The sequence below is a fragment of the Coregonus clupeaformis genome, chromosome 13 (assembly GCF_020615455.1).
Source record: "Coregonus clupeaformis isolate EN_2021a chromosome 13, ASM2061545v1, whole genome shotgun sequence".
In the NCBI taxonomy this organism is placed as follows: domain Eukaryota; kingdom Metazoa; phylum Chordata; class Actinopteri; order Salmoniformes; family Salmonidae; genus Coregonus; species Coregonus clupeaformis.
Window position 1 is genome coordinate 17,967,813 of NC_059204.1, and position 288,358 is coordinate 18,256,170.

The window sequence follows — 288,358 nt, forward strand, 5'->3', positions numbered from 1 at the left end:
GCAATGTTCCAACATCTAGTGGAAAGCCTTCCCAGAAGAGTGGAGAAGAGGGACCAACTCCATATTAATACCCGTGATTTTGGAATGAGACGTTCGACGAGCATACATTTGGTCATGTAGTGTATATGCACGAACAGTTCTGAACTGTTTCGGATGGGAAGCTTGCAGACGCCTGAACTCTAGTTGAAGGCCGACCTTGTACTGCAGGCTGCCATTAGCAACTAAATTACCCTTATAACTTCTGTGTTTTTTAAATAATCGGTTCAAGGACATACATCTGGTGTATTAGAAGCAATTATTGGTATCATGACTGTCTTCTAAAACTATTTGTATTTACATGAAGATTGACCACGACGATTCCCATTTGCTCATTCACTATAATGTGGGATCCTGTTTTCTGCTAACAATGCCTGCAGTACCGCGGTCGGCCTCGAACACCCGTGGCTTCAATGAGAGGGGACACTCGTCCTCCCTTGGATTCTACAAGTGTCTGGAACGCTACTGGATGGATGCGACACCATTCTTCCACGAGACATTACATATTTTGGTGTTTTGTTGATGGTGGTAGAAAACGCTGTCTCGGGTGCCACTCCAGAATCTCCGATAAGTGTTCAATGGCGAACGTACATAAAGATGGCAGAATTTAGATATGACGTCATTGTTTTAGCACTATCCACAGACTTTTTAAACTACGTCGCGCGATATGGTTAAATGTGCCAATAAATCAGAACAATAAACATTATTTTTTTCTATTTGCTGGCGTCTTGAAGCTAAAATTGGGATCTAGTATACTCTGCTGATTACAATAAACAAAAAAAGAGTAAAGGAGCGCAATGTACAGTATGGCGAACTTAGCAAAACAAGAAATGTGTGGTAAGTGCATGGGGGACGGCATCTTTAGGCACCTCCGCTATTGGGTTGAGATCTGGGACACACGCACACCAATGATGTATATAAACACTGGATTGCTTATGCGTTGGCCAATGACAGGCGTTGAAGCCACCAGTCGGCCAGATTTGATATATTTTAGTAGGCGCTATTATCCAGAGCGATTTACATTAGTGAGTGCACACATTTTCATACTGGTCCCGCATCGGAATCGAACCAAAAACCCTGGCGTTGTAAGTGCCACGCTCACCCAACTGAGCTACGGAAGATTACAGCAGAAGCAGTCCTCCATAGGAATGAAAGGAATTCCACAGTATTTCAATTAAAAGTTTTGATGACAAAATTACATGTATTTAAGTATTTGTTGTTGTAGTGGGGACAGTACCATTAGTACTCTATAAAAAAATCTACTTTAAGAGAAATGTTATGCTTCTTATTTTTTATTTTATTTGAGTTCGCATAATATAATGAATAGTATGCATTAAGGTGTCTGTAATATAATAAACGTGGCAAAAACGAATGTAGAGATCAATAAATGCATTGATCAATAAATGCATTTCTATAGCTTCCAAAATCTTATTTACTATGGTGGGGGGGGGGTTTAAAAATGGAGGTGCGGTGGCTTCAAAACAGTGCCCCCTGTCAGTCATCAAGTGTATATAAATCATTGCTTTAAACCCCCTATGATCCTTTGAGAGCCCTCTTTCAAAGTCACTGGGATCTCTTCTTCTATCCATGGTAGCCAAAATAATGGCCAACTGGCCATTTTTATACATGACCCTAAGCATGATGGGATGTTAATTGCTTAATTAACTCAGGAACCACAGCTGTATGGAAGCACCTGCTTTCAATATACTTTGTGGGTTGTGGGTTCGATTCCCACGGGGGGCCAGTATAAAAAAATATGTATTCACTAACTGTAAGTCGCTCTGGATAAGAGTGTCTGCTAAATGACTAAAATGTAAATGTATCCCTCATTTACTCAATTGTTACCTTTATTTTGGCAGTTACCTGTATATCTTAGAGCGATTGAACTAATCGATTCCCCATGTATTTTTCTGTAGCTCATTAAGAAAAACACGATTTCAATGGGCGGATTCGATTATGCTGAGCACTGGGAAAAGGCCCCTCACGGGCGAAAGCGGGAAGGGGGAGCGCCATTAGTTGACAGTGCATGTCAGAGCAAAAACCAAGCCATGAGGTCGAAGGAATTGTCCATAGAGCTCAGAGACAGGATTGTGTCGAGGCACAGATCTGGGAAAGGGTACCAAAACATTTCTGCAGCGTTGAAGGTCCCCAAGAACACAGTGGCCTCCATCATTCTTAAATGGAAGAAGTTTGGAACCACCAAGACTCTTCCTAGAGCTGGCTGCCCGGCCAAACTGAGCAATCGGGGGAGAAGGTCCTTGGTCAGGGAGGTGACCAAGAACCCGATGGTCACTCTGACAGAGCTCCAGAGTTCCTCTGTGGAGATGGGAGAACCTTCTAGAAGGACAACCATCTCTGCAGCGCTCCACCAATCAGGTCTTTATGGTAGAGTGGCCAGACGGAAGCCACTCCTCAGTAAAAGGCACATGACAGCCCACTTGGAGTTTGCCAAAAGTCACCAAAAGGACTCTCAGACCATGAGAAACAAGATTCTCTGGTCTGATGAAACCAAGATCAAACTCTTTGGCCTGAATGCCAAGCGTCACGTCTGGAGGAAACCTGGCACCATCCCTACGGTGAAGCATGGTGGTGGCAGCATCATGCTGTGGGGATGTTTTTCAGCGGCAGGGACTGGGAGACTAGTCAGGTTCGAGGGAAAGATGAATGGAGCAAAGTACAGAGAGATCCTTGATGAAAACCTGCTCCAGAGTGCTCAGGACCTCCGACTGGGGTGAAGGTTCACCTTCCAACAGGACAACAACCCTAAGCACACAGCCAAGACAACGCAGGAGAGGAGTGGCTTTGGGACAAGTCTCTGAATGTCCTTGAGTGGCCCAGCCAGTGCTCGTTATCCAACCTGACAGTGCTTGAGAGGATCTGCAGAGAAGAATGGAAGAAACTCCCCAAATATAGGTGTGCCAAGCTTGTAGCGTCATACCCAAGAAGACTCAAGGCTGTAATCGCTGCCAAAGGTGCTTCAACAAAGTACTGAGTAAAGGGTCAGAATACTTATGTAAATGTGATATTTCCATTTATTTATTTTTTTACAGTTTTTGCTTTGTCATTATGGGGTATTGTGTGTAGATTTAGGAGGGGGGAAAAAACGATTTAATCAATTTTAGAATAAGGCTGTAACATAACAACGTGATATTTGTTGTTACAGTTCCTGCACAGTGAAGGCAATTTCAAATCAAATCAAATTGTATTCGTTACATGTGCCGAATACAACAGTGAAATGCTTACTTATAAGCCCTTAACCAACAATGCAGTTTTAAGAGAAATAAGTGTTAAGAAAGTATTTACTGAAATAAACTGAAGTAAATAAAATTAAAATAACAAAAATAACAAATAATTAAAGAGTAACAATAAAATAACAGTAACAAGGCTATATACAGGGGGTACCGGTACAGAGTCTGTGCGGTGGCACAGGTTAGTCGAGGATTTGAGGTAATATGTACATGTACAGAGAGGTAAAGTGACTATGCATAGATAATAAACAGAGAGTAGCAGCAGCGTAAAAATGTCAATGCAAATAGTCCGGGTTGATTAGCTGTTTAGGAGTCTTATGGCTTGGGGGTAGAAGCTGTTAAGAAGCCTTTTGGACCTAGACTTGGTGTTCCGGTTCCACTTGCCGTGTGGTAGCAGAGAGAACAGTCTATGACTAGGGTGGCTGGAGTCTTTGGCAATTTTTAGGGCCTTCCTCTGACACCGCCTGGTATAGAGGTCCTGGATGGCAGGAAGCTTGGCCCAAGTGATGTACTGGGCCGTACGCACTACCCTCTGTAGTGCCTTGCGGTCGGAGGCCGAGCAGTTGCCATACCAGGTGGTGATGCAACCAGTCAGGATGCTCTCGATGGTGCAGCTGTATAACTTTTTGAGGATCTGAGGAACCATGCCTAATCTTTTCAGTCTTCCATTGTCTTGCCCACCTTTTAATTCTTATTTTAAAGCATTTAGTTTATTTAATCCAACCACTCTCAATTATATTGACAAGATAGTCCTGTGACCACTCTAACAATGGACATGCATGTGCTCAAAGATGGAAGGCAGGCGGGAGGAGGCGAGATCAGGTGGGACAATTCTAGCCAATGAGAGGGCAGATATGCGTGTGAACAACAGTCCAATATAAAGTCGTTTTTTTCTAAGTTGCCGGAATGCCACGTGCGTCCACTTATATCAGTGCATTCGTAACAACCTAACCATTACGACACATTTATTCGATCAAATAAACCTCACGTAGCAAATTAGCAATTACATTGTTTGTTGAACAAATTCGACACTCATTGACCACTTCGTGGTTTTATTTTCGGGGTGACTGTTGTGCGCGCGCGTAAACCGAACCTGTCACAAACCTGACGCTTCCTCCCTTTATCTAAAAATTCCCTCCCCTCTCTTGTACGTCATCATCATCCACCCACCCTCTTCTGTGATTGAGCGAAAGCCTTGTTTACGCGCGCGCGTTCCCCAATCCGCACCAGTGGGGAGCAGTCCAGCCAGCGATTTGAAGTAGTCTTCTTGCCCGGCTAGTGCTGTCTCTTGTCTGTCCAGGAATGAGAAGTGATGGCCGGCTCTGCAACCGAGGAAAAAACCTTCCGAAGGTTCTTGGAGCTCTTCCTCCGAGAGATGAGGCCACCACTCCAGGAGAACGACCCTGTCCCAATGCGCCCTTTGTCGGACCTCACCTCGGAGGACGAAGTGGAAGGGGAATGCCTCGATATGTGTCTTCAGCACCTGTGCAAATAGTAAGTACCGATTTGATTTTATAAATTGTTTTGTATGCAGTTTAAACGAACAGTTTATGTTTGCCTTAGCATGACAATTTTCAACGAGAATAGGTCTGGAATTTGGAGTCAATAAAAGTGAACATAACCTATAATTTTGACGGCTTTAGTCTATCTATTTTACAATAATTGACATGACAGTTTTTACGGAAACACAGTTAATATAAAATATAAGCTACATATAGCCTACAACGTTCCCAAAAAAATAAGCAGCCTTTTACATTCCGTGAGCAATTTGGAATTGATTGCAACAGAATTGCTCTCGGGTCAGTTTTGCCGGGTAGCCTGTGAAGCCATTTGCGATGTCCTGACATCCTCATCTCTCATGTTGCCGACGACGTCATTGGATAGCTTATGTTGTGACATATGTAAGAGAGGAAAGACTAACTTCAAATAGATCAGCTGTACGCCGGTTCCTCTCCTTCCATTCTTAATCCCAGTTATTCGAGGTTCGGTTAATGTGAATTCCCCCTCTTTTTGCGTCGCACGAGGTCATTTCATTCGTAGGAAGGAACTATTGCATTCCTCATATTAACCATAGCAGGCTTTTCTCATGAGAGATGCTTTCCGATTCATTGGGTTTAGTCGTAGGCATGACTACAATACCGAGGTAACGCTATACACACTTTGTTCACCATGTCCTGATTTTCCTTTTTTTGTTCTCCATTTCTGTGTATTTGCAACCATCTTCAGCTCACCTGCGCTCGTGGGCGCGGGCTCCACAGTAAATGAAATTGTGGTAAGGTTTGAGCATTTTTAGATATATTACGTCACACTCGCATCTATAAATAGTACATCAAACCACCGAAGAGACCTAAAAGACAATTGTGAATTTCTCAAGCGTGTAGAGGATGATTGCAATTTGATACTTGTAATTTTGACATCACCACCACCACCACCAATAAACGACACTACAAGAAGCAAACATAGCCCAGTCTAAAATAGAGCCATTTAATTGCTACTATAAAAGGCACCCAAGTGTTTGAAAATAATTAATTATTGACCTTGTAAATGTGAGCTTTCAATGTATTATGTTTGCTCTATGTGTATACTTTACTTAGAGCTAGTGAATCAATACTGAACTCAATGTTGAATTGGAAGTGCTATGTTGAGTTTTGTGTCCCACATACTGGTAGTTTACTGAAGCTATTGCATATCATACAATAGTATTTTAATGTTCACCCCCTGCCCCATTTCAAAGACCTAATCTTGTTGTGCCAATGCCACCCATTCCAAGTGTTTGGGAAGAGACGGAAGCGTTGAGATTAGTTGTTGTATCAGTCTGCTAGATCTGCTTTGCACAAAGAGCTTATTGTCTGTGACTGTTTGTTTTATTCAAATGTGCACACAGCTCTGGATGCTGCCAGAGCCCATACTACCAGAACAGATCCATACCTACAGTAGGCCTGGTGTTCATGTATTGACAGATATGAAATGTAATTAACCCCAGGATAGGCCTAAGTTGATGTAATAAGAAGAAAACACTCACATATTATGCATTTATTACACAATAACAATTTCCACTTGTGGATATTTGCAGTGGTTCCTGGTTCCCTCTCTAAAGCTATCATAGTGATTGATTATTTGTTTCCCACTGTGCCATTCCTGCAGCCCTAATGATAGTATTTTTAAAGGAGAGCAATGTCTTAATATGGCACAAATTGAGACACATTCTCACACATTCTCTCACACATTCTCACACACTGTGCTGTGTTTCAGCTGAACTTGTGATTATTTTGTCTCTGGGTTGAAGATCTAATAATAGACCTGGGAGAGAGGTGGAGATCCCCTTTGCTGCTCTCCCTGTGTGCGTGTGTGTGTTAGTGCGCGCCAGTTGCTCACAGTGCGCGTATGTGTGTATTTGAAAAGGTGGAGATGAACACAGATGTGGATTTGTGTGTGTGTGTGTACGTTTGCAATGACGTCAGTGTGAATACGATTTTGTCACATTTCCATCCCTGCCTGAGAGATCATAGGCACACATTTGAAAGGCAGAGAAAACACCTGGCCCAGCATCAGCCGGCTCAGTGTGTGGGTGAGACGCAACCCACCTCTCAAACTGTCATGGCTGACGCGTAATGATACTTCTGGAGGATAAGGGAATCACGACACAGAGATGGGGCTGCGCTCGCTATCGTACATGTCACATTTAATGAAAACTCACTTTTGAATTGAACCAAAAATAGTAGGGTATGATGATTGTCACGATTAAAAAATATTCAAGTGACAGGAATACTTTTGGCTTTGCGAACAGGAAGCCTGTGCTTATTGTCTGTCTGGATTTCTGAAACACTGTACACAAAGACCTCACTCAGTTATCGTTAACGAGTGGCCACCTCTTTCCCCCTACAACAGTGCACTTCCTGGGAAGTGTGTGTGGTGTGTGTACATGTGTGTGTCAGAGCAGCTGACAAATAACCTGATAACAATGCTAATGATGAAAGCAGCTCAGCGTTGCAAACCCAGTCGGCTTGTGTTTGAAGCCTTCACCATCTCCTCATCATCTGACAAGGCAGGTAGAAAAGCTGCTCAGTTCGCCCAGCTTCAAAATGTCAGGTGTTCCTTACACCCCTTAATGATGGCTGTTGACTAGGGAGTGGGAGAGAGAGGAACAAAATGGATGAAGGCATACGTGTCAGCAGGCTCATTTGTCCTCACAATTCCACCCCGTCATTATGATGAAAAAAACCACAGGAGGAGCCTATGCAATATATGCAATGCATAATTCAACATATATGCAGTGGTGGCTAAAGATAGACATTGCTTACTGCCTGACTTCACTCTTTGAGTGTTTTGAGAGCTAGTTCTGTTGGAACGGCTGTAGAGGCTGACAATGCAAATAGTCCCGGTAGCCATTTAATTAGCTGTTCAGGAGTCTTATGGCTTGGGGGTAGAAGCTGTTAAGAAGCCTTTTGGACCTAGACTTGGCGCTCCAGTACTGCTTGCCGTGCGGTAGCAGAGAGAACAGTCTATGACTAGGGTGGCTGGAGTCTTTGACAATATTTAGGGCCTTCCTCTGACACCGCCTGGTATAGAGGTCCTGGATGGCAGGAAGCTTGGCCCCAGTGATGTACTGGGCCGTACACACTACCCTCTGTAGTGCCTTGCGGTCGGAGGCCGAGCAGTTGCCATACCAGGCAGTGATGCAACCAGTCAGGATGCTCTCGATGGTGCAGCTGTATAACTTTTTGAGGATCTGAGGACCCATGCCAAATCTTTTCAGTCTCCTGAGGGGGAATAGGCTTTGTTGTGCCCTCTTCATGAATGTCTTGGTGTGTTTGGACCATGATAGTTTGTTGGTGATGTGGACATCAAGGAACTTGAAGCTCTCAACCTGCTTCACTACAGCCCCGTTAATGAGAATGGGGGCGTGCTCGGTCCTCCTTTTCCTGTAGTCCACAATCATCTCCTTTGTCTTGATCACGTTAAAGGGAGAGGTTGTTATCTTGGCACCACACGGCCAGGTCTCTGACCTCCTCCCTATAGGCTGTCTCATAGTTGTCGGTGATCAGGCCTCCTACTGTTGTGTCGTCTGCAAATGTAATGATGGTGTTGGAGTCGTGCCTGGCCATGCAGTCATGGGTGAACAGGGAGTACAGGAGGGGAGTGAGCACGCACCCCTGAGGGGCCCCCGTGTTGAGGATCAGCGTGGCAGATGTGTTGTTACCTACCCTTACCACCTGGGGGTGGCCCGTCAGGAAGTCCAGGATCCAGTCGCAGAGGGAGGTGTTTAGTCCCAGGGTCCTTAGCTTAGTGATGAGCTTTGTGGGCACTATGGTGTTGAACGCTGAGCTGTAGTCAATTCATGTCTTGTGATAATTGCGTTGTTTGCTCTATAACCTGTTAATTCATATGCCTTGTGACCTTGATATACAGTGGGGGAAAAAAGTATTTAGTCAGCCACCAATTGTGCAAGTTCTCCCACTTAAAAAGATGAGAGAGGCCTGTAATTTTCATCATAGGTACACGTCAACTATGACAGACAAATGGAGAAAAAAAAATCCAGAAAATCACATTGTAGGATTTTTAATGAATTTATTTGCAAATTATGGTGGAAAATAAGTATTTGGTCACCTACAAACAAGCAAGATTTCTGGCTCTCACAGACCTGTAACTTCTTCTTTGAGGCTCCTCTGTCCTCCACTCGTTACCTGTATTAATGGCACCTGTTTGAACTTGTTATCAGTATAAAAGACACCTGTCCACAACCTCAAACAGTCACACTGCAAACTCCACTATGGCCAAGACCAGAGAGCTGTCAAAGGACACCAGAAACAAAATTGTAGACCTGCACCAGGCTGGGAAGACTGAATCTGCAACAGGTAAGCAGCTTGGTTTGAAGAAATCAACTGTGGGAGCATTTATTAGGAAATGGAAGACATACAAGACCACTGATAATCTCCCTCGATCTGGGGCTCCACGCAAGATCTCACCCCGTGGGGTCAAAATGATCACAAGAACGGTGAGCAAAAATCCCAGAACCACACGGGGGCACCTAGTGAATGACCTGCAGAGAGCTGGGACCAAAGTAACAAAGCCTACCATCAGTAACACACTACGCCGCCAGGGACTCAAATCATGCAGTGCCAGACGTGTCCCCCTGCTTAAGCCAGTACATGTCCAGGCCCGTCTGAAGTTTGCTAGAGTGCATTTGGATGATCCAGAAGAGGATTGGGAGAATGTCATATGGTCAGATGACTTTTTGGTAAAAACTCAACTCGTCGTGTTTGGAGGACAAAGAATGCTGAGTTGCATCCAAAGAACACCATACCTACTGTGATGCATGGGAGTGGAAACGTCATGCTCTGGGGCTGTTTTTCTGCAAAGGGACCAGGACGTCTGATCCGTGTAAAGGAAAGAATGAATGGGGCCATGTATCGTGAGATTTTGAGTGAAAACCTCCTTCCATCAGCAAGGGCATTGAAGATGAAACGTGGCTGGGTCTTTCAGCATGACAATGATCCCAAACACACCGCCCGGGCAACGAAGGAGTGGCTTCGTAAGAAGCATTTCAAGGTCCTGGAGTGGCCTAGCCAGTCTCCAGATCTCAACCCCATAGAAAATCTTTGGAGGGAGTTGAAAGTCTGTGTTGCCCAGCGACAGCCCCAAAACATCACTGCTCTAGAGGAGATCTGCATGGAGGAATGGGCCAAAATACCAGCAACAGTGTGTGAAAACCTTGTGAAGACTTACAGAAAACGTTTGACCTGTGTCATTGCCAACAAAGGGTATATAACAAAGTATTGAGAAACTTTTGTTATTGACCAAATACTTATTTTCCACCATCATTTGCAAATACATTCATAAAAAATCCTACAATGTGATTTTCTTGATTTTTCTTTCTCTCATTTTGTCTGTCATAGTTGACGTGTACATATGATGAAAATTACAGGCCTCTCTCATCTTTTTAAGTGGGAGAACTTGCACAATTGGTGGCTGACTAAATACTTTTCCCCCCCACTCTATAGGCGTAAAGGCAGAGACAATAAGAAGACATAGTGGCAGAATAAATTCAACCACACATTTGTTTTATCACAAAACTGGATAGCAACCTCTGTCCAGTGAAGTCCACAAAGCATATCCTGTTATGGATCGTAGCCTTTTTTTCAATTTTCGCATAAAATGAGAATACCCAAATCTAACTACCTGTAGCTCAGGACCTGAAGCAAGGATATGCATATTCTTGATATAATTTGAAAGGAAACACTTTGAAGTTTGTGGAAATGTGAAATTAATGTAGGAGAATATGACACATTAGATCTGGTAAAAGATAATACAAAGAAAAAAAACATGCATTTTTTTTCTTTTTTTTTCTTCATCATCTTTGAAATGCAAGAGTCCCGTGTAGCTCAGTTGGTAGAGCATGGCGTTTGCAACGCCAGGGTTGTGGGTTCGTTTCCCACGGGGGACCAAATGTATGCACTCACTAACTGTAAGTCGATCTGTATAAGTGCGTCTGCTTAAATGACTAAAATGTAAAGAGAAAGGCCAGATAGTGTAATTTAGATTTTGTCGACAAAATGGCAGCATTGTGTGTGCAAAGTTTCAGACTGATCCAGTGAAGGATTACATCACTACACAATATTTTGTATCATGTCTGCCAGGAGTTTTCTCAAATGTTCCGAATTGGTAGATTTATACATTTTCAAGTACATAACTATAGAGAACATACAAAAATGCTATGGTAATAAAAAATGTAAGTTTACAAACTCCCAGGAATGTCATACATGATGGATCATTAGCTTCCCTACAGAAAATACACTAACCTTCACACATCTAGATGGCCGGGGGGGAACCAGAGACAGCAGGGGGTCAAACTGTAGAACCCAGGTCCTACATTTGAATATAAAAATTGATTTTATCAAACAAAACTATGCTAAATTATGCTAAATTTTGGTTGTGCACTATCCTCAAACAATAGCATGGTATTTTTTTTGCTGTAATAGCTGCTGTAAATTGGACAGTGCAGTTAGATTAAGAAGTATTTAAGCTTTCTGCCCATTTAAGAGATGTCTATGTCCCGGAAAGTTGGCTGTTGTTTACAACGCCATTCTAGGGATGCCGATCCTGTAGAGGATATTGCATGTACAGTAACAGACAGTTACATGACCTACAGCATGGTCAAGCAAGTTAATATTTCAGACATTTTCGGACCACTAAACAACTATTGATTTAGAACCACAGAGAGTTACCTCAAGTCGCAAAGAAAACAGGAGCTCCCTCCACTATTCCAGCACCATTTCAACTTTAACATTTCAACATCATCAAATCACCTCTGCTTAGTCTAATACAGTGACAACTAAAAGATACCAAAAACGATTTAGTCCAAACAACGTAAGCTAAGTATGATGTGGCTGTCCATGTTTATGATTTCTGTGCGTGTGTGTGCATGCGTGCGCGTTCGTGCAAGTAGAAAAGCATCTTGACTCACCCTACGCCAATGCTATCCTCCTCTCTTTCATGTTGACGAAACGGTCTATCACTCTGTCATACAGTACATGCTTTTATTTGTTGTTGTCCTAGGCTAACTGGCTAAAATGCTTGCTCGCTAGCCTAACTTCCATTCATGGACAACTTTAGCTAGTTAACATTAGCCTTCTACATCTAGCTACGTATTGAACTTCCATCTTCTCAGGCCAGGGGTACAACAATGTATGAATTAATGGTTGGATCAGAATTGCCGTTATGATCATTGGCCAGTTCGGAGAATTAAGTAAAACTACAAGTCTAAATCCCTATCTCCATCCATGGCTAATTTAGGAAAGGGCCAGTTTTAGCTAGCTGGCTAGCTAGCCACGGGGAGGACAACAACACAATGAGATGCAACAATTCAAGTTTTTCTGTCAATGATGTATGCTCTCAATGGGATTTGATAGGAGTGACGCCAAATCTAAACTAGATTCCCTTGACAAGGACCATTCACAGTTGAGCTCGCTCAGTTTAGCTCAACGCTGATTGGCTAATTTTGTATACTTTTTTTGTCAAGTGAGGCCAGATGCTCGCTGGCTTCTCTTGCCTTCAATGCTACGGGCGGGAACAATGTCATACTCGTTTGGACCAGACAGTATCAGATAGATGGCCTACACGTAGAGAGACAGAGGGGTGCTGTTTTGCTCGCTTGGATGCTTTCTCCTGTGAGATATATTCAGCCTCTTGCGAATAGAAGGAAAATTATGATTGGTACATTTTTGGGGGAAGCCTGGCTTCCCTTGGCAGCCATGAATACACGCCACTGGTAACAATAGAGGGAGGGATGGATGGAGGAGATCCATGACTTGGTTTCAATCCCAATACCCTCCCTTAGCCCTCCTCGTTGTTTTCGAGTTATAATTACTAACATTTGCTTCCATCCTACTATTCTTGTCAGCCATTATTCTAGAAGCAACTCTCCGGGGTTGGTTCGCAGAGCTTCATGGGAGTTTTGGGAAACACTTGATAGAAAATCTGCATCTCGATTCGCTTCGTTTGGAGGGCCAACTAGAAGGCTGAAAAGGCACTACGCCTCGCTCAAAGTTGAATGGATACCACTCCGACCTGATGGGGCTTGCGGGATCGTGCAAAACGGAGGGCTGGGGTGGGGTGGGGGGGGTATTGGGATTGAGCCTAAGCCACATCCCTTCTTCACTCCCTCCTTCCCCCATTCCCTCCACTCCCTCGTCTCCTGCTGTCCCCTGTACCCCCACTGGGAGGGCTGATGGACAGTAATTGAGAGAGGAGAGCTCTCCTAAACCTAATTAAACATGCGCATCTCACACAGCTGTAAACAACCACGCACACACACACACACACACACACACTGCTGGAGGAACAGTGTGTGGTGTCGGAAGCGCTGCAGCTGACGCTGCGTTAATGAGCACTGCTGTGCGACCGGATTGGACGTCAAAAGAGCAGGGGAGACATTTGCATGTTTCACACTCGTCTCCCCACATCTTCTCATTCATACCGCAACAGGAAGAGAGGGGGTCATCTGTTCCCACACCCAAAGTGCCTCAGTCCTAAGGACTACCACAGCGTTGCAGAGTTGTACTGGATCAAGCGTTGATTTCCATTCACATCTTAATAACTACAATGTCATTACAATGTTGTTAGTGCAATCTTGCAGTTGTTCAGGATTAATAACACAATTTGTCCATCTCACACAAAAGACAGATGAGATGCTCTGTTCCGAATGATCAATTCCACTAATTTTTCAGCTCTCACGCCAAAGAGTGTTGCTTTACATGAAAACAAATAATTTATTTATGCACAAGCGCGCCCTGTTGAAATTGTCCTGTTTGTCTTTTGTGTCAAGCCAAAATCTGGTTAAGAGCTTTTTTCATCGAATTAGAGCGTGATTGTTCTTCATCAACATTGACAGCAGCTGCTCCCAAAACACACACACACACAAAATAATTAGATGGAGATTTTACAGTAGACACATTGCAGGCTTCTGGTTTAGAGAGAAAGAAGGAATCCGTCAGCCTCCCACGTTTGTCATACATCTCGAGATGAGCAGTGGCGATCCGTCATTCAGGGCAGGTAAGAGCACCACCTGTTTTGATGCCCACCTGTTTTGCCTGTTTTGCATGTTATTTTGGCAATAATTTTTGTCACATATCAGTTGGCAAACAATTTAAAAAAAAAACATTTATTGAGTGAATAAAGCCGCATACAAACACGGTCTCTTTCTTGCTTTCATAAGTAAGGCAGCTCCAAAATGCAGGTGTTTCAGCCTAGCTCGCAGTGCTTTCTGTGGTGTAGGGGCAAGCCAGCGGACAATACAGAGCGTAGGCATTGGTAATCTTCTCTAGTTGCGCCGTGATTGGCTCAGTGTACTGTCACTTATGGGGACACTACGTCACTGCAGAATCTATAGGCAGGAAGAGCTAGGCAGTTCAAGCCCCCTTGGGTGATGCCATAGATTTACATTAGAAGTGCTCATCTAAGAAGGCTCAAGGTCATTGGCCACAGATAAAATGACATCATATCACGTTATATCTACCGTAGCTTTGATTGGACTGATCATGTCAACATCATACTTTCAAAATCTTAGCTAGCAAGCTAGACAAGCAGTCATCATCATGAATCACGTCGACAATCTACTGGCAAATCCTTTTCAATCCTTGTCATATAAAGATAAATTATAGATAAAATGTATCGGTGCTCATCAGCCATTGGACATAAACATTACACAACAAGTCGGAAATCGCAAATTCAACAATGAGTGGTTTGGAAGGAATCAGTGGCTAACTGCAAGCGCTGCAAAGCAATCACTATTTTGCTACCCCTGTCTGCTATTCGGGGGAGATTGTGTGTGGTCCAAGTCTGGGTTTAAGGATTTAAAACACCTGTCTGAAAGGGTCTATTTTCCAAGCTTAAAAGGATAGACATTCACACGCAACACCATTTGACAGAAAAGGTTGAATACATTGGCCATGCTGTCAATCCAGCATGACTTCTGCCGTGTTCAAAACAACTAGAAACTCTGAACTGGGAAATCTCAGACTTCAGTGAGTTCAAGACAACTGGGAACTCGGAAAAAAACGAGCTGCGACTGGGAAAATATATTTTGAACGGTCATTTACATTTTACATTTTAGTCATTTAGCAGACGCTCTTATCCAGAGCGACTTACAGGAGCAATTAGGGTTAAGTGCCTTGCTTAAGGGCACATCGACAGATTTTTCACCTAGTCGGCTCGGGGATTAGAACCAGCGACCTTTCGGTTACTGGCACAACGCTCTTACCCACTAAGCTACCTGCCGCCCTGTCACTTATGGGGACACTACGTCACTGCAGAATCTATAGGCAGGAAGAGCTAAGTCGGGTTTCCAAGTCGGGAACTCTGGCCTCTTTCTAGAGCTCCGACCTGAAGATCACTGACGTCATGATTCGACCTTGTTTTTTTCAGAGTTCCCAGTTGTTTTGAAAGAACCATAAATCCAGAGAATGCCAAGTTTGATGACATCTTAGCGCTCTCATTAATGTCTTAATCAAAATTATGGATTGCCTCTTATCCGTTCATCGTTCCCTTATGCCATAGTTTGTACATCTCAACTGTTATAGACCTATGTAAGCAATAGGCCTATCTCATTAGTATCTTATTCATCATTTTAGGCAATGTTGGAATGATTTTAATTGTTTTGCTTACTTTGTGTATTATAATTAGCTCATGTGCTTTTCTTGACAAGGAGGATATACTATATAATATTGTTGGGTCTGTAACCATGTTTGTCTCTACCCATTCAAATATTTGTTTTCAACAAAAGGTTCAGTAATAGACCCATGTAATTCCAGTTGATATTGCGAGGGTTGTATTGTTTTGTGCAATGCGCTGTCTGTGCGTCGGTATATTGTATATAAAAGTGGATCCTCATGATTGTATTTCCTTCATTTTTAGACCACATAGGCCGAATAAAATACTCTCTCTCTCTCTCTCTCTCTCTCTCTCTCTCTCTCTCTCTGTGTAGTGACTTAAAGAAGAGTAAAGTTAAGGCCTCAACATCTTGCTGAATTTATCTGAACTAACATCTATCTGAATTTCTGTCGGTGTCCATTTTGAAAGTGCTGAACAAATAGGCCTACCTCATCGCAGCTCGTTTGCTTGCACTTGCTTTTTACTTCAAGCTAAGTGTTAATGATATAAGAATAAACATGAATTTACTGAACATAAATGTAATAATGTTTGTGTATGGTTCAAAAGTCAAAACTCATTTTGGCGTTTGTTATTATTGAAGTAGGTTGCGGTTCTTATCGACTTACACAAATCCACAAGGAGTCAGTAGTAACCACATTTGTTTAAGCAACTCAGCCATATCAGCTATGGTTTTTTAAAAGGCAGTAAATGAGGCTGAATGAACTGTTTCGCTGCCAGACAAGGCTCTGCTGATAGCCAGGTGTAGCGATGGTAAGGATTCACTCCATGGTGCTGAAAGATAAGCCCTGCTGTTGGGACAGCTTTATGTAGGCCCTAACAGTTTGTGGGCACCATTTGTCACTGTTATAGTGCAATTAATGTATTGTTTTGTGTTGTGTTGTGTAGTGGCTTTGCTGGCATGCATCTAAAAAATAAATGTTCAGTTTGCCCCACCAAGATTGACATGCTAAAATCGCCACTGGAGACGAGACACAGGATAAAAGACAATGAGTTGTGTCTAGAATTGCTATTTTGTTGTGTCTAGCAGTTAATGCTGTGTTACATAAATGTACCAGTGTTCTGCTAGCAAGATTTACTGTCGATGCGGTAGCATATTTAGTACACCACATGCAACCCCCAATAGACTTATTGGGCTGTACTTTTTGATTTTTGCTTATAGAGTCATTGAATTGATTTAGACCCCTAAATGACCCTCAAGTTTTACTGATAGACTTATAGACCTACTTACTTACAGACTGGGGCGCTAGAGAAGTCCAGATGAATTGTTGAAACTTGATCCCAGTGAGAATTGGTGGATAAAAGCGACCAAAACATTTGATCTCAACAAACCACAAATCAATAGGGTGAGATCACGACACATTACCTCAGCAGAGGGAGGTCATTAGTACCCATGATTTACAACCAGGGTTTATCTCCACTACACTCTTTTCCAATTAAGGCAGATGCATTGCTTAATGGGAGTGATAAATCAAAGCAATGAAGCACTAGTGGTCATGCTAGGCTATGTCATACCTTGACCCATAGCATGAGTTCAGCAATGTTGCCCAATCAACAAGATCTTATGTGTTCTTAGTATGCTATAACACAGTTTTTCTATATCCTTCTTTAAAAAATAGATACTGTGCACAGGCACAGCAGTTCAGGCCTGTTGAATCCTAGTCATGACTTGCCCAGGAAACAGGTGGTAGAAGTGAACACATCTCCTCAATGCCTGTTTCCTTTGTAGCCAAAGGCAGAATTAACTGTTTTTTGCACTTGCAATCGATGCTGCTCAATTTAAAATGACCCACTAGGCTAAACAAGGGCTACAGAGAGCCAGAGAAAAGGGCTCCGCAAGGATTCACAAGTCATTACTTACAAATCAGTGAAGGTGTTCTCTGCTGACTGTATATGTACTGCCATGAATTATATTTTTCCTCAGAGGCCGATTATTAATTAGGACTTGGTTTGGGTTCATACCTTCTGTCTCCATGGAGGATTGGGGTTATCAATGAGTCTGGGGTGAGATATTTTTGTCTGCTGTGTCGTAGCTCCTAGAGAACAGTGTCCCTCTGCCCAAAGGGAGCTGTGTTCTCTTTTTCAGACCACTGGAGGTCTCTGACTCTGTGCCTCTCTCTGCCATAGACATTAAAACCAGTAGATAGTGATAGCGCTGACGTCATCCACATATTCCTATGGAAAACTCCCGATCGTGCATGAAGACGGAAGTATTTGAATTTGAAGCATGCCATATTGTTGAATGGCACCAGAAAATTGCTAAGAAAACCTGTCAGTATCTGGTGTGACCACCATTTGCCTCATGCAGCACGACACATCTCCTTCGCATAGAGTTGATCAGGCTGTTGATTGTGCCCTGTGGAATGTTGTCCCACTCCTATTCAATGGCTGTGCGAAGTTGCTGGATATTGGCAGGAACTGGAACATACTGTCGTACACGTCGCTCCAGAGCATCCCAAACGTGCTCAATGGGCAACATGTCTGGTGAGTATGCAGGCCATGGAAGAACTGGGACATTTTCAGCTTCCAGGAATTGTGTGTAGATCTTTGCGAACTTGGGGTTGTGCATTATAATGCTGAAACACAAGGTGATGGCAGCGGATGAATTTACTGAGTTACAGTTCATATAAGGAGATCCGTCAATTGAAATCAATTCATTCGGCCCTAATCTAAGGATTTCATATCACTGAGGTGACCATTAGACTGAATTTGTTTGTAGGGGCAACAGGTTTAATTAAATTCACAATTTACCGCTCTCACATGCTCATTTCTGCCCAATATAAACCAACGATGTGCCACCTTTTTGTAGTATTTCAGACAATGCTAACATATTTTCAGCTGAATCTGAGTTCTAAAACCGGGTTCAACTCGGTTGATGCACAACAGTAGCAGTTAGCTCGTAGAAGGATAGCAGTTGTAGCTAGCTAGCTAACACCAGTTAGATGAGAAGCAAAAGGAAGGCTAGCTAGCTAGGTATATTTTGCTATGGAAGGTTTTTCATATGACTGAAGTCATCTGTGTAAACTGCTGACCTGGACACTTGCGTGTAATCAGTACGCTCCCTCCACTGTCAATGCAATTTTCTTCTTGTCATTATAATCCAAATTTGCGCTGACTGATCAACACAGGATATCCAAGATGGCGTAGTAGTGCGGTCGTGTATTGTGTTGTGTCCTCGTGTAAATAGCCAGTTTTTTTTTTTGTTTTTTTGTCTTTTATTCGTATATATTTCTCTATCTCACTTTCCATCCTTTAACTAAATATACTTTCCTGCAACCCACCTCACCCAATGTGGAACGGATTCTATTATTTATTTATTTTTATCAAGGACCTACGGTTGAAACTAGCCAGCTAGCCAGCTAACTAGCTACTTGCTATTATCCACCGTTAGTGTCTTCACCACTGTCCGTGGCCTGCACTACCTACCAGCCAGCTCTAGCCTGGACAATTATCGGCCAGTCTGCACAGCGTGCTATCGACCCAGAGCATATCGGATTTTCTGCCGGAGTCACTGAATCACTGGACCTTAACACCGGACCATCGCAACTAGCTAGCTGCAACCTAATGGATGTTGTTGGCTAATATCCACTTCCCGACGTACCAGTTAGCCTTGAGCTAGCCTCGAGCCAGGCCCATCTCCCGGCTATCTACCTCTCTGTCAACCTGACGGAACCTCCTAGTGTCGACACGGAGCCCCGCCGATCCATCATGTCTGGTCTGCCGACGTAATCGTCTGATGTGTTTTCAACAGGCTTTCCGTTGCAACGACCACGAAGATCCATCTGCTAGCCCCGGCCCGCTAGCACGCACAATAAACAGCCGTGCCTCCTGCTCGCCTGTACTTTAGCAGCCTACGATCTGCTCCCGGACTTACTTAGTGCTGTTCACTGGACCTTATGATCACTCAGCTACACAGCTAATGCCTGCTGGACTGTTCCTTTACACGGTACCCCATCCTGTTTATCTGTTTAGCCTCAGCCCAAACTTGCGTCGCCATTACCAGTTGTTGTCTTAGCCCTCTTGAATAACACCTGTGATTGCGTTATGCCTCTCTCCCATGTCAATATGCCTAGCCTATTGCTGTTTTGGTTAGTTCTTATTATACAATTTCACTGTAGAGCCCCAAGTTCAGCTCAACAAGCCTCAGAGAGCTCCTTTGTCCCAACCCCCATACTCGCGGAGACCGGCTCAATCGGTACCTCCAGTAATGCTATCTCTTTCATAGTTACCCAATGCTTAGGTGTACGTCCACTGTACTCATATCCTTCCATATCCTTGTCTGTACATAATGCCCTGAATCTATTCTACAACGCCCGGAAATCTGCACCCTTTCTCTGTACCCAACGCACTAGCAGACCAGTTCTTAAAGCCTTTAGCTGTATCCTTATTCTATTCCACCTCTGTTCCTCTGGTGATGTAGAGGTTAACCCCTGTAGCCCCCAGTATCACTCCTACCCCCCAGGCGCTATCATTTGTTGACTTCTGTAACCGTAAAAGCATTGGTTTCTTGCATGTTAACATCAGAAGTCTCCTCCCCAAGTTTGAGTTATTCACTGCGTTAGCACACTCTGCCAACCCTGATGTTCTAGCAGTGTCTGAATCTTAGCTTAGGAAGGCCACCAAAAATTCAGAAATGTCCATTCCGAACTACAACATTTTCCGTCTAGATAGAACTGCCAAAGGGGGCGGAGTTGCAATCTACTGTAGAGAGAGCCTGCAGAGCTCTATCATACTATCGAGGTCTTTGCCCAAACAGTTTGAGCTTCTACTTCTAAAAATCTACCATTCCAGAAATAAGTCTGTCACTGTTGCCGCTTGCTACAGACCCCCCTCAGCCCCCAGTTGTGCCCTGGACACCATATGTGAATTGCTTGCCCCCCATCTATCCTCAGAGTTCGTACTGCTTGGTGACCTAAACTGGGATATGCTTAACACCCCGGCCGTCCTACAATCTAAACTAGATGCCCTCAATCGCACACAAATTATCAAGGAATCTACCAGGTACAACCCTAAATCCGTAAACATGGGCACCCTCATAGATGTCATCCTGACTAATTTACCCTCTAAATACACCTCCGCTGTCTTCAACCAGGATCTCAGCGATCACTGCCTCATTGCATGCGTCCGTAATGGGTCTGCGGTCAAACGACCACCCCTCATCACTGTCAAACGCTCCCTAAAACACTTCAGCGAGCAGGCCTTTCTAATTGACCAGGCTCGGGTATCCTGGATGGATATTGACCTCATTCCGTCAGTAGAGGATGCCTGGATGTTTTTCAAAAGTGCTTTCCTCTCCATCTTAAATAAGCATGCCCCATTCAATAAATTCAGAACTAAGAACAGATATAGCCCCTGGTTCACCCCAGACTTGACTGCCCTTGAACAGCACAAAAACCTCCTGTGGCGTACTGCATTAGCATCGAACAGCCCCAGCGATATGCAACTTTTCAGGGAAGTCAGGAACCAATATACACAATCAGTTAGGAAAGCAAAGGCTAGCTTTTTCAAACAGGAATGTGCATCCTGTAGCACTAACTCCAAAAAGTTTTGGGACACTGTAAAGTCCATAGAGAATAAGAGCACCTCCTCCCAGCTACCCACCACCGATAAATCTACGATAATCAAGAATTTCAATAAGCATTTTGCTACGGCTGGCCATGCTTTCCACCTGGCTACCCCTACCTCGGCCACCAGCTCTGCACCCTCCGCTGCAACTTGCCCATGCCCCCCCCGCTTCTCCTTCACCCAAATTCAGATGGCTGATTTCCTGAAAGAGCTGCTAAATCTGGACCCCTACAAATCAGCTGGGCTAGACAATCTGGACCCTTTCTTTCTAAAATTAGCCGCCGAAATTGTCGCAACCCCTATTACTAGCCTGTTCAACCTCTCTTTCATATCGTCTGAGATCCCCAGAGATTGGAAAGCTGCCGCGGTCATCCCCCTTTTCAAAGGGGATGACACTCTAGATCCAAACTGTTACAGATCTATATCCATCCTGCCCTGCCTTTCGAAAGTATTTGAAAGCCTAGTTAACAAACAGATCACCGACCATTTCGAATCCCACCGTACCTTCTCCGCTATGCAATCTGGTTTCCGAGCTGGTCATGGGTGTACCTCAGCCACGCTGTCACGATCGTGTGAAGGAGCAGACCAAAGCGCAGCGTGTTGAGCGAACATCGTAGACTTTATTTAATTAAAGATACCACGATCAAAACAACAAACCAAAAATGACGAAAGTGAAGTCCAAATCTGACACTGACAAAACAGGATCAAGGAAACAAAAACCCACAATTCCCACAGGAAAACATACAGAATAAATATGGCTCCCAATCAGAGATAACGAGCCGACAGCTGACACTCGTTACCTCCGATTGGGAGTCATACGACTAATCAAGAACAATTAACCAAACATAGAAAATGCACAACCAGAAATCCCCAACATAGAAATACACCCAAACAATGAAAATAAACAACCCTGGCTCAAATATCAAGGTCCGTGGAGCCAGAGTGTCACATTACCCCCCCCTAAAGGTGCGACCTCCGGGCGCACCAGCATACAGTCTAGGGGAGGGTCTGGGTGGGCGTCTGTCCCTGGTGGCGGCTCTGGCCCAGGTCGTGGTCCCCACCCCACCTTAGTCACTATCCGCTTCCGTATTCCCTTCCTCATGACCACCCCCCAACTAAACCCCACTGGATTAAGGGGCGGCACCGGACTAAGGGGCAGCACCGGACTAAGGGGCAGCACCGGACTAAGGGGCAGCACCGGACTACGGGGCAGTACCGGACTAAGGGGCAGTACCGGACTAAGGGGCAGTACCAGGCTAAGGGACAGCACCAGGATAAGGGACAGCAACAGGCTAAGGGACAGTACCTGACTAGCTGGCTCTGGCGGATCCTGGCTGGACGGCTCTGGCGGATCCTGGCTGGACGGCTCTGGCGGATCCTGGCTGGACGGCTCTGGCGGATCCTGGCTGGCGGAAGGCTCTGGCTGATCCTGTCTGGCAGAAGGCTCTGGCTGATCCTGTCTGGCAGAAGGCTCTGGCTGATCCTGTCTGGCGGAAGGCTCTGGCTGATCCTGTCTGGCGGAAGTCTCTGGCTGATCCTGTCTGGCGGAAGGCTCTGGCTGATCCTGTCTGGCGGAAGGCTCTGGCTGATCCTGTCTGGCGGAAGGCTCTGGCTGATCCTGTCTGGCGGAAGGCTCTGGCTGCTCCTGTCTGGCGGAGAGCTCTAGCGGCTCCGGTCTGGCGGACGGCTCTGAAGGCTCATGGCAGACGGGGCGGCTTTGCAGGCTCAGTACAGACGGGCAGTTCCTGCGGCGCTTGGCAGACGGACAGTTCAGACGGGCGTTGGGCAGACGGGCAGTTCAGGCGCCGTTGGGCAGACGGGCAGTTCAGACGGCGTTGGGCAGACGGACAGTTCAGGCCCCGTTGGGCAGACGGGCAGTTCAGACGGCGTTGGGCAGACGGACAGTTCAGGCGCCGTAGGGCAGGCGGCAGACTCTGGCCGTCTGAGGCGCACCGTAGGCCTGATGCGTGGTGCCGGAACTGGAGGTACCGGGCTGAGGACACGCATCTCAGGGCTATTGCGGGAAGCAGCAACAGGGCATGCTTGGCCCTGGGGACGCACCGTAGGCCTGATGCGTGGTGCCGGAACAGGCCGGGCCGGGCTGGCGAAGCGCACCGTATCCCTGGTGCGAGAGGCCGGAACAGGCCGGGCCGGGCTGGCGAAGCGCACCGTATCCCTGGTGCGTGGAGTAGGAACAGGCCGGGCTGGGCTGGCGACGCGCACCGTATCCCTGGTGCGAGTGGCCGGAACAGGCCGGGCCGGGCTGGCGAAGCGCACCGTATCCCTGGTGCGTGGAGTAGGAACAGGCCGGGCTGGGCTGGCGACGCGCACCGTACACTTGGTGCGGATGGCAGGAACAGGCCGAACCGGGCTGGCGACGCGCACCGTACACTTAGTGCGAGGGACCGGAACAGGCCGGGCTGGGCTGGCGACGCGCACCGTACACTTGGTGCGGGTGGCAGGATCAGGCCGAACCGGGCTGGCGACGCGCACCGTACACTTAGTGCGAGGGGCCGGAACAGGCCGTACCGTACGGGGAACACACACTACTGGCTTCAACCGAGGATCAGGAACGGGCCGGACCGGACTGGCAACACACATCAGTCCTTCACGCCGTGCCACACACACTTCCCTCCTTCTACTCGCCAATAGCCCCCTTGACCTGGTAGCCTCCTGAATCCGTCCCTTCTCTGCCTCCGTCAGCCCCCTTAACCTGGCAGCCTTCTGACTCTGCCTTGTGGCAGCCTCCTGCTGCTCAGTAGCCCAAGCCATGTGCCCCCCCCAAAAAATTTCTTGGGGTTGCCTCTCGTCCTTCCGACGTTGGCTCTGCCGACGCCGTTGCTCCTCTCTCCGTCGCCTCTCCTCTGTCTCGCTCCATGGACGGCGATCCATGCCATCCAGGATTTCTTCCCACGTCCAGGACCCTTTACCGTCCAAAAGCTCTTCCCATGTCCAGACCCTCGGCTCCTGGACACGCTGCTTGGTCCTTTGATGGTGGGTTTTTCTGTCACGATCGTGTGAAGGAGCAGACCAAAGCGCAGCGTGTTGAGCGAACATCGTAGACTTTATTTAATTAAAGATACCACGATCAAAACAACAAACCAAAAATGACGAAAGTGAAGTCCAAATCTGACACTGACAAAACAGGATCAAGGAAACAAAAACCCACAATTCCCACAGGAAAACATACAGAATAAATATGGCTCCCAATCAGAGATAACGAGCCGACAGCTGACACTCGTTACCTCCGATTGGGAGTCATACGACTAATCAAGAACAATTAACCAAACATAGAAAATGCACAACCAGAAATCCCCAACATAGAAATACACCCAAACAATGAAAATAAACAACCCTGGCTCAAATATCAAGGTCCGTGGAGCCAGAGTGTCACACACGCTCAAGGTCCTAAACGATATAATAACCGCAATCGATAAAAGATTGTACTGTGCAGCCGTCTTCATCGACCTGGCCAAGGCTTTTAACTCTGTCAATCACCGCATTCTTATTGGCAGACTAAATAGCCTTGGTTTCTCAAATGACTGCCTCGCCTGGTTCACCAACTACTTCTCAGATAGAGTTCAATGTGTCAAATCGGAGGGCCTGTTGTCTGGACCTCTGGCAGTCTCTATGGGGGTGCCACAGGGTTAAATTCTCGGGCCGACTATTCTCTGTGTATATCAATGATGTCGCTCTTGCTGCTGGTGACTCTCCGATCCACCTCTACGCAGACAACACCATTTTGTATACATCTGGCCCTTCACAGGACACTGTGTTAACAAACCTCCAAACAAGCTTCAATGCCATACAACACTCCTTCCGTGGCCTCCAACTGCTCTTAAACGCTAGTAAAACTAAATGCATGCTCTTCAATCGAATGCTGCTTGCACCCGCCCGCCCGACTAGAATCACTACTCTCGGCGGGTCTGACTTAGAATATGTGGACAACTACAAATACCTAGGTGTCTGGTTAGACCGTAAACTCTCCTTCCAGACTCACATTAAGCATCTCCAATCCAAAGTAAATCTAGAATTGGCTTCCTATTTCGCAACAAAGCCTACTTCACTCATGCTGCTAAACATGCCCTCGTAAAACTGACTATCCTACCGATCCTTGACTTCGGCGATGTCATTTACAAAATAGCTTCCAACACTCTACTCAGCAAATTGGATGTAGTCTATCACAGTGCCATCCGTTTTGTCACCAAAGCCCCATATACTACCCACCATGGTGACCTGTACGCTCTCGTTGGCTGGCCCTCACTACATATTCATCGCCAAACCCACTGGCTCCAGGTCATCTATAAATCACTTCTAGGCAAATCCCCGCCTTATCTTAGATCATTGGTCACCATAGCAACACTCGAGACGCTTTTCTGATGTATCAAATACTTATGTCATGCAATAAAATGCAAATGAAGTACTTAAAAATCATACCAATGTGATTTTCTGGATTTTTGTTTTAGATTCCGTCTATCACAGTTGAAGTGTACCTATGATAAAAATTACAGACCTCTACATGCTTTGTAAGTAGGAAAACCTGCAAAATCGGCAGTGTATCAAATACTTGTTCTCCCCACTCACTGGTCATCCCCAAAGCCAACACCGCCTTTGGCCGCCATTCCTTACAGTTCTCTGCTGCAAATTGACTGGAACGAACTGTAAAAACTCTGAAGCTGGAGACACTTATCTCCCTCACTAACTTTATGCATCAGTTGTCAGAGCAGTTTACCGATCACTGCACCTGTACACAGCCCATCTGTAATTAGCCCACCCAACTAACTCATCCCCATATTGTTATTTACATTGTTATTTATTTTGCTCATTTGCACCCCAGTATATCTATTTGCACATCATCTTCTGCACATCTATCACTCCAGTGTTAATACTTAATTGTAATTATTTTGCACTATGGCCTATTTATTGCCTTACCTCCATAACTTACTACATTTGCACACACTGTATATAGATTTTCTATTGTGTTATTGACTGTACGTTTTTTGTTTGTTTATTCCATATGTAACTCTGTGTTGTTGTTGTTTTTATCGCACTGCTTTGCTTTATCTTGGCCAGGTCGCAGTTGTAAATGAGAACTTGTTCTCAACTGGCTTACCTGGTTAAATAAAGGTAAAATACATTTTTTTTTAAACAGTATCAAGTTACTTTTCAATGTGTTCCCGAAAACCTGAAGTCGCCATCCACAAGTATAAAGTAGCAGGTGTGCGGGTTGCACACGAAGCATCCAGATAAAACAGCAACAACATCATAATGATCATTGCTTGCTTGCTCGACCTGTGCTCATTCAAAATACAACCCCATGCTTGCAAACTTGGTTAGCTATGTGATTAAAGAAAACAGTTTTGAACACATCAACTGTTTTAGACAATTTTTTTAACCAAGCAAGATAAATAAACGTTCACTCAGTACTGAGTGAATGAAGAAAAACATTTTGGAACGAACGCGTGCTGTCATCACCAGACTGTCCATTTAAATAGTGTCAAGTTGACCTATCTATAACTGGGTTCATAGCATAATGGTTGGCGTCACCACCCTGGGATTTGAAGGTCCTGGGTTCACCGAACACAGGGGATATTTTGACAGTTCTCTTTTGTGTATAGTTTTTGACTCCCCCCTACCTTTCCCGACACATACGCACAGTGTGTGCTTATTTTCATTTATTAGGTGTCTCGTAAAAGAGCCTTTGGATTCGTTGGGCATTGTTGAGTGGCAAGGGACAGGGAGTGTGACGTGTACTAGTGCTCCCGTCTTGCTACTATGGAGGCGAGAACATGGAGAGACCAGCTCTCAAACTCTCAAGGAATACGTTGTTGACCTCATCCGCCAGATGCACACCATCCCTACGGTACAAATGCACGCGATAAGTTGCACAGGTTGTGAACGTTTCTCCTTTTCAGGCGCCACTTTCTGTCATTTGAGAGGCTAAGAAATGTGTCTAGCTGGCCCACGTGGAGCTGACAAACGACTTAAGCTTATTCATATGCACACAGTACATCGCACACTATCAGTAGCACTTATGCATGTTCTGTTCCAAATGCTGTGAGTACTCCCATCTGTTTTCATATGTATACTGTCATTTATAAATTGGGAATGTGTGCTCTTTTACTAGAGTTGAACAGCTGTGTACAGCATTACTAAGAACACTTTGTATCTAGAGCACCTATACAATGTCAGATTTGTAAATATGGATTCTTAAGTGTTTTGTACTTGTCTAATGACTGTGTTTTACTGGTGTTTCTCAGCAGTTTATCATTTGTCACAGTGTTTGTATCAGGAGTTACCAAAATTGCTATTGACGAGCCTATGCAGGCTTTTTTGTTCAAGCCCAGTGTTACCACACCTTATTCTACTACTCAGCTGTTCATCAAGACCTCAGCTATTCATCGAGACGTTGAATAGTAGAATCAGGTGTGGTATAACTGGGACTGAACAAGAAAGCCTGCATAACCCTGTAGCTCTTCAAGAGCAATTGTGGCCATCCCTGAAATATATGTATAAAGTATATCTGATGAACGTACGTTTGATTGTAAATTGTATAGTTTGTAATAAAGTACATTTTCTGGGTAATGTTGATTATTTTGTGTATTTTCCAGGAGCTTTCTCGATTGTCTTGTTAAAAGAGATCATGGAAAATTGGCTTAAATGGGGTCCTGGTTTTTTGCTTCCCTCTGGAAAATCAGCTGTTAAAATATTAAATAAATACTAATAGCTACATTATTTCTGTTGCCATTTGTCATTATTGTGTACTTTTACTTTACTTGTATTGCTTTGTTTTGCTGTGTTATAATGTTGTATAATCACCTTCCGATGTAAAAACCATGGAAAGTAATCATTAGGCTGTATGTATTTTTAGATATAGGCCTATTGTAAATGTGTATTATTGTAGCGTCATCTTTATTGCAAAATGAAACTTTAAGCTACATAGTCATTTGACAGAGGTAATGAACTCTCCGTTGTTCAGCACAGCAATTGATGAAACAGGACCATTAGAAAAACAGTTGTGTCAAGTTGGCTGGATGTCCTTTGGGTAGTGGACCATTGTTGATACACACGGCAAACTGTTGCGCATGAAAAACCCAGCAGCGTTGCAGTTTTTAACAGAAACCGGTGCGCCTTGTACCTACTACCATACCCCGTGCAAGGCACATCAATATTTTGTCTTGCCCATTCCCCCTCTGAATGGCACACATACACAATCCATGTCTCAGTTGTCTCAAGGCTTAAAAATCCTTCTTTAAACCGTCTCCTCCCCTTCATCTACACTGATTTGAAGTAGATTTAACAAGTGACATCAATAAGGGATCATAGCTTTCACCTGGATTCACATGGTCAGTCCATGTCATGGAAAGAGCATAATGTTTTGTACACTCAGTGTATATGAGTGACTGTGTCGAACATACCACCTCCTGTTTTTATGTTGGGTACCTACTGACCAAAAAAGATCTTTATGAAAAATATGTATTTTTCAATGGCATGTATTGTTAAAATAAAGGTTTAAGGAAATACAGGCAGGCACCACATTAGTACTACAACAAAAAACAGCTCACTCAATCAAGTCTGATGGTGTTGTAAGTATAAAAGCAAAGCTTGCTTTCGTAGAATAAAACAAATCTTGAAAAGGTAGTGGAATGGGGTAATGTCTTTGTGTGGGGTTTGAAGAATGCCATGCATTACCTTTGTAATGAGTATGAATTAGGCTGTTTGAGAAGGTTTGAATCCTAAGCAACCTGCCTACACATTGTTGGAAGTATAGTAGACCAACATAGCTACTGCAGTAGGTCAAAGCTTTGTACTGGAAAACCTTGGTAGAGCATGGGTGAAGTATGCATTGTGGTGCGTGAATTTCCTTTCTTTTTCGGCTTCAGACGCATGCCTAGTTCTCACTTAAAACAGTTTTTTGTTTTTAATTATAAGCCAAATCTAAAATGTTCTTATTGCATTTATCACTTGTTAGCCTAACAATCAATGATAGCCTAATTCTAAACCAATAAAGTCAATGATCATCTCTCAAGGTCTTGTTTTTAAATGTTTATTTATGTTGTTGGGGTTTTGAAACACCTAGGCAAAAATAGAACAGGTTCAAATGAACAAAACCACTTTATAATTAGGGTACATATATAGCCTACGTAGACCTATTCATAGGAATGCTAGGCAATGATAATTAAATAGGCTAAATAAATCAAGTTCAAGTTTTATTGTCACATGCAGAAGTACAGTGAAATGCTTAACTTGTATGCTCTACCCAACAGTGCAGTAACCTATCAAAATAGTATAACTAATACAAATTCTAAATATTTATAATAAAGAAAACAAGAAATAAGATAGGAAGCTATATACAGGGTTAGTGCCAATACCACATTTACAATATGCAGGAATATTTGAGTATTTCAGGTAGATATGTACAGACAGCGCATTCGGAAAGTATTCAGACCCGTTGACTTTTTCCACATTTTGTTACGTTACAGCCTTATTCTACAATGGATTAAATAAATAAAAATCCTCATCAATGTACACACAATACCCCATAATGACAAAGCGAAAACAGGTTTTTAGAATTGCTTATTTACATAAGTATTCAGACACTTTGCTATGAGACTCGAAGTTGAGCTCAGGTGCATCCTGTTTCCATTGATCATCCTTGAGATGTTTCTACAACTTGATTGAGTCCAACTGTGGTAAATTCAATTGATTGGACATGATTTGGAAAGGCACACACCTGTCCAGATAAGGTCCCACAGTTGTTGACAGTGCATGTCAGAGCAAAAACCAAGCCATGAGGTCGAAGGAATTGTCCGTAGAGCTCCGAGACGGGATTGTGTCAAGGCACAGATCTGGCGAAGGGTACCAAAAAATGTCTGCAGCATTGAAGGTCCCCAAGAACACAGTGGCCGCCATCATTCTTAAATGGAAGAAGTTTGGAACCACCAAGACTCTTCCTAGAGCTGGCCGCCTGGCCAAACTGAGCAATCCTGGAAGAAGGGCCTTGGTCAGGGAGGTGATCAAGAACCCAATGATCACTCTGACAGAGCTCCAGAGTTCCTCTGTGGAGATGGGAGAATCTTCCAGAAGGACAACCATCTCTGAGGCACTCCACCAATCAGGCCTTTATGGTAGAGTGGCCAGACGAAAGCCACTCCTCAGTAAAAGGCACATGAGAGCCCACTTGGAGCTTGCCAAAAGGCACCTAAAGGACTCTCAGACCATGAGAAACAAGATTCTCTGGTCTGATGAAACCAAGATTGAACTCTTTGGCCTGAATGCCAAGCGTCACGTCTGGAGGAAACCTGGCACCATCCCTACGGTGAAGCATGGTGGTGGCAGGATCATGCTGTGGGGATGTTTTTCAGCGGCAGGGACTGGGAGACTAGTCAGGATCGAGGGAAAGATGAACGAAGCAAAATACAGAGAGATCCTTGATGAAAACCTGCTCCAGAGCGCTCAGGACCTCAGACTGGGGCGACGGTTCACCCCACAACAGGACAACGAGTGTCCTTGAGTGGCCCAGCCAGAGCCCGGACCTGAATCCGATGGGAGCAGTAGTTGATAGCCATTTAACATTTAAATTGGGCTTTTCACAAAAGAAAATGTTGGTGAAAACAAAGGGGCATCATTTCAACTTAACATAGGGTATGGCAAAGTTAATCCACCCCCCCACAATTTAAAAACTAAAATGCAATTTAAAGGACAGAAAAAAACTACCAAAATTTGCTCTAGCCAAATATCACCTTGGCTGGTGTAACTTCATTCACCTCAGTTGATAGGGAACAAACACGTCATACAGCAATTAGCTGCTACGCACCAAAAACTCTAGTTTCATGTGAAGTCAAGCAGCAGTTACCTGGCAAGCAATCTACAGCCATCTTCCACCTCTGCACTGTTTTGAGAGAAAAGTTGCGCTGTTCACTGCAGAGCTGCGTTGACGCGCTGTTCATAGTTCTAAAGCCAGCCAGCCGGGCAAACAGCCTTCCCGCCCTGCTCTGAGCCGTTCGCATGGTCCTAAAGCCAGCATATAATACTGCTACACTGCATTTGCCTTTTAATCAGGATTGGAATGATTTTAGTAGCCTATTTTAAATTGTTGGTGTTGAGCTAGGGTATGGTGACTGCCATACCCAATTGAAGCCCCTGATTGTATCCAAATATAGCCATAGAATAAATGAAACATGAGCCTTCTGGCTACACAAACTTGGTGTTGAAGAGGAAGATGGGGAGCACGAGGAAACAGACACCCAGTACGAGCTGAGAGGGGAGCTGCGCAGCACAGTGGAGAAAGTGAGGAAAATGGTGTGTCACTTTCGCAAGTTAGTCAAGGATCAGTGATGACAAGCTAAAAGCGGTAGGCTACTTGAGGGAAGAGTTCAGGAAAGATCTCAAGATAAAATTAGAATGCCGCACACGGATATGGCAGATATGGTAGATATTGTGTGTAGCACAACACTGTTTGCAATGGCATGGTAGGAGAACCCGTCGCTCGCAGCCATTTCTGCTAGAATTTCATGCAGTGCTTGCGTCGACTTGAGGTAAGACTGCATTGTTCTAGGACGTTTTGCTGCTAAAGCCCCCTCTGCACTTGCCTCGCAAGTGTTACTTGGGGGTGTAGGCCTGCATGTCGGATCAATCCACTTGTTGAACCGCCTGCACATATTAATCTGTGTTTGCAGATTTTGCATTCTTCCTCTGTGGCAATAATTTTAGTGAAGCTCTGTTGGAGCCAATTTTGTTACCGTAGGCCTACTAACTGCATTTAATTCAAGGTCAAGTGTAAAGTTATAGCATAAACAATGCGTGCGCTTTCAATTTATGGCGCGACTTTGTGTAAGTAGGCCTAAGTACCACAGGCTACAACAGTGCACACACTCACAGATGCACACTGAGCGTTGGTGATTGATCATGCAGATAGCAGAGCAGAGAAGGGTGTGTTTGGGTAATGATTGTATCTGTCAGTAGGCCTATTAAAGGCACTGATGTTTGCAGATGAGAAAAGAGTTGGCATTAACAAGGTTTGTGTGTTTAAACAAGCTAAAAACACCTAGCACCTGGATGGGAACCAGGATTGGCCTTACATAAGAGCCGCAGACCACAAAAAGCACTCTGCTTCAAAGTGTTGTGCAATGCCAGTTATTATAAAACAAAAGGACGCTCTCAAGGGTCCTCCAAGGTTGTCTCCCTTCCAAGCTTTTAATTTGTGTAAAAGAGGTCTGTCACCCTCTGCGATGCCCTGCTAGCTAACTGGATGGAAATATTATAGATTTTGCGGCTCCTGCCAGTCACACAGCAATTACTTGTGTGTTTGATGGCAGTTTCCGTCTATACATCTTCTGCAGTTCAAACGTGGTTTGCACTTCAATTAGAATGTCGAAGGTCACTCCCAGACCCGCAATTCAGCATACATTTCAAATATCAAGTCACCGCAATGTCAGCTCAGCATATGATTTCAAAGCAGAACAGCAAGTGCATTCAGATGTTAGGGCAGAACCAGTGATCTGTCCTTTTCGATGCCCAGAGAAAGGGGCTTGCCTTACTTTATCCAGATTTTACTAAACATGATCTTCACACACATATAGTAAAAGCCTTTCAATAAGCAGTGCATATCAAGAACAGTTGATTTACTGCAGTTGATTATCGTTAGAATATTATGGCATTTACTATTTTGGCATACTAATCAGAACATCCACTTGAGTCCCTAATGTACTGTCTCAGGATAATCTGACCTCTTTTTGCACTGAACTAGTTTCAGAATCTAAAACAATGGATCACATTTGGAAAAGTTAAAAGGACCAATTTACAGTGCATTCGGAAAGTATTCAGACCCCTTCACTTTTTCCACATTTTGTTACGTTACAGCCTTATGCTAAAATATATATATTTTTAAATGATCCTCATCAATCTACACACAATACCCCATAATGACAAAGCAAAAACTGTTTTCTAGAAATGTTAGCAAATAATGAAATATCACATTTACATAGGTATTCAGACCTTTTACTCAGTACTTTGTTGAAGCACCTTTGGCAGCGATTACAGCCTTGAGTCTTCTTGGGTATGACGCTACAAGCTTGGCACACCTGTATTTGGGGAGTTTCTCCCATTTTTCTCTGCAGATCCTCTCAAGCTCTGTCAGGTTGGATGGGGTGCGTCGCTGCACAGCTATTTTCAGGTCTCTCCAGAGATGTTAGATCGGGTTCATGTCCGGGCTCTGGCTGGGCCATTCAAGGACATTCAGAGACTTGTCTCGAAGCCACTCCTGCGTTGTCTTGGCTGTGTGCTTAGGGTCGTTGTCCTGTTGGAAGGTGAACCTTCGCCCCAGTCTGAGGCCCTGAGCGCTCTGGAGCAGGTTTTCATCAAGGATCTCTCTGTACTTTGCGCCGTTCATCTTTCCCTCGACCCTGACTAGTCTCCCAGTTCCTGCCGCTGAAAAACATCCCCACAGCATGATGCTGCCACCACCATGCTTTACCGTAGGGATGGTATTGGCCAGGTGATGAGCGGTGCCTGGTTTCCTCCAGACATGACACTTGGCATTCAGGCCAAAGAGTTCAATCTTGGTTTCATCAGACCAGAGAATCTTGTTTCTCATGGTCTGAGAGTCCTTTAGGTGCCTTTTGGCAAACTCCAAGCGGGCTGTCGTGCTTTTTACTGAGGAGTGGCTTCCGTCTGGCCACTCTACCATAAAGGCCTGATTTGTGGAGTGATGCAGAAATGGTTGTCCTTCTGGACAGTTCTCCCATCTCCACAGAGGAACTCTGGAGCTCTGTCAGAGTGACCATCGGGTTCTTGGTCAACCCCCTGACCAAGGACCTTCTCCCCCGATTGCTCAGTTTGGCCGGGCGGCCAGCTCTAGGAAGAGTCTTGGTGATTCCAAACTTCTTCCATTTAAGAATGATGGAGGCCACTGTGTTCTTGGGGACCCTTTCCCAGATCTGTGCCTCGACACAATCCTGTCTCGGAGCTCTACGGACAATTCCTTCGACCTCTTGGCTTGGTTTCTGCTCTGACATGCACTGTCAACTGTGGGACCTTTATATAGACATGTGTGTGCCTTTCCAAATCATGTCCAATCAGTTGAATTTACCACAGGTGGACTCCAATCAAGTTGTAGAAACATCTCTCAAGAATGATCAATGGAAACAGGATGCACCTGAGCACAATTTCAAGTCTCATAGCAACGGGTCTAAGAATTGCATTTATTTTTTATAAATTTGCAAATATTTCTGTGTGTAGATTAATGGGGACATTTTTTTATTTAATCCATTTTAGAATAAGGCTGTAATGTAACAAAATGTGGAAAAAGTGAAGGGGTCTGAAAACTTTCCAAATGCACTGTGTATCATAATGTCAAAGATAAGATCATTTTGAAATGGCCTCCCACAGTAGCACATTACCCAAATTGTACATTCTTGATGCAAATTCACACCAAATGTGTTGACATTAACATCAGTGCTGCAGACTTAACAAGACCTGTAGTGAAAACAATGGGGTGATGAAGAGTTCAAGAATAGTGAGCAATGTGGCGGTTGTTGTTCTTCCACCATGGCTGCTTGCCGTTCCATGTCCAAAGCAATGACTTGAAACATTTGAGGCCTTGTTGTGCACACAGTGATCCACTGACATTTTTACCCTCTTCAATCATCCCAATTTAAGCTGTGGTTGAGATTTCAGTACTCCCCCTGTCAGATACCCGGTAACTGTTGGGTCTGCTGTGAAGAAGTTGGCACAGAGAAATTCTAGAACACGCCACGGCAAATTGAAGCCACAGAGGTCCCATCGGCATCTGCCTCCCCTTAGAGGTTCTCCTGTCCCTCAGAGCTCTCCTATCTTAGTGCTATTTAGGCCTGGCGCTGGCATGCACACTCTGTCTGACACAGTTACTATTGTTCAAAGGGCCACTACCCAGACAGTGATGGCAAAGGCTGCTCGGCGATCCTGGACAAGCTGTCCTGGTTGCTACTTATCTTTACCCCAGATGTAGGTACAGGGGTGTCTAAGCTCCCCCATATCTGCTCTCCCTTCATCCCTCGTCCTTTATCATCCTCCTCTGGATCATTGTGTGACTGTCAGTGACTGACATAACAAGATAAAAACTGCTGATGCACAACCAAATTTAGAAATTGCACCTTTTGTATTCCAACTCTTGAGACCCCGACTGAGTTCCTAAAAACAAAATAAAAATATTATTATTGCTTTCGCGACCCCCAATTAACATGTCACGACCCATATTTTAAGAAAGGCTTGTTTAGGGAATAGCATTCATGTTCATACATGGGTATACCCAGTCTGAGGACCATGTATATTTCACTAAAACATCTGACTGTTCTCTACCTGTGCTGATGGATATCTTTACTTGGGCTCACTGTTGTTGAGTTAGTTATGAGTTATTAACGCGTTGGCAGTCTGGGTCATTAAATATACTGTACTTGAAGATCAAATTTCAGTCCAGTTCTATCTCAGTAGCAGTCTGGTAAGTTATTTGTAGTGTTTTGGAACACCACATCTCTGTTTACCTGGCAACACTAAATATCAGTCTTATACAGAGGAATGCCAAAGGCAGGAAGTACAGTTAATCTCCATTAAACCCAACACTTGATTTACCAATCTGTTCTGACAAAATTAGTTTTTGGGTGATTGTAGGCACATTTAACACTACATTTACATAGATGACAGCTATACATAGATGAGTTGTTCACAACAATGTCCAAACACTTGACATTGTGTTTCTATCAGAGGTTGCTGTGTCTCAATAGGTTGAACTGGGTCTGGGAAGCACAAACCTCCCCCTGTAAAATGGTCCAGTCAAGGACATACAAAGTGGACCAAACTTGAGCGATGCACATGACCTGCTCTTGTCTGTGAGTTTTGTTCCTCGCCGGCTGTTCTCTACCTCCGCTCCTCAGGCAGTGAAAAGAAGACTGTGTGGAGGCGGGAGATGGCAGCCCTACATTCACAAGCAGCAAACGCTTCCAGGGAGCTGTAACTTCACTGCAGGGCCTGCTTTCCTTAGCCTCTTCTGGGTTTTAAAAACATTATTTTTTTCTGTCAGCATTTGGCTTGGAGCTTCCAGTTCCCCCCCACCAACCGGCATCAGACTCACTAGTGGTTTATTCATAAATGCTCTTGAGTGTCTCGTGTCCCCTGAGAGGCCTAAAGGCAAAGGACTTGTTGGACAGCCAGCATGTGGATTCTTAACTATTATTAATATCTTACCCAAGGTAAACAAGTGCCCAGTGTCACTAATGGGCACTTTCCTCAGCTCTACTGTCGGCGAAAGTAAGGTTAAACTGAATGGTGCATTCAGGGGGTAAGGATGAACAATGTGATTCAGGGAGCAATGACGGCTGGTTTATGAATGGGATTTTTTGGGTCATATGTTCCCATAACTCAGACACCTGCTGTATGTCCAAAGCTGCTCCTGTAGAGGGGGATGTAATAATTTCACCACTACTGATACAGTAGTTCTACCACAATAGGTCTTGCCCTTATTTGTTGCACTAAAAACCTAGCAATCTTTTAAATAGTCATTCAAGTGTTGAGTCCAGGTTATTTTCTTTTGTAAAATGTCAGCTCTGCAGCTGCCCCAATTGTGGAAGTGAAATGACCTTCAAAACCTCCTGAACTGTTCTACTGTATGTCCTCTTGTCTCTCTCCCTGAAATAATATTATAGATACATGTGCAGATGTTTCTCCTGTCTGCTCTTGGCCAGTGTATGCAGCCTCTATGTTTATGAGCAGCCCAAAGTCAAATGTTGAGTCATATGTTTGCAGCAGAAGAAGCAAATGAAAAGCAGTTTCTCTGACTGACAGACTGGAATCCCTACTTGCCCACCTAGTGCTGTCTACCCTGGCAAATGATTGCCATTAAATAGAATGCAAAAAGAGGGAGACTGCCTCCAGCAGAAAATATGCCAGTACACATACAAATCCGATCATGAGAAAAAGGCACCTTATTGCTCTGAACATAAATGCATAAAAACAAGCCTTACTTGAGGGGAGAGCAAGTAATTAGGTTTCATTAAAGACATGCTCTGAAACTTTTGCGACTAGTAAGTACACTGAACAAAAATATAAACGCAACATGCAACAATTTCAAAGAATCTACTGAGTTACAGTTCATATAAGGAAATCAGCAAATTGAAATCAATTCATTCGGCCCTCCTATATTGATTTCACATGACTGGGAATACAGATATGCATCTGTTGGTCACAGAAACCTTTTTTTTTTTTTTTTTTTTGTAGTTGCGTGGATCAGAAATCCAGTCAGTATCTGGTGTGACCATCATTTGCCTCATGCAGCGCGACACATCTCCTTCGCATAGAGTTGATCAGGCTGTTGATTGTGGCCTGTGGAATGTTGTCCCACTCCTATTCAATGGCTGTGCGAAGTTGCTGGATATTGGCAGGAACTGGAACATACTGTCGTACACGTCGCTCCAGAGCATCCCAAACGTGCTCAATGGGCAACATGTCTGGTGAGTATGCAGACCTTGGAAGAACTGGGACATTTTCAGCTTCCAGGAATTGTGTGTAGATCTTTGCGAACTTGGGGCCATGCATTATCATGCTGAAACATAAGGTGATGGCAGTGGATGAATGGCACGACAATGGGCCTCAGGATCTTGTCACGGTATCTCTGTGTATTCAAATTGCCATTGATAAAATGCAATTGTGTTCGTTGTCCGTAGCTTATGCCTGCCCATACCATAACCCCACTGCCACCATGGGGCACTCTGTTCACAATGTTGACATCAACAAACCGCTCGCCCACACGAAGCCATACACACTGCCATCTGCCCAGTACAGTTGAAACTGGGATTAATCTGTGAAGTGCACACTTCTCCAGCGTGCCATTGAAGGTGAGCATTTGCCCACTAAAGTCGGTTACAATGGCAAACTGCAGTCAAGTCAAGACCCTGGTGAGGACTACAAGCACACAGATGCTCGGTTTCTGACAGTTTGTGCAGAAATTATTCGGTTGTGCAAACCCAGAGTTTCATCAGCTGTCCGGGTGGCTGGTCTGACGATCCAGTAGGTGAAGAAGCCAGATGTGGAGGTCCTGGGCTGGCGTGGTTACACGTGGTTTGTGATTGTGAGGCCGGTTGGATGTACTGACAAATTCTCTAAAATGACGTTGGAGGAGGCTTATGGTAGAGAAATTAACATGAAATTATCTGGCAACAGCTCTGGTGGACATTCCGGCAGTCAGCATGCCAATTGCACGCTCCCTGTGGCATTGTGTTGTGTGACAAAACTGCACATTTTAGAGTGGCCTTTTATTGTTCCCAGCACAAGGTGCACCTGTGTAATGATCATGCTGTTTAATCAGCTTCTTGATATGTCACACCTGTCAGGTGGATGGATTATCTTGGCAAAGGAGAAATGCTCACTAACACGGATGTAAACAAATTTGTGCACAACATTTTAGAGAAATAAGCTTTTTGTGCGTATGGAACATTTCTGGGAACTTTTATTTCAGCTCATGAAACATGGGACCAACACTTTACATGTTGCGTTTATATTTTTGTTCAGTGTATTTTTTAAACCACCCGCTTTGGGCTGGATGTGTCAATGTGTAGTTCATACATGCATAATCTATAAGCAGAATTACTGTTTTACCTCAATTAACCACAAAGTCCCTAGTTTGAAAGCCACTGTTTACTGGAAGCTGTGTGGCGCCATTTTCCCTACATTTATTCCCCACGTGTGCCAGCGTCCTAGCACTTCGAGTTCTAGCCAATGAGCTTCAGCTCACCATTTGAGTGACAGCTAGCAAGATGCACACATAGCAGAGCAAGAGAGAGAGAGCAATGACGTGGTGCACATATCTGTACTTCAGACAGTATTCACACCCCTTGACTTTTTCCACATTTTGTTGTGTTACAGCCTGAATTTAAAATTGCTTAAATTGAGATTTTTTTGTCACTGGCCTACACACAATACCCCATAATGATAAAGTGGAATATGTTTTTCAAAGTTTTCACAAATACATTTAACATGAACAGCTGAAACATCTTGTCAATAAGTTTTCAACCCCTTTGTAATGGCAAGCCTAAATAAGTTCAGGAGGAAAGGTTGCATGGATTCACTCTGTGTGCAATAATAGTGTTTAACATGATTTTTGAATGACTACCTCATCTCTGTACCCCCCATATACAATTATCTGTAAGGTCCCTCAGTCGAGCAGTGAATTTGAATCACAGATTCAACCACAAAGACCAGGAAGGTTTTCCAATGCCTCGCAAATAAAAACTGATTTTGAATATCCCTTTGAGCGTGGTGAAGTTATTAATTACACTTTGAATGGTGTATCAATACACGCAGTCACTACAAAGACACAGGCGTCCTTCCTAACTCAGTTGACGGAGAGGAAGGAAACCGCTCAGGGATTTTACCATGAGGCCAATGGCCATCCATATTTTCAAACATAGTGGTGGCTGCATCATGTTATGGGTATGTTTGTAATCGTTAAGGACTGGGGAGTTTTTCAGGATAAGAAAGAAATGGAATGGATCTAAGCACAGGCAGAAACCTAGAGGAAAACTTGGTTCAATCTGCTTTCCACCAGACACTGGGAGAAGAATTCCCCTTTCAGCAGGACAGTAACCTAAAACAAGAAGACGGTGAATATTCCTGAGTGGCCGAGTTACAGTTTTGACTTAAATCTATTTGAAAATCTATGGCAAGACCTGAAATTGGTTTTCTAGCAATGATCAACAACCAATTTGACAGAGCTTGAAGAATTCTGAAAGGAATAATGGGCAAATGTTGCACAATCCAGGTGTGGAAAGCTCTTAAAGACTTACCCAGAAAGACTCACAGCTGTAATCTCTGCCAAAGGTACTTCTACAAAGTATTGACTCTGGTGTGAGTACTTATGTAAATGAGATATTTCTGTATTTCATTTTCAATAAATTTGTGAACAAAGGCGATTTAGTGATAACCAGCATTAGAAACGCACAATACTGTACACAATTGGTGTAATTAGCTGTGCTAGCTAACAGCAGTCAAAGTGAGCGCTATTCAGGTCTGGCTGAGGTCTTTCACACTGACCTCCCTGACAGTGATGGAATTCACTGTGGTCCATGAATGACTGCACATTTTCAAAAAACATGTTTTCACTTTGTCATTATGAGGTATTGTGTGTAGATGGGTGAAAAAAAATCTATTGAATCCATCTTGAATTCAGGCTGTAACACAGCAAAATGTGGTGTATGTCAAGGGTTATGAATACTTTCTGAAGGCACTGTATGTGACGTAGTACGCAATTTTCGGGAACCACTTTTGGCTCGTGAGCTCTACTTTCAGAACCACTGGCTAAAAGGTATACAAAGTACCGGAGAATCTCTAAGAAATACAAACATTGAATATCACCCAAGTGTCTTAAGCAGTCAGGCATTATAAGTAAATAAATCCGTGTTCACCAACCAGATTGACTAGTCAATCACCAAACATTTCTGTAAAAAACTCAACGATAAAGCCTTGCGTTCCTATTTTTCTATTTGTTTCGCGCTGTTGGCGGTAGGTGCACTTGATTCAGTAGCCCTAGCGCCGGGAAGGTAAAACTCCACCTACCCGGGAGGCCCAGAGAGCTAATCAAGTGCACCTATAGGCCTACCACTGGCCAATCAGATAGCTCAGATCACCGCGTCTGCACAGTTTCCTTGAGCCATAGACTGTAAAAAGAAACCTCAAACGCACAGCAAAGTTGACACTGTGAGATTTCAAAAGAGTGACTCAACGAATACAGCAAAGAGCTGCTGTTTTTATGAGTAAGTTTAAGTTGTTATTCAGCACTGTCAACACTTTGTTCAACACTTCCATAAGCCATAAAATGTGCATTCCCCCTACTTCCACTCACGCTACAACCAGCACTGCAGCTGCAATGAATGAGTATAGCAAAGTGTTCGATAAGCTTGCGTTATTATTAGCGGCTTGTCTTTTTGAATATCGAGGAATGTTTCACTTTCTTTGGTCATAGGAGTAACAACATGAATTGGTGCATGAGGCAGAAATAATTCAATGCGACTTGAGTTTCGCCATCAGCTGGAAGACTGTGTCCCCATTTCTCAGCAGAGGGAGGGAGAGCGGAGGGACGGTGAGTTGGGTGAGAGGCAGCCTCACCGCTGTGCCTCACAAGTAATACAACTAATTATCTATTACCAGTGTGATCATATACCTACATTAAAAAATATATAATTTCTAAATGGTCTGAGAATAACAACATTGGCAGGGCAATTCAAGCATAGCCAATATGCAGTGATAATGTATTGGGCCAATACCCTACTGCACAAACCTCATTGCTACAGAACTGTTTTAAATTGGTTAATGTTGCATAAGCTTATGTTTTTTAAGTAATGTTTAAAAAAAATCTCAGCTTGCTTTTTAACTCAAAGTGATCTTGACTCAGAAAAGGTTGATAACCACTGCTTTAAATGTATATCAAGACAGGCTATTAGCACATCCATTTTAGATGTGCTTACATGCCCAACAAACCACAGTGCATGACTGCTTCAGCAATATGTATTTTGTAGTTTCTGTAGAAACACACTTAACAAAACACACATTTTAGCTGACCTTATGACAACAAAATGAGTAGTGTAGCAGAATGACATTCTTCTGAATGGCTGGATTAAGTTGAATGTGTGCTGTTGATTCATTGATTGTCTCAATTATTCCTCTGAAAGGACAGTCAGATACACCTAATACATTTAATGTGTGGATGACACATTACACCAGGAGAGATTTCCCTCCCACCAGAGCACATTGCCCAGTCTGGCCCATTGTGTCAGATGGCAGCGGTCTCTCTTACCCAGTCCCGGCCTCTAAGCAGCTTCACCCTCTGTCCTTTGCTGTGGGATAGACATACAGTACATGTGGTATCCTATGACACCACAAAACGGGATGGAGAAAGTCTGCATTATTGAGGCAGCTGCCACCCAGACCTACATATTTAATAGAGACACTGTGCTATTAACTTACAGTGCTCACTCTCCACCATGAGGAAAATCTAAGCCCCCTCTCAGTTAGTTGTCCTTGCTGCATGGTTATCAGGAGTGTGTTTTGCCTTGGAGCTCTCATTATAATTGCCTTGTTTGTTCTTAGATCCAGTTAATTGGATCTGCAGATTGATATAATTTGTGAACAAAGGCGATTTACTGATAACCAGCATTAGAAACGCACAATACTGCACACAATTGGTGTAATTAACTGTGCTAGCTAACAGCAGTCAAAGTGAACGCAGTTCAGGTCTGGCTGAAGTCTTTCACACTGACCTCTCTGACAGTGATGGAATTCACTGTGGTCCATGAATGACTGGACACGGACCTACTGCCTCAGTTTCTCCATACATCCCTACAATAGACCAGATGGCTTGTTCGCTAACGCATGCCCAACAAATCGGCAACTCTTTCAGTCTTTACCTTGATGATGTAATCCGCTAAGTACAAGCCATTGAGCTCACCCCCATGGCCCCTATGGTCACTTAAAATTGGTTTCCCTCTAACGTGTGAAATAATCCATGTTGGCTTGGGCAACCTCTGGAAATTGCAATGGCTTGGGTAACACAGGTGTGTAGGTGTGTGGCAAGTTGCAGTGTGGTACACAGACAGACCTGCGAGGACCCCTCCGGTCGGGTGCTGGGCTGCACACGGTGAACATGAGCCCACGCCATTAACACCGCCTCTGCAGTGGCGTTCACATTGTCAGCACCCACAGAGAGAGAGGGGGGGGTAGCAAGCTAGCACTGTGTGAGGGCTGAGTCATAATAGCCAGTGTGCTGACGGGCTGAGCCGCCCCAAAGCCCAGCGATTAGCTGCTTCGCTTTAGTCAAGTGAGCTTCTCATCTACCGAAGCCATGAGTCACCAGTGAATAATGGGAGACATGTCCCCCCAGGTATTGGCAGTGATTCAGTGTGGCCTTCACTGGCTTTATCCTCAGAATGGTCAACAGTGCCTAAAGTTTTAGGGACTAACACCCTAGCCTCGTCTCACCCATCCACCCTGTCTTTCTGTATCCCCCTGGCCACTATTGACCTACCAGCACCGTTGGATCCTTTTCTTAGGCTTGGATAGGATTAGGTCAAATGTTGTGATAGTGTAGGGTCAGGACCCAGGAGTAAAGAAGCCTTGGCTATTCAAGAGTCTTGATTAGGCAGGCCACGGAGACGTTCTAGCTACCCCATAGGCTATTATGAAACAACTGATCTGCCAGCTGGTGGATTATATAATACTATCTTGAGGCCCTGTGTGGAGCTGCCTAACGCTCGCTCAAGTGCCTCCAAGGGAAGTACATTTAACTTTCCAATCTTGTACTGGAGGCCTAGTATGGGAATGCGTTTTGCTGGATCATTGATAATGGATACTACAGTGAGGAGAACAATTATTTGATACACTGCCGATTTTGCAGGTTTTCCTACTTACAAAGCATGTAGAGGTCTGTAATTTTTTATCATAGGTACACTTCAACTGTGAGAGACGGAATCTAAAACAAAAATCCAGAAAATCACATTGTATGATTTTTAAGTAATTTATTTGCATTTTATTGCATGACAAAAGTATTTGATACATCAGAAAAGCAGAACTTAATATTTGGTACAGAAACCTTTGTTTGAAATTACAGAGATCATACGTTTCCTGTAGGTCTTGACCAGGTTTGCACACACTGCAGCAGGGATTTTGGCCCACTCCTCCATACAGACCTTCTCCAGATCCTTCAGGTTTCTGGGCTGTCGCTGGGCAATACGGACTTTCAGCTCCCTCCAAAGATTTTCTATTGGGTTCAGGTCTGGAGACTGGCTAGGCCACTCCAGGACCTTGAGATGCTTCTTACGGAGCCACTCCTTAGTTGCCCTGGCTGTGTGTTTCGGGTCGTTGTCATGCTGGAAGACCCAGCCACGACCCATCTTCAATGCTCTTACTGAGGGAAGGAGGTTGTTGGCCAAGATCTCGCGATACATGGCCCCATCCATCCTCCCCAGACCGAGCGTGATTGACCGTCATCTTGAACTTCTTCCATTTTCTAATAATTGCGCCAACAGTTGTTGCCTTCTCATCAAGCTGCTTGCCTATTGTCCTGTAGCCCATCCCAGTCTTGTGCAGGTCTACAATTTTATCCCTGATGTCCTTACACAGCTCTCTGGTCTTGGCCATTGTGGAGAGGTTGGAGTCTGTTTGATTGAGTGTGTGGACAGGTGTCTTTTATACAGGTAACGAGTTCAAACAGGTGCAGTTAATACAGGTAATGAATGGAGAACAGGAGGGCTTCTTAAAGAAAAACTAACAGGTCTGTGAGAGCCGGAATTCTTACTGGTTGGTAGGTGATCATATACTTATGTCATGCGGTAGAGCATGGCGCTTGTAACGCCAGGGTAGTGGGTTCGATCCCCGGGACCACCCATATGTAAAAATGTATGCGCACATGACTGTAAGTCGCTTTGGATAAAAGCTTCTGCTAAATGGCATATTATTATTATCATTATTATTATTAAAATGCAAATTAATTACTTAATCATACAATGTGATTTTCTGGATTTTTGTTTTAGATTCCGTCTCTCACAGTTGAAGTGTACCTATGATAAAAATTACAGACTTCTACATGCTTTGTAAGTAGGAAAACCTGCAAAATCGGCAGTGTGTCAAATACTTGTTCTCCCCACTGTATGTACACTCATGCCAGGTTAAAAGCTACAATATACATTTCTAATTTGTCATGCATGTCTTAGGTTTTATATTTAGTATTTCTGCTCTCAGCTGGTTTGTACAGTATGCATGTGCCTAGGTGTGTTTCTCCATTCAAGGAATACACCTCAGAGATGATCCATTTAAATGGTAGTGTGGTGTCATAATTTGAATAATCTGTGTGGGAGTCAGAAGTTACGAGAGTCAACTACACACCAGGCTTGCCTGTAGAGGCAGAGTCTACTGTATCCCATACTGAACATCTCATTGCGTATGCAGAGTAAATGCCATTCTCTGCTGAGTCTCTGTGGCGTCAGCAGCCATTCCAGCTTGTTATATTGCCTCCCCTGCTCACAGCGAAACGCACAGCATAGCATTACATCAGCAGCGCTCCATCCTGGAGCTCTCAACACCACCATGGCTTCTTGGAATCCAAGGGAAGGATGCAGAGCACCTACCGACCAAGAGCCTCTTCCTTATGTCAGCTCATTGGGTGTGGGCTCATGGCAAGGTAGCTCCCTCCTCAACCTGGCCTGATGTATGACTGCTGACAACTTCCTGTTGAGTACAGTAGACACAGCATCGTGATGGAACAGCTAACACACTGAATGCTAGCATCCACCAAGGCAAACTCATGACGTCTCTTTGAATGCAAGATGACAGGAGGTATGGAGTGGGTGATTTGATACACCACAGGACTGATTGTGCTGCCAATTGAATGTGATATTTTCATCACTACCTGCAGCAAGATTGAGTCATTTTGAGTGAAGCATAGTTGCCTTTGCAGTTGTCTCTCTGATTTCATGCCTCTTTATCATGCAGCTACTGGAAATCTCTAATCATGTCTTTAATATGTTCAGAACTCTGTGTACAGTACTCTGTGGAACAGTACTCTGTGTAACAGTACTCTGTGGAACAGTACTCTGTGGAACAGTACTCTGTGAACAGTACTCTGTGGAACAGTACTCTGTGTACAGTACTCTGTGGAACAGTACTCTGTGAACAGTACTCTGTGAACAGTACTCTGTGGAACAGTACTCTGTGAACAGTACTCTGTGGAACAGTACTCTGTGGAACAGTACTCTGTGAACAGTATTCTGTGAAACAGTACTCTGTGGAACAGTACTCTGTGAACAGTATTCTGTGAAACAGTACTCTGTGAACAGTACTCTGTGTACAGTACTCTGTGGAACAGTACTCTGTGAACAGTACTCTGTGGAACAGTACTCTGTGAACAGTACTCTGTGGAACAGTTTGAGAGTGAATGTTTCTGAAAGACCCAGATTAGAGGCGAGTTAAGATGAGCGCCAGTGATCCGTTCTATGTGTATAGAGTATAAATCCCCTGCAGGCTTTCTATGGGAACTAGCCAATCAGTAGTCTCTCTGCCTTAACAATGGATCAAAGAACCTCTAGCTTGTTTATTATTATTTTAAAAGAAATAATACCCACCTCTCCTACACTGGAGGATGGGGGGGCATACAAGAAAAATTACAACTTAAATTAATGTTGGTCATACACTATTTCATAAAAATATAAATAAATCCCTGTTGTGTGATTGCACTTGTGTATATATTTAGATATAGAAAATTATAAATAAAAAACTGATAATAATACTAATAGTTAGCATAGACTGCTGGAATTAGCACCATACAATATTATACCTGACATCCCTATACAGATAATAATACATAATATACAAATAGTATGCATGATATATACACAATCATTATTTTTTGTTCACATCCCCAAGTTCACAAATACTTCTCTGCTTACAGTAACTGTGTAGAGAGCGCATTTATCTTATTTACTAATAGTTTGTGTAGGCCTACCCCTGTAGGTAGCTGACCTTGAATATCTACAGTCACTCAATAGCCACAGATGTGGAGCTCATTACGTGTGACGTGAAAGGCTGCCATACTTTTGCAAATGTTTCAGTAGTGCCTTGGGTAGTGAACCTGATTTTCTCTAAGGAGGGAAACAATGTCTCTAACCCATCGTGAATGGGAGGGTGGGGCAGCAGATTTCCACTCAAATAAGATAAGTTGGCGGGATAGCAGAGATGTAAATGCTATCATGTCCGATAAATTTGTTGTGACATTGTTCCCTGCGGTTATTCCGAATATGGCGTTGTATGGGTTGGGGCCAATTGTTTGAACACAGGCACTGGATAAAGTATTGAAAATGCCGGACTAAACATGGGATACAGTAGCATGGATGTATCCAAATAAATGTCACTAGAAAACAGCTTAAACAAACGCAAATGCAACTGATGTTATTCTATCTGCAGAGTTGACGCGACTGTGTTAACCATAGTTGGCTAGCTCGCATGCAAGCGATGAGAACATTGCCAGCCTGCATAGCAATCAAACAAATAGAATGAACAACAAGTCTGCTTCTCTAGCAACCTAACCGATAGAACTAACAACCAGGTTTAGTGGAAGGATGAAAAAGTATGAATTTACTTATCAAAATGTAAATCTCAATGAAAACGTCATTTTCACCAGTAAATGTGTGCTTGTTTTCATTGGCAACCGTGGTATAAGCGGGATAAACGCCTCTGCACCTTATTTTTTATTTAATTTAACCTTTATGTCACTAGGCAAGTCAGTTAAGAACAAATTCTTATTTACAATGACGGCCTACACCGGCCAAACCCGGACGACGCTGGGCCAATTGTGCGCCGCCCTATGGGACTCCCAATCACGGCCGGTTGTGATACAGCCTGGAATCAAACCAGAGGGTCTGTAGTGACGCCTCAAGCACTGAGATGCAGTGCCTTAGACTGCTGCGCCACTCGGGAGCTGAGATTGAGAGAACTATGTACATATTTCTGTTGTATTGGTTAGTATTGGATTACGCTATTGACTGCAAGTACCAGAATGTATTGCGACAGGAAGTAAGAAAAAATGAACGAGAACGGTTGAGCTATGTACAAGTGATGTACAACTGATTATCCTGGCTTTCACTAGCAACTTTCTTTTATTGTTTTGTAGTGTCTAAAGTGGTCAAATGTAATGTGCACAAGTATTATTACTAAAAATAAGCTTTCATCTTACAACTGACGTCCCAAGTCATTACTTTGAAGATAGTTATTCTATAGATCTTAATGTTTCCGCCATTGTTTCCTATGATCAAAAATAGCTTCTAGACAAATCACTAACCTTGATTTGGATTAACATTTTTACTTCAATGAGTCACTGCTCATCCCGGACTAGGCCCAAATCCCCAACACTCGAAAAAGGAAGAGGTGACATTATAGAGGCTGGCGTGCGGGATACTTGACGAGACTACGTCGGCGAGTGGATAAACCGCCTATACCCTCCGTTCTATTGGGGAACATGCCATCACTGGAGAATAAACTGGACGAGCTCCGTTCGAGACTATCCTATCAACGTGATCTGAAGAACTGTAATATCCTATGTTTCTCAGAGTCGTGGCTGAACAAGGACATGGAAAATATAAATCTAGCTGGTTTTTCTATACATCGGCAGGACAGAACCGCAGCGTCAGGTAAGCTCAGGGGGGTTGGTGTGTGTGTGTGTGTGTGTGTGTGTGTGTCTCTTTGTTAACAACAGCTGGTGTGTGATCTCTGATGATTGTGGACTACAGGAAAAAGAGGACCGAGCACGCCCCCATTCTCATCGACGTGGCTGTAGTGGAGCAGGTTGAGAGCTTCAAGTTCCTTGGTGTCCACATCACCAACAAACTATCATGGTCCAAACACACCAAGACAGTCGTGAAGAGGGCACGACAAAGCCTATTTCCCCTCAGGAGACTGAAAAGATTTGGCATGGCTCCTTAGATCCTCAAAAGGTTATACAGCTGCACCATCGAGAGCATCCTGACTGGTTGCATCACTGCCTGGTATGGCAACTGCTCGGCCTCCGACCGCAAGGCACTAAAGAGGGTAGTGCGTACGGCCCAGTACATCACTGGGGCCAAGCTCCCTGCCATCCAGGACCTCTACACCAGGCGGTGTCAGAGGAAGGCCCTAAAAATTGTCAAAGACTCCAGCCACCCTAGTCATAGACTGTTCTCTCTGCTACCGCACTGCAAATGGTACCGGATCTCCAAGTCTAGGACAAAAAGGCTCCTGAACAGCTTCTACCCCCAAGCCATAAGACTGCTGAACAGTTAATGAAATGGCTACCCAGACTATTTGCATGGGGGGTCAATGACTATCTTGCACTGGCTCTATGCACATTCACTGGACTCTACCCACACACTCACACATACTACACTGACACTCCAACACACACATACCCACACACACACACATACTCACACACTCCATACGCTCACACACACACATACACACTCACACATAGACACTCTTTCACACTCTTCACATACGCTGCTGCTACTCTGTTTATCTATCCTGATTGCATAGTCACTTTTACCCTTATCTATATGTACATATTACCTAAATTACCTCAACTACCTTGTACCCCTGCACATTGACTCAGTACCTGTACTCCTTATATATTTTTCTTATTTTATTATGTTACTATTTCCTTTATTTATTTATTTTGTGCACATTTGTCTTACTTTTTAACTCTGCGTTGTTGGGAAAGGGCTCGTAAGCATTTCACGCTAAAGTCTACACCTGTTGTATTCTGCACATGTGACAAATACGATTTTATTTTGATTCGATTATTATGCTTTTCATCCAACAATTCTGTAATCTGTGTCATTGTGAAACAAAGGCTATTAGAGTCAACCTTCAAACGACTCAATGTTCTCAAACGACTTTATTGAATGTTCAGCTCGCACTGATGCGACCAATAAAATGTTGCTCGCACAGCCAAGTCAAAGGGTCACAAAACAGTGCAATGAAAAAGCGTTACAATTCTGCTAATGTCATGCATGCTTTTGATTTGACCAAACAAATAACACTAAAAAGCTATCAATTTCTCCAAAAATGATTGTCCAGTCCATTTACTAGTCAGATTTTTGTCAAAGAGATAATTTCGTCTCGTTTTCATCAACTGAAATGAAAAATATTTTTAGTTTAGTTATAGTTTTTCTGGGTCTATTTAGTCAGTTATCTTCTTGTCAATTGCTACTGAAAAATAGGTGTTTGACAAATATAGTGACGAAATTAACACTGCATTACGTATCTGCTGTCTCGGAGGAGGCAGGTAGGGGCATAATCTCCATGACACTGTTTCAGAAGCTGAGTACTTCCCAGGCCAGCAGAAGTCTGAATTTGCCATTGGAATGGAAAGCGGTTTCTCAGAATCTGGGGCCCTCTGGCTTTCATTGGCGATACAGTGGTGCAAAACAGTATATCCCAGAGATAAAGCCTGTAATCCCAGGCTAGGACACAGAGGGAGATATGGCCCCTTTGTGTGGCTGAGCGCTATCTAAAGAGTCACCTTTGTCATAATGTTTTAGTGACCCAGAATTCAATCACATTTTCCAATACAATTCCACACGCACAGGACATTCAAAACAACAAGACTATAGAGCTATGTTGTGTGGGGAGATTACATGTCAACTGTGGATCAGTCTTTGAATGGTAATATCTGTAGCACTAGAAATACGATGCATTCTTTAACTATGTGTAGATATTGCCTCTTCAGAGAGTTCTTTGATAGACAGAATAAAATCATAGAAATGGACTGACAATTTGGTATCGTTCCATTCCATTGTAATAGTCCTCCATTTGTGGCAGTGCTCTCAATGCTCAGAGCTGCTTCAGATGGGATTTTCCAGAGCCACTTGGCTCAGTATTCCCCCCGTGCAAACAGACTCTGGGGAGGCTTTTAGTGGTGATTGGTGAATAGAGCTGACGGAAATGAGTCTAACCCACACTAATAGTACAACCCCATGAAGAGCCACCGAATGGCATCTGCAGGTGAGGCGAAAAACCTCCCTGCCTTCAGATGCTGTTGTTGCTGGGAAATGTCAATTTGGGCTCAAATGATCCAAAGTGGCACTGAATAGATTTGATTGTTGCGTGTCTGGTTCCTCCGATTCAAGCTCCTGTTAACATCAAAGCCATAGTCCTAGTTGACAATTCACACAGGTCATGAATGCAACAATATCTGAGACTGTGGGCTACAATGATCATATCTTGTGCGGCAGAAATATACAGTACAGGTCACACTCTTATCAGGCTTAGAACCCTGCAGCTCTATACACATTGTTATTATCTATGGAGGTAAAATGGCTGTCATGCATTTTGTCAAAGAAAGAGAAGATTGGTCTTGCCAAAGGCCTGAAGGATGTTCATTTTCATTTCGAGAACATTCCCTAGCTGTCTTTCATCATCAGCCTCCATTCCTCACCCCTACACGTCATTGACTGACAAGATTATCTGCCCATCCAGGTGAAATGGGGAAATGTGTGTGTCAGATCAACAGTAATGGAGTTTTCCAATGTGGATTTCACACAAAAGAGCACATCGACTGATTTAATGAATGTGATCTGTAAAGAAATCTGACCTCTCATTTACTCTCCTCAAATTAGAGAACAATTTGAAACAGTTGGAGGGAATTGTTTAGTCAATTTCAGTTCAAAATGACAAAGATGACTAACTGTTTTCTTCAGGCATCCGAGTTGAAAACAACCTTGATATTTTACCTGTGATTGCAAGTTCTTCAGAAAGAACAATTGCTTGGGCATAACAGTAAAGCAAACCCTGGTTCAATGCATGACTCATGTACCAAGTACTGTACAAGAGTACTTGGAGATTGCTTTCCTCTCCAAAACACCTCATAGCATTGAAGCAATTTCTCTCCATTGTATTGGTACAGCCTGTAAAAGCTCCCTGCGATATTGTGACCAAATATAGCAGTTGGTGAAAGTCATTTATGAAGGTCCGAAATAAACAACAGCGGATGCAGTTGGAAAACAAACAAATTAACTCTGACCCTGTCACTATGCCGTTTTAAACAAAAGAATGAGAGCATTTCTTCCCAGTGCAGCTTGTCTTCTAGAAAGCCGGCCATCCTATTTGACTGTACAATTAAAGGTGGACTGAGACTATCAGCTTCCCTGACCCCGGCATACAGCGTCACCAGTACTAGCACAGAGCTTTTGTGACCTTACAAACCCTGCTTTCTCTCTTTCATATGCCAGTATATAAGTATTTGTTTTAGTCTTTGTGTGAGGTCGACTGGAAATTGATAGAGGCAGCTATTTCAGGCTTCTATAGATGTAGGTGAAATATCCTCAAAAAAAAGGTAGCGAGCTTGGAATGTCTCTCAAGATCGCAAGATTATGTAACTGTTTTGCCCAAACCAAAGTAGATGACACAGAGAATTCCTATTCTACTCAAATCCAATTAGGGCACCATCTTAGACCAACTGTGTGAAGAGCTGATTTGAGCAGTAGAGGTGCATGGGTAAAATCACCCGGGAAGCCAAGCCAGAAAAAAAGTCATATTACAACATGTGTGTTATGATGATTGCATTGCTTGCTCTATAACCTGTTAGTTAATATGCCTTGACACAGTGATATATAGGCCTAAGGCCGAGACAATAAGAAAGCACAGTGACAGAATAAATTAAACCACACATTTGCTTCATTACAAAACCGGAGAGCAACATCTGTCCGGTGAAGTCCACAAAACATGTAACAAACAGTTACATAACCTACAGCATGGTCAAGCAAGGTAATGTTTCCGACATTTTCAGACTACTGAACAACTATTGATTTAGAACCACAGAGAGTTACCGCAAGTCGCAAAGAAAACAGGAGCTGCCTCCACTATTCCAGCACCATTTCAACTTCAACATTCAACATGATCTAATCACCTATACTTAGTATAATACAGTGACAACTAAAAGATACCAAAAAACGATTTAGTCCAATCAACGTAAGCTAAATATGATGTGGCTGTCATGGTACTGATTTCTGTGTGTGTGCATGCGTGCGCAAGTAGAAAAAACATGTTGACTCACCATACCTGTAGAGAAACGCAAATGCCATCTTCCTCTTTCATGTTGCCTAAACGATCTATGACTCTGTCATACAGTACACGCTTTTAGTTTTTGTTCTAGGCTACTTGGCTAAAATGCTTGCTCGCTAGCCTAACTTCCCTTCCTGGGAAACAATATGCCAGGCCAGCTAGTTAACAATAGCATACTACATGTAGCTACATGTTGAACTTCCATCCTCTCAGGCCAGGGGCACAATGTATGAATTTATGGTTGGATCAGAATCGCCATTATAATCATTGGCCAGTACGGATAATTAAGTAAAACCACAAGTCGAAATCCCTATCTCCATCCATGGCTAATTTAGGAAAGGCCAATATAAGCTAGCTAGGTAGCCACCAGAGGACAACAACACAACAACAAGATGCAACAATTAACGTTTTTTTCTGTCAATGACGTTTGGCTTCTGATGTGATTGGTCTGAAGCCAAATCCAAACTGGCTTCTCTTGACACTTTTTTTTGGTGCGCCAGGACCATTCACAGCTGAGCTAACTCAGTTTAGCTCAACACTTATTGGCTATTATTTTATAAAATTTGTTATCAAGGGAGGCCAAATGCTCGCTGGCTTCCCTTGTATGCAATGCTACGAACAGCAACAATGTCATACTCTGTTTGACCAGACAGTATCAGATAGATACACTACACATACTGAGACAGAAGGGCGCTGTTTCGTTCGCTCGGATGCTTTCTCCGGTGAGATACATTTAGCCTCTTGAGAATTGAAGGAAATTTATGAAACACAGAGAGAGGAAATATCAATTATATTATTTTTTGGGGAAGCCTGGCTTCCCTTTGCATCCATGAATACACGCCACTGGATTTGAGATGAATAAATGAGAACAGACTTCATGGTACTGGAATGGTTTTAGGAAGGCTGATTTTATTCATGTTTTGTCAACATTATGTTATATAATTAATATTATTTAGATTCATATCATATTCATGAATAATTAATGACATTATAAACATGCAAAGTTTAGTAAATTGGGACAGATAAGATAGTGAACTTTGCTTTGAGGTATAGTCAATACAGAATCAATACATTCCACCCCAGTTCATCTGTTCTCCATACTGTAATTTCTGTTCGGAGTATATCAAAACAGGCCCACTCTATATGGTATGTCACTGATGTATAAGATGCAGCTATGATTGTGATGCATAGGGATTTTCGACCAGCCTCTTTCTTTTAGTGCCAAAATACCAGGATGCAGGGCTCCTCGTCCTTCAATGTCACAACAGCCCAAATAACTGTCCTCTTTGGCCCAACTAGGTCACCCTATCCTAAATAGAGCCAGTCTCAGTGCTCGGTTAATCTCAGAGCTGACACGTCTCACCTTTTTTACACCCCTTCACTACTCTAGAAGAACTACTAAACACATATAATGTGAACTACATATACAGTGCATTCGGAAAGTATTCAGACCCGTTGAGATTTTCCACGTTTTGTTACGTTACAGCCTTATTTTAAAATGGATTAAAATAATAATAATCCTCATCACTCTACACACAATACCCCATAATGACAAAGCGAAAACAGGTTTTTAGAAATGTTTGCTCATGTATAAAAAATAAAAAACAGAAATACCTTATTTACATAAGGATTCAGACCCTTTGCTATGAGACTCGAAATTGAGCTCAGATGCATCCTGTTTCCATTGATCATCCTTGAGATGTTTCTACAACTTGATTGGAGTCCACCTGTGGTAAATTCAATTGATTGGACATGATTTGGAAAGGCACACACCTGTCTATATAAGTTCCCACAGTTGACAGTGCATATCAGAGCAAATACCAAGCTATAAGGTCAAAGGAATTGTCCGTAGAGCTCAGAGACACGATTGTGTCAAGGCACAGATCTGGGGAAGGGTACGAAAACATTTCTGCAGCATTGAAGGTCCCCAAGAACACAGTGGCCTCAATCATTCTTAAATCGAAGAAATTTGGAAACTCCATTACTCTTCCTAGAACTGGCCGCCCGGCCAAACTGAGCAATCGGGGTGATGGTCTCGGTCAGGGAGGTGACCAAGAACCCGATGGTCACTCTGACAGAGCTCCAGAGTTCCTCTGTGGAGCTGTGAGAACCTTCCAGAAGGACAACCATCTCTGCAGCACTCCACCAATCAGGCCTTTATGTTAGAGTGGCCAGACGGAAGCCACTCCTCTGTAAAAGGCACATGACGGCCCGCTTGGAGTTTGCCAAAATGCACCACAAGTCTCTCAGACCATGAGAAACAAGATTCTCTGGTCTGATGAAACCAAGATTGAATTCTGGCCTGAATGCCAAGCGTCACGTCTGGAGGAAACCTGGCACCATCCCTACGGTGAAGCATGGTGGTGGCAGCATCATGCTGTGGGGATGTTTTTCAGTGGCAGGGACTGGGAGACTAGTCAGGATCGAGGGAAAGATGAACGGAGCAAAGTAAAGAGAGATCCTTGATGAAAACTTGCTCCAGAGCGCTCAGAACCTCAGACTGGGGCGAAGGTTCACCTTCCAACAGGACAACGACCCTAAGCACACAGCCAAGACAATGCAGGAGTGGCTTCGAGACAAGTCTCTGAATGTCCTTGAGTGGCCCAGCCAGAGCCTGGATTTGACCCCGATCTAACATCTCTAGAGAGACCTGAAAATAACTGTGCATCGACGGTCACCATCCAACCTGACAGAGCTTGAGAGGATCTGCAGAGATACAGGTGTGCCAAGCTTGTAGCGTCATACCCAAGAAGACTCAACTCTGTAATCGCTGCCAAAGGTGCTTCAACAAAGTACTGAGTAAAGGGTCTGAATACTTATGTAAATGTATTATTTCAGTTTTTAATTTTTAATCAATTTGCTAAAAATTCTAAAAACCTGTTTTTGCTTTGTCATTATGGGGTATTGTGTGTAGATAATGAGGTAAAGAAAACAATTTAATCAATTTTAGAATAAGGCTGTAAAGTAACAAAATGTGGAAAAAGTCAATGGGTCTGAATACTTTGCACTGTACTTACTACAGTAACAAACAGACATAATCTTATGTATCAAATGTATCTATAGTATGTCTTCAGAATTTGAACCAACGTAGGCTTACTATTCACACTTGGCTCCAAAGCTAACATCATCTTTGTTTGTCCATAATGACATGTTGGCGTATCCTCTTCCTAGCATCACTTTCACTTCAGCCTAAGTGCTGCTTTTACTAATTGAAACCAGAGTTTGTTAAGCAAATTTGCTGTGGGCTCAAGCAAGCAAATACTTCAGAGGAGGGTGAGATGAAAAAATGTGTCCCATTAGTTGCCATTGTTTTGTGACACTTGAACCAGACAATGAGTCTGCTCAATTTCAGAGATAATACTGCATTTACAACAAGTTTCCCAATGCTTTGAAAGTATAGGGAGCATTACTTTTTAACCTATACGAGTTTACCCACCAATTTTTTTTATCACAACATCACTGGTAGTAGGCTAAGTTTAACCTTCTTGATGGTCTTACTGCCACAGGGATATCAATGTTTTGTTCCAAAGATAATAGCTATGTGACCTGTTCTATAACCTTTGATGAGGGAACATTTCAATTTTCTAATCCATGAGTATCTTGAGCAAAGGTAATAATTGTGGCATCTGAACAGAATATTACGTTCAGTATTACGGTCCCTCGTGATCTGCTCCCGAGCTTTCAGCAAAACTAGCTCTGGGCCTGTGATGGCTCTACCATACAATCTACTACTGAATGCACAAGATGGCCTTGGCATTAACCCATAACAGTCTAAGCCCTGTCTAAGCCGGGGGACAGGGTGTGGGGGGGTCTACTAAGCTATATGGAATTGTTTTGAGAAGGTCATACCAAGGATCATTTAACTATTTGATTTAGATTAGTAAAAAAAAAATTTATTGAAGTATAATTTTTAGTATAAAAATGTAGTTGGCCTTACTGCTATTAACCCATACAAACGCATTGAAAAACAGATTTACTACATGGAACTACAGATATTCCCCCCAAACATCAAAGGGAAGTTTGTTCTGAAGTGTCTGAGAGATATAAGAAAGATCAGGAAAAAAAACGTACCCCTTATTTTTGGCACTAAATAGTCTACATACACTACCAGTCAGAAGTTTGGACACACCTACTCATTCAAGGGTTTTTCTTTATTTTTACTATTTTTTACATTGTAGAATAACAGTGAAGACATCAAAACTATGAAATAACACATATAGAATCATGTAGTAAACAAAAAAGTGTTAAACAAATCAAATAGCCACCCTTTGCCTTGATGACAGCTTTGCACACTCTTGGCATTCTCTCAACCAGCTTCATGAGGTAGTCACCTGGAATGAATTTAGTCCGCTGGCAGTTATTGTTGTTTGTCCCTCTTTAGTCACGGTATCAACATTTCGCCCTCAAAATTGAATTAATCTAAGATGAATCAAGAAATCTTTCAATAATTTTGAAATTTTGCTGAGTAAGTCTTAGTCGCACAATTTTACATCTAGCTAAGGTGTTTGGTGCAATATTTCTCAAGTAAAAGAAAAAAAGAAAACTAGTAGTGCACTCAATGCAGACAGTATCAAGTCAGCAGGACTGATTTCTGAGGACATGTCTACAACTTCATCAGCAAGGTGTCACAAACTATCGTAAATAAAGAACAATCTACACCATGTTTATCAGTTCCCAAAATCACTAGCTAGCTAATGTCCATCTCTGTGTTTGTCAATGAAGCTAGATAGTAGCTAGCAGACACATTGAGCATGCAGGCCACGTTAGCTAAATCAGCTTATCAAGTCAGTGGCAAAGTGTGTCGGTTCCATTTTGTTTACAACTTTTTCACTATCTATTACCGGTGTGTGTCTGTCTGGCAATGTTACATAGCGAATCATCTTACAAAACAGGTTGTGGCGGGACACAAGATGCTCGCGAATGGGTTTAGATTTTTGGCAGTTGGGATGCAAGTGCGCATCGTCTCAATTCTCATTTTGCCTGAAACAGTGGCAGACTCGAGTGATCACTATCAAACACATCAGCAAGTGGTCAGTCGATAAAGGGCTTAGGGGCCAAGTGTTCTTTTAACATAACATTGGCGATGTGTTGTCTTATGTAAACAAGTCTGAGGCGCTGCGTAATGTGGGCAGGTCTGTTTCATTGTCTGTAGGTTCTGCCGTACGTTTGGATAGAGCGCAATCAGCACAGCTGTTTCTCTGTGCATGACAATTCTCCCTAGGTGTTATCATCCTGTGTTAGTGGGCAAGTGGGCATGGCCAAAATCAAAACCCAACCCTCAAATATCCAAGGAATCTATGAACATAACAGCTTCCATAAATCTTGCAATTCTCTGTTTTGGAAGATACAATGACCAAAATGATGCTGTTTACCCTTTTTAGTCAATGTTTACACTAGAATCAATGTTTCTGACTAGTACTGTATCAATTCAACTGGCATTTTTCAACCAGATAAGTTTTTTTTTTAGTTCAGCTGCCCTTTAAGGAAGAGGGGGGGACAAAGGGACGGCTATAGAGAAGAGAGAATGGCATGCCATTACGAGTAAAAATAGCCATTTGTTTTCAAGAGTCTTTATGAAGCCATCAACAGTAGACATTTAGGGAGTGACAGGGAGTGAAACTAAAATCAACCACCCCAATAGGGACCAATATCACAGAGACTGAGAGTCCATCCTCAGCCAGCCTATTAGAGCTGTCTATTCCAAGTGCCAAGAACACGATGACTTCCATTTTTGTTGTTCCTGAGTCAATAAGCATAGTTCAGTCTCCTTTTAATTTACATTCAACACAGTGCTAGTTGCCAGAGCCTTGATAGAGTCCCTCAGCCATGTCACAGGTTCCTGCCAAGATGCTCACTTCACAACCTTTTTTTTGTGTAAAGATTTCCTACTGCCTAGCTATAGATATCGGTGAGCATCATATGCCAATAGCACCCAGGAGGAATTGGAGTACAGTCCTGTTTATGTGGATCATGGCAGATTGCTTCTCCACCAGTGGAGGCTGGTGGGAGGAGCTATAGGAGGATGGGCTCATTGTAATGGCTGGAATGGAATCAATGGAATGGAGTCAAACATGTGGTTTCCATATGTTTGATGTGCTTGATACCGTTCCATCAATTCTATTCCAGCCATTACAATGAGCCCGTCCTCCTATGGCTCCTCCCACCAGCCTCCTCTGTTCTCCACAGAATGTCCTCTTTGAAGCTGACTCCGCTGTCATGCGACGATGGATGCACTTTCATTCCGCCATATTTAACAAAACCCCTAGGGGAACCACCTTGATACGAGGCATCCATAACAATGTCTACTTATTGTGTTTGCAAGCTCCTTCCACATGGATGGATTCCACATGGATTCATTAATTACTTAATGGCTTAATGGCACTGTGCTAGCGGGGAGACAAATCCACAAATCCACAACACACATACAGTCCGTAAAACCAACCAAATCTAACCATGTCTACATTTAGTGGTTTTAATGTGATGTTGACAGTGTTATGGCCCAAAGTTGACCACTTGTTGACCACTTCTCATATCTTGCCCCAGGTTTTCCTATTTAATTTTTGAGTCCCAATACATACAATAAGTCAAAACAAGTCTACTGTACAGTTAGTCTGATTGATCTTCTCCCACCCACCTTGTCCCCAGCCATAGCTGTTTTAAAAATGAAAAGCACACACACACACCCCTGCTGTAGATAACCTGCTCAGCTAAAGGAATACAGAGCCCCCCAAACCTCCTGTGACACAGGAGGTGAATTAATAAGGAAAATAGAATAATTCAGGTTAGCAAGAAAGAGAGACAAAACACACTGACGGGAGAGAGGGATAAAGAAAAAAAGAGAACGTAAGAGATGGAGAGAGATGGAGAGTGTGTGTGCGAAGGAGAGGTGGGCATTGTGACGTTAGCTGTGGTCTGCACTCTGAACAGCAGCACAGCCGCACTTCAGTGACGTCCAGTGGACACGACCGTGTCAGTTACAGTGCTGGCTAGCAGGAAGGGAGGAGTGCATCCCTAAGTCAAGACAGCCCAGTGATAAGAGCGTCTGCTAAATGACTAAAATGTAAATGTAAATGTATATTTAGCTCTGGCCTTTTTAATTACTGTGGGTGGAAGAGGCAGAGTGATGGACAGAGTGAAGGGATTTAGAGGCGTCCTTATCCTGTATCCTGCTATTAATAACCCCTGACTCACACTGCCGGGAGATGACCTGCATTCTCTACAACACACAGATACAGGGAGAGAGGAGGAGAGGCTGTGAGGAGAGTGAGTGTGTGTGTGTGTGTGTGTGTGTGTGTGTGTGTGTGTGTGTGCGCGAGTGTGCACTGAGACACATGCATAATGCTCAAACATTGCCACACTAATACTCTCACACACTCACACACACACACAGTGCTGTATGTATGGACATTTGTATTGTCATAAGATGAGTCAAGGTTTGGATAACACATATACAGGTAAGTCATAGAGGGAACACTTTATGTAAGGACAAACTTTCAGGCTGCAGTGTGTGAGTGTGTAGAGATCTTGGCTTTCAAGGACAGTTGAAAGTTAATTTAGGAACAGGAGCCCCCTGAGAGGTGTGTGTGTGTGACGCACTGTTGCAAGGATGGGTCTGAGCTCGGGCACTGCCTTCTCTCTCTCTTACTCACTGGATATGAGCGTCTGCTAAATGATGTAAATGTAAATGTAAATACATACACACACAAACAGTTGCCTGAGAAATGTTGTTGGGATCACTCTGTACGGAGACACAATGCCTCAAAATCTGCACCACTGCAACTGACACACACCCAATCACAAAAATGTCCTCTCTTCAATACACACTCAACTCATTGACATATAGGTATGCCTATGGCTTCAAGAGATCCTCATATCATTATCACTGGGATCCTAGTTATGTGACATTATGTTCATTTTCCAATGAGATACGTCTCTGGGAGACTAGAACACTGAACAATGGAGCTGCCAGCAGTCTTTTCCATTAGTTTGATAAATATGCTTTAGAGAGAGGTACTCGTTCTCAATCTGAGGTTATGCTGAGTCTCTTTCTCGCTCCCACTTTCTCTCCCTCTTCCTGTCTCTGTCGTTCTGTCTCTTCCTCCCTCTGTGCAGTAGTGAAGCGGAGCTGAGCCTCTTCTCTCTCAGTATGACGTCAAAGCAAGGCTCCCCGACCCAGATCTTTCACCTCCACAGACAGCAGCTGCAGTAAGCTGCAGTAAAGCCCTCTACGCTCTTTCTCTCCCAGACTCACAGCTACGCTATGCATGTCAATACAGATCTACACCATGCTAACGCTAACATCTCCCATGATGATAACAAATGGGGGGGAAAGCTTTTCACTATAGACTAGCTGGCAGGGGGAGAAGAAAAAAAGCTCCAATAGGGTCTCAATTATAGATATGGAATAAACTGTATACAGTGCCTTCAGAAAATATTCATACCCCTTGACTTATTCTACATTTTGTTGTGTTACAGCCTAAATTCCAAATTGCTTAAAAACAAAAACAAAATCACCCATCTACACACATTACCCCATAATGACAAAGTGAAAACATGTTTTTAGACATTTTTGCACATTTATTGAAATTAAAATACAGAAATATCTAATTTACATAAGTATTCACACCCCTGAGTCAATACATGTTAGAATCACCTTTGGCAGCGATTATAGCTGCGAGTCTTTCTGGGTAAGTCTCTAAGAGCTTTGCACATCTGGATTGTACAATATTTGTCCATTATTATTTTTAAAATTCTTCAAGCAATTGGTTGTTGATCATTGCTAGACAGCAATTTCAATTTTCAAGCCGATTTTAGTCAAAACTGTAACTAGGCCAGTTGGGAACATTCAATGTCGTCTTGGAATGCAACTCCAGTATATATTTCGCCTTGTGTTTTAGGTTATTTGCCCGGCTGAAAGGTGAATTTCAAATCAAATCAAATTTGATTTGTCACATACGCCGAATGCTTGCTTACTTACAAGCCCTTAACCAACAATGTAGTTTTAAGAAAATAGAGTTAAGAAAATATTTACAAAATAAACTGAAGTCAAAAAATAAAAAAATAAAAAAAGGAACACAATAAAAAGACAATAATGAGGCTATATACAGGGGGTACCGGTACCGAGTCAATGTGCGGGGGTACATTGATAATTGGTAATTTGTACATGTAGGTAGGGGTAAAGTGACTATGCATAGGTAATAAACAGCGAGTAGCAGCAGCGTCAATGCAAATAGTCCAGGTGGCCATTTGATTAATTGTGCAGCAGTCTTATGGCTTGGGGGTAGAAGCTGTTAAGGAGCCTTTTGGACCTAGACTTGGCGCTCCGGTACCGCTTTTCGTGCGGTAGCAGAGAGAACAGTCTATGACTTGGGTGACTTGAGTCTTTGACAATTTTTGGGGCCTTCCTCTGACACCGCCTAGTATATAGGTCCTGGATGGCGGGAAGCTTGGCCCAAGCGATGTACTTGGCTGTACGCACTACTCTCTGTAGCGCCTTAAGGTCGGATGCCGAGCAGTTGCCATACCAGGCGGTGATGCATCCAGTCAGGATGCTCTCGATGGTGCAGCTGTAGAACTTTTTAAGGATCTGGGGTCCCATGCCAAATCTTTTCAGTCTCCTGAGGGGGAAAAGGCGTTGTCGTGCCCTCTTCACGACTTTCTTGGTGTGTTTGGACCATGAGAGTTTGTTGGTGATGTGGACACCAAGGAACTTGAAACTCTCGACCTGCTCCACTACAGCCCCATCGATGTGAATGGGGGCGTGTTCGGCCCTCCTTTTTCTGTAGTCTACAATCATCTCCTTTGTTTTGCTCACGTTGAGGGAGAAGTTGTTGTCCTGGCACCACACTGCCAGGTCTCTGACCTCCTCCCTATAGGCTGTCTTATCGTTGTCTGTGATCAGGCCTACCACCGTTGTGTCATCAGTAAACTTAATGATGGTGTTGGAGTCGTGCTTGGCCACGCAGTCGTGGGTGAACAGGGAGTACAGGAGGGGACTGAGCATGCAACCCTGGGGGGCCCCCGTGTTGAGGATCAGCATGGCAGATGTGTTGTTGCCTACCCTTACCACCTGGGGGTGGCCCGTCAGGAAGTCCAGGATCCAGTTGCCGAGGGAGGTGTTTAGTCCCAGGGTCCTTAGCTTAGTGATGAGCTTTGTGGGTACTATGGTGTTGAACGCTGAGCTGTAGTCAATGAGCAGCATTCTCACATAGGTGTTCCTTTTGTCCAGGTGGGAAAGGGCAGTGTGGAGTGCGATTGAGATTGCGTCATCTGTGGATCTGTTGGGGCGGTATGCGAATTGGAGTGGGTCTAGGGTTTCCGGGATGATAGTGTTGATGTGAGCCATGACCAGCCTTTCAAAGCACTTCATGGCTACCGACGTGAGTGCTACGGGGCGGTAGTCATTTAGGCAGGTTTCCTGTGGAGTGCAATAGAGATTGCATAATCTGTGGATCTGTTGGGGCGGTATGCAAATTGGAGTGGGTCTAGGGTTTCTGGGATAATGCTGTTGATGTGAGCCATGACCAGCCTTTCAAAGCACTTCATGGCTACAGACGTCAGTGCTACGGGTCGGTAGTCATTTAGGCAGGTTATCTTAGAGTCCTTGGGCACGGGGACTATGGTGGTCTGCTTGAAACATGTTGGTATTACAGACTCAGTCAGGGACATGTTGAAAATGTCAGTGAAGACACTTGCCAGTTGGTCAGCACATGCTCGGAGTACACGTCCTGGTAATCCGTCTGGCCCTGCGGCCTTGTGAATGTTGACCTGCTTAAAAGTCTTACTCACATCGGCTACGGAGAGCGTGATCACATAGTCATCCGGAACAGCTGGTGCTCTCATGCATGCTTCAGTGTTGCTTGCCTCGAAGCGAGCATAGAAGTGGTTTAGCCTCGTCTGGTAGGCTTGTGTCACTGGGCAGCTCGCGGCTGTGCTTCCCTTTGTAGTCTGTAATAGTTTTCCAAGCCCTGCCACATCCGACGAGCGTCAGAGCCAGTGTAGTACGATTCAATCTTAGTCCTGTATTGACTCTTTGCCTGTTTGATGGTTCGTCGGAGGGCATAGCGGGATTTCTTATAAGCGTCCGGGTTAGAGTCCCGTTCCTTGAAAGCGGCAGCTCTACCCTTTAGCTCAGTGCGGATGTTTCCTGTAATCCATGGCTTCTGGTTGGGGTATGTACGTACGGTCACTGTGGGGAGGACATCATCGATGCACTTATTGATGAAGCCAGTGACTGATGTGGTGTACTCCTCAATGCTGTCTGAAGAATCCCGGAACATGTTCCAGTCTGTGCTAGCAAAACAGTCCTGTAGCTTAGCATCTGCGTCATCTGACCACTTTTTTATTAACCGAGTCACTGGTGCTTCCTGCTTTAGTTTTTGCTTATAAGCAGGAATCAGGAGGATAGAGTTATGGTCAGATTTGCCTGACTGGTTGCATCACCGCCTGGTATGGCAACTGCTTGGCCTCCGACCGCAAGGCACTACAGAGGGTAGTGCGTACGGCCCAGTACATCACTGGGGCCAAGTTTCCTGCCATCCAGGACCTCTATACCAGGCGGTGTCAGAGGAAGGCCCTCAAAATTGTCAAAGACTCCAGCCACCCTAGTCATAGACTGTTCTCTCTGCTACCGCACGGCAAGCGGTACCGGAGTGCCAAGTCTAGGTCCAAAATACTTCTCAACAGCTTCTACCCCCAAGCCATAAGACTCCTGAACAGCTAATCATGGCTACCCGGACTATTTGCACTGCCCCCCCACCCCATCCTTTTTATGCTGCTACTACTCTGTTAATTATTTATGCATAGTCACTTTAACTCTACCCACATGTACATATTACTTCAACTACCTCAACTAGCCGGTGCCCCCGCACATTGACTCTGCACCGGTACCCCCCTGTATATATAGCCTCCCTACTGTTATTTTATTTTACTTCTGCTCTTTTTTTTCTCAACACTTTTTTTGTTGTTGTTTTATTTTTACCTTTTTTGTTAAAAATAAATGCACTGTTGGTTAAGGGCTGTAAGTAAGCATTTCACTGTAATGTCTGCACCTGTTGTATTCGGCGCATGTGACCAATAAAATTTGATTTGATTTGTATGACCTCCCTACAACGCCTGGGCATGCTCCTGATGAGGTGGCGGATGGTCTCCTGAGGGATCTCCTCCCAGACCTGGACTAAAGCATCTGCCAACTCCTGGACAGTCTGTGGTGCAACGTGGCGTTGGTGGATGGAGCGAGACATGATGTCCCAGATGTGCTCAATTGGATTCAGTTCTGGGGAACGGGCGGGCCAGTCCATAGCATCAATGCCTTCCTCTTGCAGGAACTGCTGACACACTCCAGCCACACGAGGTCTCTAGCATTGTCTTGCATTAGGAGGAACCCAGGGCCAACCGCACCAGCATATGGTCTCACAAGGGGTCTGAGGATCTCATCTCGGTACCTAATGGCAGTCAGGCTACCTCTGGCGAGCACATGGAGGGCTGTGCGGCCCCCCAAAGAAATGCCACCCCCACCATGACTGACCCACCGCCAAACCGGTCATGCTGGAGGATGTTGCAGGCAGCAGAACGTTCTCCACGGCGTCTCCAGACTCTGTCACGTCTGTCACATGTGCTCAGTGTGAACCTGCTTTCATCTGTGAAGAGCACAAGGCGCCAGTGGCGAATTTGCCAATCTTGGTGTTCTCTGACAAATGCCAAACGTCCTGTTGGGCTGTAAGCACAACCCCCACCTGTGGACGTCGGGCCCTCATACCACCCTCATGGAGTCTGTTTCTGACCGTTTGAGCAGACACATGCACATTTGTGGCCTGCTGGAGGTAATTTTGCAGGGCTCTGGCAGTGCTCCTCCTGCTCCTCCTTGCACAAAGGCGGAGGTAGCGGTCCTGCTGCTGGGTTGTTGCCCTCCTACGGCCTCCCTCCACGTCTCCTGATGTACTGGCCTGTCTCCTGGTAGCGCCTCCATGCTCTGGACACTACGCTGACAGACACAGCAAACCTTCTTGCCACAGCTCGCATTGATGTGCCATCCTGGATGAGCTGCACTACCTGAGCCACTTGTGTGGGTTGTAGACTCCGTCTCATGCTACCAATAGAGTGAAAGCACCGCCAGCATTCAAAAGTGACCAAAACATCAGCCAGGAAGCATAGGAACTGAGAAGTGGTCTGTGGTCACCACCTGCAGAACCACTCCTTTATTGGGGGTGTCTTGCTAATTGCCTATAATTTCCACCTGTTGTCTATTCCATTTGCACAACAGCATGTGAAATGTATTGTCAATCAGTGTTGCTTCCTAAGTGGACAGTTTGATTTCACAGAAGTGTGATTGACTTGGAGTTACATTGTGTTGTTTAAGTGTTCCCTTTATTTTTTTGAGCAGTGTAGAATTAACCCAGTGAAGGAGTTGTCAGCCAATAGATAAAAAAAACTGCAAGATATGAAGCTCCAACGCATTGTATCTGTTGTCGTCACTATAAAAAGCAATGCGCGTTTGTAAAATAGAATTCACAAAGAGAACTGTGTGAAAAGAGCCTCTCTCATCATCCCCATTCCTTCAGACCGATCTGGCTTCACTGTGTCGCACAAGCAGAGGGGAGACCTTATTGGCTGCTGATGAATGTGCCGGAGTCCCTCAGCCAATGAGGGCTACCCACCTCGTTACACACCCCTCTCGGCAAGGCAGTGACAGAGTATGTGAGCTAGCGAGAGAGAAAGAGAGAGGAAGAAAGAGAGAGAATTTCTATGAATGGAAACGCAGAGGAGGTGGACCAGCACAGATGGCAGGCATGGCAGCTTGGGACCGATGAGGCTGTTAGCATCTCTCTCTCGCTGTAGCACTGTCATCCCTATAATCCCATATAAAGAGACCATGCCTTACCTATGTCATGTATTTTTTTCACACACATAAAAACACACACACACACACGTGCATGCCCACACACCACTTAACCACAGACCCACCCACATTCTCTTCCTACACACACATACACATACAATGCTGTACACTCATACCAACGTACATGCCTCCCACCATACACCCTCAGGCCATCTACCCACTCCCTGTCCTCTCCACATTCAGATAGAATAGTATTTTTTATGAGCAAGTGGGTCCAACTGGCAAGAGGGTTTATTTGAGAGTTAGATTGTTGCGGAATAAAAGGATACCAGCGAGGAATAGAAAATGTGTTCAGTCAAAATAGATTTTGTACTGTGTTTTAAATGGAGTCATCTCAGCACTCAACATTAATGCATTGAATTGTAGTGGTTTCAGAATAATCGTGACTCTTTTGAAAAACCACCAGTGGTACAGTAGGCCCTATGTTTATCTCCAACTCGTTGTAAGCATGTGTCATCGGACGACCTCACTGCAGTACGTGTGTGGGTGTCAGAAAAGCTCTCTGCTTCTCTTGTCCAGCTCTCTACACATACACACCACCAACTTTAAACCCCAGAGAATATCCTGCTAACTGCTCTCTAGTAACACAGGAGTTACATAAGCACTGATAGTAGCGTTGTACGGCGTAAACTGGCTGTGCCAGATGCTTTTTGCCAAACTAGGCTACCTGTACAACTTCGCTCAGACCATTAGAGTCTAGTACACAAGACATCTGCAAGGAATAATCTTAATTTAGAATACAAAAATCTCCTCTGTAGCTCAGTTGGTAGAGCATGGCTCTTGCAACACAAGGATAGTGGTTTTGATTCCCAGGACCACCCATATTTAAAAAATGTATGCACGCATGACTGTAAGTCGCTTTGGATAAAAGCGTCTGCTAAATGGCATATTATTATTATTATTATTATTATTATTATTATTATTATTATTATTATTACATTAACCAGCATTTAGTCAAACAATCTGTGCCTGAGTTAATTTAATGGGCTGTAGTATCTGTAGTCCAGATAATCTAATTTTAGGCTTAAGATCAACTTTGACTTATTCTTAACTTCTCTATCTAAATTAGATTATTGTGCAGGTAAGGATAACCTGTGAGCTTGCTATTAAATGTTATTAATGTAGCTGCAGTTTCAACATGGCCTACATTTTAGAGGATGCTGTAAATGTTTTTACTTTGTATGAGTCTCTGCCAAAAAGATATCAACTTCCCTGATGATAATTTTTACAATTGACCCAATATGTTAAACAGGTATTGTAGCTATACTGGTTATAACTGGTTACCCACAATAAAATGGAATGGTGAATGTGTTTGGCACTTAGCACAAAGAGACATATAGCCTGTTATCTGAGATAAGTTAATTTGAGTATTCCTCTTATAGAGGAGCTAGGCCGAGTCACCTTGGTTACCCCCATATACAGTGCTTATTATACAGTTAAGTATTCATCCCCCTTGGATTTCTTCACATTTTATTGTGTTACAAAGTGGGATTAAAATGGATTTAATTGTCATTTTTTGTTAACGATCTACACAAAATACTGTGTAATGTCAAAGTGGAAGAAAAATTATATATTTATTTTTAAATTAATTTTAATAAAAAGCACTAATATATCTTGAGTCAATACATGTTAGAAACACCTTTGGCAGCGATTACAGCTGTGAGTCTTTTGGGGTAAGTCTCTAAGAGCTTTGCACACCTGGATTGTGAAATATTTGCCCATTATTCTTTTCAAAATTCAAGTTGGTTGTTGATCATTCACTGTTTTCTTGGTAAGCAACTCCAGTGTAGATTTGACCTTGTGTTTTAGGTTATTGTTCTGCTGAACGGTGAATTTGTCTCCCAGTGACTGGTGGAAAGCAGACTAAACCAGGTTTTCCTCTAGGATTTTGTCTGTGTTTAGCTTCATTCCGTTTCTTTTCATCCTAAAAAAAACTCCCCAGTCCTTGCTGATGACAAGCATACCCATGATGCAGACACCACCATACTTGAAAATATGGAAATTGGTACTCCGTGATGTGTTGGATTTGCCCCAAACATAACACTTTGTATTCAGGACAAAAAGTTAATTCCTTTGCCACATTTTTTTGCAGTATTACTTTAGTGCTTTGTTGCAAACAGGATGGATGTTTTGGAATATGTTTATTCTGTACAGGCTTCCTTCTTTTCACTCTGTCATTTAGGTTAGTTTTGTGGAGTAACTACAATGTTGTTGATCCATCCTCAGTGTTCTCCTATCACAGCCATTAATCTCTGTAACTGTTTTAAAGTCACCATTGGCCTCATGGTGAAATCCCTGAGCGGTTTCCTTCCTCTCCGTCAACTCAGTTAGGAAGGACGCCTGTATCTCTGTAGTGACTGGGTGTATTGATACACCACCCAAAGCCTAATTAAAAGCTTCACCATGCTCAAAATATTCAGTGTCTGCTTTTTTATTTATTTTTCATCTACCAATCGGTGCCCTTCTTTGCGAGGCATTGGAAAAGCTCCCTGGTCTTTTTGGTTGAATCTGTACTTGAAATTCACTACTCGACTGAGGAACCTTACAGATAATTGTATGTGGGGTACAGAGATGGGGCAGTCATTTAAAAATCATGTTAACCGCTGTTATTGCACACAGAGTAAGTTCATGCAACTTATTATGTGATTTGTTATGCACATTTTTACTCCTGGACTTTAGGCTTGCCATAACAAAGGGGGTGAATACTTTTATAAGCAAGACATTTTAGCTATAAAAAATATATAAATCAATTGTAAACATTTATAGTAATTTCTCTTCACTTTGTCACTCTTTTGTGTAGATAAGTGACAAAAAAAATCACTATTAAATCCATTTCCATCCCACTTTGTAAATCAACAAAATGTGAAAAGATCAAAGGTTGGGTGAATACTTATGATAGGCACTGTAAAGGCGTCCGCATTTGTGACTTCAGTGAGGTTTTTTTCTACCTTAGGTAGATGTAAAATTGTGCCACAAAGATCTCCTCGGCAAAAACGTCAAAATGAATGACATATTTCTTGAGTTATTTTAGATTAATTCTGACTATTTTGAGGAAGTGTATACTGGCTACGGCGTCTCAGAATGGACAAACAGTACTATTGCCTATTTCTTCTCAGCTTTCAAGCAGTCTTTTAAGGGAGTATGCGAGCACACTCGTTCGGTTAGGCTAGCCGAGTTCGGCTAGGCGCCAGCCGAACTGAAGCATGCTGACGCCTTAAGAGGTGGCCTGGTTACTGGGGTTACCCTCATGTAGAGCAGCCTGTCATTGGACAGTCCTTGTGTGAGAATGTTCCACTTTCCCCTCACTGCCTGTTGAGCTGCTGCACACCTAAAAGGGTTATTCGGCTGTCCCCATAGGAGAACCCTTTGAAGAACCCATTTTGGTTCCAGGTAGAACTCTTTTGGGTTCCATGTAGAACCTTTTCCACAGAGGGTTCTACATGGAACCAAAATGGGTTCTACCTGGAACCAAAAAGGGTTCTGCCTGGAACCAAAAAAGGGTTCTCCAATGGGGACAGCCGAAGAACCCTTTTGGAACCTTTTTTTCCTAAGAGTGTGCTTCTCCACTTCCTTAGATAAGGGAAGAGCTTATCCCTCCCTCCTCCCTCCCTCCTTTCTCTCTTCCTCTATCCCTTTATCCTCACCCCCTGCTTTGTCTCTGGGGCTATATTGGCTATGTATGGCCACCCCCTGCTGCAAATGCACACACACACACACACAATTCCTGTAGACATCAGAGGTAGACCGTGGGCACTCACTCCGCCTGCCCGATGAACCGCTGTACCTGTTACCTCCAGGCAGTGCCGTTGTCATGACAACCCCATCATCAGTTGTCAACACACTGAGTGCTTCAGGTTACCATGGGTACAGGAGCTCAGAGCCACAATGGCGTATAACCTGCCCAGATTAAGGCAGCACCTGGCCCAAGGTCACTTAACCGCAGCATCGCATTAGTGGAAACCAAGACTGTTTTCAGGGCAGACCTGGTTGTAGCTAGATATGTTTGAGTCTGCTAGTCAAAACCGGCAGTAAACCCCCCCCACTCCATGCTGCCTCAGGCCCCCAGGGTGCACCTGAACACATAGCTCCGCTACACTGTGTCAGTGCTGAGCAGTTCTATTTCCAGACGGGGAAAGCATTGGCATCAGTGCTCTTAGGGTGAGTAGGAATCAGGGCTAGGGACCAGATTCAATCAGATCGCTTTTTGTCCTCTATGTATGTTTTAAAGGCAAAGTTAATGGAGACAATAAAGGCAATGTTCGTGGAGACCATATTTACTGTAAATGCTGCATATGTTGGCTCAATCCAAAATTACCTTTAAATGTCAATCTCGATTTAAAAAAATTATAATAACATAATTCCCCTTTGACATTATGGGGTATTGTGTGTAGATCAGTGACACAAAATCTAAATTGTATCCCTTTTAAATTCAGTCTGTAATACAACAACATGTGGAAAACGCCAAGGGGTGGGATTACTTTCTGAAGGCACCTAGAGCAGGGGTAGGCAACTAGATTCAGCCGCGGGCCGATTTTTGTCGGAGTCGATGGTCGGGGGTCGGAACATAATTATAATAATTTGTACACTGCAATTTGACCCAAACTAAGCCCAAAAAGAGATTGTATTTGAAAATAACAATAATTTCATACCTTGATTACATTGAGACACAATCACATATGTCTCTTTTTTATTTGTGGGAATACTTGGGAACAGATTTCATAAATGTTTTGATGAATTCCTGGTGATTTTCGAGTCTTTTTTTTAAGCAAAAGTAAAATCTTAGTAAAAACTGTGGGAGGGCCAAAAAATTTAAATCACTGGCCGGTTTTGGCCGACCACTGACCTAGAGAGTACCCAGATGTAGAAATGTGAATATTACGCTTCCGATTTCCCTCTAATTGTGGCCATTGCATGGTTTTGAATGTTACAAAAAAATATGACTGGTCACCAAGCCACAGTTCCATCGAGGAGGTTTGAGCGCAATAGTAGCTTCATGGGTCGTTCTACGAAATGAGTGCCTTTTGCATCCCTTTGATATATTTTTGTGTGTGTATTTTACCCCCTTTTTCTCCCCAATTTCAATCTTGTCTCATCGCTGCAACTCCCCAACTGGCTCGGGAGGCGAAGGTTGAGTCATGCGTCCTCTGAAACATGACCTGCCAAACCACGCTTCTTAACAGCCGCCCGCTTAACCCGGAAGCCAGCCGCACCAATGTGTCGGAGGAAACACCGTTCACCTGACGACCGAGGTCAGCCTGAAGGCGCCCGGCCCGCCACAAGGAGTCGCTAGAGTGCGATGAGCCAAGTAAAGCCCCCCCCCAACATTTCTCCAAGTTTTCACATTATTATTTATTTCTTATGATTAATAATACATTTTAAGATAAAAAACTAAACAAAAAAACCTGTCCCTCATTTTAAGGTCAACCCTGTTACGTGAACTGAACTCTCATTTTAATATGGTGAAACTTTTTCTTTTAAAAACAAAAAATTCAAAAGAAACATTGAACATCTAATAGTCTAATTATCAGCAGGTAATTAGACTATTAGATGTTCAATGTTTCTTTTGAATTTTTTGTTTTTAAAAGGAAAAGTTTCACCATATTAAAATGAGAGTAGAGCTGGTTCTACTCTTTTTGGCAATTTTCTGTTGTTTTGTGGTGGAAACCTGAGCGGGTCAAGCATAACACGTCAACCCCTTTACCCATAAAATGTTTTCACAATTTCAATGTTTTTGTGAACCTTGCATTCAATTTCCCCTCCCTATTACACACAACAAGCTTCCATTCCCCCTGCCACAAGGGGATTTATGACTGATTTAAGATTAAATCGTCAACCCTGTTAATTTATTTGGCGCTTAATAGGCACTTACTATAGTATTATTTATTTTGTACCTCTTGAGATGGGAAAACTTGTTTTTTATTAAGTTGAACATGTGCTCTTTATGACACAAAGCTACACTCTTCAAACGGCACCTAATTGTTGAAACGACCCAGCTACTTACTGATTGACGCAGAATCACTCAATGGATTTTCCCCCCGACAGGGACATAGATTGAGTTTAGACAAACAGATCTATACTGGCACATCTGGAGAGGGAGAGTGTTTGTCAGACACTTCTCATCTGATTTGTTGCTTTTCTTTTCTTATTTGGGTTGAGGGGACCAGGACCATTGGAACAACAGAAAGATGACATATTGTATAAGGAGCTTCTAAATTAATGTGGTATTTCACATTTCAAGTAGTTTCTTTGTCTTTTGTTGTTTTCTCATCAGTCAAGTAAGGATTTCACAATGGTTGTATACAGTCTTTAAAAAGCATTGTACTTTTAGCAGTGATAGTCAATATAACAACGCTTCAAATGGGATTTTTCCACTAGGTCTCTGAGCCAAGTTGCTATGGGGATTAGCCCCAATGTGACACCTGTGGTATAGGAATCACGTTAGGACTAGTTCAATATTTTGATTGCAATATAAGATTGAATTTAAACAGTTTGACATTGCATTTGAATCAATCCAGGGGCTTCACCCTTGTTAGCTCACCAAGAAAGGGCTACTGTATGGAACTAGATTTTCCCCTATGTAAACATATTAAATCTCCCGTGGTATCTACTGTTGATACAATGGAACAACATGAGAGCTCTGCCAGGCTCAAGTGCGAGGACTAGATTTCATAATACACTCAACGCTTGGTAGAGTGCCTATACACAACTAAAAGAGCCGTAATGGAGTGGTGGCAGAACAATGCTCAGGATCCCCCAAAAGTGTTAGGAAACTCCCCCATTTTGGATCCCAAAGGGTGGCTGGGTCACTTATCCCTCAGAAAAAAAATAGGTTACGAAACAAGCATTTGTTTCATCATGGCAGCTTTTCTACTCTGCTGAACTGATTAATGACTGATCAAAAAGCCTGGGCGGCCAAACTGATAGTAATTACATGAGAGCCGTTGATTATGACAGTGTTCAGTCAGTGGAGCGATTGGAACGTGGATAATGAACAGGCCTGTCTCAGGCCAAAGTACAGACAGACAGATTTCCACTCTGGGATTGGTTAAAGCTGGTCGATGGAGGGAATTATTTCAGACAGTCAAATGAATTGATATATGAGGTAGGCCTAATCATTAAAGTGAGAGCTGATCATTGAGGACTGTAGGCCTATAGGCTAGTCTCATTGGAGTATGATAGCTCAAGGAAGCTTGATGGGGACGTTACAGCCACAACCTACCACACTCCATCTTTCTCTCCATCAGTCTCTCTCAATCTCTATGGTATATGACTGTTATATCGGGTTGCTATAATCACCCTATACCTCCTTCCCTCTATTCCTCCCATGCTTTGATCTCTCTTCCTTCCTGTTATAACCCCTCCATTTCCCTTTTTTTCTCTCTCTCCTACAGTAACTGCCCCTTCTCCCTGGCGGCTGCCCTGGCGCGGGCTACAGCAGACAGTGTTCTGCAGAGTGACCTCTCCATCTACCACATCCAGAAGACTGTTGAGGATGGAGTAGACCCTTTCCCCCGTGAGTCCCCTGTCAGCCCGCGCCTGACATGCAAAATCAGGTCATGTACTGACCTAGCTAGGCTACTGTATGGACAGAGTTACTTTTTATACAATATATTAGCTTAAATTCAAAGTCTTTGTCAGTTCAGGTGTTGTTTCAGTCAACACCATGGACAAATGAGAAAATCACCATTTGCTACACTCAGCTAATAATTAGCATTAAAACAGTTGCGCTTCCTGGCTCACTTTTTTTATACCACAGTTTGATGTCATCCACTGTCACTTAGAATTCCCTTTACTTTGTTAGTGACAAAATAAAGCACTGTGTGGAGCGAACAAGCGAGAGCAGAGGTCTTTTAGAAGAGAAGGGAACAGCAGTCTGAATAACCCTGCAGCACTCCTCCTTTAAGATCTCTGTGTTTTTGTCAGGGAGAGAGAGAGGCAGAAAGAGAACGCAGGGGAAATATAATATAATATAATATATATATATATATAATTTTGGCTCAGGTAATTTGTGTGACGAGGTTGCTGTCTTGGAGGGTGGGTTGGTGAAAGCCATGGTGAGAGTGGGTAAGAGGTGGTAAGAATGGAGGATACCAGTCAGCCCGGCCGTTTAGGCCCAAGGCAGAGGAGACCCACACAGACAAACACACACACGCAGAGCTCATACTGCTCCCTGACAGGGCTCTGAGATGGGATGGGAGGTTACATTTAAATACAGAGCCTGAGGAGTTAGGGAGAGGAGGAGAGGAAGCAGAGAAAGGGAAGAAAGGAGAGTGAGGAGTGGAGGGTGGAAAGAGCAAGTCCTTAGTTCCACAAAGTGGAGCAGAGAATTCACTCAACAGGACGTCGTCCAGATATTCATTACAGTGGGCATGGGGCTATGGAATCTTAAGGCTCTTACGATGAATCTACAGGACTCTATAGGAAGCATCAGAGCTTCTCAAGACGAGTCAGTACCCATACTATCCTGTAAGTTACTAATGAACATTTAGTGAACCCTTCGCAACGAAGAGCCCGTCCTCTCCAGTTAAAGTACCACCAACCTCCTGTGATGGGAACATCACATATTAAGACGTTTTAAAACATACAGAAATAACAAACATCCACATTGAAGCTCAACTGAATGTTTGATGAGTTCCGTTCTAATGCGGCAGGTAGTTTAGTGGTTCCTGCATTGGCCCAATAGCCGAAAGATCGCTGGGTCGAATACCCTAGCCGACAAGGTGAAAAATCTGTCGATGTGCCCTTGAGCAAGGTACTTAACCCTAATTTGCTCCAGGGGCGTCGTACTACTATGGCTGACCTTGTAAAACAACACATTTCATAATATACAGTACCAGTCAAAAGTTTGGACACACCTACTCATTCATTTTACTATTTTCTACATTGTAGAATAATAGTGAAGACATCAAAACTACAAAATAACACATATGGAATCATGTAGTAACCAAAAAAGTGTTAAACAAATCAAAATATATTTTATATTTGAGATTCTTCAAATAGCCACCCTTTGCGTTGATGACAGCTTTGCACACACTTGGCATTCTCTCAACCAGCTTCACTTGGAATGCTTTTCCAACAGTCTTGAAGGAGCTCCCACATATGCTGAGCACTTGTTGGCTGCTTTTACTTCACTCTGCCGTCCGACTCATCCCAAAACATCTCAATTGGGTTGAGGTCGGGGGATTGTGGAGGCCAGGTCATCTGATGCAGCACTCCATCACTCTCCTTCTTGGTAAAATAGCCCTTACACAGCCTGGAGGTGTGTTGGGTCATTGTCCTGTTGAAAAACAAATGATAGTCCCACTAAGCCCAAACCAGATGGGATGGCGTATCGCTGCAGAATGCTGTGGTAGCCATGCTTGTTAAGTGTGCCTTGAATTCTAAATAATTAACAGACAGTTTTAAGGACATTACATCAAAGTTGGATCAGCCTGTAGTGTGGTTTTCCACTTTAATTTTGAGGGTGACTCCAAATCCAGACCTCCATGGGTTGATAAATTTGATTTCCATTGATAATTTTTGTGTGATTTTGTTGTCAGCACATTCAACTATGTAAAGAAAAAAGTATTTAAAAAGATTATTTCATTCATTCAGATCTAGGATGTGTTATTTTAGTGTTCCCTTAATTTGTTTGAGCATTGTATATACTCTATATACACTGAGTGTAGAAAACATTAAGAACACCTTCCTAATATTGAGTTGCACCCCCTTTTGCCCTCAGAACAGCCTCAATTCGTCAGGGCATGGACTCTACAAGGTGTCGAAAGCGTTCCACAGGGATGCTGGCCCATATTGACTCCAATGTTTCCCACAGTTGTCTCAAGTTGGCTGGATGTCCGTTGGGTGGTGGACCATTGATACACACAGGAAACTGTTGAGTGTGAAAAACTCAGCAGCATTACATTTAACAATATAATCATAGTGTGAATCCTCACAGGCAAACCAAAGATAGGGGAGAGAGACATGAGAGGGCAGGCGTGCAGACAATAGGTGACCAACTCCCATGAAATCTGGTAGGAGCGCAGTCTGCAGGACACAGACGGAGACGGTGTGGAAGAGAAAATGTCAGCCGTCCCCTTCGGGAAACCCAGCCGGAGAGATCACTTCATCATGACATCCTCTTTTCCCCTCCTCCCTCCATCTCTCTCTCCTTTGCCCCAGCCCCCAACCCATTCGCCAGATGGCCTTTCTTGCCCACTTGTCCTTAATTCCACTGGAACCATCTTCTCTGTTCCTTTGAGCTGTTTCCCCTTGTATTCCCCGTGTAAGGCCTCAATGTTAACTTACATGAGTGGCTTTGGGTTCAAGTGTGACAGAGCTCTAGTATGGAAAACAGGGGTCCCAGACTACTGGGTCAATTGGGACTGACTGCACACAAATGTGTGTGTGTGAGTATGTGTGTATGATTGTGTGCACATGCATGTGTGTGTGTGTGAGAGAGCGAGAGAGCACGCATTTGGGCATAGGAGCACACTGCTATGCCTTTCTTTGGTTGCATGTGAGACTACATGCGTGTATATTATTTTGCACATTATTTTCATGTGAGTAAATGTGAATATATGCATCTGTAGGCCATTTTTTTCACCAGTGCACTAATGCATGCATGTATAGTGTATACTGTACTGTATGTGTGTGAGCCTGTGGTCTGATCACATGCCATTTGTGTGTTTGTGCATGCGTGTCCTCTTTTAGAGATTGAGTCAGTGGCCTTTTCCCGGCTCATCTTCAACAAACTGTGTGAAACATGCTGCCTGTGGCTGAAAGACTTCCCTTACCGCCGCCGGCCTCAGCCCTACTACGAGACCTCCATCCACGCCATCAAAAACATGCGCCGTAAGATGGAGGACAAACACATCGTCATCCCCGACTTCAACACTCTCTTCAACATACAGGTAAGCATGAACAGAGTAGTCCTTAACCACAGGTCTAGGATCAGTTCAACATACAGGTACGCATGACTCCAGCATGTCTCTACGTTGATGAGGAGAGAAGATTTCAATCACAGATCTAGGATCAGATTACCCTTCAGTTCTAACCATAACCATTAGGGGGGGTGTGGACTCGACTCTTTAAATTCAATTACCATTGAAGGGGCATTTCTGATAAAGCATAAGAAGAAGGGGTGGGAAAGGAGGGCTCTAGCACTACTATAGTTCTGCCCTATGGCTTCTCCCTAGTGGCCTTAAAAGTGCTTACTCTAAAAGAACTCGCTGGAAACCCCAAGACACACAGCGTATGGAATCCTAATGAGCACAAAATCAATACCTTGTTCTTGACTACATTCATAAGATACCCTCCTATCGAAGATGGACTTCAGGATTTAAGTCCTTGTTTGAATGTTTCTTAGCAACATTTGGCCTAACACTTGATGCAAGAACAATAATACACAGTATTACCATGTGATGTAGCACATTTCAATTCAGGAAGTAAACTGACATTTCTCATAGAGAAGCATTGAGGAAAATGTAAATGGAATTGACCCCAACCCTGTAGAGGCACTCTTCAAAATCATTGTCCACTGGCTAAAAAGAGACCACTTCATTCTTCTGTGTATATCAGCTAATTAAGAGACTAAGTGGGCTAACCCAGTAGGCTAACCCAGTGGGCTAACCCAGTGGGCTAACCCAGCTTCCCTGCTGGGAAGCTACCATCTCACTTCACTATGGGGAGAAGATCAATAAAACTCCACTATCCAAGTTATTCCTAATACAGCCCCAATGAGAACAGTAAATAATAGCACGGTAGGTGGATGCCAGTGAATGAAATGCTTCTAATAGCATTATTGGCCACAGTGCTCTAGCATGCTCCCTCAGGCACGAGGGAAATTATTTCAATGAAGTGGAACAACACACCCTCACTCACACACACACACAAAAAGAAGACTGACACACACACACACCACACCCCAGGCTGATAATGGCATGTTATCTGAGCCACACAGTGTCAATTAGATCTGTCATTGAAATCATATACTTATTGGTTTGCCAGTCATCCCCAACGATTATGGACACTTCCCTCACGTCCCTTCTGAACCAACTGGCCAATGAGACGTCCCAGACAGGCAGGTGCACAAGCTCAAAGATCCTCATATAATGAGATAATTATTCCGTCGGATCAAATGTTTATCCCATTCTATTAAGTGTGCTAGTGGTGGGTAAGCCTGCTAATTGGCAATCAACCCCAGTTAATTAAAGCAGATGGATGAGTGGAGACACAAACCGGTTATATTTGGATTTGCATATTCGCGACGAGGCACTACACATGACATTCATGGAAAACGCACAACGTCACGAGAGTGACACGCAACTACAGTGGGGGAAAAAAGTATTTAGTCAGCCACCAATTGTGCAAGTTCTCCCACTTAAAAAGATGAGAGAGGCCTGTAATTTTCATCATAGGTACACGTCAACTATGACAGACAAAAGGAGAAAAAAAAATCCAGAAAATCACATTGTAGGATTTTAAATTAATTTATTTGCAAATTATGGTGGAAAATAAGTATTTGGTCAATAACAAAAGTTTCTCAATACTTTGTTATATATGGCAATGACACAGGTCAAATGTTTTCTGTAAGTCTTCACAAGGTTTTCACACACTGTTGCTGGTATTTTGGCCCATTCCTCCATGCAGATCTCCTCTAGAGCAGTGATGTTTTGGGGCTGTCGCTGGGCAACACAGACTTTCAACTCCCTCCAAAGATTTTCTATGGGGTTGAGATCTGGAGACTGGCTAGGCCACTCCAGGACCTTGAAATGCTTCTTACGAAGCCACTCCTTCGTTGCCCGGGCGGTGTGTTTGGGATCATTGTCATGCTGAAAGACCCAGCCACGTTTCATCTTCAATGCCCTTGCTGATGGAAGGAGGTTTTCACTCAAAATCTCATGATACATGGCCCCATTCATTCTTTCCTTTACACGGATCAGTCGTCCTGGTCCCTTTGCAGAAAAACAGCCCCAAAGCATGATGTTTCCACCCCCATGCTTCACAGTAGGTATGGTGTTCTTTGGATGCAACTCAGCATTCTTTGTCCTCCAAACACAACGAGTTGAGTTTTTACCAAAAAGTTATATTTTGGTTTCATCTGACCATATGACGTTCTCCCAATCCTCTTCTGGATCATCCAAATTCACTCTAGCAAACTTCAGATGGGCCTGGACATGTACTGGCTTAAGCAGGGGGACACGTCTGGCACTGCAGGATTTGAGTCCCTGGCGGCGTAGTGTGTTACTGATGGTAGGCTTTGTTACTTTGGTCCCAGCTCTCTGCAGGTCATTCACTAGGTCCCCCCGTGTGGTTCTGGGATTTTTGCTCACCGTTCTTGTGATAATTTTGACCCCACGGGGTGAGATCTTGCGTGGAGCCCCAGATCGAGGGAGATTATCAGTGGTCTTGTATGTCTTCCATTTCCTAATAATTGCTCCCACAGTTGATTTCTTCAAACCAAGCTGCTTACCTATTGCAGATTCAGTCTTCCCAGCCTGGTGCAGGTCTACAATTTTGTTTCTGGTGTCCTTTGACAGCTCTTTGGTCTTGGCCATAGTGGAGTTTGGAGTGTGATTGTTTGAGGTTGTGGACAGGTGTCTTTTATACTGATAACAAGTTCAAACAGGTGCCATTAATACAGGTAACGAGCGGAGGACAGAGGAGCCTCTTAAAGAAGAAGTTACAGGTCTGTGAGAGCCAGAAATCTTGCTTGTTTGTAGGTGACCTCCAGGTGATTTTCTGGAGAAAAAAAATCTCATTTTGTCTGTCATAGTTGACGTGTACCTATGATGAAAATTACAGGCCTCTCTCATCTTTTTAAGTGGGAGAACTTGCACAATTGGTGGCTGACTAAATACTTTTTTCCCCCACTGTATGTTGTATACGCAATGGTCATTTAGAATTTACTATGACCAGTTAAGTTTGTTTATGGAAGCTTGTTGTAAAGATGATTGAGATTGGACAGATGAATGCTTTGCATTGCTTCATACTCTGATGTTTACAAAGCATGAGAGTCACTATCATGTTAGAACAAGTGATGACTTCAATGAAGGGAAGAAATAAGAGTGCTTCCTGAAAGTATTGAAGCTCTAAGACATTGCAGGCTCACCCTCTGGTCATACTGTTTTGACCATTGACCTGTGTGTTTGTTTTCAGGACCAGGAGGAGCAGGCCTTCTTTGCCGTGTTCGATGGCCACGGGGGCGTGGACGCCGCCATCTACGCCGCCAACCACCTCCACGTCAACATGGTGCACCAGGAGTGCTTCAGCCAGGATCCGGGGGAGGCCCTGTGTCGCGCCTTCAGAGTCACTGACGAACGCTTCATCCGGAAGGCTAAGATGGAGGTAAGGGCTCAAACATTGGCCGCATTCATCTTTAAGATTTAATTTCAATACTACTGGTATTGTAGAACTGCAGAGAGGCAAGGTTAGAGCTAGAGTTCAAATGTCTGAGCATTTCTTATTTGTTATTACTGTTCAGAATTTGCTTATAATATAACATTTCTGTGAATCATAGTAAACAGTTACTCATGTTTTTATGTCTAAATGTATGTGTTTGTGTGACAGAACCTGCGCTGCGGCACCACGGGGGTGGTGACCTTCCTGAGGGGGCGGACCCTGTACGTGGCCTGGCTGGGGGACTCTCAGGTCATGCTGGTCAAGAAGGGCCAGGCCGTGGAACTGATGAAGCCTCACAAGCCTGACAGAGAGGTAACGCACACACACACATACACACACAACACACACTCACTTAATCACTGTTCACTTCACACACAGGCGCTAACATCACTTGAGCAGAGAGATGTCATATACAACCACATACCATTATACATAATACCATCTTTCTCTCTCCCTCTGCAGGATGAGAAGCAGCGTATTGAGGCTCTGGGAGGCTGTGTCATCTGGTTCGGCACGTGGAGGGTTAATGGCAGCCTGTCCGTATCCAGAGCCATAGGTACACCATTAATCACCCTATGCCTTGTATTTATAGAATTACCATATATAGTACAATATACAGACTGTAGCTGCTGTACCACGCCTGTTGCTGAGTCCCCCCTGTGAGTGAGTGAGTGAGTGAGTGTGTGTGTGCGCTACCTTGGTCAGAATTGAGAGGTCAGCAAGGGGTCGGAGTATGTCGTGCAGAGAGTGAGTATGTGTGTCGTGCAGAGAGTATGTGTGTCGTGCCGAGAGTGAGTATGTGTGTCGTGCTGAGAGTGAGTATGTGTGTCGTGCAGAGAGTGCGTATGTGTGCTTGCATGCTCAGCATGAAAGCAACTCACCACTTAGCAGGAGGCCCATAATCAGTCTAAACTATTTTGGTGAGCGCCAGAGCAGAGGTCATGACAGAGTCTTAGGGGCCACAGCCAAGGACCAGCTGACACAGTGCCGATTGGGAGACAAATAGCAACCCAGAGGTGGTGGGGTGAGGGTTGCCTGTACCTATATGCATACACAAGTGGATGTAACTTTAGGTTAGGTGACCAGTCTGATTTCCCAGCAGCTATTTAAATATTAATGGGATTAGATAGAACAATCTCACAGCTCCCATACTACAACATCACAATCACAACAATACTGGACTCTACATAGGAATTCACTGTAAAGACTGCCTTAGAATCCGTCCTGTACCTATTCACATACACAACAGGGTTGGGGTCATTTGAATTTAAGTCATTCTATTCAGGAAGGGATTTTAATTTTTTTAAAGCACAAAAAATAATAATGTTGGAAATCGAAATAAATAGCTTAGGTGCGCTTTTTTCAATTATTGATTTGGAATTTCACTTAACTTCCTGAATTGACTGACCTCAATTCTAATTGACCTCCAACACTGATTCACAAGGCAACTTGAGGCTAGCTTCTTGTCTTATTTCCCGGTAGCTATTTTAGTGGTGGCTAGTGAGGAAGCCCTACTGTGACCTGCTGTTCCCAAATCCTAAAGCTTCACTAATCTGATATCAAAACAACCGTTTCCTCGACAGCAAATAATGTAGACGCTACATTAGAACTGTTTCCTACTGCGTGAAGGAGAGGAGAGAGGACAGATATTGCTACACTGATATTCGTTTACATGTTTATATAAATACATTAGTCACAAAGGGCTGAACAGAAAGCAGAGTTGACAAGGCGGCAAGCAGCAGATATTATATTATTTATTATTATTTATTAAATTAAAATGTATTATTTGTTTTTCAAAACAGATGCATACCCTGGTGGACTTGACAGATACAGCAGCACTGAATATGAAATTAAATTGTTGTCAGCTCTTTGGGGGGTTTAGGCCCAGGTTGCTGTTCAGCACCTTGTGGCAATTTTTTAAAATAAAAAGTGCTTCAATTAGATTTTGTTTTGCAATAAATGCAATTATATGATTTGTTTCCTTTGTTTCTTATCTCTCTTTGTCTTGGTGATTGACAGGCGACAATGAGCACAAGCCCTACATCTCTGGCGATGCCGACCACCACATAGTCCCATTGGACGGCACGGAGGACTACCTGATCCTGGCCTGCGACGGCTTCTACGACACAGTCAGCCCTGACGAGGCGGTGCGTGTGGTCAGCGACCACCTGACGGAGAACAGCGGCGACAGCACCATGGTGGCCCACAAGCTGGTGGCCTCGGCCCGCGATGCTGGCTCCAGCGACAACATCTCCGTCATTGTGGTCTTCCTCAGAGACCTCCGTGTGCCCCCACCAGGAGAGGAGGAGGAAGAGGGGGCAGGGGAGGAGGGAGAGGACGAGGAAGTGGAGGAGGAAGGGCAAGGGGACATGGGCTGCCAGGACGGGGGGAAGGGTCACTGTTTCCTGCAGCAGTGCTCCGCTCCGGCCGACCTGGGCTATGAAGACCGCATGGACTCGTTGACGGACAGAACCAGCCTAGGCCTGCTGGGGCCCACGCTGGGAGAGGAGGGTCGGATCAGGTTCCCCCTGGCCAGCTCACACCAGTCCCCGTCCTTAGGCCTCACCCAGAACCTCATGCCTGCCGAGGGCCATGGAGCGGCCTGGCTGCCCTGCCTAGAAGAGGGGTTCCAGGGCTCCAAGCACAAGCCCCGGCCTAAACCCAGAGTCCCCGCCTGCCAGAAGCCCAGCTCAGACGGACAATGGCCCCTGGCGGCCGCCCTGTTTGGCCACGCGGGGAGGCACACCCGGAGGATGGCGTGCATGAGCCCCAGGTGGGGGTGGGGGTCCCGGCGTTGGGGCCGAGCCCCCAGGGAGCTCCCCGGCCTGCTGCACTCCACCCGTAGTGTGTCCTACCCCCAGCGATGCCCCGAGAGGAGGCCTGGGGTAGCCCTCCCCCACTTGCCCGACTGCAGCAGTGTCTGATGATGTGAAGTAATCTCCACTCGCTCCTCTCTCTCCTGCCCCTTCCTTTATCTGACTACAGTCATCCATCCATCCATCCATCATAAGCTCCTCATCCAGGATACTGGCACAACCCCCCCACCCCCCCCACACATGCACCTACCCATCCCCATAGCCCCATTCAGGAGGCCGGCCATAACAATTCCTGCTCTTGGCCCATATTGCAAACACACACTGTACTGTACTCTCCGATTCATAATGGAATACACATTATCCGCCCACTCCATCTCCATAGATTTGAGTACTTAATACAGGATTATAAGATTAGTGGTCACTTACCTGAATAAATCCAACATATATAGACCGATATGTATTCCAGATGGGGTTACAATAAAGGATAATGGCATGTAAAAGGGGATATTATTAAGAAATTATATTACATTTATAATTTTGGGGATGACGTCCTCCATGAGCAGACATTAATCAGTCCTTGCCATGCCTATCAAATTGATGTTTACATGACACTAAACACAAGATGTGTTCTCATTGACGAGAAGTCCTTCCCAGCAGGCTGGGTGTGAGTAAGTGCCCTATCAGGCTTACTGGGCCAGGATAGTTCAGACAAAGCAGCAGAACATGTGCCTTCATTATCTGTCACTTAAGACTATTCCCTGAACAAGAAAAATGGATGGGAATTTTGAGCCTCAGTCGACAGAGTCCCTTCTAAGCTTCCCATTACGATATGGACCCATGTGTTTCAGATCACTTACAGGGGTTACTTAACCAATCACTATGCTGCTTTATAATTTCACTAACAACAATAGAGCATAAGAATGATCAATGGTTTGACAAAAATAGTAAGTTAATCTTAATCTCATGATCCTTTCAAATGTAAATGTAATTTTTTCTGAAACTCCATAGTAAATGCTATCTAGCAATGATTAGGTTCTGTAAAATGTGCTTCCACTCTCCTGGCCCAGGCATCCATCGTTCAATATTTATCAAAGACGGTTCAGTCTCGCTGTTGGAAAAACTCCCCATCTTTATACCCTTAAGAAAACAGGAATTGTTTGTGCCATTCCTGATGTTTTCAACATTTACTAACACATTGTGCCATTTCCATACTTTTGTTTAAAAACCACACCCGCTCCCGCCCTCCCCAGTCTCACTGAGTTCCCAGGGGCAGTAGACAAGGACACAGGGTAAAAGTGACCAAACCACGCAGTGGCCCACAGTCACACAGAGAAATACCCTCAGCCATTGCTTACTGCTCCTCTGAAACACATAGCCGTTGGTCACCTGGTGGCCTCCCCACTGAAAAACATGGTGGTCATTTACAGAAGGCCATTTGGACAGTCACTATTAACCATCCCCAGAGAGCAGAATGTATTCCAGTTGTAGAATGTACATGGAGCCCTCCCGGGACCTTCATAGACGGGCCAATAGGACTGAGACAGTAGTGGTGTTCTGGACTTGTAGCGACGCTCCCTGTGTGGATGTAAGAAAACCGTTTCTGGATGCTGTACATCTGGAGGACAATATTCTGGAGGTGTTTGTTGATCGTGGGAGAGGAAATAATGTATAATTTATCAGCTATCCACCGTATCCTTGCAAATCTGAGCATTCTATCCTGGTGTTCCATTCTGAAGGAGCAGGATGTGGAGATAAGCGCACTGCCTCTTGGGCAAAAAGATGCCCATGCTTCTGTATCTTTCTCTTTGCATAACCAACACCTGCATTTTGACTCTCGGAACAGCGGACTACACGAATTGCCATTTTCTGACCAATACTGAAAGACAACCATAAAGTTTAATATATAAAAGGTAGTTATCGAATGCCCTGAGTCCCCCCAACCTCAGCCCCACCCCCACCCCCCAGCCCCACACCCAGCCCCATCCACATTACATGCTTTTTGGAGCTTTCTGCTTTTTTTGAGAGCAAATAAAGTATACATCTTTCCCGTCTTAAACGTTCTTCACATGGGGCACCAATTGCGTATTGAAATAGTAGTAAATTCATATTATGTACATGTAAGTATGAATGTGTGTATGTACGTGTTGAGAGTATGCATGTAGTCTGTCTTATACGTCTGCTATTTAAAATCACCACTGTAAGGTCAGCAGGATGGTGGCACAATATTCTGTGTTGATATCAAGCTTCACAGCCCCCAGCACTGTACTGTACTGTTCATGTGACACCTTGGAAGGAGAGTCGTGTACATTAGCAGTGCTTGAGTGACAAGGGAACATGGGAATTTAAATGCTGGCCCATCCACTGAAATGTCAAAATGGTCGCCCCCTCGCAGTCTTCTATAGCTGTAGTCATTTATAAGACGCTGAACCTTAACCAAGCCATAAACAGAAAAGCAAACTATAGTTCCTCAGCTAAACTTGCTGACTCGCTTAACCCATAGTTCTTCTCTCTCTCACCCACTGCTGCGGTAACCCCCCCATGCTAATATGACACTTCCCCTGGTGATAGTAAAAGACCACACAGTTCAGGTCTCTTCCCCTCTCACCCCTTCCCTTTCTTATGTCACTCAATTGCTCTCATGACTCTGCACTGTGTCCACAAAATGCTTTGTTCCTGTAAGCAATAATGAATCTTTATGAGTCGTGCGTGGAAAGGCTCTCAGAGGGTTTGTCTTCACAGAGAAAGGCGGAGCTCGAGCCAGATCAAACTAACAACGGCCACCCTACTAAACTCTTACCAGTGCTCACATTGACATGGGCACACACCACTTTACTTCTGCTCGATGGTAGTATGGGACACAATCTATGATGTACCCCTTGGACAGTTGTCGCTGTACACACTAATACGTTTGGTGGCCATATTGAATTAGTCCCAATGAGAAACACAACAAAGGGCTCTATTCAATCTGTATAACTGAAGCTTTACAGATCGCACAATAGAAATGTAAAGGTAATTTCATATTGAGCCGACAAATGCAGCGTTTACCGTGAATGCAGTCTCCACTAACGCAGGAACATTGCCTTTATATTTCAATCACGCTGTGACGCTGAACCTCGTTGATATGGATTGAATCCAGCCCAAAGTGTCTCTAAGCTTGGCCAGCCTCCTCTCACAGGGCGGTTCAAACTCTGTCCGCCAGGCTTCCCTGAAGACAAACCCATGACCAGCTCTTCCCAACCTGCAGGTTAGGTAAACCAGTAAAAAGTTTCAGTATCTGTATCTTCTGTGTTCTTCTCGTAATATAAATATGTGTGTATCTTAACTGGTGACTAGTATCATGTATAAAGATTAAATCAAGTATTTTGTCTGATGGGTTTTATTTGACCTCTCGCACAATCAGATGGATTTTAATTAGGCCTATATTGACCCTCAGGTGTGTGCTGCACTCTTGTCGAGGCTCCAGTGGCTCCACTTAGAGAGCCAGGAGACTTAATTAGAGTCTTTAGCCTCCACCTGTCAAGCCTAGACCCTAGTGATAGAACAGCCATATTTAATTAACTACCCAAGATGCTTTTTAATCAAGGCCTCCAACTGTCCTGTGGTGATACGCACGTATGCTCATGTATGTACACAACGGCTAGTGTTCACAGTTGAGGTGATTGCCAACGCCCTGTAAAGTGTGTCCAGCATTCTTACGATAGGGATGGCAAGCTACAGCATTTTAATCAAATCTACTAGAAAAGGAAGAGGGCATTTCCTTGTTAACATCCAAGCAGAGAAACGGAAACATTGCTAGGTTTTTATTTCACGCTCCAGGTGGAATGAATGGTGTGCAGTCAGATGTCCATTTATCTGTTACATTTACATTACATTTTAGTCATTTAGCAGACGCTCTTATCCAGAGCGAGTTACAGTTAGTGAATACATTTTTTTTTTTTACTGGCCCCCCGTGGGAAACTAACCCACAACCCTGGCGTTGCAAACGCCATGCTCTATCAACTGAGCTACATCCCTGCCGGCCATTCCCTCCCCTACCCTGGACGACGCTGGGCCAATTGTGCGCCGCCCATGAGACTCCCGGTCGCGGCCGGCTGCGACAGAGCCTGGATTCGAACCAGGATCTCTAGTGGCACAGTTAGCACTGCGATGCAGTGCCTTAGACCACTGCGCCACTCTGGCATCATAAAACATTCATCATCATTACTTATTAATGTGTACTTAAAAAAAAAAAGCATTCTACATCAAGAACACTTCACAAATCACAACTGAATTTCGGAAACAGTTTATCAGACTTACTAAGTACAAAGTTTGCGCTCCACATGGTATGGTATACTATTTACAGATGGAAATGCAGGGAAGTACCTGCTTAGTCAAACATTTTACATCATGTAGCAGCACCACAGCTGAGCTTTTGCTCATGGTCTTTCTTGCTGCAAGGTTTAAGGCACACACACAAGTAATGAGGAGAGTAAATCCCTGCTGTTGTTCATCAGCTTGAGGACACACACACACACAACTTAATTACTATGACCGTGATCATATATGGAGCAGTTTAGCGTCTGACATAACAGATGAGTGAGTGTTAATATCCACCAGGGTTCACAGAGGATTGCGTGTTCCACAGGAAAAGCCATGGCTTTAATCTATGAGTCACACTAGTGATTGATTAAGGGACATTTAGGGCATCAGAGACCAAATAGACCCATTTTCTCATTTAGGGGAGTGCTTTCTGGGAGCCTGCAAATGAGGGTGGAAGATGTAGTGTTGTAAGAGGGACATTCATTGAAGGCTGTAATAGGGACTACTCTAATGGAGTCTGGCATTACACAAAACACTGTCAGAGCTGCTTTGCTCGGAAGTCAAATCAAATCAAATGGACAGACTCCTGTTGCTATAAAAACGAATCAGCTTCAACACTTAGGGCTAGATTCTATCAGATCTGCTCTAACCGACATCCGTGTCGGAGTTGGAACTGTGTTAGAGCTGTCAAATCCACATGCAGCTCCCAGCATTTCACCTAAAGCGGACATTGCCATTGGCAGCACGGAGTTGCATTAAGATAAATCTTGTTTACAAGGTCGAACACTGGAATGTGAGACGTAATCTACACGTTGATTAGGCTGACAGAAATCCTCATTATTTTGTTTAATGATTTTCAATTTGAGCGTCATTATTTCTGTATAACTTAATTCCCTTTCTTGTTCTGAACTTCTAGCACGTGTCAAACTCATTCCACGGAGGGCCGAGTGTCTGCGGGTTTTCACTCCTCCCTTGTACTTGATTGATGAATTAAGGTCACTAATTAGTAAGGAACTCCCCTCACCTGGTTGTCTAGATCTTAATTGAAAGGAAAAAGCAAAAACCCGCAGACACGAGGCCCTCCATGGAATGAGTTTGACCCCCCTGTCCTAACGCAAATGGGTGGGTGTGACTTCGTGACAATGATCACAAGAGCAGCTGCTCACCGATTTGACAGCTCTATCGCAGTTACACCGACACCACCAAAACATCAGCTATGCACGTCAGCTATCGCCAGTTAACGCTTGATCTGATCGAATCTAGGCCTTCATCTGGATGTATTCGATCCGCCGTTCTAGTTTGGGTGAAAACAATGGGTGATGAAATTCAGGGGTAAGGGAAAGGGGGATTACAATATGGAAATTTTGAGCGGAAGAGTTGAGGTGCTTCCTGAACATAACCTTAAAATATATTTAAAATTGTCATAACTTGATGGGAAGAGACATTACAGGGTACATTATGACCTGTACATTGTGGCCTTAATGATGACAACTAAAAATCTCAACCTCCCAAGTGGCGCAGTGGTCTAAGGCACTGCATCGCAGTGCTAGCTGTGCCACTAGAGATCCTGGTTTGAATCCAGGCTCTGAGACCCATGGGGCGGCGCACAATTGGCCCAGCGTCGTCCAGGGTAGGGGAGGGAATGGCCGGCAGGGATGTAGCTCAGTTGGTAGAGCATGGCGTTTGCAACGCCAGGGTTGTGGGTTCGATTCCCACGGGGGGCCAGTATGAAAAAAATATTCAAAATAATGTATGCACTAACTGTAAGTCGCTCTGGATAAGAGCGTCTACTAAAATGTAAAGCTGTTAAAATCCATTAGCAGTTCAAAACAACTTATTATTGAGAATCAATTCAAACTAATGTGAGCCTTTAACCAAGAAAAAAGTTGTGAAGTGGAGCATTAGTGATGGCATTTTAAAGCAGCTTCTTCACACATTGCATATGTTGGTAATGTGAATAAATATACAACATTATGGGGTGGTTAGAAATGGGATGAGGGACACCTGCTAGACAGACTATTCACCTGTAGTAGGATAACAGTCATTTGAGTCATGTCAATTCCTATGGGTCTTTCTGGGCTGCTGACTAACATGCAATGTGTCCTGTCCAATCCTCCTAAATTAAGCCCTGTTTCCTGGCATGGTGGCCCTCTGAAAGAGGGGAGAGTTGGTGCGGGCCGGATGCAAGCAGGACATGGCCAGTGCCAATGTTCACTCACCCAAGTAATCTCTGTTGCGCTCAATCTCTAGCCCCCACCCTCCTCTACAATGCCGACCTCAAGAGACGTGCAGGCAACTAGAACAGTGGGAGTTACCCCTCATCTGCAATTGAGCTCTCAAAAACACAGGATTTTAATTGTTACATAAATTCAGCCATTTGACAAGTATTTCCATATTTAGGTTACACACACGCGCGTGTTCAGTTTCAAGAAACCATACAATATTTTATTTGTTTGTGTCATATTCTATTAGTTACAACAACAAAAAATGACATACATACCCAACAAATAAAAATCCCACTCTACATTCTGGAACAATATAAAAGAATCACTCAGAAATGGTACAGACACAATGAAGGAACGCATGAACACTTGAAACCATCTAATCACCCACACAGCTAAAACCTGGGCAGTAACAGAAATGTGCATAGTGAACAGACACACGGAAATAGATACAGATACAATTAGACCATATCAGGATGAGTCTAGAGCTGTATATCCTAGGTTTAAAGCATTTTGTCCACCCTCCTTCTGCCTGTTCAACTCCATTGAAGCCATGCGGTTTTAGGCACACATGATGGAACATTAGGAGGCTGTGCAGCTGGGGGTTAACATCAGGCATCCTACAGCTGAAGTAGCAAGATATTTATAGTGTAAATCACTGAGCTCTCCAGTCAGGCATTTAGAACATATTTCCTTATTAATCAATGCACACTAGTATCCTTTGAGACATCTTACACATCTCCCTTTCAAGGGATAAAGGATAGAAATGTTTACAGATTGAGTTGGGTCACCTCTTCAGTGTACATTTCAATGACGAAAGTATTTGCCAGTGTTCATTGTTCTCCATGATACAAAGAGTACAGTTTCTGCTATGATGTCCATGTCGATGCTAGTGTGGTCGACAGATTGCTTTTCAAGGGTTGAAAATAATAAAATGTTACTGTGTAAATAAATGGTCCACGGTCACACAGCAAAGCTAAACTACAAGGCAGAAATGGCACCCTCTGATGGGCAAGTAGTAGGATATTCAAAGAGAATTGTTCTAATGACATGCCTTTGTACAAAACAAACACTGATTTACACACGTCTCAGTCAAACAAATTACTTTCCAAATATTGCCTCGGTCAAATATTGCCTAGGAAAACAAGCAAAATAAAATTATCTAGACTCAAGACGACGGAATGTGACATTTGGATCCATTGTTTGAAAAGGGAAAGGAATCCACCAACTTGAAAACGAAATTGCGTCTGCTTCATAGAAGTCAAAATGTGTGAATTTGCATGGAACCATTTTTCAAAGACAAGCAGAATAGCTGAACTGGGAGGAGTTGCTCACACAGCACAGAAAAATAGTTAAGACAGCATTAGTGTCCACACTGTAGGTATTATCAGGGCAGAAAACTCTAAAACACCTCCTACACACATGCCTATGTTACAGAGCTCATCTTGATTTGACAAGGGCTGCAGAAAACACTTACTCATGAAGGAAAGAACGCTGTATGTACGGATAAGGTACATCAGCTTTGATGTGCGATTACGAGACAAGGTCAAAGAGCACTTGAAGCCCAGACTGTCAACCAAGAAAGTAATCAATTCAGTCAGAATCCACTCAATACTGTGAGCAAGAGTCATGCCTATTTTTCTACTAAGAAACTACTCAAAACAAATTCAGAAGGTAGCAATCTCTTACACAGGCCAGAGAAGGACGTATCATTGATACATCTTTCAATGTGTCTACACAGCAACAAAACTGGTTCTTGTTCTGAAAGATTTACTGGGGGGCAAGCAACTCCAATCTACCGGGAGTAGTTGACGAAATACAGTAGTTTACATTGATAAGATTGGCACAGAAAGGGACTTCTTGCCACCTTCATGATGTTTCAGCCCTGCCTTTCTTTCAGCTAACCTAAAGGGTTCCTTACACGTTTTAATCGAAGACGATACAGGAATAAAGCTACTAAATGCGTCCACTTCAAGGCGTTCGTTCAGACTGTTTACCAGAATGGGGTGTTCATTACAGCACTGTGTGATGCCTACCTGACTGTGCTCCTCCACACAAACACATCAATAGCACCTCATTGAATCAGAAAGGCAGAGAGCTTTTAAGGTTCTCTTTCTGTTGTGAAGCAGATGCACTGTGCTTATTTTTCCTAATTCACCAGAGCTCACGATGTCCAGACCAAAGCCCAATCTGAGTATGTAGACATTGCAAACGTCAACCATGAGGTTAGTTACATATGATAACTGTTCCTATTTTAGTTTTCACAACGACAGCCTAAAGAATATGTCTCTCGCAAATATATTGTTCCTCACCCCATACTAACTCAAATTTAACCCAATTTACATTTAAATATAAATGGAGATTAATAACAGTGACCAAATATATTGACAGATTTTGCAGTCATCATCAACGTGCTCACTTAGTGAGGTGTAGCATTCTCATAGCATTTGGGGTTGCCAGTGACTAGAATGAGTGCATGCAAGTGTCTATCTACACAGGTGCTTGTGTACATTAAAGTTATATACACTGCTCTCCAGTCCCCATACAGCGATGGCCACGGTTTAGACCGGCTGTGGTGGCCATGTTGGAGGGGAATCACCTCTCTGTGTTCTCTCCTGTGGTGAAGCTCAGGTCATCAGAGATCAACTGGGCCCCTGGGAGGAAAGAAGAACAGAAGCATTTAAACACTGAGCTTAGCATTCATTTCCTTCCACGGTACCGGCAAGCTGATTTGAGGCTAAAATGTGTGGATAAATGACACTAATGTATGCGTGTTTAAGTGTTTGTGTGAGGGGGTTACGCATATGTATATGTGTGTGTGTGGCAGGTAACAATATTGACCTGCGCAGGGCAGAGCCCGGGCATCATAGCGACAGTCTCCAGCCTCCAGGCCCACCACCTCGTCCTCGTTCTCCGTGTCACAGTCGATCTCACTGTCACTGCTCATACCTGGCAGCAACACCACCGTCTGCTTACGGACAACATGACCTGACAGACAGAAAGAGCGAGGGACACAAAGGATAAGGGAAAACAGAGCGACAGAGTAGGAGAGAGCGCGAGACAGGGAGAGAAAGGGAACATAGGTAAACAAAAAAGAGGGGGACGGAGGGACAGAAAGGAAAACAGCAGAAAGATAGAAAGAGGGAGAAAAAGGTAACAGAGTGGGGGAGCCACTAAGACCAATATAGCGGCATCTCACAGGTAAAGGAAACACCATCACCGCCAAGAGCACACCTCATCCTGCACAGTGCCAAGTAGAGACCCTCTGTCTCTCTTTACAGACACCAACTCATCCCAAAGATCATTAGGGGTAAAACTGCAGAATAAACATCCTTTAAAATTCCCTTCAACAAGAAGCTGTTACTCTACCTGCAGTATGGTATTTGATTACAGTATATTCTATCCACAGATGAAAAGTGGAGCTCAATCCTTAGTGCCATCACATTTGCATTCCTCCATTGAGAAGGAGGGTTGAGGTAGAGGTGGAGGTGAAGGAAGAGGGGGTTAGAGCAGTAGGGCTCACTTTCGTCAGGGCGTGAAGAGGGTCCCTCTGCCAGGGAGAGCAGTGACTGGCGGATCTCAGCCGTCTCCTCCAAGTCACAGTCCAGAGAGCTGTCCGTCAGCAGGCCGGCCCTAAGGGAGGGTGAGGTTGATTTGCCACTTGTTTTAACCACAAGTGATATTGATTTCAATACACATGGGAATAATTTTCTTCCTTTCTTTCTAAGGTACTGTTGGGATAATTTTGGCAAGAGAGAGAAAGCTAATAATTTCACCACTCTAGTTGCTGGTCTATTCCAAACCTAAACAGCCCTGCTTGGTCCATTGGGAAGACTAATTCTTAATACCAAATAGGGTGGTGCATAAATACCAGTCTAGTTAGAACAGCAGTAGTCCAAATACTGTATTTTCATTTATCCTGCCTTCTTTTCAAACCCAGCCAAGGTTGGCACAGTAAAGTAATAAAAAATAGTAGCACTGTGGCTCAAAACAAATATGACGCCAAAAACAAATAGTTAAATTGGAGAGGCTTTGGCAGGGGGTAAACACCTGATAAAGAAATAATGATCAAAATGTTGGTTTAAAGGGAGTTTATTTTCAATGATCATGTGCCCTTCTCCAAGCACCTGGACTACAGAAAAATCTCATTTTTGAAGTGGGAAAATTTTACGTAACAGAATTTCAATCCAAGTGCTTTGGATCGCCACAAATGCATAAGGACTAGCGTTAGATTTGGATTTAGGACAGGGTGTTAGTCTTACCCCATGGGCTGGGTCCTGGGTCGTGCCATGGTGGCGGTGGAGATGCCATTGAGGCCCCCCAGAGCGTACAGGTTGGCCCCGTAGAGCTGCTCCTGGTCGTGTTTGGAGCTGCAGGGCTTGTTGTCGGAGCAGGACGATGAGCTGCCCAGAGAGGGAGGGGAGCTGTGGGCGCTGCGTGGCTTCAGGGCTCCTACAGTATGACACAGCACAGGTAAAACACTGGTCAGTCAGAAGTCATTCGCTTTTGGTGCATTGCATGAATCTTTTACAATTAGTGTGACAAGTGACAACCATACATTTGGGAACTTAGGTGGAGCCATGGTGGTGTGTCATTACAGGTGCAGGTCTAAACACTGCTAACCCACCTCTACCTGGCTTTACTACTGACCTTCTGATCCGTTGGAGGTGTCCCTGGGGAAGAGGCATTGATCGCTGGACGACTCTTCACCGCTCTGGCCTCTCGGCTCCTTCTCCACTCCGTCTGTGGCTCTCCTCAGGCCCAGCCCGCTGCCCTCCTGCTTGGGAGACAAGGCCTTCTTCTCTCCTGCCACACAAACCACAGCAGCACAGCTGGATAAACATCTGACTGAGCAGTCGATAGCTCCCCAGCTGCCCGTCTAGAGTCTACCGTAGAAAGTGCTGTGAAATGCTATCCGATTCCACAGATTGTAGAGTGTATTGTGTACAGTGAAGGTGTGTAGCACCACCAGGGTTGGGTAAGTTAACTTTCTAAATGTAATCAGTTACAGTTACTTGTCCAGAATTGTAATCAGTAAATTTAACTTTTGGATTATGTAAACTCAGTAATCTGATTACTTTCAGATTACTTTTCCTTTAAGAGGCATTAGAAGACAAAAATTCATATTACCAATTGAATGACATCTATTGTAGGATAAATCAATGTTAGAGTGACCATAAATGGATGTTGCATTTTACTTTATTATGTAGGCTTCTTCTAACCCATTGCTTTCTGCTACAGATAATACGATTAGGCTATACATTTACATTAAAAACCAAAGTCTGTCAGATTTCCAGTCATTTCAATTAATTTAATCCCCATTGATCTTCAAGAATAGGACTTGGAAATACATTAGCCAAATTGTTTTACCTGGGCATAACCCAACCCCCCCTCTTTATAGTAAAGAAATGTAATTTAAATGTAAAAATGTACACAACCAGTGTCCATGATGTTTTAATCTGATTGTCTAACAAATCACTTCAAAAAGTAGGTGACCTTCCCACGTTCTTCCAAAATAACTCCAGCATCCGAACAGTGCACTGTGCACCCGCCAACTTTCCTTATTATATATTTTTTACTATGCCCAGCTCACGTGAGGCCAGAGGCAATTGTCTCTTCTGCCTAATGGTAAGTCCGCCACTGTATAGGCCTATTGTTTACGTTTTTGTTGATGACACTTTGATATTTTGATACATTTGCAGCTGTTTATACAGTGGCTTGCGAAAGTATTCACCCCCCTTGGCATTTTTCCTATTTTGTTGCCTTACAACCTGGAATTAAAATTGATTCTTTGGGGGTTTGTATCATTTGATTTACACAACATGCCTACCACTTTGAAGATGCAAAATATTTTTTTATTGTGAAACAAACAAGAAATAAGACAAAAAAACAGAAAACTTGAGCGTGCAAAACTATTCACCCTCCCAAAGTCAATACTTTGTAGAGCCACCTTTTGCAGCAATTACAGCTGCAAGTCTCTTGGGGTATTACATTTTAGTCATTTAGTAGACGCTCTTATCCAGAGCAACTTACAGTTAAGTGAGTGCATACATTTGTCTTTTTTTCATACTGGCCCCCCGTGGGAATCGAACCCACAACCCTGACGTTGTAAGCGCCATGCTCTACCAACTGAGCTACACAGTGCCAAGTACATCTAGCCACTGGGTTTTTTGCCCATTCTTCAAGGCAAAACTGCTCCAGCTCCTTCAAGTTGGATGGGTTCCGCTGGTGTACAGCAATCCACAGATTCTCAATTGGATTGAGGTCTGGGCTTTGACTAGGCCATTCCAAGACATTTAAATGTTTCCCCTTAAAACCACTTGAGTGTGGCTTTAGCAGTATGCTTAGGGTCATTGTCCTGCTGGAAGGTGAACCTCCGTCCCAGTCTCAAATCTCTGGAAGACTGAAACAGGTTTCCCTCAAGAATTTCCCTGTATTTAGCGCCATCCATCATTCCTTCAATTTTGACCAGTTTCCCAGTCCCTGCTGATGAAAAACATCCCCACAGCGTGATGCTGCCACCACCATGCTTCACTGTGGGGATGGTGTTCACTGTGGGGCGGCAGGTAGCTTAGTGGGTAAGAGCGTTGTGCCAGTAACCGAAAGGTCGCTGGTTCTAATCCCCGAGCCGACTAGGTGAAAAATCTGTCGATGTGCCCTTAAGCAAGGCACTTAACCCTAATTGCTCCTGTAAGTCGCTCTGGATAAGAGCGTCTGCTAAATGACTAAAATGTAAATGTAAATGTGTTCTCGGGTTGATGAGAAGTGTTAGGTTTGTGCCAGACATAGCGTTTTCCTTGATGGCCTAAAAGCTCAATTTTAGTCTCATCTGACCAGAGTACCTTCTTCCATATGTTTGGGGAGTCTCCCACATTCCGTAAAGCCCAGCTCTGTGGAGTTTACGGCTTAAAGTGGTCCAATGGACAGATACTCCAATCACTGTAGCTATCAAAAGTGTGCGAGTTTGAGCATGTGTCCATAGGGCTATATATTTTTTTTTTATCAGCACTAATTAGATTGAGCAATAAAAGCCCCACTCAGGGTCTTCATAAATTAAACTGACAATCTTTGAAATTGTTGCATATTGCCTTTATATTTTTGTTCAGAATAGCTAAATGAGAGGCCAGCAGTGTGATTCACATCAATGCTCTATATAGATATCAATAAAAAGTGATATCCGTATCACCTGTAGACTAGACCACTGATGTCATCCTTTCCTCAAAGCGCTTATTCAAGTTGGATAATCTTTGGATGCTGACAGAAGTCACACCATTGGAAAACATAGCTTGGACTGTAGCCTACAAAAGCCTATTTCTGCTCTTTTTCCGCAGTCTATCAAACACATTTGGTGTGTCATCATAGTGGTCTCTGACTTGTGGTCAGACTTGCTCAGGTGGTACAAACTTAAACTTGGTCTCTGATTTGAATGTCATTGAGAAAACAGAAAGGTGTCAAAGATATTTTTTCGCAAACATCCTTTCTGAATTAAAAAGTAACCCTTTAAGTTTTTCAAAATAATCTAATCTGATTACAACATTTTAGCTGGTAAAGGATTACAGGTAGTTTTTTTGTAATCCGTTAACATGTAACAGATGACATGTAATCTGTTACTCCCCAACCCTGAGCACCACTCACCAGAGCGACAGTGTCTGGAGGCCCCAGGTCCTTTCCCCATCAGATCAAGCTCTGTGGGCTTTCTGCTGGGCCCTAGGCCTGAGTCTGCGTGGTAAGAGGGCCCCTGCTCCCCTGTGGCCCCACCGGAGGGTCCTGCCCTGGCCTCCCCCCGCGCCTCCAGCTGACACTTGACATCCGTCATCTTACTGCGCACCTCAGCCATCTGGGCCTTGAGCCGGATCAGGACCCCTGAGTCTGGGGCTCCCCTCCTCACTGCCTGAGGCCGGCGCTCACCCCGCTCCTTCCTGGAGTGGACTTGGACTGGAGAGAGGGGTAGATAGGAGAGGGACAAGAGCAATGAAGAGATTAAGAGGCTATTAGCGCTTGTCCTAATGTTTCCCAGAGAGGGAGTGACTGTACCCTAGCTTGGCTACCCAGTACAGAGTAGAAAAAAAAACTAAAAAAAGACAAGATGTATTGTCACATACACTGGATACGCCGTGAGAGAGAGACTCTACCTTGGCTGTGCAACAGGGAAGCAGGGGGTCTGGGCTGAAGGCCCCATAGTGACTCCACGCTGCTGTGTTCCTTCAAGTCCAGCAGCTGGATGAGGATGACGGGGTCGATCTCCAGCAGACTGTTGTTGCTGCCAGCGGAGGAAAGACCACCACCACCACCACCACGCCTCAGACACCTGGCCCCAGGGTTAGAGCCTCCTGGGAGAGACAGGGGAGAGTCAGAGAGGTACATTCAGAGGTACAATGGTGAGGAGACAGTTGCAAAGGGGAAGTGGAGACCAAAGGTGAACTATACTGGATGCTTCGATCTATCGAGTGCTGTAGGAGTAGCAAGGGGAGTCAACTGACGCTTGGAATGAGTTTGGAATAGGGCATAGTGAATACTGGTTGCAAAAGGAAATCTTAATTTACTAGGTTTAACACACATAGCAGAGCGCTACGGCTACTCAACATCTCATGCTGTATCTCCATTTTGAGTTACAGTAGCCCCATTTCAGACAAGAAACTCCTCCACCAAGATTCAATTAAACTCTAGCCATTTCACTGCAGTATTGAGTCAGCCAGTGCACAGCTATGAGAGAGCAGCAGAAAAATAATTAAGGTCTGCATACAATGAGCATTTGAAAAGGCGAGAGATAAGAGATTGGAAATGGCAGCGAGGACAATAATCCACTTTGCAGCCAATGTTTAGTGAATAAATTTGAATAACCCACTAACCCACTGAGGCATGGGGGCATGTAATAATGGATAATTTCCTTTGAGAGGAGACAGTCAGATAGTAAGCAAAAGAGACAGCCAACATGTCTGAGTTTAAGGGCGGCCCATACTGAGTTGCTAAAGTTGAAATCAGTTATCAAAGTACCGAAGAGTAGGCTTCTAAGAGGACAAGATGTAGATCTGCCAAAGTAAGGTGCATCCTAAAAACTACGTAAATTGAAGAATAATGTGACACGAGTTGCATTCCCTCACTTCATGCATGTAAATTTAAGCATTGTTATGCAGCCCTTCACACTCCCCTTTGGATGCGTTTTAATCCGCTGCAGCTACCACCTTTCCACACTTAAACACACACACACACACACACACACACACTTAAAACGTTCCACATCAGCACCCATGACAAGCCCATCACGCTGACGATGAGCCATCGTCTTTAAGCCCCATTAAACTAACATGCACACGCTAAAGAGAGATTTGATGAGAGTGAGAGAGACATAGCTAGATAGAAAAGAGGAGAGGAAGATGGCATACAGAAAGAAAGAACGAGATGTAGGGAGAGAGGGTGAGAGAGAAGGGGATAGAGAGAAAATAGGAGGGAGGGAGATGGAAAAGGAGGGAATAGAGAGAGAGAGAGAGAGAGACAAAGTGGAGGAAGAGGTTACCTGCTGCCCCTGCCACATCGTCAGGCAGTTCTCCCTCCTCCATTTCCAGGTTCCCACTGAACTCCACATCATTCTCCCCAGACCTGAGAACCAGAGACCATCAATGTCTGGACTGGGAACAATGTTGCTACAATGTCAGGGTCAAACTAAGACTAAACCTTTAGCTGACAGCTAACACTAAAACTGACGGATGCCTAAACCACGGAAACACCTGAAAAAGGCATACCTATCATTTCAAATTGATTGAGTTGATCAATTGGTTTCATTTGCCAATTTATTGTTACAAGACAGCGAGATATGACCATTTGGGGACATTTAGGTCCCTCCATGGATATAGAAACTGTGCACGTTCAAGTCAACCCCACTTAAGGAACATTCAGTTCTTTGGCCAATACTAAGGCCGGGAGATGGCATTATGACCCAACTAATAAATTAGTATACGCAAGACCTTGGCTTAACCAGCAACTCAAAATTAGAAAGTGTGTCCATGTCCAGGACTCTCTAAAAATCACACAGAGCAGTGTTCCCTTATCAAAAAGCTTCTTAGGGTGATTAGACAGAAAGTGCTTAGTGTTAAAACAGACCAGCTACAGTGGGGAAAAAAAGTATTTAGTCAGCCACCAATTGTGCAAGTTCTCCCACTTAAAAAGATGAGAGAGGCCTGTAATTTTCATCATAGGTACACGTCAACTATGACAGACAAATTGAGAAAAAGAAATCCAGAAAATCCCATTGTAGGATTTTTAATGAATTTATTTGCAAATTATGGTGGAAAATAAGTATTTGGTCACCTACAAACAAGCAAGATTTCTGGCTCTCACAGACCTGTAACTTCTTCTTTAAGAGGCTCCTCTGTCCTCCACTCGTTACCTGTATTAATGGCACCTGTTTGAACTTGTTATCAGTATAAAAGACACCTGTCCACAACCTCATACAGTCACACTCCAAACTTCACAATGGCCAAGACCAAAGAGCTGTCAAAGGACACCAAAAACAAAATTGTAGACCTGCACCAGGCTGGGAAGACTGAATCTGCAATAGGTAAGCAGCTTGGTTTGAAGAAATCAACTGTGGGAGCAATTATTAGGAAATGGAAGACATACAAGACCACTGATAATCTCCCTCGATCTGGGGCTCCACGCAAGATCTCACCCCGTGGGGTCAAAATGATCACAAGAACGGTGAGCAAAAATCCCAGAACCACACGGGGGGACCTAGTGAATGACCTGCAGAGAGCTGGGACCAAAGTAACAAAGCCAACCATCAGTAACACACTACGCCGCCAGGGACTCAAATCCTGCAGTGCGAGACGTGTCCCCCTGCTTAAGCCAGTACATGTCCAGGCCCGTCTGAAGTGCATTTGGATGATCCAGAAGAGGATTGGGAGAATGTCATATGGTCAGATGAAACCAAAATATAACTTTTTGGTAAAAACTCAACTCGTCATGTTTGGAGGACAAAGAATGCTGAGTTGCATCCAAAGAACACCATACCTACTGTGAAGCATGGGGTTGGAAACATCATGCTTTGGGGCTGTTTTTCTGCAAAGGGACCAGGACGACTGATCCGTGTAAAGGAAAGAATGAATGGGGCCATGTATCGTGAGATTTTGAGTGAAACCCTCCTTCCATCAGCAAGGGCATTGAAGATGAAACGTGGCTGGGTCTTTCAGCATGACAATGATCCCAAACACACCGCCCGGGCAACGAAGGAGTGGCTTCGTAAGAAGCATTTCAAGGTCCTGGAGTGGCCTAGCCAGTCTCCAGATCTCAACCCCATAGAAAATCTTTGGAGGGAGTTGAAAGTCCGTGTTGCCCAGCGACAGCCCCCAAAACATCACTGCTCTAGAGGAGATCTGCATGGAGGAATGGGCCAAAATACCAGCAACAGTGTGTGAAAACCTTGTGAAGACTTACAGAAAACGTTTGACCTGTGTCATTGCCAACAAAGGGTATATAACAAAGTATTGAGAAACTTTTGTTATTGACCAAATACTTATTTTCCACCATCATATGCCAATAAATTCATAAAAAATCCTACAATGTGATTTTCTGGATTTTTTTTTCTCATTTTGTCTGTCATAGTTGACAGGTACCTATGATGAAAATTACAGGCCTCTCTCATCTTTTTAAGTGGGAGAACTTGCACAATTGGTGGCTGACTAAATACTTTTTTTCCCCACTGTATATACAGTGCACTCGGAAAGCATTCAGATGTAAAAAAATAAAATAATAATAATTTTTAAAAAATCCTCATCAATTTACACACAATACCCCATAAAAGACAAAGCGAAAACAGGTTAGAAATTTGTGCAAATGTATTCAAAATAAAAACAGAAATACCTTATTTACATAATATTCAGACCCTTTGCTATGAGACTCGAAATTGAGCTCAGGTGCATCCTGTTTCCATTGATCATCCTTGAGATGTTTCTAAAACTTGATTGGAGTCCACCTGTTGTATATTTAATTAATTGGACATGATTTGGAAAGGCACACACCTGTCTATATACAGTGGGGGAAAAAAGTATTTAGTCAGCCACCAATTGTGCAAGTTCTCCCACTTAAAAAGATGAGAGAGGCCTGTAATTTTCATCATAGGTACACGTCAACTATGACAGACAAAATGAGAATTAAAAAAATTCAGAAAATCACATTGTAGGATTTTTTATGAATTTATTTGCAAATTATGGTGGAAAATAAGTATTTGGTCAATAACAAAAGTTTCTCAATACTTTGTTATATACCCTTTGTTGGCAATGACACAGGTCAAACGTTTTCTGTAAGTCTTCACAAGATTTTCACACACTGTTGCTGGTATTTTGGCCCATTCCTCCATGCAGATCTCCTCTAGAGCAGTGATGTTTTGGGGCTGTCGCTGGGCAACACGGACTTTCAACTCCCTCCAAAGATTTTCTATGGGGTTGAGATCTGGAGACTGGCTAGGCCACTCCAGGACCTTGAAATGCTTCTACGAAGCCACTCCTTCGTTGCCCGGGCGGTGTGTTTGGGATCATTGTCATGCTGAAAGACCCAGCCACGTTTCATCTTCAATGCCCTTGCTGATGGAAGGAGGTTTTCACCCAAAATCTCACGATACATGGCCCCATTCATTCTTTCCTTTACACGGATCAGTCGTCCTGGTCTCTTTGCAGAAAAACAGCCCCAAAGCATGATGTTTCCACCCCCATGCTTCACAGTAGGTATGGTGTTCTTTGGATGCAACTCAGCATTCTTTGTCCTCCAAACAGGACGAGTTGAGTTTTTACCAAAAAGTTCTATTTTGGTTTCATCTGACCATATGACATTCTCCCAATCCTCTTCTGGATCATCCAAATGCACTCTAGCAAACTTCAGACGGGCCTGGACATGTACTGGCTTAAGCAGGGGGGACACGTCTGGCACTGCAGGATTTGAGTCCCTGGCGGCGTAGTGTGTTACTGATGGTAGGCTTTGTTACTTTGGTCCCAGCTCTCTGCAGGTCATTCACTAGGTCCCCCCGTGTGGTTCTGGGATTTTTGCTCACCGTTCTTGTGATCATTTTGACCCCACGGGGTGAGATCTTGCGTGGAGCCCCAGATCGAGGGAGATTATCAGTGGTCTTGTATGTCTTCCATTTCCTAATAATTGCTCCCACAGTTGATTTCTTCAAACCAAGCTGCTTACCTATTGCAGATTCAGTCTTCCCAGCCTGGTGCAGGTCTACAATTTTGTTTCTGGTGTCCTTTGACAGCTCTTTGGTCTTGGCTATAGTGGAGTTTGGAGTGTGACTGTTTGGAGGTTGTGGACAGGTGTCTTTTATACTGATAACAAGTTCAAACAGGTGCCATTAATACAGGTAACGAGTGGAGGACAGAGGAGCCTCTTAAAGAAGAAGTTACAGGTCTGTGAGAGCCAGAAATCTTGCTTGTTTGTAGGTGACCAAATACTTATTTTCCACCATAATTTGCAAATAAATTCATTAAAAATCCTACAATGTGATTTTCTGGATTTTTTTTCTCATTTTATCTGTCATAGTTGACGTGTACCTATGATGAAAATTACAGGCCTCTCTCATCTTTTTAAGTGGGAGAACTCGCACAATTGGTGGCTGACTAAATACTTTTTCCCCCACTGTAAGGTCCCACTGTTGACAGTGCATGTCAGAGCAAAAACCAAGCCATGAGGTCGAAGGAATTGTCTGTAGAGCTCCGAGACAGGATTGTGTCTAGGCACAGATCTGGGGAAGGGTACCAAAAAATGTCTGCAGCATTGAAGGTCCCCAAGAACACAGTGGCCTCCATCATTCTTAAATGGAAGAAGTCTGGAACCACCAAGACTCTTCCTAGAGCTGGCCGCCCGGCCAAACTGAGCAATCGGGGGAGAAGGGCCTTGGTCAAGGAGGTGACCAAGAACCAGAGTTCCTCTGTTGAGATGTCCAGAAGGACAACCATCTCTGCAGCACTACACCAATTAGGCCTTTATGGTTGAGTAGCCTGATGGAAGCAACTCCTCAGTAAAAAGGCACATGACAGCCCGCTTGGAGTTTGCCAAAAGGCACCTAAAGGACTCTGACCATGAGAAACAAGATTCTCGTGCAGTCCAAGATGGCGTATTGAACACAGCTGTGCAAATCGCCTCAAGATAAAAACGTAATATTCAACATCAGTAAGTTAGACTAAATATTGGCACTTCATATACTTGTGGGTAATTCCATTCAATCTGGATAATAACACAAAACAAATAATAAGGCTAGAGAAATGTATCGACAAATATTACGAAAACAAGCAACACTCAAACATGACGGAGGGTAAACGAGGAGAATCAATCTCTAAGAGAAAATGCGACTCCTCGACGGATACAAATGATTTATGCTTTTCACCACTGAGACTGGTAAGTGTGTAAAGTGATCTGTTAAAGACGATAAATTACAAACTGGGCATACTTTAATGAGTCATTAAGGATATAAAGGAGGTGAAGGCGAGCCTTGAAATTAGTGACAATAAAGCAGCGATAATGGAGAAAGAAACAAAAAAGCTAAAGGGGACAGTCACTAAGATAGAAACGGACATTAATTAACTTAAAAAGGAGAACATCTTTCTGAGAGAAGCCTTACTAGATATACAGACTAGATCTATGAGAGAAAATCTAGTCCTTACGGGTATCCAAGAAAGAGAAGGAGAGGTTCCCAAAAAGGTAGTGAATGAATTCTCTTACAGCGCTTCAAATCCCACTTGATGCTTTCGATAAAATCCAACTCGAATATGTACACCGTTTCGGACAAAGAGGACAGAGATATGAGCATCCAATCGTTGCCAAATTTGCTTTCTTTAAAGATAAAGTAATTGTTAAAAGCCTGGGTAAAAGACTTGCTGGCACGGAAATAGGCATGAATGATCAGTTCCCGAGGGAGATTGCAGAACTGCGCAAAGTTCTGTACCCAATCTTCAAGGAGAATAGATTAAAAGGGAAGCATGTAGCTCTCGTAGTCGATAATCTGTATATTGACAACCAAATATTCAGAGACACAAAGACTACTCCAAGGCTATTCTAAAAATTACAAAGTTCTCCTAGAGGAGTCGAATAATGGAACACCCAATACTAGCCATTGTTGGGATTGTAATAATAAAAAATATATAAAGATAGAAAAGCAATAAAATAAAACAATTGTTAAATATAGTACAACTACACTGTACCTTTCAAGATAGGGAATGTTGTAAAATAATTAGTATTCCATTTTATTGTATTTTATAAATGGATAAGACGGCATTAGAAGAAAGGATAACAAGCAAAATAATACATGTTCAAATATAACTAATTGGAACACAAAAGTACTCAATCAACATGGTGGAGATAAAAACACAGCAAACAGAAGACACAGAAGGCACAGTATGTGGGTATGTGTGGATGTATTGTGATGGAAGGTGTGGTGTGTATTTTTGTGTTTGGAAAAGTGTGGCTTTCAATTTTGTGCAGATGAGGGATATACATTTTAAAATTAAGTATACATCTAATTTTTGTATTTATTGTCCTATCATGATGGAACGGTCCCCAACCCTATACACCCACCTGAGCGACCCATACACCAAAGAGAAGTCCCAATCTGTTTTATGGGCCTGTTGTAAGCTGCCTATATGCAGCCAAAACAGAAAGATAAATGCGGTCAGAGACCTACTAGAGCAGCACCGCCCCCTCAAGATTCTGAGCCTGCCTGGCAGGGTTGGTCCTACAAAGCCAGAGCCCCCTGATGGGAGAGCACAATATACAAGGAAATTCTCAAAGCTGCTAATGAGAACCTTGATGACCTTGTACCTAGCCGGTGGGGATTCCGGTGGAGTACCCCCACCCAGGTAGTGGCAGTGCTGGCAACACTGGCTGCAGTAGCCCATGGGGAGGGGGTCACACTCAGACAATCAGAGAGGGGGCATATTATTGTGGACCGGGTGACACAAAATAATCAAAGGTCTGACTGCACAGAGATGCTTGGGAAAATGGTCACAACGGGGGATCAGCGTGTGTATGTGTTTCAGGGGAAGGGGGTGGATCTGATCTCCATCACCTAGGACTTGACATTGGTTAATCAAATCTCACATTTTTGCTCAATCTTGCATGCTTTCTCAAACAGCTGTAACTGTATATGCATTCATAAACCAGGTCCTTTCTTGAGTTGGGCTCTGGGATGTAACAACCGTTGAGCATCTGAGCTTATGGTTGATTGTGGGGGAAAGGGGTTGAGTGTGTAAGAGTGTGTGTGTGTATGTATGTATCCCACATCTGTTGCAAGGGGGTGAGGATGTTAGGGACAATATAGGATGAATCACAATAATTGTTTGCTAAAATAATAATTTATTGACAAAAATGTAATGTAATGCAATCCTGGTTATAGGTAACAATCCTAAGCATGAACTGCCGATATAATTACCCCTGTACGCCTGATGGAAATTAAGATACGCAAGATATTTCAATAGATATATTTTTAATAGCTATATATAAAGAAAATTGAGGTGAGAGCATTGGAAATACTTTAAGCAGTTGATCTGCTTCTGTTCTGTGGGTGGCACTGTGTGCTGTTTTCGAAGGATGGGTCCTTGCCTCTCAGGGGCCTAGGGATCCGGGGGGATGGGGGTGGTCTGCCGGTCTCTGGGATGACAACCCAACTTGGGATGGGGAGGGGTTTTAGCGGGTGGAATAGTGGAGAACAATTGGAGGGTTACTTAGTAGCAATGCAAATATGGTACAGCTAAATGGACACTCAATCACTACAGTACTTTTTTATGGTAAATCTACAAACATATATTATGATAAATAGATTTGAAACTTGTATTTCATTATGGTAAATGGTGACACAAGTATAGCCAGTTATAATTGTAATGGCTTAGCAGATAATAAGAAAAGAAGAACAATATTTACCTGTCTCAAAGAGAAGGAATATAATATCTATTGTTTACAGGAAACTCATTCAACAATTTTAGATGAAGTTGTGCGGAAAAAGGACTGGGGGGGTGAAATATACTCAAAAGGGGTGATGATATTAATTAACAGTAATAATAATAATAGTAAAAATAAAGAAAAACCCTTGAATGAGTAGGTGTGTCCAAACTTTTGACTGGTAGTGTATATATATATATATATATATATATATATATATATATATATATATATATATATATATATATATATATATACATATACACATACATACAGTGGTGTGAAAAAGTGTTTGCCCCCTTCCTGATTTCTTATTTGTTTGCATGTTTGTCACACTTAAATGTTTCAGATCATCAAAACAAATTTAAATATTAGTCAAAGATAACAAGTAAACACAAAATACAGTTTTGAAATGAAGGTTGTTATTATTAAGGGAAAACAAAATCCAAACCCACATGGCCCTGTGTGAAAAAGAGATCGCCCCCTACAACCTAATAACTGGTTGGACCACCCTTAGCAGCAACAACTGCAATCAAGCGTTTGCGATAACTTGCAATGAGTCTTTTACAGCGCTGTGGTGGAATTTCGGCCCACTCATCTTTGCAGAATTGTTGTAATTTAGCCACATTGGAGGGTTTTCGAACATGAACTGCCTTTTTAAGATCATGCCACAGCATCTCAGGTCAGGACTTTGACTAGGCCACTTCATAGTCTTCATTTTGTTTTTCCTTCATCCATTCAGAGGTGGACTTGCTGGTGTGTTTTTCGGATCATTGTTCTGCTGCAGAACCCAAGTTTGCTTCAGCTTGAGGTCACGAACAGATGGCCGGACATTCTCCTTCAGGATTTTTTGGTAGACAGCAGAATTCATGGTTCCATTTATCACAGCAAGTCTTCCAGGTCCTGAAGCAGCAAAACAGGCCCAGACCATCAAACTACCACCACCATATTTTACTGTTGGTATGATGTTCTTTTTCTGAAATGCGGTGTTACTTTTACGCCAGATGTAATGGGACACACACCTTCCAAAAAGTTCAACTTTTGTCTCGTCAGTCCACAGAGTATTTTCCCAAAGGTCTTGGGGATCATCAAGATGTTTTCTGGCAAAAATGAGACGAGCCTTAATGTTCTTTTTGCTCAGCAGTGGTTTTCGTCTTGGAACTCTGCCATGCAGGCCATTTTTGCCCAGTCTCTTTCTTATGGTGGAGTCATGAACACTGACCTTAACTGAGGCAAGTGAGGCCTGCAGCTCTTTGGATGTTGTTGTGGGGTCTTTTGTGACCTCTTGGATGAGTTGTCGCTGCGCTCTTGGGGTAATTTTGGTCGGCCGGCCACTCCTGGGAAGGTTCACCGCTGTTCCATGTTTTCGTCATTTGTGGATAATGGCCCTCACTGTGGTTCGCTGGAGTCCCAAAGCTTTAGAAATGGCTTTATAACCTTTTCCAGACTGATGGATCTCAATTACTTTCTTTCTCATTTGTTCCTGAATTTCTTTGGATCTCGGCATGATGTCTAGCTTTTGAGGATCTTTTGGTCTACTTCACTTTGTCAGGCAGGTCCTATTTAAGTGATTCCTTGATTGAGAACAGGTGTGGCAGTAATCAGGCCTGGGTGTGGCTAGAGGAATTGAACTCAGGTGTGATAAACCACAGTTGAGTTGTGTTATAACAGGGGGGGCAAACACTTTTTCACACAGGGCCATGTAGGTTTGGATTCTGTTTTCCCTTAATAATAACAACCTTCATTTCAAAACTGCATTTTGTGTTTCTTGTGTTATCTTTGACTAATATTTACATTTGTTTGATGATCTGAAACAATTAAGTGTGACAAACATGCAAACAAATAACAAATCAGGAAGGGGGCAAACACTTTTTCACACCACTGTGTGTGTGTATGTATATATATATATACAGTGGGGAAAAAAAGTATTTAGTCAGCCACTAATTGTGTAAGTTCTCCCACTTAAAAAGATGAGAGAGGCCTGTAATTTTCATCATAGGTACACGTCAACTATGACAGACAAATTGAGAAAAAAAAATCCAGAAAATCACATTGTAGGATTTTTAATGAATTTATTTGCAAATTATGGTGGAAAATAAGTATTTGGTCACCTACAAACAAGCAAGATTTCTGGCTCTCACAGACCTGTAACTTCTTCTTTAAGAGGCTCCTCTGTCCTCCACTCGTTACCTGTATTAATGGCACCTGTTTGAACTTGTTATCAGTATAAAAGACACCTGTCCACAACTTCAAACAGTCACACTCCAAACTCCACTATGGCCAAGACCAAAGAGCTGTCAAAGGACACCAGAAACAAAATTGTAGACCTGCACCAGGCTGGGAAGACTGAATCTGCAATAGGTAAGCAGCTTGGTTTGAAGAAATCAACCATGGGAGCAATTATTAGGAAATGGAAGACATACAAGACCACTGATAATCTCCCTCGATCTGGGGCTCCACGCAAGATCTCACCCCGTGGGGTCAAAATGATCACAAGAACGGTGAGCAAAAATCCCAGAACCACACGGGGGGACCTAGTGAAGGACCTGCAGAGAGCTGGGACCAAAGTAACAAAGCCTACCATCAGTAACACACTACGCCGCCAGGGACTCAAATCCTGCAGTGCCAGACGTGTCCCCCTGCTTAAGCCAGTACATGTCCAGGCCCGTCTGAAGTTCGCTAGAGTGCATTTGGATGATCCAGAAGAGGATTGGGAGAATGTCATATGGTCAGATGAAACCAAAATATAACTTTTTGGTAAAAACTCAACTCATCGTGTATGGAGGACAAAGAATGCTGAGTTGCATCCAAAGAACACCATACCTAATGTGAAGCATGGGGGTGGAAACATCATGCTTTGGGGCTGTTTTTCTGCAAAGGGACCAGGACGACTGATCCGTGTAAAGGAAAGAATGAATGGGGCCATGTATCGTGAGATTTTGAGTGAAAACCACCTTCCATCAGCAAGGGCATTGAAGATGAAACGTGGCTGGGTCTTTCAGCATGACAATGATCCCAAACACACCGCCCGGGCAACGAAGGAGTGGCTTCGTAAGAAGCATTTCAAGGTCCTGGAGTGGCCTAGCCAGTCTCCAGATCTCAACCCCATAGAAAATCTTTGGAGGGAGTTGAAAGTCCGTGTTGCCCAGCGACAGCCCCAAAACATCACTGCTCTAGAGGAGATCTGCATGGAGGAATGGGCCAAAATACCAGCAACAGTGTGTGAAAACCTTGTGAAGACTTACAGAAAACGTTTGACCTGTGTCATTGCCAACAAAGGGTATATAACAAAGTATTGAGAAACTTTTGTTATTGACCAAATACTTATTTTCCACCATAATTTGCAAATAAATTCATTAATAATCCTACAATGTGATTTTCTGGATTTTTTTTCTTCTCATTTTGTCTGTCATAGTTGACGTGTACCTATGATGAAAATTACAGGCCTCTCTCATCTTTTTAAGTGGGAGAACTTGCACAATTGGTGGCTGACTAAATACTTTTTTTCCCCACTGTACAAAGCATGTAGAGGTCTGTCATTTTTATCATAGGTACACTTCAACTGTGAGAGACGGAATCTAAAACAAAAATCTAGAAAATCACATTGTATGATTTTTAAGTAATTAATTTGCATTTTATTGCATGACATAATTATTTGATACATCAGAAAAGCAGAACTTAATATTTGGTACAGAAACCTGCAATTACAGAGATCATACGTTTCCTGTAGGTCTTGACCAGGTTTGCACACACTGCAGCAGGGATTTTGGCCCACTCCTCCATACAGACCTTCTCCAGATCCTTCAGGTTTCGGGGCTGTCGCTGGGCAATACAGACTTTCAACTCCCTCCAAAGATTTTCTATTGGGTTCAGGTCTGGAGACTGGCTAGGCCACTCCAGGACCTTGAGATGCTTCTTACGGAGCCACTCCTTAGTTGCCCTGGCTGTGTGTTTTGGGTCGTTGTCATGCTGGAAGACCCAGCCACGACCCATCTTCAATGCTCTTACTGAGGGAAGGAGGTTGTTGGCCAAGATCTCACGATACATGGCCCCATCCATCCTCCCCTCAATACGGTGCAGTCGGCCTGTCCCCTTTGCAGAAAAGCATCCCCAAAGAATGATGTTCCCACCTCCATGCTTCACGGTTGGGATGGTGTTCTTGGGGTTGTACTCATCCTTCTTCTTCCTCCAAACACGGCGAGTGGAGTTTAGACCAAAAAGCTCTATTTTTGTCTCATCAGACCACATGACCTTCTCCCATTCCTCCTCTGGATCATCCAGATGGACATTGGCAAACTTCAGACGGGCCTGGACATGCGCTGGCTTGAGCAGGGGGACCTTGCGTACGCTGCAGGATTTTAATCCATGACGGCGTAGTGTGTTACTAATGGTTTTCTTTGAGACTGTGGTCCCAGCTCTCTTCAGGTCATTGACCAGGTCCTGCCGTGTAGTTCTGGGCTGATCCCTCACCTTCCTCATGATCATTGATGCCCCACGAGGTGAGATCTTGCATGGAGCCCCAGACCGAGGATGATTGACCGTCATCTTGAACTTCTTCCATTTTCTAATAATTGCGCCAACAGTTTTTGCCTTCTCACCAAGCTGCTTGCCTATTGTCCTGTAGCCCATCCCAGCCTTGTGCAGGTCTACAATGTTATCCCTGAAGTCCTTACACAGCTCTCTGGTCTTAGCCATTGTGGAGAGGTTGGAGTCTGTTTGATTGAGTGTGTGGACAGGTGTCTTTTATACAGGTAACAAGTTCAAACAGGTGCAGTTAATACAGGTAATGAGTGGAGAACAGGAAGGCTTCTTGAAGAAAAACTAACAGGTCTGTGAGAGCTGGAATTCTTACTGGTTGGTAGGTGATCAAATACTTATGTCATGCAATAAAATGCAAATTAATTACTTAAAAATCATACAATATGATTTTCTGGATTTTTGTTTTAGATTATGTCTCTCACAGTTGAAGTGTACCTATGATAAAAATTACAGACCTCTACATGCTTTGTAAGTAGGAAAACCTGCAAAATCGGCAGTGTATCAAATACTTGTTCTCCCCACTGTGTATATATATATATATATATATATATTTTTTTTGCAAAACATATATGGGGGATTGGAAGTGATGCAGACAATTACATTGACGGAAGCTACAATCTATCTGCAATATTAAAGCTGATCTACCCCCTAAAATAAAATTCAAAAAAAGATTCTCTGGTCTGATGAAACCAAGGTTGAACTCTTTGGCCTGAATGCCAAGCGTCACATCTGGAGGAAACCTGGCACCATCCCTACGGTGAAGCATGGTGGTGGCAGCATCATGCTGTGGGGTAGTTTTCAGCGGCAGGCACTGGGAGACTAGTCAGGATTGAGGGAAAGATGAACGGCGCAAAGTACAGAGAGATCCTTGATGAAAACCTGCTCCAGAGCGCTCAGGACCTCAGACTGGGGGTGAAGGTTCACCTTCCAGGACAACGACCCTAAGCACACAGCCAAGTCAACGCAGGAGTGGCTTCGGGACAAGTCTCTGAATGTCCTTGAGTGCCCCAGCCAAAGGTGCTTCAACAAAGTACTGAGTAAAGTGTCTGAATGCTTATGTAAATGTAATAGTTTTAAAAAATATATACATTTGCACAAATTTATAAAAATCTGTTTTTGCTTTGTCATTATGCGGTATTGTTTGTAGATTGATGAGGGAAAAAAAACAATTTAATCAATTTCAGAATAAGGCTGTAACGTAACAAAATGTGGAAAAAGTCAAGGGGTCTAAATACTTTCCGAATGCACTGTATCTCTACTGATGAACTGGATGGACAGTGCACTGCAATGTTCTCTCTGGAATGGTACAACTTCATGACGAGTCATTCTGTTCTTTTAGCAGGGGCCAAATGGCCCCATGGGATGTGCGTGCCCATTTGAGAGTATTCAAGTAAGTGTCCGTGTGTGTGTCTGCATGTACTTTATGCATGCTCGTATACGTCGGTCTGTGTAAGAATGCCCTGTACACATTCCTTTAGGTATGCCCCGGGGGAGAAGAGGGGATAACAGGGGAAACACAGCAGCTATTGTATCAGTCTCCAGTACAACATGAGTCAGATCTCCAGCAGAGCTTTTCTCACTCGCCGGCGCACACCGCTCAGCGCATTTATAGACGGGGGAACAACGGAGCAACACATCCCAGAGCATCTGTCCAACCACAGGGAGAGAAAAAAAAGCCCTACTGGACCGACAGCATTGAGTGAGTGAGTGAGAAGTGCCTTGTGGGCAGAGAGTGGGGCTGACAATTGACTGTAGTTTCCCCTACAGGGCCTGAGAGGATCCTTGTTAAAAGCAAACATGGAGCACTAACATGGATTTAAGTGTTTCAGGAGAGGCATGGGAGATTGGACAATGTGTGTATTTCTCTGTGTGTGTGTGTGTGTGTGTGTGTGTGTGCGTGCAAGGGTTCTCTATGTTTTTGTGTATGCATACTTGTCTTTATGTATACGGTACATGTGAGATAATGTGTAGGTACACTCAGTGTCCAGTTTGTTACAAACACCGTTCATGAAAATGGTTCGCTCCTACAGACAGTGAGTCACGTGCCCGCGGCTTGCTATATAAAGCAGACAAGCAGAGGCATACAGTTACCTTTCGATTGAACGTTAGACCTAAGCGACTTTGAGCATGGTATGATCGTTGGTGCCAGGCGTGCAGGTTCCAGTATCTCAGAAATGGACAGCCTCCTGGGCTATTCACACACAACAATGTCTAGGGTTTACCGACAATAATAATATAATATAATAATAATAATAATAATAATAATATGCCATTTAGCAGACGCTTTTATCCAAAGCGACTTACAGTCATGGTGCGACAAACAAAAAACATCCAGTCAGCGGCAGTACTGTGGGCGAAAACAGCTTGTTGATGAGAGGTCAAAGGAAAATGGCAAGAATCGTGCAAGCTAACAGGCGGGCCACAAACATGCAAATAACGGCGCAGTACAACAGTGGTGTGCAGAACGGAATCTCGAAACGCACAACTCGTCGGTCCTTGTCACGGATGGGCTATTGCAGCAGACGACCACACCGAGTTCCACTCCTATCGGCTAAAAACAAGAAGACGCGGCTCCAGTGGGCACTTCATCACCAACATTGGTCAATTGAGGAGTGTAACAACATTGCCTGGTCCAACGAATCTTGGTTCCTGTTGCGTCATGCTGATGGCAGAGTCAGGATTTGGTGTAAGCAGCATGAGTCCATGGTGCCATCCTGCCTGGTGTCAACGGTACAGACTGGTGGCGGTGATGTAATGGTGTGGGGAATGTTTTCCTGGCACACGTTAGGTCCCTTAATACCAATTGAGTAATGTTTCCATGCCCCGAAGAATTCAGGCTGTTCTGGAGGCAGAGTACTAGTTGGGTATACCTAATAAACTGGACGTATGTGTGTATATCAGGGTTTACTGGTGACCAGTACCCTGGGACTTCCCGACCAAGCTCCTTCCCGTTTCCCGAGAATTATTGACGGGTCCCGTGGACCAATAATATAAAAAATTTATGTAGCACTATTGCAAAAATACATGTGCGAATTGCTGCATGCATGAATCGGAAATGTCAATTCTCTGGCTTCATTCATAGCCTACATTAGACCAGTATTCTCAATGCTAGCAGCCTACCATATTGAGCCTTCTCAATGTAAAGTCCCCAATAGAAAACACCACTTTCTTGCATGACTTCTATAAATTGCATTGCTGACTTCTCAATGCAGTTACTTACTGAAGGCAATTTCCATCTTATATTCACAAATCTCCAAACTATCTTTGTGGCACTGGCAGAGGCTCAAAATATAAACTGCAGCTACTTACTGTTAACAAAATGGCTGGTACATTGTGTCCACAAACACACTCGAGGAAATAGACATTTGCAACATGATGTTACAATAACAAAAGCAAATCCACGGGTTTGACTAGTCAGATTTGCAGGGATTTGATCAACTTAATCTCCGCTACTAGGCCTATTTGCTTGTCTAGCAGAGAATCTAATATGTTCCCTGTGACAAAACCCACTTAATGTGGTGACTATCATAAAGTAAAAACACAACCTCCCGAAATTCCCCTGATAGCCAAGCGCAAGGGGAGAGAAAAGGGTTAACAAGCTGGCTGACATATTTCAGTCAATGGTAAGCTAAAACAAATGTAATGTTCACTAGTCTGTAGGCTAATAACCTCATAATATTTTAGGCCTACATTTAAACTAAACTACATCAACAAATTGTGTGGTGACTGACAGAACTTTCAGGAATACCGTGATATGGTTGCAATTTTCTCGGGAAAGAAAATGGGTAGATTTTCTGGAAAATATTCAACCCTAGTGTATGTGCATGTGTGTGTGTGTGCGTGGAAGGAGCTGGAGAGCTTTGTGTTATTTTTTTGCACTCAGCCAGGCGGTATGAGGAGCAGTGATGACTCACGGATGGCTCATCTGGTGAGCTCACAGTGAGGGGGTGGAGAAGAGAGAGAGAACATGTGAGACGAATGCTTCAGCAACAGCCCTGCACTCCACACACACAGTCTCTCTGGGCTCAGGGGTTTGAAAACTTCACGTTGATGAAGTCCGCATACACGACTCATATAAAAATAAGATGCAGATAATATAATTTCTGCATTTTCCCCCCTCAAACAATTGGTGGACTAAAACTAGAGAGAAAGCTCTGTGGTTAGGGGTGACTGTGGCGCTGGGTCACTCACATGGTCTCCTCGTCGATGTCGTTCTCCTCTGTGTTGCTGGTTGCCGTGGAGCTGCCCGAGGTGCTGCTACCATCCAGAGGGTTGACCTCCTCGTCCCCCGTCAGACAGTCCCCTTCCAAGTCCCCATCAGACAGCTCCTGACCACACCACAACGTTAGCGCAGCATTTACATAACAGCATTTAGTGCTTAACACGAAACAGCTTTTCCTACTCTGCTGTATTTTATCTTCTTCTGTTAAAATATTATTATGTGAATACAGGGGCGCAACTTGCATTTTTGTCCCCCACCCCCAGTTTTATCATTGGAATGTGATACAAAACGAGGCAACGGTGTGCTTTAGGAACATACGGACGCCTCCGAGCGGTCGGGTAGGCTGTTTGGAGTGTTTATCCGACTGGATAAAATAAATAAATAATATATATATATATTTATTTATTATGTCCCCCCCACTTCTAAAACCAAAGTTGCGCCCCTGTGTGAATATGAAGGAGACTATCCTATCCACACACCATTTAACCGTTTCGACCACTGGCCTCGAGACATACATACATACAGTGAGGGAAAAAAGCATTTGATCCCCTGCTGATTTTGTACGTTTGCCCACTGACGAAGAAATTATCAGTCTATAATTTTAATGGTAGGTTTATTTGAACAGTGAGACAGAATAACAACAAAAAAATCCAGAAAAACGCATGTAAATTTTTTTATAAATTGATTTGCATTTTAAATCAGGGAAATAAGTATTTGACCCCCTCTCAATCAGAAAGATTTCTGGCTCCCAGGTGTCTTTTATACAGGTAACCAGCTGAGATTAGGAGCACACTCTTAAAGGGAGTGCTCCTAATCTCAGCTTGTTACCTGTATAAAAGACACCTGTCCACAGAAGCAATCAATCAATCAGATTCCAAACTCTCCACCATGGCCAAGACCAAAGAGCTCTCCAAGGATGTCAGGGACAAGATTGTAGACCTACACAAGGCTGGAATGGGCTACAAGACCATCGGCAAGCAGCTTGGTGAGAAGGTGACAACAGTTGGTGCGATTATTCGCAAATGGAAGAAACACAAAAGAACTGTCAATCTCCCTCGGCCTGGGGCTCCATGCAAGATCTCACCTTGTGGAGTTGCAATGATCATGAGAACGGTGAGGAATCGGCCCAGAACTACACGGGAGGATCTTGTCAATGATCTCAAGTCAGCTGGGACCATAGTCACCAAGAAAACAATTGGTAACACACTACGCCGTGAAGGACTGAAATCCTGCAGCGCCTGCAAGGTCCCCCTGCTCAAGAAAGCACATATACAGGCCCGTCAGAAGTTTGCCAATGAACATCTGAATGATTCAGATGAGAACTGGGTGAAAGTGTTGTGGTCAGATGAGACCAAAATCGAGCTCTTTGGCATTAACTCAACTCACCGTGTTTGGAGGAGGAGGAATGCTGCCTATGACCCCAAGAACACCATCCCCACCGTCAAACATGGAGGTGGAAACATTATGCTTTGGGGGTGTTTTTCTGCTAAGGGGACAGGACAACTTCACCGCATCAAAGGGACGATGGACGGGGCCATGTACCGTCAAATCTTGGGTGGGAACCTCCTTCCCTCAGCCAGGGCATTGAAAATGGGTTGTGGATGGTATTCCAGCATGACAATGACCCAAAACACACGGCCAAGGCAACAAAGGAGTGGCTCAAGAAGAAGCACATTAAGGTCCTGGAGTGGCCTAGCCAGTCTCCAGACCTTAATCCCATAGAAAATCTGTGGAGGGAGCTGAAGGTTCGAGTTGCCAAACGTCAGCCTCGAAACCTTAATGACTTGGAGAAGATCTGCAAAGAGGAGTGGGACAAAATCCCTCCTGAGATGTGTGCAAACCTGGTGGCCAACTACAAGAAACGTCTGACCTCTGTGATTGCCAACAAGGGTTTTGCCACCAAGTACTAAGTCATGTTTTGCAGAGGGGTCAAATACTTAATTCCCTCATTCAAATGCAAATCAATTTATAACATTTTTGACATGCGTTTTTCTGGATTTTTTTGTTGTTATTCTGTCTCTCACTGTTCAAATAAACCTACCAATAAAATTATAAACTGATCATGTCTTTGTCAGTGGGCAAACGTACAAAATCAACAGGGGATCAAATACTTTCCCTCACTGTAGCTATAAAACTGAAGAGCTTCTAATCGGTGTGTGTGGGTACTATAATCATGTGTTGTGTGCCCATCTTGAACCATAAATATGAACCAATACAGAGTGAACCTCTGTGGTCATCATGAATATGGATGAATATGATGATAAAGTGATCATGTCGGAGTGACTTACATTGGAGTCATCGTGCTGGGTCTTCTCCTCCTCCTCTTCCTCTTTGGTCTCGGTGGCAGTGGTCTGGCAGCCATCCTCAGCCACGGGGCCTTTCCCTGAGCGGGAGTCTCTCTCTGAGGTCGAGGGGCACAGGCGCTGGTCAGGAGGGGACGAGCTGCGAGACTTTTGCCTACGGAACAGCTCAATGGCCAGCCTCTGAGAACGTGTAGACATAATATGCACTGACTTACCGCAAATCATTTTAGTTTACATTAATTAGAGATTAATTTGTGGTGATCTAAAACCCACCTCTTTGAGGTTGTTGATCTGCTGGATGTAGCTGGACTGGGCTGACTCCAGCTGGCTAATGTACCAGTACTGGTCTCTGCACTTCTGGAAGAAGGTGGGCGAACGCACCTGATACCTGTTCAGGAGAGAGACCAGTACTGGTACAGTCAAACAAGACTTCAATGAAGACACTAAACCCAGAGTTATAAGAATTGATAAAGAAATGGCATCTTTCTCTCTAATGTGTATTAGTGGTAACCTGAGGACCACTGTGTCAGTCTGCATGTTGAGGTAGCCCTCGCTAGCCAGCAGGTCCAGTCTGAAGAAGCGGTTGTAGCCCCAGCACTCCCCCACCTCAAAGTCTGATGCAAACTCCCTGATGATGTTCTTAGTGGGGTCGCTGGAGGCCTGATGGACCATCTCCACACGGTACTCATATCTATAGACACACAAAATACACACGTTGAAGGTGACATAAATACAAGTGAAAACTTGATTCAAAGAAAGAGAAATTACAATAATTTGAGAAAAACATACTTTGACGTTTCAGGGAGTCCTGCAGATAGTTCCAAGAAAACTGACAGATAGTTGCCACGCACCACACCATTGCCATCCTGAAGGGAAAAACAAACACACAATATAGCTGCAAGCAGGGGTGCAAGCAGAGGTTCAAGCTGGATCGGATGTATCTCTAGAGAAACTGTGCACAGTAAAAAACTGAACTAAATGGAATTCAAATAATTGAACAGACGTTGGTCAATTAGTTGTTAAAAACTCATTTTGGTTAATCGCGCAGCACAACTTTTCAATGATGTTAAATACTTTACACGTCTTCTTCTCCAGAACCAATGGAGCAATTGGTACATAGCATCTATGTACCCATGTCTTCAAACCCTATATTTTCCAGGACACCAGCTCAAACATACGCCTGCTATGAGCCAATGAGCTTGCATTAATGTTTTATCCTGTCCAACAGTGCCACCATGTGGCCAAACTTAACCATAATTTACAGCTTAGCTAGACTCATGTCCCTGAGCACATGTGTCAAAATTCATCACTCGGAGTCAAACAGATCAAGAGATATAAACATGTCCATTATAGCATCACTGTGTGGTCGATCTGAATGTGCTTGCATATGTTTGGGACATATGTACCAAGTTGTTACACTACGATTATCAGTGTCTGATTTATATGCATTTCCGTGCCAGACCATGCCCACATGAATGTTTATTGGTCAGTAGCGGCCATTCTGTTTGATATACTAGTGTGTTATATAGCATTAAGAGACCTTGGTCCATAGAGGTCATATATCAAGTTTCGTGCAGATCGGTCATTCAGTGCCAAAGGAGTAGCATATTAAGTGTTTTTCACCAAATTGTAAATGGCGAAAAATCCATCATGGCGGACCTTATGGGTTCTTGAGGCAAATTTGTTCCTTGTGAAGAGACAGACCTATGTTCCAAATTTCACGACTCTACGTCACACGGAGTGAGCTTTCAAAGTTTGCATTTTCAATCTCTTGTTATAGCGCCACCATCTGGCCAATTGGCATGGAATTGCATAGGAGGGTGTGGCCTTTGTCCCTTTACCATAATGCAAGGGTGCACCCTCCTAGGCCTTACCATCTCACTGGAATTCAAATTTTTTCACCAAATTGGCAGAAGGAACATAATAAATATAGCTGCAAGAAGCAATGTCGGGGTTCAAGATGTGGGCATATCGCTCTAGAGGAACTACTTCTGTACTCCTTATCACGCTTGCCAAATACCACAACTCAAAATTTTTAAAATCATGCAATATGCATATTTTGGACTATTTTTTATGATGTTGACTACTTTAAACATTTTCTCCAAAACAGCTAGACTGATCTGCACCAAATTTGGTATACATCACATATGGATTAACATCTTCAAACGCAATATTTTCCAAGACGCTTGATCAAACAATATGGCCGCAATAAGCTTGCATGAATTATTATTTTTCCAACAGCGCCCACATGCGGCCAAACTGAACCATAACCATACTTAACAGATTAGCTAGACTCATAAAATGTGTGCCAAATTGCATCACCGAGTCAAAACGATCGAGAGATATAAACATGTGCCATAATAGTGCCAACAAGGTCGATCTGAATATACTTGCATATGTTGAGTCTTGACAGTGTTTTGAACATGTGTACCAAGTTTGGTTACAACACAAATATTAATGTCTGATTTATATGCATTAATGTGCCAGACCACGATCACATTTATTGGTCAGTAGCGCCATGTTGTTTGACATGCCAGTCTGGAAAATATTGCGTTGAGAGACCTTGGTCCATAGATGCCATATGTCAAGGTTCATCCAGATCGACCCAGTGGAGGATATGTCATTTAAGTGTTTTTCACAAAATTCTAAATGCCGGAAAATCCATTATGACAGACATTATGGGTCCTTGAGGCAAATGTGATCCTTGTGAGAAGAGGGACATATGCACTGAATTTCAGGACATTAGGTCATATGGGGTGAGAGGCGTGACTTTTCAAAGTATGCCATTTAAATTGCCTGTTATAGTGCTACCTTGTGGCCAATTGGCCTTTACCATCATGTCAAGTTGCACCCTCTGCCTTAACATCTCACAGGAATTTGCATGTTACATTTTCCTTGCAAGAAGAACCGGTATAATAATAATAATAATAATAATAATAATAAACCAGAAGAAACCAGCTTTGCTGCTTGAACCCGTACTGAATGCCAAGAAATCCAACAGGGTTTCACCAGGTTCGCTGCTTGAACCCCTAATAATGATGAACATTAAACCAGAGAGTTTTTCACAATCTCCAATATTGACCACTTAGTTGTGGAAAAGGTGACATATCAAATCTAGTAGTTAGAGTAAGATATGATGAACATAAGAGATCATTAGTAGTTTGGTAGCAATTACTACTAAGTACTAGAGAACAACCAATTGTTGGTGTGTCTACTCACTGGGTAAACCTTGAGTCTCCAGCAGATGCCAGATATCTGGAGTGGTGGGCTGTAGACGGGATCTGCCCTCTGTCTCAGGGTGCTGTAAGGACAACGCAACACACAGGCAGAAAAACAAGTCAGATAGGAGGAACCCATTCATTAAACAAGACATTTCCAACTGCTTCTTGGTGAAGTGTCACAACGAGAGAGAGATTGCTCATCATGGGCCGACGTGTCCCTGGTTGCCTTAATCAGAGCCTTGGACCTGGCAACCCAAAATAAAGTATGAGCAACCCAATGGGGTACTTTACTATTTTCCAAGAAACGGAAGCTAAAAGATGTTTAGTTTGTTGTTCAAAGACTGTCGATTTCTATTCCTTGTGCATACACAAGCTCATATCCAAACATTTTCAAGACTAGATACAGAGATGATTTTTTTACCTGAAGTTTGCCAGAACAAAAGTGCTTGAGTCATAGGCAGGAACCAGCTCACTGTGGAGAGAGAGTGTTGTTCCGTAATTACACTTCTCAATGTCATGAAATATCCATTAAAAGCATAACAATATCTTGCTGCATTATGAATCATCCAAATGGAAATGTATATCTGACAATACAAAATTGAACTGAACATCTAAGTGGAGCCTCCTTTCTCTGCCGACAATAAAATATGCCAAAAAAAAATTATCAAGTTCTCTAGTCGCATGATCTGTGGTTTAGTACAGTACCTAGGGAGGTGTGTAGGTACAGTAAAATGCCAAATGGGTTTTGTGCAGTAGGTTTAGTTAGTATGTTACCTGGTGAAGTCTGGGGGGACTGGAGTGGTGACAAAGGACTGCATGGGCTTGCGGTGAACCTGCTGGAACATGAGCAGGATCTCTGGACTCTTGGAGATCAACTCGCTCTTACTGCAGGAGCGCAGCTGTAGGACAGAGAACACCACACACAATTGAAGAGCTCTGCAGGGCAACACCTGACCACCACTCCCCCGCCACCCCCACTCTTAATGCATCTCATTTCACTGGTGGCATGACACACTCAAGGTAAAGTTCCACAGGCGATGAAAAAGCCAAGGTTGTGACTTCAGAGAAGTCAATTTATAAGAAAACACCTGTGTGAAGGTTTGAGAACAGCTTGTTGTTTTTCCTCAAATTACTATGCAAAAAGCATTAAAGACCCTGAGAAAAGTCCTGAAAGATTTACATGGCGGAATGGACAGCCATTCTCTCAGGGCACTGGCAACCATTGAATTTAGGCTCAGTTTTGAAATACAGAAATCTCTGGACTGTGAAATGGGTAGGATAATCAAGCTCTCGTCAATCATTTACTCATCTAACACCATAAAATCTTGATGTTTTTCACAAGTTTCAAATCAGGGCGAACGCACCTGGTTTCTTAAAGTTTCAAATCAGTTTGCTCAGAAAACAAAAAGTGCATCTCAGTAGTCTGAAGTGGCTTCCTATCCTTTTCTCCTTTTCTTTATCTGCACTGATGTGAAAGAACTGGACAGGTGAAAGCACATCATGGTCATGAACATCACTGCTTTGACCATCCTGTCTGTTCAGGGCCAGTGCAGATGGAGAGGATATGAAAAGACAGAAAGCCTCTAGACGATTGGTGGCTCAGTGCCTCCTCTCGCTCAGCTTCCTGCTACCCAGAGTGCTGTACGGTGTGGCGTGCCAGACTGCCACCGAAAACGCTCACTCCCCACTCTCCTCCTAAACACCTGCCTACACAAACCACAAGACAACACAGTATGTCCTGCAAGAAACACACCCTCTCAAGCAGGTACAACACATTTCCAATCCACTTTTAGTGCTACCTATGGAGTTCCCATTGCCTTTCGGTTTATTGGTGTTAAATCTTTTTTTAAATGGTACACTGTATACTGGTATGGTACACACACCTGATGTTCCACCTCTTGCAGGAGAGACTCCAGTAGCTCAGTCTCTTGGGTGAGGGAGGTCTTCTGACCTGTTGTGAGAGGACATTTTCATTTAAAGATAATATTTCAGTGACATAGAAGGGCATTCCAGTGACTAGAAAGAAACCTGAATGGTGTCATGAAATGAGCGTACCCATGAGGGTGATGAGTTTGTTTTTGAGCTGGTTGTCCAGACGGGCAATCATCATCTCTACTGCATTACGGATCTCTCGCACTCGCTCGTCTTTGGCCACTCGCACTGCTTCCACATTCCTTTCCTGAGAGAACCAGAAAACATATGTTGAATTAAGGCAGACTGTTGCGGAGCAGTAATGTATTTTGGTACAACGGTAACTTCATCTGTCATCACAGAGGGATGGAGTAGAGGAGGCATCCCATCACTACAGAGGAGAATTAGCTGTAGTGCCCTTGTGCCATCTAGTGGCTAAATTCAGCAGTGTGCAGTAGTGATATTGATACTATTCTTTCATGTGTGCTTCTAACCAAGCTAAAAAAAGAAACCGAAACAAGTGCCCCTCACCACTTCCTGCACCAGGCTGATGAGCTCCATGAGGCGGCGGCGGAGCTTGGCCACCTCCTCGTTCACCTTGGTCACGTGCTGCTCGTAGATCTCAGCCAGAGGCTTGAAGGTGTGGCCGCCATGCTTGGGGAAGGAAAAGGGGTAAACATAAAAATGACAGAGCACTTGTTTTGTTATACCAAAGGTATGTGGGCTTGACTGAGAATACTCCTCTGTGGGCCACTTACCATGCCTCCCCACAGAGCACACTGGTGGCAGATGCACTTCTTACAGGTCCAGCAGAACACACTGAGCTTCTCATGGTGGTTCTCACACCTGTAGACAAACCATAGACAACTGACACATCCAGACCCTATGGAATCTCTTCTCAGCACATTTTCTGTCACATGAAGCAGGTTTCCATCCAACCTTCTTATGCGAGTAAAGTACATGTCGGATAAAACATTTCACGATAGGCCTGATGGAAACGCAGAATTTGTCGATAAACTTTCCAAAAGTCGAACAAAACAAAATACGCTTGACAACATGGCCAATTTGAAATACACTACCAGTCAAAAGTTTGGACACACCTACTCATTCAAGGGTTTTTCTTTATTTTTACTATTTTTTACATTGTAGAATAATAGTGAAGACATCAAAACTATGAAATAACACATATGGAATCATGTAGTAACCAAAAAAGTGTTAAACAAATCAAAATGTATTTATATTTGAGATTCTTCAAATAGCCACCCTTTGCCTTGATGACAGCTTTGCACACTCTTGGCATTCTCTCAACCAGCTTCACCTGGAATGCTTTTCCAACGGTCTTGAAGGAGTTCCCACATATGCTGAGCACTTGTTGGCTGCTTTTCCTTCACTCTGCAGTCCGACTCATCCCAAACCATCTCAATTGGGTTGAGGTGAGAGGATTGTGGAGGCCAGGTCATCTGATGCAGCACTCCATCACTCTCCTTCTTGGTCAAATAGCCCTTACACAGCCTGGAGGTGTGTTGGGTCATTGTCCTGTTGAAAAACAAATGACAATCCCACGAAGCCCAAACCAGATGGGATGGTGTATCACTGCAGAATGCTGTGGTAGCCATGCTGGTTAAGTGTGCCTTGAATTCTAAATAAATCACAGACAGTGTCACCAGCAAAGCACCCCCACACCATAACACCTCCTCCTCCATGCTTTATGGTGGGAAATACACATGCAGAGATCATCCGTTCACCCACACCGCGTCTCAAAGACACAGCAGTTGGAACCAAAAATCTCAAATTTGGACTCCAGACCAAAGGACACATTTCCACCGGTCTAATGTCCATTGCTCGTGTTTCTTGGCCCAAGCAGGTCTCTTCTTCTTATTGGTGTCCTTTAGTAGTGGTTTCTTTGCAGCAATTCGACCATGAAGGCCTGATTCACACAGTCTGTTACTTGAACTTTGTGAAGCATTTATTTGGGCTGCAATTTCTGAGGCTGGTAACTCTAATGAACTTATCCTCTGCAGCAGAGGTAACTCTGGGTCTTCCATTCCTGTGGCGGTCCTCATGAGAGCCAGTTTCATCATAGCGCTTGATGGTTTTTGCGACTGCACTTGAAGAAACTTTCAAAGTTCTTGAAATTTTCCAGATTGACTGACCTTCATGTCTTAAAGTAATGATGGACTGTCATTTCTCTTTGCTTATTTGAGCTGTTCTTGCCATAATATGTACTTGGTCTTTTACCAAATAGGGCTATCTTCTGTATAACCCCCTACCTTGTCATAACACAACTGATTGGCTCAAACGCATTAAGAATTAAATAAATTCCACAAATTGAAGGCACACCTGTTAATTGAAATGCATTCCAGGTGACTACCTCATGAAGCAAGCTGGTTGAGAGAATGCCAAGAGTGTGCAAAGCTGCCATCAAGGCAAAGGGTGGCTATTTGAAGAATCTCAAATATAAAATATATTTTGATTTGTTTAACACTTTTTTTGTTACTACATGATTCCATATGTGTTATTTCATAGTGTTGATGTCTTTACTATGTAGAAAATAGTAAAAATAAAGAAAAACCCCGGAATGAGTAGGTGAGTCCAAACTTTTGACTGGTACTGTAGATTATGCAACAAGTGCTTCATTCTATAGCTAGAGGACTCCTGATATCTCCAGGAGTGATAAGTATAATTTTTGTCTTTATCTGTTGTTGTCTAGTACTGTCTTTTTTCTAGCTAGGGCCATCTACTTTAAGTGCTGCCTGTCTTCGCAGTAGCCTTCTTGGTGTGTGAACTGCTGAAGCCTACTTGGTGTGTGAACTGCGACTGCTCAAAACATGCAGATGATTGTTGACACATCAACCAGGATTAAGGGGCAGGGTAATTTGTGACTTGTTTTGGTAATCAGAGGCAGTATTGGCGGGGGAGTGGTTTCTCCTCTCCTAGGCAATCAGCAATTAGTGTTAGTACTTCAGTCTCCCCTGGTTTCTCAGCGGCAGCTGTAAGTGGTGGTTGTGTCAGTGGCGGTCTCGTCGGCAAAACTAAGACCGTCACCGAAACAAAGACGGTTCTGCCGGGTTGTTCTGCGGAGTTGTTCGAGGAAGGCTCCACACCACTCTATCACTTCAGTATCTTACATAGTTATTTTCTGATGATCTCATTTAGCGCTTTTGTAGCTTTGGCAACTATGTGTGTGTTTTCTATACCTGTTCGCTCCTCTCCCAGTAGGCTTTACAGACGCTCCCCACCCCTTGGCTTCAACCCTTCTAATTTACTGTACCCTGCACGCACAACCCATGTGGAATTCCGGGTCTCTGGCAGCGTTTGGAACTGCCGATCTGCTGTCAAAAACACAGAGTTCATCTCAGCCTATGCTGCCCTTCAGTCCCTTTACTTTTTGGTCCTGACGGCGACATGGATCACCCCAGAGAACACTGCTACTCCAGCTGCACTCTTCAACTGACTACCTTTTTTCTCTTAGTCCAAGAGCATCTGGTCATCACGGTGGTGGCACATGGCTATTCATTTCTCCTAACTGGAGATTTTATATTTTCTCCCTCTCTCACCTGTCCATCTCATTTGAATGCCATGCTGTCACTTGTCCACTCGAGTTTAACATTGTTGTCATCTATCGTCCATTAGGTGCACTTGGCGAGTTCCTCAATAAGCTTGACATCTTGATAAGCTCATTTCCTGACGATGGCTCACCGCTCTTCGTACTTGGCGACTTCAACCTCCCGATGTCTGCCTTTCTTTCCAACTCTCTCTTTTCCCTCCTTGCCTTTTTGACCTCACCCTTTTCCAATCCCTTCCAACTCACACGGCAGGCAATTCGCTTGACCTCATCTTTACTAGAGGCTGTTCGCCTACTAATCTCACTGCAACCCCCCTCCAGATCTCTGATCACTACTTTGTTTCCTTTTCTGTCTCCCTTTTCTCCAACCCTAGCCACTCAGCCCCTACCCAGATGGTCATGCGCCGTCGCAATCATCGCTCTTTCCCTCCCACTACTTTCTCCTCTTCTATCCTATCATCTCTTCCTTCTGCTAAATCCTGCTCCCTCCTGTCTCCTGATTCTGCCTCTTCAACCCTACTCTCCTCCCTTTCCACATCCTATGACTCGCACAGTCCCCTTTCCTCCCGGCCGGCTCAGCCCTCCCCTCCTGCTCAGTGGCTGAGTGACTCATTGCAAGCTCATAGAACAGGGCTGTGGTCAGCTGAGAAAAAATGGAGGAAAACTAAACTTCCGGAGGACCTATCATCCTTTCACTCCCTCCTCTCTACCTTATCTTCCTCTGCATCTAACCCTAGGAAACTATTTTCCACCTTCTCCTCCCTCCTTAATCCTCCACCCCCTCCTTCTCTGTGGATGACTTTGTCAACCACTTTGAAAAGAAGGTTGAAGACATTCGCTCCTCATTCACTCAGCCTATTGAGTCCACTGGTCCCACTCACACAAAACTACCCTATGCCTTGACCTCTTTCTCCCCATTCTCTCCAGATGAAATCCTGCGACTAGTGAGGTCTGGCCGCCCGACAACCTGCCCGCTCGACCCCATCCCCTCCTCTCTTCTCCAGACCATCTCTGGAGACCTTATTCCATTCCTAATTTCCCTCATTAACTCATCCCTGACCACTGGCTGCGTCCCCACTGACTTCAAAATGGCCAGAATGCTCCCCTCAAAAAACCAACACTCGATTCGTGAAGTAAAAAACGAAGGACCTATATCCCTTTCTTTTCAAAACACTTGAGAGTGTGCTGTCTCTCATCAACTCTTCTCTCTCAGAACAATCTTCTTGACCATAACAAGTCAGGCTTCATGACGGGTCACTCAACCGAGACTGAGCCTCTGTGTGACAGAGGCTCTCCACACTGCCAAAGCTGACTCGCTCCTCTGTTCTCATCCTCTTAGATCTATCCGCTGCCTTTGACACAGTGAACCATCAGATCCTCCTCTCCACCCTCTTAGGGCTGAGCATTTCAGGCTATGCACACCCTTGGATTGCATCCTACCTGGCAGGCCGCTCCTACTAGGTGACGTGGAGATGATCTTTGTCTGCACCACGTACTCTCACTACTGGTGTCCCCCAGGGCTCTCCTCTTCTCTCTATACACCAAGTCACTCAGCTCCGTCATATCCTCATATGGTGTCTCCTATCATTACTATGCAGGCACTTGTCATCTCCAGTCTGGACTACTGCAACTCCCTGTTGGCTGGGCTCCTTGCTTGTGCCATCAAACCCCTGCAACTTATCCAGAACGCAGCAGCCCGCCTGGATTTCAACCTTCCCAAGTTCTCCAATGTTACCCACCTCCTCCACTGACTTCCAGTCGAAGGTCGCATCCACCACAAGATCAAAGTGCTTGCCTACGGAGCAGCAAGAGGAACTGCCGCTCCCTACCTTCAGGCTATGCTCAAACCCTACACCCTAACCCGAGCACTCCGTTCTGCCACCTCTGGTCTCTTGGCCCTCCCACCACTACAGGAGGGCAGCTCCCGCTCAGCCCAGTCCAAGCTCGTCTCTGTCCTGGCACACCAATGGTGGAACCAGCTTCCCCCTGAAGCTAGGACAGCAGAGTCCCTGCCCATCTTCCGAAAACACCAGAAAACTCTACCTCTTCAAAGAGTAGCTTATACGACTAAGTGCTTTTTTATGTGCACTACGTCATCACACACTGTTTTCTATCCACAACAAGTCTGTTTGATGGGAACACAACTCGTGGGAAAATACGCATATAGTTTTCAGAATATTCACTTGAAAATCTGTCACATATTGGATGGAAACCTAGTGCAAAACAACAAGCCATTTATAAACTCAGCCCACTTTACAATGTGCTGGGCCTTTCACATTTCCTAGCTGAAAGGACACATTGTTCTAGGTTGCGTTTGCCTCATACTGCATTTAGTTTAAATGGGGTCCAGGTTGTGTTTTAGAAGTCTTCAATCCTAACAGAAATATAGGGTATGAATAGAGAGGGGGAGCGAGGGCAGAGAGAACAACAGAGAGAAAGAAAGCTGTGGTAGTGATGATGAATGAGGCAATGGGTCACAGGGGAGCGAGGGATAGAGGAGGGATGCTGGGGCTCACTTGTCCTTGTCGTTCTCCTCGTGTTTGGAGAGGTTGCAGAGCTGCAGGGTGTCCAGCTGCTGGGTAACCTCTTCAGCCCAGCGGCAGTTCACCAGCTCCCGCAGCTGCAGTGGTGCCCTGGATACAGACACACGCGCATAAGGTCATACACAGATACACACATGATCAGTCTTGACAAATAATGCCCCCTAAATGGTGCCCACAGCCTAAGTCTATCCAAAACCATCTAATCAAACAATTTGGACAAAGGAACAGTTACATACAGATCTCCAAGTTTAGTATGCCTTTAAGATTTCTTTAAAAACGTGTTTCTTTTAGCATCATTAATTGATCCTGGCACTAGATCCGTCCTCGCTGTGAATTTGGGGGGAAAATCTATACTTAATTCCCTCGATTTACTCATAACTCTGCTGCCTGAATTCTAAAAAGGTTGTTAATCACAATTGCTCCCCGGGCGCCGATGACATGGATGTCGATTAAGACAGCCCCCCGCACCTCTCTGATTCAGAGGGGTTGGGTTAAATGCATTCAGTTGTGCAACTGACTAGGTATCCCCCCGCTTTCCCTAGTCCCTGCCAGGAATACTAAGTACTGTGTTCAAACACAGTAGGAGGGCTTACCGACAGTGTGGGCATTGGGCTCTCTGCTCAGTCAACCAGCGCTGTCAATAGAAGAGGTTACATGTCAGCATTGCAGAGGAGGTTGTAACACTGTATAGATGTATATGTTTTTACAGGATGCCTAACACCCATGACTGCATCTATTTCCAATATTTGTAGCCTGACACTTCAAAGTAAACACTGTAATGAGAATTGTTCTATTCATTAAAATCATTATTAAAATGACAGTGGAATATTGGTTTTCCCTGGTAAAAAAGAAAAATAGGTTACTAAAGCTTTTTCTTAATTCACTAATGCTGTCAGTTATAAGTATGATAGTCTGAACAGACGATTTTTAAGGCTTGTTGTAGATTTTCCCCTCATATCCCAGCTGTGAAGTGTTACGCTAACAAGCTGGCCTCGTTGCCCGTGGCGACATGTCATCACCCACCCGTATGCAGCTGAAGCAGCAGAGTTTGGAGCAGTGGGGGCAGAGCCGAGCGTCCCGCAGCTTCTCCATACAGATGAAACAGCGGAACACCTCCGCAATACTCTGTGTGAAGAGATGGAATTCTTTTAAATTATCAAAGCAAGACTGGAACCATTATAAATTAGGACACGAATTAGTAAGCTCTTGAAATGTGGTGTATGATACATTATATTAATACAGGCTTAACTAGAAATGTGATATTTTATACAAATGTTATAATATACACTACCGTTCAAAAGTTTAGGGGTCACTTAGAAATGTCCTTGTTTTCAAAAGAAAAGCAATTTTTTGGTCCATTAAAATAACATAAAATTGATCAGAAATACAGTGTAGACATTGTTAATGTTGTAAATGCTATTGTAGCTGGAAACGGCTGATTTTTTTATGGAATATCTACATAGGCGTACAGAGGACCATTATCAGCAACCATCAGTCCTGTGTTCCAATGGCACGTTGTGTTTGCTAATCCAAGTATATCATTTTAAAAAGGCTAATTGATCATTAGAAAACCCTTTTGCAATTATGTTAGCACAGCTGATTAAACTGTTGTGCTGATTAAAGAAGCAATAAAACTGGCCTTCTTGAGACTAGTTGAGAATCTGGAGCATCAGCAATTGTGGGTTCGATTACAGGCTCCAAATGGCCAGAAACAAATAACTTTCTTCTGAAACTCGTCAGCCTATTCTTGTTTGAGAAACAGACGCCTCACAGGTCCTCAACTGGCACCTTCATTAAATAGTACCTGCAAAACACCAGTCTCAACGTCAACAGTGAAGAGGCGACTCCGGGATGCTGACCTTGGCAGAGTTGCAAAGAAAAAGACATATCGCAGACTGGCCAATAAAAAGAAAAGATTAAGATGGGCAGTCTGAGATATGGCTTTTTCTTTGCAACTCTGCCAAGGTCAGCATCCCGGAGTCGCCTCTTCACTGTTGACGTTGAGACTAGTGTTTTGCAGGTACTATTTAATGAAGGTGCCAGTTGAGGACCTGTGAGGCGTTTGTGTAGGTCTACAATCTTGTCCCTGACATCCTTGGAGAGCTCTTTGGTCTTGGCCATGGTGGAGAGTTTGGAATCTGATTGATCGATTGCTTCTGTGGACAGGTGTCTTTTATACAGGTAACAAGCTGAGATTAGGAGCACTCCCTTTAAGAGTGTGCTCCTAATCTCAGCTCGCTACCTGTATAAAAGACACCTGGGAGCCAGAAATCTTTCTGATTGAGAGGGGTCAAATACTTATTTCCCTCATTAAAATGCAAATCAATTTATAACATTTTTGACATGCATTTTTCTGGATTTTTTTGTTGTTATTCTGTCTCTCACTGTTCAAATAAACCTACCATTAAAATTATAGACTGATCAAGTCTTTGCCAGTGGGAAAACGTACAAAATCAGCAGGGGATCAAATACGTATTTCCCTCACTGTATCTGTATTATATATATATATATATATATATATATATATATATATATATATATATCTGTATATATATCTGTATATATATATATCTGTATATATATATATATATATATATATATATATATACATACATATATATACACACACACACACACACACACACAGTGGGGAGAACAAGTATTTAATACACTGCCGATTTTGCAGGTTTTCCTACTTACAAAGCATGTAGAGGTCTGTAATTTTTGTCATAGGTACACTTCAACTGTGAGAGACGGAATCTAAAACAAGCATCCAGAAAATCACATTGTATGATTTTTAAGTAATTAATTTGCATGACATAAGTATTTGATACATCAGAAAAGCAGAACTTAATATTTGGTACAGAAACCTTTGTTTGCAATTACAGAGATCATACGTTTCCTGTAGGTCTTGACCAGGTTTGCACACACTGCAGCAGGGATTTTGGCCCACTCCTACATACAGACCTTCTCCAGATCCTTCAGGTTTCGGGGCTGTTGCTGGGCAATACTGACTTTCAGCTCCCTCCAAAGATTTTCTATTGGGTTCAGGTCTGGAGACTGGCTAGGCCACTCCAGGACCTTGAGATGCTTCTTACGGAGCCACTCCTTAGTTGCCCTGGCTGTGTGTTTCGGGTCGTTGTCATGCTGGAAGACCAGCCACGACCCATCTTCAATGCTCTTACTGAGGGAAGGAGGTTGTTGGCCAAGATCTCGCGATACATGGCCCCATCCAACCTCCCCTCAATACGGTGCAGTCATCCTGTCCCCTTTGCAGAAAAGCATCCCCAAAGAATGATGTTTCCACCTCCATGCTTCACGGTTGGGATGGTATTCTTGGGGTTGTACTCATCCTTCTTCTTCCTCCAAACACAGCGAGTGGAGTTTAGACCAAAAAGCTCTATTTTTGTCTCATCAGACCACATGACCTTCTCCCATTCCTCCTCTGGATCATCCAGATGGTCATTGGCAAACTTAATAATAATAATAATAATAATATGCCATTTAGCAGACGCTTTTATCCAAAGCGACTTACAGTCATGCGTGCATAATTTTTTTTTTGTGTATGGGTGGTCCCGGGGATCGAACCCACTACCTTGGCGTTACAAGCGCCGTGCTCTACCAGCTGAGCTACAGAGGACCACAACTCAGACGGGCCTGGACATGCGCTGGCTTGAGCAGGGGGACCTTGCATGCGCTGCAGGATTTTAATCCATGACGGCGTAGTGTGTTACTAATGGTTTTCTTTGAGACTGTGGTCCCAGCTCTCTTCAGGTCATTGACCAGGTCCTGCCGTGTAGTTCTGGGCTGATCCCTCACCTTCATCATGATCATTGATGCCCCACGAGGTGAGATCTTGCATGGAGCCCCAGACCGAGGGTGATTAATCGTCATCTTGAACTTCTTCCATTTTCTAATAATTGCGCCAACAGTTGTTGCCTTCTCACCAAGCTGCTTGCCTATTGTCCTGTAGCCCATCCCAGCCTTGTGCAGGTCTACAATTTTATCCCTGATGTCCTTACACAGCTCTCTGGTCTTGGCCATTGTGGAGAGGTTGGAGTCTGTTTGATTGAGTGTGTGGACAGGTGTCTTTTATACAGGTAACGAGTTCAAACAGGTGCAGTTAATACAGGTAATGAGTGGAGAACAGGAGGGCTTCTTAAAGAAAAACTAACAGGTCTGTGAGATCCAGAATTCTTACTGGTTGGTAGGTGATCAAATACTTATGTCATGTAATAAAATGCAAATTAATTACTTAAAAATCATACAATGTGATTTTCTGGATTTTTGTTTTAGATTCCGTCTCTCACAGTTGTAGTGTACCTACATGCTACATGCTTTGTAAGTAGGAAAACCTGCAAAATCGGCAGTGTATCAAATACTTGTTCTCCCCACTGTATAGCTGCGGAAAAAATTAAGAGACCACTGCAAAATTATCAGTTTCTCTGGTTTTACTATTTATAGGTATGTGTTTGGGTAAAAATAACATTTTTGTTTTATTCTATAAACTACTGACAACTGGTCAAAATAACAAAAAAGATGCAGTGTTGTCAGACCTCGAATAATGCAAAGAAAATAAGTTCATGTTCATTTTTAAACAACACAATAGTAATGTTTTAACTTGAACTAAGAGTTCAGAAATCAATATTTGGTGGAATAACCCTGATTTTAAATCACAGCTTTCATGCGTCTTGGCATGCTCTCCACCAGTCTTTCACATTGATGTTGGGTGACTTTATGCCACTCCTGGCACAAAAATTCTAGCAGCTCGGCTTTGTTTGATGGCTTGTGACCATCCATCTTCCTCTTGATCACATTCCAGAAGTTTTCAATGGGGTTCAGGTCTGGAGATTGGGCTGGCCATGACAGGGTCTTGATCTGGTGGTCCTCCATCCACACCTTAATTGACCTGGCTGTGTGGCATGGCGCATTGTCCTGCTGGGAAACCAATCCTCAGAGTTGGGGAATAATGTCAGAGCAAAAGGAAGCAAGTTTTCTTCCAGGACAACCTTGTACGTGGCTTGATTCATGCGTCCTTCACAAAGACAAATCTGCCCGACTCCTGCCTTGCTGAAGCACCCCCAGATCATCACCGATCCTCCACCAAATTTCACAGTGGGTGCGAAACACTGTGGCTTGTAAGCCTCTCCAGGTCTCCGTCTAACCATTAGACGACCAGGTGTTGGACAAAGCTGAAAATTGGACTCATCAGAGAAGATGACCTTACTCCAGTCCTCTACGGTCCAATCATTATGGTCTTTTGCAAACCTCAGCCTGGCTTTTCTTTGCTTCTCATTGATGAAGGGCTTTTTTCTAGCTTTGCATGACTTCAGCCCTGCCCCTAGGCGCCTGTTTCGAACCTTCCTCGCCGTGCACCTCACCCCAGCTGCCGTTTGCCATTCTTTTTGTAGGTCACTTGATGTCATCCTACGGTTGTTGAGTGACATTCGAATGAGTTGGCGGTCATCCTGGTCAGTAGAGTCGTTTTCGCCCTCTGCCGGTCTGTAGCTTTGTTGTCCCCAATGTCTGCTGCTTGACCTTGTTCTTATGAAGCGCCGTCTTTGAAATTTTAAGGATGGAAGCAACCTGACGCTCACTGTATCCCTCTGCCATTAAGGCCAGAATTGAACCCTTCTTTTCCTCACTCAAATCTTTCCTTTTCAACTCTTTTGGTATGGTCAATAGTTATTTTTTGATTAATATTACTTTTGAGGTACTATTAGCACTGTTGTTGCCATCAAGCTGGTCCTATTGAAATTTGTATACTTTTCCTCGTTAAATAAGATTTGGTTCATGTGATCACCTAATCAGTACCTAATTCAGAAGAATGAGGTGTGCCTGTGTTGGAAATCAACAGACACTGGAATGGAATGGCTGTCATACATGTAGAGATGCTGATTTAAGAAAAATGTGCAGTGGTCTCTTAATTTTTTCCACAGCTGTATGTATGTATGTATGTATGTATGTATGTATGTGTATATATATATATATATATATATATATATATATATATAAACAATTTTTAGGGGGTAGATCAGCTTTAATATTGCAGATAGATTGTAACTTCCATCAATTTAGTTGTCTACATCACTTCCAATCCCACATATGTTTTTTTCGCATATATATACACACATACATACATACTTTATTTTTATTTATTTCCAACCCCACCACCCCTCCCCTAATTGGAGTAAACTAGTGAACAACAACGCTTAGGCCTCTACTTCCATCTTATACATACTATATACATTTTATGGACACAGTCAATTGTACAATAATTATATTTTGTTTGTTTTTACTCCTGAACTTCATCTACCCTCAACCTCTCCAATCATTTTCATGATGTCCATCTGGTTTGCCTCTACATGCCATATCCCTCAAACTGTGCTCTTTCACAAAAGTTTTCAACCTATATACTTATTATGGACACAGTATGTTTTACATTAGTTATTTTGTTGTTATTAGTCACAACCTTCAGCTCCATTCAACCCCTCCCATCTATCTCTTAACACCATCCATATTGGATTTCTACTTTCTACTTTCTCAACTGTACCGTGATGTTTCACAAAAGTTCTGAACCCTTCTATTCTCATTGTTTCTACAGATTGTAAATTGAAAATAAACATTTTTGCTAAAAGTATTATATTATTGATCGATTGACTATGACTTTTCAGATCACCCAGTAGTGCTATTGGCAGGGTTAGCTCCAGGTAAATATTGCAATCCTTCAGCCATTCCTGGACCTGTGACCAAAAACAAGCTACAAATGGACAGTACCAAAACAAATGATCTAATGATTCTGTCTCTACGCAGCAAAATCTGCAGAGCTGGGTAGATTGTATCCACCATATAAATAACATTCTATTGGTTGCAAGAATTTAGTATAATAATTTAAATAGAAAAATTCGAAGTTTTGAATCCGGCGTCGTTTTGCGTATCAGTTCATAAACAATTTGCCATGGAATCGGTATGTCAAAAATCTCTTCCCAACTATTTTGCAATCTATATGGGACGGCTGTCAATCCTTTGGTCCTTAAATTAAACTGGTATACTTTTTTTATTTATCACAATTTTCTTTAACCAATTATGGTCTTTAATGCAGGGCAGACTGACAAGTTCCTTACTTTTTCCCCCTTTCACTTTCCTCTTCCATTTTTGCGGGAATGCTGCAATTATTTGGTTGTAATTTTGGGTAGAGCAAACATTTCCATATATTTTTGTTAGCTGCATATGCGACATAACTCCACCAGTTCTACCTATGATATCATTTACGAAGATTATATTTTAAAAAATGAAAAAAAAAAAAAAAAAAGTATAATGTTTTTTAAAATCAATTACTATATTTGAGTTTAACCACAATACTTGTTGCATTATTTGTTCTGTCGTTTCTGGAGGATTAAATTGAAATTGCAACCAACTTTCTTTGGCTTGTTTTAGAAATAGTGATATTTGGGAGATGTATGTCGCTCTGGATAAGAGTGTCTGCTAAATGACTAAAATGTAAATTTAATGATTTCCTTTTCAAATAACTGAAAGTGAGAGGTTGTAATCTGAATAAAGGGAAAAAGGACATTCTTGAACATGGGCTGAGACAATCTAACTAATTTGCTAGAGAACCAGTTCGGATTTAAGTATAAGTTTTGTATGACTGAAGTTTTTAGTGATAGGTCCAATGCTTTAATATTTAATAATTTCTACCCTCCCAATTCATATTCATTATATAAACAGGCCCATTTAATTTTGTCTGGCTTGCCGTTCCAAATAAAATGTAATATTGTTTTCTCATATAATAAAAAAAAAAAAAATGTTCGCTAGGCGTAGGCAAGACCATAAGCAAATTGAACATTGTATTGGTAAACTACACGTTCATGTAAAAATTATATTTTTTATTGATCCAATACGTAATATAGTACATTTATCATAATTTGGTTGTAATCCAGAGAGGTTAGAAAATTTATCTAGATCCTCTATGAGGCTGTGGAGGGATTCAAGTTGTGGATTTAAAAGAAAACATGAATCATCAGTGTACAATGACACCTTTGTTTTTAAGACCTGGATTTCTAATCCCTTGATATTATTGTTGGATCTCATTTTAATAGCTAACATTTCGATGGCCATAATAAATAGATATGCCAATAGTGGACAACCTTGTTTTACTCCTCTTGACAGTTTAAAACTTTCTTAGAAATAGGCATTATTTACAATTTTACTGGATCTTTATATTTCCCACTTGTATCCTGTTTCAGTAATAATGAAATCAGGACTTAGTCTTTAATTGTATCCAAAAGTTCCTCCTCTGTAATTTCACCTTCACATGAGTCTTTCTGTATGGATGTTAATTTTACAATAGAAAAAAAATCCATACAATTAGCTTCAGTTAGAGGAGATGGAGGCGACTGAAACGAAAACATATGCTTAAAGTACTTTGCTTCCTCCTTCATAATATCATTTGGTGAATCATGGGTGACTCCGTCATTTGTAACCATTTTCAGTAAATTATTTTTGGTAGCATTTCTATGTATTTTATACATTTTGATATTTTCTGTATATTTAGAAACAGTCAATCTATCAAATACTGATAAATGCTCCCAGCTCAATGAGCACAGGGGGGCTAAGTCATAGACAAGCAAACAGGAATCAATTCTCATTTGGTACACAATCCGATGTAAATTACTGCCTGGTGGGGTGAGCTATATTTGGAGCCCATATCCCAGTCGAATGCAATTGGCATAAGGCCAACGTTGGCTGAGAGCAAAATCTCCCGTCTAGTGATATGTCCTGAGCTCAGGAGTGCTTGCATCCATACATCCATCAGCTGAGGGGATATTCTAGTTAGAGCAGCGTGTCTAGTTGTTCACACAAGTGTCATAGAGATAGGTCTTTATCTAAAAGCTACAGTGGGGTAACCAGTGACATACATGTGCATTTATACTGATGTGCAAAATGTAAACACACCTCAACACTTTGTTCATCCATCTCAGCCAGTTTGCTTTTCTTCAAATGGAGGAAAATGGGTGAAATCACAATCCAACACCTATTTTCATGGAGAGAAAGAAAACAGTAGCGTCAAACGAAACTGCAGATAAAGGTCCAGTCAAAACGGTGTTCTCTTGTCATTTCCAACGCATGAAGGAATGAGTTCACCATATCAAGCTAATATTATTGTTCAATAACTTTTTTTTTTTTTTTTAGGGGGTAGATCAGCTTTAATATTTCAGATAGATTGTAACTTCCATCAATGTAATTGTCTGCATCACTTCCAATCCCCCATATGTTTTTTTCTCTCGCATATATATATATATATATATATATATATATATATAGTGGGGGAAAAAAGTATTTAGTCAGCCACCAATTGTGCAAGTTCTCCCACTTAAAAATATGAGAGAGGCCTGTAATTTTCATCATAGGTACACGTCATCTATGACAGACAAAATGAGGAAAAAAATTCCAGAAAATCACATTGTAGGATTTTTAATGAATTTATTTGCAAATTATGGTGGAAAATAAGTATTTGGTCAATAACAAAAGTTTCTCAATACTTTGTTATATACCCTTTGTTGGCAATGACACAGGTCAAACGTTTTCTGTAAGTCTTCACAAGGTTTTCACACACTGTTGCTGGTATTTTGGCCCATTCATCCATGCAGATCTCCTCTAGAGCAGTAATGTTTTGGGGCTGTCGCTGGGCAACACGGACTTTCAACTCCCTCCAAAGATTTTCTATGGGGTTGAGATCTGGAGACTGGCTAGGCCACTCCAGGACCTTGAAATGCTTCTTACGAAGCCACTCCTTCGTTGCCCTGGCGGTGTGTTTGGGATCATTGTCATGCTGAAAGACCCAGCCACGTTTCATCTTCAATGCCCTTGCTGTTGGAAGGAGGTTTTCACTCAAAATCTCACGATACATGGCCCCCTTCATTCTTTCCTTTACACGGATCAGTCGTCCTGGTCCCTTTGCAGAAAAACAGCCCCAAAGCATGATGTTTCCACTCCCATGCTTCACAGTAGGTATGGTGTTCTTTGGATGCAATTTAGCATTCTTTGTCCTACAAACAGGACGAGTTGAGTTTTTACCAAAAAGTTCTATTTTGGTTTCATCTGACCATATGACATTCTCCCAATCCTCTTCTGGATCATCCAAATGCACTCTAGCAAACTTCAGACGGGCCTGGACATGTACTGGCTTAATCAGGGGGACACGTCTGGCACTGCAGGATTTGAGTCCCTGGCGGCGTAGTGTGTTACCTGATGGTAGGCTTTGTTACTTTGGTCCCAGCTCTCTGCAGGTCATTCACTAGGTCCCCCCGTGTGGTTCTGGGATTTTTGCTCACCGTTCTTGTGATCATTTTGACCCCACGGGGTGAGATCTTGCGTAGAGCCCCAGATCGAGGGAGATTATCAGTGGTCTTGTATGTCTTCCATTTCCTAATAATTGCTCCCACAGTTGATTTCTTCAAACCAAGCTGCTTACCTATTGCAGATTCAGTCTTCCCAGCCTGGTGCAGGTCTACAATTTTGTTTCTGGTGTCCTTTGACAGCTCTTTGGTCTTGGCCATAGTGGAGTTTGGAGTGTGACTGTTTGAGGTTGTGGACAGGTGTCTTTTATACTGATAACAAGTTCAAACAGGTGCCATTAATACAGGTAACGAGTGGAGGACAGAGGAGCCTCTTAAAGAAGAAGTTACAGGTCTGTGAGAGCCAGAAATCTTGCTTGTTTGTAGGTGACCAAATACTTAATTTCCACCATAATTTGCAAATAAATTCATAAAAAATCCTACAATGTGATTGGAATTTTTTTTCTCAATTTGTCTGTCATAGTTGACGTGTACCTATGATGAAAATTACAGGCCTCTCTCATCTTTTTAAGTGGGAGAATTGCACAATTGGTGGCTGACTAAATACTTTTTTTCCCCACTGTGTGTGTATATATATATATATATATATATATATATATATATATATATATATACACACACATACAGTGGGGAGAACAAGTATTTGATACACTGCCGATTTTGCAGGTTTTCCTACTTACAAAGCATGTAGAGGTCTGTAATTTTTATCATAGGTACACTTCAACTGTGAGAGACGGAATCTAAAACAAAAATACAGAAAATCACATTGTATGATTTTTAAGTAATTAATTTGCATTTTATTGCATGACATAAGTATTTGATACATCAGAAAAGCAGAACTTAATATTTGGTACAGAAACCTTTGTTTGCAATTACAGAGATCATACGATTCCTGTAGGTCTTGACCAGGTTTGCACACACTGCAGCAGGGATTTTGGCCCACTCCTACATACAGACCTTCTCCAGATCCGTCTCTCACAGTTGAAGTGTACCTATAATAAAAATTACAGACCTCTACATGCTTTGTAAGTAGGAAAACCTGCAAAATCGGCAGTGTATCAAATACTTGTTCTCCCCACTGTATATATATATACACACAGATACATCCATACACACACACACACACACATATCCTTTTTAAAATTATATTTCCCTTCATTACTTTCCAACCCCACCACCCCTTCCCCAATTGGGGTAAACTAGTGAACAACAACGCTTAGGCCTCTACTTCCAGCCCATACATACTATATACATTTTATGGACACAGTCAAATTCTACAATAATTATATATATTTTTTTTTACTCCTGAACTTCCTCCGATCATTTTCATGATGTCCATCTGGTTTGCTTCTATATGCCATATTTTTCTAACCGTGCTCTTTCACAAAAGCTCTCAACCTATAACCTATATACTTATTATAGTATGCTTTACATTAGTTATCTTGTTGTTATTAGTTGTTGTTATTAGTCCCATCATTCAGCTCCATTCAACACCTCCCATCTATCTCTTAACACCATCCATACTGGATTTCTATTTACCATATTTTTCAACTGTACTGTGATGTTTTACAAAAGTTATGAACATTTCTATTCTCATTGTTTCTACAGATCGTAAATTGAAAATAAACATTTTTGCTAAAAGTAATATTATATTATTGATCGATTGACTATGACTTTTCAGATCACCCAGTAGTGCTATCTGCAGGGTTAGCTCCAGGTAAATATTGCAATCCTTTCGCCATTCATGGACCTGTGTCCAAAAACAACCTACAAATGGACAGTACCAAAACAAATCTAATGATTATGTCTCTTCGCAGCAAAATCTGCAGAGCTGGGAAGATTGTATCCCCCAAGCAAGGTGGTCTCTTTGCTAACTAACAACACTGCGGTTTCCAAAACTACTATATTAATTACAAATTTGACATGGGGTTGAACAACATAAGTTAGCTGACTAGCAACATAAACAAAGAAGAAAACCAAGGAAGGTGTGCATGATGAGGAGGGCGAATTCAAATTGATAGCTAACATTAACTAGTAGCTGACTATGCTAGTTAGCTAACGTTAGATAGCTGGTTACCTACCTTCTCAGATGCTAGCTGGCTTAGCTAGCTATTTCTTCTTTCTTCAAAGGCATTGATAACATTGCTGATGATACACGCAGATGTTCCAGTATTATTTTGGATGTGTGAAAAACGTATAATATAATAAACGAGTTAGCATTAAGCATCGAGCCAACTTGACCCATCACTTGCTAGCAGCCCAATTGACACTGACAGCTAAATTGCCTCGACTGTAAATATCGAATTCATACAGTAGACAGGTTTCATTCAATTTACATTTGCACGCAAAACTAACATCATTTTTGCAACCCACGGCTACATTTGTTTTTCTGCCATTATGGAGTCTATCATCTGCTGCAGCTACATATCATATCACCATTGGAGACCATTTCCCTGTTTATCGCGAGCTCTTCGGAGATTGCTTCTCAACCAATGTAAAACAGCTGAAGCGGTGGAAGGTGGGACCTTTCTCACAATTATCCAATAAGCAATGGCCCATATATGAGAAGGGTTAGGCGACACACCCATTTTGTTTTCGTAAATGCTGCTACACGCCACAGACTTTCGAAAAACTATTTGATTAAGGTAGAAAAGGAGAAGAAAGAAAGGAGCTAAGTGTTGACTATGGTAATTGCCAGTGATGTATTTACATATGTTATAAAATCTATAAGAAAGTGGGGAGACAAACAGTAACAATGTTGTGAAATCTTATTCTCCCCATGCATTGCTACCTTCCATGTGCAAAATCAAGGTTACTTATATCAACTATGCCATGCTCAAAACTGTACTGAAATGTGGACTTTCCAATGAAAATGCCTTATTCTGAAGCCTAATTTGAACCTGAGGGAGAAATTGACCCACATACTAAATACAGAACGCGTGGACAGAAGTGGAGTTGCCTTCTGTAAATGTGGGGCAAAATTAATGAGCCATTTTTTTATGTCCCCAGTGAACCTGAATAAATGTAAGTCTTCCATTCAGGCTAGCCCCATCGAGACACCTCATCCCATTTTCTGGAGGATCCTCTGGTATCAAGCCTGGCTGCCTAGCTAACCACTGTGAGCCTTGGGGAATAGGCATCCAAAGGCATGAATAAAGAAAGTACAGCTTAATTTTCTCCCAAACATGTGATAGGTGAAAGCAATATGGTGGACGCTTACACGCAATCTACATACACTCGTGACCCGTCCAATTCTATTAGATCAATGCAAATGAGTTAAAGAGACTAGGAGAGATGAGTTACATAGCCACAGAAGGCTTCAGAGCAGCCACTTAAGTAGTCATGGTTTGAATAAAAAGAATACATCTTAAAAGTGCAACCTAAGAAAGACACTAAACAATTTTATGCTTTTATGTCCAATTAGCTTTTTTTTTTTTACAGTTACAGCTTTTCTTCTTAGAAATTGGGTGTCAATTAATTTTTAGCACCAATTCTGAGGCTGAATGTAAAGTTTAGCTTACTTCCACCATACCCATTTTAACTGTAGAGAAGATTCTTAGAATTGGGATATGGTTCCAAAGTAACCCCCTGACTGCTGTGCAGTGCCCCATTCTATCTATACAACTCTGGTAAACATTTTCACCACAAGATGTCAGTAGCAAGTCATTTGCACCAGGCAATGAAGACTACGCTACATGATTTAGGCTAGATTTGAGTGTATTTACTGTTAACGAGCAACATTTCCTGTAAATTAATTTTGAACAAGCAGAACATCAGCATTATGGGTGGAAATAGTGTGAGGGAAACACACCTGATGGATTTGAGTTCCTGGGGTTTATTCACTTAATGGCAATTAAATACACCAGCAATAGACACTGTAAAACAAGGCTATTCTTATAAGTTACATTTCCATAATAAATAGTGATGTGCCATTCAGTTTAAAAGTTGACAAATATACACATACTTGTTTACAAACCTCTTAGAGACTCAGCAGTCAGTCACAGTTGATTACAGTGTTAAAGTAGAGTACATATTATGTCTGTGTGACAGCAGAGAGTGATGTTGAAGTATTACAACCAGGGGCTTATTCAGGTGATTAAAATGTTCAATGGATTGCAGATAGAAAAGGCATGTAATAGAGCAAATACCATGCGGTAATCAGATCCAACTGTTAAGTGTCCCTAAAACATATACAAAAGTATCTGCATTGTTCTGAGCATTTCACCCTACTGAACATTCCCCAGGTATCATCCATCTTTCACAATTACTTCTATGATGTACAACATGCCACAATCCATATCAGCAGTTCACTGGCATTTTGTACATAACACAGTAACTTGCATCTTGGTCAAACTTTAGGTTTCACAGATTGTAACAAGTACCACTCTATCTGAAGAATAAATAAATGTTAGGATGCCGTTCCCAGATCTGTTGCAAAATTAAAAGTCTGTGGCAAAATGGGGAAAAAACAGCATAAATAGCGTATTAAGTCCTCTATTTATCCTTTGTTTCACTAGGCTGGCATCCTCTTGAATATTTTACGACCATTTGAAATGTGATTATAATGAAATTACAGGGCCACATACTGTATATTAGCAAGCTTCTGGATAAGTTCTCACGTTTAGCTCAAGTAGTATCATTGCCTTGACTTATTTTTACAGCCAGATAATTCTGTACCATCAAACTCGCAAATCAAATTAGAAAAATAGCAGCAGTGCACCAAGGAAGGCTTACAAACAATGAAACAGTGTTTGATCAAGTTAAACAGTGACAGTGTTAATTAAGGAGTGTTATGGGCTCTGCCTCTCCTAATGCCATAGGGAGTTATTGTTTATCCAACGTTAATATATTACAATGCAAACTTACCATTATACTGCCTCCCAATAATATTGTTATTATCCCCCACTAATACATACTGTATGTAACTGAAAGAAGAAATTCCCTTTTAATGCATTGTTCATTTAGGGACATACATGATAATTTCCCTATTGTAGTACACATTGTAGTTTGCTGCTCCAGCAAACCAGCACCATGGATCAAACATTTAAAAAATCATGCCCTGCGATTCCATGGTATAACAAGAAGCATTCTTCTGCATTACTTTGCCTCATGGGCATACTAGATGAGTAGTAAGCGGAGGTTTTCCTGGTCAGGTCACATTATCAGGAAAAACTAGGTCCAAACTTGAATACATACAGTGAGGGCTCTTGGCCCTACTGACACATAATTGCGATCTAAAATGAATGAGAGAAGTTAAAAGTACCTTAATTCATAATTTCCTCTCAGTTAAGTCTGATGATTAAGCGTTCTATATTAGCATTCAAAATATTAGTTGAGACCACACATTGGGGCATACTCACATATAAGAACCTGCTTAAGACCTTTGGTTTTGGATGACATTCATCCTTTTTTCCCCCTGTTGCGCACAATTAGACTGCAGCCTAGTCCCATGGTGGTGACTCAAGAAGGCTAGGCGCAAAGCACATGCAAACAGAGTATAGAATTCTGAAGAGTTCATACTGCAAGGTGCAGGAGTCAGCATTTCCCAAATTCACTAGCAGCTATCTAAAAATAACATACCCCTTTCCTCAGCATGACAAGGTGGAGAAGTAATCTTACAGTTTCAAGGTGTGCCATCTGTGTCAGTGCAGCGGGGATGTAGAGGAGTGCAGACTAGGGCCTAATGCCAACTCAGCCATACATAGCGTGAGGCCATCTGATCTGAAGAGGGCTAGTCTAAAAGGAGTATGTGTATGCAGGAGCATTGCATAGACTTGGTTCCATTAAAGGTCACTTAACCCTTTTCCTCAAACTTAGTCCTTCCTTTTTATCTATTAATGCTTAATTTAACCAGGGCAAAATGGACAAAAGCCTACTTTGCTTACAGTGTGTGAGAATGTTTAAAAGGGTAGCAGTAGAGACACGAGGGGGCTGCCATTTCCTGAACCTCGCCATAGTAAAGAGCCAATGACGGGATCAGAGAGGCGGGATCATTAGTTCAAGAAGCCCTCTGTTGCCTCCCATTCTGGAGAGATATTACCCAGCAAACACCTGGGGCGTCAGTGGCAGCGGCAGCCGGTCGTTTTCCACGTTGTCCGAGTCGATGGCAGAGAGGGCAGGCGGGCGGATCTCCAACGGGTACTTCTCCAGTATTTCCTGCACCTCTCGCTCCACACTCTCCTGCCAGGTGATCAGGTCACTCTGCAGGCTCCGCGCCCCCTCCAGAACCCTTTCCTGCCGGCTCCCCAGGCCTGACAGGAGATCCAGGTTCTGGTAGACCTGGGCCAGGGCGGGTCTGGAAGCGGCAGTGTCCATCTGGGGCCAGCTACTGCCCACCTCAGGCCTGCGAGGGGAGGCCTGGCCCGACATGTAGCGCTCAAAGTCCTCAGGGTCCAAGTTGAGGGACTGGGCGTCCAGTTTTTCGATGAAAGCAACTGCACAGCACTAAAACAGAGAGAGGACACAGGAGGTGAGCTATGAACCAACAGAGTGTGTGCTTGGTTCTCATCAACTTGGTGTGGGCATGAGGGAGTGGTATGAGGTGGCACAGAGACACGTACCAGGTTAGTGAAGTAGTATCCGTCCTCTCCGGTCATGAGCCTGCTGGGGTTGCAGAAGCGGGTGATGTACTGGATGTTGGACTGCAGGCGTGGAGGGTTGGCCTTCAGTACGATGTAGATTAGGGTGGGCAGGAAGTCGTCTGCCGAGGCTGGCTCGCTCTTGGTGATCTTGATGGCGCTAAAGATGTGCTTGCTGCAGCGCGTGATGCACGCTAGCTTGTCCCTTGGTACCCGCTTGGAGTCCATCTCAATGACGTCTGTGATGCAACACACAATTCACAATCCTGTCCACACTAACAATATTTCAATTACTGTGTTTCCTAATTTTTTGTACAACCGAGAACAGACGTATAGCATACTCAGGCTGCAGAGTATGCTACACCTAGATGTACTAGTGCCCCAGTTTAAAACACTGGTGAAAAACTCTGTTCAGGAGATGTGTAAATGTTTCCTGTAGGTCAGATCATGTTGTTGTGCTGACTGTATTGTATGTTTTAAATTGTGTAATGTTGTATTGACTGCTGCTGCTGCTGCCTTCTTGGCCAGGTCTCCCTTGCAAAAGAGACTGTGTCTCAATGGGCTTTTCCTGGTTCAATAAAGGTTAAAAAACTAACAAAAAAGGCAACACATTGCAGAGTCCTCTGAACACTACCCATGATTTAAAGAGGATAAAGAGACACGTTTTGGTTGAGTCCTAATGGGATCCTGTGTGACACCATCCATGACTCACCTGTTATGGCTTTGACCACGTTGTCTGACACCTCTGGGATCTCCTCATCCACTGGCACACAGAGCATCTGAATGTCCACCCAGTGTAATGCCCTATACAACCAATACAGTGGTGCGTGAGACAGTGACAAACACCCACAGTGACACAAACACACACAGTGACACAAACACAAAGGTCATTACCACGCACATTGACAGATAAGGTAGGATAATTGCATGCATGTCTGCCCACAGTGACAAACACCCCAATTCATAAACAAATCAATAAAACGGCTAATCTTTCAGGCAGAAAATGGTAGTCCTTACCGTATCCTGTTCTGAGTGGCCAGGTCTTTCTTCTCATCATCTGTGGTCTCGGGGCAGAAGACGCTCTTATATAGGCGAGTCATAATGTACTTCTCCACCTCGTCCATCACTTGCTCAACACGCTCTGTAGAGCCTGGAAGGAAAACTTGTCTTCATTACATCTAGTGCATATATAAACATTATACAGTTGATATATTAGTTGTATGCCTATTAAAAACACAAAAACTACGTTTTAAATGAGAAATAATATAATATAATAATAATAATATAATAAATAATATGCCATTTAGCAGACGCTTTTATCCAAAGCGACTTACAGTCATGCGTGCATACATTTTTGTGTATGGGTGGTCCCGGGGATCGAACCCACTACCTTGGCGTTACAAGCGCCGTGCTCTACCAGCTGAGCTACAGAGGACCACAAAGTAGGCATTGGTCTGAAGCCATAAAATAAAATAAAATTCACCTGAGCGCCACAATGCCTACTTCACCTATGCTCTACCAAGGTTTTCCAGCACACAGCTTTGACCTACAGTAGCTATGTTGGTCTATTGTACTTGCTTAGGATTCAAACCTTCTCAAACAGCCTAATTCATACTCTAAGAGGAGGTGCTCCCACAATAATGTGATTTGTACCACATACAAAATACAGTATTGCATGCTTTCCAACTCACACAAAGACATTATCCCATTCCACTACATTTCAAACTTGTATACGTATAAGACCATCAGGTTTGATTGAGTGAGCTTTTTCTTCTTCTTTAAAAAAGAAATGGTGGTACCTGCCTGTTGTTCTTTGCCATTTAAATTGTAATTTATTTAAACCTTTATTTGAGCAATATACACTACCGGCCAAAAGTTTTAGAACATCTACTCATTCAGGGGTTTTTCTTTATTTTTACTATTTCCTACATTGTAGAATAATAGTGAAGACATCAAAACTATGAAATAACACATATGGAATCATGTAGTAACCAAAACAGGAAATATTTTATATTTGAGATTCTTCAAATAGCCACCTTTTGCCTTGATGACAGCTTTGCACACTCTTGGCATTCTCTCAACCAGCTTCACCTGGAATGCTTTTCCAACAGTCTTGAAGGAGTTCCCACATATGCTGAGCACTTGTTGGCTGCTTTTCCTTCACTCTGCGGTCCAACTCATCCCAAACCATCTCAATTTGGTTGAGGTCGGGGGATTGTGGAGGCCAGGTCATCTGATGCAGCACTCCATCACTCTCCTTCTTGGTAAAATAGCCCTTACACAGCCTGGAGGTGTGTTGGGTCATTGTCCTGTTGAAAAACACATGATAGTCCCACTAAGCCCAAACCAGATTGGATGGCGTATCACTGCAGAATACTGTGGTAGCCATGCTGGATAAGTGTGCCTTGAATTCTAAATAAATCACAGACAGTGTCACCAGCAAAGCACCCCCACACCATAACACCTCCTCCTCCATGCTTTACAGTGGGAAATATACATGCAGAGATCATTCGTTCACCCAAACCGCGTCTCACAAAGACACGGCACAAAAATCTCAAATTTGGACTCCAGACCAAAGGACACATTTCCACCCGTCTAATGTCTATTGCTCGTGTTTCTTGGCCCAAGCAAGTCTCTTCTTCTTATTGGTGTCCTTTAGTAGTGGTTTCTTTGCGGCAATTAGACCATGAAGGCCTGATTCACACAGTATCCTCTGAACAGTTGATGTTGAGATGTGTCTGTTACTTGAACTCTGTGAAGCATTTATTTGGGCTGCAATTTCTGAGGCTGGTAACTCTAATGAACTTATCCTCTGCAGCAGAGGTAACTCTGGGTCTTCCATTCCTGTGGCGGTCCTCATGAGAGCCAGTTTCATCATAGCGCTTGATGGTTTTTGCGACTGCACTTGAAGAAACTTTCAAAGTTCTTGAAATGTTCCGGATTGACTGACCTTCATGTCTTAAAGTAATGATGGACTGTCGTTTCTGTTTGCTTATTTGAGCTGTTCTTGCCATAATATGGACTTGGTCTTTTACCAAATAGGGCTATCTTCTGTATACCCCCCTACCTTGTCACAACACAACTGATTGGCTCAAACGCATTAAGAATTAAAGAAATTCCACAAATTAACTTTTAAGAAGGCACACCTGTTAATTGAAATGCATTCCAGGTCACTACCTCATGAAGCTGGTTGAGAGAATGCCAAGAGTGTGCAAAGCTGTCATCAAGGCAAAGGGAGGCTATTTGAAAAATCTCAAATATATATATATTTTGATTTGTTTAACACTTTTTTGGTTACTACATGATATGTGTTATTTCATAGTTTTGATGTCATCACTATTATTCTACAATGTAGAAAATAGTACAAATAAAGAAAAACCCTTGAATGAGTAGGTGTTCTAAAACGTTTTGACCGGAAGTGTGTGTCATTGAGAAATATATACAGGTAAAAGTCAGTAAATTAGAATATTTTGAAAAACTTGATTTATTTCAGTAATTGCATTCAAAAGGTGTAACTTGTACATTATATTTATTCATTGCACACAGACTGATGCATTCAAATGTTTATTTCATTTAATTTTGATGATTTGAAGTGGCAACAAATGAAAATCCAAAATTCCGTGTGTCACAAAATTAGAATATTGTGTAAGGGTTACATTTTGAAGACACCTGGTGCCACAAACTAATCAGCTGATTAACTCAAAACACCTGCAAAGGGCTTTAAATGGTCTCTCAGTCCAGTTCTGAAGCCTACACAAACATGGGGAAGACTTCAGATTTGACAGCTGTCCAAAAGGCGACCATCGACACATTGCACAAGGAGGGAAAGACACAAAAGGTTATTGCAGAAGAGGCTGGCTGTTCTCAGAGCTCTGTGTCCAAACACATTAATAGAGAGGCAAAGGGAAGGAAAAACTGTGGTCAGAAAAAGTGTACAAGCGATAGGGATCACCGCGCCCTAGTCAAGATTGTGAAAAAAAACCCATTCAAAAATGTGGGGGAGATTCACAAGGAGTGGACAGCTGCTGGAGTCAGGGCTTCAAGATCCACCACCAAGAGACGCTTGAAAGACATGGGTTTCAACTGCCGCATACCTCGTGTCAAGCCACTGTTGACCAAGAAACAGCGCGAAAGCGTCTCACCTGGGCTAAGGAAAAAAAGAGCTGGACTGCTGCTGAGTGGTCTAAAGTCATGTTTTCTGACGAAAGCAAATTTTGCATTTCCTTTGGAAATCGAGGTCCCAGAGTCTGGAGGAAGACAGGAGAGGCACAGGATCCACGTTGCCTGAAGTCTAGTGTAAAGTTTCCACCATCAGTGATGGTTTGGGGTGCCATGTCATCTGCTGGTGTCGGTCCACTCTGTTTCCTGAGATCCAGGGTCAACGCAGCCGTCTACCAGCAAGTTTTAGAGCACTTCATGCTTCCTGCTGCTGACCTGCTCTATGGAGATGGAGATTTCAGGTTCCAACAGGACTTGGCGCCTGCACACAGCGCAAAATCTACCCGTGCCTGGTTTACGGACCATGGTATTTCTGTTCTAAATTGGCCAGCCAACTCCCCTGACCTTAGCCCCATAGAAAATCTGTGGGGTATTGTGAAAAGGAAGATGCAGAATGCCAGACCCAACAACGCAGAAGAGTTGAAGGCCACTATCAGAGCAACCTGGGCTCTCATAACACCTGAGCAGTGCCAGAAACTCATCGACTCCATGCCACGCCGCATTAATGCAGTAATTGAGGCAAAAGGAGCTCCAACCAAGTATTGAGTATTGTACATGCTCATATTTTTCATTTTCATACTTTTCAGTTGGCCAACATTTCTAAAAAATCCCTTTTTTGTATTAGCCTTAAGTAATATTCTAATTTTGTGACACACGGAATTTTGGATTTTCATTTGTTGCCACTTCAAATCATCAAAATTAAATGAAATAAACATTTGAATGCATCAGTCTGTGTGCAATGAATAAATATAATGTACAAGTTACACCTTTTGAATGCAATTACTGAAATAAATCAAGTTTTTCAAAATATTCTAATTTACTGACTTTTACCTGTATATTTCATAACAACATCCTTTTTTGGTCAGTAGGTGTGCAACATAACAGGTGGTGGTGTGTTGGACACAGTTACTCATATAGATAGAGAGGTCTATAGAATCTGTCCAGATTTCTGTAACCATTAGCTAATCTTTGTAATATTGACATAAGCTCAAAACCACTTGTTTTGCAAACATGGTCCTGTTTTATCAATTGCTGTGCTGATCAATTGTCAGTTCCTTAACTCTGTCAAATGAATATGTAGCTTAAGTTGTTTGTATTTGTATATATTTTTGCAGTAAAGATGGTGACGCTACAATAAAACACATTTAGGCCTACTATAGGCATATATACTATACGCCTATATCTAAAAATACATATAGACTAAAGATATATACTCGCATTATTTTAATAGAAGGACAATGTAAAGTCAATTTTTCAAAAGAGTTTGTCAGAATTTGTGGGTTTTTGTTTGTCCACCCGCCTCTTGAGGATTGACCACAAGTTCTCAATGGGATTAAGGTCTGGGGAGTTTCCTGGCCATGGACCCAAAATTACGATGTTTTGTTCCTCGAGCCAATTAGTTATCACTTTTGCCTTATGGCAAGGTGCTCCATCATGCTGGAAAAGGCATTGTTCGTCACCAAACTGTTCTTGGATGGTTGGGAGAAGTTGCTCTTGGAGTATGTGTTGGTACCATTCTTTATTCATGGCTGTGTTCTTAGGCAAAATTGTGAGTGAGCCCACTCCCTTGGCTGAGAAGCAACCCCACACATGAATGGTCTCAGGATGCTTTACACAGGACTGATGGTAGCGCTCACCTTGTCTTCTCCGGACAAGCTTTTTTCTGGATGCCCCACACAATCGGAAAGGGGATTCATCAGAGAAAATGACTTTACCCCAGTCCTCAGCAGTCCAATCCCTGTACCTTTTGCAGAATATCAGTCTGTCCCTGATGATTTTCCTGGAGAGAAGTGGCTTTCTCGCTGCCCTTCTTGACACCAGGCCATCCTCCAAAAGTCTTTGCCTCACTGTGCGTGCAGATGCACTCACACCTGCCTGCTGCCATTCCTGAACAAGCTCTGCACTGGTAGTGCCCCGATCCCGCAGCTGAATCAACTTTAGGAGACGGTCCTGGCGCTTGCTGGACTTTCTTGGGCGCCCTGAAGCCTTCTTCACAACAATTGAACCTCTCTCCTTGAAGTTCTTGATGATCTGATAAATGGTTGATTTAGGTGCAATCTTACTAGCAGCAATATCCTTGCCTGTGAAGCCCTTTTTGTGCAAAGCAATGATGACGGCACGTGTTTCCTTGCAGGTAACCATCGTTAACTGATGAAGAACAATGATTTCAAGCACCACCCTCCTTTTAAAGCTTCCAGTCTGTTATTCTAACTCAATCAGCATGACCGAGTGATCTCCAGCCTTGTCCTCGTCAACACTCTCACCTGTGTTAACGAGAGAATCACTGACATGATGTCAGCTGGTCCTTTTGTGGCAGGGCTGAAATGCAGTGGAAATGTTTTTTTGGGATTAAGTTCATTTTCATGGCAAATTAATTGCAATTCATCTGATCACTCTTCATAACATTCTGGAGTATATGCAACTTGCCATCATAAAAACTGAGGCAGCAGACTTTGTGAAAATTAATATTTGTGTCATTCTCAAAATGTTTGACCACGACTGTAGAAAGATGAGTGGGAGGCCCCGGTGCACAACTGAGCAAGAGGACAAATACATTAGAGTGTCTAGTTTGAGAAAGAGACGCCTCACAGGTCCTCAACTGGCAGCTTCATTAAATAGTACCCGCAAAACACCAGTCTCAACGTCAACAGTGAAGAGGCGACTCCGGGATGCTGATCTTCTAGGCAGAGTTGCAAAGAAAAAGTCCAGTGTCTGTGTTCTTTTGCCCATCTTAATCTTTTATTTTTATTGGCCAGTCTGAGATTTGGCTTTTTCTTTGCAACTCTGCCTAGGTCAGCATCCCGGAGTCGCCTCTTCACTGTTGACGTTGAGACTGGTGTTTTGCGGGTACTATTTAATGAAGCTGCCAGTTGAGGACCTGTGAGGCGTCTGTTTCTCAAACTAGACACTCAAATGTATTTGTCCTCTTGCTCAGTTGTGCACCGGGGCCTCCCACTCCTCTTTGTATTCTGGTTAGAGCCAGTTTGCGCTGTTCTGTGAAGGGAGTAGTATACAGCGTTGTACGAGATCTTCAATTTCTTGGCAACTTCTCGCATGGAATAGCCTTCATTGCTCAGAACAAGAATAGACTGACGAGTTTCAGAAGAAAGTTATTTGTTTCTGGCCATTTTGAGCCTGTAATCGAACCCACCATTGCTGATGCTCCAGATACTCAACTAGTCTCAAGAAGGCCAGTTTTATTGCTTCTTTAATCAGCACAACAGTTTTCAGCTGTGTTAACATAATTGCAAAAGGGTTTTCTAATGATCAATTAGCCTTTTAAAATGATCAACTTGGATTAGCAAACACAACGTGCCATTGGAACACAGGACTGATGGTTGCTGATAAATGGGCCTCTGTACGTCTATGTAGATATTCAATAAATAAAAAAATCAGCTGTTTCCAGCTACAATAGCCATTTACAACATTAACAATGTCTACACTGTATTTAATGGACCAAAAACTTGCTTTTCTTTCAAAAACAAGGACATTTCTAAGTGACCCCAAACTTTTGAACGATAGTGTATTTAAAAAAAAAGTTATACAAGTATAAACTACCAAAGTTACCATAGATTGCCATATATTTTCTGTTAATTACCACATTTACATAAGATCCCGGTAACTTTTGTAAATTACCAGTAGCTTTGCAACCCTAATTGTGACAGTCTTATATTTTACAATGTGACTCATAATTCCCATTGAAAGCAAAGTAAAAGAAAACAGCTTTAAGTCATTATCTTTTGAAGGTCGTATAGCTCAGCCAGAGACTAAACAAAGATATCCCCATGTACACTAGAGCCGCATCTTTCTTGTGCCTTTTACAGCTTGTCTCTAGCCTAAAGCGGAGTTATAAATCGTTCTATATCAATTTATTTACTCCTCCCGCCCCTAGAATAGCCCTTTGTGGCGGCGTTATTGACAAATAGTGTACCCAACACATGGGCTAGACAAGCATCCAGATCGGAGCTGTCAAGTACAAGACTCTCAAATGGCATTAATGATAGTTTGGCACTGTTGATCAGTGCACATTTGGATTAAAATGTCAAGAAGACAGGAGAGGGAGCGTACTGGAATTTATTCTGGATGTTTGAAATAGCAATGCTTCTCTGGTGAGGTTTCTGATTGTAGCGAGTATGCATTTGCCCACTGCAGTGCACAACAGAGGTGTTGTTTACATGTGCATTGGGGGTTTAACATAGCTAGCTAGCAATATGTTTTCTCAGCTACAGTTTGAGTTGTGTATTGACTGGTCTCTTGGTTGATCTTGGTCAAGGAAATGTAGCTAGCTGCAGTGTTTGCCCTGTCTGACACTAAAATGTGGCTAGCTCTTACCGTAGCTTGGACTATGGAGTGTTGGAAAGCCTATTGTATGCATTGTAAGGTAGCAATGTGACAATTTGCCCAAAGTTTAGTGTTGGTTTTTAACTGATTTAGCGAGCTATCTAGGTTTTGTGGAAGAATGTAGGACTGGCATTTGGATGTGAGCTAGCTAAAGTTAGCTAGCTTCTATGTGAAGGAGGTCAGCTGTCGTTGTAGGGAACAATTGAGCCAGACGTATTCACCCCCACAATAAAATAGCACACAGAGTGAGGAACAGATGAGATATGGCAGACATATCAGACACCGACATGTCACATATTTAACATGATTACACGTAATCCGTTCCGTAATTTGATTACAAAAAAATGAACTAATCAGTTACGTTACCAGCAAAAATATTGTAATCAGATTAGATACTTTTGAAAAACTATATGATTACTTATTGGATAACTTTTAAATAAAAAAAATACATCTTTGTTTTCTCAATGACATTCAATTCAGCATTGACAAAGTTTAAGTTTTTCCGCCTGAGCGAGTCTGACCACAAGTCAATGACCACTACAATGACACACCAAATGCATTTGATGGATCATTTTTGTCTTCTTCTAATGCCTCTTAAGGGGAAAGTAATTAAAAAGTAACAGAAAGTAATCAGATTACGTTACTGATTACAATTTGACAGGTAACTACTAACTGTAACGGATTACATTTAGAAAGTAACCTACCCAATCCATCACAGGGTATCTATTTGGTATCATAAGTCTAAAAGTCCTGAAATCTACCAAACACATGTTTCCCATATCAGAGGATCCAGAGATAAGACTTTAGCCTTTGATATGACTGAAAGGACTTACATTTACATTTTAGTAATTTAGCAGACGCTCTTATCCAGAGCGACTTGCTTAGAGTCAAATAGGCTTATTTACATTTTAGACCTCACTTGTATATTTACAGTAGATATTAATAGATATTTATTTTTGCAAATGAAACCAAAGGCATTGTGTAAAATCTCAGACACACCGGTAGAATTGCCAAATGTTTGCCTGCCGACAGTACTTAGCACCTCTGAACAGATACAGTGGGGAAAAAAAGTATTTAGTCAGCCACCAATTGTGCAAGTTCTCCCACTTAAAAAGATGAGAGAGGCCTGTAATTTTCATCATAGGTACACGTCAACTATGACAGACAAATTAAGAAAAAAAAATCCAGAAAATCACACTGTAGGATTTTTTATGAATTTATTTGCAAAGTATGGTGGAAAGTAAGTATTTGGTCACCTACAAACAAGCAAGATTTCTGGCTCTCACAGACCTGTAACTTCTTCTTTAAGAGGCTCCTCTGTCCTCCACTCGTTACCTGTATTAATAGCACCTGTTTGAACTTGTTATCAGTATAAAAGACACCTGTCCACAACCTCAAACAGTCACACTCCAAACTCCACTATGGCCAAGACCAAAGAGCTGTCAAAGGACACCAGAAACAAAATTGTAGACCTGCACCAGGCTGGGAAGACTGAATCTGCAATAGGTGATCAGCTTGGTTTGAAGAAATCAACTGTGGGAGCAATTATTAGGAAATGGAAGACATACAAGTCCACTGATAATCTCCCTCGATCTGGGGCTCCACGCAAGATCTCACCCCGTGGGGTCAAAATTATCACAAGAACGGTGAGCAAAAATCCCAGAACCACACAGGGGGACCTAGTGAATGACCTGCAGAGAGCTGGGACCAAAGTAACAAAGCCTACCATCAGTAACACACTACGCCGCCAGGGACTCAAATCCTGCAGTTTCAGACGTGTCCCCCTGCTTAAGCCAGTACATGTCCAGGCCCGTCTGAAGTTTGCTAGAGTGCATTTGGATGATCCAGAAGAGGATTGGGAGAATGTCATATGGTCAGATGAAACCAAAATAGAACTTTTTGGTAAAAACTCAACTCGTCGTGTTTGGAGGACAAAGAATGCTGAGTTGCATCCAAAGAACACCATACCTACTGTGAAGCATGGGGGGTGTAAACATCATGCTTTGGGGCTGTTTTTCTGCAAAGGGACCAGGACGACTGATCCGTGTAAAGGAAAGAATGAATGGGGCCATGTATCGTGAGATTTTGAGTGAAAACCTCCTTCCATCAGCAAGGGCATTGAAGATGAAACGTGGCTGGGTCTTTCAGCATGACAATGATCCCAAACACACTGCCCGGGCAACGAAGGAGTGGCTTCGTAAGAAGCATTTCAAGGTCCTGGAGTGGCCTAGCCAGTCTCCAGATCTCAACCCCATAGAAAATCTTTGAGGGAGTTGAAAGTCCGTGTTGCCCAGCGACAGCCCCAAAACATCACTGCTCTAGAGGAGATCTGCATGGAGGAATGGGCCAAAATAGTGTGTGAAAACCTTGTGAAGACTTACAGAAAACGTTTGACCTGTGTCATTGCCAACAAAGGGTATATAACAAAGTATTGAGAAACTTTTGTTATTGACCAAGTACTTATTTTCCACCATAATTTGCAAATAAATTCATAAAAAATCCTACAATGTGATTTTCTGGAATTTTTTTTCTTATTTTGTCTGTCATAGTTGACGTGTACCTATGATGAAAATTAAAGGCCTCTCTCATCTTTTTAAGTGGGAGAACTTGCACAATTGGTGGCTGACTAAATACTTTTTTTCCCCACTGTAGGTGGTGGGCCGTAGCAAGCTATCCGCTTTAGTTTTCGAGATGATCAATCTTTGTTGAGGGAGGAGCTATTAAAAAAAAAAATAATACATCTTGTGTATATTTATTTATTCTGAACACATTTCTGTTTGTTGGCAATGTCAGTTCTTGCACTTTTATGTTTGCTAGCTGGACAAGCAAATGCCGGCGAGTACTAAACTGTAAACTAATCAAAAACTTGTGTACTCTCTGTTGATCACGTCTGCCAATCACGTTATCCGTGTCTAAGGTAGCAGACACAGCTGGTGACATCTTGAGAGAGATCTCCATCCGACAAACTGCTCAGGTAAAGGCTTTATTTTTTATCGAACTATTTAGTTATAGAAACGTGATACCATCAATGCAAGCTGTAAAATGACTCCTGACATAGAACACAGCAACCTTAGTAATTTAGCTAGCTTTCTTAGCTAGCTAGTTACAACAAGTAGATATGTTGCTAGTAGCTAGCAGGAGCAGATGGCGTTATCACTAGCTAGCATGTCATTCCAGGACAAGGAGCGTTTTGGCTTTCAGTTGATTCCAAGTAATACTTTAAGACTACAAAAATATATAGGACAAGTAGTGTAAATCTAGTACAGTCATCAAGGCAAGACCCATTAATGTCATACTGACAAATAAGAAATGCTACATTATCCCTGTCAATAGTTGGAGTAGGATGATTGCAGAGCACCCTGCCTCAGACTGTCAGGATGTTCATTTTCTAGCTCACAAACTACATTCCTTTGCGGTGATGATTTCTTTGATTCATTATTTTCTCTCACTTTTGTCTCACATGATCTATTCAGCTCTCCTGTGTCCTGCTCCCAGAGATCAACCAAGTGCTGTTTAGCAAGCATTGGCTGATTCACTCACCTGTGAGGAGAACCATCCTACTGCAGTCACTATTTAGACATTGAGACCACATATGCATTTGCCTGTTGCCTTTTCTGGATTTTGTCTTACACAGTCTAGTGCATTTTAGAGTTGAAGAACACCCATTACAGATACACGTTCTTGTTTGAGCATCTTTATTCATTATTGTCGCTCACTTATCTCTCCCATGGTCTATTCACCAAGTCCTGCAGTTTGAATTAGCCCTGCCGTCACTATTTAGACATTGAGACCACATATAGTGAGGGGGAAAAGTATTTGATCCCCTGTTGATTTTGTACGTTTGCCCACTGACAAAGACATGATCAAAATATAATTTTAATGGTAGGTTTATTTGAACAGTGAGAGACAGAATAACAACAAAAAAATCCAGAAAAACGCATGTCAAAAATGTTATAAATTGATTTGCATTTTAATGAGGGAAATAAGTATTTGACCACTCTGCAAAACATGACTTAGTACTTGGTGGCAAAACCCTTGTTGGCAATCACAGAGGTCAGACGTTTCTTGTAGTTGGCCACCAGGTTTGCACACATCTCAGGAGGGATTTTGTCCCACTCCTCTTTGCAGATCTTCTCCAAGTCATTAAGGTTTCGAGGCTGACATTTGGCAACTCGAACCTTCAGCTCCCTCCACAGATTTTCTATGGGATTAAGGTCTGGAGACTGGCTAGGCCACTCCAGGACCTTAATGTGCTTCTTCTTGAGCCATTCCTTTGTTGCCTTGGCCGTGTGTTTTGGGTCATTGTCATGCTGGAATATCCATCCACGACCCATTTTCAATGCCCTGGCTGAGGGAAGGAGGTTCTCACCCAAGATTTGACGGTACATGGCCCCGTCCATCGTCCCTTTGATGCGGTCAAGTTGTCCTGTCCCCTTAGCAGAAAAACACCCCCAAAGCATAATGTTTCCACCTCCATGTTTGACGGTGGGGATGGTGTTCTTGGGGTCATAGGCAGCATTCCTCCTCCTCCAAACACGGCGAGTTGAGTTGATGCCAAAGAGCTCGATTTTGGTCTCATCTGACCACAACACTTTCACCCAGTTCTCCTCTGAATCATTCAGATGTTCATTGGCAAACTTCAGACGGGCCTTTATTTGTCCTTTCTTGAGCAGGGGGACCTTGCAGGCGCTGCAGGATTTCAGTCCTTCACGGCGTAGTGTGTTACCAATTGTTTTCTTGGTGACTATGGTCCCAGCTGCCTTGAGATCATTGACAAGATCCTCCCGTGTAGTTCTGGGCTGATTCCTCACCGTTCTCATGATCATTGCAACTCCACGAGGTGAGATCTTGCATGGAGCCCCAGGCCGAGGGAGATTGACAGTTATTTTGTGTTTCTTCCATTTGCGAATAATCGCACCAACTGTTGTCACCTTCTCACCAAGCTGCTTGGCAATGGTCTTGTAGCCCATTCCAGCCTTGTGTCGGTCTACAATCTTGTCCCTGACATCCTTGGAGAGCTCTTTGGCCTTGGCCATGGTGGAGAGTTTGGAATCTGATTGATCGATTGCTTCTGTGGACAGGTGTCTTTTATACAGGTAACAAGCTGAGATTAGGAGCACTCCCTTTAAGAGTGAGGGAAAAAAGTATTTGATCTCCTGCTGATTTTGTAGAAATTATCAGTCTAAAATTATGGACTGATCATTTCTTTGTCAGTGGGCAAACGTACAAAATCAGCAGGGGATCAAATACTTTTTTCCCTCACTGTATGCATTTGCCGGTTGTCTTTTTATATAATTCGACAGGCTCTTTATCATTCTCCATATCTTCCAATGCATCCAACATTATGCATGCCCCCCATGGTATTGGGCAGCTGCTATTTGAAAACTCATCTGGTTTAGAAATCAAACTCTGGTTATCTTATTGCAGAGCACATTGTACAACTGTTTTTAGAGAAGATTGTATTGCAATGAATGCTATATGTGTAAGCTATGCCATATGTATTGGCTAATATGCATCTGCAGCTGTCATTTTTAAACCTCTATTCTAGCATACAAGACACACATCTTCCTATCTACATGATTTTATTTGGGTTTCTATGCAAAGTATATGATTGAATGTTTCATTAAGCCTGCAGCTAGTTACTTTAAATTAGACATATAATCATGCCAAAATATGATTCAACAATTGAACTCACTGAGAGATAGCTAATGAAACACAAATTGACATTCACAGTAGCTGGCTAGGCTAGTCTAATATTGTCTAGCTTTCAATAAATTGCATAAATGGTCAAAGGAGTTACCTCTTCAGTGCACTCGAAAAAATATTATTATTTCAGTCTGGTAGCTAGCTATATCTGTTCCTCTTCATCAGACAACAGCTCGCGTTTTCTGATTGGTTCCAAGTTTAGTCGTTCGACAAATTTGCCTGAGGGGCCGAGTTTTTAAATATACTTTTTATGAGAAGATGTGCAAGAATTGAAGGTGCCAACAAATGTTATAGTCATCATAAGAATGTTTTACGGTCATATCCAAAAAAAATCTGCTCCTCCCTCGACAGGGATCGATCAACTAAACATTTTAAAGCTTCGGCCCACCACTTAAGAGTGTTGGCAGTCAATCTCTTTTGTGTTCACACAGCAAAAATTGTTTTATAATGTCACTACTAGTGGTTAGCTAGCTTGGAGGAAGTATTTAGTGTTGTGTGCATTGCGTCTGTGCACTTAGCTAGCTACCATCCCATACATTGCATATGAAGTTTGACTTGCTCATCCATGAATGTACGGAGAAAATGCCCTATTTTTTCATTTTTTTTTGTTGGCTACCCCACGTGGGGGTTCGTGCTCTCTGATTGGCTCAAAGTGAAGTTGTTCGCTACTGACGAACATTGCAATTCTACAAATAGAATCGTTAGGTTCATCATTACCGGGTCGGCATGTAGCAGCTACCGCTTTTGTTCTAGCAAGAGAAGGAATGGCCTCCCACTGTGATAAGTACCTATCGGCAGTCTATCGGCAGTGAGATTCTCGATGTGTTTCATGCTTAAGCCTTCGAAAAGACCAACAGAACACTATTGTGCAGTAGAATACACTATTCTCCATTAATTGAAACCACACATTGGGACACAGTTTGGTAACATTTTGTGAATGCATTGTATTTATATTTTTGTGGTGCATTTTGATACGTACAGTGTGATATCTTGTATTCCTTTATGGCAGATTGAGTCATGTTTGAACCCACCTTTAAAATGGGTCATGAGGCGGTCGGACATGTTCTGGTAGAAGTCTTGGACACACTCAGACAGCTCATCAGCACCTAAGTCCTGTGAGGTCAGAGGTCATCCCAGGTATTTGTCAATATATGTCAATGTCTGGACGATATAAGAGGAACTACATACCATAACATACCAAAATTGCATGTTCCAGATAAAATGTGATAGCTTGAAATAACAACTTTTAAATCTTAACATAACAGCTCAGTGTGTCTGTTTATATAATTGCATTCCTTTTCTACAACAGATATACCATAGACAAAACACAAAAGGGCTGACACGGTTCTGTGAAGCCATGTACAACAGAACTACTGATCTAACCAATAAATCAATAAAAGCACTATATTTTTCCAAACACGAGAGAGCATTGGAGTGTTTTGCCATATAAAAACAGCAATATTCCATTACAAAACATACACATAAAAGCTATTCTTTCAGTTTAGTTTTTCAAGGCTGACCTTTGTTGAAAAAACAGAAAAACCTACACACTGCTGCATATGCTCCCATTTATTTTATTGCAAAGTTTCAGCTGGACGAAGACCTTCTGGTGAAAATGTTACAACAAAAATGTTACACACAAGCATAAATTGTGCAGGTATTTCTATTCTTTTCAGATTATATATTTTTTACCCTGTGCTTGGAAAATCGTTGAATGAGCATTCACAGACTAGTTTTCAACTGACCTTTTTGTTGGCCATGATCTCGATGAAGGCTCTGCTCTGCTTGTGGATCTCGCGGCCTGGCTTCTGCAGGATCTTCAGGAAGTCCACAAAGTCTCTGGAGACGCGGTCAGTCTCGATGCTGGACTGGCGGCTGATGGAGGGGCTGGGGGTCTTGCCCTCCTGGTTCTCTGAGGGGAGGACACCATGACTTGTGTTTTTTTAAATGTTTCCCCATGCCTTACATTTTTTTTTTTTTACATTTTAGTCATTTAGCAGACGCTCTTATCCAGAGCGACTTACAGTTAGTGAGTGCATACATTATTTATTTTAATTTTTCATACTGGCCCCCCGTGGGAAACGAACCCACAACCCTGGCGTTGCAAACGCCATGCTCTACCAACTGAGCTACATCCCTGCCGGCCATTCCCTCCCCTACCCTGGACGACGCTGGGCCAATTGTGCGCCGCCCCATGGGTCTCCCGGTCGCGGCCGGCTATGACAGAGCCTGGATTCGAACCAGGATCTCTAGTGGCACAGCTAGCACTGCGATGCAGTGCCTAGACCTTCCTCTTCATGGTTGCTCTCGCTAACTGCAGGGCTCGAGACTGCGACCATTTAGTCACATTTTGCGACCCTTTTACTTGCCTGTACGAGTTAACTTTTTATTTGGCCTCACTAGTGCGAGCTGCACATTGTACCTGGTCACTTCAATCAAAACGTCCTATTTTTTGGACGGATAAAACCATGAATTTGTAAAGTGCATTATCCTCATGATTCCTTTAATAAGTGTCTGACCTGCCGCAGTGCCTGCCTGTTTCGCTGGGGCCGGCTGCTGTAATGAGCGAGCCGCTCACAATCTCTCCCCCCCTCGTGTACCCCTCGTGATTGCATAACATTTCCAAATGCAATTGCATTAAAAAAACGACTTTGGAAGCAACTAGTTGTCCATATTAAAGAGAGTAGGGACTCAGCTTTCTGTAAGTATACATTTTATTTCTCAATACTCATTATTGAGCTCAAAAGCGCACTGTTTTACAATCTAGATATCGGAAATGGCTTTGAAATACGGAGCGTGCGAAATTGCGACTGCACTGGGCCTCATTGCATTTTTTAGGCCATTACATTCAACTGTTAGATTAATATACTGAACAAAAATATAAATGCAACAATTTCATTGATTTTACTCAGTTACAGTTAATATGAGGAAATCAGTAAATTGAAATAAATTCATTAGGACCTCATCTATGGACTTCACATGACTGGGAATACAGATATGCATCGGTTGGTCACAGATACAGTACCCCCCCCCAAAAAAAAGGGGCCTCAGGATCTCGTCATGGTATTTTTGTGCATGCAAATTGCCATCGATAAAATGCAATTGTGTTCGTTGTTCGTAGCTTATGCCTGCCCATACCATAACCCCAGCGACACCATTGGGCACTCTGTTCACATCAGCAAACCACTCACTCACACGACGCAATACACATGGTCTGCGGTTGTGAGGCCGGTTGGACGTACTGCCGAATTCTCTAAAATGTCGTTGGAGGTGGCTTATGGTAGAGAAATGAACATTCAATTATCTGGCAACAGCTCTGGTAGACATTCCTGCAATCAGCATGCCAATTGCACGCTCCCTCAAAACTTTAGACATCTGTGGTATTGTGTTGTGTGACAAAACTGCACATTTTAGTGGCCTTTTAGTGTCCCCAGCACAAGGTGCACCTGTGTAATGATCATGCTGTTTAATCAGCTTATTGATATGCCACACCTGTCAGGTGGATGGATTATCTTGGCAAAGGAGAAATGTTCACCAACAGGGATGTAAACAAATTAGTGCACAAAATTAGTGAGAAAAGCCTTTTGTGCATATGGAACATTTCTGGAATATTTTATTTCAGCTCATGAAACATGGGACCAACACTTTATATGTTGCATTTATATTTTTGTTCAGTGTACATGGCTACCAACAAGGACGAGACAGCGTACAGGGAGGAGGTGAGGGCCCTGGCGGAGTGGTGCCAGGAAAATAACCTCTCCCTCAACGTCAACAAAACGAAGGAGCTGATCGTGGACTTCAGGAAACAGCAGAGGGAGCACGCCCCTATCCACATCGATGGGACCGCAGTAGAGAAGGTGGAAAGCTTCAAGTTCCTCGGCGTACACATCACTGACGATCTGAAATGGTCCATCCACACAGACAGTGTGGTGAAGAAGGCGCAACCTCAACCTCAAGACTCTGAAGAAATTCAGCTTGGCCCCTAAGACCCAATTGAGAGCATCCTGTCGGGCTGTATCACCGCCTGGTACGGCAACTGCACCGTGCACAACCGCAGGGCTCTCCAGAGGGTGGTACGGTCTGCGCATCACCGGGGGCACACTGCCTGCCCTCCAGGACACCTACAGCACCCGATGTCATAGGAAGGCCAAAAAGATAATCAAGGACATCAACCACCCAAGCCACGGCCTGTTCACCCTGCTATCATCCAGAAGGCAAGGTCAGTACTGGTGCATCAAAGCTGGGACAGAGAGAGACTGAAAAACAGCTTATATCTCAAGGCCATCAGACTGTTAAATAGCCATCACTAGCCGGCTACCACCCGGCTACTCAACCATGCACCTTAGAGGCTTCTGCCCTATATACATAGACATGGAATCACTGGCCACTTTAATAATGTTTACATACTGCTTTACTCATCTCATATGTATATACTGTATTCTATACTACTGTATTTTAGTCAATGCCCCTCCGACATTGCTCGTCCTAATATTTATATATTTCTTTATTCCATTATTTTACTTTTAGATTTGTGTATTGTTGTGAATTGTTAGATACTACTGCACTGTTGGAGCTAGGAACACAAGCATTTCGCTACACCCGCAATAACAATAACATCTTCTAAATATGTGACCAATAACATTTGATTTGATTTACTAGCTGTAGGTGTTATATTTAGAGTTAGAAATCTAGCAACTGTTTTGAGTTTCCACTTCCTCAGGTGGTGAATTAGCACCAATTGAATTAGGCCTATATATAATATTAGTAAACAGAAAGATGAAAAAAATCTCTATTGAACAAAGAATTCTGAAAATTCTGGAGCCCTCTTTTGACAGTAAAATAACAAAAATATCCTAATTGTCAACCCAACATTCATGACAATCACTGGATTAGGTTGCATAATATCACAATATTTGGAATCATGCATTCCTGCTTGGACAAGTTAGTATTTAATAAAACGTTTTTATCTATCTCAGTAGTCTATTACACTTCTTAATAAAGCATTGTGATTGACTTTAGAATTACTTCATAAGACTCAAATGTATTATATTGAGTAACGCTGCAAAATTGTTTTATGGGGGGTGCCACCAAATCATGGGCTGGTGCCACCAACTGAAAAAGTTAGTGGCACCAGTGCCACCCGGGATTTTTTTTTGTCTAGAGCCATGAACTGACTGAGCCTCAAGTAAAGAAGGTAAACAGGTCAGAAGGGTTTAAAACCAAAACACTGACAGGTCTAACCTGTGCATCTTTACATAAGAGCTGAGGCAATGTCAGGAAAACAGACCCAAATATGCAATCAATAGTATTGCATCACAAGTACAAATAACCAGATTCTTTACACCCGCTTTTGCTGGTGATTGCAAGAACACATTGTTGGGAGTTTCAGTGGACTATAAGGGACACTTTTCTATATTCTGTAGAAGTGTTTCTACAACTACAGAGAGAATGACAGACACCCACCTCTGAGTCTGGCCACCAGTGCTGCCAGTATAATGACCATACGCAAGAGGAGGACACAGTGAGATAATTAACATTATGAGCAACATGAAAAAGGGACTGTTGTTAAACACACACACAATTCACATCAAACAAACTAAAAACCAACCAGAGCAGGGCAGTCAATTTGATGGACAGGTCTCTCAGCCAATCAGACTGAGCGGGTGCCACTATTGGTACATCTTAATGCCACCATGTTGGAAGGTAACATTAAGTCAACTACACTGGTAAAGCCCTTATGAGTTCCTAGTTGGTTTTAAAACTACAGGGATTAAAATGGGGGTGATATCCACTGCAAATCTCCTCTCCAATGGTAGAAGTGATTACTGTACCTTCTGTGGGGGAGCCCATTTCCCAAGGGGGAGTAAACATTCCTCTCCAGTCTCTGAGGCCTGTCACCTTCTCCTCTCCCTCACTGGGGGCTGAGAATGAGATGGCAGGGCCAATTGGGGCCGCAGGGCATGGGAAATGGGGGGGTGAAGGGTGCCAGAATGGCATACAAGAGAGAATGGGTAGATTTGAGAGAGGTGGGCGAAGGTGGAATGGGTGTGGGTAGGGAGAATAATGGATGACAAATGAATGAATTCATCGAGCAACAAACAATGGCAGATAAGTGCAGAACGAGTGGTTCAGAGAGGGATAGAAGGAGGGGGGTTGTTTGGTTTGGGAAACAATTGCATTATCATGAGGGGGTATCAAAGAGAAAAAAGGAGTTGGAAAGGACATGGAAAACAGTCGATAGCACGACATAACACTAGAAATTGGTGAGCAGCAGCTGTGACTCCAAAGCAAAAGTGAAATGAGTGATGAGACAAAGTTACAATATGGACGAGTGAGGCATCAATGACAGTCAACCATGATCCCCACAATGAGATTAGGCAAAAAGAGAGGGGGCACCTTGAAGTTTGTAAATTGTTCTCAATAACCTTGGGGCCATTGTATAGGAGCTTACCTAACAGTTAGGGCTCATAGAGGGAGTCACTAAATACACCAAGGTATAATAGGCTGTAATGGGCTTGGAGGGAAAAGAATACCTTGTAGATCAATCACCCTCTGAGCTGGTCATGCCCTGCTTTAGAGCCTCCGGGGATCACTGCCAAGGAAGTGAGCTGATGAGACAACTATTAGGCTGATACGCCGGGGTGGAAAGTGTGTGTGTCAAAAACTGCACTGGAGAAATGCCATTGAGATAACTCAGGATTTAACATGTAAGAGGGAAAGCAGAGCGGTCTTTATGAGTTTTCAGAGTCAGTCAGTCAGTACCTTTCTTGGGGGCTGTCCGTGACGAGGGACTGAAGAACTTCTTCACGGTGGTCACCTTGCGCGTCTTCTCGTTGGTCTTCTTCTCCTCGAACTTAGAGAAGGGGGCAAGTGATGCCTGGGGTTGAGCCTGGGCCCCCTGGATACTGGCATAGGCAGCCTCCTCCTCCTTCTGCAGCCTGAGGGAGACCCGGGGGAACAACTGGCGATTAGACTGTTTTACTTGAGGCTATTATTCAACAAACCGCTGGTGTCCTGTTTTAATTAGCATGTGTCAAGGGAGGGTAAGGGTTGGACGAAAGCTAGTAAAATTAACATTTCTTTAATGCTCCCAAACTCTTTCGATTATCATATATAAATCCTCTACTACCGTCTCAAGCTAGAATAGGATGTGGATAAGACAAACCAGCTTGATTCTGCTGGCCAGTGACCTGGGGCTGAATGTTGACATTCCCTAACATAGTGAGGCATCCCACATGAAACTCTGTGGTGTAAAAAAGTATCTACCCTGCCACTGAGGAAGGGCATACTTTTCGGCCTTAGATTTGAACCGTCTTGGCGAAAAGGAATGCACCACAGCACTGACGACACATTGCAATTGATTATAACCTTTCACAGGTGGGCCTACTTACTTCTCAGCCAGGGCCCAGTCCTCCTGGATCTGCTTCTGTCGGGCCCGCTGGTACTCTTCCCGCCAACACTTGGAGCATAGGCCCTGCCAGGCCACGTTGCCATAGTAACCACAGCCCTTGTTGCAGAGCAGCTCCGACTGGTCCACGTGGATCCCGCGGCGCTCCGTCCGCTGGTTCATCTCGCTGCCTGGCTGGAAGAACCTCAGCAGAGCTGGCTGGCTACTGGCAAGGAAAGATGACATCATGTTTGGGTTGTTTGAGACCAACTGGGACATTGAGGTAAATACTTGTCATCCAGTCACATTTATTTATTTTCCAAGCCATAGCACACAATATTTTACATACAGCAGGTTTTTAAAGGACCAAAGGGTTTGGTCGGCTTCGTGTTCGTTTTTGCCATGGTGTCATTGCACCTTAAAAAGCACTGAGAAATGAATCACAATGATTGCACCCAAATTGCCCATTATAATTCATAGGATTCATATAATAAATGTAGTACCTAACATCTGATTTGGAGCAAACTTTTTTCCAACAATGAGTTAGCCATGAGGAATCCAAAGAAATGGTCAAAAGCCACCCACGGATCCCCCCACACCAACGAGTATATAGTATCACTTCTCTATGTCTGACGAGTAGTATGGAGGTGCAACTCTGAGTATTGTTTCTTCATCCTATGTAATGTATTCCCAGGGAATTTTGTGATATTTTTTTTTTCTTCCTTCATGTTCAGAGAAATGTATCTCCCAGTGTCTGTTGGAAAGCCAACTGAACCAGGTTTTGCCTGTGCTTAGCTTTATTCCATTTATTTATATCAACAACAACAAAACTCCCTAGTCCTTGAAGATGACAAGCATACCCATAACATGATGCAGCCACCACTATTCTTGAAAATATGAAGAGTGGTACTCAGTGATGTGTAGTGTTAGATTTGCCCCAAACATAAAGCTTTGTATTCAGGACAAAAAGTGCATTTCTTTGCCACATTTTTTGCAGTTTTACTTTAGTGCCTTATTGCAAACAGGATGCATGTTTTGGAATATTTTTTATTCTGTACATGCTTTTTCTTTTCACTTTGTAATTTAGGTTAGTATTGTGGAGTACCTACAATGTTGTTGATCCATCCTCAGTTATCTCCCATCACAGCCATTAAACTGTGATTGGCCTCATGGCGAAATCCCTGAGAGGTTTCCTTCCTCTCTAGAAACTGAGTTAGGAAGGACGCCTGTATCTTTGAAGTGACTGGGTGTATTGATACACCATCCAATATATATATGTTTTATCTACCAATAGGTGACCTTCTTTACGGGGCACTGGAAAACCTCCCAAAGATGATGGCCATGCATAGTTTTTTGCAAAAAATACCTTGCTTTTCCAAGCTAATTTACTTGTGTGGGTGCTCGCAAAATAGCTTCTGTTGTCATCTTGATGAAAAATATTTTCTGCCAAATGTGTTGCACTAATGTATTTTATGTGAAGAAAAACTATAGTTGCACACCCCTTATCACTCTATTGAAGTAAAATACCACTGTTGACTTTCAATATAAAACTCAGATGAAATGGTTTAAAACAGATTTTTATTTTATTTTATGGTCTGCATTTTGAAAACGCAGATTTCTGAAAGCTAATGCGACCCGAGGCTAGTGGAGAGATATAGAACAATATAGTAAATAAAAATTTAACATTTACTGGAAAAACTGTGCAGATGCAAAGTTTGGTAACAGAATTACGGTCAAATGTCCCTCAATTTTATTCTGTTACCAAACTTTGTATCTGCACAGTTCTTCCTGTAAATGTGTTTTTGTTCAATTTTCTGAGGAAATTGTTAAAAGTAGCCATTGTGCATAGTTTGTTAAACGTTGAAATCAATGTTTGTTTGGTATACATTTTAAAGTGAAAAACCTGAGTTTCAACGTAATTATGTTACCATGAAATTGCCTAGCAATAGAGTGAATGGTAGGTAACAGGACCCATTTCTACACAGCAGGAAGCAGACAGCCATTAGAGCATCAATATTTCAGCGTGATGCTGCTGACACTGCTGTGAGTTTAGCGCCAGAAGACAGTGTGGGCCCTTTGAACATTCTACTGTATCTTAGTCCATGCCGCTCTGACATTGCTCATCCATATATGTATATATATATATATTCTTACTTCATTCCTTACTTAGATTTGTGTGTATTGGGTATATGTTGCGAAATTGTTAGATATTACTTGTTAGATATTACTGCACTGTCGGAGATAGAACCCGCAATAACATCTGCTAAACACGTGTATGTGACCAATCAAATTTGAACCAGGTTAGAGGCTAAAGAGAGTGCAGCTTGAAGCTAACAGTTCACATTACCGTTTTCAACTCCATAGACTGGACAACACATGACTCACTGTGTGGTCAACTTCACACACACATTATAGTGGAAGGAGACAGGGAGGTGCTTCCCAAGCTCAATGCATTTGACAAGGTTTTCTAAAAGTGTGCTAAGCTGTGCTGAGCAGACCCTACATCTCTGTAGGCTGTTGCTGTAGCAGATTGTTTTGACAACAGAGGTTAGGGTTAGCCATCAGCCTAGCTCTACCACTGCAAATAAATATGGTTTAGGTGGAGAAAACAGCACATAGGCCTAGCATACATTTGAGATGGTTTGCTTGCTATTATTATCACTAAAAAGCTTGCCTGGCAGCGACTAAAACTACCATATGGTGTGAATGGGATACAACAGCTCCCTGCGCTGCCATCAATGTGTAGCTACTTCACCAACCAATTAGACTATAATAGCCAGGCCCTTTAAAAGCTGTAAGCCATGTGCAGTTTCTGTGATGATGCTTATGTTCATAACCATGTCACTGTAGTTGTGGCTCCTGAATATTGATTTTGTGAATGATCTCCAGTCACTAGAAATTTCCCCCAGAAGAAATTGAGGTAGGACAGCGTGTCCTTCAAAACAGAGAAACCATTAACCTGCAGCTTGAAGTTGTACGTAGTACTATGAATGAGTGACAGTATGGGTTAAAACCTGGTTTAGCCCACTCTCAAGCTGGCGATGGATCCCCACCTGTAGTTTATATGACTGATTGCTTACAACAACAATAACATGGCAGAAGCATGTTTGGTTGGTTAGCTAGCTATCATGTATAAAGCAAAAACACACAAAGATAAGCCGAAGACAGGGGAGCGTGTTCAGCAGGTTACAAGCATAAATGGGGTTTCAGCACAAAGCGTTAGATTTTGTCAAACAACGTGCCAACACTACAACTCAATGGCAACAATTGATAGCTAGCTGACTAGGCAACTAACCAGTGTGACGTAATTAGCATGCTAGCTAACAGTAGGGTCACAGATATAACAACGAGACAGATATTCCACCGGATGTATAAATGTGAAGCATCCGCTTGGCGTTTCCACTCACTACCAAATATAGTAGTGAGAGGAAGCCCACTGTCCGGCAGTGGGAGAAGACGCAACGAGATGGATTTTGGCCGACATTCTGCAAATTTTCTCATCGATGAAACATTTGATCTCAATACAGCTTTCTGTTCCAAAAACTAGAATCTGTTATGAACACTTCACAGAGGGCGTTCCCAAACGGAAATATACAGATGTCTACTAGAACGCGCCAATAGGATCTCGCTAGCTCATGCTTGGCTCTGCGCACCTCCTTGCTTGCTCTGCCCACTATGACTAATTTGTTCCCACTGGAAGCGACAGGCTGTGGTATATCTTGGCTTAGTTATAAACATCTTTGATAAGGTATATTTATGTGTAGCTAGCTATTAAATAGCTAGCAAGCTAAAGTTAGCTAAATTGTACTTACATTTTGGCTGTTATAAACATGCCGTAGCTAACTGTTCTACAACTAACTTTACAAAGCATAATCCTTACCTTTTTTCAGAGCGAGTCCTAGGACGAGCTAGCTTCTTTAGTAGCCCTGACTGTGGCTGGGAACTGTCTGGAGAGGTGGAGCATACTCTCGAGTCTCTGTCACGTAATAATAAGGAATTCCCTCGACCACGCCCACATATTGGAGAATACAAACATTCTTTCCCATTCACCCCATTGTAGAAGAGCCAAGTCCGTCGTGGATTTTTAGTTTCACAGAAATAACAAAACATGCCGGAAAATTGCTGTGTTGTTCAATGTACATGTAACCAGGTCAAAAATCCCGACCTACCGATCGCAAAGCTTCCATGTAGTGAAATAGAGCCTGCGAGAAGAGCCCTGTGGCTTCAGGCTATTATTCAGCGGACCTGTGTCCAAGTAGGCTACAAGTAGTGTAAAACATTTCATCACAGGTAGCTAAGACATTTAACTTGTTTAGTGTAGTGCATTTGTAACTCCACTAACTACTTGTAGTTGTATATTCCATTTGTTTGAGTTGTTGGTCTCTTGGCTAGCATAATGTTCCGGTTGGTAGCTAGCCCTCACTCACATGGCTGGTAGCACCATCATGAAAAGGTGTGTAGTGAGTAGTGAGAACGCTCTGGAGCAGGCAATGTTTAAAAGGAACCTTTAGACATGTTGTAATTTTCTTAAATTTAGTTTTGTAATTGACTAAAACAAGCAGTCAACAAGAAAATTGCGTTTGAAAGTCAATGGAGGTAAGCACAGGTTATTCTCACAGGCAGGCGTTCTATCTAATACCGACTGGGACTATTGGAATGGTGGAGTGCAGTAACATTCATGTAATTCATTGTACTGTGTATTTTTTCCCTGACCCTAAATGCCTTCAACCATTCGAATTCCTCAGTCAGTACACCAACTATGTGGAATATTTTGATATATATGAGAGAGCTGCATCTTGAAGCTAGATAATATTAGGCTTATGATTAATAAGACACAGATCATTTCCAAGAAGCCGAGGGAGCGATGCCATCCCGGTAAAGAACAAGGAGGCCCGCACACTGCTAAAGCTCCCAATTCACCTCTTTATTGACAACGTTTCGATCCAAAACAAATTTTTAACAGCCTTCTTGTTCTTTACTATAATTATTTATTAGCCCAGCACCTATGTTTTTAAGGATGCGCGTATGACCACAAACTTTTCTAGAGATTACAGCCTGGTCATAATGTGGTCAATCAAAAAAATTGCCTAGTTGTGCTGGTGCCAAGTTGTTGCACTGATGAATTTGACACATATGAACCTGGTTTCAATGAGAGATCAGCAACTAATCCCAGGTCCGGAACTCCATCCACATGTTTTCAATTTAGGAAACTGGAGTTATTTGGTAGGCTGCTTTGTTAATTTCATGGAAGTACTGTAGTTGGCAACTTGAACCATTGGCACATTGTATGCATAACATTATCCAGCGATCCAGCCCGGAAGAAGAAAACACGACCACAGAGACTGATCATTTTATACAGACTAAGGCAAACTGTATTTGTACCTTGTTATAAAAACAAAAAATATACATGACTTAGTATTAGCACAATAGAGCATTACAACAAATAATGCAATATGTAAGTTAAAGCAAGATATTATTCTTGAAAAATTAGGCCACTGGTCAAGCTGTGCATTGTTTTTCAACTTTCCCATGCCATGAGCAGCCTAGACAACATGGGCCAGCTATGGAATCTGCAAAATACTTTCACCAGCCAGGGGAGAAACTTCAATAAGGTGCAAGGAATGTTCATCAAGTCTAAGTTGCCTAAAATGCTGAAATAAATAAATACAATTATATTCTAACCTCCAAACCATCCCTGCAATTCCATTTTAAAAGATTGAAGGCTCTATCTGTGACAGGCTTCATAAAATCGACAAAATCCAATCAATTGACACACAACAGTAAGAAAGTGGCAACTCTTAACACTTGTTGTCAATCACTCAGCCTAGCATCATAGAGAGGGAAAATAAGGTCACATTATCCAAGCCAAACTTAGAGACCTGTGTAAGATGACATCAATAGCACAAAACAAGTAAAAAATACTATCTACCTTGATCCACCTGACTGACACCCAGTAATAACATACTATATTGTTTGGTCTGTTATAAAGCATTAATAGGCCTATACCGGAACAACCCAGCTGTCTGGACATACAGTAATGTGTTGTTTGTTCTGTTATAAAGCATTAATAGACCTATACCGGAACAACCCAGCTGTCTGGACAGACAGTAGTGTTGTTTGTTCTGTTATAAAGCATTAATAGACCTATACCGGAACAACCCAGCTGTCTGGACAGACAGTAATGTGTTGTTTGTTCTGTTCTAAAGCATTAATAGACCTATACCGGAACAACCCAGCTGTCTGGACAGACAGTAATGTGTTGTTTGTTCTGTTATAAAGCATTAATAGACCTATACCGGAACAACCCAGCTGACTGGACATACAGTAATGTAGTGTTGTAAATGTATTTCATTCTGCAAACCATCAAGTCATGGATTCACATACATTGCACATAATCATTTTGATCCTGAGCCCTCTATAACAAGAACTTGTAGCCTACTCTGTGAAAATGTAATGTAATTGAATGAACATATCAATCTGACATCTGTATAAATCTAATGCATATTCATTAATTAACTAAACAACAACATGGGGAACAAGAAAGAAAACGGAACTAACCCATGGGGGAGGTGACAATAGTGTCACTGCAGTTTTCCTTGATCATACAAAATTATAGTGTGGTTTCCTGGTTTAAGCTCCATGTAAGTGAAACAGTTGCCCTTAGGAAAAGGCACTTAAGCTGAATTTATTTAATCAGTAGAAATATCATGTCATATAAAATTATCATTTGAAACTTGTATGACTAATCTATGTCATGCTGCAAAAGAAGATGGAATTGTTGAAGCATATGTCAATATAATGGCAAATATAGAGTCTCATAAAAAATCTGCAAAATTGACAACTCGAGAGTTTGGGATTATAAGGTTCTATCTGCAAAAACATGATTCTGAGATAATTGGTATTAAAGTTCAGAACCCTCATTGGTTTGAATGGTATCAGCAATTTTTATATTTTATTCTTTTGAAATTAACATGAATTGGGGTATTTGGAGTACTATATAGGTAGAGAACATTGAACAGAACAAGGCTATGTCAATAACTCAATTTTGACAAAAATGCAGATAGAACTTTATAGTCCCAAACCCTTGAACTGCTTCTAACGACAATGAGCCAAAGATGGATGTCACCACATACATTGCATGGCAAAAAGTATATGGACACCTGCTCATCAAACATCTCATTCCAAAATCATGGGCATTAACATGGAGTTGGTCCCCCCTTTGCTGTTATAACAGCCTCCACTCTTCTGGGAACGCTTTCCACTAGATGTTGGAACATTGCTGTGGGGACTTGCTTCCATTCAGCCACAACAGCATTAGTGAGATCGGGCACTGATGTTGGGCGATTAGGCCTGGCTCGATTTCGGTGTTCCAATTCATCCCAAAGGTGTTCGATAGGGTTGAGGTCAGGGCTCTGTGCAGGCCAAGTTCTTCCACACCGATCTCAACAAACCATTTCTGTATGGACCTCGCTTTGTGCACTGGGGCATTATCATGCTGAAACAGGAAAGGGCCTTCCCCAAACTGTTGCCACAAAGTTGGAAGCACAGAATCGTCTAGAATGTCATTGTATGACATAAGATTTCCCTTCACTGGAACTGAGGGGCCTAGCCCGAACCATGATAAACAGCCCCAGACCATTATTCCTCCTCCACCAAACTTTACAGTTGGCACTATGCGTTCTCCTGCCATCGGCCAAACCCATATTCGTCAGTCGGGCTGCCAGATGGTGAAGTGTGATTCATCACTCCAGAGAACGAGTTTCCACTGCTCCAGAGTCCAATGGCGGCAAGCTTTATACCACTCCAGCCAACTCTTGGCATTGCGCATGGTGATCTTAGGCTTGTGTGTGGCTGCTCGGCCATGGAAACCCATTTCATGAAGCTCCTGATGAACAGTTCTTGTGCTGACGTTGCTTCCAGAGGCAGTTTGGAACTCGGTAGTGAGTGTTGCAACTGAGCACAGACTATTTTTACACACTTCAGCACTCGGCGGTCCCATTCTATGAGCTTGTGTGGCCTACCACTTTGCCGCTGAGCCATTGTTGTTCCTAGATGTTTCCACTTCACAATAACAGCACTTACAGTTGACCGGGGCAGCTCTAGCAGGGCAGAAATGCGACGAACAGACTTATTGGCAAGGTGGCATCCTATGACAGTTACGTTGAAAGTCACTGAGCTCTTCTGTACGGGCCATTCTACTGCCAATGTTTAAATATGGCGATTGCATTGCTGTGTGCTCGATTTTATACACCTGTCAGCAACGGGTGTGGCTGAAATAGCCAAATCAACTAATTTGAAGGTATGTCCACATACTTTTGGCCGTGTAGTGTATATGTAGTGTTTTCTTAGCTTTTTAAGTGTAAATTACTTTTAGCAGCACATTAAAATGTTCCTTCTGCTATAGAAACCCCTTCAGAGACATAGAAATTCTGGGGCAGTAAGATTTTACTTACAGGAAGCACATGCACCATTTTCAACTGCCATATAAACATTTCCAGTTAAAAAAACATCTGGGATCTCTCAAGAGGAAACTGAAGTAAAATAACTTTGACCATGCCCCTTTAACCTATTTGATTTTGAACTCTCTAATTTCCTTTGGGTCTCTCAAACTGGAATGTTAAAAAGAGAATGACTTTCCAAAGCCATGCTGATCACAGACTGTATAGCAAAGAAAATCGACACTTACTGGTGTCTCTAACCTAGGACTTCTAAATCTTTACTGGAGAGTAAGTGACAGAAAATATCATGTATAAATCAAAGACCAGCATCAGTAACAAAAATATACATTTACATGTAGCTATATACAGTACATTAGCAATATTTCACCAGCTTGCTTAATTGCATCCAGTTGAGTTGTGAAGGCTTTCTCTCTCGCGACCAACAAAGTGGTTACCACAGAAACGCACAACATAGAATACCTCACAGCATAAGTAGGAATGAAGACAAAGGGACAGACAACACTGTAATCACAATATGAGATTAACTTGACCCTTTTCTGAAAAACCTTGGACGGTCCACAAGGTTGGATGAGAACAAAAACTCCCGGAGTTTAACAAGCAAAAAATAAGAAGCAGTCAATGAGACCCTAGGTAAATACTGTTAACAAAAAAAAAACACAAAGGAAACATTGGTCACAACTATTCAGTTAGGAAACAGAAGCACAAAAACCAGACTCAGCACTTCATAGGTTTCAGTTCTTGAAAAGGGAGAATAACACTGACTACCCCTATTCTCTCTCATCCTGAAGGACCAGGAAGGAGATCAGTTGGCCTATCACAACAGGAGTCCGCCTCACAACTCAGACAGGAAGGGAGGAAGCTCTTTCTTTCTCCTGCTTTACCACCATGTGATCTTGAACTCGTAGATGGGCCTCTTGCAGTAGTAGTGGTTGATGAGGTGTTTGTCACAGACACCAATGCACTGCTGGTCGGCAGTGATGCCACGCTCCGCCAGGTCACTGACAATGCAGTGGAGCAGGTCGTAAACGTCCGCCACCGCCTCCCAGGGCCCGAACGACACGTCCACCTCACAGTGGTGCTCGAACAGCTTAGCCTCGCTCTCCGTGCGCTCGAAGCGCAACGAGTTGAAGAGCGGCCGCTCGTACGGCGTGATGGGCATCTCCTCCTTGTACACGCAGATCTTCAGCTTGGCGAAGCGAGCCTTCCTCTGCATGGCCCGCAGCTTGGCGATCTCCACGATGCGCTGTAGATTATCTGGAAACAAAACAAGGGATAACTTACTTCACTCAAGTTCTAACTTTTCTAAAGGAGTTAATTGACACATTTCCATTTACTTCACACATTTCTACTTTATTGAAGTAGAAACTTTGAATATGTAAATAACTTCAATAGTCAATGCCACTTAAAAGTAAGCATGTTGTTGCGACATTACCATCTGTAATAAGGTTAGCTGGTCAAATGACCCAGTTAAATTCAGTGTGTGAGATTAGAGTGCTGGTTACCCTTGTAGTAGGGCAGGAGGTCGAGGAAGGCCTGGCGGACTTTCTCTCCTGTGAGTGGCTGAGTGTCCTCCAGGCTGTCTAACAGGGGACCAATAGCATAGTACTGGGCCTCCCTGTGTACTGCCCTCACACGATCCCTCTGAGGTAGTTCACCCTCGCGCAGGAAGTTCAGGATGTCCCTATACAAGGGACATGCAAACACGCAAACACACAAACACACACGTTGTTTTTTGTTAAAATTGCATCCACTATCCTCAATAATCTGTTCATTCAACCTTGTCTAGACTTGGAAAGCCTACCTTGCCATTTTGTCAGTCAACCTGTTAATGGCGCTTTCATGTCAAATGTGTTGTAGAACAAGGGACTGGCATGCTCACTCACTATTATTAGCATGTAATAAGCATGTTTTGCTGCAGGCTATTTGAAGAGAGCTCACCCGAAATATGCCCCATCCCGGTCAATGAAGAAGTGACCTTCAGCATCAAGTGGGATGTGATGGCGTCCACTAAACATGGCGGCGAGCATGGTGTCCTCATAGCGCCGTAACGTGGACAGACGGGTGGTGAAGTAGGTCCCGCCCACGTTGAGAGAAATAACCTCAGGAAACTACAGGTGATTGGATAAAATCAGGAAAAAGTGCATTATCCATTTTGGAAAATCGGTACATAAAATACAGTACACTTATTTTTGTAAAAAAATGTGTATATTTTTCATTTATATTGCATTCTTGACACCATAATCATGAATTGAAAAAATGACATTACTTTTGTATAACATTAGACCAATATTCCTGTGATGTGCAAATATAGAACTCCTCAACAATAAAGAACTATAATGTCATTGTCTTTTGTTTCCCTCTAATCTTCCTCTGCAGATGCTCCACAGTAGCATAATAACACCAGCAATAACATGATGGGATTACTGAGGATATTATACTAATCACAGGGCAGATCTTGACAGGACATATTGGGCCCATCAACACAAGTGACAGTCACTGGACATGACACCGTAAGCAAGGGTTTCCCTAGACACGATTAAAGAAGGTCAATCCCAGCAAGGGGCTGTCACAGATAATAACAGCCATGTGATAAGAGCCAATTGGGACAGGGAGCCAGCCCTCTGTGTGGGGTGTGAACCAATCAGGGTAAAGATCACACTGGAAGAAGAACTACATGGTTTATGCTGTTGCCTGTGGAGATTGATCCATAGCCTATAATTTACAGAGGTGGAACGCGTGGGAAAGAAACGGTCAAAAATAATGCTAAATTGCACAGACTAGGGTGCAAAGATAAAGAGGTGCTTCTCAGCGATAGCGACGTTTATGACAGTTTATATATCCATGGCCACCACTGCACTCACGTCCTAAACCAATTTAATCCCCACAACGTTCCCAGAATAAACAACAACAAACGCCCATCTCGTCCTTACCTCTGGAGATGGAGATGCGTTAAAGGTGGTGCGAAGAGACCTGCCCAGATTTAGGTTCGGTGCGGGGGTGGCTGGCTTTCGGAAATCATCCACCGCAGAGTCCGAACTCGACATTGCATCGCCTGGTTTATCAATCTCACTTGCGGCCGAGAATACCACCATCACTCTCGGCTGAGGGAGCGCTCGCCTCTCCTGAGCGAATCTCCTTACCCGTGAAGGAGCCACGGGTAACGGGCTGGAGTTGTTGAAAGAGAGCGGCGGTCGTTCTCCGTTAGAAGCCTCGTCAGATTCATAATGCTGCATGCACACACACCAGGTCAAGTCAATCCAATCGCCAAGGATAAAGCACAATCCACGTTTGCTTGTGAGGGAATAACACTGGCATCAACCTAGGGTGGGACGTGTCAGCTGATAGGGACGGACACTTACAGTATGCCATGAGCTAGTCTACCTTATCTACTTTGCTTGAACTCCTACTAACGCCCTCTGACATACTGCTATACGGTAGATTGGAGTAGAAATGTATCTGAGGAGAAGCCTCAAACTGCTACGGCCACGGAGCGTCTGTTCTGTGGGCTACTCTAGCCTACAGTGGGTTGCTTAGCCTACGTTTAATTCGTATCTTATGTCTTTCAAGGATTCATAAAATGCGTATGTTACGCTCTATACAGAGACTAACCAATGGCAAACATGATTTTATACAGAAAAAACCCACAAACTTTTCAAAAATGATTTGATATAGCCTACGAATAATATTAGCCTAACAGTTAACTCAATAAGAAATGTGGGAAGATCAAATGTTGCAGGCTCCAGATAGCACGACAAATCATAAAGTGCTGCTACAATGTAATACTAGGCGTGATAATATTCACAGGTCAGGTTGTAAAAATGTTTTGGCCTTGCATCACTAGGTTACTTTGCTATAAGGTAACCACCAAGCTGCAATATAGTTATTTTGACTTCTTTAAATGTTTTATCTCCACAGAGTCCAACTCTTGTCCCTTTCCTAAAATACCTGGATGTGCCACCCAATACACATAAGCTTTTACTTCACACATGCCTTTTGGCCGAGGCTTCTTAATTAAATATCTTAATTTACTGTATTTTTAAACAAATGAAATATCACTATTTTTCTACCAACAAAATTCTGAGTAAAGGGTCTGAATACTTATGTAAATGTGATATTTCAGTTTTTTGTTTTTTATAAATTTGCTACAAAATGTACAAACCTGTTTTTGCTTTGTCATTATGGGGTATTGTGTGTAGATTGATAATGATTTATTTTATTGTATCCATTTTAGAATACGGCTGTAATGTAACAAAATGTGGAAAAAGTCAAGGGGTCTGAATACTTTCCGAATGCACTGTTAGGTGGAGCCCCAGACATGACTGATTACAGCGACAAATCTGCTCCTTGGATCTTTGACAAGAGGAAACATTCTCCATTCCTACTGATGAATGATGCTCATTAATGAAGAACCATTAGGCTAGAAGTAGACAGTATGAGGGAAGCCACACTACCAAATAACTTCCCCTCACTCCTATTCATAATTGATACAAACATGCTTCTTGCAGTGAAAAAACATAATTCAGCCTTATACCCCAGATTCTCCTGGCTAGTATAATTGATTGAATAGGTTCATCAGTGTGTGCAGTGAAGTGGGTTTAGGCTGATCCCGTCAGAGGACTGCTGGGTGCAGTACAGTGACTATGTACTGCTGGATTCCCCACCAAGGCCTTCTGTTTATTTATTGACCTAATTATCTCTCTTGCAAGGAAATGTTCCCCTGTGTTCCTAGCCAGATGGGACATCCTGTAATCTCTTTAAAAACAGTAAGTGTATCAAAAGATGGAACATAAATTAATTAATTAACGCTTTAGTAAATTGCAAAAAATTATATATCATATGGTAATAAAGTGGGGTCCGAAATTATTGACACTCTTGATAAAGATGAGCAAAATGACTGTATAAAATAAATAATTCAAATACTGAGCTACAGTTGAAGTCAGAAGTTTACATACACCTTAGCCAAATACATTTAAACTCAGTTTTTCACAATTCCTGACATTTAATCCTAGTAAAACTTCCCTGCTTAGGTCAGTTAGGATCACCACTTTATTTTAAGAATGTGAAATGTCAGAATAATAGTAGAGAGAATGATTTATTTCAGCTTTTATTTCTTTCATCACATTCCCAGTGGGTCAGAAGTTTACATACACTCAATTAGTATTTGGTAGCATTCCCTTTAAATTGTTTAACTTGGGTCAAACGTTTCGGGTAGCCTTCCACAAGCTTCCCACAATAAGTTGGGAGAATTTTGGCCCATTCCTCCTGAAAGAGCTGGTGTAACTGAGTCAGGTTTGTAGGCCTCCTTGCTCGCACACACTTTTTCAGTTCTGCCCACACATTTTCTATAGGTTTGAGGTCAGGGCTTTGTGATGGCCACTCCAATACAGTGGGGAAAAAAAGTATTTAGTCAGCCACCAATTGTGCAAGTTCTCCCACTTAAAAAGATGAGAGAGGCCTGTAATTCTCATCATAGGTACACGTCAATTATGACAGACAAAATGAGAAAAAATAATCCAGAAAATCACATTGTAGGATTTTTAATGAATTTATTTGCAAATTATGGTGGAAAATAAGTATTTGGTCACCTACAAACAAGCAAGATTTCTGGCTCTCACAGACCTGTAACTTCTTCTTTAAGAGGCTCCTCTGTCCTCCACTCGTTACCTGTATTAATGGCACCTGTTTGAACTTGTTATCAGTATAAAAGACACCTGTCCACAACCTCAAACAGTCACACTCCAAACTCCACTATGGCCAAGACCAAAGAGCTGTCAAAGGACACCAGAAACAAAATTGTAGACCTGCACCAGGCTGGGAAGACTGAATCTGCAATAGGTAAGCAGCTTGGTTTGAAGAAATCAACTGTGGGAGCAATTATTAGGAAATGGAAGACATACAAGACCACTGATAATCTCCCTCGATCTGGGGCTCCACGCAAGATCTCACCCTGTGGGGTCAAAATGATCACAAGAATGGTGAGCAAAAATCCCAGAACCACACGGGGGAACCTAGTGAATGACCTGCAGAGAGCTGGGACCAAAGTAACAAAGCCTACCATCAGTAACACACTACGCCGCCAGGGACTCAAATCCTGCAGTGCCAGACGTGTCCCCCTGCTTAAGCCAGTACATGTCCAGGCCCGTCTGAAGTTTGCTAGAGTGCATTTGGATGATCCAGAAGAGGATTGGGAGAATGTCATATGGTCAGATGAAACCAAAATAGAACTTTTTGGTAAAAACTCAACTCGTCGTGTTTGGAGGACAAATAATGCTGAGTTGCATCCAAAGAACACCATACCTACTGTGAAGCATGGGGGTGGAAACATCATGCTTTGGGGCTGTTTTTCTGCAAAGGGACCAGGACGACTGATCTGTGTAAAGGAAAGAATGAATGGGGCCAAGTATCGTGAGATTTTGAGTGAAAACCTCCTTCCATCAGCAAGGGCATTGAAGATGAAACGTGGCTGGGTCTTTCAGCATGACAATGATCCCAAACACACCGCCCGGGCAACGAAGGAGTGGCTTCGTAAGAAGCATTTCAAGGTCCTGGAGTGGCCTAGCCAGTCTCCAGATCTCAACCCCATAGAAAATCTTTGGAGGGAGTTGAAAGTCTGTGTTGCCCAGCGACAGCCCCAAAACATCACTGCTCTAGAGGAGATCTGCATGGAGGAATGGGCCAAAATAGCAGCAACAGTGTGTGAAAACCTTGTGAAGACTTACAGAAAACGTTTGACCTGTGTCATTGCCAACAAAGGGTATATAACAAAGTATTGAGAAACTTTTGTTATTGACCAAATACTTATTTTCCACCATAATTTGCAAATAAATTCATAAAAAATCCTACAATGTGATTTTCTGGATTTCTTTTCCTCATTTTGTCTGTCATAGTTGATGTGTACCTATGATGAAAATTACAGGCCTCTCTCATCTTTTTAAGTGGGAGAACTTGCACAATTGGTGGCTGACTAAATACTTTTTTTCCCCACTGTACCTTGACTTTGTTGTCCTTAAGCCATTTTGCCACAACTTTGGAAGTATGCTTGGGGTCATTGTCCATTTGGAAGACCCATTTGCAACCAAGCTTTAACTTCCTGACTGATGTCTTGAGATGTTGTTTCAATATATCCACATCATTTTCCTTCCTCATGATGCCATCTATTTTGTAAAGTGCACCAGTCCCTCCTGCAGCAAAGCACCCCCACAGCATGATGCTGCCACCCCCGTGCTTCACGGTTGGGATGGTGTTCTACGGCTTGCAAGCAACCCCCTTTTTTCTCCAAACATAACGATGGTCATTATGGCCAAACAGTTCAATTTTTGTTTCATCAGACCAGAGGACATTTCTCCAAAAAGTACGATCTTTGTCCCCATGTGCAGTTGCAAACCGTAGTCTGGCTTTTCTTATGGCGGTTTTGGAGCAGTGGCTTCTTCCTTGCTGAGCAGCGTTTCAGGTTATGTCGATATAGGACTCGTTTTACTGTGGATATATAACTTTTGTATCTTTCACAAGGTCCTTTGCTGTTGTTCTGGGATCGATTTGCACTTTTCACACCAAAGTACGTTAATCTCTAGGAGACAGAACGCGTCTCCTTCCTGAGCGGTATGACGGCTGTGTGGTCCCATGGTGTTTATACTTGCGTACTATTGTTTGTACAGATGAACGTGGTCCCTTCAGGCATTTGGAAATTGCTCCCAAGGATGAACCAGACTTGTGGAGGTCTACAATTTTTTTTCTGATTTCTTTTGATTTTCCCATGATGTCAAGCAAAGATGCACTGAGTTTGAAGGTAGGCCTTGAAATACATCCACAGGTACACCTCCAATTGACTCAAATTATGTCAATTAGCCTATCAGAAGCTTCTAAAGCCATGACATCATTTTCTGGAATTTTCCAAGCTGTTTAAAGGCACAGTCAACTTAGTGTATGTAAACTTCTGACCCAATGGAATTGTGATACAGTGAATTATAAGTGAAATAATATGTCTGTAAACAATTGTTGGAAAAATTACTTGTGTCATGCACAAAGTAGATGTCCTAACCGACTTGCCAAAACTATAGTTTGTTACCAAGAAATTTGTGGAGTGGTTGAAAAACGTGTTATAATGACTCCAACCTAAGTGTATGTAAACGTTCGACTTCAACTGTATATTGTATGCAAAAAAAAGGGACAATTATATTATTTTATACTAATAAAATTGCTCAGAGAAAGAGATTTTGTTTAACAAGTAAATACTTTTATTTCTCAAAAAGATAGGGGTCACTATAATTGACAGCCGTTTCCATTACCTTTCAATACCTCACCTTGCGAGGATAACGGCACTGAGCCTTTGTAAAATGTTTTATGAGTGCGTGGCCAAAGAGCTCTATTTTCATGTCATCTGACCATAGCACTGGTTCCAATCCAAGTGCCAATGCTGTTTAGAGAACTCCAGGCGTTTACATTTGTTATTTGATATGAAAATAGTGCTCTTTGGCCATGCACACCAGTGGTGGGTTTGGCGTAGAAATAAGGACGCATAAGCTGAAAAGAACCCCATACCTACTGTAAAATATGGTGGTGGATCTTTGATATTATGCGGCTATTTTGCTTCCACTGGTCCTGGGACCCTAGTTAAGGTTAACGGCATATGAACTTTACCCAGTACCACGACATTTTAGCCCAAAATCTAGTTGCCTCTGCCAGGAGGCTGAAACTTGGCCACCATTGGATATTCAAGCAAGACAATAAACCCAAGCACATATCCAAATCCACAAAGAAATAGTTAATTGATCACAAAATCAACATTTTGCAATGGCCATCTGAGTCTCCGGGCTTGAATCCCATTGAAAATTTGTGGTTTGAATTGAAGAGGGCAGTCCATAAGCGCAGACGAAGGATATCAAGGATATGGAAAGGGTCTAAGATCCCTCCCAATGTGTTATCCAATCTCATAATACATTTTAGAAAAAGGCTCAGTGTCTTTATCCTTGCAAGGTGAGGTATTGAAAGGTATTAAAAACAGGGGTGTCAATCATTTTGACCCCTATCTTTTTAAGAAATACAATTATTACTTGTTAAACAAAATCTCTTTCTCTGAGAAATGTTTGCATACAATATAGCTCAGTATTAGAAAATAAATAAATACATTATACAGTCATTTTTGCTCATCTTTATCAAGGGCGTAAATCATTTCGGACCCCACATGGTGATATGATAAAGGTGTATTCCCTACTTTTCTACCTTTTGCAATGTATCACTTGTTTATTTAACAAACTATTACTTATTTACTTTGCAAAGTAGCTTTGTGCCAAAATAAACAAGTGATAGTTTGCGAGTGCAGTATCTTCTTTTCTCTAAACTGTTCCCCAAAAATTATATGCACCTGCAAAGCAATCCCTAGATGTGTAAGTGCATTTAACCTTTGTTCCAAATTGAATGATTATGTAATGTATGTGGTATAAGTGCATTGTAACGTAAAATATGACCAACACGAATTACACAAATGATTTCTCTTTATTAATCACCAATTATTATTTAGCTTTATGCATTAACTGAACTTGTTTTGAATCATCTTTATCGAAATATGATTCCCTGTTGAATTTGAAGGGGAACCCTTTTATCTTTGAATCAGATAATAAAACCCCTCAAGTTCCACATAATATACTGACAGCGTACATGCACAGTGATTAATGTGAACATCACAGTGTCAGTTCACAGCTGCATGCCCTAATGACAACTGTTCACTTCAAAGGCAGAGTTAATGCCTTAGAAATATAATTCCTCTATGGTTGACACACAATGACAAAACATGTCTGACTCCAATGCTGACAGACAAATGATTATCAGGCCATCCATTACTCAGGTCAGCCTATTATCTTCACTAGCATATAAACAAATGCAATCTTCTTGTCTAGGCCTACTACTGTCATTAGCCTACTCTGGGCCCTAAAGGCCACATTTACTGAGTGATTTTTTTCAGTTAAGGATAACAGACCAAAGACAAAGCTTAAACATGCCTTAATTTATAATTATAAGAATAACCTATTGCTAAAAACCTATTGCTAAAATAAGCTACCTGCTGCCTTTGGGGAGGCAGGTAGCCTAGCGGTTAGAGAAGCGAGCCAGCAACAAGACAGTTCAAATCCTGGGTCCGACGGGAAAAATCTGTCAAGAAGTGAGCTGGCAATCGGAGCGTTGCTAGTATCAAATCCTAGAAGCCATTGCCTGCCGTTGTGCCCCAGGCACTTAACCCCCCACAACAACAGCTCCCCGGGCGCCCAGTGTGGCATCCCCCGCACCTCTCCAAAACCTGTATGTATATGTGTGCCTTTCGGAGGGGTTGGGTTAAAAGTGGAAGTTCAATTTTGGTTGGACCTTGTGTGCAATTGACCAATAAAGTGATCTTAATCTAATCACTTAAAAATATATTATGAATGTTCTGCTTTCTATGTGTTATTCCTTCTGATGCAAACATTGCACCTACACCAAAAGTTTTAGAACACCTACTCATTCAAGGGTTTTTCTATATTTTTACTATTTTCTACATTGTAGAATAATAGTGAAGACATCAAAACTATGAAATAACACAGAGGAGACTGTGTGAATCAGGCCTTCATGGTCGAATTGCTGCAAAGAAACCACTACTAAAGGACACCAATAAGAAGAAGAGACTTGCTTGGGCCAAGAAACATGAGCAATGGACATTAGACCGGTGGAAATTTGTCCTTTGGTCTGGAGTGTCTTTGTGAGACGCGGTGTGGGTGAACGGATGATCTCCGCAGGTGTATTTCCCACCGTAAAGCATGGAGGAGGAGGTGTTATGGTGTGGGGGTGCTTTGCTGGTGACACTGTCTGTGATTTATTTAGAATTCAAGGCACACTTAACCAGCATGGCTACCACAGCATTATGCAGCGATACGCCATCCCATCTGGTTTGGGCTTAGTGGGACTATCATTTGTTTTTCAACAGGACAATGACCCAACACACCTCCAGGCTGTGTAAGGGCTATTTTACCAAGAAGGAGAGTGATGGAGTGCTGCATCAGATGACCTGGCCTCCACAATCCCCCGACCTCAACCAAATTGAGATGGTTTGGGATGAGTCGGACCGCAGAGTGAAGGAAAAGCAGCCAAGTGCTCAGCATATGTGGGAACTCTTTCAAGACTGTTGGAAAAGCATGTGCAAAGCTGCCATCAAGGCAAAGGGTGGCTATATAAAATATATTTTGATTTGTTTAACACTTTTTGGGTTACTACATGATTCCATATGTGTTATTTCATCGTTTTGATGTCTTAACTATTATTCTACAATGTAAAAAATAGTAAGAATAAAGAAAAACCCTTGAATGAGTAGGTGTGTCCAAACTTTTGACAGGTACTGTAATTATTATTATTATTTTAAAAGAAATTGGCCAGTTTGCATGTTATTTTGGCATTAATTCGTGTCACATCTCAGTTTGCAAACAATGTAATTTTTTTTATCCTTGAGTTAATAAAGCAGCATACAAACATGGTCTCTTTCTTGAGTAAGGCAGCTCCAAAATGTCAGTGTTTAAGCCTAGCTCAGTGCTTTCTGTGGTGGAGGGGCAGACAGCGAAAATACGGAGCGTAGGCGTTGGTAATCTTCTCTAGTTGAGCTGTGATTGATTATGGGGACACTACGTCACCGCAGAATCTACAGGGAGAGCTAGGCATTTCAAGCCCCCTTGAGTGCTGCCATACATTTACATTAGAAGTGCTTTTTTGGTTACTACATGATTCCATTGTCACGATCGTCGATAGATGAAGCGGACCAAGGCGCAGCGTGATAAACGTACATATTTTATTGAAGTACACCACACGAACAAAACAACAAACGAAACGTGAAGTCCTAGGTTAACACAAACCTTTCGGAACAAGATCCCACAATGACTAGTGAAAACAGGCTGCCTAAATATGGTTCCCAATCAGAGACAACGAGCTACAGCTGCCTCTGATTGGGAACCACCCTGGCCAACATAGATCTAACCGATCTAGAACGAAAACCATAGCAAACAAAACATAGAAAATCCACACCCTGGCTCAACAATTAAGAGTCCCCAGAGCCAGGGCGTGACAGTACCCCCCCCCCAAAGGCGCGGACTGCGACCGCGCCAACCAAACACAAGAGGGTAGGGGCCGGGTGGGCATTCCGCCTCGGAGGCGGATCCGGCTCCGGGCGTGACCACCACACTCTCTCTACCCCCCCGTTGCGCCCCTGGTCTGGTCTGGCCCCGCTGGCCGGAGCTGGACTGAACACCGGTGGAGCGGATTTCTCTGGCTCCGGCGTGGAGCAGCTGACCCTGGCTCAACAATTAAGAGTCCCCAGAGCCAGGGCGTGACATCCATATGTGTTATTTCATAGTTTTGATGTCTTCACTATTATTCTACAATGTAGAAAATAGCAAAAATAAAGAAAAACCCTTGAATGAGTAGGTGTTCTAACATTTTTGGCCGGTAGTGTACGTCTGTAGTCAGTGACAACTACAGCATCTTTTTACTGTTTTTTCTCTCCCAACCCTGTACCAGGGTACCACCTCCCTTAGGATTGCAGTGGCAGTGCTATATAAAGACTAGCTGAGCACAAGGAAGATATCCAGTGTGCTACAGAGGGAGAAAAGGAACAAACAGGTCACACTGAGTCATTCACATAGCTCCCATGGCCGCTGGGAGAGGAGATGATGAGTGGTAGCACAATGACACAGCCAGGTGTCTATAAATATAATGCACTACACTCAATACCAGGGTGCATTGTGGTTGTGTGAATTCTTACTGCAAAACACACAAACGGGACCAATCAGAGAGCATGGTTATAACGATGTCATCATGAAGGAACCAATCAGAGAGCAGAGTTATGACGATTTCACAACCATAAATACTTCAAGACAAGCAAGCACACATTTTCTTTAGAAAATGTCATTTTCTAGTTATAGATAGATACATAAATTGTTCAGAATTATTGGTCAGAGAAATAAATCAGAAAGTGCTGACTTCACTCATCAAAAGTCATGAGGTCATTTATTTGGACATACAAAAAATTAAGAAAGTTATTTTCAATTGGAATGTGACTGTGAGAGTTACAGTATTGTTGTCAAAATCACTAATGTCCCCCTCCTGGTTACAATCAGACCCCAAATACATTTAAAATATAATTGTAAAACATTCAACATCCAACAATGAATAAAACATTTATAAAACCACATATTATTTACAATAGACACTCACGCATAACGAATACACCTGCCCTGTACACTGTGTATATTTTGTTTGTGTGTGTGCATGTGTCTGAGGGTGTTTGTTTGTGTGCATGTGTCTGAGGGTGTTTGTGTGTGTGTGCATGTGTCTGAGGGTGTTTGTGTGTGTGCATGTGTCTGAGGGTGTTTGTGTGTGTGCATGTGTCTGAGGGTGTTTGTGTGTGTGTGCATGTGTCTGAGGGTGTTTGTGTGTGTGTGCATGTGTCTGAGGGTGTTTGTGTGTGTGTGCATGTGTCTGAGGGTGTTTGTGTGTGTGTGCATGTGTCTGAGGGTGTTTGTGTGTGTGTGCATGTGTCTGAGGGTGTTTGTGTGTGTGCATGTGTCTGAGGGTGTTTGTGTGTGTGTGCATGTGTCTGAGGGTGTTTGTGTGTGTGTGCATGTGTCTGAGGGTGTTTGTGTGTGTGTGCATGTGTCTGAGGGTGTTTGTGTGTTTGTGTGTGTGTGCATGTGTCTGAGGGTGTTTGTCTATACGTGTGTAATGTGTCTTCTATGCTAAACTACCACCAACACTGGAGGCAATAACAATACCAAGCACCACACAACATATAATAATCATTATTTTCTTCTGCATGACCATTGTTGTATTATGTCAATAGAAATAAAACAAGGATTCCAGGCAGCATGAAAGAGTAGAGGGGGAAATGGCGTTACCAAAACGTTGAGAAAATGTTATTGTCAGAACTACTACTAACCATATTGCCAACAACACAGTTATGTGCAACAGGTAAAACACACATGGGCATGCTTATACTGACATAGCTAGGAAATACACACATGCACCAGCATTTCACAGCTTTAGGCAAACAGATGCATTTTGAAAGTATTTGAAAGTATTGGAATAGGGTTTTATTCTCTATTTGTGAGCACTATATTAGAGTCATTCTTTAATTGCCTGTTTAAATTGCAACTTCTCTCAACCTTGACCTGCTGTACTTTATCTGACCAAGTGGTGGCAATATTGTACAATGTACAGGCTGTCATTCAGGGAGGAGTCTGATTAAATTGCCCAGGCCTAGACGCTGGCTTTAGGTCAGTTTCGCCTTTTACCTCTGATAGTAATGGTCAGGAATTAGAGAGTGTAAGCTGATCCTAGATCTGTGCCTAAGGGTAAGTTTTACAGCGTGTGTAGAAGAGACAGTTGAATAATAGATGTAGCCCAGCAGAGAGCAGTAGGCTTGATGCATGCTGTTTTGTCACAGCAGCAATGATGAAGGTATATAGATACATACAGAGGATCTCAATGAGACCAGGTCACATAAGGTCATGCATGGTTTGCCTGGGTTGAAAATGCAAGTAAACACAGTTTGTGCACCTTTTTTTGTGACAGTTTAATTTACCCACCTATAACACTACATATGCATTGTTTTTGCTACTGGAGATGAACAAAACAGAAAAGGTTAAATTAATTAGTCACTTTTTCCACAGAGGTCTCCAGAGATGAATTGATGTCAATACGTGACATATTCGCTTTGACCGTGTGTTTATGAGTCCAATGTTTAGTCTGGTTTGGAGCTGGAAGAGGGCTGTGTGACCAACATGAAGGGACAGGCACTGTACCCCATTGCACAGACAACAACTGTAAAAGTCTTACTTCTGTGTGAGCAGGGTCTTCCATCCCATCCTGCACTGTGGCTGTTCAGACACAAGGGTTGTACTATACATTAAAATGTTACGTATGCTATGTATACAGACTGATCACAAGAAATAGACGGCGATTTCAGATGTTTGAAAAGGTCCTAAGAACGCCGATTTATGCCTTACTGTCACGACTTCCGCCGAGGCTGCCTCCCCTCCTTGTTCAGGCAGGCTTCGGCGTTCGTCGTCACCGGCTTACTAGCCACTGCCGCTCCATATATCATCATTCCATTTGTCTTGTCTTGTCAATTACACACACCTGGTTCATATCCCCTCATTAGTCTGTGTATATGTGTTCCCTCTGCCCCCTTGTCCTTGTGGGTGATTGTTTTATGTGAGTTGAGTGTTGCTCGGTGGAGCTACTCGTACCTTGTATTGCCGGGGTAGATTATTCCCCTGTGCCTGTATTTTGTTGGAGCTACCCATACCTTGTATTGCCGGGGTAGATTGTTCCCCTGTGCCTGTATTTTGTTGTTGCTATCCAGCGCAACTGTGTACGACGGAATAAACTCTGTATTCTGTGATTTACCCTCCTGCGCCTGACTCCTTCTAATCACACTCATCACAGAATCACCCACCCGCTATGGAGTCAGCGGGAGAGGAGCGCATGCCTGGAGTCGTGGCACAGGTCCAGGAGCATTCCACGATGCTGGCCAGCTTGAGGGAAGCGATGGATCGGGTTCTTCAGGACGTCCAACGCCTGGAGAGGAGAGGACCAGATCTGTCGAGACCAGCTGGCCAACCGGATCCAGCCACCCACACCCCAGCACTCGGAGGGATCCAGATATCCCGACCACAGGAGTTCGACGGGACGGCGGCGCTCTGCCAAGGATTCCTCCTCCAACTGGAGCTCTACTTCTCCAGCATCAGGCCGGCCCCATCGGAGCGGGAGAAGGTGTCCGTCCTCGTTTCCTGCCTCTCGGGGAAAGCCCTGGAGTGGGCCAACGCGGTTTGAAACGAAGGAGGAGCCTACGTTGGAGAACTACGGGGAGTTCGCTCGCCTCTTTCGGGCTGTCTTCGATCACCCGCCCGAAGGTCGAGAGGCAGGCGAGCGGCTGGTCCACCTGAGGCAGGGGACAAGGACCGCGCAGGACTTCGCTTTGGAGTTTCGGACTCTTGCAGTGGGGTCCGGGTGGAACGAGCGGGCCCTGATCGACCATTTCTGGTGCCATCTGCGGGAGGACGTCCTAGCCTGCTGGGACACCATGTTGTCCTTCACGCAACTGGTGGACATGGCCATCCGTTTGGACAACCTGCTGGCAGCCAGAGGACGTCCTGGAAGGGGTCTGCCTGTTCCCACCCCGGCTGACTTGGATCCCGAGCTGATGGAGCTGGGTGGAGCCGCCGTCCGAGAGAGCGGAGGACGACAGCGACAGTGCCACTCTGGTGGCACGAAGGGACAGTACACCACACGTTGTCATCAACGCTCTTTTGGGTCTGGAGGCGGCAGGCAGGGCACTCTCGCATCATCCCAGGTATCGAACGCCCACACTCGTTCAGAGCCCTCTGCTGCGCACTGTACCCTACCCATCTACTTTCCCGATCACATGGTAGATCCCCAGCTAGTCGGTTCAGGCGCAGCTGGGAACTTTATGGACAGGGCATTCTCACGCCTTCTAGGCATTTCATTGGTTCCCCTATCCATTCCACTCACCATCAGAGAACTTGATAGCTGACCATTAGGGTCCGGGTTTGTTCAGGAAGTTACTGCACCAGTCACCATGATTACCCAGGAGACTCATTGTGAGCAGATCACTTTATTTATTTATTATTGAGTCCCCTGCTTTCCCTGTGGTATTAGGTATCCCTTGGTTAGCACTCCACAACCCCACCTTCTCATGGCCGCAGAGGGTTCTCACGGGGTGGTCGCGAGAGTGTCAGGGTAGGTGTCTAGGTGTTTCCGTTGGTGCAACCACGGTGGAAAGTCCAGACAGTACCTCCACCGTGCGCATTCCCCCCGAATACCTCGATTTGACCACGCGTTTTCAAAAACACAGGCTACCAAGTTACCACCTCATCGGGCTGGGGATTGCACGATAAACCTCCAGGTAGACGCTGTACCTCCCAGGAGTCATGTGTACCCCCTGTCGCAGGCTGAAACGGCGGCTATGGAAACATACGTCACAGAGTCCCTGTGCCAGGGGTATATACGTCCCTCCACTTCACCCGCCTCCTTGAGTTTCTTCTTTGTGAAGAAGAAAGACGGCGGTCTGCACCCGTGCATTGATTATCGACCACTGAACAAGGAGACGATCAGATTTAGTTATCCTCTCCCCCTCATTCCGTCAGTGATTGAGTCAATGCATGGGGTGCGCTTCTTCACCAAATTAGATCTCAGGAGTGCGTACAACCTGGTGCGTATCCGAGAGGGGGATGAGTGGAAGACAGCATTCAGCACAACCACAGGGCATTATGAATACCTGGTGATGCCCTACGGTTTGATGAATGCTCCATCCGTCTTCCAGTCCTTTGTGAACGAGGTGTTTCGGGACATGCTTGGTCGCGGTGTAGTGGTCTACATCGATGACATTCTGGTGTATTCCACTACGCGCGCCGAGCATGTGTCCCTGGTTCGCAAAATGCTGGCCCGACTGTTGGAAAATGACCTTTATGCCAAGGCAGAGAAGTGTATGTTTTTCCAGCAGTCCGTCTCCTTCCTCGGATACCGCATTACCACCTCAGGTGTGGAGATGGCGGGAGATCGCATTTCAGCCGTGCGTAATTGGCAGACTACAACCACGGTTAAGGAGGTGCAGCGCTTACTTGGCTTCGCCAACTGCTATCGGAGGTTTATCCGGGGCTTTGGCATGGTCGCAGCTCCCATTACATCCCTGTTGAAGGGTGGGCCGTCCCGGCCCCGCTGGTCTGCTGAGGCTGACCTTCAGCAGACTGCGGGGTCTGTTCACCTCAGCCCCAGTACTGGCCCACCCCGATCCATCACTACCGTTCGTAGTGGAGGTGGATGCGTCTGAGGTAGGGATAGGCGCTGTCCTGTCAACGCTCGGGCACGCCACCCAAGCTCCGCCCCTGTGCCTTCTTCTCTAAGAAGCTCAGCCCGGCGGAGCAGAACTATGACGTTGGTGATCGGGAGCTGTTGGCTGTTGTCCGAGCCTTGACCGTGTGGAGGCATTGGCTCGAAGGTGCGAAACACCCTTTCCTCATCTGGACGGACCACCGTAACCTGGAGTACATCCGGGCAGCGAGGAGGCTGAATCCTCGCCAGGCCAGGTGGGCCCTATTCTTCACCCGGTTCGATTTTACACTGTCATACATCCCGGGTACGAAGAACGTAAAGGCATACGCATTGTCACGGCTGTATGACACAGAGGAGAGGCCCAGAGACAACACCCCCATACTTCCGGCCTCCTGCATTGTGGCGCCGGTAGTATGGGCGGTGGACGCGGATATAGAGCAAACATTACACACAGATCCATCTCCACCTCAGTGTCCAGCTGGGCTGCGGTACGTGCCTGCTCTTATCCGTGATCGGCTGATCAAATGGGCACACACGTCACCCTCCTCTGGTCACCCAGGTATCGATCGTACAGTGCGCTGCCTGACCGGAAAGTACTGGTGGCCTACCTTAGCTAAGGACGTGAGGGTGTATGTCTCCTCCTGCTCGGTGTGCGCCCAGAGTAAGGCACCTAGGCACCTCCCAGCGGGTAAGTTACAACCTTTACCAGTTCCACAACGACCATGGTCTCACCTAAGTGATGATTTCCTGACTGATCTTCCCCTCTTCCAAGGTAACACCACCATCCTGGTCGTTGTGGACCGCTTTTCCAAGGCCTGCCGCCTCCTTCCTCTGCCCGGTCTCCCCACGGCTCTGCAAACTGTGGAGGCCCTGTTTACACACGTCTTCCGGCACTACGGGGTACCAGAGGATATAGTGTCTGACCGAGGTCCCCAGTTCACATCCAAGGTCTGGAAGGCGTTCATGGACGCCTGACCTCTGGGTTCCACCCCGAGTCTAATGGGCAGGTGGAACGGGTAAATCAGGATGTGGGTAGGTTCCTGTGGTCCTACCGCCAGGACCGGCCGGGGGAGTGGTCGGTGTTCTTGCCATGGGCAGAATATGCCCAGAACTCTCTCCGCCACTCCTCTACTAACCTAACGCCATTCCAATGTGTTTTAGGTTACCAACCGGTTCTGACACCGTGGAACCAGAGCCAGACCGAAGCTCCTGCGGTGGATGGCTGGTTTCGGCGCGCGGAGGAGACGTGGGACGCTGCCCACGTTCACCTCCAATGCACCGCGCGTCGTCAGAAGGCCAAAGCTGACCGCCACCGCAGTGAGGCCCCGGTCTTCGTTCCGGGGGATCAGGTCTGGCTCTCGACCCGGAATCTGCCCCTCCGCCTGCCCTGCCGGAAGCTGAGCCCGCGGTTTGTGGGGCCGTTCAAAGTCCTGAGGAGAATCAACGAGGTCACCTATAGGTTATTACTTCCCCCTGATTACCGTATTAACCCCTTATTATGTGTCTCCGTATTATTATGTGTCTCTCCTCAGGCCGGTGGTGGCTGGTCCCCTCCAGGAGTCTGAGGTGCGGGAGGTTCCTCCACCTCCTCTGGACATCGAGGGGGCCCCGGCGTACTCTGTCCGTTCCATCCTGGATTCGAGGCGTCGGGTGGGGGGCCTTCAGTACCACGTGGAGTGGGAGGGGTACGGTCCGGAGGAACGGTGCTGGGTCCTGGTGAGGGATATCCTCGATCCCTCCTTGTTGCGGGTTTCAACCATCGCCATCCGGCTCGCCCTGCTCCGCGTCCTCCTGGCCGTCCCCGGGCCGGGGTTGGCGCGCTGCTGGAGCTGCGCGTCAAGGGTGGGGTACTGTCACGACTTCCGCCGAGGCTGCCTCCCTTCCTTGTTCGGGCAGGCTTCGGCGTTCGTCGTCACCGGCTTACTAGCCACTGCCGCTCCATATATCATCATTCCATTTGTCTTGTCTTGTCAATTACACACACCTGGTTCATATCCCCTCATTAGTCCGTGTATAAGTGTTCCCTCTGCCCCCTTGTCCTTGTGTGTCTTTACTTTGGGAAAGACATGCGCTTCAGACCATGACACCTCCCGTCAACTTAACTCACATCAACGTCACATCAACGTCATGCAATGTCACATTAACGTCATGCCACGTCATGCAACATCAAGCCACGTCATGCAACGTTACATCTAACGACACAACACTCACATCAGGTCACATTGAGAGTTAGTATTTGACTTACCCTCCTTGCTTTACTCTGGTACTTTACTGCCTTCTTGGTATCAGACACGGCCCTCTCTACATAGTCCACTGAGTGCTCCACGTTGTACTCTATACGGTCTATCATCTCCCCCTGAGGGAGAGAGAGATAGAGAGAGAAGGTAAATGGAGGATCAGGGAATAGAAAGTGAGGGATATCATTGTTGTGGGTTTTCAAATTGGTATGTGTGTAGTCTTCATTGTTGTGTGTTGCCAGTCAGTGTGTATAGAGTCCCACCTGGCTCTCCACCAGCATGGCCATGTCCATGAACATGTCGTGAAGTTCTCTGATGCTGTTCTCCAGCTTGATGATCTCAGTGTGTCTTGTCTCAATCTCATTCATGGCCTGCTGGGTGATGTTGGAGTCCATGATGATCTAGGAGACACAGAGACACAGTTCATGTGTAATCACACACTCATACCCACACACAAGTTCTCCCTCTTGTAGGTGTGGCATTCTCAGTCGGTATGCCACACCTCGCCAACAGAGTGAGATCTTGTCTTCTAGATGAGTGTATTGTGTATGATTTTCTCAGACAATTGCATGTGCTTGCCTGTGTATTGGCTCCTTGCATGCACGTGTGTGTGTGTGTGTGTGTGTGTGTGTGTGTGTGTGTGTGTGAGAGTATGTGAGAGTATGTGTGTGTTTGTTTGTGTGTGTGTGGTCACTCACCCCTGATGTGAAGATGGCAGGGTTGTCACTCTCCAGCATGCTCTCTAGTTCCTCATTAGTTGTGTTCCTACCAGCTACAATAACAAACACAATCCATGGAGTTGGTCTCCAACAACCACCAACCTGTAACCAACAGCAATTGGGCACAATAGAAGACTATACATTTTGAAACAGCAACACATCTCATAAAGTGATCCAACTGGGAATGGCCATCGATAACTGAGAAAGACACACCGAATATATTTTAGCTAACTAAGTAAGAAGGTAAACATGTTGGCCACCCAACCACCACACACATACAGACACACACACCCATTCCCACATAATTAAACGTACACACACATCTACCAACACAGTGTTATATCTCATTTTCCTTCTCCCAAGACATGTCGATGGGCTGCCTCCAAGGTGGCGTGAGCATGTCATTGTGACAGGCTAAATGAGCCTCCTCAGGGCTGCTATGTGTGTGTGTGTGTGTGCGCTCGCCATGTGTGTGCTTGTGTGTGTGTGTGTGTGGTGTGTGTGTGCCGACGCATCAGTCATCACGATGGCAGAGAGTGGGCGCCCACAACCCCATCCAGGCAATTGGGCTGGGAGGACAAGGTGCAGAGAGAGAGAGAGAGAGAGAGAGAGAAAGAGAGAGCGAGAGAGGCATCAGTGTAGGATTAATCACAGGCTAGTCTCTCATCTGCCTGTTTCTATCTCTGCCTCTGTCGAACCCAGCCCCTGATGGGAGACACACTCAGCCTTTTTCAAAGGCAGTATGTCACAGATTTCCTGTTTGAAATGTATAATAGTTTCTATGAACTACCTTGGTGTAATGAGTTTATGGTGCCTCCTATTACCTATTAATAACATTTGCTATAAGCATTCATAAAAGCATATATGAATAAATATAATTGCATATAATATATTCCTAATAGAATAGAATAGAATAAAATACGACTTTATTGTCCATTGGTTAGAACGGAAAGTTTGCCTTCTGCCTTTCCCAACACCCCCAGATACACACACGTTGAGAGGCAGAGGGTCAGCAGCAGTGCAGCACCCCTGGATGGAGAGCAACTGTGTGCAGCTAAGTGCCTTACTCAAGGGCACAACGGTAGGAAATGGTACATGGGATTAGAGACCAGCAGCCTTCCAGCTACCATTTCAGTTCCATTCCCATTTTTGTGTTGCCCGGCCGGGTCTTGTGTGCAGTTGTGTGCAGTTAAGTGCCTTGCTCAAGGTCCGCCTCTCTAACCTCTAGGCTACTGCCACCCAAATGCATTACTTTTGATTAATACTGTATGGGCATTTTTGTTTCACTCAGTAAATGTGTCTTAGTGATTGAGTTCATCCAAACAAGAATCCAAAGGAACCTATGTTGTAGAGCTCCATCATGGTTGTATTACAGACAGATTAAGTTAACACCATCACTATTTGAAATAAAGCATGCACACGCAATATTGCTTTCCACAGATTTCCTATGCCTGCTAGCAAGAAGCAGAGATGTGTTGGGGATATCTTGTGCATCTGTTGGCAATAGGAGGGCCTAATCCAGTCTTCCATCCAGGGGAAATGTATATTTCAAGTCTGTAACCTTAGTGACCGACCCTGTGATTCAATCGCTGTCTGCGTGCTGTGGCTGGGTAAGATAAATGGTGAAGCTTTAGTGTGGGGCGATCATCTACTGGCAGCTAGTGACACAACAATTCATCAGAAGGCTGGGAAAAGGCCACAACATGTGATGGCCACACAAATACGTACAAAGAAACACGCACACAGACATAAGGCCTGAAAAAAGACCTCTGCCTCCTTCCCAGTGTCCTTCTGCCCTCCCACTTTTTTATCCATCAAACCTCAGCCATTGCCATACCCAATAACAGTCGCTCTCTCTTTCCTCTCCCTATTCGGGCCGTGTGCAGCACTTCTTCAAGAAAGGCTGAATAACTCTCACATAGCCGGTTTGACAAATGTGTCCATTTATAAACCTTGGTTGGTTTGAGGTAGTGAGTAGTGACAGTATAATATTTTTTCCAACATGTTAATCTGCAAGTCCTAACCTCTTGGTCCGGCTAACTTAATGAGTGCACCCTTTCACTAATTGCCATTGGGAGGAGTGAGTGTCATGAATGACTCATTCCTGATTGTCAAGGACAAAGTAACACTTGCCGTGGCAACCCAGCATCCAATCAGAACACTGCCAGTGTTTACCTACGGTTAGAATTTTTCTTTGCATTGTGTTGTGATTGAGGTGTGAGTGTGTGTAGTGTGTGTGTGTGTGTGTGTGTGTGTGTGCACACTTCCACTATGGATCTGTGTACTCCTATATTCCCAGGTGACCCCCAAGGCTAACCCTTGTTCCACCCCCTCATTCTCTCTCCACTCTGCGTGGACCCAGGGCTATCAACACCACCTACTCATCTCATCCCCTTGCCTATCCTAGCCTAGTCAGCCTCTCACTCACAGGTAAATGGCAGATACCCACATTGGGTATCAGATACCCACATTGCCTCACATTCCACTGGAGAGCTGACCATGCTGTGGGCTGTAGCGGAGCAGGTTGAGAGCTTCAAGTTCCTTGGTGTCCACATCACCAACAAACTCTCATGGTCCAAACACACCAAGACAGTCGTGAAGAGGGCACGACAAAGCCTATTTTACGCTGCTGCTACTCTGTTTATTATTTATGCATAGTCACTTTAAATTTACCCACGTGTACATACTACCTCAATTACTCGACTAACTGGTGCCCCCGCACATTGACACTGTACCGGTACACTGTACCGGTACCGGTGTTTATAGCCTCCCTACTGTTATTTTATTTTACTGCTGCTCTTTAATTATTTGCTATTTTCTACTTAACACTTTTTTTTTTTTTCTAAAATGCATTGTTGGTTAAGGGCTCATAAGTAAGCATTTCACTATAAGGTCTACACCTGTTGTATTCGGTGCATGTGGCAAATACAATTTGATTTGATTTGATTTAGTGACGATAACGCAAATAGAGCAAAGGTCAATTTGACAGCCCTAGAGAAAACTACCAAGTTAAATCTTGTATTTGTGGGTATCAACAATGCGTATAACAATATGTAGCCTATGCATAAAACACTATGGCTGTAAAAAGATCTATGGCTTGGTATGATGTTTTACAGTTGTTGATAGAGCTCCTCTCTCTCCTTAACAGTATTTAACATATTTTACCAGGACGTCTCTCTCAATTTTTGGAAAGAGACCTGTGAGATGTGTACAATGCTTTATGACTGGGTATAACACTCTATAGCTATGTATAATGCGCTATGGCTGTGTATGACTGTGCAGTGTGTGTGTGTGTGTGTGTGTGTGTGTGTGGAGGTTCAGCTGTAGGGTTTCTGCTTACTGCTCCGCCTGGTTCAATATTGACTCAGCGCCGCTAGCACTTCCTGGCTGCAGCACACCTGCGGCTCACCTGGGAGCCATGAACACACACACACACAGACTTGAAACACAGGCTAGCAATTGCATAACTTCTTGAGACAAATGAACAAACACATTTGGACAGTTGGATTCATATGAGTTGTAAATATCAATACACATTCATGTTAGGCTGCCAACAGCATAAGCCATAACACCATGATGCTACTGAAAGATCTTTAGGTGAAGGACCAAGGCCCAAGAAAAAGAGAGGAGAATCATTTAACCACAAGAGGCTATTTTGGTATCCCCACGCTTCTCCAATAGTAAAACTTGTTGGAGAACCCAAGAGGAGCTTGTTTCTACATCTCTAATCATCTCAGAGTCAATTTCTCCCCATTCTGCCTCACGTCATTTGCTTCCAGCCTGAAAGATTTCAATGTTTATATTATATTCTGCTCAATAAGCCCCTACGGGTGTTATCTCTTCACTACCGTCATCTGGAGCTGAAATTACAGTGCGACACACACACACACCTCCAGAGAATACAGGAAAAAAATGTATATGATCATGCCGAGGTTTATTAAACGCAGTCTAAACTGCATGAGTGAGTGGAGAAATTAATTTCAACAAGGATATTAAAATGAAAGATTGAAATGATGTCGTCAGCCTCCTCACCTTGTTTACTGCTATTCCCATGATGGCTTTCTAAACTAACCGGATCAATGTCTGGAGCGTTGGCTTAATTTCTCAATTACACACACACACACACACGCACACACACACACACACACACACGTGTCACCAATGGTTTGTCCTGATCAAAGTTGACTACACAGCCCTAAAGTTGACATGATCCACCTGCCTTCCATTACGCATTATATGTTTCCTCGAATTATGCATCTGGACAGATGGATTCTACATAAAAATATGCTAATAAATTAGCATACACAGTTACACCTCAACCAAACATTAGGAATCCCAGTCACTGTTAAGAATGCATAAATACATGCGTTGGGGAAACAGTAGACAAACAAATAGACAAACAAAACTGGGGACAGGGCAAATAAAACCAAAACAAATCAACCCATTCATACGTTGTGTAACTATATAGTCTGTAATGTTATCATGCCCAACATGCACAATACCGTATCACATTTGCTAATAAGAGAATATCAGGAACACACACAAACACACTCACAGAGCACACTCACTGATCTCCAGTTGTCTCTGGATGCGGCCCTTGCAGCGTTCCCGGTAGTCTGACTGCGTGGCGTTATACTCTGACATTACCTCCACAAACTTCCGAGACAACGTGGAATGCTGACAGGGAATGATGCAGGATGTTACATTGTCCATCAATAGTTAATGCTTTCCAAGAATAACTAGACCAGAGTTATACATACAGTACAACAGGGATGGCAACTCCGATCCTGAAAACTCCAGACTCAGTTTTGAAATTCCCTGCTATATACACCATAACCCACCTGTGTCTTACGTATCCTCAGATCTGCAGATGACCTGTTTAAAGCCTCCTCATGCTCTATGGACTGTTCAATGCCTGTAGGGAACAGCGAGAGAGAAGAAAAATTAATCTACCAGTACCACTACCATTTATTCAGATGGTCTAATTAATGAAGAACCTGGTTTATTTTTTTTAAATAGAATCTGGCCGAAGCTTATATCACATTAAAGGTAGAATATTCAGGCAAATACATTATTTATCATAGAGAGGGGATTGAAAGATAGAGAGACCAATGGTTGTGTGTTTGCAACATACTTTTTAACTTGGAGCGCACTTTGTTCGCAAACTTCTTTATGTCTGTCATCAGCTGCTCCAGCTCTGCCTTTGTTTCTGTTGAGAGAAAGAGTAAAAACAATATTTGAATAATTGATTTATTCACCAAAATCCTATTTCACATGTCCTATTCAACTCAACACGATTGCAACAATGAGTTTGTTTCTGTTTCTCCCAACAAAGACATGCCCTGATGTCCTCTTAAAGGTCCAATGCAGCCGTTTTTATCTAATTATCAAGTCATTTCTAATAGTGATGTAACGATTGACTGATATGCTTCGGTCCCCGATTCAAATGTTTAAGATACAATTGTATCGGTCCTCGGACATCCCAGGCAATATCAGTTTTCAAACTGCACCTAGCATTGCGCACTGACCAACGCGAGGTAGGCGGCCTGTTCCTGATCTTGCACATCTGTCCGGCACCTTCAGCATTAAAATGCTAAAATGGCTTACGCGATATTAGGCTTTATTAGTTGAGTGACAACCTATGTCATTTGCTAGGTTATTGTTATCTATGCGCTGTTGAAAACAGTGTTTTACCGGAATAAAAGTAAGCTACCAGAGACACTCTCATCTGGCTATACCTGCTCATCTGGCTATACGGGGCTTACAATATATTTTATTTGTATTGTTCAGGTTCACAGTCAGCAATAGTTTTGGTAGTTTTGCTTTAAACAATCAGTGTATATGGTAATTTTTTGATATACAGGGTAAAGTTAATAATTTCATAAAGAGGACAGAAATCACTTTTGCGAGGCACAAACTGGTCACAAAGAAACACAAATAGCTTCTTAGCAAAGAGCAATTTCTCAAGCAATAATTTTGCTAGGACTGTCTGGGAGTAGTCTGAGTGGGGTGGATAAAACTGAAAACGGGCTGTTATTGGAAGGAGGTTTGGAGCTCTCATTATTATTGGTCTATTAACAACACTGAACAAAAATATAAACGCAACACGCAACAATGTCAATGATTTTACTGAGTTACAGTTCATTTAAGGAAATCAGTCAATTTAAAGAAATTCATTAGGGCCTAATCTATGGATTTCACATGACTTGGAATACAGATATGCATCTGTTGGTCACAGATACCCACAAAATAAAAAGTAGGGCCGTGGATCAGAAAACCAGTCAGTATCTGGTGTGACCACCATTTGCCTCATGCAGCGCAACACATTTCCTTCGCATAGAGTTGATCAGGCTGTTGATTGTGGCCTGTGGAATGTTGTCCCACTCCAGCGAAGTTTCTGGATATTGGCGGGAACTGGAACACGCTGACGTACACGTTGATCCAGAGCATCCCAAACATGCTCAATGGGTGACATATCTGGTAATGGAAGAACTGGGACATTTTCAGCTTCCAGTAATTGTGAACAGATCCTTGCGACATTGGGCCGTGCATTATCATGCTGAAACATGAGGTGATGGTGGCGGATGAATGGCATGACAATGGGCCTCAGGATCTCATCACGGTATCTCCGTGCATTCAAATTGCCATCGATCAAATGCAATTGTGTTTGTTGTCCTTAGCTTATGCCTGCCCATACCATAACCCCACTGCCACCATGGGGTACTCTGTTCACACCGGGATTCATCTGTGAAGAGCACACTTATCCAGCGTGACAGTGTCCATTGAAGGTGAGCATTTGCCCACTGAAGTCGGTTACGACGCCAAACTGCAGTCAGGTCAAGCCCCTGGTGAGGACGACCAGCACGCAGAGGAGCTTCCCTGAGATGGTTTCTAACAGTTTATGCAGAAATTCTTCAGTTGTGCAAACCCACAGATGGCTGGTCTCAGACGATCCCGCAGGTCAAGAAGCTGGATGTGGAGGTTCTGGGCTGATATGGTTACACGTGGTCTGCGGTTGTTAGGCCAGTTGGACGTACTGCCAAATTCTCTAAAATGACATTGGAGGCAGCTTATGGCAGAGAAATTAACATAAAATTATCTGGCAACAGCTCTGGTGGACATTCCTGCAGTCAGCATGCCAATTGCACGCTCCCTCAAAACTTTAGACATCTGTGGTATTGTGTTGTGTGACAAAACTGCACATTTTAGAGTTGCACAAGGTGCACCTGTGTAATGATCATGCTGTTTAATCCGCTTCTTAATATGCCACACGTGTCAATTGGATGGATTATCTTGGCAAAGGAGAAATACTCACTAAATTTGAGAGAAATAAGCTTTTTGTGTACATGGAAAATGTTAAACATTGGACCAACACTTTACATGTTGCATTTATATTTTTGTTCAGTATAATTTACCGCCTGGTGATGTCATCAGGCAGAGCACAACTCCATCCGACCAAAACAGGCTGAAATTTCAGGAGGTATTTTCAAACAGCTACACTAAAAGGGCATTATCATAATTTTAATAATTTCACAGTATTATTCCAACCTCAGTGTGGAAATATATATAAAACACTGGGCCTTTAACACAAGGGTTTTCAACCTTTTCTTGCCCAGGGACCCCCTCCCAGGCAATCTGACGACCCAGGGACCCACATCATACATTAGCACCCAAGGCCAGTGAGCTTACTGAAATTCTAAATAAGGAATTACAGTCAGTATCAGAATGGGTGATTAATAATAAACTGGTCTTAAATACATCTAAAACTAAAATAATTGTATTTGGTTCAAAACATTCTGTAAGACCTAAACCTCAACTGGAGATGTGTATAAAGGGTGTGACCATTGAGCAAGTTGAGGAAGCTAAACTCCTAGGTATAACATTGGATGGTCAATTATCATAGTCAAGTCAAAGTTGTTGTGAAGATGGGGAGGGGTATGTCTTTTTGACACAAAAATCAACTGTACTAGTTGTTCAGGCTCTGGTCTTGTCCCATCTTGATTACTGTCCAGTAATATGATCAAGTGCAGCAAAGAAAGACCTAGCAAAGCTGCAGGTGGCTCAAAACAGAGCAGCACACCTTGCCCTTAACTGGACATACAGAACTTACATCAACAACATGCATGCCAGTTTTCCCTGGTTGATGGTTGACGAGAGATTGATTGCTTCTCTTCTAGTTTTTATGAGAAGTATTACTGTAATGAAACTTCCTGATTGTCTGCATAATTGAATAACATTCAGCTCAGACACCTATATATAACCCACAAGACATGCCACCAGGGGTCTCTTCACAGTCCCCAAGTCCAAAACAGATTTACGGCAACGCACAGTATTATACAGAGCCATGATCGCATGGAACTCCCTTCCATCACCAATGACTCAAGCAAACAGCAAAATTACCTTTAAAAAAGATTAAACATCTCATGGAACGGCGGGGACTGTGAGGTGACATTTTTTTTGTATTGTTTTATATCGTTGTATTTTACATTTGTGTGACTGTCCTTCAGTGTCTATCAGTGTACCAGTGTTTTGTTTCTTGTCATGTTTTGTGCTTTTTGTGGACCCCAGGAAGAATAGCTGCTGCCTCTGCAAAAGCTAATGGAGATCCAAATAAACAAATAAACTCCAAACACATTTTTGCTAAGAGCAGCTGTTTAGCTGGTTAAACAAAGGTTAGCCATGTCAAGAAAGCTTACCAGCAGCCAGCGACACTTGCCACACTGGTAGCCTATTCGCGGGTGCTTTTTCAAAGCATATGTCAGATATTCCAGTGTGTGTAATTGGCTCCAATGAGTGTAATTTGCTCAATATTAGGAGTTCAGAAATAAAGTTCAGAAAAACATTGGGGAGGGAAATCTATTTCGCGGACCACCTGCAGTACCGTCGCGGACCCACGGTTGAATACCCCTGCTTTAACACACTTTCCCTCCCTCCCAGTATTGATTGAAAATAGCCCCTTCTGTTAACATAAAAAAAACATACTTTTAATACCCCAGCCATATCACCAGATGCTGAAAAGCTTTTAACTACTTATACATCTTCCCAAGAGGGGTAAAATATTCCTAAATAATCAAAAATATTCCATCAAATGGAAGATCAGGGTTGCTTAGGTAGTGATAACTCCTGAGTGGCGCAGTGGTCTAAGGCACTGCATCGCAGTGCTAACTGTGCCACGAGAGATCCTGGTTCGAATCCTGGTTCGAGACTCATGGGCGGCGCACAATTGGCCCATCGTCGTCCAGGGTAGGGGAGGGAATGGCCGGCAGGGATGTAGCTCAGTTGATAGAGCATGGCGTTTGCAACGCCAGGGTTGTGGGTTCAATTCCCACAGGGGGCCAGTATAAAAATATATGTATTCACTAACTGTAAGTCGCTCTGGATAAGAGCGTCTGCTAAATGACTAAAATGTAAATGTAAATGACCCTGTCCCACCCAGCCAGCTCCCAGCATCAGTCATCTTCTCAGTGGGCCGCACAGACCACACCACCCACACAGAGATATGGTAATTTCACCCTACTTCTAAGCCCCACACATGACTTTGGGCTAGGTCTCCATAGACAAAATGTGGATTCCTGTCCTTTTCTCCTTACCCTAAATTGATCTAAATGACTGGATAGGTGAAAGTAATGTGTGGGTTTAAGTTCCTACTTGTTGCTCTCATCTATCCTGTGTTTTCAGTTCTGTATGGGTAAAGGAAACAAAGAGAGGAAGCTGGTTTAGACTATTGAGATGCACCCTTGGCATTTCATTCCTCTCCTTTTCTGTTTTTATCTCCTCCTAAAATGAAAGTCTAGAGTCAGTGGATAGCCCACATTACAACCACTCATCAATTATGAATAGGAGAGTGATAGCCCCAAAACCACCACTAGATCCCACAATAGCTTGTTAGTGTAACTCTGTGTTCTGTCTATACACTCCTTGTAGTCCTCCTAATTTCCCGAAATCAGACTCAACGGCCATTGGGAGATTGTATCATCTCTTCCAGAGGCTGAGAGAAGAGACATTCACATAAGAGGCTCCCTGTGGCGCCAAGACAGCTCTGTCTTCAGTGGGGGTGTGTGAGTGCGTGCATATGGGTACGTATGTGTGTGTGTATATAATTGCCACTCTTGTGAGTGTGCGTATGTGTGTGTGTGTGTATGTGTGTTTGTATGTAAAACAGCTGGTAGGAATACGGAACATGAACCCTAACCCTGGCTCTTCTCATTAATCGCGCATCTGATCAGAATGTGGTTGCCATCTCGTTTTAGCCCTGACAACTAATTTCTGCCTGCCGTGGCCCTGACAATGAGGGTAGCTTGAGTGTGTGACCCCGACAAAACACGAAGGTCAAGTTCATCTGTCACAGACGATGAGGAGGTTGTGTGTGTCAATGTCCCCATTGAAATGCCACTGACAATGGTCTTCTCTAACCTGCAATAATGATGCAGGATTAGACCTATCACTAAAATCTTCAGTCATCCAAAAGTTATACTTAAATCCGAACTGGTTCTCAAGCAAATTAGTAAGATTGTCTCACCCACTGTTCAAGAAAGGCCTTTTTCCCTTTATTCAGATTACAACCTCTCACTTTCAGTTATTTGAAAAGGAAATAATCTCCCAAATGTCACTATTTCTAAAACAAGCTATAGAAAGTTGGTTGCAATTTCAATTTAATCCTCCAGAAACGACAGAAGAAATAATGCAACAGATATTGTGGTTAAATTCAAATATACTAATTGACAAAAAACCTTTATTTTTTGACAGAAATGTTTAAAAAAGGTATAATCTTCGTAAATGATATCATCGGTAGGACTGGTGGAGTTATGTCGCACATGCAGCTAACAAAAACATATGGAAATGTCTGCTCTACCCAAAATTACAACCAAATAATTGCAGCCTTACCGCAAAAGTGGAAGAGGAAAGTTGAAGGGGGAGAAAGTAAGGAACTTGTCTGTCGGCCTTGCATTAAAGAACATAATTGGTTAAGGAAAACTGTGATAAATAAAAAAGTATATCAGTTTCACTTAAGGACCAAAGGATTGACAGCCGTCCCATATAGATTGCAAAATAGTTGGGAAGAGATCTTTGACGTACCGATCCCATGGCATAGTGTTTATGAACTGACACGCAAAAACGACACCGGATTCAAAAAATTAGAATCTTTCAATTTAAATTATTATATAAAATTCTTGCTACCAATAGAATGTTATTTATATGGGGGATACAATCTTCCCAGCTCTGCAGATTTAGCTGTGAAGAGATAGAATCATTAGATCATTTGTTTTGGTTCTGTCCATTTGTAGCTTGTTTTTGGACACAGGTCCAGGAATGGCTAAAGGATTGCAATATTTACCTGGAACTAACCTTGCAGATAGCATTACTGGGTGATCTGAAAAGTCATAGTCAATCAATCAATAATATAATAATACTTTTAGCAAAAAATTTTTATTTTTAATTCACAATCTGTAGAAGCAATGAGAATAGAAAGGTTCAGAACTTTTGTAAAACATCACAGTACGGTTGAAATATATATGGCAAATAGAAATCCTATATGGATGGTGTTAAGAGATAGATGGGAGGTATTGAATAGAGTTGAAGGATGGGACTAATAACAAATAACAACAAATAATAACAAAGATAGCTAATAATGTAAGCATACTGTGTCCATAATAAGTATATAGGTTGTATGTTGGGAGCTTTTGGGAAAGAGCACAGTTAGAAAGATATGGCATTTAGAAGCAAACCGGATGGACATCATGAAAATGATCGGAGAGGTTGAGAGTAGAAGAAGTTCAGGAGCAAAAAAAAAATATATATATATATATATATATATATAGATATAGAATTATTGTAAAATTAACTCTGTCCATAAGGTGTAGATAGTAAGTATAGACCGGAAGTAGAGGCCTGGGCGTTGTTGTTCACTAATTTACTCCAAGTAGGGAAAGGATGGTGGGGTTGAAAAGTAATAAAGGGGAATATATATATAAAAAAAATAAAAAAACATGGGGGATTGGAAGTGATGCAGACAATTACATTGATAGAAGATACAATCTATCTGCAATATTAAGCTGATCCATCCCCCCCCAAAAAATAAATAAAAAATAAAAAAATAAAAAAATAATGATGCAGGATTCTTCTCCTGCTATGAAAGGGACTTCGGAGCACATAGTCGTGTTAAGGCTTAGATACAGTTGAAGTCGGAAGTTTACATACACCTTAGCCAAATACATTTAAACTCAGTTTTTCACAATTCCTGACATTTAATCCTAGTAAGAATTCCCTGTCTTATGTCAGTTAGGATCACCACTTTATTTTAAGAATGTGAAATGTCAGAATAATAGTAGAGAGTATGATTTATTTAAGCTTTTATTGATTTAATCACATTCCCAGTTTGTCAGAAGTTTACATACACTCAATTAGTATTTGGTAGCATTGCCTTTAAATTGTTTAGCTTGGGTCAAACGTTTCGGGTAGCCTTCCACAAGCTTCCCACAATAAGTTGGGTGAATTTTGGCCCATTCCTCCTGACAGAGCTGGTGTAACCGAGTCAGGTTTGTAGGCCTCCTTGCTCGCACACACTTTTTCAGTTCTGCCCACACATTTTCTATAGGATTTTGGTCAGGGCTTTGTGATGGCCACTCCAATAACTTGACATTGTTGTCCTTAAGCCATTTTGCCACAACTTTGGAAGTATGCTTGGGGTCATTGTCCATTTGGAAGACGCATTAGCGACCAAGCTTTAACTTCCTGACTGATGTCTTGAGATGTTGCTTCAATATATCCTCATAATTTTCCTTCCTCATGATGCCATCTATTTTGTGAAGTGCACCAGTCCCTCCTGCAGCAAAGCACCCCCACAGCATGATGCTGCCACCCCTGTGCTTCACGGTTGGGATGGTGTTCTTCGGCTTGCAAGCAACCCCCTTTTTCCTCCAAACATAACGATGGTCATTATGGCCAAACAGTTCTATTTTTGTTTCATCAGACCAGAGGACATTTCTCCAAAAAGTATGATCTTTGTCCCCATGTGCAGTTGCAAACCGTAGTCTGACTTTTTTATGGCGGTTTTGGAGCAGTGGCTTCTTCCTTGCTGAGCGGCTTTTCAGGTTATGTCGATATAGGACTCGTTTTACTGTGGATATAGATACTTTTGTACCTGTTTCCTCCAGCATCTTCACAAGGTCCTTTGCTGTTGTTCTGGGATTGATTTGCACTTTTCGCTTCAAAGTACGTTAATCTCTAGGAGACAGAACGTGTCTCCTTCCTGAGCGGTATGACGGCTGTGTGGTCCCATGGTGTTTATACTTGCGTACTATTGTTTGTACAGATGAACGTGGTACCTTCAGGCGTTTGGAAATTGCTCCCAAGCTCAGTGGAGAGGGTGAAAAGCTTCAAGTTCCTCAGTATGCACATCACTGACAACCTGAAATGGTCCATCCACACATACAGTCATGGCCAAAAGTTTTGAGAATGACACAAATACTAATTTTCACAAAGTCTGCTGCCTCAGTTTTGATGATGGCAATTTGCATATACTCCAGAATGTCATGAAGAGTGATCAGATGAATTGCAATTCATTGAAAAGTCCCTCTTTGCCATGAAAATGAACTTAATCCCATAAAACATTTCCACTGCATTTCAGCCCTGCCACAAAAGGACCAGCTGACATCATGTCAGTGATTCTCTCGTTAACACAGGTGAGAGTGTTGACGAGGACAAGGCTGGAGATCACTCTGTCATGCTGATTGAGTTAGAATAACAGACTGGAAGCTTTAAAAGGAGGGTGGTGCTTGAAATCATTGTTCTTCCTCTGTTAACCATGGTTACCTGCAAGGAAACACGTGCCGTCATCATTGCTTTGCACAAAAAGGGCTTCACAGGCAAGGATATTGCAGCTAGTAAGATTGCACCTAAATCAACAATTTTTCGGATCATCAAGAACTTCAAGGAGAGAGGTTCTATTGTTGTGAAGAAGGCGTCAGGGCGCCCAAGAAAGTCCAGCAAGCTCCAAGACCGTCTCCTAAAGTTGATTCAGCTGCGGGATCGGGGCACCACCAGTGCAGAGCTTGCTCAGGAATGGCAGCAGGCAGGTGTGAGTGCATCTGCACGCACAGTGAGGCGAAGACTTTTGGAGGATGGCCTGGTGTCAAGAAGGGCAGCAAAGAAGCCACTTCTCTCTAGGAAAAACATCAGGGACAGACTGATATTCTGCAAAAGGTACAGGGATTGGACTGCTGAGGACTGGGGTAAAGTCATTTTCTCTGATGAATCCCCTTTCTGATTGTTTGGGGCATCCGGAAAACACCTTGTCCGGAGAAGACAAGGTGAGCGCTACCATCAGTCCTGTGTCATGCCAACAGTAAAGCATCCTGAGACCATTCATGTGTGGGGTTGCTTCTCAGCCAAGGGAGTGGCCTCACTCACAATTTTGCCTAAGAACACAGCCATGAATAAAGAATGGTACCAACACATCCTCCGAGAGCAACTTCTCCCAACCATCCAAGAACAGTTTGGTGACGAACAATGCCTTTTCCAGCATGATGGAGCACCTTGCCATAAGGCAAAAGTGATAACTAAGTGGCTTGGGGAACAAAACATCGACATTTTGGGTCCATGGCCAGGAAACTCCCCAGACCTTAATCCCATTGAGAACTTGTGGTCGATCCTCAAGAGGCGGGTGGACAAACAAAAACCCACAAATTCTGACAAACTCCAAGCATTGATTATGCAAGAATGGGCTGCCATCAGTCAGGATGTGGCCCAGAAGTTAATTGACTGCATGCCAGGGCGGATTGCAGAGGTCTTGAAAAAGAAGGGTCAACACTGCAAATATTGACTCTGCATAAACTTAATGTAATTGCCAATAAAAGCCTTTGACACTTATGGAATGCTTGTAATTATATTTCAGTATACCATAGTAACATCTGACAAAAATATCTCATAACACTGAAGCAGCGAACTTTGTGAAGACCAATACTTGTGTCATTCACAAATCGTTTGACCACGACTGAACAGTGTGGTGAAGAAGTCGAAACAGTGCATCTTCAACCTTAGGAGGCTGAAGAAATTCAGCTTATCCCCTAAGACTCTCACAAACTTCTACAGATGCACCATTGAGATCATCATCTCGGGCTGTATCACTGCATGGTACGGTAAATGCACCATCTGCAACCGCAGGGCTCTCCAGAGGGTGGTGAGGTCAGCTCAACCGGGGGCACACTGCCTGCCCTCCAGGACATCTACAGCACCCGGTGTCACAGGAAGGCCAAGAAGATCATCAAGCACCTCAGTCACCCGAGCCACGGCCTGTTCACCCTGCTACCATCTAGAAGGCGGAGACCGTACAGGTGCAGAGAGACAGAGAGACTGAAAAACAGCTTCTATCTCCAGTCCATCAGACTGTTAAATAGTCACCACTAATCAGTACCCTGCCCTGAACTTTAGTCACTGTCACTAGCCGGCTACCACCCAGTACTCAACCCTGCACCTTAGAGACTGCTGCCCTATGTACATAATCGTTGAACACTGGTCACTTTAATAATGTTTACATACTGTTTTATCCACTTCATATGTATATACTGTATTCTAGTAAAGGCTCATCCTATATAACTAATGCTGTACACACCTTTTCTATTCATATACTGTCCATAATATCTATACACACCATCATATACATATATATTTATATTCCGGACTCTGACACTGCTCGTTCTGATATTTATATTTTTCTTAATTCCTTTCTATTTTATTTTTGGATTTGTGTGTATTGTTTTGTATTGTTAGGTATTAATTACTGCACTGTTGGAGCTAGAAACATAAGCATCTCACTGCACCTGCGATAACATCTGCAAAATATGTATGCGACCATTAACATTTTATTTGATAGTTTCATTAAGACTTATCAGCCTAATCAGACTACATCTATTATTGTATACAATGCAATTAAATTACTTTAATTATAACTTTCAGATAAAACAGGAGGGTATTTAAACACTACTTAAAATGTAGTTGTGGCACACTGACTCACAAACTGGCACACTGAAAGTAAGTGTGGTGTGTTGTAGAGTGACTTGAATTCAACCCCACCCTTGGGGTCATGGCCTGTATTTTTCAGTGAACAAAACCACAGACGTCTTTCCAGGGAGTGAGTCCTTCCATAAATAGTGTGAGCTAGACACCACTCTACACCAACAACACCCAAGTCCTCATGCCAGTGCTGGGGTCAATGCATTTGAACTCCATTCAATCCATTCACATAGTGGGCAACTCTCCACTTCAAGTCAACAAGTAAATTCTTCAAATCCTGAACAGAGTTTGAGGTTTGAACAACCATTGTTCCAGAGAGTCTCCTTTTCACACACTACTTGTGCTGCTATCACTGATAAGAAAACTGTAGGGGTGTGAGAAGAATATATTGTGTGCGGGTTGAGAGTAACATAGGGATTGCTATTGCAGCATGTGAGCTCAACAGATAATAACCCTGATTTATGACTAGGCTGTAATGAAAGAGGGAGGTTCAGAGGTGGTCTGCACTACCTATGACTGTGTGTGTGTGCGCGCATGTGCATGCGTGTGTGCGTGAAGGAGGCAGATAGGGGTGATACCCTTTTGCAAAAGTATCTGCCAACTCTAGGGTGTCCAATCAAAACCCCAACTTTTGACCAATGGGTAAAATTATATAATAAAATATGTTAATTGTGTAGATAATCCGCTAAGAAAACCAATGGTCCAAACCGCATATCTCTATCATAATCCATTCAAAAGTTATTTGAGTGTTTACCCTTGTAGGATGGCCAGAATTAGGGTGACTAAATCAATGGAGGCCAGAGATTTTCTTTTGTCAAGAATCTGGAAAATTGCATTGCGTTAGCTAGGCTGGATTCTGTGCAAGAATTAAGGCTACATCTTTCTTCTCGAATCCACAGGACATAAACAATATAGAGGTAAGATGGATATCGATTTTGAGACATGACATGTAGTATTTTCGTATACACTTTTCATATTAATTCAAAATTCCTGTTCTTTATCGAAGATTTATCACAAAAACAAGTGTATCTCTGTGAAATGACAACGGAGCGCTGAGCTTATACCAAGCTTTTTATTTTCTAAGGATTTTACATTTAGTTCAGCTCGTGTCATGCTAATTTAGCTTTTTGCGACCCACGGAAACAACTTTAAAGACAATGTCCACAAAATGTTAAACGCTTAAAAGTTGTTACGAGAAACCTGCACCGCTATGTCAACAGAATCCGGTGCTTATTATCGGATGTATTAGGTTACGAAATCCGACTTTTCGGATATACTGTAATGGTAATGATACGTTAGAGAAAGACCCCACTGAACGATTCCGAACATGAGTAATCATATTTGTCTTGGTAAAATTAATTTTCTAACATAAGGAAGTGAAATTTCATCACCAAAGCACGTTTCCACCCACTCTGGACACCCTACCAACTCATTTCATGACCTGTGGAGGTTACCACCCACCCTCTCCCTTGTTCTCGCTCTTATCCTTTCATCCAGGGAGAAAGAGTACAGGAGGAGAGTGACTTACTTTCGTCAGGATTCGGGGCGGCCAAGATGGCGCTGTGTTGTCTCTTTACCTCCTCCACCTTCTCTGATAGCTCCTCGATGAAGCCTCGGATTTCCTCCACCTGGTACAGCAGAGAGGGCGACAATCTACAACAAGCCCCCATTTGACACTCCTCACCACTTCATAAGAAATGAAAATATAAATGTATGTTCATTCAAAATGGGTTGGTGCTTGTCCTAGAATACACAAACACCTTAAGGAGGCCTTCCACAATCAGACCAGGTAATGATGTAGGACCCAGAAAGATGTCCATAAAAAAAACATGAAATCTATACTTCATATGATTTGTTTGAAAATGTATCATGTAGCTGTTGGTAGAAATGTGTTATATCTTCACTCGGATTTGGGGAGTCAAAAATCTGTTAGCACGTTAGATGCCAATTGCCTAATTTTAAACAGTCAAGCTAAAATCAAGCTTTTTACTAGACATGGTCTGTGTGTGCAGCCACTTCTGTATGCTGCTTAGTATACAGCGAAGCCCAATATAATTGTCATACACTGAGTGTACAAAACACTGCTCTTTCCATGACATAGACTGACCAGGTGAATTCAGGTGAAAGCTATGATCCCTTAATGATGTCACCTGTTAAATCCACTTCAATCATTGTAGATGAAGGGGAGGAGACGGGTTAAATAAGGATTTTTAAGCCTTGAGGCAATTGAGACATGGATTGTGTGTGTGTGCCATTCAGAGGGTGAATGGACAAGAAAATATTTAAGTGCCTTTGAACGGGGTATGGTAGTAGGTGCCAGGCGCACCGGTTTGAGTATGTCAAGAGCTGCAACGCTGCTGGGTTTTTCACGCTCAACAGTTTCCTGTGTGTATCAAGAATGGTCCACCGCCCAAAGGACATCCAGCCAACTTGAAACAACTGTGGGAAGCATTGGTGTCAACATGGGCCAGAATCTCTGTGGAACGCCTTCGACACCTTGTTGTCCATGTCCCGACAAATTGAGGCTATTCTGAGGGCAAAAGGGGGTGCAACTCAGTAGTAATCAGGTGTTCCTAATGTTTTGTACACTCAGCATATATGTCAAACCGTATCGAGCCCATTCCATTCCAACTCTCACAGCACACTACACTTTGTTATAGGCCTCAGTGATGTCATCAGTGTGCACTGTGTCTATAGGGAGGTGGTCTAAATATCACTCCTGGTGGAGAAAGACAGAGAGAGATGTAGGTTACATCAACGTGTGTATTCAACCACTACAGACACTGCACAGTGCCTGGTAGCTAGGGAGATTCTCAGCGGAGTTTGTAGTCCCGTGTAGCTCAGTTGGTAGAGCATGGCATTTGCAACGCCAGGGTTGTGGGTTTGATTCCCACGGGGGGCCAGTATGAAAAAAAATTGATGCACTCACTAACTGTAAGTCGCTCTGGATAAGAGCGTCTGCTAAATGACTAAAATGTACCCTACAGATCAGCTAGTATTTAAGTGTGCTGCTAGTTACCTCGTACCCCTGCACATCAACTCGGTACTGGTACTCCCTGTATACAACCATGTTAATGTGTTCCTCATGTCACTATTATTAAACTCTGCATTGTTGGAAAAGGACCCGTAAGTAAGCTATTCACTGTTAGTCTACACCTGTTATTTATATTAATATGATTTGATTTAGAGAGCTCAGACACTACATGTGGGCAGCCTGATGAGAAAACGCCTGTTAAAGTACAGGGAGGCAATGCCAGGAAGACTTCAATGGAAAGAGAGGAGAGAGGAGGGAGGGCGCAGAGGGGGTTTAAATTATTATACCATCACAGTCTCTGAGGAATAAGGTGTATCTAGACCTAAATCCAATTCATTTATTTATTTATTTATTTATTTATTTATACACCTTTATTTGATCAGGTAAGTTGATTGAGAACGCATTCTCTTGGGAATATGGGAAGAGTTGAACCATAACGGCTTGATGATTTTAATGTGTATCTTGAAGAGCTTGAAGAGTCTGTAATTGGGAGCCCAAGACGTTGCCTACAGTGAGATGTTGACTTCAGAGCTCAAAGGCTGAGCACGAACACGGCAACCCCGCTACTTCACGCATAATAAGGGCCTGTTCAACTATGGAAGTAACTAGTTTTAGAAACTGGATCAACTCCAGCTGAATTACAGTAGACATCCTCAACTCAGAGTCAGGAATACTTACAGGTGTGATGGTGAAGAAAAACAAGTAGGTCAGGTCTGGTTGCCATACCTTAAAATCAGTTGAGCTGACAGCCATTTTGCACGGTTTCGCTATGGTTTTAGTCATCAATCTAGTAAGAGGGCAATATTTTATTAATGTAGTAGTGTTTCCCCCCCAGAAAGCTATGATCTTTGACTTTCACCTGGAATTGTTAATTTATGTCTGAGAAAAAAAACCACCTTTCAACCTATATGATCTAGTACACAATAAAAGTATAATAAAATATATACAAATACGATGGTCTGATATATATCTATTTTTTGAATGAATAAGCCTTTTCATACTTTATAATATGTCCATATATAGTTATAATCTGTTTTAGGAACATCTACCCAAAATATTTCACCTTCTTTATTACTTTACCAAACATATCATGACATTAGTGATAGTCAAAATCAGTTACATTTGTGAACGTCTAAATCAACATTTGGGCCATTTAAAGGGGAGAAGGGCTATGTAAAGGGATCAATTTTGCTGTTCTAAGCATATGCAATATGTCTGCCTCCGACGTAAAACAAATGTTTGACTTCCACACAAAATTACTTCTTTACTTATTTTAGGTTTAAGGAAGTGTGTAAGTTGCATTCTTTATTGTAGAGCTATGAAAGTGACTGCTTTGCCATGTCTGTGCCGTGAAGCAGTCGAGCTGGATAAATATTTTTCTAAGGACCGCCCCTTTGACATAACGTAGCAGTGAAGTGATATAAATGGATGTAATGATGCAGCTGACCACCAGAGGGAGGCAAATACACGTTTATTCGACAGAGGACGTTGACATAGTCCTAGGAAGGTATGGATGGCTGTCATCTGACTTATAAAACGGCAGGAAATCAATCAAATAAGTCATGTAAACATATACATATATATTTTTAAGTAATTATAGTGCCCAATTTTGGGTACTGTTAGCTTAAGAGTAGCTAGTGCGTCAACTCCATGCCAGGATTCTAGACGCCAGATGTTCGCCATGAAAATGCCAGACCTGCACAGCAAGGTGGATGCATGCAGCCCACATTCCATACCAAAAGTGGCCCAGCAACTACGGGGACTTATAATAGGGCCACATAACTTAAGTCAGAGCTTGCCCATAAGCAAAGTGGCAACCCTTCCCTAGTGCCAAACCAGATCTGGACCATATGACACAAGTTGCTGTGCTGACACTGAGCCAAACATGTGCCACAAAACAACCAGATCTGGCCCACAGTTGTCCACTGTCTGGATTAGGATTAAAACTGGTAGAAGAGTAAGATGCCAAACGTTGCTTTAACACATTGTTATCTAACCTCAAGTACAAGTTTCTTGTTAGTAACTTTACAGAGATAAAGCTAAAAGAAAAGGATTTCAGCAGAGATATGAAAAGGTTGATATGAACAACATTTTGAGTAATTTATTGGACCTCAGAATTTCTGATTTAGTTGTGCAGTGCCTGTGCAGACTTTGCGTACATCTCAATGGTGTACATACAGAGAGCACTCGTCGCTCGCATAGCATGCACACACACACACACACACACACACAGAGATTAAGACAGAAACCTGGGGCTTGCCTGTGCAAAGAACTCATCCATAAATCGATCTTTTTCCATGTTGACTGCCACATCATCCTCTTCCTCAGTCTCCTTCCCCTGAAGGTACAGAGACAAGGAAATATTAACAGAGCAGAAATTAATACATTTTCAAATGTAGATATAGAAAAAGCATCTAGAAAGTATTGGAGACCATCTGCAAATAGCCTGAAAAACAAATAGAAAAATGTATTGTCAACTTCCACGTTTGAGATAGATGGGAGGTGTTGAATGGAGCTGAAGGATGGGACTAATAACAACTAATAACAGCAAGATAACTAATGTAGGGCATTCTGTGTCCATAATAAGTATATAGGTTATAGGTTGAGAGCTTTTGTGAAGGAGCACAGTTGGAGAGATATGGCATATAGAAGCAAACCGGATGGACATCATGAAAATGATCAGAGAGGTTGAGGGTAGAGGAAGTTCAGGAGTAAAAACAAACAAAATAGAATCATTGTAAAATTGACTGTGTCCATAAAATGTATATAGTACGTATACGCTGGAAGTCGAGGCCTAAGCGTTGTTGTTCACTAGTTTATTCCAATTAGGGAAGGGGTGGTGGGGTTGGAAAGTAATAAAGGGAAATATATATATATTTTTAAGGATATGTATATATATGTACAGTTGAAGTCGGAGGTTTACATACACTTAGGTTGGAGTCATTAAAACTCGTTTTTCAACCACTCCACAAATTTCTTGTTAACAAACTATAGTTTTGGCAAGTCGGTTAGGACATCTACTTTGTGCATGACGGAAAATGATGTCATGGCTTTAGAAGCTTCTGATAGGCTAATTGACATCATTTGAGTCAATTAGAGGTGTACCTGTGGATGTATTTCAAGGCCTACCTTCAAACTCAGTGCCTCTTTGCTTGACATCATGGGAAAATCAAAAGAAACCACCAAGACCTCAGAATTTTTTTTGTAGACCTCCACAAGTCTGGTTCATTCTTGGGAGCAATTTCCAAACGCCTGAAGGTACGACGTTCATCTGTACAAACAATAGTACGCAAGTATAAACACCATGGGACCACGCAGCCGTCATACCGCTCAGGAATGAGACGTGTTCTGTCTCCTACAGATTAACGTACTTTGGTGCGAAAAGTGCAAACCAATCCCAGAACAACAGCAAAGGACCTTGTGAAGATGCTGGAGGAAACAGGTACAAAAGTATCTATATCCACAGTAAAATGAGTCCTATATCGACATAACCTGAAAAGCCGCTCAGCAAGGAAGAAGCCACTGCTCCAAAACCGCCATACAAAAGCCAGACTACGGTTTGCAACTGCACATGGGGACAAAGATCGTACTTTTTGGAGAAATGTCCTCTGGTCTGATGAAACAAAATAGAACTGTTTGGCCATAATGACCATCGTAAAAAAAAAAAAAAAAAAGGTGGTTGCTTGCAAGCCGAAGAACACCATCTCAACCGTGAAGCATGGGGGTGGCAGCATCATGCTGTGGGGGTGCTTTGCTGCAGGAGGGACTGGTGCACTTCACAAAATAGATGGCATCATGAGGAAGGAAAATTATGTTGAAGCAACATCTCAAGAAATCAATCGGGAAGTTAAAGCTTGGTCGCAAATGGGTCTTCCAAATGGACAATGACCCCAAGCATACTTCCAAAGTTGTGGCAAAATGGCTTATGGACAACAAAGTCAAGGTATTGGAGTGGCCATCACAAAGCCCTGACCTCAATCCTATAGAAAATGTGTGGGCAGAACTGAAAAAGCGTGTGCGAGCAAGGAAGCCTACAAACCTGACTCAGTTACACCAGCTCTGTCAGGAGGAATGGGCCAAAATTCACCCAACTTATTGTGGGAAGCTTGTGGAAGGCTACCCAAAACGTTTGACCCAAGTTAAACAATTTAAAGGCAATGCTACCAAATACTAATTGAGTGTATGTAAACTTCTGACCCACTGGGAATGTGCTGAAATAAATAATTCTCTCTACAATTATTCGGACATTTCACATTCTTAAAATAAAAGTGGTGATCCTAACTGACCTAAGACAGGGAATGTTTACTAGGATTAAATGTCAGGAATTGTGAAAAACTGAGTTTAAATGTATGTATGTATGTATGTATATACATATACATATATAAATATATATATTTGCGAGAAAAAAAAACATGGGGGATTGGAAGTGATGCAGACAATTACATTGATGGAAGTTACAATCTATCTACCCAAAAATAAAAAATAAAAACTTCCACATTTGACATGCCTATTGCCAACCCTACCAGCTAATCTTGTCAACAACAAAGAAAAAAAGATGCCTGTGATGACACAGGTTCCGATTGATCCTCAAAAAGAAGGAAGGAGGGCTCTCCCCGGGGGAATCGAAAAGAAAGGGCTCTGTAGCACAATTGGTAGAGCATGGCGCTTGTAACGCCAGGGTAGTGGGTTCGATCCCCGGGACCACCCATACGTAAAAATATATGCGCACGTGACTGTAAGTCGCTTTGGATAAAAGCGTCTGCTAAATGGCATATTATTATTATTATCATTATCACAGAGGCCTTGGCAGCTGGTGGTGGATGCAATGAATCCTAAAAAGCATGAATGTTTAATTCCTCTCCCAGAGGTGATCGTTGGGGAGGTTCAGGATGTGGGCACAGGGTCTTGGTTCAGAGTTCACCTCCCCTGTCTGCTGTCATATCTCATCGTGTTTGAATTAGTGGGGCATATGGAAAATTTGACGACAGTTCATTCACGTCACTGGAACAATAAAGGGAGGGGAAAGGTTACGGTTTCAACAGCTTTAATGACTAATAATGGGGACCTGGATCCATAGAGAGGGCAGCTGCTGTCAAATTAAGTATGATAAATAATACACTGCTCAAGAAAATAAAGGGAACACTTAAACAACACAATGTAACTCCAAGTCAATCACACTTCTGTGAAATCAAACTGTCCACTTAGGAAGCAACACTGATTGACAATACATTTCACATGCTGTTGTGCAAATGGAATAGACAACAGGTGGAAATTATAGGCAATTAGCAAGACACCCCCCAATAAAGGACTGGTTTTGCAGGTGGTGACCACAGACCACTTCTCAGTTCCTATGCTTCCTGGCTGATGTTTTGGTGACTTTTGAATGCTGGCGGTGCTTTCACTCTAGTGGTAGCATGAGACGGAGTCTACAACCCACACAAGTGGCTCAGGTAGTGCAGCTCATCCAGGATGGCACATCAATGCGAGCTGTGGCAAGAAGGTTTGCTGTGTCTGTCAGCGTAGTGTCCAGAGCATGGAGGCGCTACCAGGAGACAGGCCAGTACATCAGGAGACGTGGAGGAGGCCGTAGGAGGGCAACAACCCAGCAGCAGGACTGCTACCTCCGCCTTTGTGCAAGGAGCAGCAGGAGGAGCACTGCCAGAGCCCTGCAAAATGACCTCCAACAGGCCACAAATGTGCATGTGTCTGCTCAAACGGTCAGAAACAGACTCCATGAGGGTGGTATGAGGGCCCGACGTCCACAGGTGGGCGTTGAGCTTACAGCCCAACACCGTGCAGGACGTTTGGTATTTGCCAGAGAACACCAAGATTGGCAAATTCGCCACTGGCGCCCTGTGCTCTTCACAGATGAAAGCAGGTTCACACTGAGCACATGTGACAGACGTGACAGAGTCTGGAGACGCCGTGGAGAACGTTCTGCTGCCTGCAACATCCTCCAGCATGACCGGTTTGGCGGTGGGTCAGTCATGGTGTGGGGTGGCATTTCTTTGGGGGGCCGCACAGCCCTCCATGTGCTCGCCAGAGGTAGCCTGACTGCCATTAGGTACCGAGATGAGATCCTCAGACCCCTTGTGAGACCATATGCTGGTGCGGTTGGCCCTGGGTTCCTCCTAATGCAAGACAATGCTAGACCTCATGTGGCTGGAGTGTGTCAGCAGTTCCTGCAAGAGGAAGGCATTGATGTTATGGACTGGCCCGCCCGTTCCCCAGACCTGAATCCAATTGAGCACATCTTGGACATCATGTCTCACTCCATCCACCAACGCCACGTTGCACCACAGACTGTCCAGAAGTTGGCGGATGCTTTAGTCCAGGTCTGGGAGGAGATCCCTCAGGAGACCATCCGCCACCTCATCAGGAGCATGCCCAGGCGTTGTAGGGAGGTCATACAGGCACGTGGAGGCCACACACACTACTGAGCCTCATTTTGACTTGTTTTAAGGACATTACATCAAAGTTGGATCAGCCTGTGGTGTGGTTTTCCACTTTAATTTTGAGGGTGACTACAAATCCAGACCTCCATGGGTTGATACATTTGATTTCGTGTGCTAACACACTCTTGGCAGTTTGTTGTAACCAAGTATTGGTGCTAAATTGTGTGTTAATGGATGCTAGCTTGCTAGTTAGCTACGGCGTCATAGCTAGGTATCGTGGGTTGTTGTGGGTAGTTACTGCAGGTTTAGTGTGCTAACACACTCTTGGCAGTTTGTTGTAACCAAGTATTGGTGCTAAATTGTGTGTTAATGGATGCTAGCTTGCTAGTTAGCTACGGCGTCACAGCTAGGTATCGTGGGTTGTTGTGGGTAGTTACTGCAGGTTGGCAGTGTCTTCGGCCGTGCGGCTGTAGCACGAAGCGAGCTAACTAGCCGTTTTTCGAACAGAGTCAGAGTCAACACAGTAGCCATTGTGTGCCGGGTGTAGCACGAAGCTAGCTAGCTAGCCGTTCTTCAAACAAAGTCAACACAGTGGCCAATGCTAGCTACCCAACACGACCAGCTAACTGTACTGTAGTAGCTAAATACAATATACTTGTCCTAGCTAGCCAACGTTGAATCATTGCTGCGTCATGAAAGGAACTTGACACAGACACGAATGATCTGTTTAGTGTGTTATCACACTATTGGTGGTTTGTTGTGACCAAGTGTTTGTGCTAAACTGTGTGTTACTGGATGCTAGCATGCTAGTTAGCTAGTTAACACACTATTGGTGGTTTGTTGTGACCAAGTGTTGGTGCTAAACTGTGTGTTAAACTGTGTGTTATTGGATGCTAGCATGCTAGTTAGCTATGGTGTCATAGTTAGCTAGCTGAATAAAGTGGGTTGAGTCTATTCCTTTAAACATTGAACCGCTGTGGTTCACAACAATTCTGATTTCTAAAGGTGGAAGTTGGGAGAGTTTTTGTTCCGGGTGGTTCAGTGAAACAATTTTAGTTTCTGAGGTAGAAGTTTTTGGTGAGGGAGGCCCTGCTCTCTCCTCTCCCAGATGCTTAGCTCATTTCATTCCGATCTCCTCTGCATTTTTGTAGCCATTTGCTACAGCCTGTCAACTATGCCTCTGCCTATCCCTGTTCTCTCCTCTCTGCACAGGCTACACAAACGCACCACACCGCGCGGCTGCTGCCTCTCTAACCTGGTGGTCCCTGCACGCACCCCTCACCTGGAGTTCCAGGTCGCAGGCAGCCTCTGGAACTGCCGTTCTGCTGCCAACAAAGCTGACTTCATCCCAGCCTATGCCAACCTCCAGTCCCTCGACTTCCTGGCGCTGACGGAAACATGGATCACCACTGAAAACACTGCTACTCCTACTGCTCTCTCCTCGTCTGACCATGTGTTCTCGCATACCCCGAGAGCATCTGGTCAGAGGGGTGGTGGTACAGGAATCCTCATCTCTCCCAAGTGGACATTCTCAATTTTTCCCCTAACCCATCTGTCTATCTCCTCATTTGAATTCCATGCTGTCACAGTCACTAGCCCATTTAAGCTTAATATCCTTGTCATCTATCGCCCTCCAGGTTCCCTTGGAGAGTTCATCAATGAGCTTGACGCCTTGATAAGTTCCTTTCCTGAGGATGGCTCACCCTCACAGTTTTGGGGGATTTCAACCTCCCTATGTCCACATTTGACTCATTTCTCTCTGCCTCCTTCTTTCCACTCCTCTCCTCTTTTGACCTCACCCTCTCACCGTCCCCCCTACTCACAAGGCAGGCAATACGCTTGACCTCATCTTCACTAGATGCTGCTCCTCTACTAATCTCACTGCAACTCCCCTCCATGTCTCCGACCACTACTTTGTTTCCTTTTCTCTCTCGCTCTCCTCCCACACTACTCACTCTGCCCCTACACAGATGGTAATGCGCCACCGCAACCTTCGCTCTCTCTCTCCCACTACTCTCTCCTCTTCCATCCTATCATCTCTTCCCTCTGCTCAATCCTTCTCCCTCCAATCTCCTGATTCTGCCTCCTCAACCCTCCTCTCCTCCCTTTCTGCATCCTTTGACTCTCTGTGTCCCCTATCCTCCCGGCCGGCTCGGTCCTCCCCTCCAGCTCCGTGGCTTGATGACTCACTGCGAGCTCACAGAACAGAGCTCCGGGCAGCGGAGCGGAAATGGAAGAAAACTAAACTCCCTGCCGACCTGGCATCTTTTCACTCCCTCCTCTCTACATTTCTTCATCTGTTTCTGCTGCTAAGGCCACCTTCTACCACTCTAAATTCCAAGCATCTGCCTCTAACCCTAGGAAGCTCTTTGCCACATTTTCCTCCCTCCTGAACCCCCCCCCCCCTCTCTCTGTGGATGACTTCGTCAACCACTTTGAAAAGAAGGTTGACGACATCCGATCCTCGTTTGTTAAGTCTAATGACACTGCTGGTCCTGCTCATACTGCCCTACCCTATGCTTTGACTTCTTTCTCCCCTCTCTCCAGATAAAATCCTGCGACTTGTGACTGCAGGCCGCCCAACAACCTGCCCGCTTGACCCCATCCCCTCCTCCCTTCTCCAGACCATCTCCGGTGACCTTCTCCCCTACCTCACCTCGCTGATCAACTCATCCTTGACCGCTGGCCATGTCCCTTCCGTCTTCAAGAGAGCGAGAGTTGCTCCCCTTCTCAAAAAACCAACACTCGACCCCACTGATGTCAACAACTACAGACCAGTATCCCTTCTTTCTTTTCTTTCCAAAACTATTGAGCGTGCCGTCTTTAGCCAACTCTCTTGCTATCTCTCTCAGAATGACCTTCTTGATCCAAACCAATCAGGTTTCAGGACTGGTCATTCAACTGAGACTGCTCTTCTCTGTGTCACGGAGACTCTCCGCACTGCTAAAGCTAACTCTCTCTCCTCTGCTCTTGTCCTTCTAGACCTGTCTGCTGCCTTTGACACTGTGAACCATCAGATCCTCCTCTCCACCCTCTCCGAGCTGGGCATCTCCGGCGCGGCTCACTCCTGGATTGCGTCCTACCTGACCGGTCGCTCCTACCAAGTGGCGTGGCGAGAAGCTGTCTCCGCACCACGTGCTCTCACCACTGGTGTCCCCCAAGGCTCAGTTCTAGGCCCTCTCCTTTTCTCCCTATACACCAAGTCACTTGGCTCTGTCATATCCTCACATGGTCTCTCCTATCATTGCTACGCTGACGATACACAACTAATCTTCTCCTTTCCCCCTTCTGATAACCAGGTGGCGAATCGCATCTCTGCATGTCTGGCAGACATATCAGTATGGATGACGGATCACCACCTCAAGCTGAACCCTGGCAAGACGGAGCTGCTCTTCCTCCCGGGGAAGGACTGCCCGTTCCATGATCTCGCCATCACGGTTGACAACTCCGCTGTGTCCTCCTCCCAGAGTGCGAAGAGCCTAGGCGTGACCCTGGACAACACCCTGTCGTTCTCCGCCAACATCAAGGCGGTGACCCGCTCCTGCAGGTTCATGCTCTACAACATTCGGAGAGTACGACCCTGCCTTACACAGGAAGCGGCACAGGTCCTAATCCAGGCACTTGTCATCTCCCGTCTGGACTACTGCAACTCGCTGTTGGCTGGCCTCCCTGCCTGTGCCATTAAACCCCTACAACTCATCCAGAATGCCGCAGCCCGTCTGGTGTTCAACCTTCCCAAGTTCTCTCACGTCACCCCCCTCCTCCGCACACTCCACTGGCTTCCAGTTGAAGCTCGCATCCGCTACAAGACCATGGTGCTTGCCTATGGAGCAGTGAGGGGAACGGTTCCTCTGTACCTTCAGGCTCTGATCAGTCCCTACACCCAAACGAGGGCATTGCGCTCATCCACCTCTGGCCTGCTGGCTCCCCTTCCTCTGCGGAAGCATAGTTCCCGCTCAGCCCAGTCAAAACTGTTCGCTGCCCTGGCACCCCAATGGTGGAACAAGCTCCCTCACGACGCCAGGACAGCGGAGTCACTCACCACCTTCCGGAGACATTTGAAACCCCACCTCTTTAAGGAATACCTGGGATAGGATAAAGGAATCCTTCTACCCCCCAATTGTAAAGTGGCTATCCCACTGGCTATAGGGTGAACGCACCAATTTGTGAGTCGCTCTGGCTAAGAGCGTCTGCTAAATGACGTTAATGTGCCCTTGAGCAAGGCACTTAACCCTAATTGCTCCTGTAAGTCGCTCTGGATAAGAGCGTCTGCTAAATGACTAAAATGTAAATGTAAATTTCCATTGATAAATTTTGTGTGATTTTGTTGTCAGCACATTCAACTATGTAAAGAAAAAAGTATTTAATAAGATGATTTCATTCATTCAGATCTAGGATGTGTTATTTTAGTGTTCCCTTTATTTTTTTGAGCAGTGTACATTGTAGAAATATCATAGTATGCGGAGGATAGGCTAATTGCTCTGAAGATCCCTTCTAAATTGCCCCTGATGGGAAGAATAAAATATTACTAAATATTTTGACTTCAAAAGTATGGACAAAAATGTGTTCACTTAACACCAGTGGTCAATTACCGAATAGTGTTGTTGTATGACAGCCGTCCATAAATATCATAAATCTACACTGTAAGAGACAAGGTCTAAACCTGTTTATAAATCAGGGCCTAAGTAAAATTCACTCAGACAGACCCTTGTGATTGAAGTCACACGGATCAATGACGATGTTTGTATACATAGTTAGGAAATGCTAATTATCGACACAAGAGCCTTTGCTGTCTTGCGGCTTGAATCAGTCCATACATCATTCCACCCATACAGATATCCACTAATTTCCCATTCCCACTTACCTCAATAATGCTGTTGAGAAGCATTAGCCAGCTGCAGAAATTAGCCTTCATGAATATCACCTTAAAACTAGCCTGGCATGCCAGGATTCTAGACGCCTTTAATGGCATCAAGACATCAAGGCTAGTGAACGAGCAGGAAACCAGAGTAAGGTAGATAAAATTATATCATTCCAACGACATCCAGCAAATAGCAGCAAATATATACTTAGGAGCAAAATACAATTTCCAGAGAAAGGCTATTGATGCCATTGTAAACCCTGCTTATCTAGAACTACCAGCATGTTAGATTTAGAATTGACTAATGAATAGTAACAAACTAATAAGGCTAATGTAACTATTTGCATTAACAGAATGATTTTAGAGTTTGTGAGATTTTTTCAAGGTATGTATTTTATAATAAAATCTTCAAAATGTAATCAAGACCTGAGTACTAGTAAAGCACATATGCGATTCTTTGTTCCACAATAAGAAAATTATAGGACACTTCAGAGTAGACAACCAGATAGGTATACATTTTTATAAGGGAGGTGGAGGATGATGATGAATCTAATAGTCCCCATGGAAATAGTGGGTTAGCGTTGTCACCGTCGCACACTCATCCTGCTCCTAAACATGGGCTGTGGGAGGCACAGGGAAGGAAGACAATGGTTTGCGCCTCCATGTTGCTACACCATATTCATTACAGCCATCAGCCCACTCTGACACCACATTATCTCCATTAGCCTACACAACCTTGACACACAAATATACACTCACAAACGTATAGTCACACATGTACGCACACAAGCAAACAGCCTCCTCTCACACCCACACAAACACACGAGAGAGAGAGGGAGGGAGATGGAGAGAGAAAGAGGGGGCACCACTACAGCTGCCCCCCGCCATTCTGCTGACTCAGTCTTTAACTCCAGCTCCATCTGCACTAGCAACACATTCATCATCACACTCATCAGAGAGAGAAAGCCATCAATGCTGGCACTGGCAAGTGTTACATAATATGTCAAGTGGTCAAATGGAACATTCAACATCACTGAAAATGTCATAGCTGACTGAAAAGTAGGCTTCCGGATATTATCCAGACAACATGTAAGCATTGTATTCTAACCAAGTACTGGTCATGGCCAGTCTGGCCACCATAGAAATGCACACTACAAACTGGATAAACTCATTGCTTTATGCTGTGGCTGATCTACGATCTACGAGAGGCCCTCGAAGTATCTAGAGGTTTTCGGACTGGGCAGGGCACCAGTTGCCTAAGCCAAAGGTCATTATACATCTCAAACAACTGATATGACTTTGCTGTGGCACTATAATGTACAATCAACGTTGTTGCAGTGTATTTAAAAACAAACATGTCCCATCCACGCTATTACGCTTTTTGAGTCAAATGTCTGTGTGATGATTCAACTCCACTACGGGGGTTATACTCAGACCCCGTCACCAGTCAGAAGCATGCAGCACATGGCACAGGTGTTTAATAATGCATAGCCCCCTTGGCGGGCAACAGGATCTGAATACACAATACCATCTTTGCCCATGTCCATCGGCTCCCTTTGGTCTCAAAAACAGCTAATTACATTTGTAGCGGTCATTGCCAGAATTCACGCACACAGAGCCACAGCATGTCTTCCTACACTGAACAACTCAGAAGCAACACTGAGTGAAGATCCATGGACAGTGACAGAATCCCATAATTTTTAAGTTCAGCACCACAGAAGAGTGGACAGTGCCTGCAACTATTCGTTGCAGTGAATATGAGAGGAAATATCACCCTCCAGTCATGTCATGCTGCTTGTTGTCACGTCATGCTGCTTGGTGTCACGTCATGCTGCTTGGTGTTTAACAGCCACAGCAGCATCACGTTCCACTTTGAAATTGCTTTCTTAATAGCAGCAATCTGTGGAGCCTGAAATGGATGTGAACTGAATGCAGAGGTTTAACAATGACTGGGCAGTCATGTTTAGCACAGAACTGGTGTTGAGACTGCTAAGACTGACTGGGGACAGAAAGAATCATGGTAGCAGGTCCGACAGGTGGCATTACTTAAAGACAATGACATAACTTTGACATGGAATTTGCTAGGCCTTATATGTAACAAATTGGCCCCATCTATAAGAAAACACACATTTACTGTAAATCTCTTTATTCTCTGTGAAAGCATTCCTAAATAACATATGTGATGTCACTCATGTGAGACAGACTGTGATTGGACTGTGTGGTCCCTCCAGGGGAGAACCCAGGAGTCACACTGTCATCCACAGATGCTCAGGCAGCTCCTCTAAGGACAAAGGAACACCCCGTCGGCCCCATTCACAGCTGTGTGAGTGTGTGAGAGAGAGAGGAGAGAGAGGGGTGATTTATAATGTGTGAGGTTAGTTGGATAGTAAGAGATGTCAATGGACTCAACATTTCTAATAAACACTTGGAATTTAGCCTATCCGATAAAAGACAGCTACACTACATGACCAAATGTATGTGGAGACCTACTTGTCGAACATCTCATTCCAAAATCATGGGCATTAATATGGAGTTGGTCCCCCGTTTGCTGCTATAACAGCCTCCACACTTCTGGGAAGGCTTTCCACTAGATGTTGGAACATTGCTGCGGGGACTTGCTTCCATTCATTCACAAGAGCATTAGTGAGGTCGGGCACTGATGTTGGGCGATTAGGCCTGGCTCGCAGTCAGCTTTCCAATTCATCCCAAAGGTGTTTGATGGGTTTGAGGTCAGGGCTCTGTGCAGGCCAGTCAAGTTCTTCCATACCGATCTTGTATGAACCTCGCTTTGTGCACAGGGGCATTGTCATGCTGAAACAGGAAAGGGCCGTCCCCAAACTGTTGCCACAAAGTTGGAAGCACAGAATCGTCTAGAGTGTCATTGTATGCTGTAGCATTAACATTTCCCTTCACTGGAATTAAGGGGCCTAGCCCGACCATGAAAAACAACCCCAGACCATTATTCCACCTCCACCAAACTTTACAGTTGGCACTATGCATTGGGGCAGGTAGCGTTCTCCTGCCATCCGCCAAACCCAGACGCGTCCATCGGACTGCCAGATGGTGAAGCTTGATTCATCACTCATGAGAACGCGTTTCCACTGCTCCAGAGGCAGTTTGGAACTAGTGAGTGTTGCAACCGAGGACAGATTATTTTTTTACGCGCTGCGTGCTTCAGCACTCGGTGATCTCGTTCTGTGAGCTTGTGTGGCCTACCACTTCGCAGCTAAACCATTGTTGTTCCTAGATGTTTCCACTTCACAATAACAGCACTTACAGTTGACCGGGGCAGCTCTAGGAAAGGTGGCATCCTATAATGGTGCCACGTTGAAAGTCGCTAAGCTCTTCAGTAAGGCCATTCTACTGCCAATGTTTTTCTTTGGAGATTGCATGGCTGTGTGCTCAATTTTATACACCTGTCAGCAACGGGTGGGGCTGAAATAGCCGCATACACTAATTTGAAGGGGTGTCTACATACTTTTGTATATATAGTGTATGTGGAATTTAATGAAAAAATAAAAGCATTATATCTAGACGTAGTTCATACATAGAGCTGAAGCTAGAAGCAAATTCATTAATCCTTTGGCATTCATTAATCACATTGGAAAAAGTGTTTCACGTGTGCGCTTATGAACCATGTAAAGAGTCAACAACTAGCCTACTGATGGACAACAGGCAAGCGACACCTGACTGGTGCCAATACTTTCACCCTCCTCTCACCCGTTGCGTTTCCATATGGAAGTGTGGAAAAAGTTTTACTTTGAGACTAAACAAAACTGATACACAGAAATGTACAGCATATTTTTATAAAATTACTGTAAATTATAAAACATTTTTAAGTTAAAACATTTTGAGTTTGTTCTACTCTAAGACAGCTGCTTTCCCCTTCCAAAAAAAGAAGTGAGGCGCACCTAAAGTTACCGCTCCACCCCAACCCCTCCATATAACCAGTTTGTTTCTGGGATCTCAAATGTAGTAGGCTAGAATAAAAAATAATATATCACTTACCATCCTAAGCTCGTGTGTACGGTCCTTCATCGTGAATACACGACTTTTCCACCTGTTTCTCAAACACCTTCTCTACCACTACGTAGATAGATGCTCCTTATCCGTATCCTACTCTTGACTCAATGATTTTCCTTTTATTTTCCGACGGTGATGAGAGGGGCGGGCGCGCGCGCGCAAGGGGTGTGTATCAATCGAGAGCGCGCGAGAATCTCGAAGTACAAGATTCCATGAATTTCCTTGTCATTTATATTAGAAATGTGTACTTTAACTTTTCTTTTTTAACTCATTAGGCAGAGATTAATTTCAGGACACTCGCTTTCAGGAGAAAAAAAATACACAAATTGCATGGTACAGGCTACAATGTGGCAGACAAATCTTAAATAGGCCTACCTTCCAGATTAGTAAAAATAAAAACAGACATTCAAAATGACTGTTTTGGGAACAGTTCATACATAAGAATTATGATAATTTAAAAAAAATCTGTTTTACACACCATCTCCACCTGGTGGAGGAAATAATAATCTCTCATGCTTGGTTTTATTCTGTGCCTCCTTCAAAATATCTCATACTAAATGACAGACTCATTCATCCTTTAATTAATTTATTGTATTGCATTTCAAGGTATTCAATATATTTTTCCTCAGTACAAAAAACGTTTACAAAAAGTGAACATATATTTCGATAGTTATATAAAGGAATATACACTTATAAGTGGTTATTGCAACTGCTGAGGTAGCTCACTTACAGTGCCTTCAGAAAGCATTCACACCCCTTGACCTTTTCCACATTTTCTTGTTACAAAGTGGGATTAAAACAGATTTCATTGTAAATTTTTGTCAACGATCTACACAAAATACTCAGATTTATTTTCTACACTTTCACATTACAAACTTTTTTCATTTCATTTTTTATTTCACCAGGTAATCCAGTTGAGAACAAGTTCTCATTTACAACTGGGACCTGGCCAAGATAAAGCAAAGCAGTGCGGTAAAAACAACAACAACACAGAGTTACATATGGAATAAACAAAACGTACAGTCAATAACACAATAGAAAATCTATATACAGTGTGTGTAAATGTAGTAAGTTATGGAGGTAAGGCAATAAATAGGCCATAGTGCAAAATAATTACAATTTAGTATTAACACTGGAGTGATAGATGTGCAGAAGATGATGTGCAAATAGAGATACTGGGGTGCAAATGAGCAAAATAAATAACAATGTAAATAACAACATGGGGATGAGGTAGTTGGGTGGGCTAATTACAGATGGGCTGTGTACAGGTGCAGTGATCGGTAAGCTGCTCTGACAAGAAACCCCGAGATCAATACATGCTAGAATCACCTTTGGCAGCAATTACAGCTGTGAGTCTTTCTAGGTAAGTCTCTAAGAGCTTTGCACACCTGGATTGTAAAACATTTGTCCATTATTCTTTTTACATTTCTTCAAGCTCTGTCAACTTCGTTGTTGATTATTGCTAGACAGCCCTTTTCAAGTCTTGCCATAGATTTTCAATTCGATTTAAGTCAAAACTGAAACTAGGCCACTCAGGAACATTTAATATTGTCTTGGTAAGCAACTCGTGTATATTTGGCCTTGTGTTTTAGGTAATTGTCCTGCTGAAAGATGTCTGTTGGAAAGCAGACATCCACATTTTCCTCTAGGATTTTGCCTGTGCTTAGCTCTATTCCATTCATTTGTATCCCAAAAAACTCCCTAGTCCTTGCTGATGACAAGCATACCAATAACATGATGCAGCCACCAACATGCTTGAAAATATGATGAGTGGTACTCAGTGATGTGTTAGATTTGCCCCAAACATAGCACTTTGTATTCAGGACAAAAAGTTAATTTCTTTAAAAATAATGTTAAACACTATTGCACACAGAGTGAGTCCATGCAGCTTCTGTAACTTATTAAGCACATGTTTACTCCTGAACTTATTTAGGCTTGCCATAACAAAGAGTTGAATTCTTATTGACTCAAGACATTTCAGCTTTTCATTTTTAATTAATTTGTAAACATTTCTAAAAACATAATTCCACTTTGGCATTATGGGGTATTGTGTGTAGATCAGTGACACAATATCTCAATTTAATCAATTAGAAATTCAGGCTGTGGAAAAAGTCAAGGGGTGTGAATACTTTCTGAAGGCACTGTAGCTCTAAACAAACCTGACTTTAATATTGCTTAATAGGCTTACACCTTCAATGATACATAGATAGAACCTTCCTGAACCACATTCACTTCACACTACACCCAGAAAACCATTACAGGAGACATGCCTGGGGTTCTGTATGTTTGGGGCTATTTAATTCAGGAGAACTACCGGTATTCGACATGGGATCCTCCAATTCGGACCCATCCAAATTCGTACCATCCGCCTTGGGATCATCTGACTTGGGACCCTCCAACTTGGCTCTCTTATTCACCATCATCATCCTTTGTGACCTATCCCTCCTTCAGTCACAGGTCTCCTCGTAGGGACACATCCTGCACTTCCAGGCCTCCTCCACTTCCAGTCCCTGGGGCACCCTCTTGCCCCTCCAGTAGGCCAGGTAGCCTTTGATATTAGCCCTAAGCTGGGCTTCCTCAAACACTACCTCCCTGGTGCCAATGAGCTTTCCGGAGCTCTGGTGGCTATACTCCAGGCGTAGCTTGTCGATAGCATAGAGGTTAGAACAGGTAAGGACGACCAGTAGGTGGTCCAGGAGCTCTCTGAACGTGACTGCCTGGAGGCCCAGTGTCTGGGTGTGGGTCTGGAGGTCTGATCCAAGGACCTGATTAGGATTCAGCTGAAGGTTGTGGAGGAGATGGTCCCTCTTCACAGAACCCTTGACCATGGAGTCAAACAAGAGCTTGTACATACCCACCTGAGAGACAGTGAGAGAGAGACACAGCGAGAGAGAGACAGTGAGAGAGAGACAGTGAGAGAGAGACAGCGAGAGAGAGAGTGAGAGACAGTGAGAGAGAGACAGCGAGAGAGAGACAGCGAGAGAGAGAGAGTGAGAGACAGTGAGAGAGAGACAGCGAGAGAGAGAGAGTGAGAGACAGGTCATAGAGAGAGAGATGGCTCAAAGAAATAGATCATATAGATAGGGGTCAGATTCCACATGGAGAAATAAAGGAGGGCTCAGAGAGAGGTTAGAAAGAAAGGTCAGAGACCAGAAAGTGAGGGGAGACTTAAGAGAAAGATCAGAGAGGTCAGAGAGAAAGATAAGAGAGTGTCTGACTGTCTGTAGTGTACCTGTAGAGAGTGTCCCTTGGTCTGGGCTGGGCGGGGCAGAGAGTTGTGACTGTGGGTCTTCAGTTCACTCAGGACCAGTTCCCCAGAGTCACTACGATGCAGCTCATCAATCACACCCATGAAGAACATCCCTTCCAACACACCAAACACTGGGAACTCCCGCACAAGCTGTCCTGGGACACACACACAACTCTGTGATGGCGGTCTCCAGTGGTAATGTTATTTTACATTTCCCTCTTTAGAGCGCTCAAGATTGGGCCGATAGTCAGGAATTCTGAAAAAACATGGATATGTAATGTAACCTAAGCATCCCCAGCTTCCAATTGGCTCATTCATCCCCCCTCCTCTCCCCTGTAACTATTCCCCAGGTCGTTGCTGTAAATGAGAATGTGTTCTCAGTCAACTTACCTGGTAAAATAAGGGATAAATAAATAAAAGTAATGTACCACCATACCTGCCTCTAAAGCTGGGACCATCTGTAGCATGTTGATGAGCTTCAGAGCCTCCCTGTCCTCACTGGTGACAGCAGCCACACTCACAACATCTGGTTTCACCTCCAGTTCTAGACACAGAGATACAAGGTCAGGACATGGGTAATAACTAGTTACCTCCATAACATCCATAAGGAAAGCAAAGATCAACGATAGCATAAATCCCTGTGGATGAATGTGTATGTTACAAAATTACTAACATTAAAGTATTATATGTGCCAATGCTCTTCCCCTAGGCCTACCTCTATGTGCCAATGCATTGGCTCATGAGGTAGGCCTAGTTCAGTATGGTTATGGTAATATAACCTTATTTTCTAATCTAGGGCACATTAGTCGTATGGGAGGAGATATGGAATCACATCATAAACGCAACGTGTTGCTTACCTCTGGCGAGATGAATACTGGCCACACTTGTCACTTATGCATCTCCATCAACCTTACTTTAGGCTTTAAGAACCCATAGGCCATTTTGATCTCACACCAAGACTGCTCACATAGCTGTGTAACGCTGAGGTGACGTTTAAGGAATCTCTCCATTGGGCTCTGGTTGGGGACAGACAACGCAGTGCTTCTGTTCTTCACCCTCTCCAACAGGGGAGCGAGGTTAGGCCTGACACACACACACACACAATGCTTTATTGATGACCAAAAGCATAGGCTGACAAGGAAACTGTTTACTGTTTTCTGGGGTTGAACTGTGCATGCTTGAATGGACTTACCATTTATTAAGAAGGTAATCGATCCTTTCCTCTGTCATTTCAAGGGACTGACCATCATCACCAACATCCCCACGAGAGTCGGACTGGGTCGGTCAACAATACCGGGAGTCGGGCTGGACCGGTCAGGAGGGGCTAGTGTAGGTCACATGAAAGAGATGTAGAAATTGCACCCTTGTGAAGTAAGAGGTGTTAAAGGCCTAGTGCAGTCAAAATTCTGTTTTACCTCTGTTTTGTATCATATTGTACAACAGCTGATGAAACTAACACTGTGAAAGTATGAAAAAATGTGATTTGTGTTATTTCCTGATAGTTGCTGGTTGAAAATACAATCTACACAGGACCTTCTAATCAGCCTGCTTGCATAGGCAGGTGTTTCGGCTTGTCTGGTGACATCACCAGGCGGTAAATTGGTTAATAGACCAATAGAGTTCCATGTGACAGGCAATATGTATGTATTATGTGTATTATGAGGGAGGAGTTGTTGTTGTGGGTAGGGCTGTTAAGGTGACCGTATTACCGTCACAGCAGTCATGACGGCAGTCAAATTCCATGTGACCGTTTAGTAATTGAAAATCTAATCAAACACTTCATGAGAGCATGAACTCATGTTACGCAACATTTATATAGGCTATGCAATTGCGTGAGAAAGAGTGATGGCCTCTATTTAAAAGAGGAGGATCCCATCAGCTTTCTATAGGCTTGGCCTACCACAACTTTCCTAATATTAAGCACATTGCTTCTCTTTACAACAGGGGTATAGCCTACCTGGCTGACATGAAAATGAACCACGGGAAAAGCATCCTCCATGTGTATTTTAAGTGCATAAACAACATTTATTTTTTTATGCTGCCCCTATTTCGAGACAGGTGCATGACAATGGTCCATTCTAAATCAAAACAAATTTCACATATACATTATTTAGTATATGTAAAGACAAAATTAAATCAAGAATAGTCTGATGGGTGACAATATTAGCCTATCACTTGTGAATGATGCCCAGCTTAAGGCAAGAAACAGCGCATGCTTTTTTTTGCGACTTTAAAAAAAATCAGAGTCCCACACCTCATGTAGCCTAGCTCATAAATGCACCTTTATAATAAAAGCATTACATGCATAATCACATTTGTATTCACTTTTGAGAATGGTGTTTTCCTGTTAATGGATCATTTGCGCTTATAGCCTACTGCCTTCAAATCAAATCAAGTTTTATTGGTCACAAACACGTGTTTAGCAGATGTTATTGCGGGTGTAGCGAAATACTTGTGCTTCTAGCTCTGACAGTGCAGTAATATCTAACAAGTAATATCTAACAATTTCACAACATATAGCCAATACACACAAATCTAAGTAAGGAATGAATTAAGAAAATATAAATACATGGACAAGCGATGTTAGAGCGGCATGGACTAAGATACAGTAGAATAGTATAGAATACAGTATATACATATGAGATGAGTAATGCAAGATATGTAAACATTATTAAAGTGGCTAGTGTTCCATTTCTTAAAGTGGCCAGTGATTATTTATTTATAAAAAAAAATAAAAAAAAATTGGGGGGTAGATCAGCTTTAATATTGCAGATAGATTGTAACTTCCAACAATGTAATTGTCTGCATCACTTCCAATCCCCCATATGTTTTTTTTCTCGCATATAAGTCGCTCTGGATAAGAGCTTCTGCTAAATGACGTAAATGTAAATGTAAATATATATACAGTGGGGAGAACAAGTATTTGATACACTGCCGATTTTTCAGGTTTTCCTACTTACAAAGCATGTAGAGGTCTGTAATTTTTATCATAGGTACACTTCAACTGTGACGGAATCTAAAACAAAAATCCAGAAAATCACATTGTATGATTTTTAAGTAATTAATTTGCATTTTATTGCATGGCATAAGTATTTGATACATAAGAAAAGCAGAACTTAATATTTGGTACAGAAACCTTTGTTTGCAATTACAGAGATCAAACGTTTCCTGTAGGTCTTGACCAGGTTTGCACACTGCAGCAGGGATTTTGGCCCACTCCTCCATACAGACCTTCTCCAGATCCTTCAGGTTTCGGGGCTGTCGCTGGGCAATACGGACTTTCAGCTCCCTCCAAATATTTTCTATTGGGTTCAGGTCTGGAGACTGGCTAGGCCACTCCAGGACCTTGTGATGCTTCTTACGGAGCCACTCCTTAGTTGCCCTGGCTGTGTGTTTTGGGTCGTTGTCATGCTGGAAGACCCAGCCACGACCCATCTTCAATGCTCTTACTGAGGGAAGGAGGTTGTTGGCCAAGATCTCACGATACATGGCCCCATCCATCCTCCCCTCAATACGGTGCAGTCGTCCTGTCCCCTTTGCAGAAAAGCATCCCCAAAGAATGATGTTTCCACCTCCATGCTTCACGGTTGGGATGGTGTTCTTGGGGTTGTACTCAACCCTCTTCTTCCTCCAAACACGGCGAGTGGAGTTTAGACCAAAAAGCTCTATTTTTGTCTCATCAGACCACATGACCTTCTCCCATTCCTCCTCTGGATCATCCAGATGGTCATTGGCAAACTTCAGACGGGCCTGGACATGCGCTGGCTTGAGCAGGGGGACCTTGCGTGCGCTGCAGGATTTTAATCCATGACGGCGTAGTGTGTTACTAATGGTTTTCTTTGAGACTGTGGTCCCAGCTCTCTTCAGGTCATTGACCAGGTCCTGCCGTGTAGTTCTGGGCTGACCCCTCACCTTCCTCATGATCATTGATGCCCCACGAGGTGAGATCTTGCATGGAGCCCCAGACCGAGGGTGATTGACCGTCATCTTGAACTTCTTCCATTTTCTAATAATTGCGCCAACAGTTGTTGCCTTCTCACCAAGCTGCTTGCCTATTGTCCTGTAGCCCATCCCAGCCTTGTGCAGGTCTACAATTTTATCCCTGATGTCCTTACACAGCTCTCTGGTCTTGGCCATTGTGGAGAGGTTGGAGTCTGTTTGATTGAGTGTGTGGACAGGTGTCTTTTATACAGGTAACGAGTTCAAACAGGTGCAGTTAATACAGGTAATGAGTGGAGAACAGGAGGGCTTCTTAAAGAAAAACTAACAGGTCTGTGAGAGCCGGAATTCTTACTGGTTGGTAGCTGATCAAATACTTATGTCATGCAATAAAATGCAAATTAATTACTTAAAAATCATACAATAATTTTCTGTTTTTTTGTTTTAGATTCCGTCTCTCACAGTTGAAGTGTACCTATGATAAAAAATTACAGACCTCTACATGCTTTGTAAGTCGGAAAACCTGCAAAATCGGCAGTGTATCAAATACTTGTTCTCCCCACTGTACATACACATACACACACACACACACACACACACACACACACATCCTTTTTAAAAATATATTTCCCTTTATTACTTTCCAAACCCACCACCCCTTCCCTAATTGAAGTAAACTAGTGAACAACAATGCTTAGGCCTCTACTTCCAGCTTATACATACTATATACATTTTATAGACACAGTCAATTTTACAATAATTATATTTTGTTTGTTTTTACTCATGAACTTCTTCTACCCTCAACCTCTCCGATCATTTTCATGATGTCCATCCGGTTTGCCATATCTTTCTAACTGTGCTCTTTCAGAAAAGCTCTCAACCTATAACCTATATACTTATTATGGACACAGTATGCTTTACATTAGTTATCTTGTTGTTATTAGTTGTTGTTAGTTGTTATTAGTCCCATTCTTCAACAACATTCAACACCACCCATCTATCTCTTGGATTTCTATTTGCCATATATTTTTCAACTGTACTGTGATGTTTTACAAAAGTTCTGAACCCTTCTATTCTCATTGCTTCTACAGATTGTAAATGGAAAATAAACATTTTTGCTAAAAGTATTATTATATTATTGATCGATTGACTATGACTTTTCAGATCACCCAGTAGTGCTATCTGCAGGGTTAACTCCAGGTAAATATTGCAATCCTTTTGCCATTCCTGGACCTGTGTCCAAAAACAAGCTACAAATGGACAGTACCAAAACGAATGATTCCGTCTCTTCGCAGAAAAATCTGCAGAGCTGGGAAGATTGTATCCCCCCATATAAATAACATTCTATTGGTAGCAAGAATTTTATATACTAATTTAAATTGAAAAATTCTATGTTTTGAATCCGGCGTCGTATTTGCGCATTAGTTCATAAACACTATGCCATAAAATCGGTACGTCAAAAATCTCTTCCCAACTATTTTGCAATCTATATGGGACGGCTGTCAATCCTTTGGTCCTTAAATGAAACCGGTATACTTTTTTATTTATCACAATTTTCTTTAACCAATTATGTTCTTTAATGCAGGGCCGACGGACAAGTTCCTTCCTTTTTCCCCCTTCCACTTTCCTCTTCCATTTTTGCGGTACTGTTGCAATTATTTGGTTGTAATTTTGGGTAGAGCAGACATTTCCATATGTTTTTGTTAGCTGCATGTGCGACATAACTCCACCAGTCCTACCTATGACATAATTTACGAAGATTATACCTTTTTTAAACATTTTCTCAAAAAATAATGTTTTTTTTAATCAATTAGTATATTTGAGTTTAACCACAATATTTGTTGCATTATTTGTTCTGTCGTTTCTGGAGGAGTAAATTGAAATTGCAACCACCTTTCTATGGTTTGTTTTAGAAATAGTGATATTTGGGAGATGATTTCCTTTTCAAATAACTGAAAGTGAGAGGTTGTAATCTGAATAAAGGGAAAAAGGCCATTCTTGAACATTGGGTGAGACAATCTTACTAATTTGCTAGAGAACCAGTTCGGATTTAGGTATAACTTTTGTATGACTGAAGCTTTTAGTGATAGGTCTAATGCTTTAATATTTAATAATTTCTGTCCTCCGAATTCATATTCATTATATAAATAGGCCTGTTTAATTTTGTCTGGCTTGCTGTTCCAAATAAAATGGAATATTTTTTTCACATATAATTTAAAAAACGGTGTGCTAGGCGTAGGCAAGACCATAAGCAAATAGGTAAACTGGGATAATACTAAAGAGTTAATCAGGGTGATTTTTCCACAAATTGACAGGTATTTACCTTTCCATGGTAGCAAGATCTTATCTATTTTTGCTAACTTTCTATTAAAATGTATTGGAGTGAGATCATTTATTTCATTTGGGATATGTATTCCGAGTATATCCACATCACCATCAGACCATTTTATTGGTAAACTACATGGTAATGAAAAAATTGTATTTCTTTGTGATCCAATACGTAATATAGTACATTTATCATAATTTGGTTGAAATCCAGAGAGGTTAGAAAATGTATCTAGATCCTCTATGAGGCTGTGGAGGGATTCAAGTTGTGGATTTAAAAGAAAACATGAATCATCAGCGTACAATGATACCTTTGTTTTTAAGCCCTGGATTTCTAATCCCTTGATATTATTGTTGGATCTGATTTTAATAGCTAACATTTCGATGGCCATAATAAATAGATATGCCGATAGTGGACAACCTTGTTTCATTCCTCTTGACAGTTTAAAACTTACAGAGAAATAGCCATTATTTACTATTTTACACCTAGTGTTACTATACATGATTTTTACCCATTTTATAAGAGATTCTCCAAAATTGAAATGCTCCAGGCATTTATATATAAACCCCAGTCGTACTTTATCAAATGTCTTTTTTAAGTCTGCTATGAATAGCAGGCCTGGTTTTCCAGATGTTTCATAGTGTTCTATTGTTTCCAGTACTTGCCTTATATTATCTCCAATGTATCGTCCATGTAAAAAACCTGTCTGATTAGAATGAATAATGTCCGACAATACCTTTTTAATTCTATGCGCTATACATTTTGCATCACAACACTGAAGTGTAAGGGGCCTCCAATTTGTTTAATGGACTGGATCTTTATATTTTCCACTTGTATCCTCTTTCAGTTGTAATGAAATCAGACCTTCTTCTTGAGTGTCTGATAATCTACCATTTACATAGGAGTGGTTAAAACATGCTATTAACGGTCCTCTGAGTATATCAAAAAAGGTTTGGTATACCTCGACTGGTATGCCATCCAACCCTGGAGTTTTCCCGGACTTAAAGTCTTTAATTGCATCCAGAAGTTCCTCCTCTGTAATTTCACCTTCACATGAGTCTTTCTGTATGGCTGTTAATTTTACATTATCAATAGAAAAAAAATCTGGAGATGGAGGCGACTGAAATGAAAACATATGCTTAAAGTACTTTGTTTCCTCCTTCAAAATATCATTTGGTGAATCATGTGTGACTCCGTCATTTGTAACCAGTTTCAGTAAATTCTTTTTGGTAGCATTTCTATGATGAAGATTAAAAAATAATTTGGTGCAATTTTCCCCATATTCCATCCAGTTTGCTTTATTTTTATAATATATTACACTTGATCTTTTTTGAATAAATTTCTCAATTTCTTTTTGTTTTTCCTCTAATTTATTCTGAGCCTCTATGTTACAGTTTTTATTGCTATCTATCTGTTCTGTTAGACCTTCTATTTCCTTTGTTAGTATGGACTCTTTTGACCTAAATTGCTTTTGTTTTCGAGATGAGTACTGAATTGCATGGCCTCTAAAGGCACATTTAAAAGTGTCCCATACAATAAGGGGATTTGCTGTACCTATGTTAAGTCGGAAAAAAACTGTTATAAATTCCTCTGTCCTAGTTAAAAACAAGTTATCATCCAATTGGCTTTGATTAAATTTCCAATATCCTCGCTCCACGTGGAAATTCAGTAAAAGTAATGCATATGCCAATTATATGAGGGTCCGACTGCATTCTGTCCCCTATCAACACTTTTTAAACTTTTGGTGCCAACGAGAATGACATAAGAAAGAAGTCAAGACGACAAGCTTGATTGAGTCTCCGCCATGTATATCTCACTAGATCAGGATATTTAAGCATCCATATATCTACTAGTTCAAATGTATCCATGACATTCACGATTTCCTTAAGAGCATGAGGGTGATAGTTTGTAGTGTGAATTCCTTTACGGTCCATTGATACGGTTTTATAATCTCCAACCATAATAATAGAGTATTGTATTGCTTGCAGGGTTGATAATTTATTATATATATATTGTCAAAGAAGTGTGGATCATCATTATTTGGTCCGTAAAGGTTAATGAGCCATATCTGTTTATGGTCCAATAACATATTTAAAATAATCCATCTACCTTGCGGATCTGTTTGGACAATTTGCACATTCGGATCGAAATTACTGTTAATTAATATCATCACCCCTTTTGAGTATATTTCGCCCCCCAGTCCTTTTTCCGCACAACTTCATCTAAAATTGTTGAATGAGTTTCCTGTAAACAATAGATATTATATTCCTTCTCTTTGAGACAGGTAAATATTGTTCTTCTTTTGTTATTATCTACTAAGCAATTACAATTAGAACTGGCTATACTTATTTCACCACATACCATAATGAGATACAAGTTTCAAATCTATTTATCATTATATATGTTTGTAAATGTACTAATAAAAATACCATAGTGATTGAGTGTCCATATACAGTTGAAGTCAGAAGTTTACATACACCTTAGCCAAATACATTTAAACTCAGTTTTTCACAATTCCTGACATTTAATCCTAGTAAAAATTATCTGTTTTAGGTCAGTTAGGATCACCACTTTATTTTAAGAATGTGAAATGTCAGAATAATAATAGAGAGAATGATTTATTTCAGATTGTATTTCTTTCATCACATTCCCAGTGGGTCAGAAGTTTACATACACTCAATTAGTATTTGGTAGCATTGCCTTTAAATTGTTTAACTTGGGTCAAACGTGTTGGGTAGCCTTCCAAAAGCTTCCCACAATAAGTTGGGTGAATTTTGGCCCATTCCTCCTGACAGAGCTGGTGTAACTGAGTCAGGTTTGTAAGCCTCCTTGCTCGCACACGCTTTTTCAGTTCTGTCCACACATTTTCTATAGGATTGAGTTCAGGGCTTTGTGATGGCCACTCCAATACCTTGACTTTGTTGTCCTTAAGCCATTTTGCCACAACTTTGGAAGTATGCTTGGGGTCATTGTCCATTTGGAAGACCCATTTGCGACCAAGCTTTAACTTCCTAACTGATGTCTTGAGATGTTGCTTCAATATATCCACATAATTTTCCTTCCTCATGATGCCATCTATTTTGTGAAGTGCACCAGTCCCTCCTGCAGCAAAGCACCCCCACAGCATGATGCTGCCACCCCTGTGCTTCACAGTTGGGATGTTGTTCTTCGGCTTGCAAGCAACCACCTTTTTCCTCCAAACATAACGATGGTCATTATGTCCAAACAGTTCTATTTTTGTTTCATCAGACCAGAGGACATTTCTCCAAAAAGTACGATCTTTGTCCCCATGTGCAGTGGCAAACCGTAGTCTGGCTTTTTTATGGTGGTTTTGGAGCAGAGGCTTCTTCCTTGCTGAGCGGCCTTTCAGGTTATGTCGATATAGGACTCGTTTTACTGTGGATATAGATACTTTTGTACCTGTTTCCTCCAGCATCTTCACAAGGTCATTTGCTGTTGTTATGGGATTGATTTGCACTTTTCGCACCAAAGTACGTTCATCTCTAGGAGACAGAACGCGTCTCCTTCCTGAGCGGTATGACGGCTGCGTGGTCCCATGGTGTTTATACTTGCGTACTATTGTTTGTACAGATGAACGTGGTACCTTCAGGCTTTTGGAAATTGCTCCCAAGGATGAACCAGACTTGTGGAGGTCTACAATATTTATTCTGAGGTCTTGGCTGATTTATTTTGATTTTCCCATGATGTCAAGCAAAGAGGCACTGTGTTTGATGGTAGGCCTTGAAATACATCCACAGGTACACCTCCAATTGACTCAAATGATGTCTAAAGCCATGACATCATTTTCTGGAATTTCCCAAGCTGTTTAAAGGCACAGTCAACTTAGTGTATGTGAACTTCTGACCCACTGGAATTGTGTTACAGTGAATTATAAGTGAAATAATCTGTCTGTAAACAATTGTTGGAAAAATTACTTGTGTCATGCACAAGTAGATGTCCTAACCGACTTGCCAAAACTATAATTTGTTAACAAGAAATTTGTGGAGTGGTTGAAAAATTAGTTTTAATGACTCCAACCTAAGTGTATGTAAACTTCCAACTTCAACTGTAGCTGTACCATGATATTTGCATTGCTACTAAGTAACCCTCCAATTGTTCTCCACTATTCCCCCCGCTAAAGCCCCTCCCCATCCCAAGTTGGGCCGTCATATATATATATAGCTATTTAAAAATATATATCTATACAAATATCTTGCATATCTTAATTTCCATCATTATCAATTAATATGCGTAATAATGTTGGCAGTTCATGCGCAGGATTGTTACCTATAACCCGAATTGCCATTGTATTACATTACATTTTTGTCAAGCAATTATTATTTTAGCAAACAATTAGTGGTTCATCCTATATTCTCCCTAACATCCTTACCCCCTTGCAACAGATGTGGGATAAACACACACACACACACACACACACACACTCTTACACACTCCACCCCTTTCCTCCACAATCAACCATAAGATCAGATGCTCAACGGTTGTTACATCCCAGAGCCCAACTCAAGAAAGGACCTGATTTACGAATGCATATACAGTTACAGCTGTTTGAGAAAGCATGCAAGATTGAGCAAAAATTGACACCAATGTGAGATTTGATTAATCTATGTCAAGTCCTATGTGATGGAGATCAGATCCACCCTCTTCCCCTGAGACACAAACACTCTGGTCCCCCGTTGTAACCATTTTCCCCAAGCATCTCTGTGCAGTCAGACCTTTGATTATTTTGTGCCACCAGGGCCATAATAATATTCCCCCTCTCTGATTGTCAGAGTGTGACCCCCTCCCCATGGGTTACTGCAGCCAGTGCTGCCAGCACTGCCACTACCTGGGTTGGGGTACCCCACCGGAATCCCCACCAGCTAGGAAAAGGTCGTCAAGGTTCTCATTAGCAGCTTTGAGAATTTCCATGTATTCTATGCTCTCCCATCACCTGTACTGACCTCGCCTTCTGGATGATAGCGGGGTGAACAGGCAGTGGCTTGGGTGGTTGATGTCCTTGATGATCTTTTTGGCCTTCCTGTGACATTGGGTGCTGTAAGTGTTCCTGGAGGGCGGGTAGTTTGCCCCCGGTACTGCATTGTGCAGACCGCACCACCCTCTGGAGAGCCTTGTGGTTGCGGGCGGTGCAGTTGTCGTACCAGGCGGTGATACAGCCCGACAGGATGCTCTCAATTGTGCATCTGTAAAAGTTTGTGAGGGTTTTAGGTGCCAAGACAAATTTCTTTAGCCTCCTGAGGTTGAAGAGGCTCTGTTGCGCCTTCTTCACCACACTGTCTGTGTGGGTGGTCCATTTCAGTTTGTCAGTGATGTGTACGCCAAGGAACTTGAAGCTTTCCACCTTCTCCACTGTGGTCCCGTCGATGTGGATAGGAGGGCACACACTCTGATATCCCAGTCCGCGTGATCAAAACAATCCTTGTGCGCATTGCTGTGCTTATAATGTGAAGGAAGAGCCAAATGGTTTATCAACATTTTAAACGAAACATTCTCATCTGTTGCATCAGGATCATTGCTTAAATCAGAGTTTTTTATGCTAGTGGTTGTATTAATTTGGGATCTATCGCATCCCACAACTGTCCCAGACTATGTTTGGAATATATATTTCTCACACAGAATAGGTCAACTTTTGTACTATGGGGGATAGTAGATTGACATAGGCTAGTGCTTTTGCTGTTCATTAGGCCAACTCATCTTGTAGGCTGACGAAAAGTAAATGAATGAGAGGTGCTTCAGTACGCAGCCGGGAGAAGGGAATTATAATTATTAGGCTGTCATTGTAAATAAGAATTTGTTCTTAACTGACTTGCCTAGTTAAATAAAGGTTAAATAAAATAAAATAAAATATATTCAGCCCAAGGGCACAATGGCCACTTGCCGCAAAATGCATGGACTTAGTTTTTAAAAGAGACAAGATTCACCCTAACCGCAGGGGTTCCAGGATTATTTCCAGCAACATCGCAAACTGTTTTAGAGACTGACGGGTCTGGTAAATGGCGATAACAAGCTTACATACAGAGTGGAATTCTCAAAATCAACAGTCAAAATGCCTAATATACTGGAAAAGGTGTGATTCATTAGGCTACATGATCACCACAGTACCCCCACGCGGCAATCAAGATTAATTATGCAATTATATAGCCATTAAAAAACACAACAGCATGGCATATTTAGATAGTAAATATGATTTAGGCTTATTCCACTTTCTATTTTGCAGCTCAGGTGGTTATTCAAGACAAGGCTCTTCTGTGTCTTTATGGTATCATTTCTCAAACAAGTCATTTGCTGAAGGCCCAAGCCTATATCAAGCCATCTACTGGTATAACGTTGTTATCCCGTGCCGTTCTAAAACAAGCTCTAGACTTTTTATTTTATTTTATGAAAACGGAAGCTGCAAAGCAACTAACATCTGGGCTAGAGTTGCTTGATTGACTAGCTAACTTCGACTAGCTACATTCGGTTCATGTCCTTTGCAGATGCCACTTTCCTGACAAGTTTGTACATATAAAAAAGATCTGTCACCAAGTAAAGGGAGATGTAAATTAAGAATTTAACGTGTAAATGTTCATTCATAGTGTGCTTCATTCATAGTGTGCTTTTTCAACGTTTACAGATCTAATTTAACGTTACATTTCACGTTTCACGCATGGCTTGTCTTACAATCCTAACAATAACAATGTACATGTGGATTTTCTTACGATCCTAACGATAAGTACGTTCAACCTTTTGGCAGCTATCTGTCTCCATAGTCAGGCTCTTAACAAAACTTCCCCATACAGAAGACGCCTTGGTCCAATGACTTAGGTGTAATGGAACTGAGAATCCTGATCAAGGGTTACTCACCGAGACGCTCTGACTGTACATAGAGTAATTCTGCATCACTTATATCACCCCAGTCGTCCGATGGATCCGTTGGCGTTATGTTGGAATTCATTGCAAAATTATTCCTGTAAAGTCGTCCGCATGCTTCCCAGTCCAAACATTCGTCTTCTCCTTCAGTGGGGTTTATCGGCGGTTGGCATTCAACGTTATGGTGTGTAGCAATATTGATGTTACTCATATTGATGTTACACAGGAAACGGAAACCAGTTGGGACTTACTGTATGAATGTGCGGGTTGATAACATGCCTAGTAAAGTTTGCTTACCTACACTGCTCAAAAAAATAAAGGGAACACTTAAACAACACAATGTAACTCCAAGTCAATCACACTACTGTGAAATCAAACTGTCCACTTAGGAAGCAACACTGATTGACAAAAAATGTCACATGCTGTTGTGCAAATGGAATAGACAACAGATGGAAATTATAGGCAATTAGCAAGACACCCCCAATAAAGGACTGATGAATCACACCTTTTCCACTTTATTTAGACTCTCCCTTCCCTTGTGGCGAACCTCAAAAAGACATCCGCCTGGAAGAGTGATCCTCAATTCCTTATGGTTACCTAGTCCAGTGGATCTCTCCTAAAAGGCAACTTTATTGGCTTGAAATGATATTTTCTTTGAAAATCACTTTCCTGCAGGGTAATACTTTTTGTATCCTCTGATGTAGCTTGAGTGAACAAATTTAAGATGCGAGGTTAGATATGGGTCAGCAGTTGAAGAATGCAGGGATTGTTATTGGGCACTAAAAATGTTGGATAATACGTCAAACACTCATGATGTTTTGTCCTTAACATATAATCCAATCAATAGCCTATATTTGACACAAAAACATCTCAAGCAGTAGCCCGTGTGTGTGTTACCTGGGTGGCTGCGCTGTGTCTGGACGTAGCATTGCAGCGTGATGTCTGCAGCCCCGCGGGACTCCAGGGGGATGGGACCAAAGGTGGTGCACATGGCACCGGCCCCGAGAGTCCACAGGTAGACGCAGGTGCTGCTCACAGGGAGATATAGGCATGGCATGCTGTTAGGTCTTCTTACCATTCCCATTGCTTTGCATTCAATAATACTAATGCTGAGTTGCTTATTATGCAAACGTCAATCTTGGGTCGCGTCCTGGACTACTTTCCATTTGTCCATAAGATGAGGTACATTTGTAAACTGGGTAGCAGGTTAGTTCGATAGTGATGGGGGGAAAAGGGTAGTTGGGTGAAAAATCTATACAGTTACATATCGCAATATTATTGTGGACGATATTATATCGATACTTAGGCTCCAAGTATCGATTTGTAAATATATATATACAGTATCTCACAAAAGTGAGTACACCCCTCACATTTTTGTAAATATTTGAGTATATCTTTTCATGTGACAACACTGAAGAAATGACACTTTGCTACAATGTAGAGTAGTGAGTGTACAGCTTGTATAACAGTGTAAATTTGCTGTCCCATCAAAATAACTCGACACACAGCCATTAATGTCTAAACCGCTGGCAACAAAAGTGAGTACACCCCTAAGTGAAAATGTCAAAATTGGGCCTAATTAGCCATTTTCCCTCCCCGGTGTCATGTGACTCGTTAGTGTTACAAGGTCTCAGGTGTGAATGGGGAGCAGGTGTGTTAAATTTGGTGTCATCGCTCTCACACTCCCTCATACTGGTCACTGGAAGTTCAACATGGCACCTCATGGCAAAGAACTCTCTGAGGATCTGAAAAAAAGAATTGTTGCTCTACATAATGATGGCCTGGGCTATAAGAAGATTGCCAAGACCCTGAAACTGAGCTGCAGCACGGTGGCCAAGACCATACAGCGGTTTAACAGGACAGGTTCCACTCAGAACAGGCCTCGCCATGGTCGACCAAAGAAGTTGAGTGCACGTGCTCAGCGTCATATCCAGAGGTTGTCTTTGGGAAATAGACGTATGAGTGCTGCAAGCATTGCTGCAGAGGTTAAAGGGGTGGGGGGTCAGCCTGTCAGTGCTCAGACCATACGCCGCACACTGCATCAAATTGGTCTGCATGGCTGTCGTCCCAGAAGGAAGCCTCTTCTAAAGATGATGCACAAGAAAGCCCGCAAACAGTTTGCTGAAGACAAGCAGACTAAGGACATGGATTACTGGAACCATGTCCTGTGGTCTGATGAGACCAAGATAAACCTATTTGGTTCAGATGGTGTCAAGCGTGTGTGGCGGCAACCAGGTGAGGAGTACAAAGACAAGTGTGTCTTGCCTACAGTCAAGCATGGTGGTGGGAGTGTCATGGTCTGGGGCTGCATGAGTGCTGCCGGCTCTGGGGAGCTACAGTTCATTGAGGGAACCACGAATGCCAACATGTACTGTGACATACTGAAGCAGAGCATGATCCCCTCCCTTCGGAGACTGGGCCGCAGGGCAGTATTCCAACATGATAACGACCCCAAACACACCTCCAAGACGACCACTGCCTTGCTAAAAAAGCTGAGGGTAAAGGTGATGGACTGGCCAAGCATGTCTCCAGACCTAAACCCTATTGAGCATCTGTGGGGCATCCTCAAACGGAAGGTGGAGGAGTGCAAGGTCTCTAACGTCCACCAGCTCTGTGATGTCGTCATGGAGGAGTGGAAGAGGACTCCAGTGGCAACCTGTGAAGCTCTGGTGAACTCCATGCCCAAGAGGGTTAAGGCAGTGCTGGAAAATTATGGTGGCCACACAAAATATTGACACTTTGGGCCCAATTTGGACATTTTCACTTAGGGGTGTACTCACTTTTGTTGCCAGCAGTTTAGACATTAATGGCTGTGTGTTGTGTTATTTTGAGGGGACAGCAAATTTACACTGTTATACAAGCTGTACACTCACTACTTTACATTGTAGCAAAGTGTCATTTTTTCAGTGTTGTCACATGAAAAGATATACTCAAATATTTACAAAAATGTGAGGGGTGTACGCAGTTTTGTGAGATACTGTATATATATATATATATAGAGAGAGAGAGAGAGTACCAGTCAAAAGTTTGGACACACCTACTCATTTAAGGGTTTTTCTTTATTTGTACTATTTTCTAGAATAATAGTGAAGACAACAAAACTATGAAATAACACATATGGAATGTAGTAACCAAAAAATTGTTAAACAAATCAAAATATGTTTTAAATTTGAGGTTCTTCAAAGTAGCCACCCTTCGCCTTGATGACAGCTTTGCACACTCTTGGCATTCTCTCAACCAGCTTCATGAGGTAGTCACCTGGAATGCATTTCAATTAACGTTTAAAGTTAATTTGTGGAATTTCTTTCCATCTTTATGTGTTTGGGCCAATCAGTTGTGTTATGACAAGGTAGGGGTGGTATACAGAAGATAGCCCTATTTGGTAAAAGACCAAGTCCATATTATGGCAAGAACAGCTCAAATAAGCAAACAGAAACGACAGTCCATCATTACTTTAAGACATGGTCAGTCAATAAGGAAAACTTCAAGAACTTTGAAAGTTTCATCAAGTGCAGTCACAAAAACCATCAAGCTCTATGATGAAACTGGCTCTCATGAGGACCGCCACAGGAAAGGAAGACTCTGCTGCAGAGGATAGGTTCATTAGAGTTACCAGCCTCAGAAATTGCAGCCCAAATAAATGCTTCACAGAGTTCAAGTAACAGACACATCTCAATATCAACTGTTCAGAGGAGACTGTGTGAATCAGGCCTTTATGGTCGAATTGCTGCAAAGAAACCACTAGAAACCACTATAAGAAGAAGTGACTTGCTTGGGCCAAGAAAAACGAGCAATGGGCATAAGACCGGTGGAAATCTGTCCTTTGGTCTGATGAGTCCAAATTTGAGATTTTTGGTTCCAACCGCCGTGTATTTGTGAGACGCAGAGTAGGTGAACGGATGATCTCTGCATGTGTGGTTCCCACCGTGAAGCATGGAGGAGGAGGTGTGGGGGTGCTTTCCTGATGACACTGTCAGTGATTTATTTAGAATTCAAGGCACACTTATCCAGCATGGCTACCACAGCATTCTGCAGCGATACACCATCCCATCTGGTTTGCGCTTAGTGGGACTATCATTTGTTTTTCAACAGGACAATGACCCAACACACCTCCAGGCTGTGTAAGGGCTATTTGAACAAGAAGGAGAGTGATGAGTCCTGCATCAGATGACCTGGCCTCCACAATCACCTGACCTCAACCCAATTGACATCGTTTGGGATGAGTTGGCCCGCAGAGTGAAGGAAAAGCAGCCAACAAGTGCTCAGCATATGTGGGAACTCCTTCAAGACTGTTGGAAAAGCATTCCAGGTGAAGCTGGTTGAGAGAATGCCAAGAGTGTGCAAAGCTGTCATCAAGGCAAAGGGTGTGTTATTTCATAGTTTTGATGTCTTCACTATTATTCTACAATGTAGAAAATAGTACAAATAAAGAAAAACCCTTGAATGAGTAGGTGTGTCCAAACTTTTGACTGGTACTGTATATATATTTAAGCAACAAGGCCGGAGGGGGTGTGGTATATGGACAATATACCACGGCTAAGGGCTGTTCTTACACACGACGCGACGCGGAGTGACTGGAGACAGCCCTTAGCCGTGGCATATTGGCCATATACCACAAACCACAGAGTTGCCTTATTGCTATTATAAACTGGTTAACAACGTAATTACAAGAGTAAAAATAAATGTTTTGTCATACCTGTGGTATATGGTCTGATATACCACGGCTTTCAGCCAATCAGCATTCAGGGCTCGAACCACCCAGTTTATAAATATATATATATATATATACAGTGGGGGGGAAAAGTATTTAGTCAGCCACCAATTGTGCAAGTTCTCCCACTTAAAAAGATGAGAGATGCCTGTAATTTTCATCATAGGTACACGTCAACTATGACAGACAAATTGAGAAGAAAAATTCCAGAAAATCACATTGTAGGATTTTTAATGAATTTATTTGCAAATTATGGTGGAAAATAAGTATTTGGTCACCTACAAACAAGCAAGATTTCTGGCTCTCACAGACCTGTAACTTCTTCTTTAAGAGGCTCCTCTGTCCTCCACTTGTTACCTGTATTAATGGCACCTGTTTGAACTTGTTATCAGTATAAAATACACCTGTCCACAACCTCAAACAGTCACACTCCAAACTCCACTATGGCCAAGACCAAAGAGCTGTCAAAGGACACCAGAAACAAAATTGTAGACCTGCACCAGGCTGGGAAGACTGCATCTGCAATAGGTAAGCAGCTTGGTTTGAAGAAATCAACTGTGGGAGCAATTATTAGGAAATGGAAAACATACAAGACCACTGATAATCTCCCTCGATCTGGGGCTCCACGCAAGATCTCACCCCGTGGGGTCAAAATGATCACAAGAACGGTGAGCAAAAATCCCAGAACCACACGGGGAGACCTAGTGAATGACCTGCAGAGAGCTGGGACCAAAGTAACAAAGCCTACCATCAGTAACACACTACGCCGCCAGGGACTCAAATCCTGCAGTGCCAGACGTGTCCCCCTGCTTAAGCCAGTACATGTCCAGCCCGTTTGAAGTTTGCTAGAGTGCATTTGGATGATCCAGAAGAGGATTGGGAGAATGTCATATGGTCAGTTGAAAACTTTTTGGTAAAAACTCAACTCGTCGTGTTTGGAGGACCAAGAATGCTGTTGCATCCAAAGAACACCATACCTACTGTGAAGCATGGGGGTGGAAACATCATGCTTTGGGGCTGTTTTTCTGCAAAGGGACCAGGACGACTGATCCGTGTAAAGGAAAGAATGAATGGGGCCATGTATTGTGAGATTTTGAGTGAAAACCTCCTTCCATCAGCAAGGGCATTGAAGATGAAACGTGGCTGGGTCTTTCAGCATGACAATGATCCCAAACACACCGCCCGGGCAACGAAGGAGTGGCTTCGTAAGAAGCATTTCAAGGTCCTGGAGTGGCCTAGCCAGTCTCCAGATCTCAACCCCATAGAAAATCTTTGGAGGGGAGTTGAAAGTCCGTGTTGCCCAGCGACAGCCCCAAAACATCACTGCTCTAGAGGAGATCTGCATGGAGGAATGGGCCAAAATACCAGCAACAGTGTGTGAAAACCTTGTGAAGACTTACAGAAAACGTTTGACCTGTGTCATTACCAACAAAGGGTATATAACAAAGTATTGAGAAACTTTTGTTATTGACCAAATACTTATTTTCCACCATAATTTGCAAATAAATTAATTAAAAATCCTACAATGTGATGTTCTGGATTTTTTTTTCTCATTTTGTCTGTCATAGTTGACGTGTACCTATGATGAAAATTACAGGCCTCTCTCATCTTTTTAAGTGGGAGAACTTGCACAATTGGTGGCTGACGACATCAATCGATGATGTCGTCCCCACAGTGACCGTACGTACATACCCCAACCAGAAGCCATGGATTACAGGAAACATCCGCACTGAGCTAAAGGGTAGAGCTGCCGCTTTCAAGGAACGGGACTCTAACCCGGACGCTTATAAGAAATCCCGCTATGACCTCCGACGAACCATCAAACAGGCAAAGAGTCAATACAGGACTAAGATTGAATCGTACTACACTGGCTCTGACGCTCGCCGGATGTGGCAGGGCTTGAAAACTATTACAGACTACAAAGGGAAGCACAGCCGCGAGCTGCCCACTGACACAAGCCTACCAGACGAGCTAAACCACTTCTATGCTCGCTTCGAGGCAAGCAACACTGAAGCATGCATGAGAGCACCAGCTGTTCCGGATGACTATGTGATCACGCTCTCCGTAGCCGATGTGAGTAAGACTTTTAAGCAGGTCAACATCCAGACGGATTACCAGGACGTGTACTCCGAGCATGTGCTGACCAACTGGCAAGTGTCTTCACTGACATTTTCAACATGTCCCTGACTGAGTCTGTAATACCAACATGTTTCAAGCAGACCACCATAGTCCCCGTGCCCAAGGACTCTAAGATAACCTGCCTAAATGACTACCGACCCGTAGCACTGACGTCTGTAGCCATGAAGTGCTTTGAAAGGCTGGTCATGGCTCACATCAACAGCATTATCCCAGAAACCCTAGACCCACTCCAATTTGCATACCGCCCCAACAGATCCACAGATGATGCAATCTCTATTGCACTCCACACTGCCCTTTCCCACCTGGACAAGAGGAACACCTACGTGAGAATGCTATTCATTGACTACAGCTCAGCATTCAACACCATAGTGCCCTCTAAGCTCATCACTAAGCTAAGGATCCTGGGACTAAACACCTCCCTCTGCAACTGGATCCTGGACTTCCTGACGGGCCGCCCCCAGGTGGTAAGGGTAGGTAACAACACATCTGCCACACTGATCCTCAACACGGGGGCCCCTCAGGGGTGCGTGCTCAGTCCCCTCCTGTACTCTCTGTTCACCCATGACTGCATGGCCAGGCACGACTCCAATACCATCATTAAGTTTGCCGACGACACAACAGTGGTAGGCCTGATCACAGACAACGATGAGACAGCCTATAGGGAGGAGGTCAGAGACCTGGCCGTGTGCTGCCAGGACAACAACCTCTCCCTCAACGTGACCAAGACAAAGGAGATGATTGTGGACTACAGGAAAAAAAAGAGGACTGAGCACGCCCCCATTCTCATCGACGGGGCTGTAGTGGAACAGGTTGAGAGCTTCAAGTTCCTTGGTGTCCACATCACCAACGAACTATCATGGTCCAAACACATCAAGACAGTCGTGAAGAGGGCACGACAAAGCCTATTCCCCCTCAGGAGACTGAAAAGATTTGGCATGGGTCCTCAGATCCTCAAAAAATTCTACAGCTGCACCATCGAGAGCATCCTGACTGGTTGCATCACCGCCTGGTATGGCAACTGCTTGGCCTCCGACCGCAAGGCATTACAGAGGGTAGTGCGTACGGCCCAGTACATCACTGGTGCCAAGCTTCCTGCCATCCAGGACCACTATACCAGGCGGTGTCAGAGGAAGGCCCTCAAAATTGTCAAAGACTCCAGCCACCCTAATCATAGACTGTTCTCTCTGCTACCGCACGGCAAGCGGTACCGGAGTGCCAAGTCTAGGTCCAAAAGACTTCTCAACAGCTTCTATCCCCAAGCCATAAGACTCCTGAACAGCTAATCATGGCTACCCGGACTATTTGCACTGCCCCCCCCACCCCATCCTTTTTACGCTGCTGCTACTCTGTTAATTATTTATGCATAGTCACTTTAACTCTACCCACATGTACATATTACCTCAACTACCTCAACTAGCCGATGCCCCCGCACATTGACTCTGCAACGGTACCCCCCTGTATATATAGCCTCCCTACTGTCACTTTATTTTACTTCTGCTCTTTTTTTCTCAACACTTTTTTGTTTTTGTTTTATTTTACTTTTTTGTTAAAAATAAATGCACTGTTGGTTAAGGGCTGTAAGTAAGCATTTCACTGTAATGTCTGCACCTGTTGTATTTGGCGCATGTGACCAATAAAATTTGATTTGATTTGATTTGACTAAATACTTTTTCCCCCCACTGTATACACCGAACAAAAATATAAACGCAACATGTAAAGTGTTGGTCCAATGTTTAACACTTTACATGTTGCGTTTATGCATTGTGTTTCGGAGGACGCACGGCTCTCGACCTTCGCCTCTCCCGAGTCCGTACGGGAGTTGCAGCGATGGGACAAGACTGTAACTACCAATTGGATACCCCAAAATTGGGGAGAAAAAAATAAATAAAGCATTGTCACACAACACAATGCTAGGTGCTGATGAGTATTTCTGTCTGTAATAAAGGACTTTTGTGGGGAAAAAACTAATTATGTTTGGCTGGGCCTGTCTCCCAAGTGGGTTGCGCCCCTGCTCAGTCATGTGAAATCCATAGATTAGGGCTTTATTATTATTATTATTTATTTATTTCAATTGACTGATTTCCTTATATGAACTGTAAGGAATCGTTGAAATGTTGTGTTTATATTTTTGTTCAGACCCCTTCACTTTTTCCACATTTTGTTACGTTACAGCCATATTCAAAAATTGATTACAATGTTTTTTCCCTCATCAATATACACACAATACCCCATAATGACCAAGCAAAAACAAGTTTGTAGAAATGTTTGCAAATGTATTAAAAATAAAAAACTGAAATATCACATTTACATAAGTATTCAGACCCTTTACTCAGTACTTTGTTGAAGCACCTTTGGCAGCGATTACAGCCTTGAGTCTTCTTGGGTATGACGCTACTAGCTTGGCACACCTGTATTTGGGGAGTTTCTCCCATTCTTCTCTGCAGATCCTCTCAAACTCTGTCAGGTTGGATGGGGAGCGTCGCTACACAGCTATTTTCAGGTCTCTCCAGAGATGTTCGATCGGGTTCAAGTCTGGGCTCTGGCTGGGCCAGTCAAGGACATTCAGAGACTTGTCCCGAAGCCACTCCTGCTTGTCTTGGCTGTGTGCTTAGAGTCGTTGTCCTGTTGGAAGGTGAACCTTCGCCCCAGTCTGAGGTCCTGAACGCTCTGGAGCAGGTTTTCATCAAGGATCTCTCTGTACTTTGCTCCGTTAATCTTTCCCTCGATCCTGACTAGTCTCCCAGTCCCTGCTGCTGAAAAACATCCCCACAGCATAATGCTCCCACCATCATGCTTCACCATAGGGATGGTGCCAAGTTTCCTCCAGACGTGACGCTTGGCATTCAGGCCAAAGAGTTCAATCTTGGTTTCATCAGACCAGAGAATCTTTTGGCAAACTCCAAGCTGGCTGTCATGTGCCTTTTACTGAGGACATGTGCCTTTTACTGAGGAGTGGCTTCTGTCTGGCCACTCTACCATAAAGGCCTAATTGGTGGAGTGCTACAGAGATGGTTTTCCTTCTGGAAGATTCTCCACAAAGGAACTGTGGAGCTCTGTCAGAGTGACCATCGCGTTCTTGGTCACCTCCCTGACCAAGGCCCTTCTCCCCCAATTGCTCAGTTTGGCCGGGCAGCCAGCTCTAGAAAGAGTCTTGGTAGTTCCAAACTTCTTCCTTTTAAGAATGATGGAGGCCACTGTGTTCTTGGGGACCTTCAATGCTGCAGACATTTTTGGTACCTTTCCCCAGATCTGTGCCTCAACACAATCCTATCTCGGAGCTCTACGGACAATTCCTTCAACCTCATGGCTTGATCTGACATCACTGTCAACTGTGGGACCTTATATAGACTTTCCAAATCATGTCCAATCAATTTAATTTACCACAGGTGGACTCCAATCAAGTTGGATGATCAATGGAAACAGGATGCACCAGAGCTCAATTTTGAGTCTCATAGCGAAGGGTCTGAATACTTATGTAAATAAGGTATTTCAGTTTTTTATTTTTAATAAATGTGCAAAAATGTCTAAAAACCTGTTTTTGCTTGGTCATTATGGGGTATTGTGTGTATTTTTACATCCTATAGTATAGCTTATTCTACGTCTTCTTTTCAGCACTTTTATCATGCTCTCTCTTCTCTCTGCAGCAGACCTACAAAGTGTAAAAAACATTAATAGCACCTTCCTAATAATATTGAGGACTGACAGATTTTGCCCTTGTGACGCAAAGGGGAACCCTGTGAATGGGCAGCTGGCCAGATAAAGAGACTCTATGCGTCCGAGCATACCTTGGCTTTACCCTGGAAGTTGAAGGTGAGGACGTATTCTCCCGGCCGCGTCTCGCTCTGGCGAATCACAAAGAGCTCGTGGCTCAGGGCTCCGCCTACCAACACCAGCTGAGCAGCATGCACTCGCGACAGTGTACTGTGGAACCATAGGTAGCAGGTCAGAGAGGTGTCCGTCTCAGAGTGGGGCGTTCCTTCACCTACAGGTGAAAAGCACAACATAAGCACCTCGTCACTGTACGGGCTTAGCAAAAAGACATCCTTCCACATACAGAGAGCTGGCCATTATCTGCTCCAGGCGTGTTGGACTCCATTGACTGGAGGAAGCGTTCTAGGGGAATGTGGGTGGGGTGCAAAGGAAAGGCCAAAAGGGTCTGACAGTGGGGCCCTGAGGGGCCACAGGGGCCAGCACGGTGCTGAGGGGTCCTGTGTATGTCTGTGTGGACATAGAGAGCATGGAGAGAAAGTTACTCCATAAAGTCAGATGCTGAGATCCCAGCTAGCACATTTGGTTCCTTCAAAGATGTGGGAACGTATCTTTTTGGTTTCCTATTGGATCTGGGAATGAAGCCATACGTTTCCTGACCGGTAAAACAGAAAGTTTTTTCAACCTTCTGAGAATGGAAGTGAAAATTTCGCCAGTCCTGGGAACATACATTTTTAGGTTGCAGGGAGGTTTTGATAACTAGAGGTCTTCACGGATCCACCTGTACCCGAATACCCGAGACCTGCTTCGTGACCCAAGCAGGTCCGGATCACGAGTTCTAAATAATGTCACGGGTCTGGGTCGGATCTGATATGATTGTCTCGGGTATATGTAATTTTAACTGACTTGTCCGGAAGGGCCCGTACAGATCTGAACGCGATTGCAGCAGTAGAGAGAGAGAAATGTAATCATTTATGCTGCTCCTCTTGCTTTTCACAAGAGTGGAGCGTGGTGCATGTAGCTTGTTGTTGTTGGCCAATTATAAGTCATCAAAGCGGCAATAGGCTACAGTCATAGAGCCTCCGTGTGTGGCAAAAGTTAGGAGATATGGAATTAATGGAAGATGGAATTAAAATTACAGAATTAAAAGTTAAAGGAGAAGGATAGGCTACAATGACCAAGAGCCAACAGGTAAGCTGTTACTTAATATTCTGAATGGAGTTGTTGTTATTTGTAACTGTAGGATGAGAAAGAGCATGCACTGCAGCCTCAATTAGCCTAGCTAGCTAACGTTAGCTATGGTAGCTATTAGTCTACTATAGCGCAAGTCGGCTTGGTTGTTTGCTGTCTCTCCCTCCCTCCTCCCTGTTCCCTGTGTGACTCACTCACAGTACGACCCCTCCCCCGTCTGCTAGAGCGGCACCTCTCTCTCCCTCCTCTTTTCTGCTGCTTCCTTCACTTGGATCGGACCGGGTCTGGATCCAACCAGGTCTATACGGAACGGGTCTAGTTGTCCTCGGGTACATTCGGAATGGGTCTCTATATTTTATTTATTTATTTATGCATATCGGGTCCGGGTGGGAAAGACCCAGGTCCATTTCGGAATGAGTCCAACCTTTTGGACCCGTGAAGACCTCTACTGAGAACGTTTTACTATGGTTCCCTGAAAGTTTTCCTGAGAGGTTTTACTAACGTTCTGAGAATGGAAATGATTATTTGAAGGTAATTAAATAACGTTCTGAGAAAATGTTTCAATAAAACGTTTAAAAACAGTGCTAGCTTAGGTTAACTGTTTTGAACTCCACACACAGATGGGACACATGGAAATTAGTTTGCTTAGGCATTATTCATGCAAACACATGTATTTTTTTATTGTGGCAGAGTGTCAGTGAGAACCTATGATCTTCTGTTCTCTATCCATGGAATTAGTCCACTGCTCCACCAGGATCGAGCTAGCATGCCTTGTTTTTTTAATTCATACAAAGCTGTTAATTTTAGTCTATTCAGTCTAACAGACCCAATTTCAAAGGAAAAAATCACTCATTAAGATCAGGTGTGGTCAATTAGTGGGCGCGGCCAATACACCTCAACACACTTAACAAGATGGAGGATAGAGCGAGTTTTGATGATGCTGAGAACGGAATGTATATGTTTTTAAATAACATTCTTAGAACATTCTCTGAACGTTAGCTAATTTTCCCCAAACATCGGACACCCCCTAACCTCGGACACTCTCTAGCGGTTGGAGGACTGAATTACCTCGAGCTCAACATTTAAATGGACTGAAAAATAACGGTACGTTTTGTGACTAACGACACCCTTTTAGCTAGCTGACCACCGATTTTCAGTGCAATTTATGTAAGTTAAGTTTTGAGAGTTTTCAAAAAAGTTACATGTACACATTTTGTGGAACACGCTGCATATTGTAAAATTCGACTGCGCGACAGACCACACCTAATTTAATATCCAACTTTTTACCTCTGAAATATAGCTAACGGATTTTCTAATGTTGCTATCTTATGTTGATAGAACTGCTAAGTAAGCAAAAAGGAAAGAAATTGTAAGTGTTAGATAATACAAATCACGAAAACAGCTGCATGTTGTCAAGCTTTACCGTATCAAAATTGGAGTCCTCTGACGGAGGCGTTTTGCACAATCTGCAAAAATTTATTTTGAACTTTGAACCATGAACTTTTTGACACCTATCACTGTTGGCTATGTTTCATCTTACAACAGCTACATAGAGGCAGTATTTAGTCAAATGGTACAATGTATGCATCAATATTACACTAATTGGGACTCTAATTTTCATTACAGATAACATCAAACAAAAAACGTGGGTACACTTTCAGTTATTTTGAAAACTTTCATCACCTTTCAATGCCTTAGCTTTGAAATGTAAATGTTTATACATATTCAGATTGAGTTATCTTTCTAAAATGTGTATAGTATGCCAAGTTATTTAGCTACATGTATTTACCACTGCAGCATGGAGAAAGTCAAGAGGAAGCAGTGGAGTGAGGTGGACATGTTCCATGCCATGGAGGACTGCGGGGCAGGGATGGCTATCCGCCAGGCTGCCAAGGTTAGGCATCTTTTGTTTTTAGGAGATTACCATGTGTATGTGAATTTTATCTGCTAGTAACAGTTTTCTTTTCTTATCTACCAAGGTGCATGGTGTACCTCGGCAGACCCTGGTGGACAGGCTGAGCGGCCGGGTGACCCATGGTTGTCGCAGTGGACCACCCACATTGCTTGCACCAGAGGATGAAAAGTCTCTGGTGCAGTACTGTATCTACTGCGCCAGCCATGGGTTCCTCTTCACCAGACAGAGGCTGATGAAATACGCTGACAAAATACGCAGGTATTTGGTGTTCTATGTGTTTATGTATGTAGATTGGTGGACTGACTGTTCTCAATGTGTGTGATGTAAATGTGGATGTGTATGGTGATGCCAAAACAAACATTTTCATCCTGGATGGACAATTATATATTCTATTCTATTGTAGGTTTCGGCACCCAGGGGAAACAATCCCACCACTGGGGAAGAGGTGGTGGGAAATGTTCAGGAGGAGGCACAAGAACCTAAGCATGAGGAGGCCGGACACCCTGGATAGGGGAGAGCTGAGTGTGCCACACGTCCGACGATGGACACCTTCTTCACTTCTTATGAGAAGCACTTGGAGGAGAGTGGGTTGAGGGAGAAACCCAGACAAATCTATAACTGCGATGAGTCTGGGTTTCGTAGCGACCAGAGCAGGCACAAAGTGCTGGCTCCCCGGGGCGCAAAACACATGTACCAGCAGGCTCCGGGGACCAAGGAGCACATCACAGTGCTGGCCTGCTTCAACGCAACTGGGGAGGACGTCCCCCCGTTTATCATCTACCCCAAGTGTTTCCCCGGTGGCCACTACACACTGGGAGGCCCCCCCCAAGCCTTGTATGGACGGTCAAGCAGTGGCTACATTGACAGGGACCTGTTCAGGAAGTGGTTTCAGCACTTCATTAAGCATGCAGTGAAAGAGCGCCCTCTCCTTCTCCTCTTCGATGGGCACAAGAGCCACATGGACACGGAAGTGCTCGCGGCGGCACTAAGGGAAGGGGTTATACTTCTTTGTCTTCCACCACACTGCACCCATGTCCTGCAGCCGCTGGACGTGGCATACTTTGGCGCTTTAAAGGCTGAGTTCTCCAAGGTAGCTGGAGACCTTAGCCATTTTGACCACTCCTACATGGTAAACAAATCAGAATTTGCCAGAGTATTCCGCTACCTGTACCAGCGATGCAAGGTCATGCGCTATGTGGTGGAAGGGTTTAAGAAGTGTGGCCTCTTCCCTTTTGACCCTTCAGCCATTGAAGGGTCCCGTTTAATGCCGTCTCGTACCCTACCGGGTCCCAACACCGCCTCTACTGGAACCAGCAGCACTGTGCCATCCATCAGCCCCTCCTCCCCAGCGACCACAGGAGGACCCTCAGCCCCTGCTCCAGTCCCAGCCGCTGCTCCAGTCCCATCCCTAGCTCTAGAAGAGCACCCCCTAATATGATAGTGAAGGACCTGGGGCACATCCTTACTGTCCTGAAGTATCGTCTGGACCGATACAGAAGACTCCCTGTGGTCGCCACATGCCTCACCGGGGAGGAATACACGCGCCAGTGGCAGGAGAAGGGTGAGAAGGAGAGGGCCGAGGCAGAGGAGAAAGAGCGTCGGGCAGCCCTCAGAACACAGAGGGCACAGGAGAGGGCTGCCATGGATGAGACCATTGACGCCATCGCCTCTGCTGGACCCCCTGCTGGAACCACTCCTGACAGCTGCATCACCACTGCCAGTGCCTCCCAGTGTGCAACACCTGTAGGAGCCGCCGGAGTCCCCAGCTGCTGAAGAAGGCCACATGCCTACTCTCCCGGCCACACCATCGTCGGCCTCTCAACCCCACCATTACAAACACCAGCTCCTCCAAGCCATCGTCGGCGGTTTTGTCCACCACCACCCCAATGCACACCACCCCCCATGTCTGTCACCACCAACACGGCCTCCTCTGGACCAACTGCCTCCTCCGTCTCCCCTGGTCACACCACCATAGCAGCCTCGTCTGGTGTCCCTGCCCCCTGCAATTTGAATACCACCACCTCCACAGGTAAACACATGTTAAATTACGAAAAAATAACTGTTTGTTATCTGTTTTATAAAACAGCAATGTAAAATATATATATATATCTTTACATATCTACAGTACATAGCACCAGCCCTCAAGTCATCTCCACCTCCTCCAAAACCTCTGCAGCTTCCTCCAGAGGTATTGAAGTAAAAAAGTTGAAAAGGGTTTTCATGCAACATGCTCTGTCTAACACTACTTTTTCTCAAAATGCAGCACAGAAAAGGAAGAGAAAAGCTACACCGGTCACATCTGTCACACCACCCATGGCACCACTCTCAGGTACTTCATAATCGGTTTTTCTCGCTCTCTCAGTTGTATCAATTACTATTGTTGTTGAAGAACTTCTACATTTTGCAAAACCATATTAATCAATTTGTATTATTATTTTTTTTATAAAAGAAGACACCACCTGCTGTGCTCGCTGCGGGGAGCGTGATCCGCCTGCAAGCTCCTCTCAGGAGTGTAGATCCGAGGTGCCATGGGTGTGCTGTGACTTCTGCCAGCACTGGTTCCACTGCAGGTGTGTGCAGTGGGATCAAGAGGTAGCGGTGGATCTGGATTTTTATTGTGATCTTTGTGACAATATAGGGATGGAGGTCGAGATTTAATTGTTTGTTTTGTTTGTATTCAAAAAAATAATAATGTCTAAAATATAATATATATATTTATTTATCTTGTGTATCTTCTTCCTTTACTTTCCAAGTGCACATCTGCAACACAAACTCCAACAGTGTTTTCATTGTTTATGTTAATGCACATAACTGAAATTAAGGTGTATTTGATGTAAATTATTAATACTCATATTTTATTTGGTTACAACACTGAATATGTTGGTGAAGAACAATTTTTTAAGAGTCCACAGGATGGCGCACCGGGCTACGCAATGAAAAGTTGACAGGCAATTCATTATTTTTTACCGGAAGACTAGCCAACTAGTCAACTATCTAGTAAACACTTCGGGTACGTGGTTGGTGTCTCTTTTTTCAACAAAATTAAACGGATATATCTTGTAATTGAACAAAATAGTAAGGTGGCCAATAACTGGGGGCCGTATGCCGATTAGACGGGACGTATTTTTTTACTAAACCGCTTATCAAAAGCTGATAACAGTAGTATTTCCAATGAAATGTCAAACTTGCTAATTGCTAACCCGTTAGCTAACATTTTTACGACACCAATAATCACAAAACATTGAAGGCTTGATCACAAGATAACACTGTTGAAGGTAATATATTTCTTAAACGCTGTTGAATATGCCGATAATACGGGATTCTACGCTGAAGTTTTCTTGTGGTTTTTATGGAAAGTTTTCTTAATGTTTTTAGAACAATTTGAGAACATTACTTTAAATAGAACCATGAGGATACCTGTAGGAAAAATTATGCTGAAGTACTGAAATTCCTACAGAAGAACGTTGTTCCCCAACATTCTCTTAACTATTTGAGAACATTCCCAATGTCAAACCAGTTGGAGAAGGTTCCTAGAACATTACCAAAATTAAATTTAAATGAAACCATGTTTGAACTTTTAGGAAATGTTCTGTTAAAGTAATAAAATACCAAGAAAATTGTGTTCCTTAAATGTGCTGAGAATGTTCCAAAACCAAGTATCCTGCACCATTCCCAGAAATTTTGCTTTCACTTCTCCTTCACATCAGTGCAGGAACAGAGAAAAGGGAAGGAATCTAATTTCACTTTAGATTAAATTGAGATGCACCCCTAGATCACAGAGAAGTGAGTGTGGTGCTCTTTTTCTTTACCTCGGGTCTATGCAGTCCTGAATGTCAGCCACCCAGGAGTGTTTCTGAAGGGAGTCTAACGTCTCCAGGATGTATTCTCCTCCATTCTCCACCTGCAACACAAACATTGGATTAGGCACAATATGTTCACATTCCAAATCAACTAGGCACTTGTAAAGTGTTGGTCCCATGTTTCATGAGCTGAAATAAAAGATCCCAGAAATGTTCGATACGCACAAAAAGGTTATTTCTCTCAAACTTTATGCACAAATTTGTTTACATCCATGTTAGTGAGCATTTCTCCTTTGCCAAGATAATCCAGCCATCGGACAGGTGTGGAATATCAAGAAGCTGATTAAACAGCATGATCATTACACAGGTGCACCTTGTGCTGGGGACAATAAAAGGCCACTCTAAAATGTGCAGTTTTGTCACACAACACAATGCCACAGATGTCTCAAGTTGAGGGAGCGTGCATGTTGCCAGAGAATTGAATGTTCATTTCTCTACCATAAGCTGCCTCCAACGTCGTTTTAGATCATTTGGCAGTACGTTCAACCGACCACACAACCGCAGACCACGTGTTAACCACGCCTGCCCAGGAACTCCACATCCGGCTTCTTCCCCTGCGGGATTGTCTGAGACCAGCCATCCGGACAGCTGATGAAACTGTGGGTTTGCACAACCAAAGAATTTCTGCAAAAACTGTCAGAAACCGTCTCAAGGAAGCTCGTCTGCGTACTCGTCGTCCTCACCAGGGTCTTGACCTGACTGCAGTTCGGCATCGTAACCGACTTCAGTGGGAAAATGCTCACCATCAATGGCCACTGGCACGCTGGAGAAGTGTGCTCTTCACGGATTAATCCCGGTTTCAACTGTACCGCGCAGATGGCAGACAGCGGTTTTTGATGTCAACATTGTGAACAAAGTGCCCCATGGTGGCGGTTGGGTTATGGTATGGGCAGGCATAAGCTACGGACAACAAACACAATTGCATTTTATCGATGGCTATTTGTATCCACAGAGATACCGTGACGAGATACTGAGGCCCATTGTCGTGCCATTCATCCGCCGCCATCTCTGGCTCTGTACACAATTCCTGGAAGCTGAAAATGTCCCAGTTCTTCCATGGCCTGCATACTCATCAGACATGTCACCCATTGAGCATGTTTGGGATGCTCTGGATCGGTGTGTACGACAGCGTGTTCCAGTTCCCACCAATACCCAGCAACTTCGCACAGCTATTGAAGAGGAGTGGGACAACATTCAACAGGCCACAATCAACAGCCTGATCAACTCTACGCGAAGAAGATGTATCGCGCTGCATGAGGCAAATGGTGGTCACAACAGATACTGACTGGTTTTCTGATCCACGCACCTACTTCTTTTTAAGGTACACTACATGACCAAAAGTATGTGGACACCTGCTTGTCGAACATCTCATTTCAAAATCATTGGCATTCATATGGAGTTGGACCCCCTTTGCTGCTATAAGAGCCTCCACTCTTCTGGGAAGGCTTTCCACTAGATGTTGGAACATTGCTGCGAGGACTTCCATTCAGCCACAAGAGCATTAGTGAGGTCGGGCACTGATGTTGGGCGATTAGGCCTGGCTCGCAGTCGGCGTTCCAATTCATCCCAAAGGTGTTCGATGGGGTTGAGGTCAAGGCTCTGTGCAGGCCAGGCAAGTTCTTCCACACCGATCTCAACAAACCATTTCTGTATGGACTTCGCTTTGTGCACGGGGGCATTGTCATGCTGAAAGGGCCATCCCCAAACTGTTGCCACAAAGTTGGAAGCACAGAATCATCTAGAATGTCATTGTATGCTGTAGCGTTAAGATTTCCCAATCACTGTAACTAAGGGGCCTAGCCCTAACCATGAAAAACAGCCCCAGACCATTATTCCTCCTCCACCAAACTTTACAGTTGGCATTATGCATTGGGGCAAATAGCATTCTTCTGGCATCTGCCAAACCCAGATTCGTCCGTCGGACTGCCAGATGGTGAAGCATGATTCATCACTCCAGAGAACGTGTTTCCGCTGCTCCAGAGTCCAACGGCGGCGTGTTTTACACCACTCCAGCCGACGCTTGGCATTGCGCATGGTGATCTTAGGTTTTGTGCGGCTGCTCGGCCATGGAAACCCATTTCATGTAGCTCCTGACGAACAGTTATTGTGCTGACGTTGCTTCCAGAGGCAGTTTGGAACTCTGTAGTGAATGTTGCAACCGAGGACAGACGATTTTTACGTGCTTCAGCACTCGGCTGTCCCATTCTGTGAGCTTGTGTTGTCTACCACTTTGCTGCTGAGCCGTTGTTTCTCCTAGACATTTCCACTTCACAATAACAGCACTTACAGTTGACCGGGGCAGCTCTAGCAGGCAGAAATCTGACGAACTGACTTGTTGGAAAGGTGGCATCCTATGGCAGTGCCACGTTAAAAGTCACTGAGCTCTTCAGTAAGGCCATTCTACTGCCAATGTTTGTCTATGGAGATTGCATGGCTGTGTGCTAGATTTCATACACCTGTCAGCAACGGGTGTGGCTGAAATAGCCAAATCCACTAATTTGAAAGGGGTGTCCACATACTTTTGTATATATAGTGTATCTGTGACCAACGGATGCATATCTCTATTCCCAGTCGTGAAAACAATAGATTAGGGCCTAATTAATTGATTTTAATACACTGATTTCCTTATATGATCTGTATGTTGCGTTTATATTTTTGTTCAGTGTAGGACTAGATATAATTGAGCAAATGTAGTGGAAAATATATTGATGGATAAGGTATCATATTAGTAGCCTGTTTTGGCCTACTGACACCAGAGTTACCGCAAACAACATTGACAAAATACATCTTATTTTCAGTGTGAGATTGGGCTCCTGTATTGCTGACCTGATAAAATGTATTCCTATAGCGTTGAATACCTTTTAAAAATACAGGTCTGTGATTTTCTCTACCAAATCCATATAAAACACAGTAAGTGACCAGGAGACCCACCTTGGGCGGCACATAGAACTCCAGCAGGAAGCCCCCCCTCAGTGGCGGCCCCTCCTCCTCCTGTTCTCCTGAGTAGCAGACAACACTTCTGCCACTGAGCACTGCTGCCCATGCTGTGCGAGTCGTCTGCCACCATATAGCGCAGGGCCCCTTCCCTCTGCACCTCGGCTGGCGGGGCCCTGAGGGTGGCAGAGCAGGGCCGCCGGGGCAGGCGCAGCAGACGGGGGCTCCAGTGGCCCCCTGTGTCCCCGTTGAGCCTGCAGCGGGGTTCTGGGGAGGCCCCCCGGCTCCTCTGGAGCATATCCCGGACCCCGTCCACCATACACAGGCTGATGTTACGCAGGGAGAAACCTTCCTAAAGTTGGCCCCGGGGAGGCCCTCAGACAGGTCCTCTGTGCTGCGGGACTGGCCCAGAGTCAGATTGGAGAGGTCCCTGGGTTTGGGCTGGTGTCGGGGGCTGGGCTTCAGCTTCTTTGGGCTGCCCTCCATCAGAGACCAGGGACAGGCTGGAGGGCCCAGAGGATCAGATGAATATGTAGGTAGCAGGCATATCTAACAGCCCCCTCCCTCCAGGACAGCATTCTTCTTCTGGTTTAGCTTGGCACGGTCCAAAAGCACTCCCAATAATCCTGAGTACAGAACTGAGAGACAGAGTGAGTTCCTCCTCACGCTATCCTGCTCCAAGTCCTCATTAGTGCATTCGGCTGGTGAAATCTGTGGATAGAGAAGGTCAGAAAAGATGAGGGAGCTGAGTTGTATTTGAGGCTATCCTCATTATTTCATAGTGGATACTCTGGTGTGCTGTTATGGAGACAACTCCAGTTTACATCCCTGCCTACCTGATATGATGGCCTATCCTAAAATCCCACTCTCAAACAAAAACATGTGACATGAACTCCCTGTCTCATGTGGGAGACAGTAACATGATACTCATTAATACCCTACAAGAGACTGACTGCAATCAATACAAGATGTATCACTTTCAATAGATAGGTTTTTGTTCAATTTAAAATGCTGTTATTTTGGGAGAAGCAAATTGCAAATACACCTTATCTGGTTCCTCCACTGACCATTTAGACCTACGCATCACTGCCTTTTTGCAATGGTGGCCGGGGAGGGAAATATGCAGTTTCAAAGTTTAATGAAGCTTTGAACAGAGAAATAGAAAACTGATAGGAAAGGCGACAGGAGCCCAAGTAAAAGGGAGGCCAGAGGAGGACTACTCCTTAACCCTGACATTATACTAACATTTGCTAACTGACTTTCCCCAGAAAGAAAATTACCTCTTTGCTATTTCGCATTGTATTCGATGAAGGAGGTCCAAGTCTGCAGCCTAGCAGATAAGCTTCCAAAATGTGACAGGGCTCAGAAGATTATTCCTGAGGTTTCTCTCAGGTACAATGGCAGACAGTTATCACCTAGCACTGAATAGCCATCCTTTGAAATAGGGGCTCAGAAGGAGAGAAAGACAGATATCTCCTTATCTTAAAAACAATCCATAAATATTAAAGAGGAGGTCCAATAAATGTTATCAGTGCCGGGGCTAGACGATCAGCCTGGGTAGCTGACCGCCTCACAGTGAATCAGTCACTAATGATTGGACTTTTACGCCGCGCGAAGGGAGATTTCAACCTAATTATCTTATAATGTCTGTGCCTGTCATGACAAGTTGGTCTTTTTTAAAAATTTTATAATGACAAATGCAAGTGAGGGGCCCTACAATCACCCACTGTTACTTCCATCCTTGCACGAAATGACAGCTCCCACTGGATTTGTCTGTGTTAGCAGTTTTATTGTCATCCTGGCAGAGATACAGTAATTCACAGGATATGTGTGGTATCACTGCATTATGATGAGTCTGGAGACTCTCCTGTTATTCAAGGATAAAGGATGCTTTTGAACAGGAGGTAGAGCTGCAGTTGAACATATTCTATGTCATTTAAATGGATGATTTTAAATCAAATTTAGGCACTTCTCCATATGATACTTTTTTCCCCCCGTCTTTGATTGGGTTCATTCCCCCAACACATAGCCCTGTGACTGATTGGACACTGCTTCAGTAGCTACATCTCTTCATTAACTGAAACTTGAATCCTCTGTACAGAGACAGCTGGATGTGTGTGTGTGCCATATTGTCACAGCGAACATCCATTATTAGAGGTATGAGTTGGGCTTGATCTGCTTCTATGGAGTTGTGGAAAAAGTACCCAATTGTCATACTTGAGTAAAAGTAAAGATACTTTAGTAGAAAATGACTCAAGTAAAAGTGAACGTCACCCAGCAAAATACTACTTGAGTAAAAGTCTAAAAGTATTTGGTTTTAAATATACTTAACTATCAAAAGTAAATGTAATTGCTAAAATATACTTAAGTATCAAAAGCAAAAGTAAAAGTATAAATCATTTCAAATTCCTTATATGAAGCAAACCAGATGGCAAGATTTTTTTTTTAAATTTACGGATAGCCAGAGGCACACTCCAACACTCAGACATAGTTTACAAACAAAGCATTTGTGTTTAGTGAGTCCGCCAGATCAGAGGAAGTAAGGATGACCAGGGATGTTCTCTTGATAAGTGCGTGAATGGATCCATTTTCTTGTCCTGCTAAGCATTCAAAATGTAACGAGTACTTTTGGATGTCAGGGAAAATGTATGGAGTAAAAAGTACATTATTTTCTTTAGGAATGTAGTGAAGTAAAAGTAAAAGTTGTCAAAAATATAAATAGTAAAGTAAAGTACAGATACCTAAAAAAACTGACTTAACTAGTACTTTAAAGTATTTTTACTTAAGTACTTTACACCACTTGTTCTGTGCTGGTTCCTACAGTGTATTCGCAAAGTATTCAGACCCCTTGACTTTTTCCACATTTTGTTACGTATTTGTATTTGTATTTCTTAGGGATCCCCATTAGCTGCCAAGGCAGCAGCTACTCTTCCTGGGGTCCAAACATATTAAAGCACTTACATTACATATAAAACAAAAATATAAAACAGTACATCATATGACATTATTACACCACTACCTATCTACAATACAAAATGTTTAATACCACCATACAACAATATCACAATGTGTGCGTATGCATGTGTCTATACCCTTGTGTGTATCTCTTCACAGTCCCTGTTGTTCCATAAGGTGTATTTGTACCTGTTTTTTAAAATCTGATTTTACTGCTTGCATCAGTTACCTGAAGTGGAGTTCCATGTAGTCATGGCTCTATGTAGTACTGTGCGCCTCCCATAGTCTGTTCTGGACTTGGGGACTTTGAAGAGACCTCTGGTGGCATGTTTGTGGGGTATGCATGGGTGTCCGAGCTGTGTGCCAGTATTCCAAACAGACAGCTCGGTACATTCAGCTTGTCAACGCCTCTTACAAAAACAAGCAGTGATGAAGTGGCGCCTCCTGAGTGGCGCAGTGGTCTAAGGCACTGCATCGCAGTGCTAACTGTGCCACTAGATCCTGGTTCGAATCCAGGCTCTGTCGCAGCCGGCCGCGACCGGGAGACTCATGGGCGGCGCACAATTGGCCCAGCGTCGTCCAGGGTAGGGGAGGGAATGGCCGGCAGGGATGTAGCTCAGTTGATAGAGCATGGCGTTTGCAACGCCAGGGTTGTGGGTTCGATTCCAACGGGGGGCCAGTATAAAAAAAAATATATGTATTCACTAACTGTAAGTCGTTCTGGATAAGAGCGTCTGCTAAATGACTAAAATGTAAATGTAAATGTAATGAAGTCAATCTCTCTTCCACTCTGAGCCAGGAGAGACTGACATGCATGTCATTAATGTTAGCTCTCCGTGTACTTTTAAGGGCCAGCTGAGCTGCCCTGTTCTGAGCCAACTGCAATTTTCCCAAGTCCCTCTTTGTGGAACCTGACCACACTACTGAACAGTAGTCTAGGTGCGACAAAACTAGGGCCTGAAGGACCTGCCTTGTTGATAGTGTTGTTAAGAAGGCAGAGCAGCGCTTAATTATGGACATACTTCTCCCCATCTTAGCTACTGTTGTATCAATATGTTTTGACCATGACAGTCTACAATCCAGGGTTACTCCAAGCAGTTTAGTCACCTCAACTTGCTCAATTTCCACATTATTCATTACGAGATGTAGTTGAGGTTTAGGGTTTAGTGAATGATTTGACCCAAATACAATGCTTTTAGTTTTGAAAATATTCAGGACTAACTTATTCCTCTTTGTTAAGTGTTGCAGTTATTTCAGTTGCTGTAGTAGCTGACGTGTATAGTGTTGAGTCATCCTCATACATAGACATACTGGCTTTACTCAAAGCCAGTAGCATGTTGTTAGTAAAGATGGAAAAAAGCAAGGGGCCTAGACCGCTGCCCTGGGGAATTCCTGATTCTACCTGGATTATGTTTGAGAGGCTTCCATTAAAGAACACCCTCTGTGTTCTGTTAGACAAGTAACTCTTTATCCACATTATAGCAGGGGGTGTAAAGCCATAACACATATGTTTTTCCAGCAGCAGACTATGATCGATATGTCAAAAGCCACACTGAAGTCTAACAAAACAGCCCCCACAATCTTTTTATCATCAATTTCTCTCAGCCAATCATCAGTCATTTGTGTAAGTGCTGTGCTTGTTGAATGTCCTTCTCTATAAGCATGCTGAAAGTTTGTTGTCAATTTGTTTACAGTAAAATAGCATTGTATCTGGTCAAACACAATTTTTTCCAATAGTTTACTAAGGGTTGGTAACAGGCTAATTGGTCGGCTATTTGAGCCAGTAAAGGGAGCTTTACTATTCTTAGGTAGCGGAATGACTTTTGCTTCCCTCCAAGCCTGGGGGCACACTGTCAAGGTCGAGGTAAGGAGTAGACCAAGGCGCAGCGTGATGAACAAACATGACTTTAATTAGTTAAAGCGTCAAAATACAAAACAAAACACGACTCGTGACGTCCACGGTATCAATGACCGAACACGGAACAAAAACCCACCAACCCAAAGTGAAACACAGACAGTTAAATATGGCTCCCAATCAGAGACAACCAGCAAACAGCTGACACTCGTTGCCTCTGATTGGGAGTCACTCAGTCAAACATAGAAAATGACGAACTAGAACACCCAACATAGAAACAGAACACATAGAATGAACACACCCTGGCTCAACATAATGAGTCCCAGAGCCAGGGTGTGACAGTACTCCCTAAAGGCGCGGACTGCGACCGCGCCTCAACTAAACAAAACAGGGGAGGGCTGGGCGGGCATACCTCCTGGCGGCGGTTCTGGCTCCGGCCTTGACCACCACCCTCCAATACACCCCCCCATAGTGCCCCTGGTCCAGTCTGTCGACTTGCACCCCTTTCTTGGTGCGTGGAGGAGGAACGGGCCTTACCAGGCTGACTTCTCGCACCCCTGGCTTAGTGCGAGTGGCAGGAACAGGCCGGACCGGGCTGGCGACGCGCACCGTAGGTTTGGTGCGAGTGGCAGGAACAGGCCGGGTCGGGCTGGCGACGCGCACCGTAGACTTGGTGCGGGTGGCAGGAACAGGCCGGGTCGGGCTGGCGACGCGCACCGTAGACTTGGTGCGGGTGGCAGGAACAGGCCGGACCGGGCTGGCGACGCGCACCGTAGGTTTAGTGCGTGGAGCAGGGACAGGCCGGGCTGGGCTGTCGACGCACACCGTAGGCTTGGTGCGTGGAGCAGGGACAGGCCGGGCTGGGCTGTCGACGCACACCGTAGGCTTGGTGCGGGTGGCAGGAACAGGCCGGGTCGGGCTGGCGACGCGCACCGTAGACTTGGTGCGTGGAGCAGGGACAGGCCGGGCTGGGCTGTCGACGCACACCGTAGGCTTGGTGCGTGGAGCAGGGACAGGCCGACCGGGCTGGCGACGCACACCGTAGGCTTGGTGCGTGGAGCAGGGACAGGCCGGACTGGGCTGGCGACGCACACCGTAGGCTTGGTGCGTGGAGCAGGGACAGGCCGAACCGGGCTGTGGAGACGGATAGGAGGCCTGGAGTGAATAGCGGCCACCACCTGTCCTGGCTGAATGCCTACCCTCACACACTCTGTGTGAGGCATCCGCACAGGACGTACAGGGCGGTGTACCCCTGGCCTGGTGGCCTTCTGGATCCGCCCCCTTTTCTCCTCCGTCAGCCCTCGTCGTCCATGCCGTGTGCCCCCCAAAAATTTTCTGGGGTTGCCTCACGACCGTCCGACGACGACCCTGATCACGCCGTAGCTCCTCTCTACGGCGCGCCTCCACCGTCTCACTCCATGGCCGGCGATCCATCCCGGCCAGGATTTCCTCCCAGGTCCAGGACCCCTGCCCGTCCAAGATCTGCTCCCACGTCCAGGCTGCCTGCTCCTGGACACGCTGCTTGGTCTTGGTATGGTGGGTTTTTCTGTCAAGGTCGAGGTAAGGAGTAGACCAAGGCGCAGCGTGATGAACAAACATGACTTTAATTAGTTAAAGCGTCAAAATACAAAACAAAACACGACTCGTGACGTCCACGGTATCAATGACCGAACACGGAACAAAAACCCACCAACCCAAAGTGAAACACAGACAGTTAAATATGGCTCCCAATCAGAGACAACCAGCAAACAGCTGACACTCGTTGCCTCTGATTGGGAGTCACTCAGTCAAACATAGAAAATGACGAACTAGAACACCCAACATAGAAACAGAACACATAGAATGAACACACCCTGGCTCAACATAATGAGTCCCAGAGCCAGGGTGTGACACACACACATTCTAGTAGGCTTAAATTGAAAATATGGCAAATGACTCCGCTGGTCCTGCTCACACTGCCCTACCCTATGCTTTGACTTCTTTCTCCCCTCTCTCTCCAGATGAAATCTTGCAACTTGTGACGGCCGGCCGCCAACAACCTGCCCGCTTGACCCCTATCCCTCCTCTCTTCTCCAGACCATTTCCGAGACCTTCTCCTTACCTCACCTCGCTCATCAACTCATCCTTGACCGCTGGCCATGTCCCTTCCGTCTTCAAGAGAGCGAGAGTTGCACCCCTCCTCAAAAACCTACACTCGATCCCTCCGATGTCAACAACTACAGACCAGTATCCCTTCTTTCTTTCTCTCCAAAACTCTTGAGCGTGCCGTCTCTAGCCAACTCTCCTGCTATCTCTCTCAGAATGACCTTCCTGATCCAAACCAGTCAGGTTTCAAGACTGGTCATTCAACTGAGACTGCTCTTCTCTGTGTCACGGAAGCTCTCCGCACTGCTAAAGCTAACTCTCTCTCCTCTGCTCTTATCCTTCTAGACCTATCCGTTGCCTTTGATACTGTGAACAATCAGATCCTCCCTCTCCACCCTCTCCGAGTTGGGCATCTCCTCGCACTGCTCACTCTTGGATTGCGTCCCTACCTGACAGGTCGCTCCTACCAGGTGGCGTGGCGAGAATCTGTCTCCGCAACACGTGCTCTCACCACTGGTGTCCCCCAGAGCTCAGTTCTAGGCCCTCTCCTATTCTCTCTATACACCAAGTCACTTGGCTCTGTCATCCTCACATGGTCTCTCCTATCATTGCTACGCAGACGACACACAATTCATTTTCTCCTTTCCCCCTTCTGATAACCAGGTGGCGAATCGCATCTCTGCATGTCTGGCAGACATATCAGTGTGGATGTCGGATCACCACCTCAAGCTGAACCTCGGCAAGACAGAGCTGCTCTTCCTCCCGGGGAAGGACTGCCCGCTCCATGATCTCGCCATCACGGTTGACAACTCCATTGTGTTCTCCTCCCAGAGTGCAAAGAACCTCGGCGCGACCCTGGACAATACCTGTCGTTCTCCGCTAACATCAAAGCGGTGACCCGATCCTGCAGGTTCATGCTCTACAACATTCGCAGAGTACGACCCTACCTTAACAGAAAGCGGCACAGGTCCTAATCCAGGCACTTGTCATCTCCGTCTGGATTACTGCAACTCGCTGTTGGCTGGGCTCCTGCCTGTGCCATTAAACCCCTTCAATTTATCCAGAACGCTGCAGCCCGTCTGGTGTTCAACCTTCCCAAGTTCTCTCATGTCACCCCGCTCCTCCGCACACTCCACTGGCTTCCAGTTGAGGCTCGCATCTACTACAAGACCATGGTGCTTGCCTACGGAGCTGTGAGGGGAACGGCACCTCCTTACCTTCAGGCTCTGATCAGACCCTACACTCAAACGAGTGAGCTACGTTCATCCACTTCTGGCCTGCTAGCTCCCCTACCTCTACAGAAGCACAGTTCCCGCTCAGCCCAGTCAAAGCCATTCGCTGCTCTGGCACCCCAATGGTGGAACAAGCTCCCCCACGACGCCAGGACAGCGGAGTCACTGACCACCTTCCGTAGACACTTGAAACCCTACCTCTTTAAGGAATACCTGGAATAGTAAAAAGTAATCCTTCTTCCCCCACCCCCCATTAAAAAAAAGGTGGTTGTCCCACTGGCTATCATTTTACATTTACATTTACATTTACGTCATTTAGCAGACGCTCTTATCCAGAGCTTACTTTATCCTATCCCAGGTATTCCTTAAAGAGGTGGGGTTTCAAATGTCTCCGGAAGGTGGTGAGTGACTCCGCTGTCCTGGCGTCATGAGGGAGCTTGTTCCACCATTGGGGTGCCAGAGCAGCGAACAGTTTTGACTGGGCTGAGCGGGAACTATGCTTCCGCAGAGGTAGGGGAGCCAGCAGGCCAGAGGTGGATGAACGCAATGCCCTCGTTTGGGTGTAGGGACTGATCAGAGCCTGAAGGTACGGAGGTGCCGTTCCCTCACAGCTCCGTGAGGCAAGCACCATGGTCTTGTAGCAGATGCGAGCCTCAACTGGAAGCCAGTGGAGTGTGCGGAGGAGCGGGGTGTCATTTGACTTAACACGAGGATCGGATGTCGTCAACTCATTTTTCAAAATGGTTGACTGAAGTCATCCACAGAGAGGGGGGATTCAGCAGGGGAGGAGAATGTGGCAAAAGAGCTTCCCTAGGGTTAGAGGCAGATGCTTGGAATTTAGAGTGGTAGAAAGTGGCCTTAGCAGCAGAAACAGATGAAGAAAATGTAGATTTGTAAGTCGCTCTGGATAAGAGCGTCTGCTAAATGATGTAAATGTAAATGTAAATGAATGGCCGGCAGGGGTGTAACTCAGTTGGTAGAGCATGGCGTTTGCAACGCCTGGGTTGTGCGTTCGATTCCCACGGGGGGCCAGTATGAAAAATAAAAAATAATGTATGCACTCACTAACTGTATGTCGCTCTGGATAAGAGCGTCTGCTACATGACTAAAATGTAAATGTAAATGCAATATCGTCCGCTATTATCCTCAGGAATTTTCCATCCAAGTTGTCAGACCCCGGTGGCTTGTCATTGTTAATAGACAACAATACTTTTTTCACCTCTTCCACACTCACTTTACGGAATTCAAAATTACAATGCTTGTCTTTCATAATTTGGTTAGATATACTTGGATGTGTAGTGTCAGCAATTGTTGCTGGCATGTCATGCCTAAGTTTGCTGATTCAATGAATGATGGAGCTGAGTTTCCCTTTTTTCCCAAAATTTCATTTAAGGTGCTCCAAACCTTTTTACTATCATTCTTTATGTCATTTATCCTTGTTTCATAGTGTTGTTTCTTCTTCTTTTTATTCAGTTTAGTCACATGATTTCTCAATTTGCAATACATTTGCCAATCGGTTGTGCAGCCAAACTTATTTGACATTCCTTTTGCCTCATCCCTCTCAACCATACCATTTTTCAATTCCTCATCAATCCATGGGGATTTAACAGTTTTTACAGTCATTTTCTTAATGGGTGAATGCTTATTAGCAACTGGAATAAGCAATTTCATAAATGTGTCAAGTGCAGTGTCTGTTTGCTCCTCATTACACACCACAGACCAACATATATTATTTACATCAACAACATAGGAATCACTACAAAACTTATTGTATGACCTCTTATACGTTACAGCCTAATTCTCAAATGGATTGTTTTTTTCCTCATCAATACCCCATAATGACAAAGCAAAAACAGCTATTTTCAGGTCTCTCCAGAGATGTTCGATCGGGTTCAAGTCAGAGCTCTGGCTGGGCCACTCAAGGACATTCGCAGACATGTCCCGAAGCCACTCCTGCGTTGTCTTGGCTGTGTGCTTAGGGTCGTTGTCCTGTTGGAAGGTGAACCTTCACCCCAGTCTGAGGTCCTGAGCACTCTAGAGCAGGTTTTCATCAAGGATCTCTCTGTACTTTGCTCCATTCATCTTTCCCTCGATCCTGACTAGTCACCCAGTCCCTGCCGCTGAAAAACATCCCCACAGCATGATGCTGCCACCACCATGCTTCACCGTAGGGACGGTACCAGGTTTCCTCCAGTTGTGACGCTTGGCATTCAGGCCAAAGAGTTCAATCTCGGTTTCATCAGACCAGATAATCTTGTTTCTCATGGTCTGAGAGTCCTTTAGGTGCCTTTTGGCAAACTCCAAGCGGGCGGTCATGTGCTCTTTACTGAGGAGTGGCTTCCGTCTGGCCACTCTACCATAAAGGCCTGATTGGTGGAGTGCTGCAGAGATGGTTATCCATCTGGAAGGTTCTCCCATCTCCACAGAAGAACTCTGTAGCTCTGTCAGAGTGACCATCGGGTTCTTGGTCACCTCCCTGACCAAGGCCCTTCTCCCCCAATTGCTCAGTTTGGCCGGTCGGCCAGCTCTAGGAAGAGTCTTGGTAAGTAGGTAAGTCCGACCCTTGACCTGGATGGCAGCAGTCCTGATGCATCCATCAGCTCCAGGGTAAGTATGAGTCACCTTCCCAACAGGCCAGAGAGCTCGTGGGAGCTGAGGGTCCATGATGAGAACCACTTGATCCAGGTAACCAGGACTGGCACTCGTTATCTGATCACAGGAGGCTGCTGAAGGGAGGACGGGTCATAATAATGGCTGGAACGGAGTAAATGGAATGGCATCAAACACATGGAAACCATGTGTTTGATGTATTTGATACCATTCCACGTATTCTGCTCCAGCCATTACCACAAGCCCATCCTCCCCAACTAAGGTGCCACCAACCTCCTGTGTATCTGATATATTTTGTACACACAATCATTTACAGTACTTTTCCACAAACCTTTTTCAAATCGCATCCAATGTCTTAATGTCATCAAGGACATCAACCACCCGAGCCACTGCCTGTTCACCCCACTATCATCCAGAAGGCGAGGTCAGTACAGGTGCATCAAAGCTGGGACCGAGAGACTGAAAAACATCTTCTATCTCAAGGCCATCAGACTGTTAAACAGCCATCACTAGCACATTAGAGGCTGCTGCCTATAGACAGACTAGAAATCACTGGCCACTTTAAGAAATGGAACACTAGCCACTTTAATAATGTTTACATATCTTGCATTACTCATCTCATATGTATATACTGTATTCTATACTATTCTACGGTATCTTAGTCACTTTAATGTTTACATATCTGCATTACTCATCTCATATGTATATACTGTATTCTATACTATTCTACTGTATCTTAGTCCATGCCGCTCTGACATCGCTCGTCTATATATGTATATATTCTTATTTCATTCCTTACATAGATTTGTGTGTATTGGGTATATGTTGTGAAATTGTTAGATATTACTTGTTAGATATTACTGCACTGTCAGAGCTAGAAGCACAAGCATTTCGCTTCACCCGCAATAACATCTGCTAAACACGTGCATGTGACCTATGAAATTTGATTTGAAATTCAAAAAATCTATACATCTATAAAAAATAAGTGGCACAGGGAGTAGGCTTGCCGCTGGCTTGACGCTGAAAAAAGCGTCTTGCCTCCAACTGGCAGCTGTAGTGTTGCCGGTCGGGAGAAGGGTGGGTGAAGGGCGGGTGGGTGAAGGGCGGGTGAGCTGTGTGAGGAAAATGGCACGTGAATGGCAGGTGCACGGCTGCCGCTTGAAATGAGGCCGATGGGCAAAAACGATGGAGGGACGCCGGCCTCCCGAGTGCTCATCGCTAATTGGCCGCATTTACAGTCATTACTTACAGAAGGAGGCAGTGAAAACTGCCAGGTCCTAACTACAATATGAGTGACATAATCCTCCAATTTATTGCTGGTTAATTGGAATTGGGACCTAGGAAAGAGGCTACATGCATAGGGAAAAATATCAATGTGCAACAATTTAAATATATACATATAACAATGTTTCTACCTTCACTTCTGACGAAGTGGCGCCGGAGAAGATGGCTGCCGTTTTACAGCCCTCTAACCAATTGTACAATTATGTGTGTTTTTTCGCATTATTTGTAATTTATTCTGTACATAAAGAGCTTCTGGATATCAGGACAGCGATTACTCACCTCGTATTGAACAAATATTTTTTCTTCAACGAGCCGGACGCGAAGGATATCCTACAGACACCCGACAAGGCCCAAATCCCAGTCATTCGCATGAGAAAGAGACAGAGATATCGTGGACGTAGGTCGGGGTGCCTTGTAAGGATCCGACAGCAAACGAGTGAACTGCCTCTTCCATCAATCCTATTAGCCAATGTTCAATCATTTGAGAACAAATTGGAAGACCTAAGATTACGGTTATCCTACCGACGGGACGTTAAAAACTGTAATATCTTATGTTTCACCGAGTCGTGGCTGAACAACGACATGGACAACATACAGCTGACGGGATATACGCTACATCGGCAGGATAGAATGGCTGACTCCGGTAAGACAAGGGGTGGCGGTCTGTGTATATTTGTAAACAACAGTTGGTGCACAAAATCTAATACTAAGGAAGTCTCATGGTTTTGCTCACCTGAGGTAGAGTACCTCATGATAAGCTGTAGACCACACTATTTACCAAGATACTTCATCTATATTTTTCGTAGCTGTCTATCTACCACCACAAACCAATGCTGGCATTAAGATTGCACTCAATGAGCTGTATAAGGCCATAAGTAAACAGGAAAACGCTCATCCAGAGGCAGCGCTCCTAGTGGCCGGGGACTTTAATGCAGGGAAACTTAAATCCGTTCTACCTAATTTCTACCAGCATGTTAAATGTGCAACCAGAGGGAAAAAAACTCTAGACCACCTTTACTCCACACACAGAGACACATATGAAGCTCTCCCTCGCCCTCCATTTGGCAAATCTGACCATAACTCTATCCTCCTGATTCCTGCTTACAGTATAAGCAAAAACTAAAGCAGGAAGCACCAGTGACTCGGTTAATAAAAAAGTGGTCAGATGATGCAGATGCTAAGCTACAGGACTGTTTTGCTAGCACAGACTGGAATATGTTCCGGGATTCTTCAGATAGCATTGAGGAGTACACCACATCAGTCACTGGCTTCATCAATAAAGTGCATTGATGACGTCGTCCACACAGTGACCGTACGTACATACCCCAACCAGAAGCTATGGATTACAAGCAACATCCGCACTGAGCTAAAGGGTAGAGCTGCCGCTTTCAAGGAGCGGGACTCTAACCCGGACGCTTATAAGAAATCCCGCTATGCCCTCCGACGAACCATCAAACAGGCAAAGAGTCAATACCGGACTAAGATTGAATTATACTACACCGGCTCTGACACTCGTTGGATGTGGCAGGGCTTGAAAACTATTAAAGACTACAAAAGGAAGCACAGATGCGAGCTGCCCAGTGACACAAGCCTACCAGACGAGCTAAATCACTTCTATGCTCGCTTCGAGGAAAGCAACACTGAAGCATGCATGAGAGCACCAGCTGTTCCGGATGACTATGTGATCACGCTCTCCGTAGCCGATGTGAGTAAGACTTTTAAGCAGGTCAACATTCACAAGGCCGCAGGGCCAGACGGATTACCAGGACGTGTACTCCGAGCATGTGCTGACCAACTGGCAAGTGTCTTCACTGACATTTTCAACCTGTCCCTGACTGAGTCTGTAATACCAACATGTTTCAAGCAGACCACCATAGTCCCTGTGCCCAAGGACACTAAGATAACCTGCCTAAATGACTACCAACCCGTAGCACTCACGTCTGTAGCCATGAAGTGCTTTGAAAGGCTGGTCATGGCTCACATCAACACCATTATCCCAGAAACCCTAGACCCACTCCAATTTGCATACCGCCCCAACAGATCCACAGATGATGCAATCTCTATTGCACTCCACACTGCCCTTTCCCACCTGGACAAGAGGAACACCTACGTGAGAATGCTGTTCATTGACTACAGCTCAGCGTTCAACACCATAGTGCCCTCAAAGCTCATCACTAAGCTAAGGATCCTGGGACTAAACACCTCCCTCTGCAACTGGATCCTGGACTTCCTGACGGCCGCCCCCAGGTGGTAAGGGTAGGTAACAACACATCTGCCACACTGATCCTCAACACGGGGCCCCTCAGGGGTGCGTGCTCAGTCGCCTCCTGTACTCCCTGTTCACCCATGACTGCATGGCCAGGCACGACTCCAACACCATCATTAAGTTTGCTGACGACACAACAGTGGTAGGCCTGATCACCGACAACGATGAGACAGCCTATAGGGAGGAGATCCGAGACCTGGCCGTGTGGTGCCAGGATAACAACCTCTCCCTCAACGTGATCAAGACAAAGAAGATGATTGTGGACTACAGGAAAAAAAAGAGGACTGAGCACACCCCCATTCTCATCGACGGGGCTGTAGTGGAACAGGTTGAGAGCTTCAAGTTCCTTGGTGTCCACATCACCAACGAACTATCATGGTCCAAACACACCAAGACAGTCGTGAAGAGGGCACGACAAAGCCTATTCCCCCTCAGGAAGTCCCCTGTAGCTCAGTTGGTAGAGTATGGCGCTTGCAACGCCAGGGTTGTGGGTTCGTTTCCCACGGGGAGCCAGTATGAAAATGTATGCATTTACTAACTGTAAGTCGCTCTGGATAAGAGCGTCTGCTAAATGACAAAAAAAGTCAGATCCTCAAAAAGTTATACAGCTGCATCATCGAGAGCATCCTGACTGGTTGCATCACCGCCTGGTATGGGAACTGCTCGGCCTAGAAAGCACAAACTTTCCAGCGATAAAGTCCATAGCAGATTCTCTTACCAGGTGTTATTATTTCTTCCCCAAAATACAAAGTTCAAAGATCCCAGCAACCACTGGTGCACATTCCAGACACTGTCTCTGACCTGAGTTCAGTTGGCATGTTACAAATAGAGATACCACACAGCTTACTGAATATGTATTCATAGGACCTCTGGACAAAAATAGAAGAATTGTTATTCAAACTAATAAGCAAATGACATTTTCACTTCACAGCAGGAGTCTATAGAGTCTAGACTAGAGACTCTAATCTCTTTTAGATTATAAACTGGGGGCTTAATATCCACCCAGATATGAATAGCTCAGCTAATACAACTTTCCCTTCCTCTATTTTCAAGGAACTTTAAAAAAGGAGAGGGAATATTGAGCCATTTTCACACAAATTCAGCAGAGGACATCCAACATATCTCAACATTTAATGAAAGTTGTGGGAGAGAGAGGATATAGGGGCCCTAAGGAACATTGAGTACATGCCTTTAACTTAATTAGTTAGTGTGGAGAAATCCAAAGTTACAGCCCATGGACATGCTCTATGGAGCGAGTCCAATTTGGCATCAGTAACTTCTGCACTTAAATTGCCTGCTCATTTCTAGAATCATATAGTGCTGTTTCTTTTATATATTTTTAGTGACATTTCTGCCAGTGAGTCAAAGGACATTTTTTAGGTTATTTAATGGCAATTCATATGATAGACCACCCTTTCTTATTCAGTTCTGGAAAAATATAATAAATTGATCATATGGAGAAGATGATTTTCATGCCTGCAGCACAGGTTGTGTGTGTATTTACTGAGAGGAGAAACATGATTGCTCCTGACCAGCGTCTCCTTTCTTACACAACGTTATGCAGAGAAAGGAAGTAACTAAGTAGCTCAGACCTCTGACAACACTCCACCCACACACAGCCGGCCAAACACATACACAAAATGTAAATGCCCATAAGTGAGCATAACCAAACACACACACGTGTAATTTCACTAGGCAAACTAAAACTCCTTCACACACACACAAAACACGTTTTGCAAAACTACACACAAGACCGTTTTGCAAAATTACACACAATCATAAACATCAGGTAACTGCATCACAAAAACACACACCAAGAAATTGAACTAAGAGATTATATCAGGGGACATTTTACATGGCCAATGTGGCTTTGAGGCAGATTCAAAATCCAATTCATGAATGTGAATCCAATTCATGAATGTACCTTAGGCAAACATTTGGCCTGAATGAAGAAAAAATATTCGGCTCAGATCAAGGAGACAAGGCTTTGACCAACATCAATGGCAAAGCATACCAGACGTGTATTGACTGGTAGATGAAGTTCTCATGCATAATGTAACAGTAGAGATATGGGATGTTATGGCTTAACTGTCTCTCATATCATCATGACTCTGAAATGTTTGTGTCCCAAAGATTGGATTTATAAAAAACAACCACACTACCTCATGTGCCATAAAGATCCAGACCTCTTGGATATCTATGCAATAGGGTGCACTGTTCACAGTGCATTTTAGGTGGTGCTATTTTTGTGCTAAGGCAACAGAATGTATCATGTTCTGCATAAATTGTTTTGCCTCCTGACAGAACTTCAATACAGCAGTCCAAAATTAACTGTTTTAAAGACATAAAACGCCTATAGACATATGCTTCAGAAAGCATTCATATGGGAAAAGGGTTGTCACATTTTTATATATTTAATTCTTCCATGCTTTGTATGACTTTTTTTGTTTATAAATTATTTGTGAAGCATTTAAACCATGTCGTGCTTATGAAGACTTGTGAATAGCCTTTATAAGTAGTGTGACAACAACAACCTATGTAGACTATGTAGAGTCATGGATGGATGGATGCACTGTTTCACATTTAGGCAGTGGCGGCTGGTGAAAAATATTCTCGGTGGGGCTGTGCCATACTTTTTTTTTCCTGTAACCATCGCGATATATTTTAACACAAACTGCAGGACAGCAGTGCTCAGTGAAACATTCAGTAATTATTTAATGCCAATATTAAAAAGTTGAGGCATTCTTACACAAAAACATATTACACAAACCCAAGCCTTTCATTTGCATTTAAAGTGAACTTTTCACCATTGGTAGTAAACAGGCAACGCAACAGGCATGCTGTCAGAACAGAGTGGAAAGTGGACAATAAATGAAATTATTATAAAGTTTATAGGAAATCTTACACTGTATAAAAGGATGTATAATATAGAAATGGATATCAAGTGGATGAACTCAAACCTTTGACTGGAAGAATAGCATACAGTATTTTATGATCATACTAAATGTGACTAATTGTTAATGTGCTCCAGAACTGCAACAATTAATTGATACAAAACAACATATATACAGTAATATTAGCAAAGACACTATTAAGACTTTCTAGAGTACCATATATAACTGGATTTTTTATGCTAAGGTCAACTATATACAAAGAAACATGCGGCCAGAGCTGCTCGTGTGTGTGTGTCTGTCATCTTATTTGTACAGGAATTTTGCCCGTCTGTCCTTCTGAGTGGCAAACCTCTCAATGACCCTTTGATTAAAGTCAGGAATGTCCCTGACAAGTTTCTTCTCCATGGAGAGCATGGCCAGAGCGTTCAGGCGATCCTGTGTCATGCTGTTTCTCAGGAAGGTCTTGATCCTTTTCAGTGTAGAGAAGCACCTTTCTGACTCAGCAGTTGTCATGGGTGTGGTGATGAGGATCTTGAGGAGGCTGGCAGTCTCTGTAGAAAGTGCTCTGAAGGTTGTTCTCCATGAAGAACTGGTACAGGGGCACTGCACCACTACAAGCCTTGAACTCACTGTTCTCATAGATGAGGGACAGTTCGGTTTGAGCTTGGCCTTGTTCAACATGGGGTACGCCTCCACGGTTGTTTCAAGCGCTGTATCGGGGAACTTCACACTGTGTTGTGGGAACAACTCTCCGTGCAATAGTGTTGCGCTGATGAGGTGCTGGGTGAAGGAGAACCTCTCTTTGGCATGACTCAGGATGGTATCACATACCTGTAAAAGATACATCATCAGCTTTAATTTGCAATTAAGCTATTTTGATGCAAGTGATCCTGACTGACACATGCCTATGTCCAACTCAAGTATATGATTACCAAGGTGCTGATTGTTCAGGGTTTTGGCTACATACTACCAGGCCTGAAAAAAGTTATGGAGGGAAACACTGACAATTACATCACAACTTACCTCTATAGCCAACCTCTGTTGTTCTCCTGGTCCCAGCATCCTCCGTCGCTTGATGGGCTGTTGCTGCTCGTCAGATGCGCTGTCCCCACACAAAGAGGGAATTGTAAAAAAATAAAGTTTAATTTGATAACTTGCAATCAGACTTCTTAACTCACTGTAATTCCCCCTCAACACACAACCAGTGACTTTTATATATATATATATATATATAGACAGACAGACAGACAGATAGTGTGTATATACACACAAACTATGTCTAGTAACTGCTTTTAACCTGTGATGTACATAATTAACTGATGTTATTACGTTTTAAAGCCTTTTTCTATTACATTTGTGAGAGGGATGCAACATCATTTTGTTCTGCTGTGCACTTAGCAATAAAGTTAATCTTCAATAACAACTAGGCCTCTTCTAGAAATTGACCTGGTGGACACCTGAATAATTATTACAAACTGTGTAGTACTTTCCTGCATTATTATCAACGTCTGATTGTGTCTTCTCTTTCCTTTTAAAATACTAAAACAAATATAATTGTGACGGCTCTATGATAATCACTCACTTTGATGACCAGACACATTTAGGCTTTTAAACTGTTGTAAGTGAACTATTCATCTTTCTAACAACATCTTTATCAGCCAATAGTAAATATAGTTATTTACCTGATTGTTAGCATGCTGTCTGTGAACCTCTGGACAAGTGCTTTAATGAAGACAGGGTCGATGTTCCTCTTCTGCAGCTGGCTGAAAAGCATGTCCACATTTGGCATGATCTTGTGGAACAGTGCCAGGAAAAAACAGAAAGCCTCGTCTTCGAGCATCCTCACAAAGCCCCCCGCCTCTCTGACAGTCGGGGCATCAAAGTTCCCAGAGTCTCTGATGGTCTGGAAACACGTTAGGAGGTCATCCCTGTACTCGTACACAGTGTTTACAGCGCGACTGGTGGAAGTTCCACCGTGTTGTAGAGGCTCTGGGAGTCTATGCGCAACCACTTCGTCAAGCACGGTGGTTCGCTAGGGAGACCTGGAGAAGAAAGCAGAAAATCCTGCAAGGTCGGGAAAAGAAAGTGCCGATCCTGGGGATGCGTGAAGTAGCCTGCTGCATGATGAGGTTCAGCTGATGTGCATAGCAGTGGACGTAGTGCGATTTTGTACACATCCACTATTTTTCGCTGCACTCCGCGGTGGCTCCCCCTCATCACACTTGCTCCGTCGTAAGCCTGGGCAATAAGTTTGGCCTTTTGTCCATGTGAGAGTATGGTGCTGAGCCTCTCCAGCAGCGCTGTAGCGATGGTGTCGGCGGTTGCGTTCTCGATCAAAATGAACTCGAAAAAACGCTCTTGGACGTTACTTTTAGCATCGATGTAGCGTATCACAAGCACCAACTGGCAGTGGGTGGAAACGTCAGTCGTCTCGTCAGCTTGAATGGCGATAAAATCAGCACTCTTTACTTCCTCCAGGATGTAATCCTTAAGCACTGACAGCATACAGTCCAACAGCTCGTTCTGTATCGTCTTTGACGTGCCCTTAAAAACGGTAGCTGTCTTCAGGTGCTCCTCCAGCACACTGTCGAGGGAGGCAACAAAATCCACTAAGCCCCGGAAAATGCCGGGGGTTGTCCGAGGAGTCAGTCTCCTCGTGCCCACGAAAGGCCAACTCAAAAGCCCCACAGAA

At 43.4% G+C, this 288,358-nt stretch overlaps 5 protein-coding genes and 1 pseudogene across 9 annotated transcripts; 1 reads left to right on the top strand and 5 right to left on the bottom strand.

Moving 5' to 3' along the window:
- Positions 1–4,482: 4,482 nt before the first annotated feature.
- On the top strand, positions 4,483–86,247 carry LOC121579387 (protein phosphatase 1E). The gene is made up of 7 exons (XM_041893952.2): positions 4,483–4,778; positions 73,908–74,029; positions 77,209–77,408; positions 80,656–80,844; positions 81,067–81,210; positions 81,361–81,454; positions 82,918–86,247. Exons 1-7 carry the CDS (start codon positions 4,597–4,599, stop codon positions 83,820–83,822), a joined length of 1,836 nt encoding a protein of 611 aa, XP_041749886.1. The 5' UTR covers positions 4,483–4,596; the 3' UTR covers positions 83,823–86,247.
- A 4,184-nt stretch (positions 86,248–90,431) lies between these two features.
- Positions 90,432–142,285, bottom strand: LOC121579388 (E3 ubiquitin-protein ligase TRIM37). 2 transcript variants are annotated; one of them, XM_041893953.2, is made up of 25 exons: positions 141,899–142,285; positions 138,415–138,493; positions 130,483–130,584; positions 130,053–130,093; positions 129,433–129,549; positions 124,110–124,197; positions 123,883–124,005; positions 123,496–123,619; positions 123,324–123,391; positions 122,215–122,339; positions 121,862–121,912; positions 121,439–121,520; positions 119,009–119,085; positions 118,731–118,910; positions 118,493–118,607; positions 118,205–118,399; positions 115,886–116,022; positions 99,750–99,832; positions 98,368–98,565; positions 97,871–98,170; positions 94,886–95,041; positions 94,498–94,687; positions 93,759–93,868; positions 93,077–93,223; positions 90,432–92,889 (listed from the first exon to the last, which is right to left on the bottom strand). In XM_041893953.2, the coding sequence occupies exons 2-25, from the start codon at positions 138,433–138,435 to the stop codon at positions 92,831–92,833; spliced, it is 2,889 nt and encodes a 962-aa protein (XP_041749887.2). In that variant the 5' UTR covers positions 138,436–138,493; positions 141,899–142,285; the 3' UTR covers positions 90,432–92,830. The 2 variants fall into 2 exon arrangements, with proteins under 2 accessions (XP_041749887.2, XP_045080212.1); XM_045224277.1 differs by having other exon boundaries at positions 118,493–118,910.
- A 1,347-nt stretch (positions 142,286–143,632) lies between these two features.
- Positions 143,633–172,027, bottom strand: LOC121579389 (rab5 GDP/GTP exchange factor-like). Of its 4 annotated transcripts, none has more exons than XM_041893955.2 (10): positions 171,928–172,027; positions 168,052–168,270; positions 167,423–167,598; positions 166,492–166,581; positions 162,406–162,572; positions 161,692–161,773; positions 147,413–147,545; positions 147,108–147,199; positions 146,378–146,634; positions 143,633–146,261 (listed from the first exon to the last, which is right to left on the bottom strand). In XM_041893955.2, the coding sequence occupies exons 2-10, from the start codon at positions 168,228–168,230 to the stop codon at positions 145,854–145,856; spliced, it is 1,584 nt and encodes a 527-aa protein (XP_041749889.1). In that variant the 5' UTR covers positions 168,231–168,270; positions 171,928–172,027; the 3' UTR covers positions 143,633–145,853. The 4 variants fall into 4 exon arrangements, with proteins under 4 accessions (XP_041749889.1, XP_041749888.1, XP_041749890.1 ...); XM_041893954.2 differs by having other exon boundaries at positions 168,052–168,273; positions 171,928–172,024; XM_041893956.2 differs by lacking the exon at positions 166,492–166,581 and having other exon boundaries at positions 168,052–168,273; positions 171,928–172,024.
- Positions 172,028–176,317: 4,290 nt separating this feature from the next.
- LOC121580204 (BTB/POZ domain-containing protein KCTD7-like) lies at positions 176,318–180,004 on the bottom strand. The gene is made up of 4 exons (XM_041895262.2): positions 179,437–180,004; positions 178,445–178,614; positions 178,009–178,187; positions 176,318–177,760 (listed from the first exon to the last, which is right to left on the bottom strand). Exons 1-4 carry the CDS (start codon positions 179,737–179,739, stop codon positions 177,384–177,386), a joined length of 1,029 nt encoding a protein of 342 aa, XP_041751196.2. The 5' UTR covers positions 179,740–180,004; the 3' UTR covers positions 176,318–177,383.
- A 10,160-nt stretch (positions 180,005–190,164) lies between these two features.
- LOC121580205 (syntaxin-1A) lies at positions 190,165–231,733 on the bottom strand. Its single transcript, XM_041895263.1, has 10 exons — positions 231,631–231,733; positions 218,627–218,704; positions 214,861–214,960; positions 202,456–202,530; positions 202,163–202,236; positions 201,890–201,998; positions 197,301–197,374; positions 196,866–197,003; positions 196,611–196,721; positions 190,165–190,321 (listed from the first exon to the last, which is right to left on the bottom strand). The coding sequence occupies exons 1-10, from the start codon at positions 231,658–231,660 to the stop codon at positions 190,244–190,246; spliced, it is 867 nt and encodes a 288-aa protein (XP_041751197.1). The 5' UTR covers positions 231,661–231,733; the 3' UTR covers positions 190,165–190,243.
- A 2,145-nt stretch (positions 231,734–233,878) lies between these two features.
- Positions 233,879–236,154, bottom strand: LOC121578877 (annotated as a pseudogene).
- Between the last annotated feature and the right edge of the window lie 52,204 nt (positions 236,155–288,358).

Bases quoted from the DNA above. Each gene is read 5' to 3' on its own strand.
- LOC121579387 (XM_041893952.2), top strand. From the start codon at position 4,597: ATGGCCGGCTCTGCAACCGAGGAAAAAACCTTCCGAAGGTTCTTGGAG. The intron at 74,030-77,208 runs GTGAGTCCCCTG...GTCCTCTTTTAG, and splicing joins TGGAGTAGACCCTTTCCCCC to AGATTGAGTCAGTGGCCTTT. The intron at 77,409-80,655 runs GTAAGCATGAAC...GTTTGTTTTCAG, and splicing joins ACACTCTCTTCAACATACAG to GACCAGGAGGAGCAGGCCTT.
- LOC121579388 (XM_045224277.1), bottom strand. From the start codon at position 138,435: ATGGATGAACAAAGTGTTGAG. The intron at 129,550-130,052 runs GTAAGCCCTCCT...GTCTGTATCCAG, and splicing joins GCCCAATGCCCACACTGTCG to GGCACCACTGCAGCTGCGGG. The intron at 92,890-93,076 runs GTCAATATTGTT...CTTTCCTCCCAG, and splicing joins CCGGGCTCTGCCCTGCGCAG to GGGCCCAGTTGATCTCTGAT.
- LOC121579389 (XM_041893955.2), bottom strand. From the start codon at position 168,230: ATGAACCAGCGGACGGAGCGCCGCGGGATCCACGTGGACCAGTCGGAG. The intron at 146,635-147,107 runs GTGAGTCATGGA...GTTGCATCACAG, and splicing joins CGTGGTCAAAGCCATAACAG to ACGTCATTGAGATGGACTCC. The intron at 146,262-146,377 runs GTACGTGTCTCT...TCTCTGTTTTAG, and splicing joins GATACTACTTCACTAACCTG to TGCTGTGCAGTTGCTTTCAT.
- LOC121580204 (XM_041895262.2), bottom strand. From the start codon at position 179,739: ATGCAGCATTATGAATCTGACGAGGCTTCTAACGGAGAACGACCGCCG. The intron at 178,615-179,436 runs GTAAGGACGAGA...AATCACCTGTAG, and splicing joins ACGCATCTCCATCTCCAGAG to TTTCCTGAGGTTATTTCTCT. The intron at 177,761-178,008 runs GTAACCAGCACT...TTTTGTTTCCAG, and splicing joins CCTCCTGCCCTACTACAAGG to ATAATCTACAGCGCATCGTG.
- LOC121580205 (XM_041895263.1), bottom strand. From the start codon at position 231,660: ATGAAGGACCGTACACACGAGCTTAGGATG. The intron at 218,705-231,630 runs GTAAGTGATATA...CTGTACCTTCAG, and splicing joins GTACACACGAGCTTAGGATG to GGGAAGGAGACTGAGGAAGA. The intron at 190,322-196,610 runs GTAAGTCAAATA...ATGGTCATGCAG, and splicing joins ACCAGAGTAAAGCAAGGAGG to AAGAAAATAATGATTATTAT.